This window comes from Myotis myotis, unplaced genomic scaffold (genome assembly GCF_014108235.1).
Source record: "Myotis myotis isolate mMyoMyo1 unplaced genomic scaffold, mMyoMyo1.p scaffold_m19_p_19, whole genome shotgun sequence".
NCBI lineage: Eukaryota > Metazoa > Chordata > Mammalia > Chiroptera > Vespertilionidae > Myotis > Myotis myotis.
In genome coordinates, this window is record NW_023416323.1 from 14,741,474 (window position 1) to 14,982,605 (window position 241,132).

General features: G+C 46.3%; 2 protein-coding genes across 17 annotated transcripts; one reads left to right on the plus strand and one right to left on the minus strand.

Moving 5' to 3' along the window:
* Positions 1-35,629: 35,629 nt before the first annotated feature.
* LOC118674202 (BTG3 associated nuclear protein) lies at positions 35,630-183,513 on the minus strand. 15 transcript variants are annotated; one of them, XM_036345655.1, is made up of 15 exons: positions 183,262-183,338; positions 181,425-181,509; positions 157,101-157,195; positions 153,832-153,970; positions 146,107-146,198; positions 142,823-143,022; positions 128,207-128,323; positions 126,286-126,461; positions 113,499-113,738; positions 106,571-106,738; positions 103,655-103,785; positions 101,484-101,555; positions 98,215-98,253; positions 68,209-68,352; positions 64,276-64,905 (listed from the first exon to the last, which is right to left on the minus strand). In XM_036345655.1, the coding sequence occupies exons 4-15, from the start codon at positions 153,899-153,901 to the stop codon at positions 64,834-64,836; spliced, it is 1,521 nt and encodes a 506-aa protein (XP_036201548.1). In that variant the 5' UTR covers positions 153,902-153,970; positions 157,101-157,195; positions 181,425-181,509; positions 183,262-183,338; the 3' UTR covers positions 64,276-64,833. The 15 variants fall into 15 exon arrangements, with proteins under 15 accessions (XP_036201557.1, XP_036201548.1, XP_036201556.1 ...); XM_036345664.1 differs by lacking the exons at positions 64,276-64,905; positions 181,425-181,509 and adding an exon at positions 35,630-36,744 and having other exon boundaries at positions 183,262-183,513; XM_036345663.1 differs by lacking the exon at positions 181,425-181,509 and having other exon boundaries at positions 101,484-101,546; positions 183,262-183,363.
* A 13,986-nt stretch (positions 183,514-197,499) lies between these two features.
* Positions 197,500-228,259, plus strand: CA5A (carbonic anhydrase 5A). 2 transcript variants are annotated; one of them, XM_036346813.1, is made up of 7 exons: positions 197,501-197,778; positions 202,415-202,612; positions 217,321-217,439; positions 219,529-219,624; positions 219,778-219,840; positions 225,429-225,584; positions 228,002-228,259. In XM_036346813.1, the coding sequence occupies exons 1-7, from the start codon at positions 197,625-197,627 to the stop codon at positions 228,143-228,145; spliced, it is 930 nt and encodes a 309-aa protein (XP_036202706.1). In that variant the 5' UTR covers positions 197,501-197,624; the 3' UTR covers positions 228,146-228,259. The 2 variants fall into 2 exon arrangements, with proteins under 2 accessions (XP_036202707.1, XP_036202706.1); XM_036346814.1 differs by lacking the exons at positions 219,529-219,624; positions 219,778-219,840 and having other exon boundaries at positions 197,500-197,778.
* Positions 228,260-241,132: the final 12,873 nt, after the last annotated feature.

Consider the following 241,132-nt stretch of genomic DNA (forward strand, 5'->3'; position numbering starts at 1 on the left):
TTATTGAAGTTAGACACAACCCAATCAACAAACAGACACAGCTGCAGCTGGTAACACAGTTCAGCTCCCAGGGGCGAGACCCTGTCCTGGACCACCCCAGAGAGCGCCTGGCTGTACACTCAGCTGTCCGGCCTCCCCTGCCCAAAAGGTACCTGGGCCTAGATGCACAACCGCAGCCTCAGGGCCCAAACCATCCTGGTACCTTAGGACCACTGATCATCTCTTCCTCTCTTCCTTCCAAACATCACCCCCTCCGGACCCAGGTTGTTGAAATGCTTTCAAGGAGCACAGAGCTTTCGTTCCACAATCAGAACCAAATGGAACATGAAAATCAGCCTACAGAAAGCAACATCCTGGCTTAAATTCATACTAAAGTGTAAATGGCTGACAGCAGCCTCCTCTGAGCCCAACAAACAAAGTCTGGGCTTCTTCCCAGTAAAGCCTTCAAGGGCCTGCACAGTTTGGGCCCCGCTGCCCCCTCTCACCTGCCCCCTCTGTTCTTTGCTTGACACTTTGTGCTGAACTCTCCCACCTCCTGTCCTCCCCACACTGCCTTTGCTCCCACTGACCCCCCCCCCCCCCCCCCCCGCTGCTCCTCGCTCCCACAGGCCAGACCTGGCGCCCCCCTGCTCCCATATCCTCCGTTACTGCCTGGGCACATCTCTACTATCTCGCCCCTCCTGGGTGTGACCGCTCATCTACCTCCCCAAATAGACCGGTTCTGCTTCTGAGCCTTTGCTGGTTTCTAGCACCTGGCACAGGGCCGGCTCCTGGTAAATGTTTGGGGTGGAAAGAACAAAGGCAGGGAGGATGGGCAGCCCAGGGCCAGATGCTATCGGGGGCCTTGGGGAGAGTGAGGCGGCTAACACACATACAGAAATACAGCAGGTCCTGGCTCTGGCTAGGGCAGTGATGGTGAGCCTTTTGAGCTCGGCGTGTCAGCATTTTGAAAAACCCTAACTTAACTCTGGTGCTGGGTCACATAGAGAAATTTTTTGATATTTGCAACCATAGTAAAACAAAGACTTATATTTTTGATATTTATTTTATATATTTAAATGCCATTTAACAAAGAAAAACCAACCAAAAAAATGAGTTTGCGTGTCAGAGGTTCGCCATCACTGGGCTAAGGACCCAAACGGTGCCAGTGGCCCTCCACTGTGCATAAGGAGGGCCCGGGATCGTGAGCTAGCGCAGCTCAGGGACAAGGCCTGGGCCCGGGATCGTGAGCTAGCGCAGCTCAGGGACAAGGCCTGGGACAAGGCCTGGGCCCGGGATCGTGAGCTAGCGCAGCTCAGGGACAAGGCCTGAGCCCGGGATCGTGAGCTAGCGCAGCTCAGGGATAAGGCCTGGGACAAGGCCTGGGCCCGGGATCGTGAGCTAGCGCAGCTCAGGGACAAGGCCTGGGCCGTCGGCGTGCGCAGTGCCGGTGGACCGGCTGCGGTGAGAGGCCTCGTTCCCAGGCCAGCTCAGCATCCCTTCCCCTCCCACTCCTGGCAGCTCGGCAGCAGGCATATCCGCTCGGTTTATCTGCATCCAGTTTGGAGCTAATGGATTCCTTCCATATTTGTATCATAGAATAAACAGAGATTTTCCTGATCAAAGGCCGCCCCGGGCCTGGAGACAATTACCCGAGTATTTCCCCAGCTGAGGTCGCGCTGCCCATTCACGAGACGGGCCCTGGCTGTGCCCAGCACAGGTTACAGCTCAGTGACCGTCAGAGTTTCCGAAAAGGACCCAAACTTCACACTCTTCGAGGGGCTCCCTGCTTGAAGAATTAATCAAGAGCCCAGCTGGTGGGACTGTGACCGCCACTGCCACGCAGGCTGCACATTTCCCCTGCAGGCGGGCCGACCCTCCACACAGCCCTCTGAGGCTGGGGGCGGGGTGGAGGCCTGTTCTGAGCACATGTGCCCGAGGTCACACGGCATCAAGCGGAGGAGCCCAGACTGGAGCCCACACCAGGGGCTGCAGGTCCTGCTCCGGGCACAGGGCGCCCGAGTGAGGCTGGTTTCTAGAGAAATGGTCCGGGGACGCATTTCCACCGTAAGGAGGGAGCGTGCCGAGGACGGCCGGGTAACTAGCTCTTTAATCCACATGGAATTTATTTTGTGTGTGAGGTACTGCTCTAACTTTATGTTTTTCCAAAAGGTGGCTTAATTGTACCAACAATATTTCTGAATCATCCTTCCTCTACTTGAAATGTGACCAGGTTCCTAAATGAAATTCTGGAGTCTAGGCATTTTAAAACCCGCGTACCTGTTTCTGCGCCCCGCTTCTGGACTTGCATGCCTCGGCATGGCGTGGCGGCCAGGAGAGCCAGGCACCTGCCCCCCCCCCCCCCAACGTCTCCCAGCGCTGCCCCTCTCGGGCTCTATCTCTCCTGCGCTCCGGCCGCCGTCACGGACCTCCACTCCGTCCTCCTCTTTCTAAAAGTCTGTCCTCTTTCCCGTGCGTCTGTTTCTCTCTTCTGTATTGTAATATCCGCGGATCTCACTTCCAAGGCGGCTGCTTTTCTCGTCAGCTTTGTTAATTTTAATGACCACATTTTTCACTTAAATAAATTCTGCCGGATCAATTCCAAAACCACGTCTCCTGTTCTGGTCTTTCCTTCTGACTCCTTTTATGTGTCATAATCTTAAATAAACACATCTACTTCGCACGGTGCTGTTATTTCTGTGTTGACAGGGAATCGGCCCTGTGTTGGTTAGTTATTCCTCGTGAGAGTTTATTCCTTCATGTGGGTTTCTCGTGTGCTTCTCTCTGGAAGAAGCTCTTCTCGGGGCGTGTCCCGGGGACGTAGAACGGAGGAAATGTATGTGTGTTTACCGGCTCCCCGGGTTCTGGCCTCGGTTTTATGTGAATTCCTGTCTTCATGATTCCGTGCCACGCAGACAGTATAAATGCAGTCCCCAGACCCACACACAGTACAGGTTTGAGTTTATTTTTCATGGCAAACTGCCTGCTTCTGTTCAATCCCTGGATGACCACAGGTTTCCTCATCACTTCCCCAGGCCCAGGGGCAAAGGTTTTCAGCCCACTTTTTACAGTATCCATCCCGGTCCCTACAATGCCCAGAGTTGTGGGCACTTGTAGTTATAGGCATTCAGAGTTGTAGGCACATGTAGCTATAGGCACTAGTAGTTGTAGGTGCCATAGTTGTAGGTGCCATAGTTGTAGGCGCCATAGTTGCAGGCACCTGTAGTTGCAGGCACTATAGTTGTAGGCGCCATAGCTGCAGGCACCTGAAATTGTAGGCATGTGTGGTGGTAGGCACTGGTAGTTATATACACACAAGTCTGTCCATGGATGCTGAGGTCTTAGAGCTCAAAAGGCAGATTTCATCTATACGTCCTCCTCTCCAGCAGCCAGGCTCAGGATAAAGCTTCACGCACAGTCATCACTCAAGATGCACTTATCTTAATTCAACACCAAAAGTCTGAGCACTCATCAAGTGTCACGCTCTGCACCAGGCCTTTTTATACATTAATACCATTTAATCCTCTCAAGAAGGGAAACAGATCGGATTAAGGGGGGGTTGGCTGGCGGCTGCCCAGGGGACCCACTTATCATGGGCAGGAAAAGACGGCTGGATTAACGGTGTCAGGGCGGTCACTCAGGTCTCCACCCCCCTCAGTAATTAGCAGATGTAAATTGGTCTTCAGCGGAAGTGCCCGCACTGCATCTGCCCGGCTTATTTTTATTGACTATTACAGTGGGGTGCTGCTTGCCAGGAGCACAGAATTTATCTGTATTTTCAACCCTTTAATAAGAAACTTAAGAAGCTGTGTGGCTGAGAAAATTGAAAAATAAGCCCTAGCCAGTTTGGCTCAGCGGATAGAGCGTCGGCCTGCGGACCGAAGAGTTCCGGGTTCGATTCTGGTCAAGGGCACACACCTTGGTTGTAAGCTCCTCCCCAGACCGGGCCTTGGGAGGGGTGCGTGCAGGAGGCAACCAATCAATGTGTTTCTCTCACATTGATATTTCTCTCTGTCTTTCCCTCTCTCTTCTACTCTCTCTGAAAATCAATGGGAAAAAAAAAATCCTTGGGTGAGGATTTAAAAAAAAAATTGCAAAATAAGACTGCCAAGAAATTAAGGATTAGTACTTCTGATTTTTTTCCAGAATATCGATTCAGCCAGAGGAAGTAAAAGAGAAAGTGGTCTGTTTCTGCGTGGGTAGGAAGCCGGTCTCTCCAGCGCTATTCAAGGGCCACTGGACAGACCCTCCGAAGCTGCACCAAACAGCGAGCCCTCTGCACTCAGCCGAGGCCCAGGCATCGCGGTGAAGAACGTGAGGCCAGTAGAGAACAGTCACTGGCCCAAGAGGCCACGTAGACTGGAGGTCCTCAGGGGTCTTTGAGGGACCATAATCCAGGACCTCCACCCTCCCTGAGAGCCACCTGTCTGCTGAGGCTGCCGGGACACAGGCCCACCTGAGGGGTCCAAAAGCATTCTTCTCATACTCCATCTTGGTTTGCAGGTACACGTCTGGTTTTCTGCAAACCAAGCCTCGCATCAGCCTGCCACCAACTGGCTTCCACTCGAATTCCAGGAGTGTTTTGGTATTGCACGCAGCGCCCAGACATGCGGCTCTCTTCCAAACTAGGAACAACCGAGGCCCTCCTGGAACCCCGAGAGACGGCAGGAGGGGAGAAAGTGACACAGCCCCGCAGAGATGCAGCCCCACCCCATGGGCTTCCAACCCACCTTCTGCCCAGACCAGAAGCCCAGAACAAACCCCACGTGGGCCCAGCCTCGTGGCCAAGCTGGAGCGAACTCTGCCCCCGTCCTGGAGGCCCCAGGGCAGGTGTGCACCTGGGAATGCCCTGGCTCTATTGTAGAGATTTGTGTTTGAAGTAACAGAAATTAGAGCGGTGAGAGGGAGGGTGCCCATGTCTGCAGAAAGAAGCCGGAGGAGAGGTGGAGAGGCAAGGCCAGACTGGGAAGGTGACCAGATGCGACTGCTCACGGGCCTCCCCTGAGCGACAGGGAAGCCTGTTTCATATGGGGACTTGCATCTCATCACAGACAGGCAGGCGCTGCTGCCAGGCGCACTGTCTGCGACCCTGGCACATTGTGCGGGGCCATTCGTCGCTGACCACGTGTAATAAAGCGACACACCATTGCCCCTTGACCTGTGTCCTTTTGGTCAAGGGGTCCCACACTCAGCCAGCGTTTGCTGAGCAACCAAATCATCAGGAATAAGCAGCACCGATGGTCGGGAATACGCGGTGCTCCTCACCCGCCTGGCTCCCAGGAGTGCGGGCGCCCCACGCCCTGCAGGGAAGCGCGGCAGAGCACTCCGCCCACCGTCAGGCCCCTGCCACCTCCACGCACCTGAGGGAACTCGCTCAGTGGTGTCACTGACAAAAGTCAACGAGCCTCAAATTCTTCCCAACAGATGACATCTGAGTGAGCTGAAATCCAAACTTGGCGCAAGAGAACAAAGTGGCTGACCAGCGGCTCGGGCCAGAGACAACTCCAGCAGATACGATTCAGGACAAGGAGTCTTTAGGAGAGGAAGGAGGGAGGGACGAGGGCACTTCTGAGGACCTGAGAGGTTCTTCCAGAGCCCGGTGCCAAGGAATGCTCACCAGCCTGGCCATCAGCCTTCCCTCCGGGTGCCGGGGGAGCGCCCCTCCTCCCGCGGTCACGCCAGGAAGCACAGAGGAAACGCAGCCGTCACCCCTCCTGACTAACCGTGGACAACATGATATGAGACGTGTCCCGAGGGAGACAGCAGAGTCACGCGGTGTCGATGCCCTGTGACAGGGTGGGGACACACCAGGTTGGCAAGATGGAAGCTGGTGCAGGCTTTTTAGGAGTTACTTGGATATGAGTCCAAATCCTGGTTCTGTAACCCCGCTGCTGGGAGCTTATCCTAAGGCAGCGATGGGACATTTCAACAAGACGGATAAGTAACTATGCTCATGGCAGCAGGGTGTACAGAGGGAAAAACAGGATTACCCAAACCCACCGATTGGGGTTCATTAAGTAAATGGGCACCCGTGCAGACCTGATCTCTCTTCTTCATTTCTGTATCCTCAGGCCCAGAAAGTGCCTGCCACATTTTAGGAGACCATGTTTGCTGAAAGTATGGATACCAGAGGTTACCAGGTGGCCACTGAAAAGATCGCCAAGGCATAGTTCTGTCCTGTCAGGAAGGACGGTCCCGGTGCCCAGCGACTGCGAGGTGCATGGGCAGTGGGCATAGTAACCTATTGGCACAAATAGATGTACAGAAAGGATGCATTCAAAACTCAGCCACTGGGACCAGTGTGCTGCTTCCATTTTTTATCAGTAGTATTCTATCAGAAGGCCAGGTAGACATTTCCAATATGGGGCACGCATTATTGTATCACCTTAATATCCCAGAAGCACAGAGAGTTTGCTTCCAACTTGGATCCCGAGGCCGGCCGGCATTTCCCACCAGCAAGTGACTCCTGGGCCACAGGTCCCTGGACTCTGACCCCACAAAGCTCGGGGGTGGCTGGCAGGGAGGGGTAAGAAGGAAAAGCCAAGACTGAGTGAAAGTGCTCCTAGGGCGAAGAGCTGCTGAAATGTGGGGCTACTGGCAACTTGATTTGACAGCAGGATACATTGGAAAGAATTCTTCATTCTGAGGCATCGAAATAATGACAAGGAAGAGAGCCCGTGCGTCTCCTGCGTGGCTGTGGAGAGGCCAAACGGCGTGGCCAGCCATGCCTGGGAGCGGGGGAGTGACACTTCATTGTGAAGCTGCGCTTATTAATGGAACTGCACACACCTCGAAGGTGAACTGGACAGCAGGGCCTCCCGTGTCCACCACCCCCCCCCCAGCACCCACCGCACCCGCTGCCATAGGAAACCTCCACCTGCTCCGGGTGCTCCGCCGGACCCGCTGCGTGCCAGCACCTGCTGACCTGATGGCGAGTCTGGATGCACGTAACCCCCTTCAGGGCCACCAGGTGGCGGCCAGAGAAACGGGCTTACGGGCTGCACCGTCCTTGACAAGGGCCCTCAGTGAGTTTCCACTCCAGACATTTCCATTTTGTCCTGAAATGTGAATCCACCCTTGTGGGATCAAAGTTCGTCACAGACCGTCAAACCGCAGAGGGAAGGTGGGGTGGGGGTGGGGGGGCGGGTAAGTGATCAACCAAAGGACTTGTATGCATGCATATGAGTATGAGCAATGGACACAGACACTAGCAGGGTGAGGGCATGTGCTGGGGGGTGGGGGTGGCCGGGGAGAGGTCAATGGGGGAAAAGGAGACATATGTCCATAAGGAATTAAAAAGAAAAAAGTTTGTCACCATTGAGAACATCCAAAAGAATGAAATACGGATGCTTTAAGCGATTCCAAAAATACCCTGGTAAGTGGCGGTAGAGCTGGGGCGAGCGGGCAGCATCGGAGCTGCCCTGCGAGTCCTGGCCGGTCTGACACTAGACAGGCACACTTAGGTGAACTGGGAGCAACTCGAGCACCAGGCACTGAAGCATCGCACAGCCCAACAGGCTACCAAACTTCAGTCGGCCAGAGCAAAGCTGAGGGCAGTAGGTTTTAGCTGATACCATCTGATGGGAGAACAGAGCTGTGACAGAGTCAGCATTCCACAGTCCTGCTCCTGGGCTTGTATTTACAGTCAAGGAAAGGAGAGGGAACGGAGGAGGGAGGTGGCTCAGTGTCCTGTGCCTAGTGGAACAAATGACCACAGCGTGGCTTAAAGCAACAGTGGATTCTCTCTCGGTCTGGAGGGCAGAAGTCCGACAAGGTCTCCCTGGGCTGAAGCCACGGTGTCCAAGGGCTGGTTCCTCTGGAGGCTCCAGGCAGAATTCATTTTCCAGCTTCCAGAGGTGCTGCATCCTTGGCTCTTGGCCCCTTGCTCCGTCTTCGCAGTCAGAAGTGTAGTAGCATCTTCTTGTCTCTTTAACCCTCAACTCTTCTGCTTTGATCATATCTCCTCTCCTCTCTGACCCTCCTGCCTTCCTTTTATAGGATCAGGATCACCTCCTCATCTCCAGACCCTTAACCACACTGCAAGGTCCCTTTCCATGTAAAATCACATGTCCACAGGCTCTGGGGTCAGGGTGCAGACGCCCTCGGGGCCATTATTCTGCCAGCCACAGGCAGCCCCGCTGGGCGGGGCTCTGAGAGAGGCCAGTGCACACACCAGCTCTGCCAGGCAGGCGCCGCCCATCACCCACAGGCGAGGAGCTTGAAATCAGGGCAACCCAGTGCTCAGGGCGCACACACATCCAGGAAGCCCGGGGCCAGTCTCTTCATTAGGCTGCTGTCCCAACAGAGCGCCTGGCAGTGGGGCCCAGCCCTCTGGCCAGATGCTAACAGTCATCAGCGTGGCTTTTGAGGATTTTCAGGCCCAGCCAGGAAGACAAGACAAACACATGGAGATGCTAACGTTTGCAAAGGACCCGAGCATTTGTTGCTTTGAATCCAGCTCTCACGCGAGAAACCCTGGGCCGGGAAGGGCCGAGTCATGACCCGTCGCCGGGATGGAGGGATGGAAGCGGTGAGCCAGCCTGTCCATGACATCGTGTGGAGTGCGCCTCTTGGCTGAGTCCAGTGAATGGATGACCGAGGACGTGGGAGCCGCGCACGCTCCTCAGGAGCTGGTTGTGGCCAGGGGAGCCAGAGGTCAGGGCGGTGGGAGGAGAGACTGTGGGGCCTGAGCACCCTCCCAGGTCTAAGCTAGAACGGGTGGCAGGCGGTGGATTTTGTGCCATTGCCACACGGGAGCGCGGCCAGCTGCAGTCATCACAGGGCCAGCCTGGGGAGGGTAATTTCCAAAACATGTGGCCGAGAGGGATGATGAAGCATCAGCACTCCAGGCCGCAATGCAAAGCAGATGGAGAGGCTGGGAGTGTCCTCCAACAGCTGATAGGCCTCTGAGGGGCCAAGAGTGAGCACCGCTGTCCTCAGCTCCCCCGAAGATGGGCGGACAGACGGGCAGCAGCAGGGTCCTGTCCAGACAGGTCATGTCCGGGCAGCCGGCAGCTCCAAGCCACCCACCCGGAGGGCACAGAGGCGGATCCTGACCACAGGCGTGTTGAAGGGAATGCATGTGCTCCTGTCCATCAGCAGTGGACAAGGCTGACCCCTGTCTGTGCCCCTCTCCTGGAGGAGTGCCCCCCCAAGAGGCCCCATGGACACCACTTTGCCTCTCTCATCTGCTTTCCCACACCCCACCAAACACGCCCCATCTGCAAGCACCTCGCTGAGCCTGCATCACTCATCAGGGAGAATTCCCCACGAGTCTGCAGAACACTCAGAGGAGGGGTATTTGGTGTGCTTTTCAGAACTGTGGATTCCGGGCCCAGGAATCAACAGACCTGGGGAAGGGGTGGTTAGGGAACACCCCTCCCCCCAGGAGGGGACAGCAGAGAGGCACCAACTGGCCTTCTGGCTTCATGTTGCCGGGTCACAGACTTCGGCCGCACTCCAAGTCTGTGTTTTGTTTGCCTTCTTTTGTTTTGCTTTTCACTTTTTCACCAGTCTCTGGCTGAGAAAGTGGTCATTCTTAAATCTACTCAACAGGGCGTGATGGTGTGTGTTAACTTTTCACTCTACAAAGAGACTGAACAGGACAGCAGGCCCTGGCACAGCGGCCCTGCTGCAACGCTTGTGAAAATGGGAATTTGCTCCAACACGACTGCTCCGTTAGGGAGAGTTCAAACATAGCACAGATGGCACGTTCCCTGGTGCACGATTTCACCTGCCAGAAACACCACGCACACAGACAACGCCCGCGGAACTGAGCCTTGGACGAGACCACGACACCCACTCACCTCAAAGCCCATGGTGACCCCAGGGGCCCATACCCTCCGCTTCGGGACCACGGGGCATCTGACCTCACCGTGGGACCCTCCCAGGCCCGCGTCCCAGCAAACTCTGCTGGCGCCCTGCTTATTGTTCTGGTTATGTAGTTAATCATCTAACGCATGAAGCTGGCTGCCATTTTTATTAGGTCCCCATGTTTCCGTGTCACTGATGAAGGTTTGAGTGCTGTGCCCCCAAGCCCATTTTTCCCACAAACCTGTGGCTTTTAATGTAAACCCTGAGATTTTGCACAGCTGGGGGATTTTTAGGATCGCGTTCATCACGTTATAGCAGGACCGTCCACGTTACGTGTGATGTGTGGCTTGTCCGAGAACACCCTTGTGTTCATTCTCCCTAAGGACCCAGAGAGCCTCCTGGCACCTGCTTTGGGGGGGGGGGGCAATCTGCTCCCTTTCCCCGATTCACCGCTGAGGACACAGGTTGGGGTCTGGCATTCATATTACGTATAACAGTAGGTGAAGGCCCGCTCACCTACACTGTATAGTAGTTCATTTAATCAGACATGCCAGCCTTTTTCACTAAAAACTACAAAACTTTCTTTCTGCCACATGACAGGGTTTTGATTAAAAGTAAGAAGAACTCAGCCCCAAGTTGGCAACTTCAAAGACCAAAGAAACTTAAGGATTAACTCAGAGTAGCTTCAACAGCTGGTCAAGCAATTACCTCGGTTGAACAAGCATTTATTTATCACCTATTGAATCCTAAGCACTGGCCATCAAGCCAGATCCAGAGTCTAGACAGAGAAACAGGAGCTCGCATAAATTAATATAACACAACCTAGCACTTGCAACAATAAATAATAGGTGTGCAAAGTTCAGCAGCGGAGAGCGGTGAGTCTGCCTCCACTGAATCACCAGCTCCTGCCGCTGCCAGCCACCGCCCACACCATCCCTCGAGCCACTGACGTTCTGTGTCAGCCCTGAGGTGACTCCAGCACAAGGTGAGGGATCGGGGCTCAGGGAGGCTCAGTGACTTGCACACATTTACACAGAACGAGCGGCAGAGCTCTCCACAAATCAGTGAGTCAGGCCCACTCCGTTGGGGGATTTTATACTGTATCACTGTATTACAGTTGTTTTTAGTAACTCGTTTTGCTTACTCTTAACCACTTATACTATATTTATAAGCACAGGACCTTGTTAGAAGCAAAAATATGTGCCTTGCATGTTCACCTTTGGTTGGAGTCTTCCCTAAGTGAAGGGTTCTCTCCTTGACCTCATCGCCTTGAACGTTGCACGTGCGTTCAGAGGGAAGCGAAGCTGCTGAGAGCAAAGACCGCTCAAAGAAATGCCATCCTTGCAGAGGGCCGCACCAGCCAGTGCCCCCAAATCGCCATCAGGGTCATTCATTGCACAGATGCTGACCTCTGTCCTTCCTGGGTGTGGGTGGTAACAACCTCACTCCCATGTGTGGGAGGGGGTGCCGGCCCCTCCTTCCCAGGACACACACGTCTCACACGAACTGCAGCCTTTACACAGAGGAGCCTCATGCTCGTATGTGCTGGGGAGGCGTGTGGGAACCAGCTTCGACATGCAGTGCTGGGACAGCCCCTTTAAGACCCTTTATTCTGAGATGAGGAGATAGAAAGATCCTCTGGTAATCCGGGGGAAGCATTGCTTCAAGTGACAAAGTTTTCCTCCTAAACACAGTTCTGGTTGTCACCAAACCTAAACTTCTTCATCTCAAATATAGAATCCAATCAGAAGGAGGCCCTCTCCCACCCACAGCCGGAGTTGGCTTCAACCTGGGAGGCGGGGTATCCCTAAGCCCCGCCCTCCCCCCAGGCCCAGCGCGCTCAGTGTTTGCACCCTTCATTTTCCCATCTCTATGCACAACTCGTATCACATCTGAACATCCCATACTATTGTTCACTTACCTACGTTAAACAGATTTATGTGTAAGCCCAAAACTGTTTACACGCTTTAACAGCTGATGGCTCAATTTTTAAAATGAAATGTTTTTTAATAAACATTGCCTTTATAATTATTCAAAGAGTGTGCTTACATTTTTTGGAATGCCCTATATGTACAGAAACCAACCATGACATTGCCACTGCAAATGAAACATCAGAATCAATGACTAAATAGTAAGTACCCATAAAGGTAAAAACAGGGTGATGCTATTAAATTCTATCCAGATCCTGAGATCCAGTGCATTCATCACTGAAGTCTACCAGACATTTGAGGAAAAAAATAATCAGACTTATACAAACTTATTCAGAAAATAAAGAAGGGATGTTTTCTTATTCATGTTATGTGGCCTATTACTCTGATACCAAAACCAGATGAAGATATTACAAGAAATTAATATACCAAAACCCCTTATGACCATAGGCATAGAATGCCTTAAACTCTGAGCAAATCTGTTCCAGAAACGTTTGAAAATGACAGCACATCAGATGTGCTATTACCAGATGGGGCTTGCCCCAGGAATGCAAGGTCAGTTTAATATCTGAAAATCAATCAGCCTAGTTCACTATACAAATCGGGGGAAAAGGAGAAGAACAATAAGACCCTTTTAAAAAATGCAGTAAAAACTTTTGACAAAACTCAGCATGCAGTTATGATAAAACTCCAAGCAAACTAGGGATAGACGAGGACTTTCTCAATCAGATAAAGGACTTATATATAAAATCTGATGCTTGGATCATCCTTAATGGTAAAATATTGGGCTCCCCCTCAGAAGCGGACGAGGCAGGGATGTCACCTCTCCTAACTTCTGTTTAACGTTGTGTGGAGGTCCTCGACAGCACAGAAGGACAGAGAGGAACAATGAAAGGCATGCAGGTTGGAAAGGAGGAAGTTAAACTTTATTCACAGGCAGTGTGAACACCTACCTAGGTAACCCCAAGGAATTAAAAAGAAAGATGCCACTAGAACTAGAACTAAGTAGGGTCTCAGGATAAAGGTCAGTATCAAATGTCAGCATAAGCAATTAGAAATTGGAAAACATTGAATATTGAGTCATAAAATGCTTAGGGATAAATTTAACAAAATATGTGCTAGACCTGATGATGAAAACTATAAAACATTACTGAGAGAAATGGTAGGTGACCTAAATAAAAGAAGAACCTGAATAAAAGAAGAACCTAAATAAAAGAAGAACCTAAATAAAAGAAGAACCTGAATAAAAGAAGAGGCCAATGATATTCAAGGATGATGGAACAGTCAATATAGTAAGTTGACAACTCTTTGTAAATGGGGATTCAAATCAATCCCAGTCAAGGACAAGCAGGCTGTTTTTGTAGAAAACAGGCCAATTCTGAAGTTTCTATGGAGATAAAAAGGATGTGTAATAGCCAAAGAATTTTGAAAAAAGAACAAATATAGAAGACATACTATTTAAAATGTGCTATAAACTACAATACTAAAGACTGTGATATTAGTGTAAAAACAGGTATATAGGAAGAGAATCAGAAATAGACCCACAAGTAAATGATCAATATTCTCAACCAGTTACAAAAGTAATTCTATGCGGGAAAGAATGGTCTTTTCTTTTTTTTCTTTTTTGTTAATCCTCACCCGAGGATATTTTTCCATTGATTTTTTTAGAGAGAGTGGAAAGGAGGGGGAGAAATATCGACCAGTTGCCTCCCGCACGCCCCCTGACCAGGCCAGGAAAGGATTGAGCCTACAATTCAGGTACATGCTCTTGACCAGAATCAAACCCAGGACCCTTCAGTCTGTGGGTCAACACTCTATCCACTGAGCCAAACTGGCCAGGGCAAGAATGGTCTTTTCAACAAACAGTTTTGACACAACTGCATATCAATGTGGGAGAAAACCATGAATCTCAACTCTTACTTCACCATACACAAAAATTATCTTGAAATGAATCATAGATCTAAATGGAAAAGCTAAATTTATAAAACTTCTGGAAGAAAACATAAGAAAAATTATTAATGACCTTGGGAAAGGCAAATCATTCTTGGAGAGAACACAAAAAGCATAAGTCATTTAAAAAATGGATAAATTGAACATCATAAATTTCTGTTCTTCAAAAGATATTATTAAGAAAATTAAAAAAGCAAGCCACAGATGGGGAGAAAATATTCACAAAACACATATTTCATGAAAGACCTGTGTCCAGACTACATTTAAATGCTTTTGAAATTCAGTAATAAGGACACAAATACCCCAATTAAAATGAGTAAAAGATTTAAGTAGTCATTTCATCAAAAATTGCAAATGGGCACATGAAAAGATGCTCAAAATCTTAGTCGCTGGGAAAATGAAAATTAAAACCATCACATGATACCACTACACACCTATCACAATGGCTGAAACATTTTAAAACAACTGGCAATACCCAGTGCTGGCAAGAATGTGGGGCACCTGGCAGCACCAGGACTAGGGTGGGGCAAGGAGGCATCTAGGGTGAACATTTAAAGAGGCATGCCCTCTCAGGCCGACGTGGGGGACCCTGAGCCTGCACCCTCCTTTAGTGCTGCCTCAAGGTGCCTCCTAGTTTCACCCTAGCCTGAGCCCTGATGTGGGTGCATTGCTGTTGGAACACACAATGGAGCAGCCACTTTGGAAAAGCTTGGCAGTTGCTTATAATTAAGCACACACTTATCATAAGACCCAGCAGTTCCACTCCTAGAGTGGAGAAAAGAAAACACATGTCCACAATAAGACTTGCCCATGAATGCTCACAGTAACGATTCCTAACAGCCCCAAACTGGAACTAGCCCAATGTCCATCAGCAGGTGAACACATAAGTTGTCATATAGCCAAACAATGGAATACTACTGACAACAAAAAGGAATAGACCTCTGATAAACAATACTACAAGATTAATCTCAATGTTATGCAGTAAAAGAAGCCAGACACATAAAAAGTGCCTACTGTCTGATTCCATTGATATGAAATTCTAGAAAAGATATTAATCTATGTGAGAAGATGCAGGTATGTGGCCATAGGCTGGGATGATGAAAATAATTTATCTCAATTGTGGTGTTGGCTACATGCATGTATAAATTTGTCCAAATGCATCCTATATAATAAAAGCCTAATATGCTAAGTGTCTGGCCAGCCATTCAACCAATCAAAGCATAATATGCTAATAATATGCTAAGGCTGCTCAACCGCTTTCTATGACATGCACGGACCACCAGAGGGCAGACAGTTGACCAGTAGGTGAGCTTGCTGCTGGGGTCGGGCTGATCAGGACTGAGCAAGACTGACCGGACATATCCTGGAATCTTCCCGCAGTCTCTCCCCCACTGGCTTACCACCCACGTCCCTCCCGGCCCCAATCGTGCACCGGTGGGGTCCCTCGGCCTGGCCTGTGCCCTCTTGCAATCTGGGACCCCTGGAGGGATGTCAGAATGCCCGTTTCAGCCCGATCCTGCAGGCCAGGCTGAGGGACCCCACTGGTGCACGAACTTGTGCACTGGGCCTCTAGTCAATATGTATAATTCAAATGATTAAAAGTATTTCAGATATTTCAGAAAATCAGGATTTAAAAGGACCCAGTAGCATCTTGAAGTGTTCCCCACTGGCCAGCAATGGAGCCACTTGAGTATCAAAGTTGTAATGATGGCAATAGATGAAAGCAGACACATGTATACAAACCCTCATGTCATAATCATACTAAAATGTGCTTGGCTTTTTGGAGGTTCATCAGGATAAATGCCTGGTTACCCCCTCCCAACTTTACCAATTGCTAGAACCAAGCATGATCCTGTGTGAACTGGGCAGCCTCATGGTCAGTGGAGGAAAGTCCTTCTCTATAAAGAACCATAGCTGAGAGACATGGAAGACCATTACCGTCATGCAGCCCTGCGCACAGCCATGGGCCCAGGCACACTCACCTGCTGCTGAATATCCAGAAGAGCTGCAGGGGATGTTGTAATGGACGGAGCAGGCCAACATCCCAACTGGGATTTGCTGTAAATACTCGGGTAGGAGTGGGGTGTGCATGGGAGGGAGGGGTGGAATTGGTGAAACGAAATTCCGACCTGTTGATCATTGCTGCCGCTGGTGATGGAGTTACTCATTTATATTCTTTGTTTCACTGCTGTGTAGGTTTGAAAAAAGGGAGAGAAATAGCTTTGATGGGGAGGGTAGTGGTAATGGTGGAGTAAGAAAGAAAAGACATATTTTGACAAAATAAAGCCAGAATTATAAAGGGTGAATTTGACCAGAGCAGGGACCTAGCTTGTTAATATTTACGTAGTTACATCAGAACTATGTAATTTGGTCTGGCAACTGCTTTGCCAATTAGGGATTAGGAAGGCAAGACTTAAAGGTTACTGAACAACAGGCAAAATGATTTATTATTCTTAGGTCATTGGAATAAAACATAGATATGCTTAACTATTTATGGAATTTCACCTACTCTCACTCAGGCCGAGGGCCAGACTTAAATATATGAGCCAGCATCATGCTCTTACAGCCAGACTTCAAGGGCCGTGCAGCCAAAGTTGAATTCCTTTCAAGGACGGTTTTGTTTCTCTGCTGATAATGTCATTCTGATGTGAGCCCATTAGTCCACCCCATGGCCATCACCAATAGTTTCGAAATTTACAGCCCATGACACGGCTCTAACTGCATTGCTTAGTGTCTATTTTCTGACTTTGAACAAATCTCTTAAACTCTGAGCCTGTTTTTTTTTTTTTTTTAAAAAAAAATGTATAATAGAGTTACCTCTTAGAGGTTTGGTTTTTGTTGCTGTTGGTTTTTTTAATGTGCTTCAGGCATGAAACAGCTCTGGCCACTGACACAGGCATCAAGTAAGGATGAACTAAGGACTGTGCATCCACTTTGCCCCTGATTGATACAAAAGCAACACCACCAATCAGGTGTCTCCTGGCCCTCTGCCAGGCGTTCTAAGAGGGTTTATTAATTCTCACCCGAGGACATGTTTGTTGATTTCAGAGAGAAAGGGATGGGGAGAGAGAGAGAGAGAGAGAGAGAGAGAGAGAGAGAGAGAGAGAGAGAGAGAGAGAGATGAGAGAAAACATGCACAGGCTGCCTCTGGCTCGCGCCTGGCCAGGGCTCTCGTAGGGTGCTGACAAGGCTCGGGCCAGAGGAAGGAAAACCTCGGCACTGGCTCTGCCTGGTACTCGGTGGAGAAGAGACAAACATCGCACACCTTATAATGAGGCTCTTCCAGAACCTCAAGAACAAACTCCCTGGCAGAGATCCAAGAAAGACCATCCCCATTCCCGCCAAGGCCCAGGGCAAGCGGCTGTAGGGGCAGTGACTTGGCGGCGAGGCCGGGCTTTCTGACTGCCCCACCGGCCTCCTCCAGAACCAATACCAGACCCCAGTGACAGCGACCGTCCTCCGAATCCCTTTCTTCAGCACTTTCCAGCCAGCGATCAGTGCCTTCCGCAGCCAGGAGCCAACCCGGGGAGCATGGGGACCGTGTGTCCTCACCTGGGAGGAGGTGACTCGGGCTTTCTGGGGGGTGAGGGCTGAGCACCGTGAGCCCAGCTGAGCGGCCAGGCCGAGGGCGGCACCTTCCCCGGGGTTGACACGCACCTCCACTCGGCCACCAACTTCAGGGTCAGGTCACGATTGCAGCAGCCAGCAGCCTGGGGACACCCAGCCTCCAGCCCCTGCTGCCTGCCATTAATGTGTTTTCAGGTGACCATCATAACATCCGGCCACTTCCACAGCTGCCCGTGGTCTGGGGAGAGTCACCTCGGCCTCCTTTCCAGCTCTGTAGCTAAAAGTACCTCCCAAAAGGGCCCGATGACATCACCGCGTGGAATGAAAACAAAGCTTCGAGGCACAAATTGCTTTATCGTCTGCCACTGCTGTGATGTGCGCACAGAACGAGGCTGCAGCCTCGTTCGCGAGCCCCGGGGAGAGTAAGCATTCAGAGGCACCGCCAAGGAAGGGACGCCGCCCTGGCCGGCTCTGGCTTCCTTTGAAGATTGTTCCCGTCCTCAGAAACCAATCTGGCCATCCGCATTCTCTGGAAACGCAGGGCTGGAGAAAGGGTTGGGACAAGCGCTTCCCCACCTTCCACAGGCCACGTCCACCCACCATGGAACCAGCTGACATTAGCTTCATTCTCCAGACCCCCATGTGGGGGTGTCTGGGTTCTGTTAGTGACAGACCCAGGAGAAAGCCTGGCCCGGTCTTCCCAGAAGAGGAGCTTTCCATACGGGGAGCAGCTTGGGCAGGACACCCGGCGCCCAGGCTCTCCAAGCTGACACCCACTGCGGCAAGTCCTGGTCTGAGCGAACCCTCAAGTCGCTGCACAGTGGTGCCAGAGCAGGATCCATGTGTCCATATTTTTTCACTCCATCTTCCCAATTAACAAAGACCGGGATTCAGGGAGTGGAGCCAAAACTCCTTTTGGAACTGCTCCCCGCTTCCCAGACAAGCGGAGAGGCCAGGGGAGGAGACCAGTAGGGACAGAACATCCTCGGGACCTCCAGGTGGGCTGGCGGTCGCATCTCCCGCACGGTGGACAGCCACCTCTCACGGGATAGCTTCCGGCACCTGTATCTCCAGTGCCTCAGCCTCACCCTCCGTGGAAATCACATCCCAGGTGCTGGCCCCTGAGCCAGGTAGCAGGGTTGCTCATCTCTGCACCCGGAGTGAGGGGCTGCTGGAAGTCTGATCTCGGGCACTTAGAGCAATTCGCAGTGGTTCTCAACCTTCCTAATGCCGCGACCCTTTAATACGCCGGGTACTCATATATGGGCGTATCTGCATGTGGGCAGACCCGCCTGGAGACGGATAGAGGATCGGTGTCTCGGTATTTTCCGATGGTCTTAGGTGACCCCTGTGAAAGGGTCGTTCGACCTCCCAAAGGGGTCGCGACCCACAGGTTGCGAACCGCTGCTAAAGGAAGGGTGTGAGAGGAGCGGAGGGGAGGGAGAAACACTGGAGAGGGAGTGGGGAGTCTTAGCCTAGAGCTGACCCTGGGTCCAGAGCCTGAACTGCATTCACCACCACCGCAGCCGGTAGGAAGCTGACACAAAGGCGCCCTGCAAAGCCCGTCCTCCCTGGGTGCCTTTCCTCCATCTCACAATTTCAGGATTGGAGAAACGCTAGTACTACTCAGCAGGTACAAGTGTCCGGACACCTTGCAAAAGACTTAAGAATGGGCTAACAGCGATGATTGAGTGTCCTCTCTTGTCTCTGCCTTTGATCGGCTCAGAGTTGACAAGTCTAAATGGTGGAAAAGTGGTGATAATGCAAGTGATTCTTGTCCATAGAAATGCAAATGAATTGTGTGGGTGGCATGTGAATCCTGGCCCTGGGTGGGCCAGCTTTTCACCCCAGCACTCCTCGCTGCCTCCTTTGAAAAGCTAGCAACATCTTACTGGACCCCTCAATAGCTCATGAGTTAAATAAAATCTCTCACTTGTGTGCGTTTCGTATTGGTTTGAGTCAGAATTTTATCTTCTTTTAAAAATGATCCTTCCCCACCAGGTCCCACTGCTAGTAAACGGCAGAGTGGGATCTGAGCCAGCACAGCCCACTCTGTCCCGAGGAAAGAGGAGAGGAGCCCGTCTGGCAGGCCGATGATGTGCCTGCCACCTGTGCTTTCTTCAGTCCTCGCTCTGCCGATGAGGTCATAGAAGTGAAGCAGAGAATCCACCAAAGCAGCAGATTCTGCACCTAAATCCATGATCAGCCCCCAAAGCCAGCTCCTCCGAGTGGAATGGACAGGACACTCCTGTCCTTGCTGTTGTCTGTCTCTGAGTGGCTGACCCGAGGTGGCCGCCCACGGCCTCCACTCCTCAGGGACGTGTGTGACCAAAGTCAAAGTACCGCCAGACTTCCAGAGAAGCCCCACTCGGAGGGAACCCAGCACCTTTGGGAGCTCAGGGGCAACTTTTCAATCCAGCGACAGGGAGATTGCGAAAGAGAAAGGGAGAGAGAGTAATACAACTGACAGCGTGGGTTCCTCATCAGTTACCAAGGCTCAGGGAGGGTCACGACCTTCCGGGGAAAGTCCCACCTCCCCCCATCGCTGTCTGGGAAAAGCCTGACGCCCGGCAGCCCAGCCTCCCAGAGCCCTCTGGTGATTCAGACACTAATTATTTAAAGATCTCAGCCAGTTCTCCAAGTTTAAAAAGATTAAAGGGACAAAAGAATTTGTGGTGCGTTTTCTTTGGTCCCCTCTCTCCCCCGCTTTTTTTTACTTTCAATTTTGAAATAATTCACAGGAGATTGAAATGTGCAGCAGGTCCTACACACCCTTTCCCTACTCCTGTCTCCCCGTTTTACCATCTGACACAACTGCAGCATCACTGCAGCAGCACAGCCAGGAGGTTGGTGCAGTCCCCAGAGGGGCTCAGATTCTACCAGTCCTGTGTGCATGCATGTGTGTGCGTGCATGTTGTGCGTGCACGTATGTGTGTGTGTGTGCATGTGCGTGTGCGCATGTTTCGCTCTCTACTGAGAGTTTGTTCCTCTTTATTGCCCAGTAGTATTCCATGGTGATCAAAGACTTCTGAGGTGTTTCCAGGTTTTGACTGTTAGGAATACAGCTGCTACGAAGATTCGTGTACAGGTCTTGTGTGACAACAGGTCTTCATTTCTCTGGAGTAAATGCCCAAGAGTGTAATTGCTGGGTGGCCTGTTCAGTTTTAGAAGGAACCGCCTACCTGTCTTTTAGAGTGGGGTACATTCTGCACTCCCAGAATGCATCCTGGCAGCATTTGGTGTTAACTGTTCTCACTGCAGCCATTCTGACTGGCATGTGCTGGGATCTCACTGTGGCTTTAGTTTGTGTGCCCCTGACAGCCAGGGACACGGAGCACCTTATTTGCCATCCATATCTCCTCTTTGGATGTTCGTGTCTTTTGCCCATTTTTTAAGTGGCTTGTTTTTTCACCATTTGTTTTGAGTGTTCTCTATATATTGGAGACCAGGCCCTCTGTTGGACATGTGGTTTGCAAATATTTCCTCCACTAGTTAGCTTGTCTTCTGATCCTCTTAACAGAGCTTGTCAATAAGCAAAGTTTTTCCTTTTGATCAAGTCCAGTTTATGGATTTCAGTACATGCTTTGAGAATCTAAGAACTCCTAGCCTGTCCCTAGATTCTAAAGCTTTTCTCCTGTTTCTTTTTTCCTGAAGTTTTATAATTCACCATTTTCCACTTTGCATTGGTCTTGGGAGAAGACGCAGGGTTACCTGGCAGCTCGTTCTCTGCCCCGGACGTGGCTGCTCCAGCACCAGCTGTGGAAAGTCTGTCCCCCACGGAGGAGCCTCTGACCTTTACAGAGAATCATCTGGGCACGTCTGTGTGGGTCTATTTCTGGGCCTTCTAGTCTGCCCCATCCGTCTGTGTGTCTGTCCCTCCACCACCACCACATAGCCTCGAAGGCGGTCCCGCTTAGGCGCTGGCATCTCAGGTACAGTGATCCTTCCCTCTTGAGTCTTCTTTTCCAAAATCCTGTTAGTTCTTCTAGGTCCTTCGCCTTTCCGTATAAATTTGTTTGTGTTGACAGGGTTCTTGCTGGGTTCTTACTTTCTCCTTTTAAAATAAGCATTTGAAACGATCTGCATTCTCTCGGGCATTTCTGTGAACCCCTGTCCGGTGGTGCCTCAAAGGCTCCCAGAGCTCTGGGTGGATATGAGCTGGACTTCCTTGGACACCAGTGTTTCGAATTAGTACGTGGCCTTCTGGGTGGCCCTTCCTGCTGGCTTCCTCAAGCACATTCACAAAACCATCCCAGAAAGTCTCTCCCAGCTGCTTCCTCCGCTTCTTCTACTCCTTCGGGCTGTGCCTACGGGGTGTGGCGCGGAAGGAAGCTTTCCTCAGAAGCGCGGCTTGAACTCCTGCACTGATAGGCACCCGAGGGCCCACAAAACGCAGATGCCAGCCTCACTTAGCGCTTCTGATTCAGGCGGCCCGGGGCCCAAGACTCTGCATTTTGAACAAGTTCCCCGGTGCTGCTACTGGCTAGGGGCACCCCTTGAGGACCCCTCCATTGTATGAGAGACTACTGTTGCATTTTTAGGTAAAAATTGTTTTCCCAATACTATTTAAAGGAAGGTGGAGAAGTGAGGAAAATGCTTCTTTTCAGAGTAAGTCTAATTTAAATGGTTTGCTGGTGGTTCATAGAACCTTTTACTGAAGGAAAATACAGATAACATGGCGCAGGAAACATAACGGGAAAATGGGATGCTGCGTGTCGCACTCTCTGCTCCAGACCCCGTGCAGAGGGCTTTTCAGGGTCATCTTGTTCATTCTCCCACCATTCTTGCCCGAGCTGACCGGGGGGTGCCGGGGACAGCCAGGCCCGCAGGCCTCCAGAGCACCAGACAGGCTCTTCTTAGAAAAACAACTCACAGGGCGTTAACAGCCCCAGAGATATCAGGTCCTCATCCCTGGAGCCTGTGAATGTGATCTTATAAGGAAGAAGGGACTTTGCAGGTATGACTGAGTTAAGGGGAGACTACCTGGATTATCCTGGGGAACCCTAACTGCAATCACAAGTGTCCTTACAAGAGGAGGAAGAGGGAAATTTGGCTTAGATAGAAGAGGAGGAGAACATGAAGAAGGAGGCAGAGACCTGAGCAATGTGGCCACAAGCCAAGGAATGCCTGGAGCCCTCAGGAGCTGGGAAAGCAGGAAGGACCCTCCCCGAGGACTATGGTTGAGGGGCAGCACAAGTGTGTCTTTCTTAGCTCCCCTGGGCCCCTCGTGAATAATGCATTCAGGGCAAGCTCACCAGGGCGGTCAACCACACAGCCTCCTTTCCAGGCTGCGAGGCCGCAGACGGCCCCCTCTTCAATATCCAGCTGCTCTGATTCCCATCTCGGGTGGAAAAGCTGTTTCTTCTGGAGAAGTTTCCTTAAAGTGAGTGTGCTTTATGATCCTTAGCTGAGAGCTGCAGCTCACAGGCTAGGAGAACTTTTCCACGCTGGGTCACACTGTGGCAAAGGGATGTGGCATGAAAACCACCAGGTCCCAGTGGCCTCGGGCCGGGTTCCGGGGCTGCGCGACCTCAAGCAGATCACTCTCCGGCCTGCGAAACTGTTCATTTGTGCCCTGGCCCACAGGTCTTAAATGCAGACCCTGTAAGTAAACCACAGCATAGTCAGCTGGGTACACCCAGTGACACTCCTAGCGCCGGCCCTGGCCCTGAACCGGGGGGTGAGAATCCCACAGGGGTAGCAGCTGAACCGGGAGCTAGAGGGGGGTCTTTAGTGGGGCGCCGGCCAGCAGCACCACCACCACCAGGTACGTGTTAGAAATGCAGATTCCCAGGTCCACCCGAGACCTGCCCCATGGAAACCCCTCCCGATTATAACTGTGTAACTGCCACCGTTTACCTCGGTCTCCAGGGAACTCTGAGGCTCTGGCTGAGAGGCACTGGGCAGGTGGTTTCAGAAGGGCTGGTCGGACTTGCACCTAAAGCCGATGTTAATCATTTCATCTGGTTTCTTCTTTGTAGTGTTCGCATAGATGATTAATGAGGGCAAAAGATGGATTATTAACGGTGAAATTCCAGGCATGTGGGTGGGGTTCAGGAATACTGTTTTCTCAAATCGTCCTGTGGACGGCCACCTCTGTGCCACCTGTTCACTCTACTCAGCAAACATGTGTTAGAATCCACCGTGTGTCTGGGGGTAAATTGTGATGAGCTGACGAAGCCCCTGTCCTCGGGGAGCGAGGAAAAACAAGGAACATGACACAAAAGCCCAATCTGATCACTGCGACATCAGAGTGGCCAGGAGCAGCCGCTGGGTCCGGGTCCCAGGCAGGTCCCAGGACATGAACAGGGGCAGGGATGAGGCTGGAAACATTCCACAGAGGGTGCTCGTAGGAGCCACGTGCACAGCGAGTGAAGGAGGCCGGCCTGGGCAGAGCACAGGTGGGCTGGCATGTGGTTGGGCTCGAGGCCTCAGCTGAGTCTCTCTCCAGGGCTCTGAAGCTGGGACACAGCACAGAGGCAAGAAGGCCGGGTACTTGCCCTGTCAAGCACCGGCCACTTCCCCAGGCTGCCCCGGGGAAGGTGTAATTGTGGGGAGCACAGCAGTTTCCAAAGGGGGACTCAGCTGTAGCCATCAGCCCCTGGGTGTACCGGCAGATTAGTTCTCTGTTGCTGCGTAACTGTGTGTCTGAAAACGACAATGGTCATTAACTCTCTCACAGCCTCGGTGGGTCGGGAATTTGGGTGTGTCTTGGCTGGCTGGCTCTGGCACGGGGTCGTCATCAGAAGGCTGGACTGGGGCTGCAGGCCCCACTTCGGAGGCAGCCCCCTCATGGGCCTGTTGGCTGGGCCTCAGTGCCTCTCCCTGTGGGACATCACACAGGAGTGCGGCCACTGGAGGCAAGGCTCACTGAGAGCAGTTTGGGGCCACCTCCCTGAGAGGAGGCATCTCCCAGCCCTGGGGGCGTCTGCATACCACAGGGCAGCACCACATCATCCACTCTCCAGAAAGTCTTCCGCGGATGAGACCCTTGAACGGAGGCTGTCCAGGCTGATGGAGGACGGGAGGAGCCCAGGATGTCTCCACATCAGTAACTTGGCCCTGAAGCTTCCTAGTCCTAAGCACTCCCTTCCCCGCAGTCTTGTACGACAGTCTTCACAGTACAAGAGCGCCGGCTCCCCGTCACACAGGAGGATTTGGCTTGATCAGGAAGCTCACTCCCCAGCACTGCCCTCCTCATCCCCCTTCTCTACTCCCCCCCCCCCCCCCGAGGTTCCACACCAATAGCAGAGCCAGCCAGATGGTGTGAACTCTAACCTGGAAGCGTCCTTGCCCTGTCGCTGTTCGTCTCCCATCCTGCTGTTGGCGGCCGTTTCCATAAGCACACATGGAATGATAAACAGTCGGTGCCACTGTGGACCCCAGCGCCGGGGCTGCACTGTACCTCCCAACTGCGGCAGCCCAGCCTTTCCAGGCAGAGCACCCTCCTCGGGGCCGGGCTGGGCCGGGCGAGCCAGATGTGCTGACGGTTGGACATGTTGGTGAGCTCTCCATCCCGGGGGGGTAGTATTATTTTAATGACGAAGGTGCTGAATTTGGAAACTCTATGCACTATCACTGCCCTTGTTTTACGGATGAGAAGAGTGAGTCTCGGGGCCTAGGATGCTCGTCCACAGCCTGCAGCACGAGGCTGGGCCCTGGGTCCATCCGTGTTCACAGAACCCCCCTTCCCCTTGAGCCACTTCAGGTTGGAACTCGCAACACACAAGCTCAGTACCAAGGGGAAAGCAGACCACAGGCCAGAATAAGCTGAGTACTGACTTGGTTCTAGACAGTCAGCTTTCCGGATGCCCAGAGCGGAGAAAAGAGCGTCTGGGAGCCTGGGGGACCTTCAAGAGGAGCTGTCCTCCCAAACAGGCTGTACAACAGGCCCACTTGGATGGGAGCCACGGTGACTGGTACGGTCTCTCGCTCCACTTTCTGCCTGTGAAGCAGGTAAATGGCTCTCCTACCGCTCCTCACTCCCAGCCCCGTCCTCACTCCCCTGTCCTGTCCTGTCCTGACTACTGGGGGAGGCCTCCTCACCAGGCCGTGCGCCCTGCAGTCTGTTCCCTGTGCCTCACACTTCACTCTGCTTGGGGACTGGACGGGCTGAATTAAAGCCCCGAAAGATGCACACATGTCCCAGCCCCCAGAACCTGCGACTCTGTCCTTCTTTAGGAAAAGGGTCTTTGCAGGTGTGATTAGTTAAGAATCACAAGATGAGATCATTCTGGATTTAGGATGGGCCCCAAATGCAATGACTGGTGTCCTTGTAAGAGAAGGACGGAGGGAGGACACAGACACAGGGAGAGGCCATGTGAGGACAGAGGCAGGGACTGGAGAGATGCAGCAGCAAACCAAGAACACCCGAGTCCCCAGGAGCTGGAGGCAGGAGGCAGGATCCTCCCCGGAGCCTTCGGAGGGAGCGGGACCCTGCCCACACCTTGATTTCAGACATCTGGCCTCCAGAACCGGGAGGAACTACATTTCTGTTGCCAGCCCCTGGATTGTGGTAACTTGTGGCAGCCCCAGGAACTTAGGCAGTGTCCAGCCTCCTTGGGCAGGAGGGGTCAGCTGAAATGCCTGCTGGGCATTCTGGGTGCAGCCTCTTGGAGAGCAGCAGGCAGGAGACGCCGGGGAAGGGGCATCAGACGTGGGGCCCCGTCGGCGCTTGGCAGGGTTTGGCTGAAACAGGCATATCCTGGTAATGTTGATTTCTTGGCACATTTTCATGGATAAACAATGATTTGAGCCAATAAGACTGGAGCTTGATATGGTGGGAGGTGCTCACCAGTGCCCTCCCCCTCCTCAGCTCATCATCCACACAGACCCTGCACACACACACACACACACACACACACACACACACACACACACACTGCTCTTTATTTCTAGGAACCCGTGCAGTGACATCTTGTGCAGTTCATGTTCTAAAAAGGAAGAAATGGAATCATTTTCCTATCTTAACAGCAAAACTCACTGAAGCTGTTCACACAGTAACTGGGCCCTGCTAACTTTCCAGAGCTTCTCTGTCCCTGTCCTCTCATTTTAGCCTCATCATGGCTTCCCAACCCAGATGGTGCAGGAGGCACCCTGCCCATCTCCAAGGCGGCATGAATGCTGGGGAAGGGAGGGCTGGCCTAGGGCCGCAGTTCTTCCATAACAGGGCCTGCTCTGCCCAAACTGCACCGGCACTCACCAGTGGGGCAGGCAGCCGGAGAGCCCAGTGCTGCGTCTCTCTGTCCCCTTTACACCGGCCCAGCTGACTCCGAGTGGCTGGGTCTCCCCATCCGAAATGACTTCATAAGCTGAGGGACTCAGGCCTCATTTCTTCTTATAGAAAGGGGAGCAAAAATGCCAGGAAAAGAAGTCCTCTCTCTTCCACTCTCATTCGTCTACAAATGATACCAAAAGGTGGTGCGGAGGAACCGGAACCCTGGGGTCAGCGAGCCTGCACTAGGGTCCTGGCTCTTAGCTGATGACCTCCTGAGTCACTGCATGGGTTTCCTATGGCTGCTGTAACAAGTTACCACAAATTTATTTTCTCACAGTGGGCCCTGCGAGGCTACAATCAAGGAGACAGCAGGGTTGTGCTCCCGCCAAAGTCTCCAGGGGAGTCTGCTCCTGCCCCTGTGGCTTCTGGTGGCTGCCCTGACCCGTGGCTTGTGTGTGGCTACACTGCTCTAGCCTCTGCCTCTGACGTCGTGTGGCCTCCTTCTCTCCTGTCTGTGCCAAATCTCCCTCCACCTCCCTTTTATGATGACCCTGTGATTACTTTGGGCCCACCTGGACAGTCCAGAAAGATCTCCCCATCTCAAGTCCCTTAACTGAATTGCACCTGCAAAATCCGTTTGCCATGTAAGGTCACATATCCCCAGGTTCTCAGGATTAGGATGTGGACAACTTTGGGGGCCATTTTCCAGCTTACCACAGTCACTTACCTTAAACAGGAGTGATAAACCTGCCCTCGTGGGCCTGAAAGGGCAGAGAACCTAGAGCCATGTGCCCCCTGAGGGCCTAGCAAAGGTCAACAAGGGCAGTGGGAGTGGTGACCGACCTGAGCCCAGGCACTGCCACATCAAGAGCTGGTGAACATCAAGTGTCCACTCTCAGGGCTGGTAGAGCCACCCCACCCCCTAGCCTGCGCAGGTTAAATACCCACCTCTCGGGACCAGGAGAAGCCTTGGGCCAGTTCAGCCCGCCTGCCCACAGAGCAATGAGATGGGGGATGACATTCCAACTCAGCACTCAGGAAGAGGAACTTCTGGTCAACCCAGATATGGAGAGACTGACCACACTCTCTTCTCTCTGGTCATGTTTGCTCTCTGAATTGGTTTTTAAGAAAAAAAAAAAATGGATCGTTCTCACAAGAAAAGAGTTAAATAGGAGGTTGCAAACAAAGGAGATAAGTAAGGTGACAATGAAGAAAGTTCTAGAATTTTGGCAGCAGAGTCCAGACACCCTACTCCCTTGGGAAAGTACACAGGGTTCTTCCCATTAGGCAACCAGTCTCATTGTGAGAGTTTATTGTATTCAACTCATTCTCTGTTGGAAGAAAATTCCTACGGGAGCCCCTATTAGCCAAGGATTGTTTGTTAATTATGAGCAGGGGAGGTGCAGGGGGCAGGGCAGTGCAGGGGAGGAGGATGGGCTTGCAATTCCTGTGAATGCACTGACTTCAGAGGTGTGGGCCATGTGGTGGGAGGCTGGAGCCCAGCCCGCGGTGCTGGCACCCATCCATACTGACTCCCTCTGCGAGACCCACTGGCCAAGAAGGAAATGCATTGTGCTGGCCCAAATATTGCCAGATGTGACGAGGCAGTGGATTCTGGTTTTTAAATCCTCGATTACGCAGAGGTGGCTGACCTGGGGCATGACTTCTTCCTAGACTTCCTGAAACCAGCTTGCTGAGCCTCTGCACAGACCACACCTCACTGAAATGTGGCCTGGTACTGCACGGCTGGGTCTAAGGACGTGTCCTTCAGTACACACACACACACACACACACACACACACACACACAGGAGTTGGTGTAAGTACTTGTCCTCTCAGTGTGCCTCAGTCCTCACTTCTGGGATCCAGTAACTTCTTCCTTCTTAGCAAATTTGCACTAGACACCACCACATAGCACGCTTCCTATTACTCCATTCCCCAGTCCATGGCAGACATCACTAATCAATCACCCAAATCCCAAACTCTTGTGGAGAGTGTCCAGCCAGGAGCCCCTTCATGAGAGGGTCTCAAGGGAAGCACTCCGCAGAGGAACAGCACCCACCCATGTGCGGTGACTGCCTCCTTCTAGACCAGCAGTTCTCAACCTGTGGGTCGCGACCCCTTTGGCGGTGGAACGACCCTTTCACAGGGGTCGCCTAAGACCATCCTGCATATCAGATATTTACATTACGATTCATAACAGTAGCAACATTACAGTTATGAAGTAGCAACGAAAATAATTTTATGGTTGGGTCACAACATGAGGAACTGTATTTAAAGGGCCAGAAGGTTGAGAACCACTGTTCTAGAGTCATGTAAGGGAAGGTGGGAGTGGGGAAAATGAGGCTCCCCTGGAAACTGCCAACCCCAGGCTGCCTGCGGGCACTCTGAGAACCCGAAGGCCTCTCCATGCTCAGGACTCTAGAGTTGGGGGCAAGCCACACCTTCTTCTGCAGAGCCTTTGGACACTTGCAAATTTGGAGACCATTTCAAGAGAAAACAAAACCATGAAAAGGTGCCTTTGCCCCAAGCCAGGCAGCTTCCCTCCTTCTGGAGTCACAGCCACAAGGCACAAGCCCTGGGACACAAAACCCAGGGGACAGGATCCCAGCAACAAATGTGGGAACAAATACACGGTCCCGGCAGCTCCTCGTTTCTGTCTTTTCAGCCTAAACCAAGCTCTGGGTCTGGAAGGACTGTCCTCCGTGTCCAATGGGAACGACAGATGGCATTTTCCAATCTGGAAGCCTGACCATAGCGGGGACAGATGGGACCAATGCCACAGGGCGGTCAGGGAGCCCGAGTTCTTAGCAGTCCACACTGGAGCGGGTAATCCTGCCAATGTTTTCAACAACCAAAAAGCCACTTCCGCCCTCTCTCCCATTACAGCTCAGGCCGCGGAAGGCATGAGGAATCGCCAACACATGGCAATAGCTCACCACAATTTCGCATCAAGCCAGATTTTTACACAAAGCATAATGACACTGGGGAGAACTGGAACTCCTGAAACGGCCCTGGTGAACCCCATCCATATTTCCCTTGCTGTCCTGTCTTTCAAGTCCCCTCCAAGCATCCCTGTTAACATTGCGGCCACCATCCTTCCCAGCTATGAAGCTCAAGGCCCAGGGCTGACGGCCAATCCTCCGCCCCCACCGGGTGAGAGCTTTGGGTTGAGCTTGAATGTTATGGAAGAACCTTCCCAGAGAGTTTCAGGAAGTTTATGTGCGGAAACCCCGATTGTCACTTTCGTTCATTGCCCAACTGTATAATGGGAAACAGACATGTCAATAAGCACCAGGAAGAGACCTGCTTTGAAAACTTGCTCAGATGAAGCTGCTGTGAAGCTCACACACACTGTAAAGGCGCTTATTATCGGTACGGCACGCTTAAGGCAGCTTGTGTACAACTGCAAGCTGCTGATCCCCAATTCTGCCCCTGGTCAGTTGGGGGGACCCAGCCCGGCCTCCATGCTCGGTCGGAAAAACCGTAATGAGATGCACATTTAGCAAAAAAGTATAGTTAATCGGGTTTGTTCGTGGCATATCCGAACCCGGGTGCTGAGAGACAAGCCTGTCACCAGGGACATGTCACAAAAAGGGAAGAATAAAGCAGTCATTGTAGAAAACCTTAATGAAGGAGGCAGCACGGATTGCGTCAGATCACAGATAGCAGACAGAGCGCCATCCGCACCAAATGAATCTGCGGCTGAGCTCCTGCATTTGGTCTAACACTCGGACTTTTCAACGGGAAAACAGAATGCTTTGTTTTGCTTAAAGATATTCCCAGGCTGCATTTGTCACATAATTCCATGGCAAGTCTGAATGCATTAATAATAATTTAAAAATACACATTGCCCAATAGCATCACATCCAAACCCCTAAAGAAAGCACTTAATTTCCGATGTCCCGGCGGGTGCCGGAGCCGGCTCCCAAGCTAGGGAGCCTGCTGCACTTACCCTGGAGGCAGCGGAGGGTGTCTGCCGCGTGTCCTGCTGTGTGGTGTGTGGCGGGTCTGCTATGTACGCGTCCTCCCTGACTGCATTGGCCCAGGTGCCCGCAGTAGCCGCAGGGCGCTGACTCTGCTCTCCTGGACTGGCTCGCGCTCAGCGGGGAAGTTTCAAGTTCCAGGCAGTCTGGGATTCCCTCTCCCCTCGCACACACTTAACCCTGCTTTTGCCTGGTTAAGAGGGATCTGGGTGAAATCTGCCTTGCGCGCTTGGGGACACCGACTGGCTGTGCTTGGGGGCGAAGAACCAACTCTTGGTCTCCATCTGGCTTCCCTGTTGCTTTCGCCTTAATAAACTGGAGCATGTGGGGAAGATGCTAGAAGATGCTTCTTTGCAAGACTTTTTGGTTTTCTTAACCCACTGGACTCTTGCTCCCCTGAAGGAGTCCTCCCTAGAGATGACCAGCCTGCTGGTCTCAGGATGACGGGTGCCCTTTGCGGGGCTCCTTTTCAGGGCCACCTTGGGGGAGTTTAGGGCTCAGCTCTCACCCTTGGGCTCAGGGAGGGTGGGGGCACTGGGGAGAAGCCAGCTAGTAAATTCCAACCCACTCCCAATTGTCTGCAGATGCTCAGCCTGTCTCCTTCCTTCCAGAGTCCCAGTGTCTATAACATGTAAATAGCACCCGCAGACCAATAAACTCTGAGAAGTGATTTGTGTGCCCAGTGGAGGCCCAGTGGATTGCCAAACATCTGAGCCCACCTCTCCTCTGAGCCCTCACACACCCCTTGGCCCCTGAGTTACCCATTCTGTCCGCTTACCAAGGCGTCCTCGGCTCTCATGAGCTACAGGGAAACTGAGCCATGAGAGCTTAACATGCTGTCATTCACCCCAGAAGTAGGCACTGAGCTCCTACCATGCACTAGCTGGGGGTTCCATGGTGGATGTAGGAAGAGATGACAGCAATGACACACACACCCTCACACATGCTCACTCACATGTGCACACAGTTACACACGCTCACTCACACATACACTCACACATGCTCACTCACAAAGGTGCACACACCCATGCATTCACATACACACATGCACACACATGATCTCATCCTTGCTCCTACCTAACTGCGTTGACCGCTTGAGGCCAGCATTACTATGTTTTCCGGTCACACGAGAGTCACACAACCCTCCCAAAGACTCCCTGGGGTCTCAGATATTCTCTCTTCTTAACTAAGACACCTTCAAGAAATAGGTGTCAGTAGCCATTCGCTTGGGAGGCTGAAAAGACATGTCCCCAATCTCAGTTCTGATTCATGGTTCCAGAACTGACACCCCAAAATTCCAGCCCTTGGAGGCAAATCTCTGGGTCCTCTTTCAGTGGGCTGATGGAGGAAAAGAGAGACACCCTCAGCTCCCACACCATGTGGTCCAGACTGACTGCAGCTAGCTGCCTGGATTCAGATGGGACTTCAACACTTACTTGGCTGTGCCATTAAGGCAAGTTGCTTAACCTCTCTGAACTTCAGTGTATGCCTTGCTAAAATTCAGATAACAGTACCCCTCTCACGGGGATGATGTTCAGAATTAAATACTTTAAAACATGTAGTTTTCTTGGAAGTGTTATTACTGAAACTCATATCAGAGATGCCATCATCCCCTGGTCCCATCACAGGGCTTCCTGGGAAGGTCTGGGGGCTGGAGCACCAGAGAGGCAGTCGCAGGCACTTACGCCTGTGACTGCAGTCAATTTGATGTGTATCTGTAGCCCTGAAAATGCTGTTAACCTTTGCTACGGTCATTCTCTGGAATCTCCAGAAGAAATCCAAGATGGCAAATTAGGAGACTTTGTGAAATGGGTCAGCAGCAGCCCACTCCACAGGGTTTAAATATAAATGCATATTTAGATATGAGCACTTTATTTAGAATTGATAAAATAAAATATTCAAAATGGAGGACCAATGCATTAAAATATAATCATTAGAAGTTTTAAATCATCTTAATTGATGTCTGAGAAGCAAATCCTTGTGTCTGGGGTGGGAGTGTGGAGTAAAGACTGAATTGGCTACAGCACCCCACACGTTCAACTTGCGGACGTTTGCATGGTAGGATTATGGGTGGTCTTTATCTTGTTTTTCTGCTTTTCTGTCTTTCTGACATTTTCTACAATGAGCATGGATTTCTCTTATTACCAAAACCCAGACATTTTATAAAATAAAAAAGCCAATTCTGACCTGTCCCTCCCTCATTTTCAGTCATCGATTCTTCCTTTGCAATGTCTTTCTCATTGTTTCCAATTTGTTTCCAATTGGAAACAAATTGTCTCATTGTTTCCAATGTCTCAGCTCTTCTCTGCCAGGCAGAAAATGTCCCACCAGCCACCTCTGGCTTCCCAGACAGACCCCCTTGCCCACTGCCTGGGGCCACCTGCCCACAGTGAGCCAGCCCACGATCACATTCTCCCTCCAGGCAACCTGGGGTTACCAGTGTCACTGTGCCCAACTCACAGATGGGAACAGTGAGGCTCAGAGAGGGTAAGTGACTTGCCCAAGTCTTTCAGCTAGCAGGTGGTAGGGCTGGGACTTGAACCATTTCACACCAAAGCCCTTAGCCATCCTGGGAGGTGAGGCATTCCAGCCCATGGGGCGTAGTTGGAAAGATGCCAAATTTGACCTGCTGCTTCCGTTTCAGGGTTTGTCTGGGTGCTGCCCTTCAGTGTCCTGTCCTCATGACCACATCCCAGTTGTCTCGAGTGTCATCATCACGGCATCTGGTGGGCAATGAGGGTGTGCAAAGCCCCAGAGGGAGTGAATTCATAATCCACTTACTCACTGTGAGCAATGGGGGCCTGGCCATGAATGAGAGGCAAGTTCCCTGCTCTCCGGAGCTCACACTGTACCGAGAGCAGATGAATCAAAAGGCTCACAGATGAGGAGCAGGGAAACATCAGATTGCTGAGTGCTGTGCGTCCGGGCAGAATTCCAACAGGGCCTCTATTTCAGGGGGTGACCAGAAAGGCCCCTCTGAGGAAGGGACAGGAGGGTCCCATGCCAAGTTTGGGACCTGGGATGGTCAGGTTTACGTGTTGGCTCAGCCAGGCTGTCGTCTCGGTGATTCGATCAAACGCTTACCTAGGTGTTGCTGTGAAGGTATTTGTGGACATGGTTAACCTCTGTGTCAGACTTCCGGTAACGGAGACCACCACCTTCCGTAATGCGTGGGCCACACCCACTCAGCTCAAAGACTTTGGGAGAAAAACTGAGGTTTCCACGAGGAAGGAGGAAGTCTGCCTCTGGACAGCGGTGTGGGCTCCCGGTGCTTCCAGCCCTGCCCCATGAACACAGGCTCGCCAGGCCCACAATCGTGGGAGTCAATTCCCTAAAACAAGTTCCTTAGATATGTAAAGCCTCCTATTGGCTCCGTCTCTCCATACAAGATGGAAACTTCATCTGAGTCCTGGGACTCTATTGTCCGAAGGAGCCGTAGGAGTTACTAACACGTGGACTTCTCTAGTGTGCTTCCTTCTTAATGAGGTTTTGTACAGCTAGGAAACTGCAAGGCAGGTAATAATCGGTTAACTACGGTGCTTGTGGCCATTTCTACTTAAAAGCCAGGCTGGGCATCCTGCCCTCCACAGCACCATGGCACTTTTTCCTGTGGCAAAATGTGATTAAATATAAACCATTTCAGGTTAGACCACCATTTCCAGAAACATAATTTCCTAAGTTGTGGACTGCCAGTACTTGTTGGATTCTACTTTTTAACCAAGAGCTATTTTGTAAACAAGGTCTGAAAAAACTTTATAAGCATGACGCTGGTAGATTTAAACCAGTGGTTTCAACTGTAGCTGCACATTCGCCGGGGTAGGTTGGTTTGAGAGGACCAATCCAATCCAGACAACTGAGCCCGTCACATGACAGCCTCACCAAAAAGTTGGAGATGAAGACAATGCTGACCTCCCTTCTACATCCATTTGTTGAAAGAGCAAAGGAGTGACAGAAAGCATATTCAAGTACCAAGAGTTATGCTGTTTTCATTAATTTATTATAATTAGAATAAGGCCCTTTACAAATTACAGCTTCATTGTGATGTAACTCACATACCATACATTTCACTGATATGAAGTGTGCGGTTCACAGCTTTTGGTCTTCCACCACTACTGTAGGATGAGAAGGCCCCTCTGACACCTGAGAGGGCATTGTCAGACCTCGACGGGGCAGGAATTAACTGGGGACTAGCACCGCGAACTTCCAGCTGAGAAAGGGCTGGTGGCAGCAGCTGACAGGCGGGGGCTGGGTCACCTGGGCAGGGGATTCGGGAGAATCGTTTCACTCCCTTAGGATGGAGTGAAGGCTGGCAGCCTGTCCTGAGAGGCCTCGGCACCAGTCAGAACCCGCTTCCTGACTCCCGAGCACCCTGGCCCACGTTCCTTCCCATGTTCTCTTACTCTGGCACCAGGAGGGCCCCTTTACTTTCAAGGTGAGATGTTGGGGATGGAGGGCCCTGGGGCCTAGGGCACCCATCCAGCCCTTTGGGGTGGGGAGAAAGGTCAGAGCTTGGGGACCTAATCCTGCCTCGTGGAAACCTGCCCTCAGTGCTATGGCTCCAGCCAGGCCGTTCTGCTGCCCAACGAGAAAGGAGGGTGGGATCCTACAGGCCAGAGCACAGTAGTCGGTTGAGCAAATAGTGATCTCTCAGGATGGGAGACAGGCTCAACCCTGCCCAATCGCCTCAACAAAGGAAATGGGCCAGAGTCAGGAGTGCTTTCCCTGCTGGTTGACACATCCAGGTGGAGACAGGCGCACCTGCAGCAGCAGAGGGAAGGCAGGGCCGGCGAACCCTGACTCACTGGACGTGCCGATTGGGACTTGAATCTCTCCGTCTCTCCCTTGCTCTCCAGCAGGGGTGGGGAACGTTTTTAATGCCAAGGGCCATCTGGGTATCTATAACATCATTTTGGGCCATACAAAATTATCAAAAACTAGCCTGCTATACTTGGTTAAACATTTACTTAACTCACCCCTAATGCCCTGGCAGGGCCAGAGCCAGTGGTCAGCAAACTGCGGCTCGGCAAACCGCGGCTCGTGAGCCACATGCAGCTCTTTGGCCCCTTCAGTGTGGCTCTTCCACAAAATACTGACTTCTGTGCATGGGCCACGAAGTTTCAATCGCACTGTACGTGCGCACCCGCACGTGGTATTTTGTGGAAGAGCTACAGTGAAGGCCAAAGAGCCGCATGTGGCTCACGAGCCCCGGTTTGCCAACCACGGGGCCAGACCAAATGATTTCTCGGGACTTCTACGGCCCATGGGCCATATGTTCCCCACCCCTGCTCTACAGCAAGTCCAGTGAGCAGAAGGCACTGCCAGTCCACAAGCAAGGGTGTAGGGGTGTCTTCTGGAGTGGAGCTGGGGGCTCCAACATGCCCCCAGCAAACAAGGAGTCTGGGCCCCCGGGGACACAGGGCGGAGTGTTCTCTCCTTTCTGCACTGTCCTGGAGCCAAGTCCAAGCTGTTCTGCCAAAACATCCTCTCCTCTCACCTCCACAGGCTTCACTGGAGAACTACCACCCTGCCCTCCGACCCGGCCCTCAGTCAGGAGTCAAGAATTCGGTGGCTGACGCCCAAGCCACAGGTCAAGGAACCATTCTCTCATCGATGCACAGGAAGGGTTTTCAACTTTTGCTCTTATAAAGAGTACAGCGAAGGCCAGAAATCTGTTCAGAGAGCCCCAATGGCAAATTGAGTTCTGCCGCTCATCCAGGTTTCCCGGTGAGCCAGGGCTCCCTCCATCAAATTACAGGCTTGAGGGAGATGCTTCTTCCGGGCCTGGAATCCTGCTCTGGATCCAGTGAAGAATGCTGTACATCAATGAAGTGAAAACACAGATCGCTTGACAAGGGAAGCCAGCCAGCCAGTGGCTGACTGGGGAAAACTCACTGGCAGATAAAGATGGATAAAGTGTGTGAGCGAGTGACTGCATTGTGCAGGTGTACATTTGTGTGAGTGTGGACTCACAGACACACATTTATCTGTACACACACGCACACACACTCACGCTCACACTCACACTCACACTCACGCCCTGTTCTGGTCACTGGGAGGGCTGGATCTGGACACCAGGAGCAGGAGCACCCCCAGCACCCAGATCGTGGTTTCTAAATACCATCTTCCTCTAACAGTGACCAGGATTCCTTGGAGAGACAGCCGATTCCAGTCTGAGCAGGAAAAATACCAGATGCTTCTGGAACATCTTGACACATCAGATGGCTGAGAAGCCATCAGGAGCCTGGGCACCGTCAATGCCCGGAGAGCCAGCTGGACGGGGCGTACTGAGAGCAACAGATGACACCCTGTTGAAAAAAATTGTAAATCATGAGTTCCTACTCAAAGACAAACAAGGGAAAGTTTGGGGAAGCATGAGATGTTTATGTAGTTTTCAAGGACTTTTCTACAAAATTCTTATTTATAATAAAGAGGGACAGTCACTTTGCTGGGGAGAGGCCTAGCAGACATCATGTTAATTAAACAATCAATGTTCACATGGCCAGTAATGAGACAAATTAAAAGTTTACCCCATCCCCCATGGACGCACAGAGAGGCACAGCTCCACTTCCTGCCATTCCTACCCAACTGGAATCTCATCTCCAGGAGACACCAGGCCTGGTGAGAAACCCAGTGCCAAGGCGGAGCACGGGGGAGCAGATGAGAAAGCTGCAGGGACTAAAGGAGGGGGTCGAAGCTGTGTGTGACAATCCTGTGCCACGCACAGGTGGACCCTCTGCTCCCCAGCCAGGCTGGGACGGGCTCAGATGGACTGTGTCTCTTTCTGAATCTGACTCACACTGAGGCTTGGGGAAGGCCTGTGTCTGAAGGGGACACAAGCCAACGTGCTGGGCTGTGGAGATGGTGGCTGGCCCCCACCCTACGCCGCATTTCCTGCACACGGGCAGTGCTCTCTGCGGGCACTCCCTCGCCTTTGCATGGAGCTGCCGTCTCATCCATGTGTCCCTGGGTGTGAAGGCTAGTCCTTCCACTCCTCACCTCTGCTCATTTCTCCGCTGCCTCTCCTGATCTGAGCAATCCCCCCCCCACCCCACCCCCCACACACACATACCGTATGTGGCACATTCTGCTGCCTGGAGTTTCACCCCAGAGGAGGGCCCAGGACTGGGGGAATGATGAGGATTTCCCATGGAGAGGGTCATCGAAGAGGAACCCCTAGGGCCATGGGTCTGAGCAAGGCCCCAAGAGACAGGCATGTCCCTTGTACCCTGAGCATCCACAGGAGGTCCCTGACCCAGTCCATCCACTGCCCACGCCTCCAGTAAATGCTGCATTACAGATGTCAGGGTGAGAACACCCCTTGGGCCAGGGCGTCCCTCCACACACTTCTCCCCTCTGCCCTTTTTTTTTTTTTTTTTTAATATATTTTATTGATTTTTTTACAGAGAGGAAGGGAGAGGGATAGAGAGTTAGAAACAGATGAGAGAGAAACATCGATCAGCTGCCTCCCGCACGCCCTCCACTGGGGATGTGCCCGCAACCAAGGCACATGCCCTTGACTGGAATCGAACCCAGGACCCTTGAGTCCGCAGGCCAACGCTCTATCCGCTGAGCCAAACCGGTTAGGGCCCCTCTGACCTTTTATGTTACTCTACTGTCACCCCCACATAAGGATAGGAAGCCAGCTGGGCCCTGAGGGTGCCTGGCCTTGCTGGGGAAATGGAGCCTTTATTTTATTTTATTAAATATATTTTTATTGATTTCAGAGAGGGAGGAGGAGAGATAGAAACATGAATGATGAGAGAGAATCACTGATCAGCTGCCTCCTGCATGCCCCCCTACTGGGGATCAAGCCTGCAACTCGGGCATGTGCCTTTGACCGGAATCGAACCAGGGACCCTTCAGACCGCAGGCCAATGCTCTATCCACTGAGCCAAACCAACTAGGGCGAAATGGGAGCCTTTAGTGCACCCCCTCCCTCTCTTTTCCTCACACCAACTCCTGCACCAGCAGGCCCTGCCTCCACCCAGTAGGTGCCAGTTGCACCCCCTCCCCAATGTGACAAACAAAAATGTCTTCAGACATTGACCAATGTCCTATGAGAGGAAGAGAGCCCACCCTTGTCCACAGTTACCCACAAAGCTCCAGCTCTGTGGCTTATTGGCAAAATGACTCCACCAGCTGAATGGGGAGGCGGTGGGGGCTGGGGCCTGGGAGCTCCAGGCATCCAGGCAAGTCCCCTGGGCCTGTGGAGGCCTGGTCCCAGCTGGCTGGTGAGAGAAGCATGAGAAGAAAGCAAACTTCACTGGGGACACAAGAGGTCTATCTGCAGGGTTTGTGATAAACTCCAGCAGAGCCCAAATACAGGCTTTCCTTGTCATCAGTAGCCCACAGCCTGAGTCAGCTACGCCCACAGCACTGAGATCGTTCTTGAAAACCCCAATTACAGACGAGGTGAAAGCTGGAGGAAGTGAGTGAGAGGGAGCTGGTTGGCTGTGATAAGCGAGGGGACTCGGGGTTCTGGGGCTGCCCCAGGCCTGTGGCCAGCATGAGGTCCTCCCTTAGGTATGCTGCCCTGGGCCCAGCAAAGGGAGCCTGGGAGTCCATGGAGAAGCCTTGACCCACCCCCACTCAACCTGGCTGGGAGCCAGGGGCCCCTGTGTGATCACACCCGGAGGGCCTCACAGGGAGCAGTCAGCAGCCAGGGCAGCGAGGGAGCAAGGCCTCATGGCTCACCTTCTCCTGACAGCCTGGTGGCCCGAGCAGGCTGGAAGGACATGGTCAAACAGAGCTATCTGAAGGCGATATTTAAGCCAGACCAGCCCATGGGCAGGCGAGTGCTGGGCAAGGATCTCCAGGAGGCCTTCTGGGTCGATTTCCCATGGCAGGCAGGGCCAAGAGGGGAGCACAGGCCTGTCCAGGAGAGAGGCTGCTGCTTATCCCCCCAAAAAGGGGCCCCAGCTCTGGGGTTCACATCCACTCAGGGTTCAGGCAGTGGTGACGCATGGCTTGTGAGCAGAGGGGTCAGAGGGATGGCGCACAGGAACCAAGCTGGCAATCAGACTTCTGCCCACACTCCAGTCCACATCCGTGGCCCTTCTCCTTGGGCCCTTCCACCACCCAGCTCTCCCAATCTTTCTCTCTGAGAAAACAGGGAGTTGGTGACAAGATGGAGAACAAATTCAGGTTATGTAATTTGGGAGGATCTTTTCAAGAAAAGCAATACAAAATCACAGATACCAGACTCGGCACAACGGTGAATGCTTAGCTACTGCTCTCTGGGTGCCCTGAGGACGATTTGATGATCACATGATGACTGACTTGGGAAAGTGGAATTATTCTGCCCAGAGGCTGCAACACCAGCCACAGACCTCTCCCACTGTCTTGGGCCAAATCGGTAATAGTCTACCTTTCCTTGAGAGGTTTGCTCACTCCTTTCATCATATGCTAATCCTATTTTTTAAGCCCCATAAGACATTATTTTCCTTATAGTTTCAGTTTTTAGACTACGCACACATTTACCACTTTCTCTGCTCTCCTTTCCTTCCGCATCTCAGGTCTTCCATCTGGGATCACTTTCCCTTTGACAAAAGTATAGTCTTTAAAACTTCTTTTAGTGCTTGTCTACTGGTGGCAAACTTTTCTCTTTTGTGTGTTTTATTTTTTTTAAAAAGTGTAAATTGAAGAATGACAGAGATAAGTTGCAACCATAGCACTCCTTCTTATAACGTGAGTGCCCTCAAAAACATAAGGACGCCAGGCTCTGCCTCCCAGGAGGCCCACACTACGCACATGCAATTCATCCGTGTGACTGCGGGAGCGACAATGTGTTTGTTCACTTCCATGGCTGTTCCGTATCCCGTGGAATGAGTCGACTGTGAAGAGTTGTCCTTTCTGCCCTGGTGGGTGTACTCAATGGTTAGAGCACCAGCCCACGCACTGAAGGGTCACAGGTTTGATCCCCGGTCAAGGGCACGCACCTGGAATGCAGGTTTGTCCCCAGCCCCCTTCTGGCGCGTGAGGGAGGCAACCAATCGATGTGTCTCTCTCGCATTGGTGCTTCTCTCTCTCTCTCCTCTCCTTCCACTCTAAAAAATCAATGGAAAAAAATATCAAAATATCTGGTGAGGCTTAACAACAAGAACAGAAAAGAGTTGCTCATTCTGCTAGTGATGGGCATCTGAGGATTTCCCGGTGGGGCTCACAATCCGCTGCTGGGGCCGTCCTGCGTGTCTTCAGAAGCACACGCGCCGAGTTCTTTTGGACAGAGCCCGGGAGGCTGTTGGACGATCATGTGCATGTGCTCACTTCGGCAGAAGGCGCCTCACTGTTTCCTCAGGGGTTTTATCAATTCCCACCCTCCCTTTAAGGCAGCGGTTCTCAACCTGTGGGTCGCGACCCCTTTAAATACATCCTGCATATCAGATATTTACATGACGATTCATAACAGTAGCAAAATTACAGTTATGAAGTAGCAACGAAAATAATTTTATGGTTGGGGGTCACCACAACATGAGGAACTGTATTAAAGGGTTGCGGCATTAGGAAGGTTGAGAACCACTGCAAGGCATAGGAGGCCCCCGAGTTCACCTACCTCAGTATCGTTAGTCTTTTAAATCTTAGCCATTCGGAAAGTATCTCGTGGTGGTTTTGATTTGATCAGTGAGGTTGAGCCACCTTTTCAGATATTTATTGACCATTTTGAGATCTTTTCGTGTTACATGTTTGTTCATGTGTTCATGCCTTTTGCCTTTTGGGGGGTGAAGTGGGGGACAAAAATTAATTAACCATTAAATAATTCAGCAGTAACAAATGACTGAGAGTTACAATCCTCATTTCTGAAAATGACCAGGACAGCTTTCCCTCCTCCATCTCCATTCCTTCTTTTGTGGGCTTCCTGGCAGCACGCCTGTGCTTGGTCCATCTACACATGGAGTTGTGTATCTGTATTACCTTACAGGTAATAAAAACCTGATTACCTCTCATAAATAAGTCCTTTATTGGCTAAAAGGATAGCAAATATCCATCCCACTCTGGCTTGATTTTCTGTCCTCGTTTACTAATGCTGTCTCTGATGAACCAAAGTTCTCAATCAGAATGAACGCCAATTTTCCAGTCTTTTCCTTTATAGTCAGTACTTTTTTTTTTAAATCCTCATCTGAGGAGTGAGGATATTTTTTCCATTGATTTTTTAAGAGAGAGTGGAAGGGAGGGGGGAGGGGAAAAGAGAGAGAAACACCTACGTGAGAGGATACATCAATTGGTTGCCTCCTGCTCATGCCCCGAATGGGACTAGGAATCGAACCTGCAACCCTTCAGTCTGTGGGCCGATACTCCAGCCACTGAGCAAAACTGGCCACGTCTATAGTCAGTCCTTCTGCATTCAGTTTAAAACACCTTTGCTAACTCCAAGGCCATGAAGAAATCCTAGTTTCTCCTAAAAAATTTGTTTCCTTTCACAGTTCCTCTGTAACTGATTTTGTGTAACTTATGAGATGGGGATTCATAATTGTTTCCTTACGAATATCTAGTTGACCTGGAACCACTTATTAGCAACAGTGCCTTTCCTCACTGAGCTGCAGTGTCTCCTGCATCGCCCACCAGAAAGCTGCATGAGGGGGTCTGTTTTCAGGCTCCGTATCCCGCCCATTGCCCTCTGGACAGAATGATTCTCACACTAACACTGCTTTGCTTTCTAGAAGCACGTCAGTCCTCCAAAGTCTTCAACACCATCTTCACTATTCTTGGCCTTTGGCATTTTTCAAATACATTACAGAATAAGTATGTCAATTTCTAGAAAAATCGGTGCTTGAATTTCGGTTGGAACAGCACTGAGTCCACCATTTAGGGAAGAACTGGCTTTTTTACAATATTAAGGCTTGCAACCCACAAACACGCCCTACACTTACATTTCTGAGGTTTTCTTCACTTTTCTTCAATAATATCTCACAGCCTTCTGTCTCAGCTAGCTTTTGTTAGATTATTTCTATGTGGAAGTGTCTGGAAGGTTATCATAAATAAAATTTACACGTGATTATTGTTTGTTTCTGATATTTAGAAATACAATTGATTGGCCAATGTTGAGCATGAGTCCAGCAATCTTGCAAAAGTCACTCATTGCTTTTAATATTTTGCTTTTGGATTTCTTTGGCTTTTCTTTATAAATAACCAAATCATCTGCAAAAAAAAAAAATGAGTTTCATTTCTGGCTTTTCAAGTCTTATACCTTTAAATCTTTTATGGCTAGGTTCTGTGGTGCAGTGCCCAGCAGAAGTGGCGTTGGGCAACCATCTAAGTGTCCCACCTCAGGGACAAGCTTTTGCTATTTCACAGTTATGTGGGATGTTTGTCACAGATTTCTGATTTGATCAGATTAGGGAAGTTCCTTTCCATTCCTGGTTTGCTAACAGCTCTATTAATCATGAATGGGTGTGGAGTTGTACAAATGATTTTTCTGCATTTATTGAGATGATCATGTAGTTTATTTCTTTGTTGATGAGATGAACACATTTGTTACTTTTTAAAAATATTACACAAAACTTGAATTCCTGAAGTCAACCCAACTTGTCCATGACATATTATCACTCAATATCACTGAATCCGCTTGCTCATACTTTGCTTAGAATGATTGTTTGGGATTTTCAAGAGAAACACTGTCCTATAACTTTCTTTCTCTCTCTTTTTTTTTGTAACATACTTCTCAGGTTTAGATTTCAAGGTTATATTGCTTCATAAAACAAGATGGAACATGAACCTCTTTTTGTTGTTGTTCTGTGGAAGAGTTTATAACAGATTGCTGTTCTTTCTTAAGCATTTCAAACATTTAACTTCAGTGAAGTCATCTGAGCCTGGAGTTTTTCTTGTGACAGGATTTTAAATTATAGGTTAAGATTACTTGAAGAGAGACACTGTGAAGAGTGACCTCAGCAAAATGGCAGAATAGGAGTTTCTGGTGCTCATCCGCTCCCAGAAACATTAATTTGAACAGCTATCCATGCATGGAAATGCCTTCAGAAGAGCTAAAGATTCCATGTGAGAGATTACAGCTCCTGGGTTAAGCCCAGATAAGAAAAGTCACATTGAAGAGGATAAAAAAGACAGTTTCATGTTGTCACCCCTCCCCCCAGGCCCAGGCAGCCCAGCACAGAGAGACACCCTCCACAAAGGGGAGTATCCAACTTCACCATGGACTCCAGGATGAGCTCATAGGTGCCAGGTTTGTCCCAGTGAGCCTAGATTCCAGGCCCAACCCTGTGGACCCAAGCCCCAGACCTGCTCACCTGCTTACCCAGGCACCAGGGTGGCCTACCCAAGAACTCCACTCAGGTTCCTGGATGGGCAAAGTGGTGTAGGACTTTCCCTGCCACAGTCAGTCTGTGAAGACTGGAAGAGGTGCCTACTTCTTCAAATGTGCAACATTTGAAGAATCATGAATAATCAAAGAAAACTGATACCACAAAAGGAAGCTAATAAAAACTCCAATGACTGACTCTAAGAAATACAGATCTATGAAGTATCTGAAAAGAATTCAGAATAACCTTTTAAAGGAATTCAGTGAACTAAATACACACACAGATAGCTAATTAAACAAAAGTAGGAAAATGAACAAAATGGCAAGTTCAATAAAGAAACAAAATAAACATGTTTTTATAAAAAACACAACTTGCAGAAATCCTAGAGTTAAATAAGATGTCTGAAATGAAGAATCTGAGAGAGAGCGCTTCAATAACAGACTGGATAAGCAGAAGAATTAGTGAACTAGAAGACAGGCCATTTGAATCATCCAGAAAGAGGAGCAAGAAGAAAAGGAATAAAGGAAGCCTAAATGAATTACGGGATATCATTAAAAGAAAAAATACTAGATATTATGGAAGTGCCAGAAGGAGGAGGGAGAAAGGGGTAGAGAGCTTATTTTAAAAAAATAGTGGCTGAGAACTTCTCATATCTGGGGAGAGTTTTAGATATCCAAGTTCATAAAGCTCATTGATTTTGCCCACTCTGCCAAATTTCAACCCAAAATGATTTTCAGCAGGACACATTATAATAAAACTGTTTAAAATCAAAGATAGAGTTTTAAAAGGAACAAGAAGGGAAAAATTCTCACAGACAGGGGAGCCCCAGAAGGCTATAAGTACATTTCTCAGCAGAAACTATGGAGGCCAGGAGAGAGTCGGGTGATGTATTATTCAAAGTGCTGAAAGGAAGAAGCTGCTAGAAGAATACCTGGCAAAGTTGTCCTTCAGACATGGAAGAGAGATAAAGGCTTTCCTAAACAAATAAAAACAGAGGGAGTTCATCACCACTAGACCTGTCTTATAAAAATGCTAAAGCAGTTCTTCAAGCTGAAATAAAAGGACACTAAATAGTAACATAAAAACAGACAAAAATAAAAATTTTACACTGGTAAAGGTAAGTATATAGTCAAATTCAGAATACTCTAATATAATGGTGTGTTAATCACTTAACTCTGGTGTAAAAATTAAAAGACAAAATTATTAAAAATAAGTACAGTTATAATAATTTGTTAATGGATACAGAATATAAGATGATATAAACAGCAACATTGAAAACAAAAAAATTGAGAGCAAGGAAATAAAAGTGTAGTAAGGTTTTTGTATGAGATCAAAGTGGTTATCAGCTTTGAAAAGACTGTTATATTTATAAGGTGTTTTATGTAAGTCTCACGGTAACCACAAAGCAAAAACCTACAGAAGATACACAAAAGATCAAAAGAAGGGAATCAAAACATACCACTACAGAAAATCATCAACTCACAAAAGAAGATAGTGAAAGAGGAAGAAAAATAAACAATGAAATAGCCAAAAACAATAATATGGCATTATTAAGTCATTATCTATCAATAACTACTTTAAATGTAAACAAGTAAAATCTCCAATAAAAAAAGGCATCAAGTGGCTGAATGGATTTAAAAAAACCACACCTTAATTATATGCTGTCTACAAAACGACTCATTTCAGCTTTAAGGATACATAGGCTCAAAAGGAAAGGATGGAAAATATATGGAATGAAAATGGAAAAGAAAAGGCAGCAAGGGTGGCATGGACTTTAAGTCAAAAACTGTAACAAGAGACAAAGGTCATTATATAATGACTAGAGGCCCAATGCACAAAATTCATGCAAGAATAGGCCTTCTTTCTCCTGGCTGCCGGCACCAACTTTCCTCTGGCACCCGGGACCCGGGCTTCCCTCGCAGCCCCGGCTTCATCAGGAAGGTTGTCCGGAAGGACGTCTGGTTTAATTAGCATATTACGCTTTTATTATTATAGACTAGAGGTCCGGTGCATGAAATTCTTGCACTGGGGGGGGCGGGGGGAGAGAGAGTTTCCCTCAGCCTGGCCTGCACCCTCTCACAGTCCAGGAGTCCTCGGGGATGTCTGACTGATGGTTCCCATAGGGAGCAGGTCTAAGTTGGCAGTCGGACATCCTTAGCGCTGCCACAGAGGCAGGAGAAGCTCCCACCACTGCCACTGCGCTCACCAACCATGAGCCCAACTTCTGGCTAAGCAGCACTCCCCCTGTGGGAGGGCAATGACCACCAGGGGACAGCTCCTGCACTGAGTGGGATTGGGCTGAAACTGGCTCTCTGACATCCCCCAAGGGGTCCCAGAATGCAAGAGGACGCAGGCCAGGCCAAGGGTCCCCAGTGCATGATTAGAGCCAGGGAGGGATGCAGGAGGTTGGCCAGCCAGGGAGGGACCGCGGGAGGGCTCCAGGGTGTGTCTGGCCCATATCACTCAGTCCCTACTGGCTGGACCCCAGCAGCAGGCTAACCTCCCAGTCGGAGCATCTGCCCCCTGGTGGTCAGTGCATGTCATAGCGAGCGGTTGAGCGGCCTTAGCATATCATTAGCATATTATGCTTTGATTGGGTGAAAGGCCGACTGGACAACCAGACACTTAGCATATTAGGCTTTTATTATATAGGATAAGGGGGTTAATTCAGCAAGAGGATATAACAAGTGTAAATGTACACTGAGTGGCCAGATTATTATGACCAGCCCATCAGTACTTCATTGACACTTCCAAAAATACTGAATATTGAAAACTTCCTAAGCCAATACTCTCAAGATTTTATTATTATTGTTATTTGCATAACTAATTCACTTCATTGTACTGATGGGGTGGTCATAATAATCTGGCCACTCAGTGTATATATTGCTCATAGTGCTGGTTTCTGAAGAGAAAGACACAACTGGCAAACCTTTAGCTAGACTAAGAAAAAGAGAGAGAAGACACAAATACATATAATCATAAATGAGAGAAAACATTACAACTGATTCAATAGAAATACAAAGGATCATAAGGGATGACTATGAATAATCATACACCAACAAACTAGACTAGAGGAAATGGTTGGAAAATTCCTAGAAACAAGACTGAATCAAGAAGAAATAGCCCAGCCAGTGTGGCTCAGTAGTTGAGCATCAACCCATGAACCAGGAGGTCACAGTTCAATTCCTGGTCAGGGCACATGCCCAGGTTGCAGGTTCAGTCCCCAATAGGAGGAGTGCAGAAGGCAGCCAATCAATGATTCTCTCTCACCATTGATTTTTCTGTTTCTCTCTCTCCCTCTCCCTTTCTCTCTCAGAAATCAATAAAAACCTTTTTATTTAAAAAAGAAGAACTAGAAAATTTGAAGGTACCATTAATGAGTAAGGAGGATAAACATTAATCAGAAACCTCCCAACACAGAGAAGCCCAAGACCAGAGGGCTTCACTGGTGAATTCTACCAAACATTTAAAGAACAGTTAAGGCCAATCCTTCTCAAACTCTTCCAACAAATTAAAGAGGGGGAAATACTCCCAAACTCATTTTACAAAGCCAGCATTACTCTGATACCAAAGCCAGATGAGGACACTACAAGAAAACTACAAGTCACTTATATGCACATATATATAACCTGTGGACACAGACAATGGGGTGGTGAGGGCCTGGGGGGAGAAGGGATGGGAAAGGGCTAGAAGAGGTTAATGGGGGCAAAAGGAGGACCTATGTAATGCTTTCAACAATAAGAAAAAAAGAAAATTACAAGTCGATATTCCTGATGAAAAAAGATGAAAAAATTCTCAATAAAATACAAGCAAACCAAATTCGACAGCACATTAATCCCTAGAGTGCTGGGGAGTGCGATCGTGCTCCTCCTGGCTTTCGCCAAAAGTGCCGGGAGCGCTATCAAAGCTTCGAAACGGCGTCCAGTTCTAAGTCTGCTTTTATTAGTGATGATGATATTGCTAAATATGTCAATGTAGTAAATGTTTCCTTAAGTTTTTGAATATGTAACTTCATTTACTTGCAATTCATAATTTTTTTCCCTAAACTGCTGTAAAATCAGCAAAAATGCCTTGGCAATTTTAGCATAGTTCCTAGGATATTGGTTGACACTCAAAGGGTTAATATGATGATACACCATGATCAAGTGGGATTTGTCCCTAGGATGCAAAGATGATTCAACATATGCAAATCAATAAATGTGACATATCATATTAATAGAATGAAAAATATCATATGATCATCTCAATAGATGCAGAAGCATTTGACAAAATACAATATCCTTCATGATAAAAACTCTCAACAAATACAATGTAGAACAGGGGTGGGCAAACTTTTTGACTCGAGGGCCACAATGGGTTCTTAAACTGGACCGGAGGGCCGGAACAAAAGCATGGATGGAGTATCTGTGTGAACTAATATAAATTCAAAGTAAACATCATTACATAAAAGGGTATGGTCTTTTTTTTTTTTTAGTTTTATTCATTTCAAATGGCCCGCGGGCCACAGTTTGCCCACAGCTGATGTAGAAGGAACATACTTCAATATAATAAAAGCATATATGACAAACTCAAAGCTAACATCATATTCAACAGTGAAAAGTTGAAAGCATTTCCTCTAAGATCAGGAATAAGACAAGAGTGCCTACTCTTGTCACTTCTATTCAACATGATACTTGACGCCCTTGTCAGAGCAATCAAGCAAGAAAAAGAAAAGGCATCCAAATCAGAAAGGAAGAAGTTAAACTGTCTGTTTATATATGATATGATCTATAGAGAAAATCCTAAAGATCCCCCACAAAAAAACTGTAACATAAATAAACAAATTCAGTACATTTGCAGGATACAAAACCAACATCCAAAAATCCGTTGCATTTCTATACACTAAGAACAAACTATCTGAAAAAGAACTAAATAAAACAATTTCATTTATAATTGCATAAAAATAATAAAATTCTTAGGAATAAATTTAACCAAATCTTTCAAGGAGGTGAAAGATTTCTACACTGAAAATTTTAAGACATTTATGAAAAAAATTAAAGAGAAATAAATGGAAAGATATGCCATGTCTATGAAACAAATATTGTTTAAAATGTCCGTACTAACCAAAGCCATCTACAGATTCACTGCAATCCCTATCAAAATTATAATGATGGAAATAGAAACAAAATCCTAAAATTCTCAATGGAACCACAATAGAACCAAAATAGCCAAAGCAATTTTTAAAAAGAAAACAAGGCTGGAGATATCACAATTTCTGGTAGCAAACTATACTACAAAGTTATAGTAATCAAAACAGTATGGTACTGGCATAAAAATAGACTCATAGAACAATGAAACAAAACCAAGAGCCCAGAAATAAACACAACATATATAAACTAATATTTCACAAGGGAACCAAGAATATACTATGGGGAAAAGACAGTTTCTTCAATATATGGTAATGAAAAAACTGGATATTCACATGCAAAAGAATGAAATTGGACCCCTATCATAAAACCACTCACAAAATGCTGACTCAGTCAGGTGTTGTAGGGCTCTGAGGAGCGGTGGTGAGGACACCAAGTGCACCTTGGATGGCTTGGGTCCAACACGGCCATGGTGGGCACACTGGTGAGGAAGGTGGAGGACTATGTCCGGAGCAAGGATTTCCAAGACTACTTCATGAATATAAAATATATTTAGGGAATACTGTGGCCCTGCTTTAGGAAGCTAAACCAGCTAGGCGGCACCTAGAAGAGTCTGCAAGTTGCCTCTGAGCTTCCATGGCTTAGGTGCAGCCATCAGAAAAGAAATCATAGAAGACATAAACAGATGGAAGAACATACTGTGTTCATGGATTGGTAGAATCAACATCATTAAAATGTCCATACTACCCAAAGCAATCTATAAATTCAACGCACTTCCCATTAAAATACCAACGGCATACTTCAGAGATCTAGAACGAACTCTCCAAAAATTCATCTGGAATAAAAAAAGACCTCGAATAGCTGCAGCAATCCTGAAAAAGACCAAAGTAGGTGGGATCTCAATACCAGATATCAAGATGTATTACAAAGCCACTGTTCTCAAAACTGCCTGGTACTGGCACAAGAATAGGCATATAGATCAATGGAATAGAATAGAGAGCCCAGAAATCGGCCCGAACCAATATGCTCAATTAATATTTGACAAAGGAGGCAAGAACATACAATGGAGCCAAGATAGTCTCTTCAATAAATGGTGCTGGGAAAATTGGACAGATATATGCAAGAAAATGAAACTAGACCACCAACTTACACCATACACAAAAATAAACTCAAAATGGATAAAGGACTTAAATGTACGACAGGAAACCATAAAAATTCTAGAAGAATCCAAAGGCAACAAAATCTCAGACATATGCCGAAGCAATTTCTTCACTGATACAGCTCCTAGGGCACTTGAAACGAAAGAGAAAATGAACAAATGGGACTACATCAAAATAAAAAGCTTCTGCACAGCAAAAGAAACCATGAACAAAACAACGAGAAAACCCACTGTGTGGGAAAACATATTTGCCAATGTCATATCTGATAAGGGCCTAATCTCCAAAATTTATAGGGAACTCATACAACTTAACAAAAGGAAGATAAACAATCCAATCAAACAATGGGCAAAGGACCTAAATAGACACCTTTCAAAAGAGGACATTCAGAAAGCCAAGAGACATATGAAAACATGCTCAAAGTCACTAATCATCCGAGAGATGCAAATCAAAACAACAATGAGGTACCATCTCACACCTGTCAGACTGGCTATCATCAACAAATCAACAAACGACAAGTGCTGGAGAGGATGTGGAGAAAAAGGAACACTTGTGCACTGCTGGTGGGAATGCAGACTGGTGCAGCCACTATGGAAGACAGTATGGAGTTTCCTTAAAAAACTGAAAATGGAACTCCCATTTGACCCTGTGATCCCACTTCTAGGAATATATCCCAAGAAACCAGAAACACCAATCAGAAAGGATATATGCACCCCTATGTTCATAGCAGCACAATTCACCATAGCTAAGATCTGGAAACAGCCTAAGTGCCCATCAGTAGATGAATGGATTAGAAAACTGTGGTACATCTACACGATGGAATACTATGCTGCTCTAAAAAGGAAGGAACTCTTACCATTTGCAACGTCATGGATGGAACTGGAGAGCATTATGCTAAGTGAAATAAGCCAGTCAATGAAGGAAAAATACCACATGATCTCACTCATTCATGGATAATAGAGACCATTATAAACTTTTGAACAATAATAGAAACAGAGGCAGAGCTGCCTCAAACAGATTGTCAAACTGCAGCAGGAAGGCCGGGGAGGGTTGCGGGGCAGGAGGTAGGGGGGTAAGAGATCAACTAAAGGACTTGTATGCATGCATAGAAGCATAACCAGTGGACATAAGACATTGGGGGATAGGGGAGGCTAGGGGACTGTCTAGGGTGGGGGGATAAAATGGACACATATGTAATACCCTTTGTAATACTTTAAGCAATAAAAAATAAATAAAAAAAAAATAAAAAAGAAAAGAAATCATAGAAGAGCTATTGCCTGAACAGTCCTCTTAATCATTTGTGACCTGGGATATTGAGCTCTTAGGTTGTCAGAATTCCAGTTCATGCAGCAATCTGTATCATTCTGGTTTAGCCAGATAGCAGGAAAATCTTGGGAAAGGACAACAGTGCAGGGACAAACTTCCCCCAAACACATGTCTGCAACAGCCAGAGTACCTGTAGCATAGTTTGCATGACCTGGTTGGGGTTGAGCCTCACAGTCAGCCAGCCTGAGAGGAGATCCCACCCCCAAATGGGGCAACAACAATCAAGACCCAATTATAACAGAAGAGCCCCAATAACCCACAAATGGGACACTCCTAGAACATCCAGCTCAGTAGTTTAAGGAGATTGCACCACTGGGTCCCACAGTACATTTACCATAAAAGGCCACCACATGAAGACTGGGAGTCATAGCAATTCTATCTAATACATAGAAACAAACACAAAAAGACAACTAAAATAGGGAGACAAAAAAAACACAACCACCCCCAAATGAAAGAAAAGGAGGAATCTTCAGAAAAAATAACTAAATGAAATGGAGATAAACAATATATCAAGACTGGAAGATGGTTGCCATCGGGAAGGCAGACTGCAAGATAGTGCGTGAGTGAGAGAACGAAGGGAGAGTGTGTGGTCACATGGGGAGTGTTTGTTTGTGAGTTGAGGGACAGCTATACTCCAGGGGACTGCGGGGGATTGCCAGACAGGGCTCGCCTGACCAGAAAGCTTCCACTGATGCTGGGATCCTTTCCGGAGCTACCGGCTCTGATGCAAAGACCATGCCATCTTGAAGGGGAGAATGGATGTTGTTGGAAGTCTGAAGGGCCCAGGAATCTACAACAACGGCACCCAGCAAACAGCTGCGAACCCGGGAGCATCAGACCCCAAGCGGAGCGGGCACGCGGATTTGGAGGAGCTCTGCACCCCCTCATGGAAAGGGCAAATTTTGCCTGGGATAAGGAGAGAGAACTACATAACCAGACACCCGGAGAAGAGAGATCATGGGGAGACAAAGAAACAGCCTGCATATGAAAGAAAAACAGGCATCAGCAGAAAAGGAAGTAAACGAAATGGAGGTAAGTAACCTGTCAGAGAAAGAATTCAGAGAAATGGTCATAAAGTGGATGAAAAGAATGGAAGACAAATTCAACAATGTGTGTAAGAACCAAGAGGAAATGAAGAAGAACCAAGAAGAAATGAAAAATGACATCACTGCTATAAAGAACTCAATAGAAAGCATCAACAGTAGCTAGAAGAAGCAGAGGACTGCATCAGTGAGCTAGAAGACTAGGTAGGGAAAAATACCCAAGCAGAGCAGCTTCTAGAAAAAAAAAAATTAAAAAGCGGGAGGAGAGCCTAAGAGAACTTTGGGACAACACGAAATGAAACAACATCCATATAATAGTGGTACCAGAAGGAGAGGAAATTGAGCAAGGAATGGAAAACCTGTTTAACGAAATGACAGAAAACTTCCCTGACATAGGGAAGAATAAACTCACACAAATCCAAGAAGCTCACAGAGTCCCAAAGAAAATGAACCCCAAAAGACCGACGCCAAGGCACATTATAATTAAACTGGCAAACACCAACGACAAAGTAAGAATCTTAAAAGCGGCCAGAGAGAGACAGAAAGTTACCTACAAAAGATCCCCCATCAGACTAGCGACTGATTTACCAACAGAAACACATCAGGCAAGAAGGGAATGGAATGAAATATACAAAGTCATGCAAATCAAGGGTCTGAATCCAAGAATACTGTACCCATTGTGACCTTCTCAGATTACAATGGCATAAAACTGGAAATCAACTACAATAAAAACAATCCAAAAAAAATCAAACACCTGGAGGCTAAATAGCATGCTATTAAACAATGACTGGGTTACCAGAAAGATCAAAGAAGAAATAAAAGAACATCATGGCAACAAATGACAATGAAAACACAACAATCCAAAACCTATGGGACACAACGAAAGCAGTCTTGAGAGGGAACTTCATAGCTCTACAAGCCTACTGCAAAAAAAACACACCAAGAAACAATGGTAATAAATTACCTAACCCTACAACTCAAAGAGATAGAAAGAGAGCAACAAGAAAAGCCCAGTGTAAGCACAAGGAAGGAAATAATAAAGATCAGAGTGGAGATAAACGACATAGAGACCAAAAAAAAAAAAAAAAAAATACAAAAGATCAACAAAACCAAGAGCTGGTTCTTCGAAAGGATAAACAAGATTGATGAACCTCTAGCCAGGCTCACCAAGAAGCAGAGAGAGGACCCAAATAAACAAAATCAGAAATGAAAGAGGAGAAATAACAACAGACCCCACAGAAATACAAAGGATTTTTTAAAAATACTATGAACAACTCTATTCCAACAAACTGGACAACCTGGAGAAAATGGGCATATTCCTAGAAAAATATGACCTTCCAAAACTCAATCAGGAAGAATCCAAAAATCTCAATAGGCCAATAACTATGGAAGAAATTGAAGCAGTCATCAAAAAACTTCCAGCAAATAAAAGCCCGGGGCCAGATGGCTTCACAGGGGAGTTTTACCAAACATTCAAGGAAGAACTAAAACCTATCCTCCTCAGACTACTACAAAAAATTCAAGAGGAAGGAACACTTCCAAGCTCATTCTATGAAGCCAGCATCACCCTAATACCAAAACCAGGTAAAGACAACACAATGAAAGAGAATTACAGGCCAATATCCCTCATGAACATAGATGCCAAAATCCTCAACAAAATCTTAGCAAATCGGATCCAGCAGTACATCAGAAAGATCATACACCATGACCAAGTAGGATTTATCCCAGGGATGCAAGGATGGTACAATATCCGCAAACCAATAAACGGGATACATCACATAAACAAATTGAAAGAAAAAGCCACATGGTCATATCAATTGATGCAGAAAAAGCATTTGACAAAATCCAACACCCATTTTTGATAAAAACTCTCAGCAAGGTGGGAGTAGAAGGATCATACCTCAACATAATAAAAGCCATATATGACAGGCCCACAGCCAACATCATACTCAATGGACAAAAACTAACACCATTTCCCCTAAGAACAGGAACAAGACAGGGATGCCCACTCTCACCACTCCTGTTCAACATAGTACTGGAAGTGTTAGCCATTGCAATTAGACAAGAAGAAGAAATAAAAGGCATCCAAATTGGAAAAGAGGAAGTAAAACTGTCCTTATTTGCAGACGACATGATATTATACACACAAAACCCTAGAGACTCCATCAAAAAACTACTAGACTTAATAAAAGAATTTGGCAATGTAGCAGGATACAAAATTAACCCCAAGAAATCTGAGGCATTTCTATACACCAATAGTGAACTTTCAGAAAGGAGATTATAAAAACAATCCCATTTACCATCGCACCAAAAAATTAAGCTACCTAGGAATAAACTTAACTAAAGAGGTAAAAGACCTCTACTCAGAAACTACAGGACGTTGAAAAAAGAGATAGAGAAAGACATAAACAGATGGAAGAACATACCGTGTTCATGGATTGGTAGAATCAACATCATTAAAATGTCCATACTACCCAAAGCAATCTATAAATTCAACGCACTTCCCATTAAAATACCAACGGTATACTTCACAGATCTAGAACGAACTCTCCAAAAATTCATCTGGAATAAAAAAAGACCCTGAATAGCTGTAGCAATCCTGAGAAAGAACAAAGTAGGTGGGATCTCAATACCAGATATCAAGCTGTATTACAAAGCCACTGTTCTCAAAACTGCCTGGTACTGGCACAAGAACAGACATATAGATCAATGGAATAGAATAGAGAGCCCAAAAATCAGCCCGAACCAACATGCTCAATTAATATGTGACAAAGGAGGCAAGAACATACAATGGAGCCAAGATAGTCTCTTCAATAAATGGTGTTGGGAAAACTGGACAGATATATGCAAGAAAATGAAACTAGACCACCAACTTACACCATACACAAGAATAAACTCAAAATGGATAAAGGACTTTAATGTACGACAGGAAACCATAAAAATTCTAGAAGAATCCAAAGGCAACAAAATCTCAGACATATGCCGAAGCAATTTCTTCACTGATACAGCTCCTAGGGCACTTGAAACGAAAGAGAAAATGAACAAATGGGACTACATCAAAATAAAAAGCTTCTGTACAGCAAAAGAAACCATCAACAAAACAACGAGAAAACCCACTGCGTGGGAAAACATATTTGCCAATGTCATATCTGATAAGGGCCTAATCTCCAAAATTTATAGGGAACTCATACAACTTAACAAAAGGAAGATAAACAATCCAATCAAACAATGGGCAAAGGACCTAAATAGACACCTTTCAAAAGAGGACATTCAGAAAGCCAAGAGACATATGAAAACATGCTCAAAGTCGCTAATCATCCGAGAGATGCAAATCAAAACAACAATGAGGTACCATCTCACACCTGTCAGACTGGCTATCATCAACAAATCAACAAACGACAAGTGCTGGAGAGGATGTGGAGAAAAAGGAACACTCGTGCACTGCTGGTGGGAATGCAGACTGGTGCAGCCACTATGGAAGACAGTATGGAGTTTCCTCAAAAAACTAAAACTGGAACTTCCATTTGACCCTGTGATCCCACTTCTAGGAATATATCCCAAGAAACCAGAAACACTAATCAGAAAGGATATATGCACCCATATGTTCATAGCAGCACAATTCACCATAGCTAAGATCTGGAAACAGCCTAAGTGCCCATCAGTAGATGAATGGATTAGAAAACTGTGGTACATCTACACGATGGAATACTATGCTGCTGGAAAAAAGAAGGAACTCTTACCATTTGCAACGGCATGGATGGAACTGGAGAGTATTATGATAAGTGAAATTATCCAGTCAATGAAGGAAAAATACCACATGATCTCACTCATTCATGGATAATAGAGACCATTATAAACTTTTGAACAATAATAGATACAGAGGCAGAGCTGCCTCAAACAGATTGTCAAACTGCAGCGGAAGGCCGGGGACGGTTGGGGGCAGGAGGAAGGAGGGTAAGAGATCAACCGAAGGACTTATATGCATGCATATGAGCATAACCAATGGACATAAGACACTGGAGGGTAGGGGAGGCGAGGTAATTGTCAAGGGCGGGGGGAAAAAAAAAGGACACATATGTAATACCCTTTGTAATACTTTAAGCAATAATAAAAAAAAAGAAATTAAGAAATAAATAAATAATGTAAAAAAAAAAACTAAAAAAAAAAAAAAAAACATGACCCATATATATGATGTCTATAAGAGACCTACCCCATGCACTGGCCAGTGTGCTCAGTGGATTGAGCATCAGCACATGCACTGGACGTCACAGACTCGATTTCACATGTCTCAGTTGTGGGTTTGATCCCCAGCCCCAGTAGGGACAAGTGTGGAAGGCAACCAATTGATGTGTCTCTCTCACATCAATGTTTATCTCTTTCTCTCTCTCTTTTTCTCTCTCTCTCTTCCCCCTTCCTCCCTCCATTCCACTTTGAAAATCAATGGAAAAAATATCCTCAGGCAAGGATTAAAATAAATAAATAAATAAATAAACACACACACACACAAGCACACACACACACACACACACACACACATATCCTCAGGTGAGGATTAACAAAAAACATTTTTTTTAATCAAATGATCATATCCATAGATGCAGAAAAATCATTCGACAAGATCCAGGAATAAACTTAACCAAGAAGGTAAAATCATGTACTTGGAAAAAAGTGTAGAACATTAAGAAAGAAACAAAGAAAGACAGAAACAAGTGGAAGCATATACTGTGTCCACAGATTGGAAGAATTAATATCATTAAAATGTCCATACTACCAAAGCAATCAATAGATGCAATGCAATCCTTACTAACATACATTCAGCATATTTCACAGGTCTAGAACAAATATTACAAAAGTTTATATAGAACCAAAAAAGATGCCAGATAGCCTCAGCAATCTTGAGAAAGAAGAATAAAGTTGGAGGGATCACAATACCGAATATCAAATTATACTACAAAGCCATTGTAATCAAAACAGGCTGGTACTGGCACAAGAACAGGCATATAGATCAATGGAACAGAACAGAGACCCCAGAAATCGACTTATTCCTTTATGGTCAATTAATATTTGACCAAGGAGGCAAGAGCAAACAATGGAGTAAGATAATCTCTTCAATAAATGGTGCTGGGAAAATTGGACAGGTACATGGACAAAAGAAAAGAAAAGAAAATTAAGAAAGAAACTAGATTACCAACTTACACCATACACAATAAGCTCAAAATTGACAAAAGACTTAATTGTAAATCGTGAAACCATAAAAATCCTAGAAGAAACATAGGCAGTAAAATCTCAGACACCTCACATAGCAAAATTTTCACCAATACATCTCCCAAGGCAAGAGAAACAAAGGAAAAAATAAACAAATGGGACTATATCAAACTAAAAAGCTTCTGTACAGCAAAAGAAACCATTCTCAAAACGAAAAGGTAACCTACTGTATGGGAGGACATATTTGCCAATGATACATTTGATAAGGGGTTAATTTCCAAAATACATAAAGAACTCATACAACTCAACAAAAGGAAGACAAACAAACCAACTAAAAATTGGGCAAAGCATCTGCACAAAGCAAAACACTTATCCAAAGAGGACACACAAATGGCCAAGAGACATATGAAAAAAATGCTCAATGTCGCTAATCATCAGAGAGATGCAAATTAAAACTATACTGAGGTATCACCTCACACCTGCCAGAATGGCTACCATCAGTAAATCAACAAACAAGTCCCAGCAAGGATGCAGAGAAAAGGAAACCCTAGTACACTGCTGGTGGGAATTCAGCCTGGTGCAGCCCTGTGGAACACAGTATGGGATTTCCTAAAAAAATTAAAAATGGAACTGCTGTTTGACCCAGTGATCCCACTTCTGGGAATATATCCTAACAATCCTGAAACACTAATCAGAAAGAATCTATGCACCCCTATGTTCATAGCAGTGTTATTTATAATAGCTAATATCTGGAAACAGCCCAAGTACCCATCAGTAGATGAGTGGATTAAAAAAAGCTGTGGTACATTCACACAATGGAATACTATGCAGCTGTAAAAATGAAGGAGCTCGGGAGAGAAACCAAGATGGCGGCATAAGTAAACACTGGAGATTGCTGCCTCACACAACCACTTCAAAAATACAACTAGAAGACGGAACGGACATCACCCAGAACCACAGGAAGACTGGCTGAGGGGAAATTCTACAACTAGAAGGAAAGAGAAAAGCATACCGAGACTCAGAGGAGGCGCAGTGCAGAAGTAAAATACAAAGGTGTGGAGGTGCGTGCACAGCGGGCTGGCGGCTGAGGGCGCAGTTGTCTGTTTCAATCGGGAGGGAGTCTCAGGCTCTGAGCTCCAGTTCCGGGCGAGTCTCTGGGGACCCAGACTCAAACGGGAGAAGCAGGACTGTCTGGCATCGGTCGTAACTGAAGGGCAGCTTTCTCTCCGAGGTTTGCAGTGGTTGCTGGGACAGAGAAGCAGAGCCTCTGGGGACTGGACTGAGAGCAGCCATAACTGCTCGCTCCGCCCGCCCTGTTGGTCCCCTGGGACCCGCCCTGTCCAAGCCTTGCACAGAGGCATTTGCGGGATAGCCTCATGCAAAGGCTAGATTAGCACCTCCGTAGAGGACAGAAGTTCTCCCACTGCAGACACAGCTGATTCTCACATCCAGTTGGCCTGGAGGTCAAATCCCCCCCAGTGTTACCTACAACAATCAAGGCTCAACTACAACAAGACTGCGCACAAAGACCACAAGGGGGTGCACCAAGAAAGTAAAAAAAATGAGGAAACAAAGAAACAGGACACAAATGACAGAAATGGAAGATACAGAGTTCAAAACCACACTTTTAAGGTCTCTCAAGAACTGTCTAAAAGCCGCCGATAAATTTAATAAGACCCTCGAAAAGACTGGTGAGACCGCCGATAAATATAGTGAGATCCTCAAGAAATCTAATGAGACCCTTGATGTTGTGATAAAGAACCAACTAGAAATTAAGCATACCCTGACTGAAATAAAGAATATTATACAGACTCCCAACAGCAGACCAGAGGAGCGCAAGAATCAAGTCAAAGATTTGAAATGTGAAGAAGCAAAAAACACCCAACCGGAAAAGCAAAATGAAAAAAGAATCCGAAAATGCGAGGATAGTGTAAGGAGCCTCTGGGACAGCTTCAAGCGTACCAACATCAGAATTATAGGGGTGCCAGAAGATGAGAGAGAGCAAGATATTGAAAACCTATTTGAAGAAATAATGACAGAAAACTTCCCCTACATCGTGAAAGAAATAGACTTACAAGTCCAGGAAGCACAGAGAACCCCAAACAAAAGGAATCCAAAGAAGACCACACCAAGACACATCATAATTAAAATGCCAAGAGCAAAAGACAAAGAGAGAATCTTAAAAGCAGGAAGAGAAAGAAACCCAGTTACCTACAAGGGAATACCCATACGACTGTCAGCTGATTTCTCAACAGAAACTTTGCAGGCCAGAAGGGAGTGGCAAGAAATATTCAAAGTGATGAATACCAAGAACCTACAACCAAGATTACTTTATTCAGCAAAGCTATCATTCAGAATTGAAGGTCAGATAAAGAGCTTCACAGATAAGGAAAAGCTAAAGGAGTTCATCACCACCAAACCAGGATTATATGAAATGCTGAAAGGAATCTTTTAAGAAAAGGAAGAAGAAGAAAAAGGTAAAGATACAAATTATGAACAACAAATACGCACCTATCAACAAGTGAATCTAAGAATCAAGTGAATAAATAATCTGATGAACAGAATGAACTGGTGATTATAATAGAATCAGGGACATAGAAAGGGAATGGACTGACTATTCTTGTGGGGGAAAGGGGTGTGGGAGATGCGGGAAGAGACTGGACAAAAATCGTGCACCTATGGATGAGGACAGTGGGTGGGGAGTGAGGGCGGAGGGTGGGGTGGGAACTGGGAGGAGGGGAGTTATGGGGGGGGGGGGAAGAGGAACAAATGTAATAATCTGAACAATAAAGATTTAATTTAAAAAAAAAAAAATGAAGGAGCTCTTACCCTTTCAACAGTATGGATGGATCACGATATCATTATGCTAAGTGAAATAAGCCAGCCAGAAAAAGACAAATATCACATGATCTCACTTATATGTGGAATCTAAAGAACAAAATAAACTGATGAACAAAATAGGTCCAGAGACAAAATAGGTCCAGGACGCATAGAATAGACTGACAGATCTCAGAGGGAAGGGTGTTGGGAGGGGCAGGAAGAGAATAACTCAAGAACTTATAAGCATAGCTCATAAACACGGGCAATAGTGTGTTGAAGGCCTGGAGTGGGTTGGGGGCTGGGTAGAAGGGAGATGGGGGACATCTGTATAATACTGTCAACAATAAAAAACAAATTTTAAATAAATACAAGGGAAAAGGTTAAAAAAGAAAAAACCCAACACTCACAAACCTTAAGTACATTAAAGACTTAAACGTGAGACGTGAAACATAAAACTCCTAGAAGAAAACAAAGAGAAAAAGGTCTTTGACACTGGTCTTGGCAACGATTTTTTGGATGTCACACCTAATGCACAAGCAACAAAAGCAAAAACAACCAAGTGAGAGATTACATCGAAAAAGATTGTGCAAAGCAAAAGAAATCATCAACTAAGTGAAAATGAACCTACAGAATGGGAAAAAATATTCATAAGCCAGCCATCTGACAATGGGTTAATATCCAAAATAAATAAGGAAGTCATACAACTCTATAGCCAAAAACATAAAAAATATCCAACTAAAAAGTAAACAAAAGAACTGAATAAACACTTTCCCAAAGACAAACATGGCCAACAGATATATGAAAAAATGCTCAATGTCACTATTCATCAGAGAAATCAAAAGCATAATGAGGTATCACCTTACACCTGCTAGAATTGCTATCATAAAAAATACAAGAGCTAATAAGGACTGGTGGGGATGTGGAGTTAAGAAAACCCTTGAGCAATGTTGGTGGGACTATAAATTGGTCTGGCCACAACGGAAAACAGTTTGAATGTTCAAAATAGAACTGCCATATGAACCAGTAGTCCCACTCTGGAAATACAACCAAAGGATTCCATAAGTTTGGTATGTCAACTTGTCATATTTAATTGTTAGTTGAAAATACCTTCCCATCCTGGCCGGGTGACTCAGTTGATTGGAACATCATCCCATGCACCAAAAGATTGTAGGTTTGATTCCTGATTAGGGCACATACCTAGGTTTCGGGTTTGATTCCCAGTTGGGGATATATAGGAGGCAACCAGTCAATGTTTCTCTCTCTCTGTCTCTCTCCCCACCCCTTTCCTTCTCTCTCTTAAAAAAATAAAAAAAAAATTAATAAACATATCCTCAGGTAAGAATTTAAAAAATAATTTAGAGAGTTGTGGCAACATACCACTAATTCCCATTTTGATTTATCTGACCTTCTCTCCGGTCTGGACTGTGGCCAACTTCGATCAAGTTCCGAAAAAAAACATGGAAGAATGTGTGCTCTACACGTCAAGTAGGTCAAGTTCCTTTATCCCACAGTGGAAATACCCCACTGTTTATATACTGTTTCTTAAACGTTTGTCGCAGATATTGAGTTTCATGTCTTAAGATTGTACAGTATCTTGATCCTTTTTTTCCAGGGCAATAAAAGAGAGCTTTAAAACAATTTAACTCCTTTCCAGGCCATCTCAACTTACATTGTAATGTTTTCCAATATTTTATTGTTTTGACAACTTCATTGTGAGACAGTTTGTACAGCGCACTTAGACATATCTGTGTGTTTACTGTTCTAGTTGTTCACCACCACTTCTTGCTCAGAATCTCCTCCTGGAATTCGTTCCTCTTCTTGAAGAAAATTCCTTACTACTTCCTTTCTTGAGGAATTATCTGCAAGTAACACCCTCACTTTTGTTAATTAATGGTTTTTTAAATGTCTTCCAATTCTTAGTAGCTTTGAGATATAATTTGTATACCAAAAATTCACCCTTCTTAGTGTGCAATTGAATGACTTTTAGTAAATTTATATAGTTGTGGCAACATTACCACTAATTCCCAAACATTTTCATCGCCTCAAAAATAAACCCTATATCCCCATTTCTCCCTCCCCCCAGCCTCTGGCAACCACTGACCAGCTTTCTGTCTATGCATTTGCCTATTCTGAACATTTCATATAATATGCAGACTATTATAACTGGCTTCTTTCACTCAGAATGATGTTTTTGAGGTTCATCCATGTTGTAGTGTCAGCTTTATTTCTGTTTATGGCTGAATAACATTCCATTGTGGTGATGGACCACATTTTATTTATCTATTCATCCTTTGATGGACACCTGATTCTCTCCAGGTTCTGGCCACTGTGAATAGTGCTGCTATGAATATTCACATACAAGTTTACATGTGGACATACGGTTTCAATTTTCCTGCATGTACACCTTAGAGTGGAACTGCTGGATCAAATGATGATCGTCACCGGCGTTCTTGAACAGTTTCACTACAGACCCAATTCTGTGTAGATAATATTTTTCTCTCAATGCTCATTGGTACTACCCTCTGCTTCGGACGTCCAGTGGTTGTTGAGAAGTTTGCTATGGTTCTTTCATTCCACTTTAGGTGGTCTCACCTTTCTCTCTGGCTGCTTTCAGAATTATTTTTGTCTTTAATGTTCTGTGTGTGTCCAGGCATAGATTTATTTTTATTTCTACTTGGAATCTATTCTGCTTCCTGAATCCTTTAAATGTTTTATTTCTACTGTTCTCTCCATTCCCTCCACCTGGGAGTCCAGATACGTGTTAAATTAGGCCTTCTCCTTCCAGCATTTTGACTGGTCTTTTTCTCATGTCCATCTCCTCTCTCAGGTGACTATCCATGGAAGTTGTGAGTCCTCATCTCACCATGCCCATCCCTGGAGGATGCATAGAGGCATGAAATGTAGACATGCTGTCCCCACCCCCACCTTCACCCCCCAGCATGCCCTGATGTAAACTACCCAGCCCAGGAACCCCCATGGGGTGGAGGGGGAAGAGGCATGACTATTTGGAATGGCAACTTTGAATGTTTCTCAGAAAAAGCATTGAGCATAGTCCAAATCAGTGAATACGATTTTGTTGTGAATTTCACAAACCCCACTAATGTAACTGCCAAAACCATGTGAGAGAAGCAGGCCCCACACGCTGATCACGAGTAGTGCAAACCACCTCTGTGCTTCGAACTGTTTTCTCTGCCTTTGTTTTTTATGTTGTTGTTTTTTGTTATGTGTACACTTTTAATGGGTTTAAACATTTAGTGAATCAACAATGTTAGGCATGATTATAATGAACTCCTTAGACATTTAAAATCTGCCTTTGGCCTTGATCGGTTTGGCTCAGTGGATAGAGCGTCAGCTTGCGGACTCAGGTCCCACGTTCGATTCCGGTCAAGGGCATTTACCTTGGTTGCGGGCACATCCCCACTGGGGGGTGTTCAGGAGGCAGCTGATCACTGTTTCTCTCTCATTGATGTTTCTGACTCTCTATCCCTCTCCCTTCCTCTCTGTAAAAAAATCAATAAAATATATATTTTTTAAAAATCTACCTTTGTTTTTTAACTTTAGATGATGAGGCAGGCTCCTCCGGACATGACTTGCTCTAAGAAGCCCTGGAGCTATAACTTTCTGGAACTGGCAATGGTTGTGTCATGCGACAGGCCGGGTTACCTGCAATACTGAAGCAGGCTCCCACTGTCTCAGGGACCCTGTGTCTGAGAGGGAGCACTCCGCTGGGCAGTGCTCTGTGTATGGGGGAGCTGATCTGACAGAATAAGCCACCCCCCTCCCTTTGCAAGAACCCCACAAGTACTGTCAGCACAGTGGAAAGGGCTCGTGGGTGATCCCTGAGCACCCACCAGGAGGGAGGCTGGCCTCGGCAAACCACCTCTTCAAAGGAAATAACATTAAAGCTGCTGTGGTCATAAATACATTTATTTCATTAAAAATGCTTAATTACAGTGCTGAGAGCATTTCCCCCTAGAAAAGTAGGTAAGCAATATTTCCATCAAAATGTTAGTTGTCTCTGCAAATACCTATTTTCATTTCACTGAACAGAGCACACAGCAAAAGGCTTCTGCTACTCCTTTTTTTTTTCCATTTTCTTTTTTGTTATAAACACCATAGCAAATTAAAAAAGCTGTTTAAACAGAGAAAAATATTGTAGTTCTTGATTTTCTGCGTGAACTTAACGCAATCCACACTGTGCTTCCCACTCTTTCTCTAGGTACCAACAGTGGGACTCAAACGAAGGGGTCTTTTGGAGGGTTGGCGGCTGTTGTCATCTGTTATTTACTGGGACACTTTCCCCTGTGGATGAGGCTCCAGATGCATTTTAACAGAACACGTGCAGTCACCTCCATTCAAAGCCATGGGGCCAGACGCGTGTAGAACTGGGTGGTTGGCTGGAGCCGGCGCTGAGAGCGGCAACGGCTCCACCTTGGGTCCTGTCATGGTCGGGCAGCCAGTCCTGCATCACTGGATCTGGATGGCTCCGTGCTCAAGCTGCATTTCGGGCTGCAGTGTGGGCTGCAGGGTCTCGGCCGTCTGCAAGAGGGGAGAGAGGAGGGCTTTTCTATAAAAGTACCCACCAACTCAAGTCCAGGACACTCACTGGTCACAAAATACCAATGGTTTTCATGCACAGAGCAAACACACAGCAGAGCTGGAAGGTCCGGGTCCTAAGTGCACCCCTGCTTTGAGTGATGACTCCCAAAACTTGAACTGCTTCGCAGCAGCTCTGATGAATCCAGGATGTGGCCCCTCCTTGCGGGACCGCCTGCTTGCTCAGGTCCTAAACGACCCTCCCACACAGCTGCAGAGATCCCTAAAGTCTGTGGTGCTGATTTCCTATTCCCACCCCATGCTTATCACTGGGGATACTCTTGAAGTGGTTAACACATCCTTAACCTAATATATTTGCCTAGAATTTCAGTTACCATTTTGCCTTTTCTTATAAAAACTGTTCCAATGTTCCAAAAAAGCATTTTAGGGGCAGCTAGCTTTCTCCCCTTAAAGACATAAGTTCTAAACAATGAGTTATAGATATTAAGATATTTTAATGCATATTTACAATGTTAAGATTCATTAAAGGGAAAAATATAATCTTGGAATAAGTCACCAGTCATCCACCTAAACCATGCAGAACTGGCTCCCAGATGGAGATTTGGGGATTTTTAGGGTCCTCTAAGCTGTCTGTCAAAGGCAATGTCACAAAGACTAGACCCTCAAGGGTAGTCCCAGCTTCCCTGGCAGGAAATTCAGCTGGAGAGGCCTGGCATGGCAACTGAAAAGAGACAAAGAAAGCCACAGAGACTGGAAGGCGGAAGTCCCTGGGCATGGGGGCTAGTGCTACAACCCCTACTGCAATTCAAGGCTGAGATTTTGAAATACTATACAAATGGCATTTAACAGTGTTTCCTTGAAGCAGAGGCCTTCCAGTCTCAGACAAAGGACTCAGCACAGGCATTGCCCGTGCTGCCTAAGAGCCCACAGAATGGCTGGGCAGGAGCAACAAAAAAGGGACCAGCTGACACAGATGAGGTGGGGGCTTCCCCACACATTTCTGGATGAGGGAAAGTGGATTAGACAGTGCTGGTGTCTGCAGACAGGAGAGAAGCTACAGGCTGGGGCAGTATGCATGCACCTCATTCTCTGCTCTTCTATCTGTCCTAATTGAATGGATCTTGAGACCTGCCAGGTGTGAATCGAGACAAAAAAATAATGCAGGAAGCCAAGGTGGCAAGGTGCTAAAATGGACACAGTTTTCCTCAACTCTGAAATCTGTAATGACGACAAACCTACAACATGGAAGATGACCACCACAGAGCCCCCCAGGCCTGAAGAACACACGCCGTGCCAACCTCTGTGCCGCCCAGCAGCAGGAGTGAACTGCTTTTACACACGGCCCTTTCACAACAGCGTGGGTATCAGACACCATCACCCGGCATGAGACGAGGTGGGTACACATGGACAGGTTTGTTCTTAAATCACAACAGAAAACTGGTCGGGGAGAATTCCTCTCCCCACACGCACACACCCTTCGCCGGCTCCAGGCCATGCCTCATCCCTCTCCACAATGGAAGGGCCTCTATGGTCACTGCTCTGAGGAAGCCCAATACCACTCAGGGTGGGAAGTGCCTGGGCTGTGGGAGCGGCTGGAGGGGTCTGGTGCGGGGTGAGGCGCACACCTTCTTTAGGACACACCTTCCCAAACTCTGGGCCAACTGGGGCCTCATTGTGAGTCAGGAGAATAAGAATTTAAGTCCTCAGAGGACTGCTGAGTTCACTGAGCTGGCACCTGGTCAGCAGGGTCACCATGGGCAACCTACTTGGTTCCATTCCTCAGCAATCACCTCACGAGGCTGCAAGAAAACCAAATGAGAACTTCCTTTCCTCCCAGGGCAATGGAGAGCACACGACGCCTAGCACAGTGCAGAGCAGAGTGCAGGAGGGAAGAGGGACCGCCTGGAAATGCGGGGCTTTAATTCTAAATGTCAAAGGCTGACGGCATCGACACAAGAGGCTCAGCAAAAAGGAGAGGAGCAGACCCAGAGAGGACAGCAGACCATGCAGAAGGCGGGGCAGGAGCCAATACCTAGCAGGCTGGAACAGAACATCCACAGGGTCCTGTGGGCAGGGAGCTCTGAGGCCTCCTCAGGCCAAGGCTGCCCAGACACATGCCCCCTGCCTTCCCTTGGCCAAGCACCTACATCACAATGGCATTTGTCTTATCTCAGCAGTAAAGTTAGCGATTTAACCCCACAGCCTGTGAGGTCTGAGAATGCAGGCCACCGGCTTTTCTGTGCCCTTCACAGCAGCCTTGGCCTTGTTCCCACGACTCACTGCCCTCTCAGAACCAATCCTATGATCACTCTCAAGAAATAGGAATATGCATTGACTTTAGAACTGGTTGTTCTAAACACAACCAACCAACCACACAGAACCACTCACACTGTCCCCTAAAGGGGATCAGGCTGTCAGGCTTATGCGAGCTGTCCCCACTAGATTAGGGGGTGAGAGGCAGGCCTGGGTCCCCTGCAACCAGGGTGGCTCTAGAGAAGCCACAATGCTTGCTCCACTGAGCACACTCACCGAGGGGCAGCTCCAAGAACACTTCAAATATCTAAAGAAGCGACTCACTCATCTGACATTTCAGAAAGTGTCCAAACGGAGCATGAAAGCCGGTTTCCAGTGCTCCCAGGAAGCATGGATAAGGGCAGCTTAAGCGGAGATCCAGCAAAGCCAGGTGCTGAGAGGCTTCCGTGGAAGCTCGTTGGTGCTCAAGCAGACATGCTGAACAAGCACATAGCAAACACAGGTGGGCCTTACAAATGCAGAGTTCCCGCCAAGGCCATCAGACTGCTATGCTAGAAGTATGGTGTGGGAAGCTAGAAACCTGGCCAAATGGTGCTCCCAGGACCAACTGCAGGCACCACAGCTAGCCGGGCCATCCTACATCTCCACCCTAAAGCAGCGGGCTGCTCAGAGGCAAGTGGCCCAAAAACCTGCCCCTGGGAAAAAGGTGAAGGCTGAGGGCTGCGCCAGCAGGAGTGCCAACCACTGGGCCCTGGGCCCTGGGGCGGGTGCCGCCCACACAGAGGAGCAGTGAGGTCTCAGGTCAATGGGAACCCCTCACTTTCGAAGGAGAATTGACCAGAATTTATTTTTTACTTCTGAGTTTACAGACAAACATTTGCACAAGACAAAATAGCTCAAGAATCAGTTTAAGACTGGCACCTGGGTTGAGATCTAACTTCTCACCTTCCTCCCGGAAGAATGTCAGAAGTAGAAATAACCAAGCTGTGTTCATACCTATAGAAGACCCAGGACTTGTCCACAGAGACCCACCTGAGCTGCCGTAGTGTGGTCAGTCACTGGCGCCAGCTGGACGTACTGGACCTGGATGTCACTGCCCTGGAGAGGTGACCCATCCATGCCGGTGGCAGTGGGGTCTGAGGAGGCCACGGCTATCAGCTGGGCCCCCTGAAGCACCTGGAGGGACAAAGCAGACACCGTCAGCACCATCACAGGTACAAGGGCAGAGTGAAAGCCACGCATGCAGACTCCACGTGACAGCATGGACCAAGGAAGACGACCCAGCACTGCACTCCACACTGCGGGGTCTGCCTGCCCGCAAATCATCTGGAGTAACATATGTGTGTGTAGAGAGCATGCGTGAATGTATGTGTGTGTGATCAGATTGTTCCACATCTGCAAGGGACCTCCCTCAAACATCCACATTTCAGAAAGATGGCTTTTTAAGCCTTAGAAGAAAAAAGCAACCAGCTCGGGTTTCTGAAGAGTGTGGGACGTGGCCAAAGGCATGCCTGAGAGCGCTGGGATGGAGAGAAAGTGGGACATGGAGCAGGAGATAAAGCACGTGAATACCTTGGGAAATCACTGTTGTTCTAGGTTCATGTGGGGAGACATGGAGGGCAGCCAGGAGGGACAGGAAAGGCAGCAGGTTCTCCTGGAGCATTTGCAAGTCAGGGGAGATGAAGAAGTGCCCCCCCCTCCCCCCACCCCAAGAGTTGACCATCGAGTTTAAGAAATAGCAGAAACACGGGTGTGAGTTACAACACCCAATGCTCCAGATGGAGCCAAGAAGACCTCTGTGTGAGGAGCAGCGGCTGGGAGAGAAGACACTGATGAAGGATAGTGGTAGAACTCCCAGGGGAGGGGGTGTGGGGGGAGGGGGAGAACAAGTTCCAGAGACAAATCACCAAGGCACGTGCCCCCATGACAACCAGGGACAGCACCTGGACTGTGCCTGGAGGTGGGGGCCAGGTGAGGGCCCAGAGACAGGGTCTGGGTAACCCTACCACTCATGAGCACCCCCACATCCAGGCCCACCTCCAGCCCAGCCCACCTGGTGCTCTAGCAGCCGGAAGATAAGCTGGTGCCTTGACCTCCCGAAGGCCAGGATGGGGAGGTGGTAAAGGAGGTCTCTGAGGCTTTATATTCATGACAGTGAAATGCCAGAGCTGTGAGGGTTTTTACTTGGGCGGTGCACCCCACCCCTCCTTCAAATTATATGCCTATGGCACCACCTTCCAGGGTCACTTGTGGGCCATCCATAGTGGGGCAACAATGACCACAATTCCCGGTCACCCACTACCTCCTGCAACAGCATAAGAGCTAAGGAAGAAGGTGTGGACCCGCAGAGAAAAGAGGGATTGCCCACTCTGGGAAAGGTGGGCTCGGAGTCCTTATGAAAATAGAGTCTGTGGTTTTAAAATATCATTCTAGTTTTTGATAAACAAGAGTTCTATTTCTTTAACAAGGAACTCATAAAGGAAAAAGAGGTAAACTCCATTTTTAGAATAAAAGATGACAGAAGGTTGTTAACTACTTTTCGTTTCTTCAGAAACCACAGTTTCACATTCTAACACCAGCCGGCTATGTTGGGAGGATACTGCCCCCAAGATGCACACCTCCTTCTCCCCGGACCCGCAGGTGTGTGCCCTGATACTCGCAGAGGCACTCTACAGACGGATTGAGCTGGTCATTTCAAGATGGGGAGAATGCCCTTGAGTATCAGGTGGGCCCAATGTCACACGGGTGTCTTGAAAGCAGAGACTTTCCCAGCTGCAGAGAGGCAGAGGGATGCCACATGCGAAGAGTCACTGGCCATGGTTGGCTAGGAAGATGAGGAAGGGGCCACGAGCCAAGGACTGCGGAGCCCTCTGGAAGCTGGAAAAGAAGCCTCCAGAGGAACCAGCCCCGCGACACCTGGCTTTAGCCCAAGGAGACCACGTTGGGCTTCTGCCTTCCAGTCTACACAGCAGCCACAGGATATTCACAACTGCACTCGCCATTTCCGAAACTGCCTTCTTTGAGCACAGGAACTTGCTTCTGGATCCCCAGAGGGCTGAGCTGACAACAATGGCTCTTACTTAAAATACTACTCATTTCCATTATAAGCTGTTTGCACTAATGAGTTTCTGAAAGGTTAAAAAATAAAATTGGAGAAAACTGAAGTCTCCTCTAAGAATTCACATTTTCTTTTCCCCAGCACTTACTCTCCTTCAGATCTTTCATGATCAGAAAACAGGGCACGGTTCTGTCCAGTTCCACAGCTTTCCTTCCCCATCACCAGGGAGGCTGCCACCCTTCCCCCTCCCCCGCCATGATCCACAGAGTTAAGCAGTCAAAGGCAGCAGTTGGTGTGGCCGCAGCTGGCGAGGCCACAGTTCACCTGAGGAGCCAGCTCTGCCTGGGAGCAGTCAGGAGACAGCAGAGCTTGGGGATATCCCCTCAGCACACGCCCAGCCCTCGGTTCTCAAAGCTGAGAATCCAAGTCCCCTCTGCATGGCCCAGAGGGCCTCCGCTGGGCATTAGTCTCCTTGTGGCTTAGGAAAGCATCATTGTTTTTTAAGAAAGAGCAGCAAGATCTAGGCGGGCTCCCTAGGTCCCTCCAGCAAGCATCCCTATATGCTCTTTACTCCACAAACTCCCAACACGAACAGGTCAAAGGACTCTAATCAAGAAACACTATCTGGGACTTGAAGAAAGGTAGACACAAAGCTGTGTTTAGTCATGGAAGTGTTTTAGGAGCCTCTGTTCCTCAGAGGGTTCGGCAGTGGCTAGCTTGTGTTTCATCCCTTTGCCTCTTTTTGGAGGGGGACCACCAGTTCCTTCTCTCCACACGTTGCTTTCACCCTGGTCTGTGAGTCTGAAGTTAATGACTGAACCACGCTGCTTCAGCTTTCCTCGTTCCCTATCTTCACAACATTTCTCAAATTGTCAATTCTTTGTGCTACTTAATGTATAGCTACGTTCTTAGGAATCTGGAGATTCAAAACCTCTAGCTCAGCAGAGGAGCCCTGCAGAAACACTGACTAGACAATGTGTCATTAGTTGACCCCGTGTCCCACAAGACCTTATTTCAAGTCTAAGACAACACAGCTGCGAGTGGGAGACCTGCTGGTTTGGAGCCTGGCACAGTGCTTGTGGCATCTGCACCTACATCTCTTAGTGAGCAGACTCACTCCTGACTTACAGGCATCTGTGAATTTTTTATGAAGTAGTCCCATGCAGAACTGTCCATGCTATGTTCTTGCTTACCAGCCCTCATGTCCCCCCAGTGTGGCACCTCATGTCTAATTGGCACAATCAAGTGTGGTTTATTCCCAGTGGCAAAGCTGAGGAAAAAGTAATGTGGGCAACAACATCCCACCAAGTGGAGGGTTGTGTTTCAGGTCAGAGGCTGTGCCAGGCAATAATGCTGCTCCACAACAGCTCAGAAAATCAAAATGGGGAAAAGATGAAAGGTAAGAGACCTGGTAGGAAATCCTCAAAACCACACAGCCACCTGCCCTTTTGGTGGGTGAAAGTGAGAGAGGGTACAGACTGCGACGCCATGGCTGCCCTAACTCAGCACTGATTTCTAGATCCTGGACTGAACTTTAAAAATCTAAGCAATGTTTTCAAATACTAAGCTAAAATGTTAGGTATTTTAATGTAGTTACAGTTTATAATTGATGTATATTTTAAAGATCCCTTAACAAGTGAATTTAAGGTCAAATCATATAACAATTTTTAAAGGAAACTTATGAAATCATGGAACTTATTTCTGAGAAGGTTCTGCCTGTACTCTGGTTTTGGCAATGAGCCACAACCCTCTACAAACAGAAGGCATTTTACAGTATCCTAAGATAGATTTTCCCCTGTCAGCACTGCCAATAAAGGGACTTCTCACATGATCTACACAGCTGATTAAATCTTAAGAATTATGTCAGAAATCTCAGAATCTAAGTGTGCAGAATTATAATAGTGAAGATAGGCACATTACCAGCCTGGCTGGTAAATGAAAATAAAAATAGGAAAATGTTCTCCATTGGGAATTCATTCAAAATGCTATGCCTTTTAAACAATTCCACATTGGTTTGGTTTTGCTCAGTGATCAGAAATGAGTTAAACATTTAACGTGCAAACTACTGGAGGAAAAGACCTTCAGCCACTTAGTTATCATTCTTCCCCTGCTCGTACTCCAGACCCTGCAGAGAAACTTGCCCAGGGGACTTCCACCACGTTGGGCCTCAGCGGAAGCCCTGCTGCTCAGCTCCAACACCTTGACTCCAGCATTGGGAGAGGGTGGGTGGCCCAGCACCTAAGCCTGCCTCCTGCTCCTCTCACCACAGCCCCATCAGCGGCACAAAGCTGGCCTGGATGAATTCCCACTCATTTCCCAAAAATGAGCTTTCAGCTCTTTCTTCATTCTTCCTGCTCATTTTCTGTTCGGTACCTTTTCCAAACAGGCTCTGGAATGTAGAAAGATCTAACTGGAATGCCGTGAGCTTCCAGGCCAATAGCCAGAGGCAGCACCTCCCGGCTGCCAGCCACTGTAAGCCTGCGGCTGCACTTACTATGGGGCTCCCCGAAGGGCAGCACATCGTCCATGAGGCACTCATGGGTGGGGTGCAGGCATGAGCCATACCCCAGCTTCATTTAGAGGGTTCCTCTACATTTCTGAAGCACAGCCAATTATTTTCCAAAAGAAAATAGCCCAGGGCACAGATATAAAGCAGCCTACTAAGGGGATCCTGGACCTAAGAGCACTGTTTTGTGGAGCACACACATCTGGTTTTCCTCTCTATATTGCCAATTCTGAAACTATTTAATATCCAAATGAGATAATGCAAAACTGGTGCAGAACCAAAAATAAATGCAAGAAGCCCAAGGACTTTTCAGTAATATTCAGATATAGAATTCCCAATCCAATCAAGAATCCACCCAGATTAAAAAAGAAAAGAAAGCCTAACACTCCTCCCTACCCCCAAAGAAACCAACAAAAAACCCTTAATGCAAGATCTGCTTGTAACAGTTTAATTAAGTTTATAGCCAGGAACAAGACCACTAATCCTAAGGCCCCCTAGAAACAAATCCCTTACTTGTTTTGTGTTTATGTTTAAACTAGAGACCCGGTGGACGAAATTCGTGCGGTGGGGGTGGGGGGGTTCCCTCAGCTCAGCCTGTACCCTCTCGCAACCCGGGACCCCTTGGGTGATGTCCAACCTCTTGCAATCCGGGACCGCTGGCTCCTAACCACTGGCCTACCTGCCTGCCTGATCGCCCGTAACCACTCGGTCTGCCTGCCTGATCACCCCTAAACCCTCTGCCTGCCTGCCTGATCACCCCTAACCACTCGCCTGCCTGCCTGATTGCCCCTAACCACTCGCCTGCCTGCCTGATTGCCCCTAACCACTCACCTGCCTGCCTGCCTGATGATCACCCCTAACCACCTCTGCCTCAGCCCCCGTGGCTTCATCAGGAAGGATGTCCAGAAGGTCGTTCGGCTGTCCGATCTAACTAGCATATTATGCTTTTATTATTATAGATTGAACTTGCTGCCCTGGCCAGTATGGCTCAGTTGGTTGGGCATCATCCTGTGCACCAAAAAGGTTGCTGGTTTGATTCCGGATCAGGGCACATGTCCAGGTTGCAGGCTCGATCTGCAGAAGGGGGTGTGCAGGAGGCAGCCGATCAATGTTTCCCTCTCACATCCATCTTTCCCCCCAACTTCCTTTCTCACTAAAAATCAATTTTATAAAATATCTTTAAATTGAACTTATAAAGGTAATGCAATCAACTAACCAGGCTGACTTTCTCAGATCTGGATATTAATTCAAGGAGTAGCTTCCTTGTCATAGAAAAGTGAGGAGCTAAGAGAAAGATGCCTGTCCCAGGGACGCACCCAAACCAACTGGCCAGGAGATCTACCAGCCTGAAATCCTTTTTTGTACATTTGTACAGCAAATGCCAAAAACAAATGACCATTCTTAAGCCTTTAAACTCTCTAACGGACCAGCAGCATATTTCCCTAGACTCCATTTTGAGTGCTTTCATAAACCACATCGCCATTAGTAGTTGGTCCAAAAGGAGCTCAAACGGCAAGGCTCCTCTGGGATCGGTCCTCAACAAGACCCAGCACAGAGACTTCTCACAGCCCTCAGGTTCAAGCCAACATTTCAGAAAAGCATTCTATGGCCAGCAAGGCTACAGTTGCAAAGCTAACAGGCTAATAGCCATAAGCCAGATTTACAGCCTGGAGCCGAGGGAAGATGCCCCAGGGAACCCAGGTCTAGATTATGTGCACACAAAGATGCTGTGTGGCAAGCAGTAATAAAAAGCAGGTTCTGCCATATGCTCTGTGGCTTGTGTGTTCCAGCATGGGAGCAAGAATCTCAAACACAATCTAAGAGAAAGCAAAACAAAACTTAAAAAATAGAATAAAGCAGAAACGGAAGCCTGGAGATACTTGGTATTCATCCCCGTTTCAGATAGCTTAGCCTTCCTGGGAACAAATCTTAACCATGTGTCTTAAAACTTTCCAGTTGATTGGGGTTGGGGATGGAGAGAGGTTTAATAACTCAGCCAGAGTCAAGTCCAAGGCCCTTCACTCTTTCCCAGGAGGTCTCTAGCTTCTGGAGTGGGTGAGACAGAGCAAGAACGAAATGAAAGGTTTATTTTAATTATGCATGTAAGTGATACATTAGATCACTATAGTGCCATTCAGATCTTGGAAAGGGAAAGGGTTGTCAGTCTGCCAGCCATCACACTTCCTGGCTGCAATGAGGTGGGATGCCAGCTATCGTCCCAACTGATAATGAGAACAAAGTGGCACCACCTCACAGACAGAGACAATGCAAGCACTGTGCTCAGGGATGCTTCCTTTCACTGTCCCATGACAGTGTTCTCACAGCTCTGACCTTTTTTCAATTCCGAAAACTCACTGCACAGAAGAGCAAAAATTATTGTTGTGTTCACTGTGATGCAGCAAAACAAAACAACTAAAAAGACGCGGTGCAACTTTCCTGTTGAGTTTAATTCAGTAAGAAGCATTAATAAAGTACTCCTTTATAAATGTCCATGTTTTACTGAGTGATATGGGTGTCAACTAATGTTCCCTCCTAATTGGAATGGAAAAAAAAGTCTTTCAGTCTTCATGTTCTCACCTACAACCCAAATTGCAGGAGTGATCTATGCTGCAGACCCACAGCCTCCCTGGAAAAGACCAAGAGAGGTGCCTCCTATGGCAGGTGCACCTACAGAGGAAATATTTAAGAGTTCTTGCATAAATTTAAAAGTTCATCATGTTGCAGAAACACAGCTTCGATATTCATGATGACTAGTGGGACATCTACATATTCCTCATACTGGAGCACAGCCTCCATCAGCCCAGTGTTACTATTCTATTGTGATAAACCACGGTGCCTGCCATCTCTTATAGAGAAGTTAAGATAGTTCAGAAACTGATTTGTACAGCTACTAACAGTAAGACTATTTTTTTTTAAAGAGTTTTGCTTTTTTTAAAAAATTTCTTTATTGGTTAAGGTATTATAAATGTGTCCTCATCCTCCCATTAACCCCTAACCTTCCCCCGCCCCCCACTCATGCTCTCATCCCCTGTTGTCCGTGTCCATTGGTTTGGCTTATATGCATGCATACAAGTCCTTTGGTTGATCTCTTAACAGTAAAACTATTACACACTGACTACTAATAGTAGGACTATTATCACTACTTACTAGTAACAAGACTATTGTCACTACTTACTAAACAGCAAGACTATTATACACTGAATATTAATAGTAAGTCTATTATCACTACTTTCTAATAGTAAGACTATTACACACCCAGTGGACAAAGTCTCATTAGGTGTCGCCCTATCTCTGTCTTCACCAGAGGCCCTTTGGTGAGGATGGCACTCTTCCCCTTTCAAGGCAACCGTTCTAGAGGCGACTCCACTCCCATGCCTATCCTCAGTGCAGTGGTTCTCAACCTTGGCTGCACATTAGAATCACCTGGGAATCTTCTTAAAATCCTGATTTCTGGGCCTTGTCATTAGTAACAAAGAAACAGAATTTCCAGAGGATGAGGCCCAGAAATCAGGATTTTAAAAAGATTCCCAGGTGATTCTAATGTGCAGCCAAGGTTGAGAACCACTCCCTCAGTGCATCATAACTTCCATGCATTGAGGAGGTGCAGAAAAATCTGCCCACTACCGAGTTCCTTTCATACAAGTGAAGAAAAGACTGCGCCTGTGTGCGCATCAGACAGTGACTGGGAGTCCCAGGAGGGACGTGAAGGCACAGAGAGCACACCGGCATCTCCCACAGGAAGCCCCACCGCACCCAGAACATCACCAACTCACATTGTTTCACAAATAACTTGTGTCATGGTGCAGAGCCTGGATTTGTCACACATCTCTGTGGGATGTAGGCCCAAGGGGGGGGTGATCAGCCAATGTTGGGGTCAGGGATATAGTAGGATCAATTATGTCTTCTAGGCTATCTCCTGGTCCTAACCTCTGAAACAGATAGTTGGAACTCTTTTGAAATGGGGTCTTGGAGAATGCAAAAGATGAGACCACATTAGAACAGGATAGATCCTAATTCAATGAAAAATATCCTTATAAGAAGAGGGGAATTGGACATAGATAAAGAAAGGAGAACACCATGGAAACACAGAGGCAGAGGTTGGAGTGATGCAGTTACAGCCAAGGACTGTCAGGAGGCCCAGGAACAGGGGAGACAAGGATGGATCTACCCCTAGAGCCTCTGGAGGGAGTGCTGCCCTGCTGATGATGAATTTGGATTTCTGGCCTCTACAGCTGGAAGAGGATGCATTTCTGGCTGTTTTAAGCCACCCAGAGGAGGTCACTGGTTTAAGGATGACGGCCCAGGAACAGTCTTCACACTTTCAGACCCTCAGCTAGAATACATGTCCAGGGCCATCTGGTCAACTGTGTTTAGTTGACAAAAGTTCAGGCCTTTTGCTTCCTGAGAACATCCTGACAGTTCCTCTCCTCTCCCTAATCTTTGTCAGCTCTTCACAGGTGGGTCTCTCTAGGTGAGCTCAAAGGACAGCTTGCCCCTCTGCCCTTTCAAAGGAGAAGCCAACAGTCTTCCCCCAAATTGCTGAGCTATAGGCTTCCTGGACACCCTAACAGGTGTGGGCGCAGGTCTGCGTTGGGTCCAGTACAGGCACGTTTTGAACCAAGAACAGCCAGAACAAGACTGATGCCACCCAGCAAGATACACAGACATGAACTCAGTAGTGCAGGGCTGCAGACAAGAGCAGCCAGACACCAGCTCAAATCTTAAGTTGCTCCTGTTGCTTAAAGACCATAATAAGAAAGCTGCCAAAATTCAGAAGACACAAGCCGATGGTCTATTAAAAAAATAGATCCCAGCCCGGCCAGTGTGGCTCAGTGGTTGAGCATTGATCTTTGAACCAGGAGGTCACAGTTAAATTCCTGATCAGGGCACATGCCCAGGTTTTGGGCTCAATCCCCAGTGTGGGTGTGCAGGAGGCAGCTGATCAATGATTCTCTTTCACCATTGATGTTTCTATCTCTCTCTCTTCTTCAAAAGAGACAGATTCCAGCCCTGGCCGGGTGTTCAGTCAGTTGGAGCGTCATCCCATACACCAAAAATGTTGCAGATTCAATCCCTAGTCATGGCACATATAAGAGGCAGCCGATCAATGTTTCTCTCTCACATCAATGTCAATGTCTGTCTGTCTGTCTGTCTCTCTCTCTCATTAATATTATTAACATATTCTAGGGTGAGGATTAAAAATAAATAAATAAGTAAATACCCAGATTCCGATTTCCCATTGAGAAGAACTGGCCATGGGCAGGAGCTGTTCTCCTGACACTCAGTTCCCTTAACAAGACCCACTGAGCAAATGGCTGCTGGGCTCCAGCTCCACCTGGGGCCAAGAACTCTCCAGGAGTTCTCAGAGATTACTGTCTGATCAAGATATCAAGGACCAAGTAGCCACAAATATTTTCAGGCTCAAATCCCTTTCTGCATCCACAGCAGAGCTCAGTCACAACATCCCATATCCTTTCTAGGAAGAGACAGGGTGCCCTGGACTAAATGCCTGTGGAACCCCCTAACACAGAATTTGTATGTTGAAGGCCTATTCCCCACTGTGATGGTGTATGGAGGAAGGATCTTTGGGAGACAATTAGGATTCAGTGAGGCCATGAGGATGGGTCCCTATGATGGAATTAGTGCCCTTCTGAGAGAAGTGCTCTCTCCATGCATGCACCAAGGAAAGCCATGGGAGGACATAACCAGAGACAGAGTCCTCACGAGAACCCAACTGTGCCGGCAGGCTAATCTGACTTCCACCCCCCAGAATGGTGAGGAACAAAGGTCTATTGTTTAAGCCCCTACTCTGTGGTGTTCTGTTACAACCACCTGAACTCAACAGAAGCTGTGGTACATAAACATCATCATCATCTTCCTTCTTGTGAGGTGAAACCAGTTTGGAGATGGCCAGAAGGACAGATAACTGTGAAAGAAAAACCCACTAATAAACCCACAGGCATCTCTAATAGATCAATCAGCCTTAGGTTCAAAATTCACTGTTGTTAATTTTGTGGGGCTTTTAAATGAAGGGACAGTCAGATACACACACTGTGTTATCTTCAATGATTTGTAAAGACCTAGTTTACATACCTTTCAAGTTCAATTTAAGAAGAATCCCTTCAGCAGGTCCCTGGACTCCTGACACTATGGATCATTCATCTGGGATCATTTATCATTTTGAATTTGGGGACTTCACAGTGTGTTACCTCAGTCCCTTGACACTGAGAGACTATCTTTCTAACCTCTAGGGTTCAGAAAGAGGAAAATGTAAGACAGGCAAGGACAATGGCAGTTTTAGTATGCCTGTTTCTGAAGGGTTCCTAGGCTTGAACCAGACCAGCATCCTATCCTCTCCCCTGTGCACCCTTCAGATGGCCCAGGAGTCGTTAGCACTGTTAAAGCACACAGCACGCTGCTCACAAACACATTGGGCCAACACAGAAAAGCCTGGTTTGAATGTGACAACTGCTTGCTCTCACTGCATAGTGTGCTCGAGGCACCCCGCTCCGAGGTCAGGTTAACCGACACCAGGAGTCAGAAACAACGCAAATGCTTAATTTCAGGTGTAAAAAAAATGTCTTTAAACTTTGTCCAAGTGAAAAACTCAAAAAACACTTCACACTCAGCCAATGGTGGGCCACCTCTGGGGAGGAGAGTGAGGGCTGCTCGTGAAGAGGAGTTCACACTTTACAGCATGCTTCCATATTACCCAGCATGGTCTGTGTTCGTGCTATCACTCAGACACTGAAATGAGAAACCACCACCCCGGTAACTCCAGATGAGAGGTGGAAGAAAGGAGGGAGGAAGGACAAACTTCCTCCTGAAGGTGATTCAACCTCAGAAAACCCATTTCGCAGATATGGAGTTAAAGCTACAAGCTAGACCTGTGCTGGGGTGGGGTGCAGCCAGGCCTTGGCCCGGGGCAGATCAGTGGAATGAAGGCCTGGAGCTTGGGGTTCCCTTCCTCCTATGCCCCCCACTGGCCAAACCAAAGAGGAAAGCCAGTGGGTGAGGGAGCCTAGAGAAGACTGAGCCAGGAGTGCAAGGGTTCATATAAGAGAGGCCAATAACAGGGCTATCCCCGGGTTCTGCTCCACTGCAGTGTCCTCTCTGAGGGACATCCTGGCTGCTGATGGCTGCTGCCAATGGCTGCAAATGTCAGGATCACACATCCGCTATTTTAGTCATCAGAAGAGCCCGTCGGTCATCATTCAGCCCTAAAGTGAGCAGACAAGGACCCAAAGCCCTGGATGGTGGGCAGAACCATGGTGCCAGTGAGTTTTCATGGGAGCAGCAGGACTGGCTGGGGTCCCAGGGCCCCGGCTGCACACTGGGCATTCAACACAGATGCCATCTTGTTTGTTATCATTAGTTCTACTTTGCCAAGAGGAAATGGGGCCTCAGAGGCTAACTTATGTGCCCAGGATCACAGGCCAATAAAAATACAACCAAACAGAAGAGGCTTTGAACACAGTTGTGGCAACTCCTCAGGGCTGCTCCCGTCGCACCACAGGCCAGAGCCAATCCCTTGTGGGTGACTGAGACATGTTAGAAAAAATCGAAAAGAATGATTACGCAGCAAATCATACCACTAAGAAATCTTAAGAGCTCATTTGACTTTAATAATCATTTCCCATTAAAACAAAGAGAATTATTTATGCTAAAATCCCCTCTACTTAAGCCTTAGTTAAGAAGAGAAAACAGCCACAAGGCCTTTACTCCGTTTCGTTTTGGCCAACTTGTCTCTTAGCTGAACACCTGCCAATCACAAATTATTAAGCCTTGGTGTATTCTCCAACTCTGGAGGGGCTTTTGGGAATTCAACTCAGGTGCCAACGAATATCACCCCAAATGGAAGGTAATTCTCTCAAAAAGATTTGCCAACTGTTTACATCATGAGGACCTATTTTTAAGGAGCCACACTTTTCCATCCTATTTCAGCAAGCCTTCCATTAACTGGGGCCCGGTTTACCCGACTGTCTTCAACGCAATGAGATGGACCTACCAGTGACCTGGGGTTGGTGCCCATATGTAGGTGTGTGGCCTAGGAGAGTTCATGTCTCACTGTTCGGTCACTGCCTGACCCGCTCTGGGTGTGGTACTACCTCCATCCATGGACAGAAGATCTACAGCTGGATTGTTGGCCCACACAATCACAATTCTAAAGGCTCCCACTTCAAAATCATCTGTATAAATCAAATCTCATCTTTCACCAGCTGGAATGCCATCCTCAGAGCTTAGACCAGCCTTCATCAGTAGGCACCGGGCTTATTTCTACGAACTATACCATAACAAGTACATGGTATTGGGTGCCATGTATACATCTGATGACATAGGAACATTAAGTGAAAATAGTTATTGAAAGCAAGCAAATAGCTCAAAGGGGGCAGGTGAAGAGGCAGAATTAAAAATCTGTCTGTGTCACTTTACAAGTTTTTTGTTTTTTTACTTTGGGAATCAACATGAAACAATGGACTGAATTCTAACAGTAACCGACCAACTATATTTGTGTGCACATGAAAAACCATTCCTAGATGATCTGCCTAACCTGCATGTATATTATGCACAAAGCAGCTATTAGTTCAATGTGTTCTTAATCTCCTCTCTCCCTGTCTCTACACACACACACACACACACACACACACACACACACACACACCTGATGGTCTCAGATATTACACTTTTTCTTCAATCCAAACCCAGTGGCATGTCCATTTTTGTACTGCAAATCCTTAAAGGAAATGTAAAGGAAGATGGTAATGAATTTTACAAAATATGTGCAAATTCATTACCAATGTGAGAGGACACATGGAACCTTCCAGCTACTCAGAATAAGGGGAACCATCCTGACTTTTTGATTTGTTACCTGATCAGAAGTTGACCTCGCTCTGAAATTATATAAAAGTCATAATCCTAGCATTGGCACTGGTTCTGCTACGGATTATGTAGACACAGCTCTGTATGGTCCTCTGTAAACCTGTCAGTGTGAAAACACCCACGGATCGCAGGCTCCTGGTGAGAAAGATAGGGACTTGGCTCTCATGTCCTTCAGTTTCCCACAGGTTAGTGAGTGAGATAAACAGCATAGGATTCTCTTTTAGTCATTTCAACACACTGTTAGAGCAGCAGCTTTAACAATTTAAGCAGGGACCCCTGACCAGACTGGGTCCATGGTTTCTAGATGAAGATTTCCTCATAAACACACAGTGAATATAACAGTCCCCTCAGTGGTTCACTCTCAAAGTGAGTAAAAAGTGGGAAATCACATTGTGCTTGAAATTTTTTTCCTTCTGCAATAATTCTGCCCTTCAATGGTTCAAGGGCTCATCAAGATTTCAGTCATGTTCATTGGTGTTTTCTTATCTGTCACAACTCGGACACCGCAGGCCTCGCTGCTTGTGCCTCTCACCACTGGACTGATCAGCAGGTGGTTCCCCAACTCATGTGCCCTGTGATGAAGATGATGTTCTCCCAGAATCTGCAGACCCTGGAGACCAAGAGCACCCAGACACACTCAGTGCAAATTACGGTGCCACTCCCAGACCACACGCCTCTCGAGCTGGAAGAAAGGAACCACCAGAGTCCAAACACAACCACAGTTAAGGACATGGGGGACAATCTGCTGGTTTTATAAACACGGACCAGTTAGAGCTCCTAGAGTTTGAACAAGGGAAGACCCAGGGTCTGAATAGGAATGGAATGTCCTAATAGGTGCCTTCCATTCATAATTTTTCTGTCTATAAAGTGAGACACCTGGAGCTAATAGTTCCAAGGGGTGTTCCTGCTTCTGAAATTTCACCTTGACCCACCTTCACTCTCCACAAACCAGAAGTTCAGAAATTAAGTTCCTGGTGCAGAAGTGGTAATTTTGCTTCCTTTCAACAGATAGCAGCTTCTCTGATGGCTTATAGAATAGAATTCTTGGGTCTACAGAATCCTTCATATGTTCCTTAGACGCTCTGAACAGGCACTCAAACCAACAGGTACACTGGACCGGCCCCAGACATGGGCTCGGGCTGCCCACCCAGTCAGGTAACAGTTTCTACTGTGACACAACAGGCCTGCTAGCAGGCAACACATACACAGTTAAAAGACTGTGACAGAAAAGTTTCAGAAAAGCCCAAAAGAAATCACCAAAGCTTCCTTATATTGAAAAAGTTCTGCAACTAAAAAGAAAAATGGAATTGCTCAGGAGTCACAAATTTTCAGGTTATTGAGCTGTAGGTTTTAAGTAAGAACTCTTCTAGCCTGGCATGAAAGGCTCAGTGGTTGAGCGTCAACCTATGAACCAGGAGGTCACGGTTCCATTCAAGGTGAGGGCACATGCCCAGGTTGTGGGCTCCATCTTCAGTAGGGGGTGTGTAGGAGGCAGCCAATCAATGATTCTCTCTCATCATTGATGTTTCTATCTCCCTCTCCCTTCCTCTCTGAAATCAATAAGTAATTTTTTAAAAAAAGAACTCTTCCATACATTTCCAGGCTATTATTCCTGGTTAAAATTATTGATGAATATATACTACATTTTTAATGGTTTAAAAATGGAAGTGTTTCAAAGTTCTTCAACTAACCTGTGTATCTTACAATTAAATAAGTGCCAATTTGTAATAATAACTATTGTATTCATTCATCAAACATTAAGTATTGATAATTTGGTACTACCCCAGGTACTGTGTGGGATAGAAATGAACAAAATTTAGATCTAACAGTATTAAAACTATTTAACCTTTTAAACACATATTTGACAATAATGAAATTGATAAAAAATGATTCTGTAATTTTAGGGACTGCCACCCCTCCATTAACTATCTGGTCAGAAGACTGATGTGGAACTCCACCAAAGGGGCCCAGGGTGGTCGTGAGCACAGAGACCAATGTGCGATATGTCCAAATCTCTGAAAATTATCTTTGGGGTTTTATTATAAAGATACTTCAGCCCATACTAGTAAAAGCCCCTTCAAAGACATTGTCATTTCAACTACCCAAATACTGGAAATGTACATTTAAGTAATCACTTCATCCAGCTTCTCTCTAACATTATAATACCCTGCCCAGCCCAAACTGTTGCCCAGCTTTTTCCTGGTCTTTCCTGACCTGAAACAATCTCCGTTACAACTATAGGGACAAAACAAAAGGCCTAATGGGACACGCCAGCGTTCCTAACCAATCATCACCGGAGCCTCAAACTCCTTCCTCACCGCTTAGGAGAAACCAAAGAGCTTACGAGTTCTCGGGTTTTCTGTGCTCACTGGCATCCGGTCTGTTTTGATTCATATAACAAGCCTCTGTTGGGGACCAGAAGGATTCCTGAAAAATTAGAGCCAGCAGCAGGAAATACCGTGGGCCTCTTGTCTGGTCCGAGCCAACCGCCTCAGACAGAGTGACGAACCTGCAGGGTCTCGCTTAGCCCAAGGCTGCCAGTGGGCCATGCTCTTCAACCAGTTGTTTCTGTGACTTTTCTAGGATGATTTTTACAACCAGTCAACTCCGCTCTGACCTTTAATGGCTGAAATTATATTTTCCACCATTTCTGGTACAGAGGCTTTTCCATAGGGATGAATTCCCTGAGCTACGTAGGTTCTCCAAGATTTCTGTTTGTGTTTTGGCATGCAATACAGGAACATATTTCCTTGAAGGGAACATTTGTATTAGAAGTGAAATGATCAGTGTATGCCATCTGGGAAGCTGACACTGTTCTTCCCAGTGTGACAAACCAATAAAAGTGGACTAAAGCTTCCCAGAAATAGAGATATTTTACAGCTACAGATAAAGGCACCCTATACATGCATGCATGGACACACATATCCTACACACATGCCTTATACACACATATACACACCTACACAAACACACCCCTCTACACACACGCACCCTACACAATCATGCACACATCCTACACACATACATATGCACACCCTACACACACACACACACACACACACACACACACACACACACCCTACACAAATCCCCTACACACACACACATTTTTCTCACCTACTCCAAAAAAGTCCTATATATGAAATGTTGGATACTTCTCATCTCTTCAAGTCTTTTTCCCAGCTGGATTTAGAGGCCTCACTTCATGGGGAAAATTCTGACAGCCCCTGAAATTTACCTTGAAGCAAAGTATAAGGAAGGACACAAATGCCCAAGAAGTTGAGAGGTTTAAAAGTTTAAAAAAGGCCCAAGTTTGTTAGTTGGTTGTTAGTAACGTTATCTCATCAATACACAATGAGATTAACCTGGATTTATCACTGTATTGTTTAATACACATGTGTCATATGTGTGTGTGAGTTGTATCCAGTATTACAAAGATGGGCTTACCAGAACACACAGAATCTCCCTAATTATCAAGTACTCTGACATTGTTTAGCCTACAGACATACAGTATATAAACTTTTTCACATACATCTTAGATGACATTAGATACAACTGTAAAGAGAAAACCTATTGGTACCAAAGTACGCATCTAGCTAAACCAGTTCTAAACCATTTCATGATTCATGATCTAAGCAGCATGAATAAAACTCAAGTCTTTCAAGATTTCCTAAGTGGCTGGAAACCTCCCAAATACAGAGAAATAATTGACCCAGAATTCAGTGTTTCAATACATATAATTTTACCTAGCAACAGAGTCTGATACAAAGTGAGTGTTCAAATCTTACTAAACTTCAACCTACTGGGTTCAAATTCTATACCCTGCATGCAGCCTGTATCTGGAAGCAGCCCCGTGCCTCTTCCTGGTTCTGCTCCACACCAAAGTGCCTACTGAACGCACACTGTACCAAGGCAGGAAACAGCTCCCACGATTTGTCCCATTTCTTGTACATTTTCATAGCTTCCATTACCTTACTCCCAACTAAAATTCCTATGAGCTGGGCAAAGAAAACACCATCATTTCAGTCCCAACTGAAAGAGGTAGAGAAGGTAATAAATAGACAAGACAGATTAGAACACAGTTCAAGATCATCAAAAAACTCACTCGACTCCTTGGTAGTGGTGGTGATGGTGGCGATAATGATTGTAGTGGTAGTGATAATGATGATTATGATGACGGTGGTGATGGTGATAATGGTGGTGGTGGTGATAATGGTGGTGGTATTGATGATGGTAAGAATGATGGTGGTGGTGATGCTGGTGATGGTGATAAATGGTGATGATGGTGGTGGTGGTAGTGATGATGGTCATAACAACAGTGATGATGATGTCCTAGACAACTGTAGCTACTCTGGAGCTTCAGGAGTCATGAGAGTTGGGTTCTGGATCCACCCCCGATTTCACCTCCCTCTACAATCCTGGAAAAACTACTATCTACTGTCCCCATGTGTAAAGGGGAATTACATTCACCAAGTTCCTGAATTTGTCTCATTTCCTCTAGAACAGCCGTGGGCAAACTATGAAATGAATAAAACTATTGAAAAAAAAGACCGTACCCTTTTATGTAATGATGTTTACTTTGAATTTATATTAGTTCACACAAACACTCCATCCATGCTTTTGTTCCAGCCCTCCGGTCCAGTTTAAGAACCCATTGTGGCCCTCGAGTCAAAAGTTTGCCCACCCCTGCTCTACAGACTACTACCAAAGAGGTTATGACATAGGAGAAAGCACATGCCCTGCTCCAGGAAAGAGATACCTGAGTCACTGCAGGCAGATGACTAGCTCCCTGTGATGTTTTGGGAAGAAAGGTATAATTTACCTGAAGGTAATTTTATATGACGGGAAACCTTTATATATTACATAGAAGTTAAAGGGACCCCTGACTTGTTCTTTTTGATTATGTTCTTTATTAGCAACTTAGTATTAACTAAAACAACACATCCATCAGCACCCTCTCAGGAACAGATGCCTATCCTTGGGTGTTAAAGAGCCCAATAAGCAGAGGAGCTGCAAACATGGTGCCCAAGAGGAATCTGAGGTCAGCCAGCAGCAGCTGCCAATTATCCAAAAACGGACTGCTTTTGGAACGTTATTTCAAACATGAATAACTGTTTAGGTCTTTTGTTTTCTTAAACTCTGCAAAGAAATGAAATGAACAGAATGCAAAAGAATCTCAGAAATTGTAAAAATCTATATTTTAAAAATCTTATTTGTTTAAAGCAAAAAAAATTTTAAGACTTTTAATAATTCAATAATTACTTGGGGTGGTGAACACACAATACAATATACAAACAAGGTATTATGGAATTGTACACCTGAAACCTATATAATTTTATTAAACAATGTTACCCCAATAAATTCAATTAAAAACCACAATTCAATAATTAACAATGTATAATTATGAAAATGTAACAGATTATATCATTAGTCAAGCTGTCCCAAAAAAGCACACAGTTCATCAATCAATCATGTAAAGTTTCTCGATGTAGATTTTATGCCACACAGGTGGGCTGGTGTCTGCCTGAGGTCATAACACAGGCATAACCCCCAACCCATCAGCCTGAACAGGGAAGGTCATTTCAGGGGGTTGTAGCATAGGATTCACCCAATAAATGTCTGTGTGGAAATATGTCCATTCTCTAACTGCAGTGGTGCCTCGCCTTAGAATCACCAAACTCCAGTGCAGCCCATGCTTCCTGTGTGCCTCCTGTGCACTTGGGCAGGGCATGGCCTACCTTAAAGAACTGAGTGAAGACGTGTTAAGCACAGCAAGGATGCTGAGAGACGCAGGCAATCCCACACCTCATCCTTCTCCACTCAAGATCCTGGCATGGGTATCCCACACTGCCTCTCCAAGAAAACAATCACCATGGGGGCTTGCAGGGCCCACAGTCTCAGCTCTTAAATGCTGGTTGCATCCCCTCTTGGAATCATGCCCCATACTGTGAGGGCCCAGGCCACGCAGGGAGCGTGGATGGAGGAGAACCGAGGAGCTCAGGCAGACAGCCCAGCTGAGCTCCCAGCTGTAAGCTAGCACACTCTAGCCCTGGGAGTGAGCCCCCAGACAGGGCAGCCTGCTGAGCCTCCAGATGACCCCAGGTGATCCCAGAGACACCACTTGGAGCAGAACAATCACCTGATTTGCCAAATAAACCCAGAGAATCATGAAAGATAATAAATGGTCATCGTCTTCAGCCTAAGTTTATTAATACAGTAAGAGGTAACTGAAACAAGAGTGACAGCTGGTTGTGTAGGGAAGTGTCCTCGTGCTTACAAGTTCTATGGTAAAGTTTTTGGTATCTGCAACTTACTAGCAAATAGTTTAAAACACAACAAGCCAAAACCGGTTTGGCTCAGTGGATAGAGCGTCGGCCTGCGGATGCAAGGGTCCCAGGTTCGATTCCGGTCCAGGGCACGAACCTGGGTTGCGGGCACATCCCCAGTGGGAGATGTGCAGGAGGCAGCTGATCGATGTTTCTCTCTCATCGATGTTTCTAACTCTCTATCTCTCTCCCTTCCTCTCTGTAAAAAATCAATAAAATATATTAAAAAAAACAAAAACACACAACAAACATCCATACATCCATACTTACTTATACAAATGTATGGATTTCTGGTTGTTTATACTTTTATATAATTGAATCAGGACTCATTCACAACTGGTTCTAATTCAGGCAGATTTAGAACTAGAATCCTCTGTATTTCAATGCCAATGTCAATTAATGTCTGCAATTTTTATGGACATGGTAACTTCTTGTTCAACCATAATTCCCACTTACATGACTATGTGGAGACAAACCACTTACTCAGTTTCACTGGCAACTCAAGTGCTCAAAACAATCAAGAGTAGCAATCACAAAGGCAGTGGATACACCAAACGCAAAGTGCCTTGTCCATGTTTAGCTGCACTTATCCCAGCTGACCTTGCCGGAAATATCTCAATTAACCCAGAGAGGATTCACATCCTTGTCAATGTGACTGAAATGCTCAGCTGGCCTACATGCCCATTCTCTCCTAAAAAAAAATGTTCTTAATTTGAGTATTACATGATGCTCTAATTAAAACAACACATTTCCTATGCCTTATGCAATCTAAACCCCAAGAAAACAATTATCTTTAAGAAGAGGAAAAAAGTAAAATATTTTTGTTTCAGCTCACTTAAATGAGTTACAGAAGATGTCTGGTTTTGATATGAAGTCATGTGGCTGGGAGCTTCATGTCACCAAGTGTGACCTCAGAGCACTCCTGCTTCCTCTGTGGTGCCAAAGTCAGGCCCCTGTCCTATGCTGACTCCACAAAGCCTCCCGCAGAGCAGGGCACACCTCAGAGTTTCAGAACCACCTTCTCCCTCACCTGTCACACAAATGTAAACTTTAATACCTTATACTGAGGATATTTTTAGAATAAATGTCCTTTCTTTTTGGCCACTTCTTTCTTCCACTACTCAAATTTAACCTAATCTCTCCACTTCCATGTTTAAATTTATAATTGCAATGCAATCTTCTAAACTAAACCAGATTTTTTTGTTGTTCCTCCAACTGATTAGATACTTCCGTAAAATTATTTTGAGTTGGCCAAGTGTTCAATCACATCAAATTAATCAGAACCAAACCATGAACCTTTTGCTATTTAAACTGAGTAGCTGAACATTCCCTATAAGAACTTGGGAATTTTTTAACCAAAATTCACCATTTAAATGGAAAAACTGCTATAACAAGCTCGCAGTCAACTGTTGGAGTTGCACATGATTTCTGAGAGGCTGGCCTGCACTGCTGAATAATCACATCTGAGCTTGCCCCATCATCTGTGCTCTCATGGTTTTAAAGTATCACCTGTCAGCTTCCACTCACCTTCCTGAGGATTAACCTCCTAACCCATAGTTTGCTGCTGCCAGCACCTAGGGACACTGCTAATTAGGACCAAATTTGGATAACAGCTTTGATATTATTTAATTACAGGACATAGTCCTAGCCATGTAAGTAGGAAGTATATTTACATACAACATTTGAGTGTATTACTGCAAGTGCACAACACACACGAGCAACGAGTTTGTGCAGCCGGTCACTGGTGCTTTAAAAGGCTCTGAATTAAGCAGAAATGCTCTCAGGATGTAACATAGTTGTGAGAGTGTTTTAGTGCTATCTAGGGAAAGGTGGGAGTTTGGGATAGGCTGGAATGCACTGTTCCCATTTAGAACATCAGAGTAGAAATCCCCCACGCACCGAAGCCTTGCTGTCCAGTGCATTTCCGGAAGAGCAGGGATCTGAGGAGTGAGGGTGCCTGGCCAGCCAAACTCTGACTCACAGCCACGAGTGCTCATCTCTGAGCCTAAAAAGGGCTCCCAGAACAGAACACACACTATACTTTATTTCACCAGACCCCACCACATGTAGGCTTTGCTGTAGAGGTGGCTTTACCTGTCCCACAAGTGAGGTGGGCCAAGTTCAGAGTGTGACTTGAGCGACCTCAGGCTCTGTGTGTCCTCCCACCCTACCTCTTAGGGGAATGTTGCCTATTCTCCTCTCCTCACCTGAAGAAGCTCTCTGGCAAACTGCAGGTGAGAGCACCAGGCCGACTGAGCACCTTCCTGAGCTCACCTAGCGAGTGAAGGAACCCACGCCAGGTCTGAGTGCTGATCTGCTGTACTCTGCTGGGACTGTTTGTGGCAGGCCCCACTTTTGAGGCTCAAAGCCAAATCTGAAAAGTTAAACGGAGTTTCAGAGATCCTCTTGGTTTTCCCAGGAAGAGTTCAACTTGGAAGTAACACTATCTATGTCCACCAAGCGCCTCAGGCTCCTGCCCTCCAGGAGGTAGGAGACACGCACAACCATCAGCCCACACCACAGGCCCCTGCTTCCTAAACAGTTACTCATAGGAAAGGCACTCATTTCAGAAAACAAATGTTTCCTCTCTCCTCCATGAGATTTGCATTTTGCTTGAATCCTCACTTTCCCCTGAAGAACAGCCAGTGTCGTGAAGAACAGAACCATCAGGCTGGCCCACCACGGCAGGTGATGGGACTCCTGGACAGTGCAATGCACACCGATATGTGACCTACGTCTAGAATTCCTGGCTATGACCAAAGGAGTTCCCGTGAAAGGGCAGCAGCATGACTGTTACATGAACACAAGGCACAATTAATCAGAATTTAAGGGTTGCTCCCAAAACATATTTTTAACCTCATCATTCTTCATCAGTACTCAAAACTGAGCCAGATTCTATTCATTTAAAAGTGTTTTTAAAATGTCTTGCCAAGGTTAAAATGCCCACATAACTTTACAAGTATTTTCTACGTACAAAGGAGCAAGGCCGAGAAGACCTGGTCACCAAAGTTAGCCAGAACTGAATGTTGTGCCTTGACCTTCCAAGCAACTGGACTGAGGAGTGTTCTAGTCACATTTGACCAAACTCCACTTCCTGGATCAGGGAAAGGAACTCAGGCACTGAAAAAAAGGCACAGGCTGCCATGACCAAAATGTCCATTCCACCTAATGAGAGTTGTAGGAAGTGTGACTGCAGTTTTCTCCGAGGAATTAGAACAAGCACCCTCAGCCTTTTCCGGCCCCAACAGGACCGAGTTACATGGCAGTCAGGTCCAAACCTTGGCAGTGCTATGAACCATAATCTGGGATTTTCAATAACACAAACATAATGCCTCATGCCACCTGAGATTCCACTTGCTGACTATTCCCTAAGGTTACTAAAACATTTCTTTAACAAATAATTTTAATTCATTTAAAAAAGCTAAGTTCTAATCTAAGTTGCTTCACAGTGATGAGGCTCAGATGATCTGCTTTCTTTGAAAGGTTCATTCATGGCCATAATTTTAACAAGGAAAGGAACATTTCCCAATTAATGCTTTAAATATATAGTTTTCTAAAAAATGTCTCTAAAATCACACACACACACACACACACACACACACACACACACACAAATAAAGGGATGTTCTCTGCCAGACTCAACATGCAGAATTTCAAAGGTTCACAGTCCAGTGACATCATTCAAGAACAAAACCAATCTTACCTATTTTGGGGGGCTTTTTAAAAAAAATTCTCACCTAAGTATATTTTTCCATTGATTTTTTTTAAATGTATCTTTTATTTATTTCAGAGAGAAAGGATGAGAAAGAGAGAGATAGAAGCATTAATGATGAGAGAGAATCATTGTTCGACTGCCTCCAAACTGGGGATCAAGTCCAAAATCTGAGCATGTGTCCTAACCAGGAACTGAACCATGACCTCCTGGTTCGTAGGTCAATGCTCAACCACTGAGCCATGCCGGCTGGGCTCCACTGATTTTTAGAGAGAGTGGAAGGGAGGGGTTAGGGTTAGGAGAGAGGAACATCAATTGGTTGCCTCCCGCACGCACCTTGACCTGAGTAGGGAATAGAACCTACAACCGAAGTACACGCCCTTGACTGGAAGTGAACTGGGGACCCTTCAGTCTGCAGGCTGATGCTCTATCCACTGAGCCAAACCAGCTAGGGCTAAATCTTACTTTTATAAGTATGTAAAGTAAAAACTTATCTCTTCAGAGTCTATTCATCATTCTCACACCCTGCCTGTGTGATCAGTTTCGGGGGGTTTGGATATATGCACCCACTCTCCCAGAGAGATGGCCATGTAGACAATGAGCGTCTATCAAGAGCCAACCAGATACCAGGCTGAGCACTGGTCAGCCTCTGTTTTGGGGGAAGGCGCACCTTCCTGAAGCAGGTCCCATTTCAGCGTCGAATAAACAGAAGCAGAACAAAGTAAAGTCTGCCCAAGACGACACACTGACAGAGTGGCAGCACCGAGGAGAGACTTGGGCCCCAGTTACAACTCTCCCACCAACTGGCTCTCTTCCAAACATCCCACCCCAAACAAGGGTCTCAGGAGGTAGCACCATGGGAGTGCACGGATATGCCAGTAGACAAGAACCCTGAATAGGTGCTTCACCTCTCACCCCTCACCCCCATCACAGAGCTTACCAAGGGCAACAGGGGCCTCCTACTCTAACTTTCTCTGACAGAGAGTAAGTGGAAGATGCACATGCATTAGGTCCAACATGGCTGCAGGGCCCCATGGAGAAAGGCCTCTGTTTCTGGCAGAAGCTGGCTCAACGTCCCTGGCTGCTCCCAGCAGGACCTCCCAGTACAGAGCTGCTGCAGCTGACCCTCCAGGACAGGGCTCCTTCTCTCCCCTAACCTTCCCCACAAGGATGACTAAGTAAGAAAGGAGACAGTAGCATGCAGTAGTGTAAGACGTCACCTACACTCCAATAGTATCTATGATCAGACTGGGGACAAGAGAAATTAGCACAGTTTGAATTCATTTAATAATATGACTTTTAACAACAATAGCATCTGGAACAAAGCCATAAACACATGTGAACATCTGGAGGACCAGCCTCTGGCCCATGCATCTTTCTCCAAGGAGGTGCCTTTGTCCAGAACCCATGACCAGAATTACTAGTAGAGACAGTATCTTAATTTCAACCCTAACGCATTTGGCCATCTGGTTTCCTCGCAAAACAGTAGATGTGATGAAGGACGAGGAATAATCGCTACTAGAAGATATATATGCATGGCCGAAAACTGAGGGACGAGAACAGGAAACACATGAACACACCCAGAGCCCAATGCTGCCTCGAACCTGCTCACAGACATGGCCATCCCTTGAAATGCGGCTTCCGACTACACCTCCAGTTCACCATGGTCTCCAAGTTGGTCATCTTTCCAGATCCTTCTTTCCCATGTTTGGGAAGCAATGGACACTGCTGCCCTAAGCCCCAATGTCTGTAATGTACCAGGCATTCACATGCTCTCATTGGACCCATGGTGGACCTGCCAGGTGCCACACCCCTACATGGGACAAGAGCAGGATCTCTTGATAATTAATTTGAAGAAAATATATGACTCCAAAAGGATGGTCCACTGTCAGAACCATATTACACGACTATGTAAATGTAGTATAATAAACACCATGCCACATGAAGACATCAGCTCTCTCTCCTGGAAATGAAATTCACTGCAGACTTGACCATACAAATCCCACCAGCAGCAGGAGGGATCAGCACAGCACTCCTGCCAGGTAGTGCTTTCACAGAAGCTCTGCCCTCAGCAACACAAACAAGGGCAGCGATACCCATCTTAGAATCAGAAACGAGAAAGCCTGTGATAAACATGACCATATTATAGAAACAGAAGTGGGCAGGGGCTCGACAGCCCTGGCATCAGGAAGGAAGTATCCCTGCCATCAGCTCCTGAATGATGCTTAACTGTAAGGATTTTGAGTGTTGTTACTTAACCAGCCTGAAATTAAACAGCAGTTAGACCTACTGAGTAAGAATTTAACTTGAAGCTCATAAAATAGTGGATCTATGAACTCAAAAAGACATGTAATTTTGTGTATATGATGCCATTTTACATAATTTTTAAATTACATCAATAATACATAAATTTCTTTTTGCACTTCTATAATTCAGGAGGATTTTCTGTTCCCCAGAGTTGAGATAACTACTCAACACCTTTTGCCCCCAAAAAACTGGCATGAGCTTGGTGTTGTCAGTCTTGAGTAAATGAAACGCCAACATTTACACCAGGACTGGAAACCTGGAATAGGTCCTGGAGCATTACGGAGGGAAGATTCTGAGGCTGTGTCAGGCTAAAGGGGAAAGAGCCCTTGGCACTCAGGGCCTCTCCTCTTGTCGGCATGAGAGGCCGGGGGAGGGGAGGGAAAGTGGAGAGTCAAACAGACTAAGACTGAGGGGATGGGGGGAGAAGGTGAGAGATGGGACCACAGGGCGCCTGCCTTCTGCACTGCTGTGTGTCAGCCCTATCAGTGGCGTCGAGTTGAGTGGGGTGTTTTGTGTCTTGAGAAACACCATTCTGTTTCACAAGTACTTGGTCAACTTAGAAAACAAAGTTGTTATGAGCAGGATAACTTAACAGGAACAAGAACTGGATAGATGATAAAATAACAAAGAAAGGATTAGCTAAACAGATGTTTAACAGAAATAGGCAGCTTCTTATGAACACATACTGTTTATTTAAATCAGGAAGCAGAGTTTCTTTAGAAAGAAAAAGGTGTTGGGTTTTCTTAGTCACCATCGGCATCAGTTTTGCCTTTACTTAGGTTCTATCTTTAACTGGAGGTCCCACAAAAGTGACCAACAATGAGAATCAGGTGGAGATTTTCTAGGCAAAAAAATACAGGTGACTAATTAAATTATTATTTACTAGTGGCCCGATGCATAAAATTCATGCATGGAGGAGGGGGAGGTTCCCTCCGCCCAGCCTGCGCCCTCTCGCAATCTGGGACCACTGGCTCTTAACCACTCACCTGTCTGCCTGCCTGATAGCCCCTAACTGCCTCTGCCTGCCTGCCTTATTGCCCCTAACCCCTTCTGCCTGCCTGCCTGATCACCCCTAATCTCTGCCTGCCTGCCTGATCGCCCCCTAACTGCCTCTGCCTGTGCCTGCCTGATCACCCCTAACTGCCCTCCCCTGCTGGCCTGATCTCACCCCCAACTGCCCTCCCCTACCAGCCTGATTGCCCCTAACTGCCTCTGCCTCGGCCCCCACCACCATGGCTTTGTCTGGAAGGAAGTCAGTCAACCCAGTCTAATTACATATTACTTTTTTATTAGTATTATAGATAGATTGATTATATAGGATAGGATTGCTTAAATGGGGGTGGGGGGGGGAGCCTTTTTCAGCAGGAGGAGATGCTTTTGGCAGACAAAAATACATAATCCCTATATCTGGACTGATAGCCAGCCATATGCACTATACTGCCAAACCGGTCATTAAAAAATTGAACCCCTTTCTTACACCTTACACCAAACAGCTGTTGCCCTTAAAACCCCTCCTCAGCCCCCACCTTAGGTTCTGCCTTTGCAGTTCACCCAGATTTGGTTCTGACTGGTCGTTGCTACGCCAGTCAGCATCAAAAGCTCTGCCTCCTAGGCAGCCATTGGCTCCTCACAGTTCACCCAGATTTGGTTCTGATTTGTCTGTTTCTATGCCAGTCAGCGCCTCTGGGCCTATCTCCGGGCCTGATCAGAGAGGCGGTGCTCATCAGCAGCCCCCACGGAGGCCTGGAGAGAAAGAGAGGCGTGGCTGCTGGCGAAGCCCAGAGAGAGAGAGAGAGAGAGAGAGAGAGAGAGAGAGAGAGAGAGAGAGAGAGAGAGAGAGAGAGGCAACGGCTGATCAACAGCTGCCACGGAGGCTGTGGATCAGACCCTGCCTCTCTCTCTGGGCCTGATCCGCAGCCCCCTCAGCAGTCAGTGCTGGGTCGCTACAGCAACCCAGCACTGACTGTAGGACTGACTTCCAGTGTTCAGTCAAGCCTTCGGTCAGTCGTTACAGACCCTGGGTTTTTATATATTAGAATGTGACACAGAAAGTGATCAGTGCAGTAGTTCTACTTATTTTGTAGTAAGGTTGCTAAGAGAAAGAGTCAGTGGGAACTCGGAGGCAGACAGGCTGGAACAGACATAAATCCACAGTAAATCCCTGCTCGTGTGAACAGGCCGATGAGGCATGGACAGGAACTTAGGGGAGGCAGCAGCACTTGGTGAGTGTGTAGAATGGGAAAGCGCAGAAAATGCTCTTGTTTGGGGAAGCTGCAGAAGGTGGCTCTTCGGATGTGAACTTTAGGAGCCTTCCTGAACTAACAATCGTGAAGAGAGCTCATGTGCCTGCTATACCTATCCACAAAGCTGGGTTCTCTGCCTTCAAGATGTATTTGGAATGGTGTTGCCTGATTAGACACAATGACAGGATAGTAACATAATATAAAAACCTGATTATATTTCAAAATCTCTAGTGGAATTTTGCTCAGGAATAGAGACAGAAACAACAGGGAAATCAAGATCAACAGACTTGCCGAAACTGGTTTGGCTCAGTGGATAGAGCGTCGGCCAGCGGACTGAAAGGTCCCAGGTTCGATTCCGGTCAAGGGCATGTACCTTGGTTGCGGGCACATCCCCAGTGGGGGGTGTGCAGGAGGCATCTGATCGATGTTTTTCTCTCATCAATGTTTCTGACTCTCTATCCCTCTCCCTTCCTCTCGGTAAAAAATCAATAAAATATATATTTTTTTAAAAAGATCAAAAGACTTACTTTTCTCATCAATTAAAGTTCAGGCTATATCTTAATTAGGATCAAATTTCCCTCCCAGTATGAATACAAACCATTAAATTGTCAAAAACAAAGAGAAACTACTGATAGTGACCTGTCCTTTCTTGCCCCAGCCCGACATCTCTGGCCCGACCAAGAGAAACATCACATTGAAGCTGCTGAGAACCAATTCTACTGTGCCTGGCCCACAACTTTATCACCAAGGCAACTCAGAGGAACTGTGGATTTTAATTTTTCATTTCTTTGGCTTTTTGGCTCTTTTCCATGGAAACTGTTATATTTATATATTAATACTGCTTCAGGACACTGATTAAAACCCATGTGTATATTCAAGAAGAAATTTTCAAACCAAGAAGCTCCAATTTAAATAAGTGCAATTCTCCCAAGGCCCTCTGAGGGTTCAAGAGAAAATCCAAGGGCTATAACTATCCTTTCATTTCCTAGTCTAGCAACACATGCTCTTCACGACCGGCTCATGGCAGACATCAGGCACTCATGGTGACAATGGGAAAACAGGTGTTTCAAAGGGGAGCATGCACTTGGTTTTGAGAATAACAAGTATTATTATCTTGAAGTAAATGAGTTCTGTGTTTATGGTTCATGTTTTATAAAAAAAGGAAGATCATCCAGAATTCTGTCATAATTATTCAAAGGTTGCAAACATCACTTTAATAAAAACTCTTCAAAAGGACATGAAAAATTTATATATATATATATCACTGATTTCAGAGAGGCGGGAAGAGGGAGAGAGAGACAGGAATATCAATGATGAGAGAGAATCATTGATTGGCCACCTCCTGCACACCCCCTACTAGAGATGGAGCCTGCAACCTAAGCATGTGCCCTGACCAGAAATCAAACCATGACTTCCTGGTTCATAGATCGATGCTCAACCACTGAGCCATGCCAGCTGGGCAAGGACATGAAAATTTTAATCCCCCGAATTCACCAGCAATTTCACTAGATCTTAGAAAGCAAATCACTCCCTAGAAACCCTCACAGTTGGCACACTTCTCTTTGTGAAAACAATTCATATCAAATGTATTCAATGATGGTCTCCATTACTTTTGTCCAAGATTAGAAAAATTCCAGCAGTAGCTGGAGTTTGACAGCAATATCCATGAACAAAACCTACCTTGTTTTATTCTACAGCTACTGTACAAACACAGTGATCAACAACATTTGTGTCAATTTACAGAAAACAGTTATAAACAGATGTGGAGTTTCATTTACAATTCTAAGCTACCTGAAACTCCACAAAGAGGCAGATGCAGTCCAGAGTCCTGCAGTCAATGTGTCCCCATCGGATGTCCTTAGCCACCAAGTAAAGCCAGTATTTCCCTGAGGCTAATGCAGCTCCGCCCTCTGGCTCCTCAGCTCCTCGATCCCTCCCTGTGGCAATGCAGTGTCTGGGGATCTACTACAGCAAGCAGCATGGAGTGAAGGCAGGTTAGCACTTACCTGCCCATCCTGTCCCACGTGGTGTATCTGTAGATTGCCCTGCAAAATGGATGAAAAAAAAAAGAGATCAAGAATAAAAATGACTTCAAGACACAGCGGCAAAAACTTCCCCATGCCATTCGTGAGTAACCAGCAAAACCACGAACACCAAGTCTACAAAAACTCAACCCTTGTAGAAATAAGCACTCGAAACAAAATATTTAAGCTGAGTTTACAGGTTACTATTTTTTCTTATAAAAAATAACAAACTAAAAGCAAAACATTTTTACCCCTCCCCTGACCCCGCAAATGCAATTTTTTTCTAACTTTTATTTTGAGACAAGTTTAGATTCACAAGAAGAATCAAAAGTGGTATAGCAAGAAGTCCCTATACCCATCACCCAGGTTCCCCCATGGAGACATCTTACATAAGAATAGTGCATTATCACAAGCATGAAACTGGCAGGACACAATACAATTAACCAGACCACAGGCCTACTGGGATCTCACCAGTTGGAAATTCATTTTCACTTGTTTAAAAAAAAAAAAAGTAATAATTTAAGTTTGATAGGTTCTGCTAAATGTCTCTTTGCAGACATCCTTATTTTGACAAAATAATTATTTTTAAATGAACAAGGTAAAACTTTATTGTGATAAGACAATTGTATATTGTAACCTATTACAAAGTAATCATTAATATTATCAACAATGTCTTCTAATTCACTGCATTCAATTCCTAATGGAAACAAAAAAAAATACTGGATTATTTAGACAAGAGGGATTCAGCTATGAAAACTGAAAAAGGGGACAAAATCTGTTTCAAAAATTTAAATTCAAGAATTATTCTTATGCCCAGCCCTGGTGGCTCAGTGGTTGAACATGGACCTATGAACCAGGAGGTCTCGATTTGATTCCTGGTCAGGGCATATGCCCAGGTTGCGGGCTCAATCCCCAGTGTGGGGCATGCAAGAGGCAGCAGATCCATGATTTTCTCTCATCATTGATGTTTCCATATCTCCCTCTCCCTTCCTCTCTGAAATTAATAAAAATGTATATTTTTAAAAAATATTATGATTCTTTTAGCAAAAATAATATTAAAATGTATGTTGATTATTTCCTTTTACTATTATATCAATTTTCCTTCTTTTCAAATGACTACCAGCAAATTAAGCATTCTGACTAAGTGTACGCACCTTCTAGATTGACACTTCTTAATTGTCGTTTGGCCATCCCTTGTCTGTGTCTTTAAAAATTAAGCCTCCCTGCCCTTCAACAGGACACCCCACTTAGTCTGCAAGTTTCCTGCACCACTCTGCACATTTCCCGTGGAACCCACATTAGGGTGAGCCAGCAGACTCTCCATTCACCATCCAGCTCCTTAACTCTGATAGTCAGACCTCTCAGGGCCATCTCCAAGTTCACTGCCTGCTGCTCTCCTTCCCCTGCCGCAGCTTCAGTCACACCAACGTGCTTTCTCTCACTCCCTCGTTTGGACACATGACCATTTCTGAATTAATTACTCCTATGAATGAATCAATCCCCTCCTTTGACCAGGTATTTACTGCTCTTCTCATAGGAATTCATTCAGCCAACGTATCCCTATTCTTCCCTCAGAACCCCTGCTCATCTCTTCTTCCCTTTGCAGGCTGGGCCCACGGACAAATCTTCGGGGTCCAAATGAAAGAATTTCCCTTAGAAAGCATCCCAGAGCCCCTCTCCCATGAGGCCTCTGTTCTCTGCACCAGCGAGTGCTCGTCACTTCCGGCCCTCCTAGCACACTCATCTCAGTGCACTGTGGGGAGCCACTACCTCACATTTTCACACAGCAGCAATAGCCTGCACAGCAACCTGCACAGACTGGGAGCTCAGCAAATGCCTCACACACGAGTCAGTAAGCAAATTACCACCACCTCCACCTCAGCCCCTGGGTTCTGGAAACTGAAAAGTCAAAGGGGCACGACTGCCTTATCTAGTTAAGGAAAGCAGCCTAGCATGCCGCTAGAATGTGAACAGAAGTGTCCACAAAGCAGCTCTGAAAAGCCATTAGGCACCATTAAACTAGTCAAATGCTTCCCTCGAAAGGGTCTCCTGAAAGGCTCTTTGACAAGTTAGCACTTGCACAGTCGCTGCTGGATCTGTACCTGCTTTCGCCGTTGGTGTGTGAGGAAACCCGACACCATGTAACAACACACCACAGTGCAGGTCTGCACAAAGCTGGTACTATCTTCCCAGCCTAGAAATAAGTATGTTTTTAGCTCCCAGTCCATGCTGCCAGGGGCACGCCGTTCCACACCATGCTTGGCCAGCAGAGCGAGTGTGCGCTGCTCGGCAGCCACAGGCAAAGTCAGAGGAAGACAAGTACACTGAGTCTACTGATGCTCTCTTGTGCTGTCGGAAACGATTGTCAGTGTTCCCCTAACAGGCAGCCAACAACTACCCATGCCCTGGACAAGAAGGCTAGAAAGACAAGGTCCCCCTTGAGGGGCTCAGAGAATATCAGCGCCATGACCAGCTGGCCTCACCTTCCAATAACACAGGTGGTCTACCTGACCTTCACGCACTGACCCACTATAGCAGCTGATACACATATGCAACAGCACTTGTGCAGCTGGGATGGACTCCCTACATTCTGTCTTTACCGTGGGTTAGAATTAATGAAAAGCAGAACACCACCAGTGATTAGAAGCCTGGATCTCATGAACTTAAGGCAGCTGAGGCAATCCTAGGAGTGGCAGGAATGGGAAAAGCCATGAAAAGATGCACTGAAAGCTCACAGGACGTACACATGCAGTCTCACCAGTTCCCAATCAACCCACAACGTGGCCACTGGTCTTCCAGAGACAGAGCCCAGGCTCATGAAGGTGAGGAGAACCTGTGAGGTCTTGTCGCAGGAGCAGGGCCCCACCTCCTGCTCTTCCCACTCTCCATGCTGGGGAACTCCCTGGGGCAGGAGAGCAGGGCCACAGCCATGCTGGGAATTAGATCTGCATCTCAGATGGGAAGACAGGAAAGCAGGATGGGCAGGGAGAAAAAGGGTATTCGGAGGTCAGCTCCAGCCAGAAGCAAAAACTGGATATAGCAAGTGTTGACAAAGAAAACTAGACTGCCCATATAAACCCGCAGTGCAGCAAAGGCAGGAAGACAGGCAGGGCCAGTTTGTGCCCAAGGAAATGAGAGTCGGGTGGTCAATGCTGGACGTCGTGTTGTCTGGGGATTCCCAGTTGTCTGCCCCATTTGACAAAGATCAGAATGCAGAAAGCCCACAGGCAGTGCTGGTGGCCACGACTCACCTCGCTGTCCTGCGTGATCTGCACCTGCTCCCCTTGAGGCACCTGAGCGATGTGGAGGTGACCCTGTGGGATCCGCAGCGAAAGAAGACAACAAGAAGCATCAGAAGAAAATCAAAACCAGAGGAAACAAAAAACACTTTCTGAAATTTTTGTTCTTAACTATCTGCTCACGATTCCAAAAAAGACAACTAAATCCTGAATAGTGTAATATAATATGTACATAGTATTAGCTACTTAATAGCCTCTTGAAATTAAACTGTTAGTATATAACACATACAGAATATTTTGCAGTAATTCTTAAAGGAGCAATGGAGCCTAGGAAAATTCTGTTAAGTCTTTACATTTGCTTAAACTGAACAAGCAAATTTCAGAATATGAAGAACATATAGAAAAAAATGGAAACAAATTTCTAGAAAATTAGAATTACTTTTTTAAAAAAAAAAATCATACTATTAACTCAGAGTGATCAGAAACTTTGTGTGCCCTAATCGATTTGGCTCAGTGGATAGAGCGTCGGCCTGTGGACTGAAGGGTCCCAGGTTCGATTCCAGCCAAGGGCACATGCCCAGGTTGCAGGCTCAATCCCCAGTGCGGGGACATGCAGGAGGCAGCCAATCAGTGATTCTCTCTCATCACTGATGTTTCTATCTCTCCCTCTCCCTCTCCCTCTCCCTTCCTCTCTGAAATCAATAAAAATATTTAAAAAAAGAAAGACACTTTGTGGAACTACCCAGAAGGGTCTCCCAGAGATCTGGGAGTGTGGCATGGCGACAGAGCAGTGTGGGATTGTGGGGAGGGAACCTGTACATGTGCATCTATATCAAAAACAGGTCAGTCAATATTTTTTAAATTAAAGAAACACATGACTATCTAAACAGCTGGAATAGACACTAATAAATAAATCAAAACATCCAACTATACAATGCATTTATGTTTGTAGAAACAGGCAGATAAGTAGTTCCAATAAATCTTAACTTTGCTCAGTGATACTGCTCAGTGATATGAATACCCATGATTGTATTTAAAAATTCTATCTTGCCCTGGCCAGTTTGGCTCAGTGGATAGAGAGTCGGCCTGTAGAATGAAGGGTCCCAGGTTCCATTCTGGTCAAGAGCACATGCCCAGGTTGCGGGCTCAATCCCCAGTAGGGAGCGTTGATGTTTCTATCTCTCTCTCCCTCTTCTTTCCTTTCTTAATTCAATAAAAATATTTTTTTTAAATAAAATTCTATCTTAATAAAAATGAATATTAAATTACTGTAGAAATTTCTATTGATTTCATTTTACTATGTCTATGTGAACCCTGTGTCCAAGTTATTCTGAAATTCTTTCACAAAACTTTCTAAAGAGTAACTGCCTTTGTGACTGTCAATTAAACAAAGAATTCACTTCTTTTAACTGCTTCATCTCCTCTGGAAGAAGAAAAACTTCATTAAAAGTCCTCATCAATACTTTCTGGAAGCGCACCCCTTTCCAGGCAGTGTAACATCGAACTGAGACAGGTGACATCAAACTGAGGTCACCGTTGGATGGGATAGGGGTTCCAGGAGAAAGCCCTGGTGATGCAGATGTACAAAAAGAGTCTAGGTGTGACTTAAACATCAACACAATCTCAGGGGCACACTGAAAACATCCCGTTCTCTAGCAAAGTTCCTGCCCCCCACACCTTGGCTACAGGACCCACACAGAGCAACAAGGCTAAGTGAACTCACCGCTGAGCTAACTGCCCACACAAGCTCAACGCATGTCCCACTAGCCAAAGGAAATGCTACACAATAACTAAGGTGACCAGCTTTTTCATTGACCCCAGAAGGAAATTACTTTTTCTTCCCCCAGTAAAAGGGCACTTGTGTTTCCAAAGTGAGAAAATATCTATGACACCTCCCAGGAGGACAGGCAGCAGCATGCACCCTTAGAGCTGACAGTGACCAGCGGGTGCAGCACAGCCATGAAGGGCCCTTGACAATGTCAGGGTTACCCACCAATGACCTTCCTTTTGAAATGTAAGAGTTTGCACCCTAATTACTTCTACTTTAACATGCACTTTTCCCTCATCCCAAACTATCCATGTGATCCAGAAACACAGGGAGAACTGGTCTTGGTTTTCCCAATCCCTGCCACACCCTCCCTTCCAGTTCATTCATGGAGACAGGCTAGTAGAAAGGTACATACTACTTGGACCTGTCCATCCTCTCCAATCTGGTGGATCTGGACCTGTTGGGCGTTGGCCAGGGCATAGTGCAGGGCCTGCGGCTGGGGCTGTGGTATCTCACTGGCGGGTGGTGGCGTGCTCATCAGGCTCTCTGTGGGAAAACAGACGGCTCAGCATCAACCCAGGAGACAAGTGTAGGTACACACATCCAGGCTGCCTTCTCTTCCCCAACCCCAAACCCAAACTCCCACAGAGGAGGGAAATTCTTCATTCTGAAATCCAAGTCAACATGCCCCAACAGAGAGCATGGCATTTTGTAGAGCCTATCGGTAATTAGGGTTAGATAAGAAAGATTTCTGACCTGTAGATAGAAGGAATCTAAAGAACTGACTATTCACCAACAGACTATTCACATCTACTTATTTAAATAAAGTTCCTCAGGATATATATTGACAAAATGAAAAATGTAAAAAAAGTTGATATTAAACTCTGTTTTAAAACAGCAATAAGTAGTATTTGTCCTTGGACAATTAAACTAACTAAAGAAAAAAGCTCCACTCACTTATTTAAAGACACACCTCTAATAAAATTTTACTTTCTATATTCAATCCCAAATGATGTTTGTTTTGATAATGTGTATTAATTTTAACTGTAAAATCTCAAGCAGAGAAATTTTCTTAAGTACTTTTACTAAAGAAAAGCTTTTCATGTATTTTTTAAATAATTTAATGATGAACATCAAATTGACGTGGTATATTGAGTCCCTGCGTGTATGTTTTTTAAAGTAATATAGCAGCCCGACCGGTGTGGCTCAGTGGTTGAGCATCAACCTATGAACCAGGAGGTCAACACATGACCAGGGTTGGGGACTCGATCCCCCAGTAGTGAGCGTGCAGGAGGCAGCTTATCAATGATTCTCATCACTGATGTTTCCCTCTCTGAAATCAATAAAAATAAATAAATAAGTTAGTAAGTAAGTAATACAGCAGTATGCCAGAAATTATATCCTTTTAAATTATTTCAAAGTATAATTAAAAATTTTAGGTGTCAACATTTTAAAATGTCAACTTAAAAATATGCAAACAAGAACACTTTTCCAAACTTCTTTAAGAGGGTAATGATCGAAACATTTAAAATCCACTCTCCCAGTTAATAAGAGCGATATAGCTAAATAGGTTCCTAAATAATTTCTGCTCCAATGTTAATAAAAATCAACTGATTTTGCTGGTTTTCAAAAATATAATCAAAAGGAATGACAGTCCCCAGAGTTCCAAAAAACCATAGACAGGATTTGTGTGTATAATTGTTCCCAAACCTAAGATTCAAATTATTGAATTTACCATTTAATCAATAGCTCCCTATAATTATACAACATAAAGACCACTTTAAATTCATGTTTTGTAATTTATATAGATATCAAAGTCTAGTACAAAAACTTGCATTGGTGACTCTGTGATCAAAAACAGACCAAGATCTACGGCAAGTGACAGGAGACAAGCATGGTCGGATAGGCCCGAGGCCAAGGGACAGCGCTGGTGCGGCTCTGGAGCACAGTGCCCATTGGAAGAGACTGAAACAGAAAGGACAGGCCACCCAATGGGCCTCCGCTCCTCCCCAGCCTGGCTCTTCTCTATGTCCAGTGGAAAACCAGCTGCAAGAGCAGGTTCCCTGCAACTCTAAAATATGGGGCACTAAAAAGATGCCTACCTAAGGTCTTCATCTCACCAATGAGACCTGTGGGGGGAAATGCTGAATTGTATTTTAAACAATCAAATATAGCCATCTTAAAATCAAGCACATATAAAAATTTATACAGTATTGCTAGATAAAAGAGAGCAACTCAAATGTTTTAATAAATTGATTTTTTTAAATTGCTTTGAAACTAGTGGCTTTATGGTTTGTGTTCAAACTGGCAGTACTAACCTTGGCTCAGAATTTTATTTATAGCATTTATTTGGAAGTTCCTTTGATGTCAGTTGATAATTCAAAAGTAAGCAAGACACCCCAGATGGAACTACTACCAATAATATGATCCTGGTTTAGTTACATTTTACTGAATCATTTCTGTCACCAGAATAGCCTTACATTATCAGATTTGCTTTGTTAGGCTGAGTTTGCATAAAGAACAACGACAAAAATTCCAGAAGTCCCTTCAACCACCTATTTTGCTTTACCTAGTTTTAGCCAAGTACGCAGTATATTAAAATAGAGAACAATTAAAACAACACAAATTTAAAAAGCAATGTGCTTCTCTTTAAGTTTGATTTTAAAACTTGAATGTGCTCTATGCTTCTCTCAAAACTAATTTGATTCCAGCGCTCACGGGGAGGAAGCCCCTGGTCTCTCCAAAACTGAGCAGGAAGGCGGCACTTGCCAGGGTTTATTAGTAGGAGCAGGAGACTAAATATAATGGCTCAGAAAGACATTCTTCATCCTCTCCAGACAAATAAACACCTGAAGGCAAGGGAATATAATTATGCTCATCTCTCTACTGGGTTTTTTAAAAGCCCAGCTTGAATGCCACCCTCCTCCTGACCCATCTGTGTTACTTCCTACCCCAAACACCTCGCACCGAGCAACATGGTACATAACTCGGCAGAGGGAGGAAGCAAAGGAGCTGCTCAGCACAGCGCATGGCATGTCCTGGTTGAACCGTCCTTCTGCCTCAGCCCACACCGCATCGGTGAGTGGTGGCCCTGGTCCACATGCCCTCCTCTATTGCCAGCGAGAGCCTCAGGTGGGTCCGGTTGTGGCTCCGCACCGTCACAGAAGCAGCATTCTCTAAATAACTTAAGCTGACATGTGTGCACAGAGTTAAGGTTTGAGTTGCTAGTATCCGAGGGGCAGCTATAGATTCGGCAGGTAAGGGGCCTTATTCAGGACCACCCCCCAAGTCCTGCAACGCACACTGTTCCAGGCGGCTTCCCTAAGTGTACCTGATGCACTGTAAGAGGAGGAGGATGGCGTTCTCCGAGAGAAGCTCTTGACGGCCAGGCTCTGGCCTCGCTGTTTCCGCCGCCAGGCTGTCCGGCATTTGGAGTCGATGCTCTGTTTGATTCGGTACCAGTCAGATTCTGTGATTCCAAATTTATAAAAGAGGTGACCTGGAAGAAAACGTCCCAAATAAAAACACCATGAGGTGAAGGCCTTCCTTTTGGGTCCTGGCTGTTTGGGAGCAATTTGAACACAAAAATGTGATTGGAGCTGAGAGCCCCTCCGCTCCCCCCGCAGGCATGCCGGTTATATGTTATAAATTCTTTTCATTTATTTAAGTTTTAAATAACTATGACTGGACCCACCCAAACCAGATGGAAATAAGGTAACAAGCTAGGTGGTGAGGCTCACAGGAGCTTCCCAGATGCTCCACAAACTTTTCCCTTTCCTCTAACTTCCTTAATGTCGACAATAAAATCAAAGATTCCAATAATTTTATCAAAACTGTTTTTCCAGTCATTTCCCCACCTAGTCTTTCTCATGTTGCTTCTTCTATCCTGAGCCCTTCCTTGTTTCGCTGTCCGCAGTTTTAATAAACATTCTCTAAAAATCATCTGGACACAACCGGCCTATGTGGCTCAATGATTGTCAATCCATCAACGAGGAGGTCATGGTTCGATTCCCAGTCAGGGTACATGCCTGAGTTTGGGGTTCCATCCCCTTAGGGGGCATGCAGGAGGCAGCCGGTAGATTGATTCTCTCCCATCATTGATGTTTCTCTCTCTCTCCGTCTCCCTTCCTCTCTCTGAAATCAATAAAAACATATTTTTTTAAAAATCAAAAAACAAAAACAAACAACAAAAAAAACCTGTTTTTCCAGACTCCATCTCTGTTTATTTATGTCTTCCTGGCTGCCTCCCTCCCTTCTTTCAAGTCTTGGCTTGAATAGGACCTCAATTATCCTACCCTTAACCAGTCCCTTTGACCCTAAGGTTCCTCCCACCTCCCCTCCCGTCCTCGGTCTCTAACATTTTAGAGAATTTATATATTTATTGTGTTTACTCTTTGCTTCTCTCACAGACACAGGGATCTTTGTTTTGTGCACCCATGTATGCCAAGAACCAAGACTATCTGAGCCCATAGTAAATGCTTCAACACTCGATGACTAACTGGTGACTACAACTCTTCTTAAAACATCTCCATTGCAACTTGAGTCTGCATTTGGCTTGTGGAGCTCCCCATGTGTCTCCATCTGCCTCCCCATCAGAATGGAAACTCCCTAAGGGCAGAGGTGATTTTTTACTCCCCAGAGCAGTGGTCACCTACCTTTAGGACCTCACAGACCACAGTGGTCCACAGATCACCGGTTGGCGACCACTGCCCCAGAGCCCCCACACCCAAATAGAACTGAACTTGCTAGTCACAGAGGGTGCATGTAGCCTTGCAGTCCAGTAGTTTAGCCTGCACTTAACAGAGCATATTACTGGCACCCACATTTGTTAACCTCTTACATCACAGATAGCTCTCAATCTGTGACTGAATGACGTTCAGAGACCCCCTTTCAACAAAGAGGAAGCCAGTGACATGGGAGGCCACTGAGGAGTGGGTGGCAGATCGAGACCCTTCACTGCCAGCCCTGTCCACCTCTCACTAGACCACACCACCTCTTCCTTATGCTGAATCAACAGAAAGTAAGGGCATGAACGTGGGAACTACAAGAAACGCTTCAGCAGGCTGACCTCCTCTCTAGCTGGCTCATGCAACTTCACTGATTAATGGGAAAACAAATGGATGAAATTCAAAAATTGAATAATAAAAAGATTAAGCTAAAAAACATCCTGTTTCAACTACTAAGAGCATTAAGTTAGGACCATCTACTAAGAATTAACTTGATGCACAATTCCTAAAATCTGTGCCTCTCAAGACCAAAATACTACAAATAATCAAAACAAAGGCAGTATTTGTTCTATTAAGTATCAAAAGTTTCTTTCATCTTGGAAAGACATTTCTGGAGTTTTTCTATGAGCATATGCTTAAGACATCTTTGACTCTAAATGTAATGAAAACCCAAATTTCTATAATCTAGATTAAAAAAAATGAGGGAAGGAGGGGTAGGATTTATAGGATCTGAAAGAACAAAAACCTGAGGTAGTTTTAGCAGCACTGTAATCCTCATGCATAAAAGGAAATACATAAATGAAGCAGCATGAATCTTTGCTTTCTGATATTCAGGTCCTCTCTAAAATAATCACAGAATCATTCATCAATACCTACTGAGGGACTGCTACATCCCAGGTATGGCTTTAGGTGCAGGGGATGGCCTCACAAAGTTCCAGGCTAGTGACCAACATTAGTGATAACAAAAGCCAACCACTGCCGTAGCTGCAGAAGAAACAAACATTAGCTGTAGTTGTATAGTCACTGGAGAACTCAACTCCTGGCTATAATTACAGGGGAATGCAACGATCAGAATTACAGTTATGTATCTACAGGAGAACCCAACTCCTGGCTGTAGTTACAGGGGAGTGCAACTATCAAAACTAGAATCATGTAGCTACAGGAGATCCCAACTCCTCACTATAGTTGCATAGTTGCCCAACTACAACTGTGGTCTCCAAGACAAGAAAAGAAACAGCAACCACACACAGTATCAAAATATCTTATCTATATGTATCTATATCTATATCTATATCTATCTATCTGTATCTATCTACCTATATCTATATTTAAATCTATATCTATATGTAAAAGCCTAAATAACCATTATGGCAGAACGACCAGAATGACCAGTTGACCAGTCGCTATGATGCGCACTGACGACCAGGGGGCAGATGCTCAATGCAGGACATCCCCCGAGGGGTCCCAGATTGCGAGAGGGCACAGGCAGGGCTGAGGGACGCCTCCCCTCCCTCCCCCCGCAGTGCACAAATTTCATGTACCAGGCCTCTATTTAGGTTATATGCTTCAAGAGAACATTCTAGCACTAGCCGATTTGGCTCAGTGGATAGAGCATTGGCCTGCAGACTGAAGAGTCCCAGGTTCAATTCTAGTCAAGGACACATGCTTGGGTTGTGGGCTCGATCCCCAGTAGGGGGTGTGCAGGAGGCAGCCAGTCAATGATTCTCTCTCATCATTGATGTTTCTATTTCTCTCTCCCTCTCTGAAATCAATAAAAGTATATTTAAAAAAAGAGAGAAACATTCTACAAACCATCCTCCTGTTCTCACACCTTCACATTCAAGGAAAACCAACTGAATGCCTCAAGGGATAAAAGAAATTATATACAATTTTAAAAACTTGTCAGGAACAGAAAATACATACAAGACACACACAGATATATAAATATAAGAAATGAGCAAAAGCATGAACATATAAATTCAACTTTGTAAAAACCAATTTGCCAGTGAAAACCTGGCTTACATCCTTTGACAAAAAAAATATACATCATGTAGTTATATATTATCCATTTTTTAATTCTCCTAAGACATCATATTACATAATTCCTTCCAAAAGCAACTTAAGACTCAAATGCATGGCAAATGCCACCCTGGTGACTGCCAAGAAAAACTAACTAATGAATCAGCAACACAAATGTTCCCCTGCTGAGAGCCCTAGGGGGAGCGACAGGGGATGGATCCAATGGGGCAGTGGAGTCAGCTCTGCCCTCAAGAACCCTTGGCCATCAGCAGGCAGCTCCAGGAAGGAGTCCTGATGGCAGAGGATGCAGCCCCCTGACCTCACGTACTGCTGGATGCTGCTGTTCTGACTTTTCCTAAAGCATTCTTCATTTGAACTTAACTGGTACTTCACACTTGTAAAGCATTTTATCTCATAAGAAAACCTCATGAAATAAGAATGCCATTACCCTCACTTCAGTTACAAGCTGAATTATCAGTTAGGAGTGAGACCCGGCTTTAAAGTCAGGCCTCCCAGCGCCCACCACGTGGAGAAGAAATGGTCACAGCATAAACCCCAGGAATGCTTCACTCTGTCCTTCAACAGCACCCAAGAGACCCCCTGGGGGGGACACTCAGGGGACCAGGGAGAAGATGACATCAATCTCACACCACAGCCTCTGCTCGTATGACTCCCCACCACTAGGCTATCACCTGGCTGCCCTGTGTAGGAGACACTGCTCAACTCTAAGGCCATTTCTGATTCGCTGCTGACGGGTCCTTGCACAGGGTCCCTGGGGAGCTGCAGAGCCATTTCACCCAAGGGTGAGCCAAATAGCTCTCTCAGCATCTTTGTGGGAGAGCTGCTCAGCAGGCAAGCTCCCAGGCCACCCCCAGAAAGACAGCCCCTGAGAGCTGGCCCATCTGCTTTGCTAACAAGCTATCGGGCCACCTCCTGAAGATCTGAGAGCCCGTCACTGTTAACTGCCTTCCCACTTTCCAGAATGCCCATGGTTGACAATGGTGGTTCAAATCACAAAAACAGATTCCCAGCTCTCAAATAATGAGCCCCACAGCGGGGCTGAGACACACTGTGGGAAAGAGGAACCGAGGAAATCAAATGAACAGAGACATAATCTCGCATCCCCGGTGGGTGGCAAGAGGCTTATCAGTCACAAAGGAATGAAAAACACTATCACTGCTAATGTAATCTCAAGTTCAAGGGTGGGAGGGGGGGAAGAAGCAGAAAACTGAGTGCCAGCAATTTATTTCTTAAAATTACAGTCTTGACTTCACAGTGACTGGCCTAGAAAAACAACAGAAATCTTCAGCTCTGAGTGAGAGGAAGCTGGCCAGCATGCTCCCTCATGCGGATGGGGTCACACGCCTCACTGACACACCATGCACCTCGCATACCCAGTGTGTCCTAGCTTCAAGGCCAGGTCCACCCCTTCTCCCCAAGCAGTGGTGATCCACTGACTAAAGATAAGCACGATAAGTGACACCACTCCTCAGGTCATAGCAGGGGAGCCCGATGCCGCTGTCAGGCTCTCCAAGCTCAGAATGTGACCTCCCTTGGAAATACAATCTTTGCAGATGTGATTAATTACATTAAGATGAGGTCATACTGGAGAGCAGTAGGCTCTACATCCAATATGATGGATATCCCTATAAGGAGAGGAGACAAGACACAGGGAGAAGATGAAACATGTGACGACAGAGGCACAAGACAACAGGGCTGTGTGATGATGGAGACATAGAGAGAAGACGCCAGGTGACAATGAAAATACGGAGAAGACAGCCGTGTGAAAACAGACACAAGGAAAGATGACCACCTGAGAATTACTGAAGGTGTCCATGTCACCCAGACTCTGCAGAAACAGCAGAGAATTGGTTGCGCGTGACCAAGTAGCCAATGCCTACACTCGCCACTATTTAAACTCAGTGCTCAGTATTTAATCCATTCGTTCATTTGTTCAGTTTTTTGAGTAACAATCAGCAATACAAACTAAACTGGGCCAAAAGGAAAAAAGGTCAACAAATACTTTTAACCTTTCAAAATTCCATCTGAATTTTAACACTGAGAAGGCAGCAATTTGCAATGGTTCCCAAATAAAGGAGCACTCAGAAGGTGGCCAGTTTCCCCACCTGCAGGGAAATAGGACTTGCCTGTTCTGACGATGCAGTGCCTCCCCAAGGCCACTCAGACTCCCAGTGGTGAATCCACAGCATGTCCATTCATCCCCACCCCATCCCCATCCCCATGTGCTTCTGTCTGAGTCCCACTGCCCAGCTTCCCCACCACTGCTGTGGAACATTCTCCAAGCCTCTGCTTAACAACCTGTGTGTCACAGTCTGCACACACGTTCCAAGGCACCCCTCCAAATCATCAGCACCCCTTGCTAGTAGCCCTATGACTCCCTACGGGAACAGTGGCCCACCACCCAGAGGCCATCACACTGCACAATGCTGAGCCAATCCAGGCCACTCTCGGAGCCTTGGCACAAACACCGTTCTCCCTCAGGGCCTTTGCCATCAACCACTGCAGCATGGTAAACCGCCCTGTGACTCTCGGGGCTGCAGCTATTCACATATATCAGACTGCATACTGTGCAGTTGGAGCCACTTCTTGTTCATCTTTACATCCCAACAGCACCTCACACTGTGGGTTACACTGTCACATACCATCACATGGTTTGTCACCATGCAAACCTACATGTTCTAAGGCTGCACACACGAGTGCCATGCCCACAGATCTGCGTGGTGCCCTCTGCTCTAGGCATCATGCTCTAATGCAGGGGTCCCCAAACTACGGCCCGCGGGCCACATGCAAATACAAATATTGTATTTGTTCCCATTTTGTTTTTTTACTTCAAAATAAGATATGTGCAGTATGCATAGGAATTTGTTCATAGTTTTTTTTTAAACTATAGTCCGGCCCTCCAACGGTCTGAGGGACAGTGAACTGGCCCCGTGTTTAAAAAGTTTGAGGACCCCTGCTCTAAAGCATACATTGGCAGTCGGTTGGCAGACTTCTGTCTGCTTTTGAAAGTTAAGTTTATGGAACACAACCACACCTATTTGTTTACATTTGGTCTGTGGCTGCTTCAGAGCTGAATAGTTCACAACACAGACCCTATGCCCGCAGCCTAACACATCAACTGCATGTCCCTTAGGAAAAGTCTACTGACTCCTGCAATACTGTTCATCTGAGAACTGATGAATTAATTCCCACCTGAGGGACTGATGTCAGCTGATTTCACATACAGTTTCTCAGTAAGCTACTCAAAATGATTCTCAGGGTCTGAAAGGCCCACTCTCCCTGTCTTTCCCACGGGCTGGGTACCAGGCAATACTTACTAAAGAAAATGCTCTACCCAGAAATCCCTCTCCTTGCTCTGTGACTAGTTCTGACGTCTTCCCCTACCCAATAATGGAGATCCTGACTCGTCCCAAAGCCCTACTTCACAGGGCCCACCCTCCAGCCAGGTCCTTCTTTAAGGAGGTGAGCAGAGAACAGGAAACCCATACTTACACCGGATCCCATAGATGGTGAGGGGGTCGAGCTGCTTCTTGCCATGCTTCCCCTGGCCCGAGAGGTTGGAGACGGCCTGCACCTCCCGGTGAAAGAGGTAGTCCAGCAGCGTCAGCGCCATCTTCTCTGCCGTGCGGCAGTTGGTGCTGATATGTAGCATGTCGGAGGGGATAATGGCGCAGCGCACCCGCATCTCGGGGTTGTTCTCGTCCCCCAGCCAGGTGCCGTTGGGGTAGTCCTCTGAAAGAGAGAAGGGGAGTCTCAGACAAGCTCACACACTCCAAAGGGCCCAGTGCTCAGCTCAAATATGCACAAGAAAGATCCATGGGGGCTGTCGGCATATTGCTCCCCTAGCTTCCCCAAGTGTTGGCCAGGAAGACCAGGGTAATTCCTGTGGTCACAAAAGAGTGGTATGGGATCTTACAGTTGATCAACAACAGAAATGAGGACATCATTCTCAAAGGATCGGCCTGGGATTCTGTTGATCATCTCAGGAAGATCAATGTAATATGTTTTAACATAAAAATGTTCTGCCTTGGAGACTGGCTCCCACAGGGCTAAGCCCACCTGATAACTCACAGAAGGCAGAGCGCTGTATGTTGTCGGCATCTTGCCACCGACCCGATGGCCTGCCCAGAGCTCACACAAGTCTGATAACAGGTAACTGTGGAGGCCCCGTAGCGCCGATGACAATGCTGCCAAGACCCCACACACAGGCCTGTGTGTCTGGAAGAGGTGGCATCAGACAAGCTCTAGCCTTAAACCCTGGATTCTCTTTACAACTCCAGCAGAACAACGAACCTTTTAATACTTGTGTTTGTTTTCAGCTTCACCTGAATCTGAAAGGGCAGCAAATCAGAGTGGCCTGAGAGTTCCAACATCAGGGAAGAGAGAGAGAGGCCGCTCACAGAATACATTCGCTTGGGTTCTGGCTGTGAATCTGGCCATATTAGCGCAGGACAGCTACACGGAGTGTTCCGTCTCTGGGATGAGAATCAACGCGCAATCCTGTGTTTAGAGGACTCTGTGACTCAAGTCTCCACTTGGAACTGTTCCGAGAAGAGGCCGCTTGGAAGCTGAGCACATCCTAAGTGAGACAAACTATTTGCATGATGTAAGCTGTTGTTCTGACCTGCTGAGGAGTTGGGTAGCAGCCAGCTCAGCATGAATAAAGGGCTCAGGGGATGCTAAGCTTCCCACACTCCTCTCCACACTCTGAGTCCTTCCACTGTCTTTCTGTGTGATGCCTCACCCCCTCTCCCTTGGCTTCCCAGCAGTGAACCTGGAAGTATACAGATCAGAAGCACTTCCCGGCCTCCTGCTCAGAGCACCGTGATCCCTCTCCTCTCCTCATGATGAAATTTCCTCTCCTGCCACTCATTCTTCCCTTAATCCTGTGGAATGCACATCTGTGGCTTTAAGATCTCAAAGGTTACTAATAATGGCATGAACACTACCAAGCCTTGTGTCTACATGCCCCAGCCTTTGTTTTTCTCAAGGGTCATCTAAATGCAAACACCCAGAACTCGACATTCATGTGTGGGAAGGGCCCTGTTTTCTCTACCTTCAGCAAGGCCACAGTGAAAGAGGGAGGACAGTGAGGGGCCAGCTCTCCCACCCCGAAGGAGAAGCACTTCACTAAGACCACAACTCAGAAGAACTACCGACTTTGCCTTGAAACTCAGCAGCTTTCCAAACAATCTCTTCTGACTCTAATGTGGGTCAGAAGCAAGATAAGGTACAAGATATAGTTACTGCACAAATACGCCACTGTGGGAGGGAAGGACATCAACAGGGAGAGTTAGAGCCTGCCTCTGGCTGGCCGAGCTATCAGAGGGACACCAGCTTTCTGCTGAGTGTCCACTAGGCTTGGGCTGCCAAGTACTGTTACAGCCACAGTCACCACTGCTTCAAAATTCCTCATTCACTTTACTCTGAAGTGCCCTGATATTTACATTCCAGCTTCCATACGCAGAAGAAGTCCTCAGAAAGGGTGGCCAATCTGCCCTGCTTTGCCAAAGGCCTGGGGCAGAGCAGAAGACCGAGTGGCGAGCTGTCTGTGACTCACACCCTGCCTCCTTCACAGGCGGCCTCTCCCAGCTGTGCTCTGGAACCATGAGATTTCCAGGAACATCAGGCGAGGCGTGGTAACTCTGGCAAGATGACCCTTTGCCACGGGCAGACCGGCAGTTGAAGTACTGTTTAGGGCGGTTGAGGCTAGGCTCCTGGCTCTGGCTAAGGCCAAAAACAAATCACAAATCTAATTTTTGGAACTCAGAGTAAGAGGTGAGTAAATAGTATCATTTCTCAGAAGCGCCAATGATTTGAGAGTGGAGATACGGTACCATGACCATATGCTCAGATATATGCACTTTTCTGACCGTCAGTCAGCTACTATCACATTTAGCCATTTACAGAGAAACCAAATACACACGTGACCTAAGTATGGAGGAGATGCGATTCCAGCGCAGAAGAACCACCGTTTATCAGTAGCAGTCAATCCATGAAGCAAAGCAGAGGGAGGGAGGGGGAGCAGAAGGCAGAGGGAGGGAAGTGGGAGGAGAAAAGGCATAGGGAAGGAGGAACAGGAATGGGAGATACAGGAGGGAGAGGAGGGCTGCAATATAGAGAAAAGAGCAGGTGCTGAAGCAGGACAGTCTTCTGGGACCAGGAAACAATAGTTTGGTTCAAAACATGGTTAAAGATAGTTAATGGACTCAGTGGGACTGAGTCCCCAGGACGGGATGCAAGGGTGTGTCCCAGATACGGGGGCCTAAAAGGGCAGCAGGAGGACTCGGAGGACTGGAGGACGGGGCTGGAAGGCCATCTACGCCTTCCCTGGGAGGCTCCCAGAAACAAACTCTGCCCCTTGTGCCAAACTCTCCAAAACACACCATACTGAGTTCCCATCAAATCAAGCCTGAGAGGGACATTTAGCACCTCATGACAGAGATCTTTGAGGAGTAGAGGCTCTGATTAGTGAGGAAGTTGCTAGAATGCAGGAATCCTGAGATCCTCTACGTGGCTGGCTGCCTCACCAGCTAAAATGACAACAGGCCAGCTTCCCCACATCTGGTTCAGAATCACCTCCTCACTGCTCTGGGCCAAGCTGGAAGTGAACACACTGAAATTCTCGGCTACATCTCATGGACACCTGAGTCAGCCAGCAGAGCTGCCCACACTGAGCTGATGAGTGGAGAGGAGGATGGGTACAATGAACAGAGAAGTGGCAGCTGCAAGACAGGAAGCGTCACACAGCATAGGGGCAGAGCTGACCATTTCAGATAGACCAGAGCCTGACTCAGTAAGGAGAGGATTGCAAGCAGCCACCCATGGGCAGAACCACAGAAAAGGTTCCAGAAGAAGAATTTTACACTGGCCTGGGCTGGGAAGGGCCATGTGCTCTGGGAATGAAATGGAGCTAGTGTGACCAGAGCAGGAAGAACTGGGCAAAGAGGTGAGCACAGAGGACTGGACAGGGAGTGACACAATCTGTGCTGAGAATGAATGAAGGGGAGACAGGGCAACAGAAAGAGTACAGGTGGCCACTTCTGGGTTGTTTAGCAGTTCAGGAAGGACCCATGCACACGGGCATTAAATCTCAAGATAGGACCTGTGGTGGGCGAACCTTTCCACATTCAAGCACGATGCTAAGTGACTGTGAATGCAGTCAAACCGAAGGTGGTATATCTAGTGATACTGCGCATATTTAAGCTTAAGTGTTTGAGCAGGAGAGTCCCATGTGAATCTGCAGTAAGGGCGGGCGGCAGCATCCTGAACCACTAGAGGTACTGGGCGATGCCACCCTGTCTTCCTGACAGCCATCAACACTGCGCAGTGCAGATGTGAACTGGAGCTCAGCCTAACTACCAACACTGCCACAGACTGAGTGGCCTTTCTCAGGAATAACAAGTGAACTGAACTCTGCTTAGCAAGCTCCTGGTGTTTACATAACATATTTAAAGCAATGTAAACACTGGACGAGAGCTCAGTGTTGTTTTCCAAACAGCAAGTCAACATCTTGTCAAAGTGATACTGAGACTGTGTGTGCGTGTGTGTGCGCGTGTGTGTGTGTGTGTAATGCCGGCAGGGCAGCCCTACTCTTAAGAAGGGATGACAACTTGAGGTCTCTGTAAACTCACAGTGAACCTTACTTCTTACTCCCGCCTTCAGAACCAGCTTCCTACCAGGCTGTCCTCCATACTCTATCCTCTCCTTACACCATAGCTGTGCCCTCTGCACTATGAGGTTTCCCACTGGCACCATGGAGCACAGGCCCTGCCCAGCCTCTCGAATCACAGGTTGGGGGAGGAAGCAAGAGGGCTTCTGATGCTCAAATACCTGCACTAGGACCACTTCACCTTGTCCAAACCCTGTACTTGGCCCTGGTGCTGAACAGTGATATGCAGGAGAAAAAGCCATCCTTCTTCTAAGTGTCACCCACTGAAGAGCCTCATGGTTCCAGGAACAATCAAGAATACAAGCCCATAGCCCTGGCCAGCATGGCTCAGTGCTTATAGCATCAGTCCGCACACAGGTTTGATTCCTGGTCAAGGGAATATACCTGGGATGCAGGTTCGATCCCCAGCCCCAGTTGGGGTGCGTGCAGGAGGCAACCAATCGATGTGTGTCTCTCACATCAATGATTGTCACTCTCCTCCTCTCCCTCCCCTTCCATTCTCTCTCCAAAAAAAAAAAAAAAAAAAAAAAAAATGGAGAAAATATCCACGGGTGAGGATTAACAACAAAAAAAGAAAACAATGCCGCAGGACAGTATTGTAACTTTCCATTTACACAGATGCAGGAAACACACGTGTAAAGGCAGGTATTTTCAAACTGATTCTAGAGGAAGAATGAAAAAAATGACTTCATCTGTTCAACTTAATTCTTTTGAAGGCAAAACATGATGTTAAATTAACAAAAAAAAAATTTACAAATGAAAGTTAAGCCTCTTTTTATGTAAAAATTACTCAGGGTTGCAAAAGGTTATATCAAAGGGTATGATGTGAAAGTGCAGTATACCCTCTCAGCTGATGAAGCGACTGTCCAGTGTGCAGCCTGAGAAACATGAACTGGGAGGGCTGTTTCCTCACTGGGACCACCACAAGGAAGTCAGCTTCAATGTCCCACGATGACCCTACTCCCTGCTGGCACCTGCCTATGGACGAAAGCCAGTCCGCAGTGCTATGTAGACAGACTTCTGGAAATGTACCAGAATAGTCAAGAGGATAAACAGTGACATTTTAAACTCCTACAGTAGTTGTTATTTCAGGGAATATTATTCACTCCCCCCCAAAAAAGTAAATTAGTCTAAAAACTAACTTTCCTTATTTTCCCTCTTGTATCACTACAGAAAATAATGGCTTAAATTTCTCTTGTAATGCAGGAAATTATCCAAAAACTTTATTTCAATCTAATATCTCATGATTTTAGAAGGAATTTTATAACTTACTTATAACCTACTCATTCCTAACTTCACATAAATACCCTGTGAATTGCGGTGGTCATCTCTCAAGCAAGAAATCTGAGCTAGTCAAGAAATACAGCTGCAGCAACTCTAACCAACACGGAGGTGAAAAATCATAGCCATGGGAACAGGGGACCCATCCCAGGGGGAAGAGAGGACCAGGACTCCACCATCACCCTCGTGGGACTTACCTCCGAGCTCCCTGGCAAGAAGGCAGGCTCACTGGGTGCGCATTTCTCACCCGAGTCATGCTGGTGCACCTGCTAACTCAGCTCTGCTCCTCTGGAAATACTCATCCCTAACTCACCTCCAACTCAGAGCTGGAGCACAGGCTGGAGCCTCACTTCTCCCCAGTAACAATGAATCATGTCTTTCAAATGGAAAATAAGACAGAGTACCTGCCCACATAAATATTTGAGAAATTTGCCTTTTGACAATTCAAAAAGGATATATTTATTTTACTAAAATTGCTTGGTCCGGTTTTGGCATCTGAAACAATAGAAAGATTTTAGTAGCTTTATTTGAAAACTACCAGTCAGAATGTAAGAAAAATAAACTTGCTTTCTATTCCAATCATTTAAATCTTCGATGAAATGAACTGGCACTTCTGAAAAACCTATTACAATGAAAACCCTTCAGCAGTAACCTGAATTTTCTGACCACTAAAACAGTTCAGAACACACATATTTGTTCTGAGGCCCATTTCAGTGCCAGGAAAATGAAGTGACCAGGAGAAAGCACTGAGGTGAAGAGGAGGACCACGTACATTCTCAAGGTCAGTTTAAAGCCAAGAAGCACAACCAGCTGCTGTTATGCTTCCTTCCCCACCTGTCGACATAAATATACATTCCCCTGAGATCATAATGCACATTCCTGCCCACAATGCCAGTCGGCCTTGGGTCCCAGTCACACTGCTATCCCAGGGCCTAAACTTCAATAAATCTCTCTTCCAAGGACAAGAGGATATTACATGGGACAAAAAACAAGACAATATTAACTCAGCATCTACTATGTACCAGGACTTCACGTCCACTATTGCAACTTGGAGGCTCTCTGCTAAGCTGACTCCATATGATGCATCCTCCCTCCTCCAAAGCAAATAGCGAAATCCAAGTCTGCACACATCTTGTGCGTGAAAGACCTCAGAAAGTACAAGGCTGGGCAGTCTAATTGCCTTCTAGCACCAACCAAGCTACCTCAACTCTTTCCAAAGATGACATGGCTTTGCCTGTGGTGTCCTGCCCCCCAGCCACACCAAACATCTCAAGAGGCATGGTGGTGTATGGTGTCAGCAGTTCTGATGCAGAAAGGGCGAGGGAGTAAATTCTGCTTGGACACACCTGTGGATTCCCATTATGCTGCCTCTGCTCCTGGATGCCACCTCACCCTTGCTGAGAGCTGCCTGTCACAGCTGGTCCATTAGCTATTATTAAGACTATATAGTCAGTTCTTTGTACCCATGAGAGGTAACTAATGACCTATTTTAGTCTCTACCTAAAACAAACCAAAAGAAGTCAATACTTTATGATTCACTAAAGGCTTCAGGTTGGTTCAGAGACCCAAAACAGTGTCAATTCCACAACATGACAAGCTTCATGTCAATCTAGTTCCTCAAGGTCAGTTCCCACCATCTCCAGGAAAGTCTTCAGAGAACAGATTCATGGTCATGAACTGGTGTCAGGCTGTATTTTCCATCTATACCCCAAAAGTAATTTTCATCTGGCTTGTGTCAAGGCCTGCCCAAACTGTTTGTGAATTTCAAAAGCAGCATACTGCATAAAATAAAAGAAATAGTTCCAAATATGGATGGTAATACAGAATAAACCCCATAGAATTTGCTGAGTAGGAAATCTCAGGCCAGTGTCCTGAAACCTGACAGGCTGCATTACTGTAAACATACATCAAGTGTTTCCAGAGCCAGGACATGGATTACTGTAACTGAAAATAATTAATTTCTTTCACAGAGGTGGAGAGTAAGAATCCTGCGTGTAATTCATGAAATACTTGATTGTTGTATCACTTACAACTATCTGTTCCATAAAGAATCATGTGTTGGGGTATTCCAGGATCCGAGGGGCTATTTTTATTTATGTAAAAATAAAGCTACACTTTTCTCATGTCAACTCTGGCCATCTGCTAGCTAAATTTCTATGATGTCATATATAGATGCTTCAAAAAGATCTTCATCTCAACCATAAATCAGTGGAATACTCATGATGGGGAAGGGGCCGGGATTAAAAGAGAATGGGAAGGCATGGTGTGTCCTGAATCACATGAACGGCTACATGCGGAGAGGACAACTGAGAAGACAGGTGGCCTTCCAACAGGATGTCCTTTCTATGAAATCAGGGCTTATAATTACATGAAAGAAAATTTGAGAACTTTAAAAATCTTTAAGATTGGCATTCCCCAAACTACAAATTATAGAGATTTCAATTTAGAAATGGTGCATTCTACTGTTTTCTTTTTAAAATGCTTTTCTGGCACGAGCTGATTTTGCTTTGTTTTTGGGGGATGTTGTAGATCAACAATTCTACTCTAAAGATGTTATCAGTAATGCTCAAGCATTTCTTGAAGTGAAAACACTATTCAACTACCCCTGAGGCAGTCGGCACCCTGAGTTCTCTGTGCCTGGGCGCCCTGGTGGCCTGGCGGCTAACCACCACTTGAACAGAGGAGAAAGAAGACCTAAACTACAGCCTTGGCATATCCTGACCTCATGATTCATGTCCTGCCCCAGCGTCCCTCTGCCTATCCTCTGTGCTTCTGCAGGCCATGGTGGGGTACAGTTTAAATTACTGCACAATTCTTCTGCTCTTACATTTCCTCACTATCAATGATCTCATCAGAATCATAATTATGATTGCTACCTTTTCTGAAACATATCTGTGAAAGATCTGAGTCTCCGCCATGTCTATGAGGCACAGGGGTGGGGAGAGTGGGGCCTTATTCATTCCAAGGCTTCCAGGAGAGCAGTCAATGTCACTGAGCGGGAGTCAGGGTGGGAGTTAAGGGACAGGACATCTAGTACAGCAAGATGACATGTGCTATCTGAAAAGACACAGATCACTATATTTCATTATTTCTGACATCTCCAATGTTCAGATCTCTCATGTTTCCCAAAGGAGTCAGGGATTAGAAAACGGAGAAGCCCTAACCGGTTTGGCTCAGTGAATAGAGCGTCGGCCTGCGGACTGAAGGGTCCCAGGTTCGATTCCGGTCAAGGGCATGTACCTTGGTTGTGGGCACATCCCCAGTAGGGGGTGTGCAAGAGGTAGCTGATCCATGTTTCTCTCTCACTGATTTTTCTAACTCTCTATCCCTCTCCCTTTCTCTCTGTAAAAAATAAATAAAATATATTTTTTGTAAAAAAAAAAAAAAAAGGAAGAAAAGAAAATGGAGAAGCCTGCTCTAGGAGAGTCTTGTCTACACTCGGAATCCAGTACACCAGACAACTATAGACAACATAAGGCCAAAACTAAAGCCAGCATGAGCAGGGTCTGGGTGGGCAGAATTCTGAGATGGCTCCATGACCTCTGTCTGTGATTATGTCGAGGGACACAAAGGATCCCACAGGTATCAAAAAAGCCATTGAGTAGTTAGCCCTAGGATAGAGGAGAGTCTCAGGTGGGCCTGACCTAATCAGATGAGCCCAGTAAAAGCAGATTTTTTTCTGCTCGTGGCAGAAAGGGATGACAGAGATGTTAGGGTCATGGGGACTTAACATGAAGGGCCATAAGGTAAGAGCCAGAGCACAGTTTTGGGCCAACAGCCCACAAGAAAACGGGGACACTGGTCGTATAACTATAAGAGCACAATCCTAACAACACCCTAACTGAGCTTGGAAGCAGATCTTCTCCAGCACCTCCAGATACAGGCCCAGCACGGTCAATGCCTTGACTTAGGCCTGTGAGCAAAGACTTCTGCCTCCTCAGAGCTGTGAGATAATAAAAAGTGCTGTTAGACCCACTATGTTGGTGGTAATGTGTCAAGCAGCATAGAAAACATAAGTGCTCCTGTAAATTTAAAAAGAAACAATTAGAAAAGGTTATGAAGGAGGCCTCTCGGCCTTTGCCCTGATGCACCGGGCTCTAAAGCTGTAGGACCACACTGTCCATCATGCCTCTGGAGGCTGTGGGGCTGGTCAGTCACAGAGGCTACTTTAGGAAACATGTTGGATCAAACATTAATACATGGAATGCAAGGTATTTAAGAGTTATTTCCAAAGTAATATTAAATCTACATTCAAGCCAATTGCTGTACTGCCCTTTCCCAGCTTTAAGTTCACCCACCAGTTTTTAAAACCCTAGTGTTCAATCCATGCCTAAGCTGCTCCTGAAACCCAGTGTTCATATACCTCTCCTCTGACCCGCTCTAAGATGCTCAATTCACACTTCCAATGTTTCAATGCAATATCACCTCCGCCACATCCCTCTTACACCAATCTCTGAAGCAAACATCATTAACTCTGGAATGAAAGGACAAGTCCGGGAAGAGGGCTGTGGCTTTTAAAAGTGATAGATAAGGTACCAGGGGTGAGGACCAGGAGAACCCGCAGGCTGGGGAGGAATAGGTCTGGGAATGAACCAAATGAGCCTTTTCAAAGTATGTCTTGCTGGGCCAGGCCTCCCAACACTGGATCACATGGTACTTAGAATCTGGCACCAACTTCTGAGCCCTTATAAATTAAGGTGTTTACATTCTGACTGTGAACCTCATTCAGTAACACTCTATCTCCTCCAAACAACCCATAAAAACTGATGGCCCTTTTCTGGTTTTAGACAGTTAACTTTAAACCTGTGGCCCAAACACGCACACTTACTGGGGAGTGATGTGACATCTTTAAGCTGTAAGCAGACTGATACTTTGGGGGTTTTAAACTGGCAACACAAGACGGTTGAGTTACATATAGGATAATGATATAGGAACAGAGAAAAATCAAATGGCTTCGGAACTGGAGTCCAATCTTTTCCTGTAGCTATGAGCACACTCCATAGAAACAGCATGACCACACCACTGGCTGAGGGCCAAGGCCACCTACTCAGGCCCAGAAACCCCAGTCCAGGAGGTCAAAGCCTGGACCGCAGGGTAGAACCAGGTGGGCTTCTTCTTTCCCTGTGAACTCCTGGCTGCTCAGCACAGATGTTGTCCTGAGCCCGGCCATAACTGAAACAAGTGCTGAAGAGCATCCCTTGGCATAAAGGAGTGGGAACCCCTGGGCACAGACAGAAAGTCCCTAATCAGTGTCACATGCTATGATTCTGAAATGCAACATGAGATGCTGAAATGATGTCACTTTCCCAGCACTGTTCTAGATCACACTCCGGCCCCTCTTCTCTGATCTAGGACAAGCGCGGCATTCACTGCATGGTCTTCATGCTCACACATCCACCGACATTCTCATACTAGTTTCTCTTGATTACATTATGGTCATTAACTTGTCTGTAATCCTATTCTTGGCAGCCAATTTATGATCACTAGTAAAATGTTTTAATGTTATCACACACAAAAATATGCAAAGAAGTTTTATGTAAAATAAATTATCAAGAAATGTTTTTGGCTAAATTCCTTCTTTATGTATGCATGGCTGATGTTTTGTGAACACAGCAATTCAAAATGCTTCTCCCAGACGACATTGCACCCCTCCCAATGAGCACATCACAGATATTTGTCATATAAGTCAGCTTACTGACTGGGCTTTGGAACATTCATGAGGCCAATCTCTGATATTGATTAAATTATACCTGAAGTACAACCCTCTCACTAAAATTAAGTACCTAACATTTTATACACAGGATTAGTCAAGTTTTCTAAGAACTACCAAATGCATGAACAGCAGGAATTTAAACTCTTCATTAAGAATATAACTAAATCCCTTCATTAATCAACAGATCCCATTTTTGGTCCGTGTTGCTCATTTGTTTCCCTAACTCAATTAGCTTGCTTAATCTTTAAAGGATTATACCCAACACTTTCCCTACTTAACAAAAATAGAAGTACATCAAGACCAAAACCTCCAAGAGAAGGCAGGTGCAAGAAGTAAGAAGTAAGTTTACTGTTCACTGCTCTCAACAGTTAGCACTTCTTTCTCATTCTAATGGAGTTCATGTCATGAGAGATGAAACTGCCTGAGCAAAATACTGGGATAAAATGATACAGTATCTTTGCTATAAATAAAATAACTCTAATTTGATATAAAACAGAATGTCAATTCATGCAAACCATTTGGAATTCTTCAGAAGTAACCATTTTGATACCTGTGGTTCTCTAAAACTTTAGGCACTTAAATATTTTTATAAGGAGATAAGAACAATCTGTCTTGTTGTAGCTCTGGGCTCTTATCAGGAACTAAAATGACTCAATCTACAGACAAGCCTATGGCCCTTTAGCACTTTGCATATTAATAATGTTTCTCCAATATAAACTAGCTAACTTGACATTCCAGTTGAGCAAGCTGCTCTAGTCTTAGGGGAGGACACGGCAAGAGACGGCTAATCCAATTCTCAGTGCATTCATAAATCTCAGAGAAATATTTAACAGATGACGCCCTACAGGTCAGTAGTAAATCTGATACAAGAGACATTAATGGATTAGCTCTTCCTCCAACATCACATACACAGCAGTGACTTAAAGACGACTCCACCCACCCCTCTATCTTCCCCAACCCACTGTGCCAACTAAGACTGCTCAGTCCAAGTTCTCGTTATATTGAAACTGCTGGGGGAAGCATTCCCAAGGACAGTGTCAGTGAAACATATGTATTACAAAATGTTTTCTCCTGATAGAATGATACCACAGAATGGTCCTGATTCATAACCTCTAAATCTCATTGGAAGAAACGACACAGCTTATGGCACGGACCCAACTTGAAAGTGCAACACCTCTGAGAGACTATGTTGGGCCTCATCAAAGAGACATGGATAGACTTATTGTCCAAGGCAGTGAACCAACTACTAGTTACACCACTAGTTATAAAAATTACAACTGTCCCATCACTAGAAAGCCTCCAGAATTTGTTTAAATAAGTGAAACTGACTGAAAATGATTATGTAAGTCTGTATTAATGTGGAAAGATTTCTACTATGCAAAGGAAAAAAGCAAGTTATAAAATCATAAATTAGTGTGTATGTTAATACAGAAAATGCCCAGGAAATTTATAGATCTCTCTGGACGTGGAATTTACCAGGTTATTTACACTTCCTTCATCATTTTTCTATTTTATCACTTTTAAAAACAATAAACATATATTAATTTTCTAAAAGGGGGTGGGGGGTACCTAATGCTATTCAGGCAAAGGAAAGGAAGGCTTTGTGGGCGCACCTTCTGAGTTCAGGGTGATGAGGGTGACGTTGTTTCCGATGTTCTGACTTCCCGACTGTCCACAGGTGGAAACGGAGTCACTGGCCTCGGACCCACTCTCCCCATCCTCATTGTGGCTGTCTTCTTGCCCAGGTACCTTCACCACAATGGTGTTCTGCCGACGCCCGGGAACCGCGCTGAGCGGGAAACAAAAACACCACCAGTGTTGTGAGAGCAGCACCACCGACAGGCAGAGACTAGCAATGAGTCGCTGTGTGTTCCTCTTTCCTTCCCTTGTCCGAGGCTAACTTCACACGGAGCAGTGGGCACAAGTCTTCCCATGCACCTCCTCTACTAAGATTAATAGCAATTTGATACCAGTAAATAGTTTGAGGTTGGGAGAAACTATGTAACATTTTAAAAGTTTTAAAAAGTGTTTATACCATGAAGTAAAATCACAGCTTTCTGTGACTCGAGGCCTAAATGCTGTTTTTGGGTCACAGAGGTATTCCTATGAAATGTTGACATTCACATAAAGTAACTTTTAGGCAATGTCAAAGGAAAAACTACTAGTAAGTGAGGAGGAAGTATGGCTAGAGACTTCCATTGACCTAATCCACGCCACACTGTTAGACATTCTAGAAATGGCTCAGCCTTTGAAAACGCAGTTATCACTCCCAATGATTTCCACTGACAAAAACCACTGAAGTAGATTTAAAAAGCCAGTCAAGTATCTCCGATGAAATATTCTCACCACCATCAGGGGTCCTATACGAAGCAATGAGATATAGTCAGAAAAACAGGACACAGCCCAGCTCGAAAAGTACCCAAAAAATAAAAAATATTATCTGGAGACATGCTACTTGCCTTTTTAAAGACCCTTTCAACGGCCCTTCAACGTGGACTGCTAAGCACTGAGAAGGAAAGAGAAGCACAATTTCCCTGTTTACACATTAAAACATGTTTCAAATCCTAGCTCTACCCAGAGAAGGGAGGTATACTTTCTTGACTCCACAGAGGCTTGTCCAGGCTGACTTGGCTCCTAAAGGCTCAGACTCTGAAGGCTGACCTTCTTCACCCGAGCCATCGAGAGGCACACCTGCCCCTGTCTCTTCTCCACCGACCAGACCTCCTCCACCTCTGAGCACCTAGACACCCAGACTTCACCATGTCTCCCTATATCCCAGCACGCAGGCCCTCAGACACCCAGGCTATGACAACAAAGAAAATAGGACACAGCTGATGGAGGAGGAACAATCTGCAGAGGAGACTGAGAGAACAGGCAAAACAGAACGTTGTGAAGACACGGGTAAGAAACAAAAAGCAAAGAGCCCTCTTGGAGGAATGTTATCAGGAAAAGCTGAGTCCTGACCACTAGACAAGGCCACCTGGAGCTCACTTCATCATCACATAAGGGTGGCGAGAATGCCTTTTATACACTCCCATCTCCGAAAATGAAAAAGAAAAAAGTCTCAAAAGAAAAAGGTTGAGAAAAAAGCCATTACCTCAAAATATCTCCACCACTTAGCAAATTTTCACTTAGCAAATTTACATGAGAATAACTATTGACTTGACATGCTACTGTACAGACAGACTGATGTGAGTAAGCCATGAGCAGGTAAGAGGATAAGGGCTTGACTATTGTGAAAACACAGCATCATGTCTTGATACCACACACTACACTGAACACAACAGTCCCAAACGCCCAAATGCTGTTTGTCCTTTTTAACCTCTTGCTCTTATCCAGCTCATCGGATGGGACCTTGGTCCGAAGCATGGCACAGCCCCCCCACACCACAAAGAAGTGTGGACAGTGCCTTTTGGGCTCAACCCATATGAGGACAGAAATGCCCAACTGTGCCCAGTTCAAAATGCTGATTTGTCCTCAAGGGGACTCATCACAGTGGCAGTGAAAGGTGGAGATGGTGTTGTGGCTACTGACTTGCTAATGATATTTTCCAGGGAATCCGGTGCCCTGTTGCTCAAGGGGTCGTCCATCTTGGCTACAATGGCGTTCTGCCGATCACTGTTGAGTATTACTGTAGTCTGGGGGACGACGCTAGGGAACAAAAGAATCACAAAGAAAAAGAAGACCTTAAAACAACAACATTCATTGTAAGAGTGCATAAGAGTAATTCAATACAGTCAGCTCCCAATGATGGGCACTAAGGAAGGGAGGTGGCCCCAAGCAGAAACCACGTTTAAAGTAATAAACAATTTACACTGGGCAAAGAATAAATTGAAGATGGGAATTTTTTATATAGAGAGTGCAACCTTCCTCATTGTTGGTATTTTCAGTTTGCACATGGGGTAATATAGGAAAGGGCTATTTAAACCTTTATACAGAATAGATTGAGATATCACAAATTATGCACAATTAACAAGGTTTCTAAAGTATCATGTTTCCTGAAAAACATGCTTTTACTCATTCCATCCCAATGGATTCCTACATGACAGTTATAAATGCTACACTTATTAATACCATCCCAAAATGTTAGCGCTGCTCTGGAAAGAAAGGACCAACACAATAGAGGGACTGCGGGTGGGCCACGTGGCATTGACCACCTCTAGGTTCCACTGGGAGAATGCAGGAACCAGGAACCAAGGACCTCAGGGTTTTGTTTTCAAGGAAAATTATCACAGGAAAGAACTGAGCCCTCACTGGGCATCTTCGTAGAGGCAGCACTGTGTGTTCACCAGTAGCCAAGAGCCTATCTCAAAGGGCACACTCACTGAGACTTCAGTCATTAATCTTCTAGCCCTCAGGAGTAATGGACCCAGGAAATTTTAGAGTCTTCTCCCATTATAGGGGTCAGAGTGCCACAATGAGCACTTGAAACACGTGGCAGTATTACTTGAAAAGCATGTCATTCTTAGACCTCATTCTCCAAAACACAACTCGGGAAGCAGTGCCTTTACATAAGATCCATGTAGCCAACAGCACACATGAAAACCTAGCCTACTGTCACGGCTACAAGGCCGTTCAGCCCTCTCCCCAAATCAGGGCACATAAGATTCTGCTTCAAAAAAAGAGCATGATCCATAGCACGTCACTCAAAGGTGTGTTGTTTTTTATTATTGTACTTGTTCTTTGGTGACAGCTAGTCACCACCAAACCCTGAGGATGTTGCAAGTAACCTGGGTGACCTTTGACTTGGCCATGTACAGGCTGACGAATTCACGCTTCTCCTATACCAGTGGTCGTCAAACTCATTAGTCAACAGAGCCAAATATCAGCAGTACAACGATTGAAATTTCTTTTGAGAGCCAAATTCTTTAAACTTAAACTATATAGGTAGGTACATTGTTATTAACTTAATTAGGGTACTCCTAAGGCTTAGGAAGAGCCACACTCAAGGGGCCAAAGAGCCGCATGTGGCCCTCGAGCCGCAGTTTGCCAACCACTGTACAGACAAAAAGGTTTGCATACATTTGATATTTCCCAAAGAGTATTCCACGGAACACTAGCATCCTCCAGGGCCACCCTCACACACTCATTCCTCTTCTCTCTCATTACATGAGCAACTAAGGAAGTTCTAAGTAGACAAGTTCCATAATGGGGAGAGGTTCCACATTGATTAAAATTCCCTTATGCCCATCATCGGCAAAGTTGTTTTAACTAAATATACCTTTCCCCCTAAAGACTCTTTTTTTTTTTTTTTTTTTTAAATATATTTTATTGAGTTTTTACAGAGAGGAAAGGAGAGAGAGATAGAGAGTTAGAAACATCGATGAGAGAGAAACATCGACCAGCTGCCTCCTGCACACTCCCCACTGGGGATGCGCCCGCAACCCAGGTACATGCCCTTGACCGGAATCGAACCTGGGACCTTTCAGTCCGCAGGCCGACGCTCTATCCACTGAGCCAAACCGGTTTCGGCCCCTAAAGACTCTTAAGATCAAGGAAACAATGTTCTGAGGCAACCAGCTTCAAGCTGGAATAAACGTACACCAGGAGGCACTTGAAGACTTTCAGGAGGTTCCTCGGTGTGGGCCAGTTCCCAGCATCTCAACTGCAAGATCCTTGCCTTCCAGAAAGTACTATTTCCTAAAAATTATTCTCCTTGAGAAAGCATCTCTGGTCAATTTGTTTGTTTCACTTTTTTAAAAAATTACTTCTTGTTCTAATTATATTCCCTCTAATTATACTCGGGTGCACTGTCCATCCAGGAAATGAGCGCCTGAGGTACAAACACAGGGCCAGTCTGAAACGTGGCAACACCTCCAATGACCGACTGGAAAACCCTGCGGTGAGCTATTGTTCCATAGCGCTTTGCTTCCAACAAAACTATCAAGACCCAGTTAAAATATCCAGCTCACAGATCATCAAAAATAATTTTTGATGATAGACCACAACAATTTTTGGCATGTAACTTGAAGACCTGAGGAACTCTTTCCTCTCCCACAGATTTATTTATGGGAACAACATTTCTCAGAACTTAACACTATAAAAACTAAAAAGAGAAATAAAAGTAATGCTGAATGAACCCTGTCTCATTTTAAGCAATAAGTCATGGATTCAGGAATTAACTAAAACTAAATCCTCACCATCACAAGGATACATTCACAATATTGGGTTATTAAGAATTCATTATAAACAAAAGTAACATATTTATGTTGTTTTGTTCACCTGTGTACTAATAATTTTAATAAATGTCTTTAACCCTGGGGCCTTACAGTTACAGGAAATAAATATTTAGCTTCAATTTCTGTCCATATTTCTGTTACTGAGGAGTGTGACAGCCTGTCAGATAGGACAAAACTTTGGAAAAGAAATGGGAATGAAAGTTCAAAAGGCAAAGAAACAAGGTAAAATTTGGCTGTCAAACGCCTATTCATAGGATTTTTTAAATGGATGATGGTTTTAGATTAAAGTATTTAAAGAGCAATGAATCAGTTTTGTTTTTAAATATCAGTATTACAATATGCCAGAAATTACCAACTCTTAACTAATGTAACTTATGTCAACCTCAAAATGTACCAAAGAATATTTCATTTTTCAAAAATTATGAAACATCCATATCACATTAAGAAGAATGAAATAGTTATCTAAATGTAGATACTGAAAAACTGTCACACTATTAAGTTTCTTGACTAGGCTGACTACAGTCCCAGTCAATCAATCAGACACTAATCTGGGTGCTGCTTGGAGGGAATTTTGCAGATGTGATTAAAGTCCCAATTGGTTGAAGTTAACCAAAAGAAAGATACAGTAAAAACCTCGATGTAACGGATTAATTTGGATGAGGGGATATCCCTTAAAGCCAAAATCCATTATATAATAAAGTAGGTTTTTTGAATATTTGTTAAAAAACTGACAAATTAGCTAGCTTACCTGTTTTTACTTATGTAGACATGTTCGTGTAATTAAAATTAAGTATGTATGAAAAGCTTAATTTCATAGAAATTTTCTATACATATTACAGTAACTTTAAATTTATACTGAATAGGCCTAGTAAACACATGCATTCACCAGTCACTGTGAGTAAACAAATGCACACAGCTGGGGTGTGGCTCAGCGCAGGTGGGAACATTGGCCAGCACATGTTAAAACTGCTGCAGAAAGTCATGCCAAGTTATAACAGAACCAACTACCGCCCACAATGCAGTGTGATCACATGCTAATCATTTATGGAACATTGTTTACAAGCAGTCTCTTGGACTTAAATATGTAGGCTATACTTGTAGGTATGTAATATTTATTTATGCTGGTGAAATCCAGTGGCAGTGTTTTTTCCAACATATGGCCCATTTGCTAAAATTTGTTTAAAATAACAGTGAATAACAACAACAAAAATAACCTATTAATTTAATTATAAGCAAATCATGGTTAAAAGCATTTTAAAATTAAGAGGGTGTTAATTTTCACATATGACATACAGATTGGGAATTTTTTCTGTTAAATCCAATTAAATTGAGGTCTGAATAACTGAGAGTTTACCATAATGTTGGATGGGCCCAGCCTGATCAGATGAAACTCTTCCCTGGTCTTGGAGACTCCAAACAGCTCCTGCCAGCTGACCATGATGTGCCCTTTCTGTCAACCTGCCCTACAGCCTTCAGGTGCCCCCACAATGTATAAGCCAATCCCTTGTGATAAATTCCTCATGGGAGTGCTGTATTTCTCTTTCTTTCTCTCTCTCTCTCTCCCTCCCTCCATCCCTCCCTCCCTCTCTCTCTCTGATTCTGACTCTCGCTCTCTCGTATCTCCTACTGTTTCTGCTTCTCTGGTTGAACCCTGACACGTTTTGAAATAATTATAGACCCACAGGAAGTTACAAAGAAAGTATACCAAGTTCTGTGTCCCCAGTGGTGACGTCCTATATAACCTGTAGTACAGTATCAAAACTAGGAAAGTGAATGGAACAATACTGCTAGTGAGACTACAGGCTTCATTCAGATTTCACCAGTTTCTGCATGCAGTAACATGTCACATGGAGTTCGATGCAGCTGACATCATGTACTGCTCCATCGCCACCAAGGAGAGGCCGAGTGCTGCCCCTTTAGACACACCCACCCTCCCATCCCACCCTATCCCCTGGCAACCACTAACCTGTTTGTTTGTTTTAATATATATTTTATTGATTTTTATAGAGAGGAAGGGAGAGGAATAGAGAGTTAGAAACATCGATGAGAGAGAAACATCGATCAGCTGCCTCCTACACACCCCCTACTGGGGATGTGCCCGCAACCAAGGTACATGCCCTTGACTGGAATTGAACCTGGGACCCTTCAGTCCGCAGGCTGACTCTCTATCCACTGAGCCAAACCAGTCAGGGCTAACCTGTTTTAATGTATAGTTCCGACATTTTGGGAAAGTGATGGACATGGAACCATACAGCACATGACCTTTAGAGACTGGCTTTTTGCACTCAGCACAGTGCCCCCAAGGTCATCCAGTGGCAGCGAGTATCAACAGTTCATTCAGTGTTGGTGCTGCACAGCTTTCCATGGAATGGGTGTGTGTTTACAGGTGGACCAGTTTAACCTTTCATCTGCAGAAGGGTATTGGGGGTGTCTGCAGGTTTTGGTTATTACAAATAAAGCTGCCCTGATGCAGAGGTTTTAGTGTGGTCATAAATTTTCATTTCTCTGGGACAAATGCCTAAGAATGTGATTACTGGGCCATATGGCAAGTATGTATTTAGCTTTATAAAATACAGCCAAACTTTACGCCAGAGTGGCTGCACCATCCTACATTCCCACCAGCAACGGAGGAGAGATCCAGTTTCTCCACATCCTGGTCACACTTGGTGGTGTCACTATTTTTTATTTAAGCCATTTTGATAGGTGTGGAGTGATATCTCATTGTGGTTTTAATTTGCATTTCCTTGGTGACTATTGATACTGAACATCTAAATAATCATATGCTTACCTGCCCTCCTGTATCTCCTCTTTGGTCAAATATCTGTTTTATTTTTTACCCACTTTCTTATTGGATTGTTTCTTTACTGATGAGTTTTGAGAGTTCTATATTCTAGAAACCAGCTCTCTGTCAAATAAATGGTCTGCAAATATTTTATCCTCAGCTGTAGCTTGTCTCTTCATCCTCCTGGCAGGTCTTTCACAGAGCATACGTTTCTTATTTTGATCAAGTCAAATTTATCTCTTTATGCTCTTGGTGTCAAGTCTAAGAAGTCTGCCTAAACACCCAAGGATTTTCTCCTGTGTTTTCCTCTAAAGGTTTTCCAGTTGGCATTTAAATCTGTAATCCATTTTAAAATTAATTTTTGTTCAAGCTGTGAGGTTGACATCGATGCTCATTTCTTTTATTTTGCCTGTGGATGCCCAACTGCTCCAGTACCATTTGTTAAAAGCCTGTTCTTCCTCCATTGAGCTCTTTTGCACCTTTGTCAAAAACTAGTTGCGCATATTTGTGTGGGTTTATTTCTAGGCTCTCTATTCTGTTCCACTGACCAATTTATCTATTTCTTGATTACTTTGTTTTTTAAAAAAACTTTGATTTTAATTCATTCTTTTGCGATCTTAAACCATTATCTATACTTTTACCTATAACTGTATGTTTGTTATTTAAGCTCCTTAATCAAGCCAACCAGTGTGACTCAGAGGTTAAGCATTAACCTATGAACCAGGAGGTCATAGTTCGATTCCGGTCAGGGCACATGCCCAGGTTGTGGGCTCAATCCTCAGTCAGGGACCTGCACAAGGCAGCCAATCAATGATTCTTTCTCATCATTGATGTTTCTCTCTCTCTCCCTCTCCCTTCCTCTCTGAAATAAAAAAACAAAACAAAAACATCCTATATAAAAAACCCTAATATGCAAATTGTCCCCTCGGGCTGTTGTTCGACCCAGAGACCCGGAGTTTGACTGCCTGCTATGATGTGCACTGACCACCAGGGGGCGGTGTGGAACATGGTGGGCATTGGCAACGTGGCGCTGGGGTGGCGCTGGCAGTGGCCGGCAGTGGAGGCGCTGCGAGCCCCTATGGGTCCTGATGAGAGCAGGACCATGGTGGGATGGTGGAGCAGGTGAGCAGGCGGTGCCAGGCCAAGGTGGGTGCAAGTGGGGACCCAATCACCCTGCCAATTGCCCCGCAGACAGCAGACAGCAGCAGCGGTGGTGGGGGCAGGGGGGGGAGCCCCCCCCTGCCCCAATCGATCGCCCCGTAGGCGGGATGGTGAAGCAGGTGAGGGGGCGGCACCAGGCCGCTGTGGGGCTGCAAGACTGGGGGCACAAGCTGGGGCTGCGAGGCTGGGGGCATGAGCTGGGGCCTGATCTCCGCAGGTCACCCTGAGGGACCCCACCTGTTCACGAATTCGTGCACCAGGCCTCTAGAGAGAGAGAGAGAGAGAGAGAGAGAGAGAGTGTGTGTGTGTGTGTGTGTGTGTGTATTAAACTTTATCAAAATTAAGGAAAAGGGAAATAGCTAGACCCCATAGGCTATCCTGGTTGTTTTAATTCTAATATTATGCTCATTACACAAGTTGAACACTCTTGCCTAAATACAGTATCGGAAGTAAAAAAGGCCCTAGAACTTGGCCCAGTGACCTATGATGGGTGAAACAAGGACCATTCACCCATTGTGGACAGTGACTGTGAGTGTGAGTGCAGGACCCCCATGGACCCCAGCAGGACATCCCCAAAGGCTCCATATAAAAGGAGGCATTCAATCCTGGAAGCCTGTGGGGGCAATGCACAGACAGGTCAATAATCTGCCCAAGCCCACACAGCTGGTAAGTGACACACTTAGATTTGAGTTCAAATCCTCAAGCAGCAGAGCCAACATTCTTAACCAAAATCAATGAAGCAATAGTCTATAGCCCCCAACTTCTGAAATAATAGAATTTCCTGTGGAAGCTATGGCCCACCCCCAGACAGCCTGGGACTTTGGGGAAAAAAAAATACAATTCCCAAGATGATTCTGATGAATGCCTGTGGTTTAAAACAACAAAATTACACACAACCCTATACAAGAGGCACTAATCTGTTCTGGTCACTGTTTCCCCACAACACTCAGCACCTTCTCATCTGTTATACAGTTTAGTTTGTTATGTGGTTGTCCAGGTACAGGGATCTTTTTGACTGTTTTATTCACTGGTACATCACAACTGCTAAGGTGAATGCCCACTACATGGTCAAGCCTATGAGTTAAGACATGAGTGAATGGAAGAATAAGCTTCATATCTGAGTGCAATTCTCTGGTTAATGCCTCTAGATTTCCTTGGTCTCATGCTGCTAATCTGGTGCTAAAAGAAAAAAGGTTGAGGATCACAATCCAGAACAGAAACCTACGAACACAATGCAGAGGAAGGACTATGGATGCTGTCAGTGCAATTTCTGAAGATACTAAACCAAGTGTGACCTAGACTCATGTGGTTTTACTGGTGTGAGCCCAGCATGTACCACAGAGCCTGGTCAATATTAGACACAGTGAACAACCAACATTAATATTATTAATTTTTTAAACATAAGAGGATTGAGGAAGATCAAGGAATACTAAACACCTAAATGCATGATGGGAACCCTGGGAAGATTCATTTGATGTGAATCCTGAGAAAAAATTTATCTGCTAAAAATGGATCCCTATGGTCAACTGAGGGCCCAAATTTTATAAACAACTAGAGGCCCAATGCACGAAATTCATGCAAGAGTAGGCCTTCCTTTCCCCAGGCTGCCAGTACTAGCTTCCATCTGGCACCCGGGACCCGGGCTTCCCTCACAGTGCCGGCTCCATCCAGAAGGTTTTCCGGAAGGATGTCCAGTCTGATTAGCATAGTACACTTTTATTATTATAGAGAAGAGCCTAGTGGCCACTTCCTAATAGGGGCTTCTCACATTCTCTGTATACCAGGACCCTCTCCTTAGGAGTCAGCCACTGTAGGGAAACTCTAGCTTTGACTTTCAGTACTGCACAATTGGATACCTCATTTACATAAAATGGACCTAATTGAGAGCCTGGGCAAGGAACGTTGCTATCCTGCCCTTTGTCTCAGACACAATTTAGGTTGCTACCTGAATCTGTGTCTCTAGGGTTACAGCTCCTTTTGGTTGAATAAGTGCTTTTTATTTTTTATTGTAATCTGAAATTGATTTTATTGTTTTACAGTGATCTCTTCCACAGAAACCCTAGCTTACTACTTTTATTCTCATTTTACTGATGAAAAACTGATGCTTAGAAAAGGTAAGAATTTGCCCAGGTTCTCACCATTTATAGATGATGGAGCCTGGATCTGAAACCAAGTATTTCTCATATTCTTAGCCACTTGCTGGTCAGCAGCAGGAATAATCCTATTTCAATACTGTTACAACTTACCCTTTTCAGTGTTTAAGCATTTTAGTTGCTTTGTTTTTAAATCAATTTTGTGTCCTCAGCTTTCAGAGTTGTCATGGCAAACATTTTCCAAGCTACACTTAGGAAGTGGCCAACTTCTCATCGATTTCAAGAAATAGCTTTGTGACAGTACCTGTATTATTATTTTAAAACATCAATTTTTCTGCCCCCTTTACCGATTAGTCACAGAAAATGGACTATCACTTGAATGCACACTTAGGAGCTTTATTCAAATCTGTGCAAAAAAAAAAAAAAGGACTTAAATAAAAGACTTGGAAAATGTAGGATGTAAACTATTTTCCACAACTTTGTGTTTGCCACTTTTTATTACAAAAGGAAAACTAAAAACAAGTTGGACAAAAGCAGCCCCTTGGCTTGCACCAGAGAATTTGGAGCCCATAACTTGGTCCAGTGCAGGCAAGGACACCAGGGCAGGATCAGCGAACATTTCCAAGGTCAGTATCTGCCATGCAGAGAGCCCAACAAGAAACACATGCAGACCTGGGACAAGGGGTGGACCAGAGATTGCACCCAAACGCTCTACAGAAGAACTGTGTGCTTAGAGTACTTCATAGAAATTCTAACACAGAATCTGCTAAAATCCTATACAGATTTCAATGACTTATAATTGGATTCTAAATGTAAACACTCACATATACACACACACCTCTTATTGTATACTAACAGAGGAACAGAGAAAACCCTATAGAACCAAAATAGTTTCATATTTAGAGCCAGCTCCATTTACCTGAAAACACCACACTGATTCAGGTTTGAAGCTCACAGGGATGGGTCAACATCAATTAACAAGTCTGCCATGGAAATTGCTAGAGGTATAGGAGTCATGCCTATAGTCTCTATCCCTACCCAAGAGTTTCAGTGCACTGGGGTTCAAACAAATAACACTTCTTAAGTCCCCTTGAAGAATGGAGTTCCCTGGGAGAATCTGGTTTGCATAAGCAGCATAGTCGTTCTTTATATCCAATTTCCAACGATCAAGGAAAACTTCCACGAGTACCAAAAGCATTTAATCCAAGCAAAAAGCTCATCCAGGAAATAAGGAACCAACTGGCCTGGCTGGCGTGGCTCAGTGGTTGAGCATCGACTTCTGAACCAGAAGGTCATGGTTCGATTCCAGGTCAGGGCACATGCCCGGATTTCGGGCTCAATCTCCACTGTGGGGCAGGCAGGACTGTGGGGCAGGCAGGAGGCAGCCAATCGATGATTCTCTCTCATTATTGATGTTTCTATCTCTCTCTATCTCTCCCTTCCTCTCTGAAATGAATAAAAATATTTTTTTAAAGAAAACAACTGCCACCAAGTCTGTAATATCACCAACAGTGACATGTCTGTAGTTGTTGACTGAACAACCATTGAAGGCTGAGGGGACATGAGCATGTCACATCAAATAATCAAGAATGTCCACAATTATGTTCTTTGTCTAAACCTCACCTTACACGTATGGGTACTAAGAGCACATCCTATTTTAGGAGAAACTACTCTTCCAAAGACAAGTTTAAATAACTTAAAATGCCCAAAGGCCAAATCCTCTAACCCCCTCCATCACCAACACTGTCCTGAATGGCAGTAAGTGAGAAGGCCACTCCGACACAGCAGAAATGCTTTACCCTTGGGGAGTTCACATTCTAAGTTATTTATATTAACCCAAACTAGGAGCAAACCTTAGGTAAGACTAAAACTGTACACAGCGCAGTACTATTTGCAAATAACTTCCCACTCATTCCCTATATCAGGTGATATTTCTATTCACACAGTGACCTCCAACTTTGTGTTTTGCAGCTGGGTTGGGAGGAGTTCCACCAGAACATTTGAAGATTATTTGAGAAAGTTTTTGCCTCCCTCCAACCTACAATTAAGCCTCACTAGATTATATCCTTCTGAAACTCAAAATAATTATTCACCAAGTTGAGTTTAGGAAATCTGATATACTATTAACTTTCTAATTTTTGTGAATTATCTCAAAGAAAACCTCTCAATTAACAAAAGCAAGCCAGCAATTCTCTCCAAATTAACCTACAGATTCAACTCAATTCCAATCAATGAAATATGAGTTATTCTAACACTGGAAGTACACCAAATTATTACAATATGCATAATCTATTAAAACATTTGACTATGTTTATTATCTGCTTATCAGATTGAATTTGAGTCATCAGATTATGTTAATGACTCATAAAGTGTATGTGTGTAAACTATATGTTTTCTTTGGTTAATACTCAGTCGTAACATGTACAGGAAATCACAACAAAGTCACCAAAAGTCTGCAGGTGTGTGAGGGAGTGTAGACCAGTCAGGAATAGAAATCACATGCATACAAAATTAAATGGAAACATCAAAAATTCAGTCCTAGCCAGTTTTGCTCAGTGAATAGAGCGTCAGCCTGCGGACTGAAGGGTCACAGGTTCAATTCCAGTCAAGGGCACATGCCACGGTTGTGGACTAGATCCCCAGTAGGGGAGGCATGCAGGAGGCATCAATCAATGATTCTCTCTCATCATTGATGTTTCTCTATCTCTCCCTCTTCCTTCCTCTCTGAAATCAATAAAATTTTTTTTAAATTCAAAATTTGATAAGGAAAAATTAAAACGTCTGTCATTGCTGAGATCACACCATTCCCTCACAATTCAAAAGAACTTACCCTGAGTTTGTCACATTCTAAAGCTTATGAAATGCTATACTTTTGATTGAGAAGGTCAATGCCTCAAATGGAAACACTCTGAACACTGGTGACCCAGGCCAGTGCTCCAATGCCAGAACAAGATGCACAGAGCGAGCGAGGCCTCTTTCTACCCAGAGCCATGGAGGCTCAAAGACCGGAACATTCCTTCTACAAATATCCAGCAACATTTAAAACAAAAGACCCTCTGGGAAGTAAAAGAGAAAATCAGCAACCAGCATAATTTAAATAATTTCTTGATCAAATACTTCAGTTTTCTGTGGATCAATAATCAGTTCAGAGGAAAATAAAAAATGTCCCCCTTTATACGTCTTACATGATACATCTCTCTGTAAGAAAAACTTTAAATCACTTTTGCCCGGCAGGCGTTGCTCTGTGGTTGAGCATCAACCTATGAACCAGGAGGTCATGGTTAGATTCCTGGTCAGGGCACATGCCCGGATTGGGGGCTCGATCCCCAGTATGGGACGTGCAGGAGGTAGCCAATCATGATTCTCTCATCGTTGATGTTTCTATCCCTCTCTACCTTTCCCTTCCTCTCTGAAATCAATCAAAATATGCTTTTAAAAAAAAGAAATCTGCTTTTTACTTTGAGAGGATTTTAAAGAAGCTTCTGATTTATTACAATTGTTTTATAATTATAAAAACACACTAAGCTGTAAAAAAATATCTAAGCTTTTAAAAATAAAAATTTGTTATGTCAATCTGAGCTCAATCAAAATAAACCACATGTGTGCCCTGACCGGTGTGGCTCATTTGGTTGGAACATCATCCTGTAAATCACAGGGTGGTAAGATACCAGATTCAATTCCTGGTCAGGGCACATACCCAGGTTTCAGGTTGAATTCCCAGTTGGGGCATGTATGGGAGGCAACCTATCAATCAAAAGTTCATGTCTCACGACCCACCGCCCCTCCCCCGTACTTCCTCTCTCCAAAATAAAATAAAATAATAAATAAAATAAAATAAAATAAAATAAAATAAATAAAATAATAAATAAAATAAAATAATAAAATTTAAAAAAGGAAAAAACCTACTCGTGCATATAAAAAATAAAATGAAGCCCCTGGCTGGTGTGGCTCAATTGGTTCCCATGCATCGAGAGGTTGGTTGCTGGTTCGATTCCCAGCCAGGGCACAATGCTTGGTTTATGGCTCGGTCTCCAGTAAGGGGGCATGCAGGAGGCAGCCGATCCGAGAAAGCAGTTTCTTTCTTTCTTTCTTTCTTTCTTTCTTTCTTTCTTTCTTTCTTTCTTTCTTTCCTTTCTTTCTCTCTCTCTCTCTCTCTAAAATAAATAAAAGTATATTTTAAAAAAATAACAAAATAGAAATCTACTGTCTTGAAAATAAGAAACACAAGCATTTTTCCAGTTAGTCAATATGTTAAGTTAATGAAAACAAAACCCAAACATCTGGGTTTTGAGTTGCTATCTGACGTATCAAACAGTCTGTTTCTACAAGATCCCACTGGACAGCGGTATTCTATCCCATGATCCATGCACTCACTGCATGTGTGCAGTCATACTCGCATTCCAGCTCAGTCTCCAACTAGGACAGCACCGCCATCAAGCCAACACCAGGCCCAGCTATGTCCTACTAATGCACTTTCTTCAAATGGCTCTATGTCTAATCTCAAGAAAGTGCAAAAGAGGGGTTTTCACACTGATCTATAGGATAAATGTGCCTGTCCATACACGTGATCCCTTCAGTCCACGTAATAAAATGAAGGCCCTTCCTGGAATGCTCATAGCTGGGCATTTAAAGGAAGAGCCTACTCTATATGGACTTCCCCAATCCCAAGGCGAAACAACCTCACTATTCCAGGAATTACAATAAGCAAAATACAAATACCGGCACACTTGCGAGGAAGGAAAAAAGCACCTACTTAAAAGAATTCAAGTCGATTTTTCTATTCCTCAATTAGAAGACCGCTGTGGGTGAGGCCCCATCCAAGTAACCTCACATTTTTATTACAATAATTAAGTTTCAGCATCAAAGATTTTCTTTCTTTCTTTCTTGAATTTATTTAAAGAATCTCATTCAGGTGTAGAATCTGAAAATCTGGACCCAAAATACCAGCTGAGGTTGGCAGCAGTCCACTGCACCTACGCTCCAGGGATTAAAGAGAATAACTCTCAGCGCTGATACCATGGTCGGTCTGGGCCAGTTTTAATCAGAAATAATCAACAGGTGAGTGGATTTCAATATGCAGAGAGAGATTCAAAAGTGGGCCCCGCAGCTGAGAGGCCGCACCAGGCCCTGCAGGTGGGGCTGGCTTTGGGCCCTGTGCAGCCTCCAAAGAGAAGAGAGAGTGGTATTTCAGTGAACAGCTTATCGCCCAGAGGCCTCATTACTGAAAAGACCTTTACGGTGTCTGCATTCGGGCTGTGAGGTTACACTTAGACTTCCCAACAGATCATTCACAACAAATGCAAATGGGCCTAAGGAATCAATGGAGAAAGTATCCTTGAGTGAGGATTTTTAAAAAACTACAGACGTGAATGGAAAAAGTTTGATATACTCAAATAAAATTTATAAATACTAATACGGAGAAAAAATATCTAAAGACTCGCCAGATAGAAAAACAACAACAAAGAAACAAACGCACATCTTCCAAGATGTGATGGGTTAATTTCATAGAAAAGATGCACCAGTCTGGTTCATATCAGAAAGAAAATGTGAGGATGACTCCCAGCCAGTCCAGCAGGGTATCACGTGTTTAGTTTGAGTCTAAGTCAGTGGTTGGCAAACTGCAGCTCGCGAGCCACATGCGGCTCTTTGGCCTCTTGATGTGGCTCTTCCACAAAATACTGACTTCTGCGCATGGGCCACGAAGTTTCAATCGTACTGTACGTGCGTGCCCGCACATGGTATTTTGTGGAAGAGCCACACTCAAGGGGCCAAAGAGCCGCATGTGGCTCGCGAGCCACAGTTTGCCAAACACTGGTCTAAGTGAAATAGGTGCCGTGAAGCTGGAGGCAGAGGCCCTCATGTGTACTACAATTTGGGTAATCGCACAGAGGAGCCTGGATGAGGAAGTGACCACGGCCCACACGTCTGTTCTTACCATCGCACTTTGTTGCACGTCTGTGTTGCACCGAGAGGGGAGCCCGCCACCATGGGGACTTGGATGGGACTGTGCTGCTTGTTCGTGACCAGATCCAGCTTTTCTTCTAATGATTTACAAGTAGCCTCGAGAGCTTGCAGCTTGGCTTCAATACTATCCAATCGCAAGCATATTGTCTGGTTAATGGAATACAGGAAGGACTGGAAGTGAAAAAAAGAAAAACTTCAGAAGGGATATCTTGAACTTTAAGGAACCCCAAATGGTTATTTCCTAATGTGAATCACATCTACTCTGATAGGACAATCCTGCACGTTAGCTCTTAAGTTACATGCCAGAAACATTTGAGTAAACAAGTTCAACCTCTTATATTTAAATGTGACTACTTAAATCCTTGTTTTACTTCTATGTGTAGTTGTGATTCTTAGTAACATTTAAGTCCATATGATAAAAATGTAGTCTTTAAGATGTCCTTCTATTAATCAGTAAATTTACACATAAAAACTAGTCACATCTTTCTAACTATAAAAACACATTTACCTGTAACATCAAAACAGCATGGAAATTACTAGTCCTGCACATTCACATAATCCCCACTGCTCTGTTGTTGAAATTTGGTTTAAAAAAAAAAAAAGTTACAAATAGCATGCCTGCCACCTAGTGGTTGACATGAAGAGCAGCTTCACACTTGATCACTTTTGAGCCAAGTCCCAATTACTAATTCCAATTGATCACAGGAAGCGGTGACATACATGACTCCAGACCCAAGAACCAGATCAAATACACACACCAGACAGGAAAACTCTTCACTTGCCATTCCTGCCGTGAGTTGACAAGAATACAAACAGAAGCATGTTTTCAGGTAAGACTTCCACTGTGCAGCAAACACCCTAAACTGATCTCACGAGCTAGTAGAAGGATTCAGAGTGCTGGTTAGAAGCAAGTTCATAAAGTATCCAATAGCTCAATTTAGTAGAAAGGCTAGCTTGAGAACCAACAGCTGAAAATAATGAAGACTGCCTTTCCCCTTTCTCTCTGCTTCTCTGCCCACAGTAAAAGGCCAGCCTCCATTTGACTGACAGGACATGCCATCTAACTGCTGCTGGCCTACAGTATTCCTAGGGCCTGCTGCCCTTCTAATCTGAAGCAAAAACAGCAAAATTAGAGCTATATCACATCATGTAGGTGGCATCGAGGTCTGGGAGAAGAAAAATATGGATACTCTTATTCAGTGCATTTTCAACAGACTGAGGTTATCTTGTGAAGAAGTTAAATGCATTTGTCTAACTGCCTGTAGACATGACAGTAAGGGGCAGCAATGCGGTAAACAAAACCTGCACACTGTCCAAACAACTCACTTTGTCTCAAGCAATCACACCCCCTGATGACTCATCATGAGTGCTAACGTATAAAGCAAGGGCTAACCTCCACGTCCCCCAGTGACTGCCTGCCTTCAGGAGAACAGGACGTTGGAGCAAGTGTGTGACCGGGGCCAGAGGCACACACAGTTGACATTCCATCACCCATGATCTACAAAGAGGTAACTTCCATGGTTCACCCTAATGTAAATCACCATTGGAACCACCCATTGGTCCTGAATTCTTGAGATAAAAATCACTTAAAACTCCATTCTTCTTTATCATTTGAAGACATCAAACACTTGGCTCCGGAATTCTTAAAATACAGTAAAACCTTATTATTTTAACTCTAAATTACAAATGATTCTACCTAGGGTTTGGGAAAAATTCACTGTTATGTACTAATAAAACAATTATCAAACAAATTCATGATACAAAGAGCAGAGAACATTATTTTTAATGTCTTTTTATATACAAGTGTTAGTAGCCATTCACATTCAAATCTATTCATTGGAGAGAAGAGTTCTTGGCAATTTGGTGAGCAAACTTTTCCAAACAGTACACAAATGTGGCAGTATTCAAACCATAGCCCAAAGTTTAACTTATTGACAGTGGAACTAGGACTGAGGCCAGCCCACTTTCATCTTTTACTTTATAAATTTCTGTACTGTTTATGTTTATAATGAGTATCTCCGGTGGTAAAATTATAACTGCATTTTATTTTAAAATATAATTTGGTGTTACTAATGCAGACACCTTCTAACCACTAGTCAGAAACAGAAATTTAACTGTGAATATATATTTTTTAAATATACTTTTATTGGTTTCAGAGAGAAAGGAAGAGGGAGAAAGAGAGAGAAACATCAATGATGAGAGAGAATCATCAATAGGCTGCGTCCTGCATGCCCCCGACCAAGGATCGAGCCTGAAATCCAGGTATGTGCCCTGCATGGGAATCGAATCATGACCTCCTGGTTCATAGGTTGATGCTCAACCGCTGAGCCATGCCGGCCAGGCTGAATATACTTTTAAATCACCTACATGTTTAAGCTTACACTACTTCCCCTTTTTAACAAAATTGTTAAGTTTTGGGGGATATGAATGTCTCTAAATAGAGGGATTACATGAAAAGCCACTATGGTTTACATTTGCATTGCTGAAACTTCGCACATGTGCTGATATTTATCTCCATGACTCCGTAAACACTAAACCAACAAAGCAAATCCAAAGATCCAAAATCACTGACTGACTGATTCAGTGGTTTCAAAGACCACCTCTAGTAAACTGAAATTTAGGTGACTTACATGGTAGGTACAGAAGTACTTTGGCACTAGTGGGAAATATTAGCCACACAAACTGTCCTCTTTCCTTCTGTCCACAACAGGTCTGTGGTTGTAGAGAAAGATGCCTCACATGGCAGCATCTCAATCTAAACAATGTTGATTCTTTAAGGGGATTGAATGGTGACTCCCAAAAACAATACATCTATATCCTAACCCCAAGAATGTATAAAGGTGGTCTTATTTGGAAAAGGGTCTCTGTAAATGTAATTAAGTCAAGGATCTTGAGGTGAGATCTTCCTGGATTAGGGTGACACCTAAATTCAATAATAATTTCCTTATAAGAGAAGAGAAAGTGAAACAGACAGCAACACATAGGGAAGAGGCAGTGTGAGGATGGAGGCAGAGATTGGAGTGATGCTGCCACAAGCCAAGGAACATCTGGAGCCACCAGAAGCCAGAAGAGGCAGGAAAGATCCTCCCCTAGAGTCTCTGGAGGAAGCACAGCCCTGCCCACACACTGGGTTCAGACTTCTGGTCTCCAAAGCTGTGAGAGGATAAATTCCTGTTGTTTTAGGCTCTGCAGTTTTCGACAATTTGTTATGGCAATGCTAGGAAACTAAGTAATAAAATATATTTATATTTTTACCTTTATAGAGGGGTCCTGGCAATTGATCTCTAATCGTTGGCGTTTCAAAGCTGGTTCATCTTCGTCTGTCACTACATGATTCTCCAGTACAACTGAAAACCAAAGCAGAAACAAAAGACTTAAACTTTAATATGAAAAGTTTTACAGACTGTTTTAATATTAAAATAGTAAACCATTCTGACACCTTAAAGTTAAAATGAGAAATGGTACATCCTGTTTCATATTTTACCTTTTCATAGTTCTAAGTTAAAATTCTCAGAGAGAGCCCTAACCGGTTTGGCTCAGTGGATAGAGCGTCGGCCTGCGGACTGAAGGGTCCCATGTTCGATTCCGGCCAAGGGCATGTACCTTGGTTGCGGGCACATCCCCAGTAGGGAGTGTGCAGGAGGCAGCTGATGGATGTTTCTCTCTCATTGATGTTTCTAACTCTCTATTCCTATCCCTTCCTCTCTGTAAAAAAAACAATAAAATATATTTAAAAAAAAATTCTCAGAGAGAAAATAGGATCTCTCCTTAATCTCAAGAAAAACTGAGATACTGGATAAATAATTTCCCTAACTCCAAAACTACAGGATTCTCATTCAGTGTTTTATTCAGCTACCCTGTTTGAATTTCGGCATAAAAAAACCAAATCAATAATAGTGATATTTTCCCAATTTTAAAGTCGTGTCTGTTGGCTACCTCATTTCAAATTTAAAAACTATCTGGGCTATTACATCTCCTTAGGTGTTGATCATCAAAACAGTCCCTAACTTAACATACTAAGTTACATGGAAAGCTACTCTACAGTGCCGCTGAAATCAATGCCTCCCCATCGCAATGCTCAGCTGATATTCATGGCTTCCCCACAAATAAGCAACTCAGTTCACATTCAAGGCCTGCCACAATACGGTCAGGTCCTAACCACCTTCCTTTCGTTGGAAATTAGCTACAAAAACAATATTAAAGACACCCAAAGAATCAAAGACCACAACTATCCATAAATCACATCATTTCTGCAAACCATGTTTCTCTGTTCCTGATTGTTTGCTCTAGACCTAGTCAATCACTAAACAGTTACATATTAGCAATTATAGATAGAATATCATAGTCATTTTTTTTTTTAATTAAATCTTTATTGTTCAGATTATTACATTTGTTCCTCTTTTTTTTCCCCCCATAACTCCCCTCCTCCCAGTTCCCACCCCACCCTCCGCCTTCACTCCCCATCCACTGTCCTCATCCATAGGTGCACGATTTTTGTCCAGTCTCTTCCCGCATCTCCCACACCCCTTTCCCCCCCAGGAATAGTCAGTCCATTCCCTTTCTATGTCCCTGATTCTATTATAATCACCAGTTCATTCTGTTCATCAGATTATTTATTCACTTGATTCTTAGATTCACTTGTTGATAGATGCATATTTGTTGTTCATAATTTGTATCTTTACCTTTTTCTTCCTCTTCCTCTTCTTAAAGGATACCTTTCAGCATTTCATATAATCCTGGTTTGGTGGTGATGAACTCCTTTAGCTTTTCCTTATCTGTGAAGCTCTTTATCTGACCTTCAGTTCTGAATGATAGCTTTGCTGGATAAAGTAATCTTGGTTGTAGGTTCTTGGTATTCATCACTTTGAATATTTCTTGCCACTCCCTTCTGGCCTGCAAAGTTTCTGTTGAGAAATCAGCTGACAGTCGTATGGGTATTCCCTTGTAGGTAACTGAGTTTCTTTCTCTTGCTGTCTTTAAGATTCTCTCTTTATCTTTTGCTCTTGGCATTTTAATTATGATGTGTCTTGGTGTGGTCCTCTTTGGATTCCTTTTGTTTGGGGTTCTCCGCGCTTCTTGGACCTGTAAGTCCATTTCTTTCACCAGGTGGGGGAAGTTTTCTGTCATTATTTCTTCAAATAGGTTTTCAATATCTTGCTCTCTCTCATCTTCTGGCACCCCTATAATTTGGATGTTGGTACGCTTGAAGCTGTCCCAGAGGCTCCTTACACTATCCTCGCATTTTTGGATTCTTTTTTCATTTTGCTTTTCCGGTTGGGTGTTTTTTGCTTCCTCGCATTTCAAATCATTGACTTGATTCTTGCGCTCCTCTGGTCTGCTGTCGGGAGTCTGTATAATATTCGTTATTTCAGTCCGTGTATGCTTAATTTCTAGTTGGTTCCCCAATATAAGATCGAGGGTCTTATTAGTTTTCTTGTAGATCTCATTAAGTTTATCAGCGGCTTCTAAACAGTTCTTGAGAGACCTTAAAAGTGTGGTTCTGAACTCTATATCTTCCATTGACAATTTTGTCCTGTTTCTTTGTCTCCGCATTTTGTTATGCTTCCTTGGTGCACCCCCTAGTGGTCTTTGTTCGCAGTCTTATAGTTAAATCTTGATTGTTGTAGCTAATTCCAGGGAGGGTTTGACCTCCAGGCCAAGTGGCTATGAGAATCAGCTGTGTCAGCAGTGAGAGAACTTCTGTCCTCTAGGGAGGTGCTAATCTGGCGTTTGCCTGAGGCTATCCGGCAAATGCCTGTGTGCAGGGCTTGGGCGGGGCAGGTCTCACAGGATCAACAGGGTGGGCTGGAGAGAGCAGTTATGGCGGCTCTCAGTCCTGTCCCCAGGGGCTCTGCCTCTCTGAGTCCCAGCACCCGCTGCAAAGCTCAGAGAGAAAGCTGCACTCGCTCTGACCGAAGCCAGACAGTCCCGCTTCTCCTGTTTGAGTCTGGGTCCCTAAAGACTCGTCCAGATCTGGAGCTCAGAGTCTGCGACTCCCTCCCGATTGAAAACGCCAACCGCGCCCTCTGCCGCCAGCCTGCTCCGAGCACTCCGCACCTCAGAATTTGACTTCAGCACTGCGCCTCCTCTGAGTGTCCGTATGCGTTTCTCTTTCCTCCTAGTTGTAGGACTTCCACTCAGCCAGTGTTCCTGTGGTTCTGGGTGATGTCCCTTCCGTTTTTTGGTTTCACTTTTGAAGTAGTTGTTCAAAGCAGCAAACTCCGGCGTTAACCTATGCCGCCATCTTGGTTCTCCCCATAGTCATTTTTTATTTAACATGATACCATGAGTACTTTTCCGTTTTGCTACAGTATTTTTTCCTTCTCCTCTCCTTGCCTTAATTACCAATGATAATTGCCTGATATATTTCTCCTAATCTCTTTCTACAAGTTCACAAATGGAGATAAACATATTACATATATACCAGAGGGCCGCCATCTTTTATCAGATCTGTCCGCATCTTTCATCTTCACTTAACAATGTAATGTGGACAGCCCTCACAGTTAATGGCTTTAACTCACTTTTTAACAGTAATATAAGTTTGTGAATCTATTCTCTACAGAAATGCGTACAGTATATGAGAATATACATTATATATATACATGTATATACACACACAGAGCATGTATATTATAATATTGTATATATATACATGTGTACACAGAATTGCACTTATTGTAGCACTTGTGGGAGTATCCACCCATGGAGAATAAACTATGGAGCCTGACCACTTTGGCATATCGTCAGACCTCCTTTCAAATGCACCCCATGCTACAATCAAGCAGGATAAACTCGCTGTGGACAGGAGATGCCTGCCTCACCTGGACAATGATGTCTGACAGTCCCAGCTCTTCCCCCTCCAATCTTCCCTGTGCTCAACCACCTCCACTCAAGGAAATCTACCCCTCTTCCACCAGGCCCACATGGGTGCTGGAAACAGTACCTGCTCATGCTGTGGCACAGCAACTACCACCAAAGGAAGGACCCCCCAGCCCCTCACAAAAGGCTGTCCACAGATGTGGACACAGCACATCTGGCTGGCATTAGTCTCTCATCTGCTCAGGGAGGGTCAGGGCAAGCACAAGGGAAGCCAAGTGCACAGGTCACTATGGCCCAGGCCCCATCTCAATCAAAGCACCGCCACTTCAACAGGCTGTATATCTTGATATTCCAAATAAGATCTCAATTTTTTTTTTAAAGTGTCAATGCCTTTAAACTTATACATACTCGATAATTCATCTCAAAACTCTTAAGTATAAAGATACTGCATAGACCCATAACTCAAACACAAACCTTTGATAGTTCCTAGTCAGGAGTAGTAAAGTGATCTCCCAGAGGTGATTACCCAAAGCTCCTCTGCAGGAACCAGCCAAGAACTGACAATAACAAAAGGCATCTTGCCTACCCAAGATCATTGCACAGTGGATCGATCCTGTGTGGCAGGAAATGCCTTGACCACCTCCACAAAAATAGATAAAAATGAATGTTTATTTAATTAAGTAAAAAGGGGGAAAATCCACGTCTACAAGTGTTTGTGGTTACCAAAACACAGGTTCCCAAAACTTTTGTCACCTCTATAGAAAACTGGTAATTATACCAGGACTAGGAAGACAGAGAGAAACCTTGGCAATCATTTTGATCCTTTTAATTTGCTGAATAGAAAACAAGTTCAGAGAGGTTAAGTGATTGTCCAGAGCCACACAGCTGGTTCCTGTCACCACAGAAAAGACGACTCCATGCCCCTTGGCAGCGTGAAGCATCTCAGGCTGGAAGCAAAGAGCAATGAAGCAGATGTGTAAAAGGAGACGTGTCCGTGGCAGACAGCACAGGCACCAGCACCAGAATTTACCAATAACTTCCCATTGGCTGCAGGACTACAGTTTCTTTTCTTTGTCCTTTGTTGCATTGCTTATTATAATTTTGTGTGCATTACTTTTAGATTTATATTAAAGAACTCAATACTCTCTTTTATTTGTTAATCCTCACTGAGGATATTTTTTCCACTGACTTTTAGAAAGAGTGGAAGGGAGGCGGAGAAACAGAAAGAAACATCAATGTGAGAGATGCACGTCAATTGGTTGCCTCCACATGGCCCCGACCCAGGGCCGGGGATGGAGCCTATAATCAAGGTACATATCCCTGAGCAGAATCGAGTCCAAGACCCGTCAGTCCAAAGGCCAATACTCTATGGAAATTGTAAAGATACTGAGCAAAACCAGCCAGGGCTTAATACTCATTTTAAAGCCATCACAATCACCTGGAATGATAGGTCTGAAGAAAGTTACATGCAGACAAGTGAAGTAAGTGCAGCTGTATGGTGAGTACATGCAAAACCAAAACCTAAACATTTATTTTTAAATGGAAATTAGGACATACATGCCAACATTTTAAAAGCAGTTCTATTACTAGGATTATGGGAAATTTTTGTTTCTTCTACTTGCTTAACTACTTTTAAATTTCACAAAGGTCATATTTTAGAGATGAGGAAAAAATAATCTCAATCTTAAACCCATTCTGACTACAAACATGTGTAATGTACCATGGTATTTGCTGGGTGTGTGCAAGTTCTTTTGAGTCAGAAATTGCAGGCTTTCTGCCCATAAAGGCCTCAGAGAGCCTTGCATACAGGTTCTCATTAAACAGTCAATAAACTATAATTCCCAGTTATTTAAGGAACAGAGATGAAACAAAACAAGATTAGAAATGACTTCTCTATGCCTTCCCTGGACTATAATCTACAGAGAAGGAATTTATGTAGGAAGTCAGCTATCAGAATTTGAATAGTTCTAAAACTGCTTAAATTTTATGTGACTGGAACATTTCTCTTTTATAACATTGTAGTGTGTGCTTTCTAAAGAAATTGTTGTTCACCTACCAAAATATAAACACGGATATATTTTAAATTGCTATATACAGTGATAGCGCTGCTTCTTTTTAAGTTCAAAGGTTTCTAAGGTGTGGTGCTAATGAGGTCAGGGCTACAGGTTCTAGCTCTAAACAAATTGGTTAGTTTTACAGAGAAAACTGTAGTTGAATAGCTGCACTCATATGCCCAACTTTGTTCAATGATCTGATGAAGCTCTTGATTTTGCCAGTTAATAGGTGATAGTGCTTCTTACTAAAGAAATCAGAAGCAGCTTTGGCTCTCTGAGCAGCACCATGGTAGTTGGCGATAATTAAACAGAAGGCGTCAGGGGCAAACACAGGGGAAGCCAGGTGCACAGGTCACTATGCGGCTGAAAGGGAGCCAATGTTTCTAACTCTCTATCCCTCTCCCTTTCTCTCTGTAAAAAATCAATAAAATATATTTAAAGTTGAACAAGCTGATGGATAGGAGCCCCACATCCAAGAATCTGTTTCAAATTTAGACTTTCAATGGTGACAAATAAAATAGAATCCTACCTGTGAAGAAAAAAAAAATCAGAAGCAAAATAAGGGGGAAACTGACCAAAGAATAGTATTCCTGAAAGGAAGCACTTCATTTCTTTATGACCACTCATTTAATTCCAAAATTATTTATATTACTCTTCCCTTCTGTCGTAACTAATTTCCAAATGAAATGTTTCCCAATTAACATATCAAATAGATCATACAGGACAGACATCATGATTTCTTATGAAATTTCTGAAAATTCTCTTTTATATTGGAAAAACAATTCAGTATTTCAATTCCACTATTCTAAAAGGAAAAAACAGGCAACAGACATTCAGTGACTTAATTATGTGCACTTGTAACTATATATAAAACACTTAAAACTTTAAGGCAAAAAAAAAGAAAAAAAAGAGGAAACCTACTGAGAAATCCTTTTACAAGTAAAAGTGTAGACAAAGCTTTTTCATAACTGAAGTTCTTGAAATTTAGGGTTTCCTTTATGAGGGGCCTTTTTTGTATATATATATATATTATTGATTTTTTACAGGGAGGAAGGGAGAGGGATAGAGAGTCAGAAACACCGATCAGCTGCCTCCTGCACACTCCCCACTGGGTATGTGCCCGCAACCAAGGCACATGCCCCTGACCGGAATCGAACCCGGTTATGAGGGGCCTTCTTAAAACAAATATTTAGTTAAGGTTTCAAAGTAGATGTATGCTTTTAACATCAATAAGAAAAATTACCAGCCTTAGCCAAAGTGTAGGAAAATAGTTGTTCTCACTCAGCAGATGGAAGAGTAACACAGTAAAACATTTCTGGGAAATCTGTCAGTGTCTTATCAAAATTGTAAACATACAAAGCAATTCTGCTTGGGAATTTACCATAAAAAAAGATTTTCCAAGATATACTTGCAGGGATCTTTATTGCAAGGGTTTATATGAAATAGAAACAGTGCAAAAAATATAAATGCCACCCACAAGAGGAAAGTTCAATAAATGAGGGGACACCTATAAATGGAATACCATGTAGTTGTCAAATAAATGCAGTCAATTTGGACATATCAACTCGGTAACATTTCCATGACCATTCAATAGTAAATTTTAAAAGGTGGAAATTATAAGGAACTAAGCTGTCACAGAGGTCCCTATAGGTGGGGGAAGGAAGAGGGAAGCAGAGATTTAGTGCCTGTGCACATCAGAGGAGGGAAGAGCGGACAAGATGCTAGAAGGCTACCCATTTGAGAATGGACCTTTCACACAGTGCATGCATCATTTTTTCTCTTTCTTTAAAAGACTAAAGAAAACTTCTGGAAGCACTTTTGGATTTTTATTTTTATTTTAAATATGGTCTTTTTTATTTGAGAGAGAGAGGAAGGGAGATAGATACAAACATCAATGGGAAAGAATCAACATTGATCATCTGCCTCCTGCACGCTCCCCCGACTGGGGACTGACCCCATACATGGGGCATGTGCCCTGACCAGGAATCAAACTGGTGACCTCTTGGTGCATGGGTAGATGCTCAACCACTGAGCCACACCAGCTGGGCGCACTTTTGGATTTTTAAAAAATCGAACAAAGTCTATCTGCTCTCCCATAGCTCTATACCTGGGTGATGGTGACTCAGGTCTTCTACTGCAATCTGCACCACGTCCGCCAGATCCTGTTCTGACATCATCCAGAAGGAGAGAAGAGGGGCCAGTCAACAAGCAAGAATCAAACTCACACAGGGCTAGGATTCTGTCACCTACAAAACAAACACAGAGCAGAGAGGGAGATTAATGATTGTGACCTGTGAAATGAAAACTGCTGACCATATATATTCAAGAGCACATCAGGCCCTGGCCAGGTGGGTCAGTTAGTTGGAGCGTCATCCTGTGTACCAACAGGTTGTGGGTTCAATTCCCAGTTAGGGCACATACCTAGGTTGTGGATTCTATCCCTGGAACATGTCAATGTTTCACTCTCACAGTGATGTTTCTTTCACTTTCTCTTTCTCTCTCTCTCCCACCCCCCTTCCTTTTTTTCTCTCTCTCTAAAATCAATAAACATATCCTCGGGTGAGAATAATAAAAACAAAAATAAAAAGAGAACATCAGATATCCACAAATTTTGTTTTTAATATAGGGTTCTTCTTGCCCCAAACCACCAAAAGGTTAGCATTTTTGGAGAATTGAGAAACAGCCCAAAAAATGCTCATTGCTTCTGTCTAGCCCCTACCTGAGAGCCTCTCACTTTATCAATCCATTCCTCACACTACCTCCAAAGTCACCTTCCTAAAATGGCTTAAACACATCATCCCCAAGCCAAAAGTCTCCAATGGTCCCCTACTGCCCACAGAATACAGCCTATCTTCCACCTGCTCCCCGTGGGGTCTCAGCTCACACACCCCAGAAAACCATCGCACTGTTGTCTCCACTAGTAATAAAACTCTCACCTCCCAAAGTTTACCTAATGGATCTTTCAGCCAAGGCTATCCCCATACTCCATTTCTCCTACTCAAATCCACCCTCTCTCTGAGCTCCTCTGTTTTGCTTCCCCTTGGCTTCCAGCACAGACCTGAACCACAACACAGCCCACTGCTATGCCCAAGAGCACTGCCATCCTATCCACAGGGCACCTTCTGGGGCAGGGCCACCTCTGGTGTGAGTTGTCATCCCTGAGCCTAGCATTGTGTCTGGAATAGAGTCAGTTATTTTCTTCCTGATCCTGAAACACTTTGATTAGGCCTAGAGAGACCTTATTTTCCAAAAACAAAAATGAGACCATATCATTCCAAATGTGATCTCTTGATCAGAGATCCAAATATAGTACTTGAAAAAGAGGATGTCCTGAAGAACTCAGTAATCAATGTCACTATAATATTTTTTATCTTATTATACTTTATACTAGAGGCCCGGTGCATGAAATTCGTGCACTGGGGGGGGGGGGGTGTCCCCTCAGCCCAGTCTACACCCTCTCCAATCTGGGACCCCTCGGGGGATGTCCGACTGCCAGTTTAGGAGTTGGGAGCCTGCCTGCCTGATTGCCCCTAACCATTTCTGCCTGCCAGCCTGATCACCCCCTAACCACTTCCCTGCTAGCCTGATTGACGCCTAACTGCTCCCCTGCCGGCCCGGTCGCCCCCAACTGCCTGCCTGGTCCCCCCCAACTGCCCTCCCTCCCCTGCAGGCCTGGTCCCCCGCAACTGCCCTCCCCTGCTGGCCTGCTCACCCTTAACTGCCCTCCCCTGTGTGACCACATGGGGGTGGCCATCTTGTGTGAGGGTGTGACAGTCAATTTGCATATTACCTCTTCATTATATCAGATTATGTATTTGCAAGTAATTATTTATAAAAGAAATTACTTTCCCACCTAGACTACATGCTCCCTGAGGGCAGAAACCATACACTCAACTCTACAGCACAGCTCCTTTCATTGGTAAGTACTTACCATCCCTACACGGCTCCTGTGGGGCAGCAGAGAGATAACTTACAATTTTCAGATCATCTACTTTCAAGTCGGAATCTCCTGATAGCAACTTTTAATGGTAAGTTCCAACAAGCATTAAATTAATTTGCAGGTTTCACATGTGTTCTTAAATCCTATAAGTAACATGATTCCTCTTCTCTTTTGTCCAGACTTAAATTCTACAGCTTAAATGATAGCTCCAGAATTTCACAGGGAAGACAATTTGTAGGAGGAACAAATCTCCTCTCTTAAGTCTTCCTTTGTAAACATCTAATCAAATGTATGATCACTTCATACAAGACTGAATGAGGTGAGAAAACATCAACTGTCCTTAACAAAAAATAGATTGATAACCCCCAATCTGGATGAGAAACAAAAGATCTCAGAGCAACTTTGACTGAGTCCTTTACTAAAAGATTTTTAGTCTCCTCAAATCCCCCCATAAAAACACATGGAGCAGCTAGGAAAGCAAAACCAGGCCAATGTCTATAGCAGAACTGAGTGATGAGTTCTTCCTAACAAACCCCAAAATGCAAGCAAGTAGGGACACACCACTGACAGCGACAAGATCATCACTGTAGAAGCAGGGAGCAGAGAAGTAATGTGTCAACCTGAGAACAGCAGCTGAAACCAGGAAGTGAGCACAGTCCCAGAGAAGACAAATGCAAGAGGTCTGCAATAAAGTCCAGAGGCCTAGAACATTCTGGGGTCCAGGAACTCTTAAAAATAATCATCCTTGCCCTAACCGGTTTGGCTCAGTGGATAGAGCATCGGCCTGTGGACTGAAGGGTCTCAGGTTCGATTCCGGTCAAGGGCATGTACCTGGGTTGCGGGCATATCCCCAGTAGGAGATGTGCAGGAGGCAGCTGATCGATGTTTCTCTCTCATCGATGTTTCTAACTCTCTATCTCTCTCCCTTCCTCTCTGTAAAAAATCAATAAAATATATTTAAAAAAAAAAAAAAAAAAAGACGTCCTCTCTTAAAAAAAAACACAACTAAGGCATTGCTTTTAGCAGCAAAAGAATGGATGCAACCTAAATGTACATCAACAACAACAAAACATATGGCACTGCCAAACAATGGAATTTCAAAGAAATGTAAAAGGAGGGAAATATCTCTAACAACTCCCAAGATTCAGTATTACACAAATATAAATGGGGCAGGATGCGCACAACATACTTTAAAAAAAATATGCTATAAAAATATGCACAGAATTTCTCCGGAACATAAAGGGTAAAAAGAAAACCATTTTTTACTTTTCACTCTTTTATACTATTTGCATTTTTTATCAAGTGCATTTATCACCTTTCCAAAATTAAAAAAAAACACAAAAAAAACAAAAAAACAAAACACCACACACTTTTTGAAGATGTCCAGACAACTAAATATTTAGGCATAAACTGTGGGGGACATTCTCAATTCCAACCTCAGTTATATCCAGTAATATTCTCTGAACCTGGTGCCTGTGCTGAACACTGGGAGTTTCTTCCACCTTCATCCTCAGCAACTGCTCCAGAGCACCTGTCAGGATAAGGAAATAAGGTGTCGTGCTAAATGTGTGTCCTCTGAAGATGACCTCTAAGTCACCTGGTGGTTAACTGGTGGTGAGTTTAAAGATCAAAGCTACTCATGCCATAATCTCAGTCTTCTTTTTACCAAATTAAAAACCAAAGCAAAAATTATTAAAGGGATACACTGAACTCTGTAATGAAGGTGGTAGTACTCGGTTAGATACCACCCAACTGATCTTTGACTTGATAGATTTAAAACATTTTAGAGTCACAGTCTGCTTTAGAATTTAATTAAAAACAAGCAAGCAAACAAAAAACCACGGACCCTTTCCCTGGAAATTTGCACATACAAAACTCTACCAAGTTTCACAGGCTTCACCAATACCAGTGTAAGAGCCCTAATTCATAGGGCCATGAGGGCACCAAAGGAAAGCTCCCACCTCTCCTACAGCACACTGTGGCTACCTGACCAAGTTTGAGCCTATGGAGCATGAGCTCAGACACGGTGCATGGCAGCGCCAGCACCTCATCAAAAGAAAGCTGGCAGTGACCATGGCCCTCCTGCTGCTGCTAGACTCTAGGGATGAGGATGGACAGGCGCTAGAACGTTGGAGCAAAGAACAAGAAGGAAATAGCCTGGGTCCTCACATCTATGGAGCTGCCACGCCTCCTGGACTGCCTATCTCAGACTTTCTCATAAGGAAAATAAACCACCACCTGCTTTAAAACAATGTATATTTTGCAGTCTGTCACATACAGCCAAGCTTAACCTAAGTGATACACCTGAAGCCCAATCAGAATGGCCCTGGATCCATAGCTTCCAGGTTAGATACCTATCTCTCATAAAGGTCTAGTGCAGGGGTTCTCAACCTGTGGGTCGCGACCCCTTTGGCAGTCGAACGAGCCTTTCACAGGGGTCGCCTAAGACCATCCTGCATATCAGATATTTACATTACAATTCATAACAGTAGCAACATGACAGTTATGAAGTTGCAATGAAAATAATTTTATGGTTGGGGGTCACAACATGAGGAACTGTTTTAAAGGGCCAGAAGGTTGAAAACCACTGGTCTAGTGGAAAGTTTTCAGGGGCCTTTTTCAAGCCTTTTCTTGATTTCTGAAAGCTCTGCAAGTGGCTCAAGAAAATACTCCAAACCCACCATAAAATCCTGAATCCTAACCTCTTCCAAATGAGGACACCATACGTTATCCAAGTTGTTTACTCAAACCGATTCTCTGGCCAGGATAAAGAGTCATTTAAAATTCTGCTAACAGTGAAGGCTTGAATAGAAAAGTAGGGCAACAAGCCCAAGAAAACTGGAACAGAGCAATACAAGCCGTTGCCATTTTGGCAAATTAAATTTGCCATTTCTCAGAAGTCCTGGAGACAGTCCAGTCTTAATATAATAAAACAACTGGACTGAGATTAATGTTCAATAATGTCTTTAATGGCAATGACTAGTTAGAACCCTGCTTTAAACTAACGTATTTTGGACTCTGTCACATGAGCCACCCTGAAGCCCATTCATGATCCAAGGCTTCCAGGTTAAATAAATGTCTCTCAGAGAAGGCTAGTGGAAAGTTTTCAAGGGCCCAATTCAAGCTTTCTCCTGGTTTCTAAAAGTTCTACAAGTGGCTTAAGAAAATACTCCAAACTCACCATAAAATCCTGAATCCTAACCTCTCAAGTGGCTGAAGAGAGCCTCTTCTAAGGGGCACATGAAAAAAGAGCCCACCAACCGAATCAACAACCTAAGTGCTCAATCTTAGGGGAGTGGTAAATGAAAGTACACCCTATTATACTGCAGACACTAATGTCAGTGAGAATGGTTTGATTGCATGAGCCATAATGGAAAGGTCTCCAGAATATACTACTAACAGAAAGGAACGTAAAAGGAAAATTGCAAAACAGTATATGATCCCTATTCTGTTTTCTAAAAATGAATGTATGTGTAGTCACATATCCATGTGTGTCTGAAATGATACATACTGAAGGTTACCCATGAGGGAAGGAATATAGACAATATGAGCTGACTTTCATTCTTGATCCTTCAGGATAGCTGAATTTTCTATAAGCCCATATTCATTTATCACCTGTGAAAATGTTTTCTAAAACAAAGTAACAAGTATATAACCTACAACTTGTGTGCATCCATCACACACAGCCATGACCACTAGTGCTGATGTGTCCGAGGCTGCAGACACAAAGCAGCCCTTCCCTGAACACTTCCATTCTCCTGGACCACTGTGTCATACTTTCTCCTCTCCCTTCCAAACCCCAGCTCCTCCTTCCTCAGTGCTTTCTCTTCCCCATCAGAGTTCCTTTGAACTTAGCCACCCCACCTGTGGCTGCTTATGGGCACCACCTGGTCTTGCTCAGATCCAAAGATACTGGTATGCCCTCCCCTCTTTACCGCCAGGGGCTCCCGCACTTCAGCAGTTCTCTCCGAGTCCCTTACCAACTGCCTCCCAGGTCATTCCCAATACACACTGCACTGCTACTTCCCCACCTCCCCTTCAGAGCAGAATTCCCAAGAGTTGCCTGTACATGTGTCTCCATTTCCTCCCTTCACATTCTCTCTAGAGCCAATCAAACTCTGGCTTTTCCACTGACCAAACTGCCCCTATCCAGCCTGCCCTGGCCCCCACAAGCACCTGCCCAGGGCTCACTCCCACCTGCTCCACAGCCAGCCTCCCTCCCTCGCCTTCTTGGCCTGGCTCCTCTCCTGGCCTTGTCTTGCAGAGGTTCTTTGAAGGTGTGCATGATCTCCCTGATGGGGAAGGACCAGGGCCAGGTGCTGGACCTCTTCTCAATCATTCTGAAATACCGTCTATGTGCTGATGGCTCAGATTCACCCTTCAACTCAGACCTCAGACGTGAACTACAGATAGCCTGCTGGACAGTTCCCCTGGGTATCTAGTCCCAACTGCAAGGTACCAAACTGAACCCGATACCCCACAACCAACTGCTCCTCCCAGACTTTCCATCTCAATTTATGGTAACACCAGTTGCTTAGACCAAAAACCTTCAGTCCTTGGTTTTTCTCTCTCTCTCTCATGTTCCATCTGTGGGCAAATTCTCTGAATAAGCATGGGCTCATCTGGAGTCGTGCACTGGCCTTCACAGGGGCCTTCCTGCTCTGCCTTTCCACCATAATTCTTCCCAATGCCTGGTTAAAAGGCTTTCAGGATCACATCAAACACATGTCAGACTGTCCCTCATTTGTTTAGAGCCCTCTGAAGGCATTCTGCTTACTCAGGATGGCTTTCCCAGAACCCTGAAGCCACCAGCCAGCACCTCACAATGCCCCTCAGGCTCTCCTTGCTGCTCCTCACTCACCCCTATCCAAAGAGGCCTCTCGAGTGCAGGTACACCCAGCTCAGGGCCCTTACACGGACACCCGCCTACCCCTCCACCACCTACTGCCAATTCTGTAATTGAATTACGCCCATTCAATTACACCCACCACCAGCACCCACCTCCCTGTTCCCTTCCCACTTCTTCGAAAAGCACTTACTGTCCAACTTACTACATGTGCTAAATGTTCATTTCGTTTAAATCTGTCTTCCCTACTAGAAGATCAGCTCCATCAGGGCAGGAATTTTCATTTTGCTTCCTGTCGAGCACAGGATTGGCACATGCTGGCCCTCAATGAACACACATGTGATGAATCCAGTGGAAGAGCCGATTATAGAGTTACACAGCAATGCAGAACTATGAAGGTCAGCATTTCTACTTAAAAACCATGGATTAGGTCTTCAAAGATCTTTCAATTTATGTTTTGATTTCAATAGGAATGTACCATAACTAAGTCACGAAGCTATTTAGTTTACGACTGTGAACTTCATGTGAATTATACGTTCCGCTAACAGTGAAAATACAACAAGCTGCTTGTCAGCCATCAGCAAAAGACACAGCAGCTGTTCATCAGCTGAACTACAGAACTGCAAATTTATTTTTAATTTTTAAATAAACTTTAAATTTGGACACCCATACAATAAACTCACAAGGTCATTAAAACAGGGATAAAAGAAAGGCTCCTGTGACTGAGCAATAAGCTTAGCTTCAGCAGTAAAGGTTAACAAACACTATAAACTATCAGCTTTCATTATGTAAAAATGGCAGCAAGAAAAAAATAACCAAACAAAGCCTCGCTGTATGGACACAGGGATATTCTCAGTTACTGTGAAAATGACATCACTTGGATCATCTCATTAGGGATGTCACAACATATGGGACAATTTTCCCATCAGTTTTTTAGGGCGGTCTTCATAGAGCAGTTTCTTATACCAACCCTGATGCTGAGTCTGACTTCGATCAGATGATTTCCACAGGAGGTAGAACAATGTAGCCAGGTGTATAACCTCCCAGGGCAGTGACCTGCTCTACTAGACTTATTTATCAGATACATGAAGAGTGGCTAAAGAGAAGCAGTCCACAAGTCATGGGTAAAAAGCTTGGTATACCCTTTTCATTTCTTGGAGGGGCCTTGGAAGTCATCTAGTGCTAACCTAACTTCACTTTACAGATGACAAAAATATAATCTGAATGTATTACTCTGAGGGTTAGAACTGTCCATGAACAAGTACAAGAGGGAGATGGGCCTAAATACAAGTCTTTGAGTACAATTCTGCAGAAAAGACACTTGGTACAGGAGTGATGAGGAAGGACCATCACCAAGGTCCTATAGCAGACTCCACCTCCCTGGAGCCTTAAAATTAATTAGGCCCGAAAACCTTGTGCTTGTATAGGTATATGGTTGTATTCTTGACATTACATCACCCACCACGCCCCACCCAAATGTCAAGTCCACAATGCCATAAAAATCATAACAGTAATTTCCAATCCCATGTGAGGAAGTAGCTAAGTGGTGCCTAGTTAAAAAGCTGAATCTCCAGGAACAGGGAAACCTCCAAGAAACTAAAGAGCAATCCATCTAGTCAAATCTTTTTTATATAAGTAGAGTAATAAAATAATTAATTAAAAGTCGGTATGAAGTAAGCAAAGAAACAAATTTTTATTAAACTGAGATATAGGGGAAAGACTCAATTTACTTATTTTTCTCCCAAAGTCAGTGTGGGGTGGGAGGGGAAGTATGCAAAGGATGAAATAGGGAACAAAGACCAATTTGACTAAATGACTGGTAATAAACTAGGAAATTAGGAAGCAAGAAATACTTCTTCCTACGGTTTCCAATGAGGAAAATTCAGGCCATATTGTTTCTTCTTTAAGACAGCCCCCCTCCCAAAAAATGTTTGAGTTTAAAACTAGGAAAAGATCAAACTAGCCTGAGAGAGCTAATTTAATGTTTGATTAAATTAGTCACTTTTATTCATGTTTTCCAAAATATGTAAACCTCCTCAAATATAAACCACAAATGCAGAAAAGAGAAGAAAATGGGTTTAAGTTGATCTCACAGCACTCACTGTCACAATCCACAGACTCACTGGTCTAAAGACCCCCTTTATCATCTTAAAATTAGTAAGGCCCAAAACCTGTGCTTGTATAGGTATATCTATCAATAGTTATCACATTTGAAATTAGAACAGAAAATGTTTGAATATTTCTTTATTCATTTAAAATTATAAAAACCAACATATTACATATTAGCATACAAAACATTTTTATGAAAATAAACTATAGTTTCCAAAACAACAAAAGCAGCAAAATCTAAAGAAGAGGAACACAGTTTGGCATGTTTACAAATCTCTTTAATGTCAGACTTAATGGAAAATAACTGGATTCTCATATCTGCTTCAGCTTTCAATCTGTTGTAATAGATTGTTCTGGTTGATGCATATGAAGAAAACCCAGCCTCACAAAGAGGTGCATGCTGGGAAAGGGAAGAGTATGTATTTTATTTTATTTTTTTAAGAGTATATATTTTAATAACCTTCAGCTAATTGTAGATATTCTTCTTTAATACAATACCAAAACTCAACAAGTGTTTTATTTTTCCTAAAGGCTTGCTGCAATATGAAATCTAAAACCGTATCAGTGAACTTTTTGTACGCTATTACTTTAAAATCCATTGGTCTGTACTGCCCTTTAAATGGACCTTTACACAAGTGTGATTTTGAAACACCATGCACTCGTCATCTGGAAAATACAGATTCACTGAGTTCTGAATGTTGTTTATAATATACTATCAAAAGCATTACATTCATTGATATGAGCACTGATCACATCAGAAAGTCTTTAAGTATTAGGAAGCTATCAGGCTCATAGCAGCAGATACAGGCTTTCTGAAATTCCAATTTCACTTCAAAGTTCAATCTGTATCACTGGCAATTGTGTTAGTTGCTTTCCTTGAAGTGGCAAGTTGAATTTGTTCACTTAGTAGGAAAATTGGTAGTTTGTCAATTATTCTTTTCTAGTGGTCCATGAAAAAAAGTGGCTAGTTCAGCTAGCAACTCAAATAATTGCAGGACTTGTCCTTGAGGGAATCCTCTAACTCCAAAATGCAGCACAACTGCTTTCCACATACATCCTGTCTTCAAAAGAGGTGTACTGGGTTGAGATTTACCCTGCTTCATCAAGTACATTCTTAGGTGAATAAAATTTTTTAAAAATTGCATGGCAGTAAAGAATAAAATGGCACAACTGCAGCTTGGGGCCTCAGCCTCAACTGTGCTAAAGCAGCATCAGTTTTACCACCACTGACCCTGCACCATCAGTGCAAACATCAACATGCAAAAAAGGCAATGACCACTTACGATCATTATGAAAACTGCTTTGATCTCACAGACCCTCTGGGAAGGTCTCAAGGACACCCTGGGGTTCTGTAGACCACACTTTGACAACCACTGCTATCAGGTACATTTTTAGAAAGAAAACCTAAGGACCACATATGAATTAATGTGAATTCCAGATTAATCCTACTATAAATTATAAACTATAAATGCATTTAAAAGCAACTTTTACTTGGTTTACCAACTGCCAACGGTAAATATAACTAATATTGCAGAAGCCTGCATATACCTTGCAACAAAAATTTTGGTTTTTACATATATAACACCCATATTTTAATTCTTCCCTGACAGCTACTAAATTACTTACATTGTGAAGTATCATCTGTTCTGATCAAATAAAATACTGCAACTGCCAAAGATGCATAAGTCTAATAATGTACAATTGACTGTAGGCTAAAACACCTTAATCTTATTTTGTAGTTCCAAGTCAAACTTTAATAAGTCTCTATGAACTCTTTTACACAATTAGTATTGTGATCTTGCTGCATTCATTCATAGATTATTTAAAAAATAATCATTGGGCACACACTGCACATACATACAACTAAACATCTGCTACAAGGGAGGAGAATGTAACCCTACCCTTAAGATGCATACTAAGAAGTAACACTTGGGATCTACTGCTTAGCCATAGCTAAAATAGCATTAGGGGAACACAGACTGAGGCAGCTACCCTGGCCTTGGAAGATCAAGGAAGGCTGCCCAGAACTGGGGGAGATCTGAGAGTCAGGAGGGGACAGAGCAAGAGCAAAGGGGTCAGAGGTGTAGGTCTACTGGTTGGGAGTCTTAAAAAGTCCATGACACAGAACAAATTAGCAGAGGTCTGCTCTCAATTAACTAAGGAGACGTGCCAGATGAAGTAAGGTCCTGGGGATGGGGTGGGGTTCAGCCATAAAAGAATTTCAAGGGAAATTTAAATATGGACGGAATCTTTTAGTAACACTGAATTATTGTTCATTTTTTTATGTGTAGTTTTGTAAAAGAATGTCATTGCTCTCAGACATGAGTGCTCAAGCATTTAGGGATAAAATAAGGTGAGCTCTCCAACTTACCTTCAAATGCAGGAAAAAACCCACACAAATGTTAACCCTTTGTGAATCTTGATCAGTGGTTCTCAACCTGTGGGTCGCGACCCCTTTGGGGGTCGAATGACCCTTTTACAGGGGTCGCCTAAAACCATCGGAAAACACATAAATAATTACATATTGTTTTTGTGATTAATCACTACGCTTTAATTATGTTCAATTTGTAACAATGAAATTGGGGGTCACCACAACATGAGGAACTGTATTAAAGGGTCATGGCATTAGGAAGGTTGAGGACCACTGATCTAGATGAAGGCTATACACCTGTATATTCATTGTGCTCTTTAGCAACTTTTCTCTAGATTAAAGTTAGGAGGAGGTAGCACAAAATCACTGATTTAGTAAAACATGCTCACACTCCATCAAGCAGAGCTTGGAGAGCTTCATGTTGGCAAACACTGTCCCACATCATGGTGGTGCATGTTGTTAACGGGGAGAAACTGGGTGTGGGGTACACAAGAACAAGCTGTACTATCTCTGCTATTATCTGCAAATCTCAAATTATTACAAAATAAAAGGTTTTAAAATAAGTCAGTCTTTAGAAAAAAACAAAAATAAAACTCTCCAATCCACTCTGCCTGCCACCAGCCACCATCATCACATCTCTTCTGTGCCAAACTCCTAGAACATGTTCTAGAGCCCAAGCCCATCCACAAATATTGTCTCTTCCCACTCCCTTCTGAATCCCCCCCAAAAAAATCTGTTTTCCAAACTCGCTGTTGGACTGGAACTTTTCTCCAAGAGACCAGACAAGAGCCCTGTAAACAATTTCTAACTGCCTTTTAGCATCAGCATTTCTTTTTCTTCTTCACTCAGGCCACCCATCCATGTCTTCCTCCCTTTCCTGGGGCCTTGCTCCAGGGTCCACCTGAGACCTCTGTCCTCCTCTGAAAGCTGTCCCTTGCAGAGCATGTCCACCCCCCTGGCTCCATGTCACATGGGCCACTCCAATTGCAGTGCAGTGACTAACCAACAGGCTGCAGGTGCCTGTGCGGCCCCTTCCGGGCCTTCAGGAAACAGCAGCACAATGGAAGGCACTGTCTCCCAGAGGGTGCTGGCAGGCACTCACTTTGATTACGGAACTGACAACCATCTCTCCCAAAATTTTACCACCTTAAACTCGCACCAATGACTTTCCCGAGTCCAGTATTTCAAACCACCCTATGCCCATAAGACAACAGACAATTAAATCTATTTCAATATTTTCAAAGATGAACTCTTCTCATGTCCCTATTAGCTCCTTTTCCCCAAGAATATTGATCAAGGAGATACCAACCCCTCTGAGAAAGAACCCTGCACCTTTTTTCTTTTAACTCTCTCTGCTCTGTTACCCATAAGTATCCAACCATCACCAGACCCTATCCTATAGTTTCTTCACGCTTATTGATTCCAACCTGACTTTCTCTCTTCTTCTCTCCCACTGCACCTGGTCTGCTAAGTGCCTCATTATCCATGAACTGGCCTCCTGCCCAGTCCCTGCCTCCGGTCTGATGTGTAGGCATCATCTTTCTGGGACACACTCTAAAGGTGAGTCCACTGATCTGACAGAATGAGTGTCCCTTTGTCCCTCCCAAAGTTACACATGGCTGAGGCAGGAAGCCAATCCTCTCTCATCCATCCTCTAAGTTCCAGAGTGATTTTTCTGGAGGGCTCATCCTCTCAGAGCCCAGCTCAGCACCTTCCATGGCCCTCCTCTGCTGATGGCAGCACATCTAAACTCCTCCATCCAGGTTTCAAGCCTTTCCTAGTCTGGTTACCTCCTGCCTGCCTGTATATAATCTCATTTTATTTAATCACCCAACAAATGCATTCTAAGCCAATGGTTGGCAAACCATGACCCTATGGGCCAAATCTGGCCCTCTACCTGTTTTTGTACAACCCATGAGCCAAATCAAAAGAAAAGCAGTATTTTGAAATGTCAAATTATATGAAACTCAAATTTCAGTGTCCACAAGTAAAGTTTTATTGGAATACAGCCACGCCCAGCTGTCTGCATACTGTCTACAGCTGCTTTGGGGCTGTAATGGCTCCTCTAGTGGCTGAAAGTCTCACTTTAATGTAAAAACAATTGCTCCATGCCTTGGATCATCACTAACACAAGCACCACGCTGGGCACACAGGAGTCATCCACAAATGCTTTAGTGAAGAAAATAATGATCTTCAGGTTCAAATGATCCTGCAAACACAGATAATCCTGGAACTCATGGATGCCTTGATGCCCTGACAGCTCTTTCAAACCTTCTGCTGCAAGGACAATAGGAATCTTGGTTTAATTATCTTCTAATTTAAAAAAGTCAAGAGAAGCCTAACTGGTGTGGCTCAGTGATTGAGCGTCGACCTCTGAACCAGGTTCAGGGCACATACCCAGGTTGTGGGCTCCATCCCCAGTGTGGGGCATGCAGGAGGCAGCTGATCAATGATTCTCTCATCACTGATGTCTCTGTCTCTCTGTCTCTCTCTCTCTCTCTCTCTCTCTCTCTCTCTCTCTCTCATCTCTCTCCTTCCTCTATGAAATAAATTTTTTTGTAAAAACAATTTTTAAGTGAAAACATTAAATACAGTGGTGGGCATGATGGGAATGTAGGTTTACAGTTGTGAATACATGAAACAGTTTATTCTTGTATTATTATTTATTCATTATTGTATTATATATTTGTATTACAACTGTAAGCTACTTTTGCCCACCCCTGTATTTGGAGACCACAGTTGATGCTCTCTCCTACACTTTCACTGCATTTATACCTCTATATTTTACCGTTAAAATGGAAAACATTTAGAGATGTAAAAATGAATTAGATGACATAAGTCAATGTTTGTACCTCTACTGAAAAAAGTTATGTTTCAGACAGATATTATATTGATTTTGATATTTATATACTTAAATTCAACTATAGCTCACTTTATAATCAGATACTGAATTAGAGGTAAAATTTTAAAGTCATTTTTCCACTGACATATGGAAAATGTTCTTTTTTTTTTCTTCCTTTTTTTTTAAAGCCTCACCCAAGGACATATTGAGAAAGAAAAAGAGAAACATTGATTGGTTGCCTTCCGTACATGCCCTGGACCAGGGATCAAACAGGCAACTTTTTGGTGCACAGGATAAATGCTCAACCAACTGAGCCACTCAGCTGTTCTTATAAGAAATATTGGCCCTAACACAGTACGAATTCATACTCAACATCGCAAATTGTCTAAAATCACCTAATAGAATTTAAAATTATCACTGAATATCAAATAATACACCAAAATTACAACACCATATAGTAATCACAATTTACAATAAAAAGTACAACAGAAAGGTCACTTCCCTGGAGAGAACAGGAGGGTTCTAAAGACTATTAAGGACTTCTGCTGGGCCAGGGGGCTGTGATTCACGCCCTCAGAGTGTGGGCCTACATGTGGTACTGGCAGGTTCCTCACAGAAGTGCAGTTATCGTAGGTTCTTGCACTTGTTAACAAGTGTATACTTTACAATCACAGCCAAGCTTTTAATTAGCAACTTGTACTAATTTACAATACCTCTAAGCTCCTGTCCAAATCTAAATATCTAAAATTATATGATGTAAGTTTATCACAGACAAAATTCAGACTATATGCAAAACCTCTATCAATTAAATCAGCACCATTTGAGGTTGGCAAGCATAAAAAGATATAGGACCTGACAGGTAAAGTTGATAACAATAATTATAGGAGTTACCATTTATTGAATCCTAAACACTATATTAAACATTATGTCATTTAATCTTCCCAACCTTTGATGTAGGTGTGTTCCCATTTCACAGAAATAGGCCCATCCCTAAATGCTCCCCTTATCTGAAACATACACCATGAATATTAGGGGAACATGAGACCAGAGAGCAGTGAAGTGGGATGGGGAGGAAACAGAGCACACTCCCACAGTAACACATTTTGTGTCCTTAACTAAGCCCACATGTTAGCCATCACCATGTGTTCCCGTTTCCTTTCCCTGGAGTTTGGGCCTGTGCATCCATCCATCTCTCAGCTCCCTCTAAAAACTGAAATCCTTTTATCACCCATCTGTTCCTCCTGTTTATTGCCTCATACTGCAAAGCTTGGGGAGGGAGGTGGTCAGCAGTTCAGGGCTAAATGTCCTAATCTCCTTTGTCCACCTCACAATTTTGTAGAATCCAAACCAAACAACTAGATTATGCCAAAATGTTAAGGGAATTTATAATCCTAACCAGCAACATAAAAACAAGAGAAAACTAGCTCCTGACCTGAGCAGTCATTAGAACAAATAACAAAGTTACCAATGGCAGGTGGCAGATGCAGATGCAGGGACCATTCCAGACATTTCTGACCCACACAACAGATGTCAGACAAGTGCAATCCCTCAGAGGCAGAGTGGATAACCAAGGAGAACTAGTTAACATGATCTAAAGCAGCAAATGGACAAAAGCATGGGTAGGCCTGCTAAGGTCATGTGGCAGACACTGGCTGACCACACACAGCCCTGGCAGACACATCCACCACAGTATCATGGGGGCCAAATATTCTTGGGGAAAAATATATTCATCTAAGTTCATAAAGGAGTTCCCTTTTCTTTCAGTATAAAGGACATTATTGAGATAATCAGTAAAATCTGAATTAGATCTGTTGCTTAGATAATAGAGCTGCATCAATGATAAATTCTTAATTTTAATAATTGGACTGTGGTTATATAAGAATGTCCTCCTTTTTAAGAAACAGACACTTGCCCTAGCCAGTTTGCTTCAGTTGGCCTGTGGACTGAAGGGTCCCAGGTACAATTCCAGTCAAGGGCACATGCCCAGGTTACTGGCTCGATCCCCAATATGGGGCATGCAGGAGGCAGCCAATCGATGATTCTCTCATCATTGATGTTTCTATCTCTCTCTCCCTCTCTTTTCCTCTCTGAAATCAATAAAAATATATTTAAAAATGTAAGTAGTTAAAAGAGATTATGTCAAACTTCAGGAAAAAAAACATGTATATATACACACACACATACACACAGTTATAGAAACAGTAAAGCAAATATAGAATATTAACATCTGAGAATCTAGGAAACTATACAATTCTTTGTACAATTCTTACAACTTCTAAGCCTGAAAAAAAAAAATTCCTACAGAGATGTTGAGGCTTTTTCTCCAAAAAAGGTGGTAGTGAGGATGGATAGAAGCATTTTCATTTGAAGGTGACTTTGCCAACGCTAATTATACTTCTAAGAGGCTTCCACTGACAATTTCTTTCCAAGCAGATTTTCTCAAAATAAACTAAAAGATTCTGACCTACACTCTCCGAGATGGTTCAGTGGATCCCTCCAGATTGCCCCCAAACTCTCCAAGTCAGCAGTGAAGAGCATGGATGCTAGAGGAAACTAAGAGAGTAATGCCTAAATGACACTTTGCACAGTGCTTGGCACCAGCTGAAGTATGCTTTACTATCATCATACTGTTACTGAACTTCCAACCATGATTTCTTTCTCCAACTTGCAGAACTTTTAGTCTAGAGCTTGGGAATTCACACACTACAGCCCAATGGCCAAATCTAGCCTGGTGTCAGTTTTTGTAGGTAGGTTTCATTGAAAAACAGCCATCCTCATTCAGCTTCCACCCTCCAAGGGCAAACAGAGTTGAGCAGCTGTGACAGAGATCCCAAAACCAAAAATATTTTCTGACCCTTTAACAGAAAATGTTTGTTGGCCTCTGCCCTCGTGTTTAATGATGTCCACGGCATCTACAGAATCTTGAAACTGCCTCTTTTTGAGACTGAAGGATAAAGAAATTAAAGACAATTATTGAAGAACTAGAGGCCCGGTGCACAAAAATTTGTGCACTGGGGGGGGGGGGGGGGGAGGTCCCTCAGCCCGGCCTGTGCCCTCTCGCAGTCTGGGACCCCTCGGGGGATGACCACCTGCTGGCTTAGGCCCCGGAGAATTGGGCCTAAGCTGGCAGTCAGACATCCCTCTAGCAGCCCAGGAGCCCTCGGGGGATGTCCACTTGCCAGCGGGGAGCAGGGCTAAGCTGCAGTCGGACATCCTTAGCACTGCTGAGGAGGAGGGAGAGGCTCCCACCACCACCACTGTACTGGCAGCCGTCAGCCTGGATTGTGGCTGAGTAGAGCTCCCCCTGTGGGAGCACACTGACCACCAGGGGGCAGGTCCTGAATTGAGCGTCTGCCCCTGGTAGTCAGTGTGTGTCATAGTGACCAGTCATTCCCAATCTTTCTGCTGTTAGGGTCAATTTGCATATTACCCTTTTATTATATAGGATAGTAATCTTGACCTCCTTAGGGGTGCCTCCGCTATTATAGGATTGTTCAGTTACCTAGAGGCCTGGATTGGTTCTTGCTGATCCACCTCCTGTTAGCTACAAAGAGCAATTTATGATTCAGATTATAGTGGATTCATAGATATCCCAATAAGGCAAAGCAGCCTTACTGACTCTTGAATGATCCTGGGAGAATCCATGAAGCAAGCTGAACTGAATTTTTTATTAACAGCTCTGTGTGGAGGGAACCCCTAGCAGTATGTATTTGCTTTCAGCTTATTGTACGTCCTTGAGCTTCCTTTCTACTCCCTAACATAGTATGACTGCATTTTATACAAATACAAATTATACAAATTTAAATTACACAAATTTAAAATAACAATAAATAGTAAGTCCTCATTTTGCAAAAATAAAAAGTGAAATTAGTTAAATCCTGTAAATATTAAAATGTGTAATTTCAATTAATTGAAAACTGTACTTGCCTCCTGACAGCTGCAACTTTTAAATGGTTAACAGAACACCAGCCTTTTTTTTGTCAGTCTAAACACGTGGGTTGTGAACTACTTGGCATCTTCAGAGAAGTGTTCTGAGCATAAAAGCCTAACACAGTGCTTTGCTCCCAAGGCCCATGCCCGACTCCCACTGATGAGAGTATCCATAAGGCAGGCTTGGCAACAGAAGTCCCAACCTGGCCACCCACCTACCAATGGAATTGCAGGGCTGCACTGCATGGTGACAGCAGGAACTGCAGCTGGAGTTCTTCCCTGCTCCATATAGGAAGATTAAGATGCCTGTGTCCCTGGCCATATTCAGGGGACATGTAGTTCACATCAATGAGGAAATGCCAGCAGCACACATACCATGTTTTCACTGCCAGTTTATCCAAACCCACTTCTAACTCAGAAAGGTTAACCTTTGCTTCAAGTTATTTGATGATTTTCCACCTTAAGGAAAAAGGAAAAGTCACTGGAGACTACAAGCAGCAGCTTTTGAAGCATACAATGTAAATCTATTATAAAAGGTTTGTCAGTACAATCGCAAAGTCCACAGGCTGGCTGGTTCGACGCAGGCCCAGGTTTCCCGACAGTGCTCTGGTCAGAACGAAGGGGAAAATAAGACATGGGGGTGGGGGGTGGCTAGCAATCTGAATCTGTGCCAGTAACCTGCCTCCCAACACACACTCCTACTAGCCGATAACTAACTCCACTGATGCTTGTCCTGTCTTGCAGAACCAGTTTCCCAGAACACTCCCATTTTACTGAGGCCATAAACCATGAACCATACACAACCCCCAAAGGGGGTTATCAGCACTGTGCCAGGCCAGGCCTTTGGGTGTGGTCTCACGTCCCCCATCCCAACACAGGGGGCTTTTCGCAAAGCCCACGAAAGATCCGGAAGCCTGCCATATTCAGGGGACAAAGAAACCAAAGAGTATGAAGGGGAAGCATCCTCCGTATTCACTCACTCCGAAATAAATGGGTTTTCCTGAATCTCCGAGTACTCCCTGTGTATTTTTTGGTCACCTGGTAAATTCTGTAACAAGAATAGCCAGGCCTCCACCCCAACCTGGGCCCTCTGCCCAACTTTCACTTTTGATGCCTTATTTGTGCTCAACTATTTAAAATGCTAATATAAAAATAACAGGACAAGGTAATGGTAGTCAATTTCCCCACATTCAATTCCACTTATCTTTTTTAGAGATTTAACTAAAAAAACTATTCTTATCTCTTCACTTTCTCTGGCCTTTTAGACAGATTTTATTCTTCCATGCTCATACCTTGTAAGAAATCCCACCTTGTGTGTTAGCTGTCTGGGGCACCTCATCATTCACACCACCACCATCCCACCCTACCCAACGTGAGGCTTCTTAAAGAGACAAAGTGAACTTTACTGTCACCCCATCATGGAGGTAGATAATCCAAAACATTTTAATCACATCAGACAGTTCCTAACTATGGGTAAATGTGGAAAATGCAGATATGTCAATTCAAAATAGGAACCGATTTCATGATTTTACAGCATTTGGGGCAAACTATCTGCTTGTGGTTTAAGAAGTAAATGGTTCTATCATATTTTAATTCAAAAATATCCACAGGTTTCAAGCAATGGGAGGCTCTGGGTGCTGATGCCAAGTTCCACTTCCACTTAAGAGACTTACTTTGGAGCACTATGATGGGGATGCCCAACCTCGCCACTGCAATGGGAGTGGGAAGGGGTCAAGGGCATTCCTTCTGCTTCTTGACTTTAGGACTGAGGACAGGCACCCTCTCGTCCATGGAGACAGGCTGAGCACAGCCCTGGACAGCGGACAGAGCCAAAGGCAAGGCAGAGGGCATAAATGAGATGAGTAGCTGAGGCTCTCATTTTTAAGTGGTTTCACATCCTGCACAAAAGTGGGAAACCTAGAAGTTATTTTTAAAACTATTTGCGAAGGCAGAGATGACTGCTAAGATTCTTGTTCTGTGATGTGCTAAATGAGCTCCAAAACTGTCCATGAACAAGAAGACAAGTATAGCTTTTTAAGAGCAAATTGCAACCATGTAATCCCACTCAATATTTGCTTTCAAAATCCTAAAACTCCTCATATCCCCAAAAATGAATATTTCAGAATGGTTCAGAGCACTTCTGACAAACAATTCAGTATGTGATTTTGTTTTTATGTGAAATCAGAGAACACAATAACAATCTTTATTTACTTCTGGTTTGGGGAGGGCTTTTAAAACTTTTATCGGAGACATTCTCATTGAGACCCTTAATGTGTATTTCCCTCCAGAAATCTTTTCTTCAAATGAGAAAATGTTTATTGTACATGGGCATTTTAAAGTCAGTCTTGCACCATCATGTAACATTTAATTGTATAGCTAATGTTTTCAGGATACATGTAGGACAGATGAAGATGGTAAAGAAAAACTAAAGCTAATAAGCTATAACAGATGTTATCAATAAATCATTAATGAAAAATCATCTAGAACTTGTGCCTAGCACACCTAAATAACCAACACACAAAACAAGATTTGTGGTTCATTATTTCTTATTTCCTTGACGACCATCTAACACAGAAGCATTTCTTCAACATCAAAGTGAATATGCAACCCTGGCAACTTTTTAAATGCAAAGAGAGTCTTTCCCTGTCCTTCAAGACTGGCACTTCTATTAATGGCCACATTCCATCTATAGATTAACTAGAAACAACCTAAATGACCAACAATAAAAAAACTGCTAAGCAAGTTATGATACATCCACTCAAAGAAATGGATTAGATTATCATGAGAAGTATGGAATGGGGAAAATAACTGTCATGTTTTTAAGTAAAAGTCACTGAAAATGTTATGTACATATGTAGACAAATTATGTTAAAAATATCTTTTGCAGATAAAAACTGGAAAAATATTCTCAGATATATAACATTAATGTGGTAGGATTAGAGGGGTTCTTTCAGAATTTTCTTTTACATTGATGTGTTGTTTTACAATAATAAAAGGAAAATGTTTGTGAAAAGTCTAAGTTTTAAGATAAACAACTGTATGCTTTATCCTGAAAATCAACCTTGAAAAAAGCAAATGCATTTAACTCAAAACAGTGGATCAGACAAAGATCCCCAGACTACTATGTGGTGAGGGGGAATACGGGGGGAAAAAAAAAAAGAAAAAGCTTATTAAATTTATAATTTTCGCCCAGCCAGTATTGCTCAGTGGTTGAGTGTCGACCTATGAACCAGAGATCACAGTTCAATTTCTGGTCAGGACACATGCCCAGGTTTCAAGCTCAGTCCCCAGTAAGGTGCATGCAGGAGGCAGCTGATTGACGATTCTCTCATCATTGATATTTTTTTCTTTCTCTCCCTTCTCTCTCCCTCTCTCCGAAATAAATAAAACATATTATTTTTAAAAGTTTATAGTTTTTTCCAATTATATCAAAACCTGAAGTTTATTTCCTGAAGTATTATTCATAATCAACTTTAAGCCACAACAGAAGAGTATGGATATGCTAGAAACCATACCTATTTGCCTTTTATGCATTTTCTGACAGCCTTTGTAAGATTTTACTTCAGCTGATACTAACAATTACACCAAGTAGGTGATGCCCCAAGAATTCAGGGCATAAAAATTAGTTTTCTCAAAAATCTCTGGAACTGCCTTCTCTTAATAAAATAAAACAAACAAACAAACAAAATAAAAGTAAAGACTTTTATTGGATTTGTCACAATATTGCTTCTGTTTTAGGAGAGAAATATCAGTTCACAAAACTGGGGCTACTATTAGCCCAACTGAGTTGTTTTACAATAACATCTGGGGAAAACCAGTATGTCACTTCTCCACAATACACCTTATTGGATAAGTAACTCAGAACCTCACAATATTCAGTGAGTGGTTGACTGCTAACTTAAATTGATTTAGAAAATATATTCACAGCATTTCTTTGGTTCTCTACATTTTCATTGTGGCAATAACTTTGTTTGACATTATTTTGTACATGTAATAAAGTATATACATATAAGCTGTCTGCTTCCCAAGAGATTTGAGCCTTAGTTTCCAAATCTGTAGCAATCTCATTTTTTCTTTGCCGATCACATGCCATAATATTTGTAAAGTACTTAATTCAGGTGCGTTTACCACACAGGGTTATTGCAAATGAATGAATTTTTGCATATGTAGAGAACTAGGACAGTGTCTGGCATATATGCAGGGTTCACTACCCTTTTGCTATTATTATATTTTCTCCTGAGCATCAAGACTGTAATTTGGATAAACTGCAGCAAAAGAGGCTTCATTGTCTTTAGACAACTTTAGCTATCATGAAACTGCCAGTATTGAGACACAACCTTCCCACTGGCATAGCCAAAGGTAATTAGCATGATTTCTTCCTCTGTTACTTTAAAGGGGTGAGAAAACATTTGCAAATATTAGTATAAAATTATACTTTAAAGTGGGATGATCAATGGACTTTTTTTCAACCATGGGAGATATTTTTTGGTTGCCCAAGTGATGGAGAAGAGGTGCCACTGGCAACTGTACGGGGAGGGGGGACTGTACATCCTGTAATGCTTGGGTTAATCCTTCACAATAACTGTCCGGCATCCCTTGACTTTCAAATGTCCAGAAGACATTTCATGAAAATGAAAAATCTATAATTATCACACATAGATTCTAACTGTATTTTAAATGTAAACACAAATACTTTTGTTCTAATATTGTTGCTTTTCCAAATTATAAAATAACTAGAGGCCCAGTGCATGAAATTCATGCACCGGTAGGGTCCCTAGGCCTGGCCAGCGATCAGTACCTATCAGGTTCCCCACCTCCCTGCCTCCTCCTTCCCTCACTCCCTCAGCACCCATCTGGCATTGGTCACCTGCCATGTTATGCATCGTCCCCTGGTGGTCAGCACACATCATAGCAAGTGATTCAACTCCCAGTCTCCTGGTCAAACTCCCAAGGGGACACTTTGCATATTAGCCATATATGTATATGTGTGTCTATATATATATATATATATATATATATATATATATATATATACATACACACACACACACACACACACACAAAAGAGGACCGGTGCACAAATTTGTGCACTGGTGGATTCCAGCCGGCCCGCCCCAATGGCGGCCATCAGGGGCAGGCTGGCACAGGTGGTTTGCCAGCCGGTCCCGCCCCCGACCGGAGTGGGAGCAACCACTCAGAGGATGGGCCGGCCAGGGCAAGGGGCCACAGGCGTTCCAGTTGTTCCACTGTTCGGTCAATTTGCGTATTACTCTTTTTTATATAGGACTAGAGACCTGGTGCATGAATTTGTACACCAGTGGGTCCCTCGGCCTAGCCTGCGGGATCAGGCCAAAACGGGCCCTCCAACATCCACCGAGGGGCCCGGACTGCGAGAGGACACAGGTCAGGCCAAGGGACCCCACCGGTGCACGATCGGGGCCGGGGAGGGATGCAGGAGGTTGGCCAGCAGGGGAGGGAGTGCAGGACTCCAGGGCATGTCCAGCATGTCTCACTCAGTCCCAATTGCCTGGACCCCAGCAGCAAGCTAACCTACCAGTCGGAGCGTCTGCCCCATGGTGGTCAGTGCACGTCATAGTGACTCGTCGACCGGTTGACTGCCTGCCTCCTGGTGGTCAGTGCACATCATAGCAAGCAGCTGAGCAGCCTTCGCATATCATTACCATATTACACTTTGATTGGCTGGACGGAGGACCGGACACTTAGCATATTTGGCTTTTATTATATAGGAAGAATATTAGACTCCTTGTAAAATAATGAAACATTATAGAAAATGTAGAAAATATTATTTAGGAAAAGTAAATCTGCCATATTTTCAACTGTTATGGACTGAATTGTGTCCACCCCCCAAAAAAAATTCATGTTGAAACCTTAGTCCCAGTAACTCAGAATGTAACTGTATTTGGACACAGGGCCTTTAAAGATGGGGTTAAGTTAAAATGAGCCATTAAGGTGGACCCTAATCCAACCTGACTGGTATCCTTATAAGAAAATTTTGACAAACGAAGAGACATCAGACAAATATGTACAAAGAAAGACCATGGGAGGGTACAAGGTGGCCATCTATTTGCAAACCAGAAAGGCTGGAGAAGGAACCAAACCTGCTGACATCTTGATATCAGATTTCTAGCCTCCAAAACTATGAGAAAATAAATGTTTAAGAAAAACAAAAACAAAAAAAACCCTGGACATTTCTGAAAAGCACTCGGCAGTATTTTGGCAAATGTCCCTCTGAGTTTTCTCATTAGACTTAGGGTATGCATTTCGTCTCAGTGGATCACACCTGATATTATTATGTATTATTAGTGGTGATGGTAAGGCGGTATCTGCTGGGTTTTTTCACTGTGATGCTACTAATTTTTCCTTTGCAATCTACAAATATCTTGGGAAAGATACTTTTGGGCTATGTAATACCACAGATTGGAGATTTAAGAAGACGTAACAACTGAATAAATGGTGGGATCCTGGATTAGATCCTGAAACAGAAAAAGGATATTAGTGGAAAATTGATGAAGTTCAATAAGGACTATGATTTAGTTAATATACTGTGCCGATATGTTAATTTTCTGGTTTTCCTAAGGATATTTGATTAGTAAGGTATCAGGATTAGGGGAAGTAGGTGAAGGGAGCAGGGAAGCCCTCTAAACAATTTTTGCAACTCTTTTGTAAAATTACTTCAAAATTAAGTTTACAAAACTGCAGATTCTAATTCCATATGTCTGGGCAGGGCCTGGGAACATGCATTTCCCTAAAATAACTAGTGTGGTGATGTTGCTGGCCTGTGGACCACTTCACTAGCAAGGCCTTGGCAAACACAGCTGATGCACTTCACTGTGTGCAACTTTCAAAGGACAATAGACTAAAATGCATCACAATTACACTTTGTTCAGTAATCACTGCTTATCTAGAGGCATTCCTTAAACTTTGGCATGCTGAAAGGCTCTCCTAGAACACTGATAGTGAAAGCCGACTAAAGAATCTGAAATCACAATCTTTGCTACAAGACCCATCTATGATTGCCCTTCCCCAGCTAAGCCTGGCACCCACTCGAAGGCTGCAGAGCCAGAAGAACCTCCACAGGGAACAAACACCATCCACCCACACTTGCAATATGGAAACAGCCATGGGGATCATGACTGGCCCCATGTCCCACTGACGTGGGCATCATCACCTAGACCACTGGGAGGCAGGAGAGAGGAGGAGCACAGTGATGTGGAGAACAGGTTCTGGAATTCTGGCTCATAGCAAGGAACTGGCTGTTCACATGTGATCACTGCTCATCCCATTAAAATGAATTTAACAGTATATAATAAACCCGCAAGAAAGAAAATAAGAAGGCAGACAAGAGACTGCAAATTTCTGGCAGACTAAGAGAATCTAACGATGACACAGGAAACAGCAAGTAGAGCATACAAGAGTGGGTACAACCAAAGGAGGGCTCTAAGCCCACATGCAGCATGCTGGGTCCCAAAACCCAGGACTCTCAGCAGAACTCGAAGTCTGCGCCTGCACACAGAAGACAGTCCTGGTACAGAAGAGCTGTACAACAGGCCCTCTAGATCAGTGGTCACCAACAGGTGGTCCACTGGTGGTCTGTGAGGTCTGATAGGTTGGCGACTGCTGATTTAAGGAAACCTTTGGAGCAGCGGTTGCCAACCAGTGGTCCGTGGAACAACTGGTGGTCGGTGAGGTCTGAAAGGTTGGCGATCACTGCTCTAGACCAAGTGGGACACCCCCAACCAAAGGGGTCTTCCTTTTGCTGAGAGGCCCAGATACAATCTCTCAAGCCATCTGGCATTCCAGGTCCAAGCACAAGCTCCCAATCACCCAAAGGGAAACCCACACATTTTCAAAACCAGCCCCACAGACTCAGATCTGACAGTTTCCTCTTGCTTTGACAACAATTACCAATAATTGAGGAGTACTTGCCATACGAAGCAAGAAGCCAGTATTTTTTAAAAGACAACAGCGACATTAAACGAAGCAAGAAATTAGAAAACAAAAAAAAGAAACAATCCTTATTTGTATCCTCAGTGTCAAGAAGATAATGCATTATAAAACAATAAGCTACTATAAAAAAGGAATAAAGCAAATATACTCTTGGAAATTAACATTTCAATTATGGAAATAAAAAATCTATATACATAAAAGCCTAAACGACTCTTCAACTGGTAGCTATGACATGCACTGACCACGAGGGGGCAGATGCTCAATGCACAGGCATGCAAACATGGAACAGACTGATGAATCTCCGAGGGAAGGGCGGGAAGAGATTAACCAAAGATCGTATATGCATCCGAGAGGCCCAGTGCACGGATTCGTGCACTGCTAGGATCCCTCGGCCTGGCCTGTGGGGATCGGGCCAAAACCAGAAGTCCAACATCCCCCAAGGGGTCCTGGATTGTGAGTGGGCGCAGTCCAAGCCAAGGGACCCCACCGGTGCACAAATCTGTGCACTGGACCTCTAATTTAAAATAGAATTAGAAGGTAAATTGAAGCCTTCTCTCAGATATAAGAATAAAATGACACAGGAAGAAGATAAAGATAGATTCAGGAGGTCAAGATGTCCATTATCAAACTAACAGGAACTTGTAAAAGAGAAAAGAGCAGAAGAAATTCTCAAATAAATGAAACAAGAGACTTTCCCAGAGCTGAAGGACAAGACCCCAGGATCAAAGAGCACATCCTTTGGCATGCTGGAAATGTCCTAAAATGAAAGAGGATCCTAAAAAGTTAGCCAAAAGGAATAAGGCTACTTGGCCAAAGGCTCTCATTGAAATGAAAAAAGCCAAGATTAAAATATGGAGTCCTGAACAAGTCCAGATGTATAACAAAGGAAAATATCAGGATGATGCCTGTGCTGGCATGGAGCAGTTAATCCAGGTTAGAAAAAGGACAGAGGGTTGGAGGGGACCAGGAAGGTTGAAGAGATTTGACACTATATTGAGAATTTAACCCCTAGAGTGCCAGGAAGCATGACCGCGCTCCTCCTGACTTTCGCCAAAAGTGCCGGGAGCGCTATCGCGCTCCTCCTGCAGTGTCACTGTTAGATGCTAGTAGTTCACTCTTTATTAACAGATGGCACTTAAGTGCAGAAAACAAATGTAGTAAAGGTTTCCTTAGGTTTTTGAATATGTAACTTCTTTACCTGCGACTCATAATTTTTTTCCTAAACTGCTGTAAAATCAGCAAAAATGCCTTGGCATTTTTAGCATAGTTCCTAGGATATTGGTTGGCACTCAAAGGGTTAAAACAATGTAAGGAGTCAATGGACACAGGAAACACAAAGAGAGAGGCCATTACAAACAATAGAAAAAACAAACAGCTGTATTAGAAGGAAAATGCATTAACAAACAATATTTACATAGTTACAATTTGAGTTAACTGAAACAGTGAATTCAGCAGATAGAAAAAATATATTAAGAGCTAAATCATACTAACGTAACGTCAAAAATGTGTAAAATTATTATCAGCTTATCATTTAGAGTTATTAAGAATTTCTTGAAGAAACAACAAAAAGATATAAGGAGGGGGACTAAAAGGTGGGACAGGGGACTGTTGCTTTTCATTGTAAGTTTTTCATTGTGTATAATTCTTTAAAAGATTAAATACACGTATGTTTAATTTTTTAAGACCATTCAAACCTTGGCTCTGTGTGTCGTAGGCAAGTCACTTAACCTCTGGATCTGTCACCTCATCCATAAAACAGGACAGTAGCTCACTGGGTCGCTGTGATGAGAAACACTGGAGATTAGCAGTCCCTGCCACGGCACATTAACGGCAGGTGTGTGTGTGTGTGTGTGTGTGTGTGTGTTTACAGCCCATGATAGAATACATGACAACAACATATTATTTTAACTGCAAGACAAAGGGGAAACGGAGCTGAATAGATAGAACTTTACAGGCAGTTCTCAAGTTTCCTTTTACCACTGGACGGCTATCTGTCCCCAGGGTTGTCCTAAAAGCTGGACGTTACGTTATCCAATCATCTATTTTCTAATGTACCGTTTCCCTCGCGAAGACCACTCAACTATCCCGTTATTTTTCTGTTTCCCAAACTTCCAGCTACAGCTCTGCCCTCTCACCAACTGGTTTAGTTTAGTGCTCATTCTACCAGCGCAGTCGGGTCTCAGCGCAGTCCTCGGTGGACATCTGGGGAGAACAGGTCACACCAACTAGCGAGCAACCACCTGTTCCACTTCCAGACGCTAAACTGGGCCTCCCTGGTCGGGAGAGGCAAGCTCTCCATCCTCGGAAGTCACTCTTGTTGACAGTCCTTCGGGGAATATTTATTTCTCCAATATCAAGGCAATCCCTGCCATCTCATCAGACAAATCAGCCCTCTATTAAGGCAATGTATGCAATCCGCTCACAGTGGACGCGGAAGGCACAGGCACGGGACTGGGGGGGGGGGGGGGGGTGTCTTCAAAGCAAAAAACTAAGGCCACATTTTTAAAGGATTAAACCACAGAAATAGCAAAAAAAAAAGTATAGGAAGGGGGGAAAACACACCCTGAAATCCTCATTCATCCAGCTGGGGAGCCCTGGGCCGGATCCGCCCCGAGGCTAATGCTGCCTGCTCCCCAGAAGGCCCCGTACGCCCCCCTCTGCCGCCGGGAAGCCGCGGGCGGATCCAGCGAACGCCGCTCGCGGCCTGGCTCTCGGGGCTCCATGCCCCGCCGGTTAACACCGAGCGGGAAGGGGGCTGACAGGGGCGGCCCCCGAAGGGTCTTGGGCGTCTGCAGTTTCCCATTTCCCACAAGTGAGGCCAGCCTGCCCCTCCCGCAGCCGCGAGCCGGCCGTCTGCGGGGAGCCCCTCTCGCAGGGCTGCTCCCCAAGTCTCAATGCAGCTGGCGCGGCCCCCGGTCCCGGCCAGTCACCCGGACCGTCCTACCCAGACGCCGCGGGGCAGGGGGCGGGGGCGGGGGCGGGAGCGGGGCGGGAGGAGGGCAAGTGCGAAAGAAAACTGATGGAAAGAACGGAACCGTCTTCGCCGGGAAGAAAACCAGCCTGCGCTCGGCCCTCTGACCCGGCTCCCCGGTGTCGGAATGCTGCGGGGAGAGCGCCAGGCGCCCGAGGACGCGTGGGTCGGGGGGCCTCAGCAACCGGGGGTCTGACAGGGTGGAGGGGCGCCCGGAGGGAGGGAGCGGCGGGGTTACGGGGGTGCCCCCTGCAGAGGTGCCCGGGGGGCTAAGGCCGTGGGGCGTCCGGAGGGCTGACTAGGCCGAGGGGAACGCAGGGGTAGGAGGGGTGCCCGCAGGGCTCACGGGGGAGGCGGGGCCCGAGGGCGCTGAAGGGGCTACCGGACGGAGGCAGCGGGCCGTTGGCGGGCCGAGCAGGGCGTCCGGGTGGGGGCGGAGGGCGCGGGCGCCGCGGCCGGAGGAGGGCGAAGGGAGGAGGGAGGAGGGGAGATCTCGCTCTCGTCTCGCCCCGCGGGAAGGGGGAGGTGGAGACGCGACCGGCTGCGGGAGCTGCAATTACCGTGTGGGCTGCGGAATTCTCGTGGTGTTTGTCGGGGAGATGCGATAATGGCGCCCGTCCTCGCGAGAGAAGCCGCTGATCTGCGCAGGCGCTGGGAGTCGCTCCCCGCGGCCCTCCACCCTGCATCATCTGCGCAGACTCCCCGGACGGGCGCGCTGGGAGCGAGGGCGGGGTCTGTCGCTCTAGGCCTGCAGGGCGCGCCATCTCCCGCGCCCATAGCGCCGAGCATGCGCACGCGTCCTGCTCCCGCGCCACAGTTGGGACCCCGAAGAGTTTTTACTTCCCTGTGGTGCGCCCGGGCTTCTCGCTTGCCGGTTAGAAGTCGCGTTGGTGGGCCGTTGGAGGAATTTGCATTTTCTTTGATATTGAAGGAATAGAAAGTAGCTCCACCCAACGACTACATATCCCGGAGGGCCCTGCGCGGTCCGGGAGCAGTGCATTCTAGGACTTGTAGTCCCGGCGTCTGCTCCATGCTTGCCGGTACTAGTAGTTTCTACATACTCTGGTCGCCCGGCCCGCCCCTTGGGCTGCTGGGACTTGTAGTTCATATGCTCGAGCTGACTGCTCCCGATTGTGCTGGCTTCCGCTCTGGCGGGGTTCCTTCCCCACCCCCAATTAGGTGTAATCAGGGGTTCCCAGTGTCATTAATACAGTGTTGAGTGCACGCGAGTGGAAAAACTATAATGTGATATATTTTTACATGTAATTAATGTTATGTTGTATATCATTATCTGTGCCAATGTCAATATAAGCTGTATGAATGCAAATATAGCATGAATGTGGATATAATATATGTATGTAGTATAACTGCGCGTTTGTGGGTACTCGTAGGAAAAAAATCCCAAATTATGGAGAATTCCCCAGGAATGTTATTCCTGTGTATTGGTATCACCATTGCTTTTCATGTGTGCTGGAATTACCATTACTTTTCGTTTTTCTTCTTTATACTCTCCCCTATTTTCTGAGTTGTTTACACTGAGCAAGAATTCCTTTGGTCATTCAAATACAAGACTGTGGAACTATTTTCATTTGGAAAAGAAAATGCTTTGCCATGATCATTTCCTTTTTGCCAACAATAAAACCCTGATTCGGGGTGGCAAGCAGTTGTGCAATGTTGGGCAACCTTGTTGAGATGAATTTGCATTTTCTTTGATATAATTCTTCCAGAATTAACACTCAGGGGTTCTGCTAAGGCTGGTCACTGGATTCCTTTCCAGGAAATGTGCCTTAAAGAAATTCCGAAGAACCACAGAAGGTCCTCTGGAAAAGGTATTGTTATGGAAATTAGATATGTCCTATGTAGAGATGAAAAGTCCAAAGAGATTGGAACATTTTTCTCAACAAGGCCTCATGACTGGAAAGAGACCAAAGCAGGATTTGCAATCCCAAACACCTCAGTCTGCTCACTGGGAGATTCTAAAAACTAACCACAAAAAAATCCTGAGGCGAGGGGCGGGGGGTGTTCTCTTGAGAACTCTGCCTTCTATCCTTCTGCCTCAATCACAGCCAAATCTATACCCTTAACTATGTAAGAATTCTTAACATTTTGCATCTGACAGGAAAGCAGGTAAATGTAGGGTAATATTTTTCATATTATTTCAAAGTATCACAAAGTCCTTGCTTGTAGCTCTCTTCCAGGTATAGGTTTGCCTGCTCCTTCCTGCCCAGCCTTGCACACTGTTTGGCTTCAAGCCACTGATGACAAAGTCATGATCAGAAATTAAACCAATCAGGGAGGAACCAAGATGGTGGTGTAAGTAAACGCCTGTACTCGCTACCTCCCACAACCACATCAAAATTACAACTAAAATACAGAACAACCATCATTCAGAACCGCCTGAAAGCTGGCTGAATGGAAGTTCTACAACTAGAAAAGTAAAGAAAGCACATTGAGACTGGTAGGAGGGATGGAGGCGCAGAACGAGCTGGTCTGACACCCATGTGTGCCACTTTTATGTATATAAAGTTATTGATTTCAGAGAGGGAGAGAGATAGGAACATCAATAATGAAAGAGAGTGCCGAAACCGGTTTGGCTCAGTGGATAGAGCGTCGGCCTGCGGACTGAGGGGTCCCGGGTTCGATTCCGGTCAAGGGCATGTACCTGGGTTGTGGGCATATCCCCAGTGGGAGATGTGCAGGGGCAGCTGATCGATGCTTCTCTCTCATCGATGTTTCTAGCTCTCTATCTCTCTCCCTTCTTCTCTGTAAAAAATCAATAAAATATATTTTAAAAAAAATAATGAAAGAGAATAATCGATTGGCTGCCTCATGCACGCCCCACACTGGAGATCAAGCCTGCAACCCAGGCATGTGTCCTGACCGGGAATCGAACCATGACCTCCTGGTTCATAGGTTGATGTTCAACCATTGAGCCACGCCTGCCGGTCACGTGTGCCACTTTTTTAATCAGAAGGGAGATCATCTCTGCGGAGGCCGCCTGTGAAGAACAAGGGGTCCCAACCCCACACCAGACCCTCAGCCCCGGGTTCCAGAGCTGGGAAGAGAAGCCCCTGTTACTGTGGGCTATAAAAACCAATGGGGATTGTGGCTAAGAGACACAGAGGCTGCTGGAGACCCAGCTGTTCCTTTTAAAGAGCTAAGGCACAAATGCACTCTGACTTGATACCTGTGAGCTCCAGCAATGGGTGGCTCTGGGGGACTCAGACACATGTGGGAAGGAACTGGCTTGTCTGGCATCAGGACAGGAACTCAGGGGCAGCTTTCTTCCAGACAGGGGTGCTCTCAAGGGTAATTATTCCTGTGCTGGGATCTCCCCTTACAGGGCTGCCTGGAAGCTGTAGTGGGGTCTCAATCAGCCTGGAGCACACTGTTAGCTCCACCCTGAAGATTCCCTGAGACCTCACCCCATCCCGTTTGCAGCCCCAACCAAGCTATTTGCAGCTGCTTTTCCATATGAATGGCCTGTCCTGGCTGAGGCTTCAGACTTTGCTAAATTCTCTCAAACAAGCTGAATAGTAAGGACCTACAACTAAGATTACTCGACCCAGCAAAGCTCTCATTTAGAATCGAAGGTCGGATTAAAAGCTTCACAAACAAGAAGAAGCTAAAGGAGTTCATTACCACCAAACAGTATTACATGAAATGTTGAATGTTATTATTTAAGAAAAAGGAGAAGATGAAAAATATGAACAATAAAATGGCAACAAATATATATCTGTCAACAATCGAATCTAGAAATCAAAATAAGCAAACAAGAAATCTAATGAACAAAATAAATTGGTGAATAAAACAGAATCAAAAGCATGGAAGCATGGAACAGACAGACGAATCTCAGAGGGAAGGAAAGAGATGGGTGGGAAGAGATTAACCAAAGATCTTACCTATGGACACAGACAGTAGGGTGGTGAAGGCATGGGGTGGGGGTGGAACCAAGTGGAGGGGGGCAATAGGGGTGGGGGAAGGGAACATCTGTAATGCTCTCAACGATAATGTGTTTTTATTAAAAAAAGAAGTTAAATCAATCAAAAATATAACTGTGCTTATGATTTATTTTTCATTTTGCGGCCCAGGAAGCTCAAATAGAGGAAGGTGTTAATATGCACATCTAGCTGGTTTGGGGGCAAACTGGAGTCCTGGAGATAGAGCCCAAATGATAATTCAAGGGAAATGGGAAAAGGCAGCACCCAACACTGACTGTGGCCCATCTCCCCCTAGCATGGATCCCACCCAGACCTGGAACAGGCCACAGCCACACGTTCTGGGCCTTCAAGAGATTTAAGGACCGGAAAGTGATGTCAATAACATGGCAGAATAGGATCATCCCCATCATATCCTCCCTCAGCAACAATGATTTGGCAGCCATCCATGGACAGAAGTGCTTTTGTGGGACCTTTGGGATTTAGGTAAGAGACGGTTGAAACCCTAGTGGAGCCCAAAGCCGAGGAGGGCCATTTTGAGTCAGCTGCCCCCAGATGACAGACTCACTGACCTTGGTCTCAGCTACAGATTCCAAAACGGACCATCCTCCTGTGGACTTGGCTAAACTCCAATGGACCTTGGTCCTGCCACCAGCATCTTCTGCCAAGGGACCCAGCAAGAATCAGGCCTTCCCAGGCCCCAAGTAAGAGGCCCACTGAATTTGGTTCTGGCTGTGGACCCCGAAGCAGCCTGAGACCTGAGCTTAGCCCCTCTTAGCCGTGGTTCAGGAGCACTCCCACCCATCCAGAGACCCAGAGGGAGACACACTTATCCATAATGTGATAGACACATTAACAAAATGAAGAATAAAAATTGCATGATCATCTCAGTAAGTGCAAAAAAAAAAAGCATTTGACAAATTCAATATCCTTGATGATTAAAACCTTTAACAAATATGGTATAGAAGGAAAAAACTCAATATAATAAAGGCCATACACGACAGGTCTATAACCCACATCATGCTCAGTGGTGAAATGGTTGAAAACTTTTACTTTAAGATCAAGAACAAGCCTGTCTGGAGTGGCTCAGTGGTTGAGCACCTACCTGTGAACCAGGAGCTCATGGTTTGATTCCTGGTCAGGGCACATGCCAGGGTTGTGAGCTCGATCCCCGGTAGGGGACATGCAGGAGGCAGCCAATCAATGATTCTCTCTCATCACTGATGTTTCTATTTCTCCCTTTCTATCCCTCCCTTCCTCTCTGAAATTAATAAGAATATATTTAAAACAAGACAAAAATGCCTGTTCCTATTTAAAATAGTACTGGAGCCCTAGCCATTTTGGCTCAGTTGATAGAGTGTTGGCTGCAGACTAAAGGGTCCCGGGTTTGATTCCGGTCAAGGGCACATACCTCAGTTTCAGGTGGCAACCAATTGATGTATCTCTCTCACATCGATGTTTCTTTCTCTCTGTCACTCCCCTTCCCTTCCATTCACTTTAAAAACCAATGGAGCCCTGGCTGGTTTGGTTTAGTGGATGGAGCTTCGGCCTGCGGACTGAGGGGTCCCAGGTTCCATTCCGGTAAAGGGCATGTACCTTGGTTGTGGGCACATCCCCAATGGGGGGTGTGCAAGAGGCAGCTGATCGATGTCTCTCTCTCATCGATGTTTCTAACTTTCTATCCCTCTCCCTTCCTCTCTGTAAAAAAATCAATAAAAATATTTTAAAAAACATGGAAAAAATATTCTTGGGTGAGGATTAACAAAATAATAATAATAATCTACACTAATAAAAGACAGACATGCAAATTGACCATACCTTCGCTATGCCTTAAGCCACGCCCACCAGCCAATCAAAGCAACTATATGCAAATTAACCCAATCAAGATGGTGGCCGGCAGCCACGGAGCTGGAGCAAGCAGGAGGCTTGGTTGCCCCAATGATGGAGGAAGCCAAGCTTCCCTCCTACCCACCCTGGCCGGCTCTGAGCTCCTCTCAAGGCTACAAAGTTTCAATTATAGAAGGTAAATAAATCCCAGAATAAAAAAAGAAAAAGAAAAGAAAGGAGTGGCTGGGAGCTTCTGTCGCGGGGGGGGAGGGGGGGGCTTTGCCAGCCTGAAAACGGCCCTCAGCCCCTCACCCAGACTGGCCAGGCACCCCAGTGGGGACCCCCCACCCTAAAGGGGGTGTGGCCAGCCTGCAAACAGCCATCAGCCCCTCACCCAGGCTGGCCAAACCTCCATGGGGTGAGGGTCCCCACTGGGGGGGTGGGGGGTTGACCAGCCTGCAAACAGCCATCAGCCCCTCACCCAGGCTGGCCAGGTACCCCAGCAGAACCCCAACCCTGATCTGGGACACCCTTCAAGGCAAACCAGCCGGCCCCCACCCATGCACCAGGCCTCTATCTTATATAAAAGGGTAATATGCAAACTGACCCTAACAGCAGAACGACTGGGAATGACTGGTCACTATGACACACACTGACCACCAGGGGCAGATGCTCAATGCAGGAGCTGCCCCCTGGTGGTCAGTGCACTCCCACAGTGGGAGCTCTGCTCAGCCACAAGCCAGGCTGATGGCTGCCAGTACAGCGGTGGTGGTGGGAGCCTCTCCCGCCTCCTACTGCAGCTTAGGCCTGCTCCCTGCTGGCAAGTCGACATCCCCTGAGGGCTGCCAGGCTGCCAGAGGGATGTCTGACTGCCAGCTTAGGCCCAATCCCCTTAACTGGCTGCCTCCTGCATGTCCCCTACTGGGGATTAAGCCTGCAACCTAGGCATGTGTCCTGACTAGAAATTGAACTGGTGACCTTAGGTGCACAGGACAACACTCAAACAACTGAGCCACACCAGCCAGGACAGAAATAATAGTCTTTTCCATAAATGCTACTAGGAAAACAATATCAACATGCAAAAGCATGAAATGTGCCCCCTATCTCACACCATACATAAAATTAGCACTAGAAGTCTATTAAAGACCTGAAACCATAAAACTCCTCAAAGAAAACATAGGGGAAACTCCTTCATACAGGCTTTGGCAGTGATTATTTTGGCTATGACACCAAAAGCACAAGCAGCAAAAGCAAAAACTAAAGTTTCTGTGCAGCAAAATGAAAAGACAACATACAAAATGGGAGGAAATATTTGTTAACCATATATCTGAAAATCAGTTAATATCAAAATACATAAGGAAGTTATACAACTAAACAGCAAAGAAAAAAAAAAAACACCCAACAACCTGATTTTGAAATTGGCAGAGGAACTGAATGGACATTTTTCCACAGAAGTTATTATAGCTACATGAAAAAGTGCTCACTATCACGAATCATCAGGGAAATGCAAATCAAAACCACAATGAGTTATCTTCTCACACCTGTTAGAATGGCTATAATCAGGAAGACCAGAGATAACAAGTTTTAGTGAGAATGTAGAGAAAAAGGACCCTGAGCACTGCTGGTGGAAAAGCCATTACGGAAAACTGTATGAAGTTTCCTCAAAAAATTAAAAATAGAATTACTGTATGACTCAGAAATCCCACTTCTGCATACTTATCCAAAGGAAAGAACTCAGTATATTGAAGAGATATCTGCTCCCCCGTATTTATTGCAGCATTGTTCACATTCACCAGGACAGGGAAACAACCTAAGTGTCTACCAATGAATGAATGCACAAGAAGATGTGAGATATCACACACACACACACCACCACCACCACCACCACCAATAACAACAACATGGATGGGCCTAGCCCTAGAGGACAAATACTGAATGACCTCATATGTGGAATCTAAAAATAATCAAACTTACAGAAACAGAGAGTACTTGCCAGGGACTTTGAGGTGGGGGAAATAAGAGAGATTGGTCCATGGATACAAACTTTTAGTTATATGATGAATAAGTTTTGCAGATCTAATGTACAGCATAGTGACTATCTATAATAATTAAAGGGTAATATGCTAATTAGACTAGACGTCTTCTGGACATCCTTCCTGACGAAGCTGGGCTGGAGGAAAGCCAGCCTGGGTCCTGGGTACCTGAGGGAAGCCGGTGCCAGCAGCCGAAAGAAGGAAGGCCTACTCTTGCATGAATTTTCATGCATCGGGCCTCTAGTAATTAATAATACTGTACAGCAGCGTTTTCAACTGGTGTGCAACAAGAAATTTTAAAACATGCTACTTAGGGGCACTGACCTCTTTTCCCTTAGATTGTCAAATAAAAAGATGGCAACAGCCAACATAATAGTCATCTGGTGTGAATGCCTTGTCTTGAACCATAAATATATAGGTCAGATAATAGAGTTGCATATTATTGGTCAATTCACATAATACCTATTTTTGTCAGTGTTGGGGTCCAACCCCAGCAGGTCCAGGGGGTCCCAAAGGTGTGGACGGAGTCGGCAAAGAGGAAATGACACGGAGACAGCAGCGTTCAGTTGATCAGCAGCCTAGTCAGGTTCTCTAGTAAGGTTCTCCAGCCAGGTTCTGTCTTTATTTTCCTGTTATATCTGTATTTATACCAGTTGATTTTAATCCTATCCATTCTATTCCAAAGGTTAGGGTGTTTGTTATCTCCATTCCAAGGTCACTACTCTATTGTTCTGTTAAGCTACAAGGAAGTTAACTGATGGAGATTATCCTAAGTAAAGATTATGTAGTTTAAGCGTGATTGTTCGTAGTTAAAGTGATTAACTACCCGCCAGGCACTTAGTTAAGGGGTTTTACTGATTTATTCCCTTCCTTAGTCCTGTTAATCCCTAATTTCATGGAAAAATCCCCACCTGGGGAAACAACCTTTCTCAGAGAGGTGACCTTGGTTAAAACACATAGCGCTAAGTAGGGGATCAAACGTATTAAGAACAGTATGCCATATACACCAGGTCCCTTGAAACATATGCTGGGCAGATGTTTCTTCCCTGCAGCGACTGTGTCAAGCAGCAAGGATGGACCGGCTTCCGGCATGTCAGGTGGACAAGAAATATATTTTCTGGTGTGTTGCAGAATTTTAGTAATTACTTTATGTGTGCCATGAGAAGAAATAGGCTGAAAATCGCTGTTGTATGGCATACCAGAAATTGACTAAGATCTCAAGCATTCTCATCACAGGTGATGGAGGTGTTAGTTAATCTGATTGTGGTTATCCTTTCAGAATGTACACATTTATTAAATCATCATTTTGTCAATTATACCTCTAGAAAGCTAGAAAATAAACACTTTCAGAAAATGTAAAAGCAATAAGGACCTGACCCAAACACTATTGCAGGAATACGAAGTCCTGCGGAACTGGGAAAGCTACCTAAACTCCCTGTGCCTTTGTTTCCTGGAAATAGGGTAGGAAGACCTCATGAAAGTTAGCTGTGAGTAGCGTGCCTTTGAGTACAGACTCAGTGGGTTCCACTGGGCCAGTAACATAGTATCCCTGGCCTCAATGTCCTCATCTGTAAAATGAGACAATACAGTCTACCTCACAGAGTTGTTCCTAAGTTTTGAAATTGACTATGGAGAGTGCTTGCTCACAGCATTTGACACAAAGGAGACACCCTAGTACTTTTTGTAAAAAAAACAAACGTATCTATACAAATGACTTAGACAATAAAGCCACTACCAATCTACTACCAATGAAAAACAATATCACTAGCCACCATGATGGATTGCTCTCTAGATCCCAATTTCTGTGCTTTTGCCTAAATCATGTGATAGCCCGCTGGTCCATCTATACTTTTCCAAACCTGCTTGACTGCTTTTTTTTTCTCTGTTTTTCTCTTATTGTATTTATAAAATTTTAAATTTTACCATTTTAAAGTGCACAGGCATTAAGTACATTCACATGTTGTGCAAGAATCTCCACTAACTCGTTCCAGAACTTTTTATGACTCCAAAAGGAAACCTCATACCCTTTATCAGTCACCCCCCCCTTCCTTCCGTGCCCCCTTCCCCTAGCCCCTGGAAACCACTGATCTCCTCTCTATCTCTACATACTATTTCATAGCATTTGCCTATGCTGAGTATTTCATGTAAGTGGCATCATACCATATGCGACCTTTGTGACTGGCTTCTTTCACTCAACAGAATGTTTTCAAGGTTCATTCATGTTGTACCATGTGTCAGCATTTCACTTTTTTACACGAATAGACTTTATTTATTTTTTAGAACAGTGTTCAGTCCACAGTAAAGTTGGGCAGAAAGGTACAGAGATTTCCCATATGCCCCTGGCCTCCCCCGTTATCAGCATCCCTCACCAGAGTGATGCATGTGTTGCAGGTAAACTTACATTGACACATCATCACTCAGGGCCCGTCAGTTCACTCTTCCTGTTGCACACTCTTTGAATCCTTTCCTACTATTTTCTCCCAGTCTATGACTTGTCTTGACAGCATCTTTCACAGAGCAGTTTTTAATTTTTGAAGTCGAGCATATCTATGTGTTTTTTTCATGCATCATGCCTTTGGTGTTACATCTGAAAAGTCATTGCCAAATCCGAGATCATGTAGGTCTTCTCCTATGTTATCTTCTAGGAGTTTCATAGTTTTGTATTTTACATTGAGCTCTGTGATCCATTTTAAGGGGTGAGTGTGTGTGTGTGTGTGTGTGTGTGTGTGTGTGTGTGTGAGTGTGTGTGAGTGTGTGTGTGAGTGTGTGTGCGTGTGTGTGTGAGTGTGTGTGAGTGTGAGTGTGTGTGAGTGTGTGAGTGTGTGTGTGTGTGAGTGTGTGAGTGTGTGTGTGTGTGAGTGTGTGAGTGTGTGTGTGTATGTGAGTGTGTGTGAGTGTGTGTGTGAGTGTGTGTGCGTGTGTGTGTGAGTGTGTGTGAGTGTGAGTGTGTGTGAGTGTGAGTGTGTGAGTGTGTGTGTGAGTGTGAGTGTGTGTGTGAGTGTGTGTGAGTGTGTGTGAGTGTGTGTGTGTGAGTGTGAGTGTGTGAGTGTGTGTGTGAGTGTGTGTGTGAGAGTGTGTGCGCGTGTGTGCGCGTGTGTGTGAGTGTGAGTGTGTGTGAGTGTGAGTGTGAGTGTGTGTGAGTGTGTGTGAGTGTGTGAGTGTGTGTGAGTGTGTGTGTGTGTGTGTGTGTGTGTGTGTAGGGCGTAAGGTCTATATCTGCTAGCGTTTATTTTGCATGTGCATGTCCAGATGTTCCGTTAGTTGACTCTTTCCTCCATCACACCACCTTTATTTCTCTGTCGCAGATCAGTTGACTATATTTATGTGGGTCTATTCTGTCCTATTGATCTGTTTGTCTGTTCTCTCACCAATACCACACGGTCTTGATGACTGTAGCTTCATTCTTTTTTTTTTTTTTATGGCTGAATAATTGTGTTTAGGTGATATACCACTTTAATTTGTCCATGGATAGACATGTGGGTTATTCCTGCCTTTTGGTCCTTGTGAATGAAGCTGCTATGAACATTTGTGTACACGTGTTTGTGTGGATGTATGTTCTCATTTCTCTTGCGTATACGCCTACGAATAAAATTGCTGGGTCACATGGTAACTCTGAGTTTAACTTATTGAAGAAACTGCTTGACTTCCTAAATGTTTTGGTGAGTAAAAGCTGACTTCCTGGCTCAGAGGCCCACATGGCGAGGAGCCGCCCGCCAGCCGGCACCGCCTCGCCAGCCGTGTGAGCGCGCCATCCTGGCGGTGGGTCCTCCAGCCCCAGATGAGCCACCTCAGCCGGTGCCTCCTGGACCAGCGACGGGCTGTTTCCAGTGAGCCCTGCCCACATTACACGTGTTGTTTTTAGCCACTAAGTTTGGGGGTGGTGTGTTAAGCAGCAATTGATAATTGGGGCAAAGGCTTCAACACACACTTTATAGTCCAACTGAAACTCTAGCACCAGGTGATAGGTTAGAATAGATGATTGGCCACTGCCTACAGAACAACGTGCACTGATTGTACACCTTACGTGTGTGCCCGTGGAAGCAACCACAGCCATGTGGTCGGGCTCAAAGAGACAATGAGCTCGAGGCCACGAACTTGAGTCCTGCCTGGGCCACTTTCTAGCCAGGGAGGACTTAGCCCAGTGATGGCGAACCTTTTGAGCTCGGCGTGCCAGCATTTTGAAAAACCCTAACTTAACTCTGGTGCCGTGTCACATATAGAAATTTTTTGATATTTGCAGCCATAGTAAAACAAAGATGTGTATTTTTGATATTTATTTTATATATTTAAATGCCATTTAACAAAGAAAAGTCAACCAAAAAAATGAGTTCGCGTGTTACCTCTGACACGCGTGTCATAGGTTCGCCACCACTGCCTTAGACCGTGCACGTCAGCTTGGGTCCCTTCATCTGTAAGATAAAACGTGAACTATCTACTAGGTTAGGGCCCTTTGGAATGTAGAGAAAAAAATAACAAGCTTAATAAAAGGAACTTCAGGATTCACATAAATGAAAAGTTTGGAAGTGGAGTTCAGGATACAGGAATAGGAATTGCTTGGCTGAGCAATGTCATTGTCTCTCTGTGTCACTTTCTCTCGGACAGCTCCTCTTTCTAAACTAATGTGTCGACTGGCTGACCCTGGTGGTTCTTATTATGATAGCAAGATGCCCTTCAGTGATAACCATTAGGCTTCTTGGAGGGAAAAGTTTATTACTCACACCAGGGGGCACCCAGCAAGGCCCCTGGTGCAGAGAGAGCAGGGCCCTGGAGTTCTCCTTTGTTGGGGTTGAGCGTGGAGGCCTGGGGTTTCATGGGCTCACATTTTATTGGTGAATTTAAAATAAAAGATTAAGAAGGTGAAGTGTGGGAAGAGAAAAAAACAAGTGGCCCAAAGGGCCAATTATTAAATCAACCAAGATCTCTAAACAAGGTGCCTCAGTGCGGGTGCCAGGCTCGTCAGCCAGCGTGTGGCTGGTGTCCTAGTTACTGGAAGTAGCCGTCTTTGAAGTGGATGCCTCTTTGAAATGAATGCCAGGGCCGTCAAAGCTTCACTCCGACACTTGCATCACAAAAAAGAAAAGCCATTGTCAGGGCGCACACTACAATTCCTCAGTGTTTGTGGTGCTGCTGGCGCAAACAGACGCCCTGTGGTGTAGACGCACAGCACATACAGCCACGGCAGGCCTGCCACCTGGGCGTGGGTCAGTGCCCTCTGCGATGCTTGCACAACGATGAAAGCACCCAACGACCCATTTCTCAGAAGACATCTCTGTTGTTAAGCAGCACATGACCGTGTAAGCTTAAATATGATGGAAATTTCCAGAAAGAGCCACAAGACCCTGCAATCAGCAGTTCAGTCTGGGAAAGAGAGATTTTTACTTTTGACCTTTGAACTGCTTGTAGGATAGATGGCATTTATGTATTTTTAGTGGCAGAGGTTTCGGTTTCTAGCGCTAACAGTTGAAGTGACGTAGGAGTCAGCTGTGAGGGATGTGCAGGTTGAGATGGGCTGATGATATTTTCTAAGCAAAGCAGAGCCCTGCCATGGGGCTCCGAGGAAAATAGGTAGACACAGACCCGCAGGGCTGGCCAGGGATGTAATCTACCTAAAATGGGCGGCTGAAGGTGGCAGGGCAGCCTGGATGGCCGAGGACATGCCCTTGAGAGCAGAGAGGCCCTGTGAGTGTCCGCTGACCGCTTGCTCATGCCGGGAAGCCTGCACTCATCCGGGCCTGCATGGCGCTCAGCATGTGGTACTGGCAGCAGGACCATTCTAAGCACTTTACGCATATAATCCATTAAACCCTCACACAACCCAACAGAGTTTTATTTCCTCACTTTACAGATGAGGAAACAGAGGCAGAAGTGAGTGAATGAATGAATGAATGCATGAAGCTACCTGGGGTAGCTACACTTCTAAAGTGACTCTAGGAATCTAAGCAAAGACCGGGTGTCCCCCCAAAATGTATACACACTTCAGCTGATAGCTCAATTTTGAAAATGAAATGTATTTTAATGAACCTTGCCTTTATAATTATTTAAAATACATGTAGACATTTTTGAGGGACACCCTATATTCCAGAGTTGTTTTTTGTTGATTGCAACAAAGGCAATGAACCACGGGTCCGTCAGAGAATTGGGCGAAAGCTGTAGACCAACCATGCGTGTCACGGGATCCTTGGGTCCCTGGAGCCCAAAGTGGACGCAAGGTTCAGAACTCGTTCCGCGGGGTCTTTCAGACCTGAGACCCTGGGATAAGTTGTGATATTCCTTGTCCCCTTGAAGTTTCTAAGTTTAACACCCACACACACCAAAAAGGTACAAACTTCTCCAGCCCTGTAGTCATCATTTCACGGGTAAAAGTGGGAAGTAAATGCCATGTAGTCCAAAGTAAGTTTGTTTGTATCTGGCGCGTGCAAATATTACAAGTTGAATAATGAGGGGGACCATCTAGTACTTTGTCCAAATGTGGACAGTTTGTGCATGAAAGGGGCACCGCAGCCCGGGAGTCCTGGGCTAACCAGGGCAGCTGACTTGGGCAGAACACATTTGTATTAAATCAAGTCTGTTTTATGCAGAAGGGGACTGGCTGCTTTCCCAGGAGTCCCAGGCAGAGAGTCACGTGCTTACCTGCCCCACCCACCCGCAGCTTTGCGTCCCATCCCTGCACTTTTGAACCTATTGTTCCCTGTACATACACACAGCATGGCTTTGTGCCTGGTCTGGAGCGGCCCGAGGCCGGAGAGCTGCTCACTCTAGGTTAGAGGTCGACGCCAAGAGCAGGGACTTCGCCCTCCCCATGTGCCCTCACCTGCTCCCCGGGCTCACAGCAGGCCTGCCTCCCTGTCCCGCTCACCTCACTGTTTACCAGATCAAAGCACAGTGACCCCAGGGGCCTGGCCGCAGTGAAGGCCACTTGTCCCAGTGCACCCACCCCTAAGCCAAACCAAGTGTCATCCCAGAAGCCAGGGCGGGCCTGGGTTGAAATTTAACTACCAGGGCTCATGGTTTGGGTGAGTTTTTACAATAAGAAGTGGGTCCAATCCACTCCACCGGTTTCCCAGCCAAAGCGAGGATAGCAGGAAAGACCCTCTCTTTATTGGGCCCCGCGGGGACAGACCCAAGATGCTCAGGACACCGATGCTGGGCAGGAACCATGCGAAGACCTCAGGCTTCTCCATCTTGGCCAAGCAGGTGTGGGGGGCTCTACGAAGCCATCGGCTGAGGCCTGAGCGACTGTGCTCCCAGGTGCCCTGTGCGCAGAGGAGGAATAACGCTTGTAAGTAGAATTTCTTAGAATCCTCCAGTTTCCCCAAATGCAATTAGACGTTTAGCTAACTTTAGGGTGTCTTTCAAAATGAAGGCAGCCTGGAGTCAGAAGGCTTGGGTTCAGATTTCTGCTCTCTTTTCATGTGGGGACCTTAGACGAGTTCTTTAACCTGATTCACCTGGGGTGGGGGTGGGGGTGGGGGTTGGGAGGGCCAGAGGCTTGGAACAAGACAGGCACCCCTTCCCCAAGACAAGCTGTTATTACAAAACATCCAGCCCCGAAGGACCAAATGAGCCAGTTATCAGAGTTCCAAATCTCCCCAGCAGAGAACGTTCTCGGCAAACAGGCAGTAAGTACACCCAGCCACCCTGTCCATGGACTGCCCGTTCTGTCCGCCTCACTCGGGCATTTGCGTGCTTAATGCTCTGTGAACTTGGACGCATCCTTTCCCCTTTCTGGGTCTCAGACTCTCCCTCTGTCAGACAAAGGGCGTGCGCTGGAGGCTGATAAGATGGCTTCTGACGTAGATAGTCCACACTTCCCAGGACTGGGTAGTTCCCAGAGCCTGGGCCTCAGGGCCAGTCGCTCCTGGGGCCAGGCATGGGAGACACCTGTCTGCAGGGGGACCTGGGCGGTGGCTTCACGCCCCCCCCCCCCGCCTCCGTGTCCTCATCTATACAATGGGATGACTCGGTGTCGCACGGGGCTGCACCGAGATGAAATGGTGCGTGGAAAGCCCGGCACACCCAGGCTCTCAGTGAGCACTGCTAGCTCTTTCCCATGAGTCTGTGGGTCCACCCCTGAGGACGATGCTGAACTCTGTCTCGAAACCACAGGGCATTTTAGAGGAGCACTCCAGGCTCCACTGGGGTTCTGCCAGGCCAGGACTCGGGCCGTGAAGCGGGGCAGGAGCCTGGGCCGTGCTGGACCACACGCCTGGGGTAAGCCAGGGCTCACGCTTTAAGAGGACTATGGTGCTCAGGAGCTGCTATAGGCCTCTGAGCGCAGGGACCCACGGAGTCCTCCAGGACGAGGGTGGCACAGAGATGCAAACCAAAGTCACCAGGATGCACTTCAAGCCCGCACCAGCAGGGGCTGGGATGGAAGCCTGGTCCCCCGCCAGCCCCAGTTCAGTGACCCCCACTCAGAGTGGGGTGCCCAGACCAGCCGCCGCAGCACCACTGGGGAGCTTGCGAGAAATGAGGAACCTCAGGCCCCACCCCAGACTTACCTGAGATTTCAAACCACAAGCAGCATATTCACTCACAGAGAAGACCCTCCCGCAGGTCCCCCTCCGCCCCAATTCCCAGAGTGCTTTGCAGTGCAGCTGCCTGACGCTTTCCCCATGCACAGAGACCTATCCACGCATCACAAAACTTTCCATAAAGCAAAAAGTACTGCACTGTGCATGCTTATCTGCATTTAGGTTTTCTTTCTTAGCTGTACACATCTCCACACTGTCTCTCAGTAACTGTCCTCTCTGAGTGCTTAGTTTAACCATTAAGAGCACAGCCCACGTGGATGGAATCTTGGCCTCACCACTTTGTCGATGCCTGCCCCTCGGCAAGTTTCTTACCCTTTCAGAGCCTCAGTTTTCTCACCTGTAAAAGGTGAGTAATAAGCCCGGTGGGTGTGGCTCAGTGGTTGAGCATCAACCCAGGTCCCAGGAGGTCACGGTTTGATTCCGGTCAGGGCACATGCCCGTGTTGCAGGCTCAATCCCCAGTAGGGGGCATGCCGGAGGCAGCTGATGGATGATTCTCTCTCATCATTGATGTTTCTATCTCTCTCTTCCGCTCCCTTCCTCTCTGAAATCAATAAAAATATATTAAAAGAAAGAAAAGAAAAGAAAAGAAAAGAAAAGAAAAGAAAAGAAAAGAAAAGAAAAGAAAGAAGAAAAGAAAGGCTTGGACCAGTGCTTGCCATCTTATGAGAACTCTCTGAGCACTGTTATTATCGTCATGGGCCATCATACGCATGTCCCTGTATTTAGCCATTACCCTGTTGGGAGACATTGATGGTGTTCAATTTTTAATTCTTACAAACCATACTCTCCCACATCTTTCACACGTGTGCAGGACAGAATAACAAAGTAACTGTATCTAGTGCCTAAATCGGTTTATGCTGTATTTATGCTGTAGTTCTCAAACTGCTGGTGGGGGAATCCCAGGGGTTCTCTTCACTGTTTTGTTTATTGGGATTTGGCAAAACATCTCATTTGTGGGGAAAAGAACACTTGCTACTAAAAATGATTGAGAATCACTGGTGATGTGGTCCCAAGAGAGTCAGAGTTATGAAATGTTCAGAAATAATTTTAGGGACCATTTCAATGAAGTGTGCTCAGACCATGTTTCAGTGTGTGTGTAAGCTACCTTTTGCCAGCAGCGGGCATCTCTTCTGAAGTCTGTGATCAGTGCCTTTCATGTTGGTAGCTTAAAGTCGGCCCTGGAGGGAGTATCCCCGTGGTAACCAACAAACCTTCCACCTCAGAGCTTCTCCCCGCTGAGCTGGTCCCTAAGCTGCAGCAGCACACCAGTGCGTGCTCTCAAACATTTAACAAGCCGTTCTTGCTCATTTGTCTGCAGGGCTTGGGTTCGGCTCACCCTGGCTGGGCTGGGCTACAGGCTGGGTCGTCCGGATTTGTTCAATGTGCCTCTCATCCTTCCTGCACTTGGGCCAACCTGGGACCCACGGGAGGAGCTCTGTGAACACTTACTGAACGGTTTAAGCGGCGTCACTCCTTTGCAGGCTGTGATGGGCAACACCTTTCCCTCGGTGGCAGGGACGGTGTGCAATGCTGAGGCTTCATCATTGGCGGCCCCTTCAGCCTTCATGAAATGTCACAAATGCACCCTAAAGACCCCCACTCTTCTGCACCTTGCATCTCTGTGCGGGGGGCAGCTGAGTCCCCGGTCAGGGGAGGCTGCCTCTGTGGCACTTAGCTGTTCCCGTGTCTGTCCATGCTAAGGGTTGTGCAGCCGTGTAAATCCCCGTTTTCCCTTAGGGAGGATGGGTGTGAACATGACAGTGCATGGCAGTGTGTGTTAAATGTCGCTTCCCATCAGACACAATCATGGTTTATGCAGCTCAGAGGGGTTTGGGAGAGAACAGACAATGGAAGACCAGGCACTCCGGGTACAGATCTGGGTTAGAGCAGAAGGAGGCTGAACAAAGGACACCAGACAAAGGCGAGGCCGATTATCGGGCTCTGAATCTGTGTCATCCTTTCATCATCAGGAACTGGAGAGGCAGAGCGCTGGACAGCTGCAGGGCGCCCAGGCCGCGCTCTCTCTCAGCCCAGCCAGTTATTGCTTTAGGGCACTGGGCAGAGTGGGAGCTAACATGGATTCCACAACCTGCTGTTATTATATACTACTAGAGGCCTGGTGCACGGAATTTGTGCACTCCGTGGGGGGCGTGGTCCCTCAGCCTGGATTGCAAGAGGGTGCAGGCCAGGCTGAGGGACCCCACCGGTGCACGATTGGGGCTAGGGAGGGACGCGGGAGGTTGGCCAGCCGGGAGGGACCGCTGGAGGGCTCCATCTCACTCAGTCCTGATCTGCCAGACCCCAGCAGCAAGCTAACCTAACAGTCAAAGCATCTGCCCCCTGGTGGTCAGTGCACGTCATAGCGAGCAGTTGAGCATCCTTAGCATATCATTAGCATACTAGAGGCCCGGTGCACCAAAATTTGTGCACTTGGGTGGGCCCCTCAGCCTGGCCTGTGCCCTCTCGCAGTCTGGGGCCCCTCGGGGGCCCCTTCCCCTGGCTGCTGGCATGGCGGAGGCTGGCACGGCAGGAGAGGGGCTTACCTCCTCACTCACTGCGCGCGGGCCCCAGGGGCATGGCAGAGTGTCCGCATCAGGGGGACTCTCCAACCCCACCAGCCACCCTGGTCTCTGACCAGCATTTGGTCTGAGAGGGTCCCTGCCACCGGCACCACTCGTGTGCTCCACCAGGGGGCAGTGTGCTCCCCATGACCCTGAACTCTCAGAGCAGGGATTCCCGTTTTGCCCACCCCTGGCCCCAGGAGAGCCAGGACACCAAGCCACAGAATTAACTTCTCACCCAGATTCACTCGCTGTGCAGGCCCCGGGGGCGTGGTGGAGGCGGGTGCGGCGGGCTTCCCTCTTTGCTCTTCGCTCGCCATGCTGGCCTTCGCTCTCTGCTCCTGCCCGGGGCCAGCTGGCTTCGCTCCGTCGCTTGGCGCCTGCGTATGCAAAATAACTGCCATCTTTGTTGGCGGTTAACTGCCATCTTTCTTGGCAGCTAATTTGCATATCGCCTTGATTAGCCAAATGGGAAGCATAGCGAAGGCACGGTCAATTACCCTTTTTGTCTTTTATTAGATAGGATTACACTTTGGTTGAATGGCCAACCGGTTGACCGGACACAGCATATTAGGCTTTTACTATATAGGATTATTCTTGTTCTTACAGATGAGGCTGTGTGTGGGGGGTGGGGGGGGGTGTCAACAGGGAGAAGGTAAATAACATACCCAATAACTCAAGTGGCTCATTTGGTCACAAATGTGTCTTTCCCCCTTCATAATGGTAAAAACTTTAACACAAAGTTAATTATCAGCACAAACAGGCTCAGTGAGGCCAGTGCAGCATCAGGATCTCCTTCTCTCCCTCTCTGTCCCCAGTGCACCCCCTTTGGAAGGGCCCAGCCTCCAAGCCTGGGGGCTCCCGGCAGTCCCCCATCAACATCCGCTGGAGGGACAGTGTTTATGACCCCGGGCTGCCCCCTCTCCGGGTCTCCTATGACGCCGCGGCCTGCCGCTACGCCTGGAACACCGGCTACCTCTTCCAGGTGGAATTTGACGACGCCATCGAGGGCGCAGGTGAGCCTGGAGTGGGATTTGAGGCTTTTCTCTTCTCCTGTCACATCCTAAGAGCAGGGTCAGGGACTTAGCAGAGAAGGGCCTGAGAGCCTTAAGTATGAAGTCTGGGGACAAGGAACAGCACGGTGGCGGCAGAAACAGGATGAATTCTCGATGGCTCTCTGCGGGGACAGGGATGCTTATGTTACAGATTATAATGCCAATCACACGGTTCTGCTGGGGACAAAACTATGAACGAAGTTAAGTCTCTTCCTTCTGGGTTACATTCCAGGGATTGGGGAGGAAGAAACACAAATATATGGCCCATCAGAGAGGAAACCAGAGAAGGGCCGAGGAGGGGGCTTGGAAGGAGAGGAGGAGGGAATGGCGTCTGGAGCCTGGTCACCTCGCTGGTTCTTACTCAGGGGAGACGGGTGGCCAGCAGACACTGAGCTGGCTGAGGTTTTAAATGAACACCCAGCTGCCAGGAGGAAGGGAGCGGGGCGGGGGCGCGACGGGGTGGAGGTTGTGGGATGATGCAGGGCTGAGGGGCAGGTGGGCAGGGTGGCGGGATAGAAGCCCCCAAAGCCACCGTCCCTTTCTGGGGCCCTGCGCTCCATGAACCAGCTCATTAAATCCTGGCCAGGGGGGAGTTAGGGATGGCTACTCCGTCAGGCTGGGGCTGCTCCTCCTACCTCCGAACTCGTTAGGATTGTAAGCTCGTTTATGCCGCACAACCGTGTTCTTTCTGGGAGCGGAGAGTATTTGCCAGGTAGAGGGTGCCCCTGTGACCAGCCCCCAGTGCAAACCTTGGGCACCAAGTCTCCCGTGGGCATCCCTGGTAGACAACACTCCGCCTGTGTTGTCACAGCTCATTGCTGGGGGGTCAGCGCGTCCCTGTGGCTCCACCAGAGAGGACACTGGAAGCTGGCGCCTGGTCTCCAGTCATCGCCGGGGGCACCTTTTCCCTTTGTAGATTTTGCTTGGATCCTCTCTCTGTTATAAATCCAACCCTCGGGGGCACTTCTCAGGTGCGACTCCCCAAAGGCCAGGAATGAGAACCCTAACTCTGGCCAACATAAGCAAAGAGGAACTGCTCGGAAGGCTAGGCCTGGCTGGAAGAAGAGGAGGGAGGTGGATACACAGATCTTGGAAAGCACAGGAACCAGGCCAGCTCAGGGCGCCGGGAGCAGGGGTTCTGCATGTATTTACTTAGCACACCAACTGTTTTTCTGCCCTTGCTGGTCTGTTCCAAGTTCAAATTCCCAAGGAGCAACTAAAATGGGCTTTTCAGGAATATGGTTTGTATTAATTTTAAACATTTTATGCAGCCACTTGAAAAGATTAAATAAAGAATAATAGTTCCTGAACTTTTGCTTGGTTAATAGTTGTGTGATACATATTCTAATAAGACTGAGAAAAACAGATATGGATGTAGATGAGCACATAATCCTCCTATATAATTTTTATGTATAGCTATGAGTCTGGCTGATATCTATAAACAGATTTATTTTCCTTTAAGTTTTAAAATATAAAAAAACTTTGAAGGTTACTTTGGACTTTTGTATGGACAGAGTTAAGATACATTTGAAAAAATAATTCATATTCCCAGAGGGAAAGGTCTGGTGGCTGAGCTTGGCACTTACCCAGCTCTTGGTCAGTGGGGAACCCAGCACCCTGACCCATGTCCTCACCAAGACCACATGCTCAGGTGCTATTTCTAGAAGGGGAAGCTATGCTGTACAGACAAGCAAACACCCTCTTTAAAAAGCACCGCTATGACAGCACACACAACAGGCTCCACTGTGGGAGTGCTGGGGTCCTCGTTCTATGCAAGAAGAAATGGAGGCTCAGAGGGAAGTGACTCATCAAGATCTAGTGGCAGGGAAGTAGGAGGGTCCTGGTTCAAGGCCAAGTCCTGCTGGTTCTAATGCCCCCGCCAGTCGTTGACTGGCTCCTTCTCCTTGTCAGGGGCTTCACAAACTTCAATATTCCTTGTAACAGCCGAGTGAGACGAATATTATTCCCCGTTTGACAGATGAGAAACACGCGGCTCAGATCCACGGCAGGAGGTCACAGAACCTGCACAGTGAGAGTCTCTGCTCTCTGCAGAAGGGAATTTTAGGAGCACGAATCCTCTGGGGAAGGAACCTGCAGCCGATGTCCACAGGGTTCAGGCATGAGGCCAGATGTGCTAACCACACGCAGGGGAGGAAAGTGCTAGCACACGGGAGGAATGTGGTCCTGTCAGTCCCCAGGAGAGCCAGCAGCCAGCTCAGGGTCCAGGTGGGCTCCTGGCTCAAGCCCAGCCAAGCTGTGCCCAGCGTGCTCACCCCAGCAGGAGGGCCGGGGGCAGTGAGGTCATACTGGGCTCCTGTCTCTCATCTACCAGCAAGAAGACGCCCACACCCAGACCCTCCTGACAGGTGGAACAGGGAATCTCCTCGGTGCTCCAAGGACCCGATGGCTTATATTGTATTTTTATTTGGGTGTCTCACAGCATGGGTGCCTTGGAACCTAGTTGCTCCTGTGTCCCATTGGAGTTCAGGGTCAGAGTTTAGGCTGGGAAACTAGACTATTACAGGTGACAGTCAAGGCCTCTTTTTGGTCAAGAATTTCAGTGTCTTGAATTTTACCCAAAGCTTGAATCATAGGAGTGGGCGTGGCCAGTCCCAGCTACCCTTTCTCTGACTTCAGTGATTGGTTCAGGGGTGGGCATGTGACTCAAGCCAAGCCAATGAGAGCCAAAGGGTTTTTCTTGGAAATGTTAAAAAAAGAACCTCTCTTTCTGCTAAGGTTGTGCTGAGGCCAGCTGTAAGGCTGCATCTGTGATTCTTCATGGCAGAGCAAAGCCAAGAGATGGGTAAAAATTGAGGCTGGAGGCCATTGTCAGAGCCTCTAACTGCAGATCTGCCTAGAGCCAAACCAGCTGCTGGACTGTTCAATCTCTTTTTTGCCTCAGTCAGTTTGATTTATCTTTCAGTCACTTATTTTCAAGAGTCCTAATACAAGTAAACAAACAAAAAGTGACTAGATTAAGAGAGAAGAAATAGAAGGGAGGCAGCTGGAGAACCACCAGTCTCAGTCCTTTTAACCTTTGCTCAAATGTAATTCAGCTGTAGGCTGGGTCTGTGCCACCCAGGGTGGAGGGGAACGTTGGCAATGATCTGTTTAACTTGACCCAGAGAGATTACTGGTAAGAGCATCATGCTTTAAGACTCTCAGACCTGTCTGGGAAGCCAGGCCCACGTAAACCTGGCCCTTCTGAGTAGATGGAGTCCTGGTAAATGTTTAGCAACTGGCCTGCTGGGGTGTGGGTTGTGGGATGGAGGTGGGGGGACAAGAAGCCATAATTTGTAGTGTCTGCCACTTCCCGTGGTGTAAATACTCCTGCACTGCCTGCCTATTTCAAGCTCTAGTGCAAAGTCATTGACATGACTTAGAAAGAGGCGCACACAGTTCCCAGGAGCCCGTATGAGCTTGTCCCACATGTCACTCTCTTGTTCTTTCTTCTCTTCAGTCCCTGCTGCCTCAGATCTTATTTTTGCTCTCATTTTTGCACGGCATTCATTGTACTGGTTAAGACGTCCTTTGTGTTGCATGTGGCAGAAACTCAACTCAAACTGGCTTAAGCAAAGAAGAGGAAAACTTATTGGCTTAAATTCCCCTCTCAGCTCTGCGTTCCCCTGTCACTAGGGCCTAGTGGGTTCCATTTCCCCTGGAATGGGGCAAGGATGGTGGCCCTGTAGATCCTCCCAAAAAAGCAGCACAAAGGGACAGCCCATGTCTCTGTCCCAGCAATAGCAGCATCGGCCCCAGGGCTGGTTGCCATGGGTCACTCGTTTTGGGTAAACCAATCACAGTGACTCTGTGATTCTCTGTGATTGGCTGCCTTGGAGCAAGGTGAGGTCAGAGTGGAGGACCACAGGGGTGCTTTCCCAGAAGTGAGGTGAGGCTGGAGAGGCACAGTGCTGTCTCCACTGGGCCTGACATCCTTGCTCTTGACCCTGAGCTGACCTTGGCTCACCCCTTTTTCTCATTGCTCTCAAAGCCCAAGGCTTTTGCACCCATTATTGAAGCCAGGCCTCTACATTGACCTGGCCGTGACCCCCACATTTTGGCTCCTCCACCACCTTCTCAATCTGGTTCAAAGGGACCCCACCCTGCCACAGGCTGAAAGAATTATCTGGGTGTCTCTCCCCGGCCACATAAATTAGCTGGATAATTCCCCCTGTGGCTCATGTCCACACAGGCCAATCTGGTTTTACTTTACTTGTTATTTTCTCCAAAACGCAGTTTCCCTCTTCTTTCTTTCCTACTCAATTTCCCAGGCTCCCACACCCATCTCTATAGCTCCCTTTCCAGCCTCTAGCCCCCACCTTTTCAGATGATCTGTCTTCTCCGTTCACCTCTATTGGATATCGGGAGCCGTGGGAGGAAAGGAAATGGAAAACACAGCTGAAAGACGGAAAGTACTAAAAAAAAAAAAAAAAAAAAAAAAAAAAAAAAAAAAAAAAGTTTTGTAGCAAGAAATGGAGATTAATGAGATTCTCCCACAATTAAAAGAGAACAAACCCTGGATGCACTAAAAGGAAATGCTCCACGAGCAAGGGAGGAAGTGAGCGGAGAAGGCGCGCGGGGTAGAGTAATTCTGCATAAAATGTGATCCCTTAGGTTGGGTAACACCAACAGGCGGGAGCCAAAAACTCAAAGCGAAACACAACTGGGAGGCCAAGGACATTTTCCGTCAGCGTGGAAGGTTCCGGCAGTGCTTCCAGCGGGTGAGGGACACAAGTGCTTGGAGAGGAAGGCCAGCCAGAGAGGATGAATAACAGAGGTGGAGGCAGGGGCTCCTTCCAAGGAATGTGAGTGGTGCTGAGGCCCAGGACGAAGGGGCTGGTGGAGCCTTGAAGGACTTTACAGGAAGGGGGAGAGGCCCCTGCGTCAAACCCATTAAGCGCCTCGCACATGAAAGAAGACCCCTTGAGCCAGCGCAGCGATCCTTCGGATCTTCGCGTGATGAATGACAGCACTGGTTCCACCTGATGGGCAGGGTTAGTGCAGAAAATGTATCCAAGGTCCAGGTTCCAAGGCTGGCGGTAGACCCCCTGCTGAGCAGACACTGTTCTGTGAACCAGATCCTAGCTCACTGCTGCTTGGCCGTGACCACTCCACGTGCTAACTGGGGAACAGTTGTCAAGGCATTTAATTCTCACAAATCCCAAGAGAGGTAAATATTTCCACTTATTGGAAGAGGATACCCACATCCAATAGTCAAACCCAGGGCTGTTTCCAAAACCTCCTCCCTCCCTCCCACCACATGGAAAAGCCGGTGCATCTGTTCTTGCTGACAGTGCGGGGCCTGACTCCAGGGCGCTGGAGGCCCTGCTGTCCCCTATCCCACCCTTAGCTGAGGGGAGCGAGTAGAGCAGCAGATGGCTTCCATGCCTCTGTCTTCCTTGCCAGGTCCATCTTCTTTGGGGGGACAGGGTCCTGGGCTGCCCCTCTAGCACCCAAGTGGTACCTCATCCTACTCCTCAAGGGGTGAGGTGACAGCATGGGGTTGACGGGCTCACTCTCAAGTTGAAAAATGACAGGGTGTGAGGCCAAGTTCCTCCGCTTACCATCTGGGTGGCGTGAACATGTCACCTACCCTCTCTGACCCTCGGTCTCCTCCTCTGTGAACTGAAGCTCTGACTCCGGTTGGCTGTGGGAAGAGTAGAAGAGGACCCATGTGACGCGCTTAGCTCCACGGCCGAGCACCAAGCACTAGGTCAGGGATAGCTTTGCCTACTGTGGTGCCTTCCAAATCAGATGGTCAAGCAAAGCCTGGCTGTGTGCTTGTTTACTGTCTGCCACTAGAGCAGGGGTGGGCAAACTTTTTGACTCGAGGGCCACAATGGGTTCTTAAACTGGACCGGAGGGCCGGAACAAAAGCATGGATGGAGTGTTTGTGTGAACTAATATAAATTCAAAGTAAGCATCATTACATAAAAGGGTACGGTCTTTTTTTTTTTTTTAGTTTTATTCATTTCAAACGGGCCGATCCGGCCCGCGGGCCGTAGTTTGCCCACGGCTGCACTAGAGGGAGCACGGAGAAGGCAGAGCCTGGCTCTCTGGCCACCGAGGCCTCTGTGTTTGCTTTACCAGTGGGCAGATGGAGGGCAAATGGAAACCTCGAGCCTGGAGGCTCCACCGGGACTTGCGAGAGGCCTTCCTGAAAGGTCACTCACTCGCAAGGACAGTAACCGGCAGCGAAGGCACCAGGCACTGAAGCCACAGCCCAACATCCTTTGACATGGAAGTGAATTTTAAGTCATTTCAAAAGTGGGGCCAATCACAGCCTTTGTCCTCTAGACGACAATAGATACCTGTCCCCACTGCCAAGTGATCCCGGCTGGCAGGGCCCTCGTTCACCATTGCAGAATCAGCCGCTGGCGCACACGCAGGGGGTGAGCGTGTGCTTGCTCCTGGAGTGAACGTGTGACCTGCACACCCGTGTGATTTCCACGCTTGCAGACTTCACTTCCATCGGGTGGGAATCTCCAGGTGTAGCCAAAAGGGGGCTGCCGGGGAGCATCTGGGGCTCCCCCCGACAGGCAGGTGGGGCCTGGAGAGGGGTCTGGCACTGAGCAGCAAGAACTGCTTTGCCATCTCTCCATGCAGGACCCAAGTCCCAGGGACCCAAGTCCCAGGGGACCCCTCCGCTGGCTGGGCGCCTGCAGTGAGGCATGAGCTAGTGGTCCCAAGATGATGCAGAGGGGAGGGGAGGGGTCCCGGGAGGGAGGGAAGGCCGGGCTGTCAGGAAGGGGACGGTGGCTGCAGGTCAGAAGGCGGCGCCGCCTTGCCTGGGATGAAAGACTGTGATGATCACACTCATCCCGGGCAGTTATTTTTCCCTGCAAATGTGTAACTTGGCAGTCTGGTTCCTAAAACCACTTACTTCCCATCTTCATTTAAAAATGAAGATGTATTTTATCTGCTACCTTACTTATCTACTGGTCCTGGACATGGGTCCTTTTGGAGGTTGGGGGGAGTGTGATTCTCCCTCCACGGGAATAATAATTCCCACCTAGGAAAACGCTCTGCCCTCTGGGCCCCATGAGTCCACAGCACTCCTAGCCCCCTGCAGCCAGTCCCCGTGATGGTCTCTTCCTCCTCCCACTCTCCCACCCTCTCGCCTCCCCTCCCCCACTGCTCCCTGCACTCGTCATTTCCTCTTCCCTGGCATTCTTCCACACTCTGATCACACCGTCCTCCCAGCTCCCCCACATCTGGAGCGCAGCGAGGCTGAAGAGGGCTCCCAGACGGACATGACGGATGTGGCGAGTCTGAGCCACAGGTTGCAGGCTTGGTCCCCAGTAGGGGGCGTCTGTGCCAACAGTGCTTGCTCCCCTGAGCAGGAAGCGACTGGGAAATGGGCGATCCTCTGAGGACCCTCTGAAACCCTGTCATGTTGTTAACGCCCACGTGGTCCACTGGTTCCAAGCCTGCTCTCCGTCTCCATCACTAGGCATGCAGCTGTTCCCCGGTGCTGCCACAGAAGCACCCAGGAACCAAACGTACTTGTTCTGTATCAGAGGCTACAACTGTAAACCTGCATTACGGCAGCGCAGGCCACTTTCTCTTGGCAAGTTCTTACTAAGCACTCACTGTGGGTGGAAATGCGCTAAGTCACAGAGCCCTCCCGGAGGCCGTCCTTGCTCACAAGCTCTCAAGTGAGGAAATATGTGGAAAGGTGAAGTGAAAGATAAACGGAGTCCTGGATGGAGAGGGGACACTGTGAGTGTGCCATTCCCCACCCCCCACTCCCCTCGAGGAAGACATGACCTGTGGGTCCCGAATCCTCCCAAGTCCCTGCTCAGGCCGCAGGCATGGCACCTGCTGCCCTCAGGGAGAGCCGCAGCCCGCGGGTCTAGCAACCACGCCTGCAAGGCTGGTGCAGAGCTGAGCGGGCCGCTGCGCTTCCCAGGCTCTGAAAGGCAGAGAACCCGTGATTGTGTGTGGCATGTTGAAAGGAGGAGGGAGAGGAGGAAGAAGAGGAGGAGGGGGAGGAGGGGAGGGAGGGCTATGTGTGGCTGGGGAGAGGAGGGGAAGGAGATGGTGGGCGAGAATGGAAAGGGGGCAAGAAAGAGCTTTGAAAGGAGCCCCGGTGGAGGCCTTGGAAGGTGAATGCAAGGCCTTTCTGAAGGAGATGCTGAGTAGATTCCTGTGACACTCAGGAGAGCCAACCGCAGAAACTGTTCTTCAGGGCTCGTAATGTGATCGAAAACAAGGTCAATGGCAAGGGCACGCAGCCTCCGGCACCCAGCTGTGCTCGAGTGCCTCTGCTCCAGCACGGTGGACGCCCAGCCCACACGCCTACCTACGTGCTGAGGTTAGAGTCAGGCTGGGAGCTGAGGAATCAAACAGTTGATGGCTTGGGCAAACCTCGCATGATGTGTCCATTTTTAAAGATCAGAACATTCAAAGTCTGTTGATGAATGCTCCCCTACTTAGCCACTGCCAGCGCCTACCCTTTTGCCTCCCACCCCATTTGCCCTGCTCCCTCCTCCCCGGACACTTGAACCATCCGTCTGTGCCATCCTGGTGGCCTACTCCCTCTCCCTCCAGTTTAGGTCCCCCCAAAGCACTGAATCCGTGCCTGTCACAACATGCAGACCTGCTCAGCCTCGCTAGCTGTCTGCCTGCCTTTCTGGGTTCCCAGCTCCCAGGGGTCAGGATGACATCTGTACAATTCTCTGGAGATTCCCCAGTACTCAGCATAGACTGTGGCACACTGTAGGAGCTCAGTGAATATTTGTTGAATGAATGAATGAATGATTTTTCCTCTTTTATGCATCTGTGGCTGGCTGAGCCCCTTCTATTTTTAAAAAATATATTTTATTGATTTTTTACAGAGGGAAAGGGAGAGGGATAGAGAGTTAGAAACATCAATGAGAGAGAAACATTGATCAGCTGCCTCCTGCACACTCCCTACTGGGGATGTGCCCGCAACCAAGGTACATGCCCTTGACCAGAATCGAACCTGGGGCCCTTGAGTCTGCAGGCTGACGCTCTATCCACTGAGCCAAACCGGTTAGGGCTGAGCCCCTTCTAAAAGACAATCTCTTAAGATAATGTTTATCCTTCAGTGTCTTTATGGGAAGGTCCTATCTTGGGAGAAATAGTGGCTGTTTCAGGTGACTGAAAATCTCTGCTTTGATGATGATGGTGATGAGCATTTTAATAAGAACAATAATACCAGTAATAATAACAGGAAGTGCTGCTGCCAGTTGAGACCTGCTGGTGTTGGGGGCTGTACTGGGGAGTGTTTTGTCAGCATCACTGTATTAGTTCCTCTGATGTTCTGATGAACTAGTGTCATTATCTTTTTTCTTTTTTTAAAAAAAAATATATTTTTATTGATTTCAGAGAGGGAGAGGAAGAGAGAGATAGAAACATCAATGATGAGAGGGAATCATTGATCAGCTGCCTCCTGCACGCCCCCTACTGGGGACCAAGCCCGCAACCTGGGCATGTGCCTCTGACCGGAATCGAACCTGGGACCCTTGAGTCCACAGGCCGACGCTCTATCCACTGAGCCAAACCGGCTAGGGCTAGTGTCATTATCTTTTAAAAGTGCCAGATCTGAGACGCAGAAAGAGAAAAGAACCCACGCAGAGCTGCACTGTGTGAGACCGGCCTGTGAGCTCAAGTCCGTATGACTTTAAACCGGAGCCGATAGGTGATCATCTCCGAGTTCAACTCCAGGGAGTAATCTGGATTCCCTCATTCCGGGGTTCTGGGGTCGGGCTGTGACCCCCACACTGACAGCGTGCTGGTACCTGCTGTGGCTCCCACTTGCCTGGGGAGTGGGGGGGAGGGCGTTACAGAGAGCTTCCTGGTCTGGAGAACACACGGAAAACCTTTGACCTTGAACTTTACAGCTTCAGAATGTTGGTTAAACCCCAGAGTGGCACCAAGGACCGGCTGCTCCTCGGTGATGTCGTGTTAGTTGCCGTTCTGACCAATTTGAATATCTCAAACGTCTCTTACGTTTATTTTAAGCCTTAAAACAGCCGTGCCCAGCAAAAGCCTGCTTATCCTAGGAACACCACCGAACTACGAACAGGTGGCTACTAGCTGCCACTGTTGTAAGCACAGAGACGGTCGTGTCTGGGACCAGCCAAGGGCAGCAGGGGTCATCCTCCAATGTCATCTGTCCTCGGGGGTCTGAAGGGTCTGGCAGTCGCTGGTACAGCACCTGCTCGTGGAGAAGTCTGCGGTGATGCACAGCCTCCTCTCTGTGGACAGACCCTGTCGATGGCAGAGCCTGGGGGCTAGGGGCTGGCAAGCTAAAGGCCCCTTTCTGTACTGGGCTTGCCTTTTTAAAATGTTTTATTGAAGCGATATTTTTTGACACAGTGTTGTCTCTATGAAAAGTCAGGCTGAGATTTTTAAAACCCGGGGCTGCAATCTGAAACCGGGCTCCTAACTTTCCTGGCCAGAAAAACCGCAGTTTGGCTTGAACCCTGCTACGCGAGCTGATGGTCTGAACCTTCAAGCAGGCCTGGGGTGAGGTCACGGGGTGACCTGGGGCAGGTGACTGACTCCTGAGTCAGTTTCCTCATCTCAAAAATGAGCTAATGGCACCTGCTGCGAGGCGGCCCCACGTTCCCTGGGGGAACCTGAAGCGCTTTTGGCAATGCCCAGCACTAGCAGGTGCTCGATAAATGCCGGCTCGTTAGGTGGTAGCTTCCAGCATGCACTCACTGCCTTCAGGTGCTGACGGTACACAAGCTGGCGGGCGCTGCCCGCACAGCACCCAGGACACAGGAGACGCTGAGCAGTGAGAGCCCTTCCTCTTTAATCGGCTATTTCATCCCAGGCAGAGACATGTCGATGGCTGCTGGGTTTTGTCTTGGAGCGCTTCCAAATTGCCAGGCATCGTGCTAAGAACTTTGTATTTACCGCATCACTTAATTCTTGCAGTGTCCCTCCTAGTAAGCACTAAGGTCATCCCCATATTACAGATGGGGAAACTGAGGCTGGACCAAGGTCACTCCGCTTGGAAGAGATGGTGCGGGGCATCTGACTCCAGACCCTGCTCCCACAGAGAGGGAGACAAAATAGGATTTCCCAGTTTTTAAATAAATACACAGGCACTTTGCTTGTGGGCTGTCTTTGCGGGTCGGGTTTAAGTTAAGAGACATTATTACGGTGAGATTCTTCTCTGTGGTCCATGTCTGCTGAGGTTCCTGATAACGCGCTTCCTGACGCCCTCTTTTTCTCTTCTGAAATGCATTTGAAAGAGTGAGGCTGCAACCCTCAAAATGGCAGATCCCGGTGTGTCTCCACCCATCGGCCACATGGGGGCGCTCCAGCTCAGCCCATGTTACAGCCTAGCCCGCCTGCCCGCCCCAGACCTCTTCCTCCTTGCTACCCTCCTGGAAAAGCTTATCTCCTTATTTACATTTGCACATGACAGGCTAGGGAGGGGCAGCAGGCTTTTGGGGTGTCGGTTCTGGGTTTGCTTGGTCCCAGCCCAGGTTTCCAGCTAGTCCCTGGTTCATGTACAAATGACCAGAATCAGCTTGAACGGGAGGAGACCTATACTCTGGAGGCCCCACTGAAAAGGGACATTCTTCCCTGCAGTGGGAGAGCCCCGGGATTTCAAAGACAGACTTCCATTTATGTTCAGGCTGCCCGCAGCAATAAAGCAAAGACGAGCAGGGGCAGACAGGCGGGAGTCTGACTGGTGGGAGGCTGCTTTGGCCAAGGGTCCTGGGGGCGGTTTGATGTGGGAGTGGAGTGTGGTCATGGGCTCCAGTCCTGCTCAGAGTGTGAACTTGGGAGTCTCCTGACCCCTGCACCTCCTCACCTTACAGAGGAAGGAGCCAGGCTCTGTGCTCACAGTCCCCGCCCCTCCCAGCGGCCTCTGGTTCTGGCTCTCTGTGGCCGGCAACAGTGGGGAGTGACTTTGCTAAAGGTTATTTTTGGCGGGTCTGGCAGGCTTCCAGCTAGCGGTGAATGTATGCCTCATGCAGTTGGTATCTTTCTTTTTGGAGACCTGACCTATGGGCCTACGTAGAAGTCTAAGATGCTTGAGCTGGAAGGGACCACAGGAACCATGTAGGTCGTGCTTCCTTTTTAATAGAGGAAGGAGCTGCGTCCCTGAAAGGCTACATGACATTTAGTCACTGGCATCATCATCATCGTGGTCTGACAACACTTTACAAAGTGACCTCCCTGCCATTATCTCCACTTATCCTGCCAACACTCCTCATTTCATAGGCGGGGAGGCTGGGCTCAGAAAGGCTGAGCAACTTGCTCAAGGTCACACAGCAAGTTAGAGCTAAGCTGCAAATCCAGCTCTTGAAATAATTACAGTGTTTGGTGGAATTCCCTAGGAACCTCAGGCAGTTCCCAAGCTACCATGGGAAAGGCTGCATTCTGCTGTAACACACAGATCTGCTTACTGAGTGACTTAACCCATCAATGAGCTGAGTAATCCCACTCATTCACCCACCAGGTGCCTCCAATGGATGTATCCTGGACTAAGTGCTGAGAATACAGTGATGAGCAAGACAGAAATGGCCCCAGCCCTGGGAACTCGAGTGGATGGTACTTAGCTCGCAGCCTTCTAACTGTTCACCAGCTTGTGTCCCATTCAATTTGTCCCTTAGCTGAAACACCCATCACTCCTGCCTTCTGCACTTACGTTCTGGAAAAGATGATACAGATGTGCACTGTATCCCCGCGGTTACCTTCTGCGTGCGCGAGCACATGGCCAGTCTCGGTCTCTCAGTCCCAGGGTACCTCCTGGAGGACGTTTGGTCAGGTGACAGGCTCACCTCTCCGTCACTAAGCAATGTACTTTGGTTGCATGTGGTCTCCGGCTGCCCAATGCTACAAACTCCCTTTCCACCACAGATACAAGGCGCCAGGCAGAAGTGCACAAAGATGACCTCTGCATGCCTTCATGGTTCTGTAACTCCTTAGATTACATTTTGTGCTTTGAAGGTTAAAGGGCAAAGGCGCACATTTTGGCATCAGGCCTGGGTTCAAATCCTAGCTCCAATTGCTGCACCTCAGGGATTTCTCACAACCTATTTAACTACTCACCATAAATTAAAATACAACATAAAACTACACAGGCCAGTCTGCGGGAGCATCCTCACCCCCTCGAAGGAAAACAATCACCCCTCCTGTACTTCTAACCGCGAACATCTCCGTTAAAGCCTTGCAGTTTGAACCACCCGAGAAGCTCTCCTCCTTCATGTCACAGTACTCCTGGCCACAGACGGATTCAGACTTTATGATTTGAAATGTGGGGTCTTGTTTTTCTTTATCTCACCCAAGGATATGTTTTATTGATTTGAGGGAGAAAAGAGGGGAGGGGAGAGAGAGAGAAAGAGATCAGTTGCCTCCTGGAAACACCCTGGCTGGAGATCTAATTCACAACCTAGGTATGCACCCTGACTGGGAATTGAACCCACAACCTTTTGATGAACAGGAAGATACTCCAGGCAACTGAGCCACCTGCCCAGGAGAAAATGTTCTTATATACTTGGTAGAGAAAGAGATATTTCTGCCTGTTTTTGAAAGTAGGGATGTAATTCGTGTGTGTGTGTGTGTGTGTGTGTGTGTGTGTGTGTGTGTGTTAAGGAGAATAGAAGATTACCTCATGAACCATAGAACTTTATGGTTGGACGAGACCTAATGACCTTGACCAACACCCTCATTTGGAGTCAAGAAAGATGGCGGGAAGCTTTACAACTCGATTGGGAGCAGAATCATGAGCTGAACCTGTTTCTTGTTTATAGTTCAGTGTTTCCTGCTACAAATACTTTTTATGGTAAAGACCAAACAGAAAACGCCACTAGCCAGTAGTATTTGACATGTAGAGGGGTTGATGCAAGCAAGGCCCCTGGAATTCACCCCACCGCTCTGCCATGACTTCCAGACTTGTCCCAGCCACCCCAGTAGCACAAGCTCACGTCAACCAAAAGTGAGATGCCCAACAGTTACCATAGCATTTGTTCATGGAAATCTATTAGCAAAGTGCAGCGAGGGGCAGGCCAAGCCATGTACATCGGAGCCACCCAGGAGACAGTTAAAATGCACTGTTCCTGCCCGGGCCCTGAGCCCCTGGATGGCTCTCCTGCAGTTGGGAGCCAGACTCCTCCTTGGCGGATGCTCAGGTCTGAGCCCGAGTACACCAGGCTAACAGCTCTTGGGGAGGCTCCGCCAGGTATTTAGAGTGACTTATGAAGGAGTGTTCCTATAAAACCTGGTCGTACAGCGGGACTAGGCTGAGCTAGAGCTGCATCAAGACCAGAGTTAGTGGAAAAGGTAGCATGTTGTAGCTCAGAATTTGTTTAAAATCTTGCTCTTAACATATTAGTTTATAAAATTATTTGTTGACAGGATTTAAGCCTTTTTTTCATTCAAGAGGCATATATTTTTTTCTTAGTTAAGGAAGCCTGGACATCTTATAGGACAGGCATACATCTCAAATGGTTATTCTTTGCTTCATTGCTGCGGGGAGGGATTGGGGCCCTACCGCCACCTGGTGGCAGCACTGGAATCTGCATCACTACTGTGAGCATGATGTGGGCCCGGAAACTGGGACATGGGGCCCACCTTCCAGTTTGTCATTTCAGCAAGACAGCGGTCGACAGTGAAATCATGCGGCTTCGATCCAAAGAACAGACAAACTAACACACACGGGTTTCATTTTTCAGGAATTAGCGGTGGCCCCTTGGAAAACCACTACCGCCTGAAGCAGTTCCACTTCCACTGGGGAGCAGTGAACGAGTGGGGCTCCGAGCACACGGTGGAGGACCGCGTGTACCCGGCAGAGGTGTGTAGATGTCCGAGCGGCCCACATGCGGACGCCGTCTACGTGCCGGGCCCCTTGTAGGGTGGCCATCCATCCCAGTGGCCCAGAAACGGAGGGTGTCCTGGGGTGTGGGACTCTCCGTGCCCCAACCAGAACAGTCGGCCACCCCACCCGTTCAATCACACAACCATCCTGAAGGGGGGGTGTTTTTAGCACCTTCATTTAACAGAAGAAGACGCGGAAGTTCTAAGAGGTTGGGTAGCTTGCCAGAACCAGGCAGCTGGGATTCAGGAACAATCTGTGCTCTAAGCCACTCCCTCAGCCCCGCGCTTGCTGGTGGTCCACTTCCCACTCGCACCTTCCTGTCCTTCAGGGTGTGAGGCCACCTATGGAGAATCTGAAAATCTTTACAATACAGATCATCCTAAAAAAAGTGACCTCTGAAACATTAAAATAAAACGGGAGTCAGGGAAAAAATGAGCAGAGATTAATGCTAGGAACTGGGTTTTGTAGTTACGGTGGGGTGATAAGTGGTAATGTATAGATTTCCCCCAATATTTTATTATGAAATTTTTCCAACAAACCAAAAAATTGAAAGAACTGTACACCGAGAACCCGTGAGTCTGCCACTAAGATTCTAAGATTAATGTTTTGCCGTGTTCACTTTATCAGACGTCTGTCCACCCACCCATCCCTTTACCCACCCACCAACCACCTGCCTTTCGGATGCATTTCAAGTTACGAGCTGTTTTTGTTTCAACTTTCTGTTGCCATTGTTGTGGGAGTAATACTATAGTTAAAATCGAACTAGAGTCCAGCCAGCCCCAAAAATAAAAATGACCAGCAACCACACACCCAGGCGTGATCTCTGGGGACAGTTTATAAAGAGGCAATTATATCTATTGATATAATTACACACATGTTTACAAACGTGACAAAAATGAAAGAGCAGCGGCTTGCAACATGCTCCCTTTGTATCCGCACCACGGTTTTAATGTTTACAGATATTTTAACAGAGGAGCTTGTTGTAATTTATTAGCATAGAGGCGAGATCAGCGATGGGACCCATGCATGCTGTAAAGTGCCGTTTCCGGTGGGATGTGGAGGGCAAAGCCAGCTCCAAAGGCGGCGTCTGTGAAGGCAGGAGGCTGCAGTCAGGGCTGTGGGACAGCTGTCTCTGTTTCTGGCAGATTGCAATAGGACAGCAGGTGGGGGGTTCCAGGTAAGCTACAGAGAAGCAGGGGAGGCCTCGCCACCCCCATTGTCCCCGGTGCACATGGCTGGGAACACTGGGACTTGGGAGTGAGGTGCCACCGGGAGCACACGTGGGCCCCGGCAGAGGATCAGGGCCCTGGAATCCAGCAGCGCCTGGGGAGGGCTTGCTGCCTCGGGGTTCGGGTCTCCATTCAGAAAGACCTCACCACAGCTCATTCCTGTAGAAGGAAATCTGTAAGGACACCCAGGCCCCATCCACGTTCTGAGCCAGACCGGCGTGGGCAGCACCATGCGCTCTCATCACAGAGAACCCCGAGCCAGTCCAGGGGTGCTGGCTCTGCCTCCTGCTGGCCAGTGACCCAGGACAGCCTGCTTCCCAAGCCGGGCCCCTGCCCCTGATTTAAACCCTTGTCATCTGGCCAGTCCTGATTCCAGAAGGAAGGGTATGAAATAAGGACACAGGAAGTTCAAGCGAGGGCGACACATGGAGAGAAAAATGCAATATTGGGGGCATTAAAATTATTTGTTGTTTATGTGAAATTCAAAGTTTGGGGGTCCTGCATTTGATCTGGCAAACACTTTCAAGGATATCTGAAAAAAATATGAAAAATAGCAAATAACCCACTCTCTCCAACCCCCATTCCTATTTTATAAAGTTAAAACGGGCCTCTTTCTCTCCCACCAAAAACGCGAAGGCCCTTACGGTCTGTGATTCTATCAGCCACATGGGGCTCCGAGCATGCTGGTGGCGCCCACGTTCCTTACCCCGGCTGCTCAGGCTGAATTCATTAAAACCATTGAATGGACACGTAGGTCTGCCACACAGCAGGGGGGCAACGGTTTCATTTCTTGCTGCAGCGTGATGGGTACAAGGTCTCTTCCTCCTGTGTTTCAGCTGCATTTAGTTCACTGGAATGCTGTGAAATACCCAAACTACAAAGAAGCTGTAATGGGGGAGAACGGCTTGGCTGTGATAGGCGTGTTTTTAAAGGTAACCTCTCGCTGGGCTGGGGCGCCGCCCTCCTGGTGAAGAAGTGGTGTGCAGCCACGGGGCTGCTTTTTGAACAGTCCCGGTAGGATGAGGCGCGCTTGCCGCCCTGCCCGCTGCCTTTTCGAATGAACATGTTGTGTCTGTGCCGCGCAGCTGGGGTCCCACCACGAGGCGCTGCAGACGCTGGTGGACGTGTTGCCGGAAATAAAGCATAAGGTAAGCTGCACATATTAGAGTCAGCGTCCCCGGAGAAGCACGGCCGGGCAGAGCACGGGCTCGTTGGCAAGGGGAAGACGGCCAGCTGGTGCGCGCGCCGAGGGGGCCTGAGTCCCATCCTGAAACGGAGCTCGCTGGGGCTGACTCCAGGTGTGTCGCGCGCTGGCCCACGCTCTGCTGTCACTGTGTCACTGCTGTTCCGGGGCCCCTGTCTTCTCAGTATAAATGGGGTGTGGGACTCGATTTGAGTTTCCCCCAAAATCCAGTCATTCAGGCAGCATCTTGAAGATTTTCGCCATGTCGCCCTGCACTGGCCCTGTCCTGAGCAGTGACATCCATTAACGCTAACGTCTGTTTTAAAGCTGATGGAAATAAATACCTAACGATTAACCTTTAAGAGTGCCTACCCAAGTGCCACCTGGCACTCTCCTGGGGGGACACAGGACCACCCATCCCTGAGAGCACGGAGACCATGGGAAGAGGGAAACCCACAACCCACCACGCGTGGGAGGCAGAGCGCATCTTGGCTCAGCTCCCCTTGGACACCTTGTCGCATTAAGCACAACAATGTCGCTTTTCTCCAACATCGGCTAAGAGAGGACTTTGATGGAGAAGTGGACATTCCAAAGAAATGCAGTTTATTTGTTCGGGAGCAAACAAAAGCATTCTGAGAGGGAAGGAGTCGCTGTGGTCCTTGAACGTGGTCCTTGGACGGATGGGGCTCCCACCTGTCTTAACAATGGTGAGCACGGCCCACAGGAAGGCTGGGGTCAGCCCTTCCTTGGCTGGCTCACGGGGGCCCTTTGATCTGTGTGGTGCCTTCCCCTTGATGTGGGCCTCTGCGTGGGCCTCGTGGGGCCGAGCCCAGATCGCCCTCCCCACCCCCCGCCACCATGGCTGCCAGCTCAGGAACTCCACAAGGACAAGGTGCTCGGAGCGTCCTCTTCCTCGCTGGTCTCCGGCCAGAGTAAACCTGGGATGTTTTCCCCACCAGCATCCACCGCCTACATGGGGCGGCCTCCGCCTCCCGGTGGGAAAGAAAGGAGCTGGCTGTGAGGTCCTGTTTGCTCAGGGGGTGTTTCCCTCTGGAGAGTTCCCCCCCACCCCACCCCCACACACACACACTCACATGAGCTAACTCAGGGTCTCCTGGGCCAGCCCCCAGGGAGGAATGGTGTCTGACGTGAGGTGACAGGAGGCGCTGCTGGGCTCAGTCTGGTCCTGAGGATCACCTCTGGGCCTCAGTTTCCTCACCTGAAGCATAAGAGAATCTTAGAGGTGAAAGGCCCAGCCCTGGTGAGCGGGAGCCGTGCTCCACGGGACGGGAGGTGTCGTCCGTCGGTCATTTGCCACAGTCTGCACTCTGTCCTGGTTCTGGCCGATTTTTTAAAATTTTGCAGTGTTACGAGTCATCTCTCTGGTGTACATTCTATCGGTCTTGACACATTAGTGGAGTCACCCATCCGGGCCCACACAAAACCGTGCCCCGCCTGGTATGTCCCATCCTGTGGCCCTCGCACAGTCGTGCCCCTGCCCCCAAGCCTGGGCGACCACTGATCTGTTCCAAACCCTATGGTTTTGCCTTTTCTCCCATTTTATTCTCCCACGTTGTCCCGAATGGAGCTTCCTTTGTCCACTACCTTCCCTCCTTCCCAAGTGGGATGTGCATGTTAGAAAAGAGAACGGGAAGACTTTCGAGTGGGCGCCCACCACCAGGAGCCGGTTTGTCCGTATTCATGCTGCACGCTGGTGCAAACCCGCATGTTGTCCCCGGGTAATCCTCTAGCCAGCGGGGCTTGACAGACACAGAGAGAAGGGGCCTTAGCTCGTTTTAAGGGCTCCGAGGGGGAACAGCTTTCTGAACCCTGATGTGCTTGAGGGACAGGACACAGAGCTCCGAGGACATCACTAGAAATACAAAATTGTAATTGGCAAGTACCTGGCAGTGGGTGGTAGCAGCCCACCAGCTGCTCCTCCGTGTGACCCGCTGCCTCACACCCACCCTGCAGCCCCGAGGGGGTTAGGACAGACCTCCCAGCATCTGGGTCCGGCCACTGTCTAAGTGTGTGGTTCTGGGAGAGTCATTTATATCGGTTTACTTTCCTCATCAATAACATAAACATACCCCGTAAAGGGTGATTCTGAAAATTCACGGTAATGGTCTCAGAAGGTGCCTGGCAGCGTTTGGGGCTGGACAAGGGGAGCAGGAGGGGATGTATCTGTCACCACAAACCCACTGGTACGTTTTGCTTTTTGTCCCACGACCTCTGTGACCTGTTTTCTTCACGAGTGACGCAGACTGAACAATGGAATGCCATTCGGCATGAAAAGGAGAGAAGCACCAACCAGCACATAGCAGCCGGGAGGGGCCTTGACGGTATTGAGCTGAGAGAAGCCGGACACACAAGTCCGCATGTTGTGTGATTCCATCTGTAGGAAATGTCCATGTAGGCAAGTGCACGTGGACTGAAAGCAGATGGGGCCTGTGGCAGGGGCGGCAGGGTGGAGCGGTGAGGGAGGGGACAGCCACAGGGTTTACTGGGGTTCTTTCTTTTGAGGTGAAAATGTTCTAACTTGACTGTGATGGTGGTTGCACATCTCTGTCTGTGAATACGCTAAAAGCCGTGGATCTGGGCACTTTACAGCAGTGAGTTCTACGCTATGTGAATTACAGTTCGGTCATGCTGTCCTGAAGACATTCCTAGATAATTAATCACACAGTGGAACAACACCTGCTCACGCAAGGCGCCTCATAATTGCCCATTGGTGTGAACCAATTTTCTTTTTTTTTTAATCCTCACCCACGGATATTTTTCCATTGATATTTAGAGAGGGTGGAAGGGAGAGGGAGAGACAGATGGAGAAACATCAATGTGAGAGAGACACATCAATTGGTTGCCTCCCGCACACGCACTGACCAGGGATGCTGGTGGTGGAGCCTGCAACCGAGGTATGTGCCCTTGACTGGAATCGACTCTGGGATTATTCAGTCCGCAAGCCAATGCTCTATCCGCTGAGCCAAACCTGCTAGGGCTCCATTGATTTTTGAGAGGGAAAGACAGAGAGAAATATCGATATGAGAGAAACACATCAATTGGTTGCCTCCTGCACAGCTCTAACCAAGACCCAGGCTGGGGAGGAGCCTGAAACTGAGGTACATGCCCTTGACTGGAATCGACCCTTTGGTCTGCAGGCCGATGCTCTATCCACTGAGTCAAACTGGCCAGGGCCCAATTTCCTTCTTGTGGGCCAGCATCTCTCCACTTCTGATGAATGAATGAATGCCAGCAATCAGGCTACGAGCCAGGTCGTCCGGGCCCTGCGCCTGTGCCTTTGAAGGCTGGGTGGAAGGATTCGATGTGCAGAATCCTTCTTCTTTGGGAATGAGAGGGTGTCTGCTTCGTGCTTAAATCCTCCCTAGTGCCCAGCCCGGGGTTGAGGCCGGATGTGTTACGTTGCGTGTGGGCCTGTCCCTACCTCTCAGTTTCACTCGATTTATAGAGGGTGGAGCCCACCATCCTGGGCCGTCAACCTGAGGGACCCGAGGGATCATTTCCTCTCCGAGCAAAAGCCTGTCGGATGCCTCTGCCTTACAAGGAGGCAGACACTGGCAGAGGCCCTCCTTCCTCTTTCCACCCCAGGCGCCGTGCCGAGCAGCGTCCAGGTAGCGCCCCTTCTCCTGCCTCTGCTGGTAGATTTTCTCAGTGGCCTCAGCCGGACAGAAGCAGGGGTGTCCCCCTCTGTAGGACCCCCACCCTGTCTCTTTTTACTGCCTTTGTGTGTCATTTACTCATTCCAGCCACATGGCCACTTTGCTGTTCCTCTAGCCCAGTGGTTCTCAGCCTTGGCTGCACATTAGAATCACCTGGGAATCTTTTTAAAATCCTGATTTCTGGGCCTCATCCTCCGGAAATTCTGTTTCTTTGTTACTAATGTTGTGGCCCCACCCCATAACAAAGAAACAGAATTTCCGGAGGATGAGGCTCAGAAATCAGGATTTTAAAAAGATTCCCAGGTGATTCTAATGTGCAGCCAAGGTTGAGAACCACTGCTCTAGCCCATCAGGCTGCACCCTACCTCAGGGCCTTGGCACTGCCTGTGTCCACCCCCGGAACCTGCATGTCTTTGCTCAAATGTCACCTTCCCAGTGACCATCCTTCTTACCCACCCCCCTCCCACCCCCCACTCCCTACTTTATTTTCCTCCATCACTGTGCAAATACTAGAAATCTACTTATTATTTGGGATACTGCCTGCTTTCCTCTGGTAAAGGGAGAGCTCCATGAAGGTGGGTGGTTTTGTACCCCAGAGCCTAAGATAGCATTGGGTTTACCGTGAGTGCTGAATGCAAAGCTGTGAGTGAGTGAGTGAATGAATGGATCAACCATGACATCCCATCGGTGTCCGCTGGAACACAGGTTTCTCCTTACCCTTTTATAAAGCACAGAAAACGAGCAAACTGTGAGTTCTGAACACTGGGCTCCCAAGCAGGACATGCTGATGGGAGGCCCTTGTGGGAGCAACGCAGAAATCCGGGGACACAGTGGTCGAGAACAGCTGTCCACGTCCACCAATCCCGCCTGTTCCCCGTGAGAAGGACAATTCTGGCATATGCTCCACGCAGGGCACCCTCCTGAGTGTATGTCCTCACCGCGGCCCTGACACCCAGGGGCAGCTGCTTTAGAGAGAAGTTCAGCTGTCTTGAGGGGCAGCCACTGTGGAAACTGTGACAGTGCCTCAAAAAACTAAACTTAGAATTCCCATCGGGTCTGGCATTTCCATTTCTGGGTAATATGCAACATAATTGAAAGCCCGGTCTTAAAGGGATAGTGGTATGTTCATGTTCACGGCAACCTTACTCACAATAGCCAAGGAGTGGAAGCTCTCCAAGTGTCCACTGTCGAATGAATGGATAAACGCGGTGTGGTGTACTAGTCGGTCTTAAAAAGGGGGGAAATCCTGGCACATGCTACAACATGCATGTACCTTGAGGACGTTTTGCTGAGTGAGATAAGCCAGTAACAAAAGGACAAATAGTGCGTGATTATTCCTCTCATACAAGGTCCCTAGAGGAGTCAGATTCCTAGGGACAGAACGTGGGATGGTGGGTGCCAGGGACTGGGGGAGGGGAACGGGAGTTAGTGTTTAATGGGGAAGGAGCTCCAGTTTGGGAAGATGAGAAAGTCCAGGAGATGGATGGGGGTGATGGTTGCACAACAGTGTGGATGTACTTACTGCCACAGGACTTAAAAATGGTGAAAATGGTAAATTTTATGTTATGCATGTTATTTTACCACATTTTTTAAAGTATAATATTTTCATAGCCTGGACATGGGAAAATAGATAACTTTAAAAGAAAATATATAAGCATTTGGTGAGGATTCATGCTCTGCAACAAGGGTCATATTTTCTTGTTACTGCTTCCAAATGTGACAACCCTGGCCTCACAGCCTTTATCTCGGGGAACACACTTCCCTCCTAGCCTTGCGAAGCCACATCTCTGAGAGAAAGATAGAGCCGCTGCCTTCCTCCCTGAGCCTCTGCCCCTCCCATCTCCGCCTGATGCAGCCTGTGGCCTCTGTCTCTCAGGATGCACGGGTGGCCCTGGGCCCCTTTGAGCCCTCCTGCCTGCTGCCCACCTGCCGGGATTACTGGACCTACCCGGGCTCCCTCACCACTCCCCCACTGACCGAGTCTGTCACCTGGATCATCCAGAAGAAGCCCATTGAAGTGGCCGCGAACCAGGTGAGCTGCGCCTGCAGCTGCTGTAGTGGGACTGTGTTGAAGAAATTGTGTGGCAGTGTCACTAAGATACTGTAAGTGAGCACCGTGGAGTTTTACCTTTTGGTGCGTTTTGGATGTTCCTGCACCAGAAGGAAGTTCCAATTGAAGCACAAGCTTGTTGAGACTGAACAGAGGTTCCTGAAATCACAATTCTTTGACCTTGAGATATTAGTGTGTGAGGGAGACAGAGACAGAGATGGAGTGGGGGGAGGAAAGGGTAGAGGAAGAGAACATTTTAGTTTGTTCCACTGTTTGGATGATAGAACAGTAAGCTACAGAACTATATATGCTGAGATAAAATTCCAGAAGGATTGTATTAGTCAGCTATTGCTACAATAATGCTGTGTAACAAACCTCCCCAAAACTCAGTGGCTTATAACAAACATTTGTTTTGTTTTCTGCTTGTGGGTTTATTGATTGTCTTGGGAGGCTCTATTTTCTTTTCTTTTTAAATATATTTTTATTGATTTCAGAGAAGAAGGGAGAGGGAGAGAGAGAGAGAAACATCAATGATGAGAGAGAATCACTGGTCAGCTAGGGAGGCTCTATTTTAGGTTGTAGATGTCTGGGCTTCACCGAAGGTGGTCAGTGTTTGGGTTGGACCCAGTGTCTCTCATGCTCCTTGGACCAGTGACTACCAAGGGCTGGTTCTCATGGTAAATGACAAAAATGCAAAAGGCAAGCCAAACGACACATGCACACTTAAGGCTTCTGCTGGCATCACACCCATTCCCATCCTGTTGGCCAAAGCAAGCCACAATGGCAAGGCCAAAGTCAGTGGGGCAGAGAGGAAGGGAGTGAATATTTACTGAACAATAACCCTAGTTTATCACATAGATACACACCAAAAAGTTACTATTCATTATCCCAGGGTCATAGATCTGCAGTGGTTTTTATTTTCTTCCTTTTCCTTATCTAAATATTCTATGGTTCTAAAATAAGTAGATATTACATATATATTTTTTAAGTTGCAGTATCTTTTTCTTTGGAAATCTAGAATCAGGAGAAAGTCCATCTGTTGAGGGCAGTTTAGATTTAGGGATGATAACTACACAGCAAGCACGCTGTCACTGTCCCACCCCTGCCTCAGGCAGAGGCCTCTGATCAATCTCAGGAGTATTTATCAGCTCTGGTTCAACTGTCCTTTTCTGAGGGCTCTAGATGCGCTCTCAGAGGTACTTCCAGCCTCACGGGTCTGAAAATATTCTCTTATTTAAAAGTCTCGGAACGGTGCCCTTTGCCTTGCGAGTCTGAACTTTGAGATGCAGGCTGCAGATCACCCATCCTACCCCCAAACCAGAACTATTGCAGACATCAGGACGGCCTTGGTGGAAGTATGACCCCTGTCACTAAGACCCCTCTGTCACTCAACAAACATGTAATAAGCACCCATTCTGGGTCAGGTTTGTAGCAGGAGAGAATGTGAGAGGGGTAGGAAAGGAGAGGGTGGTGCAAAAACAATGATATCAGTCTCTGCAAACTGCTGTCTGCAGGGAAATGAAAACAGGGTTGGGTGTTATTCAAAAATACAGATCAGAAGCCCCTTACCCTGACCAGTGGAAGTGGGAGGTGTGTGTGCACCCCCGGGGCACTGGGAAGGAGATGGCCAAGTGGAGGAGATGAGAGAGGCTGCATTTCTGAGAAAGTAAAAAAAAAACCCTGCAGTGAGCTTGAATGTCTGGGAGACTGTGTGCACCACGCCCCACAGAACTCCGCAGGGCGCTTCATCAACCACACAGATCTGTCTTGCTCAGTAAGCGGTCACTGTATAGATAAAATGTCACTTCTGTATTAAGTAAACATGTGAGTTCTTTTCACAGAGCTCATAAGTATATTATGAGAACAAATGAGATGATACATAAAAAATAATCCTTTAGTTCCTTGAGTGAAAAGTAAATCAAAGGAGTGTATGCAGTAGATCTCTATTGCTGTGTAACAAATAGCTCCAAAACTTAGTGATTTTTTTTAAAAAAATCGTTTATTATCTCTCAGAGTTACTGTGGGCCAGAATTTGGGGTGGTTCTGCCCGGGATCTCTGATGGAGCTGCAGTCAGGTGTCAGCTGGGGCTGCAGTTTTCCGAAAGCTTGCCTGGGGCTGGAGGCTTCATGCCCAAAGTGGCCCACACGAGTAGCCTGCGAGAATGCACGCCACGTGGACCTCGCCATGGGCCGTGTCAGTGTCCTCACAACATGGCAGCTGGCGTCCCAGAGACCCCGGTGGAAGCTGCAATGCCTATGCTGACATCGCTCAGGAGTCCCCTCTGCCATGTAGTATTGGCCACACAGGCCATCCCTGATTCACGGCGGGAGGGACTACACAGACCCTGGCAGCTGTTCACTGTCCCTGCACCCAGGTGACTGGTGGCTCTCTGTTCCAGCTGGCCGCGTTTCGCACGCTCCTGTTCACGGCACTTGGTGAAGAAGAGAAGACGATGGTGAACAACTACCGCCCACTTCAACCCCTGATGAACCGGAAGCTCCGTGCATCCTTCCAGGCTACTGAAGGGGGCACCGGATCCTAAATTCATTACATCCAAGTCAGTGGGCTGAACTGACTTTAGAAAGAGGAAATATTGTTTCCCAAGTCTCATGGTCTGATCATATGCAACCCCTGACATTAAAAAGAAAGACAGAGATCATTGTTTTAGTCAATGTACTTTTCAGCTGCAATGAAAATCACTTCAAAGAAAGGGAATGGATACCCGGGACCCGGAGGATCTCATGGGACTCGCAGCAGGTCCCGGCAGCCTCACGGGGCCGAGCAAGCCCCCGACTGACGTCATCCGCCCAGCCCTCTCTCGGCTCCATGCTGCCCTCTCCCCAGGTGGTGTCCTCTGTTTCTCCACACTCATGGCCACCCCGTAGTTCCCAGGCAACAGAGTCTCGATGTATCAGTGTCCCGGGGCTCCTATAACGACCCCAAACGGAGGGGTGAAACCTCAGAAATACATTTTCCCACAGTTCTGAGACTGCAAGTCCGAGGTCAAGGTGCCGACACTGCCAGGGTCTGGTGAGACCTCTCTCCGTGGCTTGCAGGAGGCACCATCTCACAGGGCCTTTCCTCTCTATCTTCCTCTTATAAAGCCACCAATCCTATCGAATTATGACCCCACCTTTATGACCTCGTTCAACCTTAATTATCTTCTAAAAGTCCCATCTCCAATACAGACATATTGGAAGTTAAGGCTTCAACATATGAATCGGGGCGAGTGACACAATTCAGCCCATAGCAACCATAAACTGTGGGCCTAACCCGACAGAAGTGTACTGTCTCACAGTTCCGCAGACTGGAAGTCCAAATTTAAGGTGCGGGCGGGGCGGTTCCTCTGGAAGCTCCAGGGGAGAACCCATTTCCTTGCCTTTTCCAGCTTCTCGAGGCGCCTGCATTCCTTGGCTTGAGGCCCCTTCCTCCATCTTCAAAGCCAAAGGTTTCTCCAAAGTGTTTGGTTGTTCAGGACATGCCACCATTCTGGGTGTAATGGTTTCTCTATGTTTTTAATTATGGTGAAATACACATGAAATTGTCATCTTAACCATTTTTAGGTGGACAGTTCAGTGGCATTAAATGCGTTCATAATGTTGTGCAGCTATCACCGCCAACCATCACCATAGCTCTGCTCGCTGTGTAAAGCTGAAACCCTGTCCCCACGATGCTGAATGCTCTAGGAAGCCATGTGACAGGAATGACGCAGTGTTTGTCCTTTCGTGACTGCTTGTTTTCTCAGCATAATGTCTACAAGTTCATCCACGTCGTAGTGTGTGTCAGGATGTCCTTACTTTTTCTTTTTAAGTCTGAATAACATCCTAATTGGTAAAAAAGTATTTTTATTTTTGGAACATTTACATCCTCTGGTAGGGATGCAGCTCTGCAAACACCTAATCAGGTTCTCTTCGAACATTACCTTACAGTCGGATAAACAGTGAGAAACAGCACAGGAAAATAAGCAAAGGCTGTTTGTCTACCACGGGGCAGGGGTACACTCCGTCTCAGTCGGGGGAGGTAAAGAATAAATGTACTCACTACAGTCCACAGATAACACCTAAAATCAGAGAGAACCTATGTTATGAGTGTGGTTTATTGTGGCAGAGATTTACATTCCCCCCCGCCCGCCCCCTCCCGCCCCCCACCAAATCACAGAACTTCTTATGGGACCAACAATTTACAGCCTGGCTTTGAGCTACTCAGTGTTCCGGCACCTACTACAGAGATGGCAGTCCTCAACTTCCTTGCGTTCGTGCTTCGCTGGAGGAGTGCAGTGCTCGCGAGCACCCGTCCTATTCCAGTGCTTTGTGCAGATGCAGCACCACGGACATTCATGTCGGTTTACAAAGGCCCTGAGTCATTTTTGCTTCACCACAAAACAAGACAGTTTGGGAGCATTGGTGGTGGGTCGAGGCACGGGTGTCAGGCTCTGGATGGGTGGATTGCTTCAATGCCAGAAACGTATGGTGTCTGGGAGGGAAGGAGATATTTTTAAGTTTGGTTTGGACCCCAAAATAGTTCTTGACTTTTGAGAAGATGTAGCCATTCTTGAGTCTCTAGTGAAGTGGGCTTTAGCCTATAAGGAGAGTTTCCTCTGGCTGTTGTAACAGGTGACCACACGGATGACCTCCCTCCCTCTTACCAGGACCCTGTGATGACATTGGACCGACCAGATACCCAGGATACTCTGTCATCTCAAAGTCACTCACGGAATCACACCTGCAAAGCCCCTCTGCCAGGTCGGGTCGCACAGGGCCCAGGGCCCAGGGTGTGAACATCTTGGGCCGTGACTCGGTGGACTGTACATGCAAGACCAGCCTGCGGCCACGTCAGCCAAGCAGCAGGCAGCAGCCCCGAGGCCAGTGTCTTCCACAGCAGGGGGAGGGGACGGGTTGGGAAAGGTGCAAGAGGCCGGGCAGAGTGGGTAGGCATTGAGTGTTCCGGAGCTGCGCTGCCCCACAGCACTTTCTGTGAGGGTGGCGTGATCCAGAGCTGCACAGTCCGGGGCACACAGGAGGCCACTGAGCACCTGAAGTGTGGTCAGTGTGATTGAGGAGCTGACGTTTAATTGTACATAATTTTAATTAGTTCAAATTTATTTATTTTTTATACATTCTTTAATTGATTTCAGAGAAGAAGGGAGAGGGAGAAAGAGATAGAAACATCAATGATGAGACAGAATCATTCATCAGCTGCTCCACACTGGGGATTGAGCCTGAAACTCAGGCGTGTGCCCTGGCCGGGGATCGAACCGTGATCTCCCAGTTCATAGGTCGACGCTCAACCACTGAGCCACGCCGGCCGGGCATAATTAGTTCAGATTTAAATACACAGCTCTCTTTCTAAGCCTGGGCATTTGTTACATGGGTTTGTATGTATGTAAAGCACCACAGGGGTGAACACTCAATATTCATGCACTTTTCACACTTCACAGGGTGTATATTACACCTCAATTGAAAGAAGTATTTTGCTTACCCACTTGAGAGCTCGGGTTTCTGACTTCTGCGGACAGGATACCAGGCCATCTGGGATGTTGGCTCAAGCGCTTCTGGGAGTAAAGCAGGCAGGACACTGTAAGCACCGGGGCACACTGACAGGGGTGCCGGGGCTGAGAATCAGGGATGTCACCAGAACTGCCTGCCTTGTTCCTGAGCTACCTACGAAGCACACGATGAAACACACTGCCACCAGGGAACTGGCGTCACCAAGAGAAGTCAACTCTCTACTGAGGCAGACATAGGCAATTCACTCTCAACAAAAATGGTTTAAAATAAAACATGTTTGGCTTTAAAAGAATTGAGTTTGGCCCTGACTGGTTTGGCTCAGTGGATAGAGCATCAGCCTGCGGACTGAAGCGTCCCGGGTTCGATTCTGGTCAAGGGCATGTACCTTGGTTGCGGGCACCTCCCAGTGGGGAGTGTGCAGGAGGCAGCTGATCGATGTTTCTCTCTCATCGATGTTTCTAACTCTCTATCCCTCTCCCCTCCTCCCTGTAAAAAATCAATAAAATATATTTTTTAAAAAAAAAGGATTGAGTTAGGTGGTTATGCTGGGTGAAAGAGGATTGGCTTGAAGGAGTCAAAATTGATGTTGAAAAAAGAATGCAATCAAAACAGACACATTTTTGTTCAACTCTAAGCTGATGTCCCTGCTCACTTGCAATCGATAATTAAGTTTACCAAGCAGCAGGGTGTGCCACCACTAATAACAGTTCACAGAGCTCCGTCTGTGTTCTGCCAGACAAGGCCTGAGTGTCCCCAGGCATATCCGGCAACCCTCAATCCCACTGTGTGTCTGAACCACGCGGGCCCAGCCCTGGTCCCCAAAGCTTGTGCTGCCCTGGGTCTGAGGAATGGTTCTTACAAAGCTCCCCAAGTGACTGGATCGTGTGGCTAAGGATGAGACCACAGCATTCCCACTCAGTCGTTATAACAAGTTCGATGAAAATTCTATAAAATTGTCCTCAGGGGAAACTGAGGCTCATGTGAGGGGTTGAGACTCTTGAGTTCTCTGGATTATGGGGCCTGTGCAGCATTTTGCTTTTGCCCTCTCTGATGTGTGCAATTCAATGAAAGAAGAAATACAGCCTTAAAGCAAAAACACAAAACCTGAACTTTACAATACGAGAAATCGTATTCTACCATAACCTGGACACGGATTTCCAAACTCCATCCCAAAGCGGCACCTGCTCACCCTCCTGCGGCGTGTGAGAGCGTCCTTCTCGAGTCTGGAAGGAATTGCAGTCATTGGGGTGGGGTCTGTGAGTTGGAGGGTGCAGAGCAGCCACATGTCAGTTTTCTGGGGGGCTGTTTCCCAGGGACATTGGGAAGAGCAAAGCCCAGCTGAGCAGAGGAGCTGGGGGAGGGAGAAAGGACCACGGCCTCTTGAACTCGGTTCCACTTGCCAAACGGTCATAACATGTGCCAACAAGAATGCCAAGAACGGGCGGGGTACTTTCCCCCCATTTTTCGTGTGGCTATAGGTCTGTCCTCCGAATGCACAAACACCTTTGTCTCCTGGTGGATGTTCTCTGTTGTCAGTTGTTTTTTAAAAACTGGCCTGAACCCTGAGGCACAGATTTTCCTGGGGAGCACACCGAGCCGGACGCATTGCGATGAAACCACAAACACGCCGGGAGGAAAGACGTTGATCTCAGCCCTCAAAGCAGCAGCGATGAAACAAACAGGTGCTTCCACTGTCCCGGCAGCCGCGCGGAAGTCAGGTCCGCGCTGGACAGGATGGCTCTCGCTGGGACACCATTGTGGTTTAGAACTGTGTTGTACAATTTCTGGCCCAGCTTTTAAAGTTCAAGGCTTCCTCCCTTTGCTTTTATGTTATTTTCTCATTTTGTGAAAATACAAATGTGTGAGAGTTCCCCCCCCCCCACACACACACACACACTTGTTCTTGGGTGATTGAGTGGGAGTGGGCTGCAGGCCTGACTAAATCCCCATTGCCCCCTTGGGACAAAACCCGCTCCCCACAGCTGGTCCTGGTCAGCCTGGACATCCCCTCTCCCACCTGCTCCACAGCTGCTCCCCCTTCTGCCCTCAGCTGAAACACCCACTCCTCACAGGCCTCCCTGGAGCCCACAGACTGCACCTGGTGCACAGCTGTACCCCAGCAATGAAGGGGTATCTTGTTCTTCCTGCTGAAAGGCACCCACTGACCCCCATCTCAGTAAACGGCACCTCCATCCACCCAGCACTCAGGACAGACTAGGGCAGTGGTTCTCAACCTTGGCTGCACATGAGAATCACCTGGGAATCTTTTTAAAATCCTGATTTCTGAGCCTCATCCTCCGGAAATTCTGTTTCTTTGTTGGGGGGTGGGGGGGGGGCACAACATTAGTAACAAAGAAACAGAATTTCTGGAGGATGAGGCTCAGAAATCAGGATTTTAAAAAGATTCCCAGGTGATTCTAATGTGCAGCCAAGGTTGAGAACCACTGGCTTAGGGGAACCCCTCATGGCTCCCTGCGCCCTATTTGAGCATCCCAGGCAGCAGTGGGTCCTGTGGGCGGATGCCCTGCCCTATGGCATGCTCCAGGTTTGCTCGCTGTTCTCCATTTTCTCTGCTACTGCCACGAGACAGCCCCACCTCTAGCTGGAATTATATCGCTAGCCTTCTGCTCTTGCCACTTCTTCCCAGCATCTCCCCATCCCCACCCAATCCATTCTTCTCTTAACAGTGCAGAGATTTTGGAGGGGGGATGTCAACTTGGCTATCTGCTTCCCTGTTAAAAACTGAGGCCTTCTGTTACACTTGGAATTGAGCACAAGCTCCTCCCTTCCATGTCGACCTCTGAGCATGGGGCTTGCCTTGCTGTCCCCACAGCTATTGGCATGAGTCACCGGCTTCCTCAATCTCCTCCTCATCCTCTGTGCTGACCACAGGCCGCCCTGCCATTCTCTACCCTCACTGCTTGGATCCAGACTCATCTCTGTCCACAGTTAGCTTGTTTTCATGCTTGTTAGCTGTTCACTGCTTGTTTCTCATGCTGGGAGGTAAGCCCTCTGAGGGTGGTGCCCTCACTTCTCACATGCTCACAGCACCAAGTAAATATTCATTGGACGAAAGTGAAGGGGGCGCTCCAGCCTGTAGAGCTCGGTGCTCCTTGCCATGCCCAACCGGCAGTGTGCACTCCGCCTCAGGACCTGAGGCCATGCTGTTCTCTCTGCTGGGAATGCCCTTCCCCTTCAGGCTCTGCTTGTAAACTTTTTTCTATCATTCAGGCTCAACTCAAGTGCCTTCTCTTTTGTGATATTTTCTTTGGTGCCACCCTAGGAGAAGTCACCCTCTCCTCTGTGCTGCTGCCCATTCTACTGATGTGTGTGAAAGTGAGAGAGGGGGAGCAAGTATGGATCAGTGTGGGTCAGCATGGGTCAGCATGGAGCAGCATGGAGCAGGCATCGAGTAGCATAGAACAGCATGGAGCAGCGCGGAGTAGGCATGGAACAGGTATGGAGCAGCATGGAGAAGCATGGAGCAGCATGGAGCAGGCATGGAGCAGTGTGGAGTAGGCATGAAGCAGCATGGAGCAGCATGGAACAGGCATGGAGCAGGCATGGAGCAGGCATGGAGCAGCATGGAGCAGGCATAGAGCAGCATGGAGCAGGCATGGAGCAGGCATGTAGCAGCATGGAGCAGGCATAGAGCAGCATGGAGCAGGCATGGAGCAGGCATGGAGCAGCATGGAGCAGGCATAGAGCAGCATGGAGCAGGCATAGAGCAGTATGGAACAGGCATGGAGCAGGCATGGAGCAGGCATGGAACAGGCATGGAGAAGGCATAGAGTAGCATGGAGCAGGTATGAAGCAACATGGAACAGGCATGGAACAGGCATGGACCAGGCATGGAGAAGCATGGAACAGGCATGGAGAAGCATGGAACAGGCATGGAGAAGCATGGAGCAGCTCGGGTTTACGGGCCTCAGTAGGGGGCATTGTGTAGGGCAGTGGTCGGCAAACTCATTAGTCAACAGAGCCAAATATCAACAGTACAACGATTGAAATTTCTTTTGAGAGCCAAATTTTTAAAACTTAAACTATATAGGTAGGTACATTGTTATTAACTTAATTAGGGTACTCCTAAGGCTTAGGAAGAGCCACACTCAAGGGGCCAAAGAGTCACATGTGGCTCGCAAGCCACAGTTTGCCGACCACGGGTGTAGGGTGGTGAACATTACTGAAATACAGAATTGAACTCTTAGCTCCAAATCTCCCTTCGAAAATCTGACTTCCTGACCCTGACCTGGTGTGTGTAGCATGTGGCCTTGTGTCCAAAACTGAGAGGAAGGCCAAGTAGCCTGAGTGAGCGACTCTGAAAACCATGTCTGCAGAGCGCAGGTCTCTCCGATCTCTACAGCGTGACAAGAGCGGCTTCCCAGTGCACACACGTCATCCTTGCTCTGCTCAGTGCCGGGATGTGGCACGCAGTTCAGGGCACAGTGAGAGCAAGTTCAATGGGAAAGTCACCTTGTCCTCACATCTACTAATACACAGACGCAGTTGCCCTTGAGGCTGAGCAGTGGGCATGCCTGGCTCAGATGTCTATGGAAATCTTCAAATGTATGTCAACAGGAAAAAAAAATTCTTCTGTTTCCGCCATACTTAAAATATATTCAGCAACTGTTGCATTGAAGATTAAGGCTGTGTATTTTTTCAATGTCAAGAGTATTCTCTGTATCAGAATTTCCTGTGTCAGTTTGGGATATTTTATTTTTTTTAGTAACAATGAAATAGGGGAATTGTTTTTAAGCAAAGTGAAATCGTCTGATCCTTTTTATGTATTCTTGAAATTCAGAGGGGCCCACCCTATAGGGGCTCTAGGTCCCTGAACACATAAACATAAATCAAAGGTGGAGATGTCAAACAATAGGCTTTCCATATATATCCACCTTACAGGTTCCTTGACTTTTTTCAGTATTTCCTAATGAAGCACACAGCGTCTCTCCAATTCAATGTCCCACCAGTGTGACCCGTTAGTGTGCAAGGCACGTGGGAAACGTCAGTGGACAAAACTACAAAGCACGCAGGCCCTGGTGAAGCTCGCACCCACAGGTGGACAGTACCGAGAAGATGGGTGGGATAAGCAAGTGTGCAATATGCTAGAGGTGACCAGGGCTCCCAAAAAGGCAGATTGGAGGCAGGGAGCCAGGTACCAGGTCAGGGCGGCCTCCCCGAGAGGTTGAGCAAAGACTTACAGAAAGTGAGGGGGGAGCCGTGCAGAAACCAGGCATGGTTTCTGGAAAGTCTGGAGCAGCAGAGAGACCAGAGTAGCCGCGATGAAGTGAGGAAGGTGCAGTGTCAAGAGAGGAGGAATCTCAGGGGACAGGTCCAGAGGGGCCTTGGGGACCAGTCAAAGGTGGGGCTCCACTCGAGGGCAGTGTGGACACTTCAGAGCAGGCGCGGCTCACTCGTGCTCTTACAGAAGGGAGACAGGAGACCCAGATGAGCTGCCAACTGCCCAGCCACACCGTGCAGCAGTGGTGGGGAGAGGGTCGGATGCTGGAGACATCTGCACTGAGGTCCAGCCCTGCTGGCTGTAGGATACGTGAGGAAGTGAGGTGTTGAGGATAAAGCCACGTGTCTAGTGGAAGGAGATCAGAGGGAAGAGTTGCCCTCAGGGGACCTGGAAGGCTGGGGGTAGGGTTTTGGGGGGAAAGGTGGGGAAATCCGATCAAGGCTAGAGACCGTCCATCCCTGTAACTCTGACTTCATCTTGTCATTTTAAGTTGTGAGAGCTACACTTTTGATTAAGCGTAGCTTGGTTTTCCATCTCCGTCCGTCTCACTTCCAGAACCTAAAAAGGGCAAAAGGCCGTTACATTTTTAAAAATATATATTTTATTGATTTTTTTACAGAGAGGAAGGGAGAGGGATAGAGAGTTAGAAACATCGATGAGAGAGAAACATCGATCAGCTGCCTCCTGCACACTCCCTACTGGGGTTGTGCCTGCAACCAAGGTACATGCCCTTGACCGGAATCGAACCCGGGACCCTTCAGTCTGTAGGCTGACGCTCTATCCACTGAGCCAAACTGGTTAGGGCTGCATTTTTTTTAAAGGGCAAATGCATTGCTGAGTAAAGGAAGAAGGAAATGGTTGGGTCGGACCCTCGGCAGGTAGGCATAGCCCAGTGGGTCTCGGGGAGCCAGAGTGCCAGGGGTGACCTGTGCAACACCCCCCAGAATGGGGTGCTCAGAGCTATCAGGCACAGTGAGCAGGAGCTCCTCTGGAGTCCCTCTGGTCTCTCCTATGGAAGTCTCCAGTCCCACGGGGTTGAGAACAGAGGCAGCCAAGAACTTTCCACCAATGGCATGTCCACGTGGGATGGAATTGTCAATGGGTACAAGACAGGTGATGCTGGGGGCCCTCACCAGCCCTTGCCACTTCCTTTCTTCTGGCCTGTGCTGGCCTCCTGGAGCTGACTGGCTGCTTGGAGCTCCCTCATCACCCTTGCCCTCCCCCCCCACCCCCACCCCGCCTTCACTCCACGATTGAGGAAAAGAGAAGGTACCAAATGCCCTGGAGATGGCCAGTGTGAGGGGGGAGGAAACCCTGGGTCCTGACGATGTGCACGCTTAGATCAGCGTCTGCAGGACCCCTTCTGGAGGCTCCCTGGTGGGGCCTCTGCAGAACAACATCACATCTGTTCTGACCTTCCAGCCACAAGCTGACTCTGCACGGACTCGCTCTGCCCAGCCTCTGTTGGCTTTGCGTCCCACTCACTTCAGAGGCATCTGCACATTCACAATATCGTGCATCCATCACTACTATCTATTCTAGTTCATCACCTAAAATAAGTCATCACCCTAAAGAGAAACCCAGTCACTCCCCATCTTCCTCCCACAGTCCCTGCAACCACTAATGTACTTTCTGTCTCTCTAGACTTACCATTTCTGGACATTTAATATAAACAGAACCACCCAATGTCGTGTGTGTGGCTTCTTCCACTGAATGCAATGCTTTCATAGCCCATCCATGCTGTAGCACGTGTCGGTGCTTCCTTCGTTCTCATGGTTGAATGGCCCATTGTATGGTTAGAATGCATTTTATTTGTCCATCTATCTGCTGATGGGTAGGCCTGAATGCTTAATCCGTTTCCTACTATTGCTTCCCCGTGATCTTCAGGAAGCAGAACACCCTTTTGGAGCACATTGACTGGGCCAAGCCTGAGGACAGAGCTGAGAAGCAGGGCATAACCCTCACAGGGGCCAGTCATAAGCCCAGTGACAAACACAGGCAAACTCCCCTTAATTTTTTATAATGTAGCAGGACCCTAAGTGAAAAATCTAGCTCTATAACCTCCAACTTTGCTTCCCACTGTTACTCAGAAATGCCCAGGTCTCTGGGTTCTGCCTGGATTACAGACACTATGACTGCCCTCTGAAGTGCAGAAAGTTGGGAGACTTGGCTGAGCATCTGAATGCAGCTGAGAAGATTCTATGAAGGAAGGTCATGGAGTCCTTTTCTCACAAGATGGGGGCTTAGTCCAATGAAGGGTAACCTGCAAGAAGCCACCAGGAGCAGCTGAAATAAAGCTCTCATTTAACCAAAAGAACCCAGGTACTCATAGGTCTGCTCCCGGAGGGCAGTGGCCTGGTTGCCTGTGTAAGAGGCATAGTCATGGGGCCATGAAACCGGACAACCACTGGGTCCAGGCTGCCTGTCACTACTTGAGCCAATTAAGCAGAGACGGGATTTACTCATATATGAGCATTTATTCCAATAATGCCAGCAGCCTGGGAGAGCAGCAGGTCATCCACTGCACTACCCCTCCCCATAAGCCAGCTGCTTATATGGGGCACAAAGACAAAGATCACATGAGGAAGTAGGCAAAAGGCATAAAAATAGGTATAATGGTTACAGATTATAGGCCACGTGGGCTGGGGGTTTGCAAAGGGCAGGGTACTCCATTGCTTCCTTTCCCCAATAAGGTTGCTAGTCTTTCTGTGACAATAGGCTGCTCCTGGATGGGGAGAGTAGACAGCATGTCTAGGTGAGCTCCCAGGTCCCACCGTGCAACTCCCAGCCAGGTTAGAATGTGCTTTCTTTAATCAGAACAAAACAACCTCGGTTGATAGCATGATTAATATTTCTTATAATTATTTATTACAACTAATAGCTTGTCCTCAATATTCTATTTCTGTCCCTAATAGCCACAGCATTGCAACTATGATTTCAGGCCCACCTAGAGTCTGAAGCTGGGCTAGGCCACTTACTAAACTTACTAACTGCCTTAGTTCTCCAGCACAAATAGGCACTAGTAATAAGATCTAAATATGGTTGATGGGAGAATAAAGACATAAAATATATGTAAGTCCTTGCCCAGTTAAACACTCAGTATGTGGTTGCCTTGTTGGCGCTGGGGAGCCTTCCCTCCTGCCCCTTTAGTTCTTCTGGCTGGTCAAACAATTCAAACAACATACAGCAGACTAACAGGTGAAAAACAAATATGTTTAAAAATATATTTTTATTGATTTTAAAGAGGAAGGGGAGAGAGAGAGAGAGAGAGAGAGAGAGAGAGAGAGAGAAACATCAATGATGAGAGAACATCATTGATTGGCTGCCTCCTACACACCCCCTACTGGTGATCAAGCCCGCACCTGCACCTGGGCATGTGCCCTTGACTGGTATCGAACCTGGGACCCTTCAGTCCGCAGGCTGATGCTCTACCCACTGAGCAAAACCAGCCAGGGAAAGAAAAACAAAATTTTAATACCTGCACACAGGGAATTCACATAAGCATGAACATTCCAAAAACAGTGAGGTGGCATTGGGTATGCATGACATTTTTTTTTTTTTTTTGCATTTTTCCCAGTTTTCTTTCTTTCTTTTTTTAAAAATATTTTTTGTTGTTGTTGATTTCAAAGAGGAAAGGAGAGGGAGAGAGAGATAGAAGCATCAAGGATGGAGAGAGTCATTGATCGGCTGCCTCCTGCATGCTCCACACGGGGGATGAAGCCCCCAACCCAGGCATGTACCCTGAACGGGAATCGAACAATGACCTCCTGGTTCATAGGTCAACACTCATTCAACCACTGACCGGGCCATGACATTTTGGACAACAAAGAAAAGGGGAACTGGGGTCTTAAATTTCAGAAGGAAGAATGGGCGACTTATGTCTATTTGAGGAAGAGCTGAGCACACCTGGCAGGTAAATTTTTGCTGGGCAAGTCAGGAACAATGGGACGGAGCGGGGGAGTAATCTAGTCAACATTCCTGGAGTCTTCCCCATGCTAAGGTGAAAATGTTAAAGGTGATGATGCCAACGTTCCTATTCAAAGTTCTGAATCTCTTTAAGAAAAAGGGAAGTAGAGAGTTGAGGAGGCCTAATATATGGCCACGGAAGATGGTTTGACTATGGGTGGTGGGCACAGTACAATATTCAAATCTTGTATCATAGAAATGTACACTTGAAACCTCTATGATCCTATTAATCAATGTCACCTGAATACATTTGTTTTTAAAATAAATAAAAAAATAAAAATGAAAAAGAAAAAGTGGAAGTAAAGAACTCTTGCTGAGTTTGTTGGGCTTTAATTGATTTCAGTGAGAAATCATCTGCCGGCCAGGGGGGCACATTCTGGGGACACGCCCTCCGGACACCCACAGTTCCCTCCTCTGAAACTCCCTAGCCGTGTCGCATGTCCAAACCAGCTGGTGGCTGTGCAGACAAGTGAGTCAGTAGTTGAGTGGTGAGGGAGCTGCAGAGGGAGAAAAGAACACAGGGGCACATGAGGAGAAACAAACAGAAAAGAAGCAATTGGAGCACGTTTTCCACACCCCATTAAACCAGCCCCCCATTCCTGGGGATGTCAGTCCAACAAAGTGTCTGTGGTTCATTTATCTGATGGGAAGTATCAATCCTTTCTTTTCACAGATTTCAGTTGCACACCACCAGTCTCATTTGGTTTACATGAAAGCAACAGTCTTCACGGATGACTGGACAAGCCCCCCCTTGTTGGGCAGTCAGCATATCTAGCGCGTGGCGATTTTGGAGAACCACAGAGGTTAAGCTGTT

Coding starts and splice junctions, on each gene's coding strand:
- LOC118674202 (XM_036345657.1), bottom strand. CDS start 153,901: ATGATGTCAGAACAGGATCTGGCGGACGTGGTGCAGATTGCAGTAGAA. Junction 106,739..113,498: donor CACCATCTATGGGATCCGGT/GTAAGTATGGGT, acceptor GTTTTCTTCCAG/GTCACCTCTTTTATAAATTT. Junction 68,353..98,214: donor ACGTGGGACAGGATGGGCAG/GTAAGTGCTAAC, acceptor TTGTCCCTCCAG/GTGCTTCAGGGGGCCCAGCT.
- CA5A (XM_036346813.1), top strand. CDS start 197,625: ATGCTCAGGACACCGATGCTGGGCAGGAACCATGCGAAGACCTCAGGC. Junction 197,779..202,414: donor GCAGAGGAGGAATAACGCTT/GTAAGTAGAATT, acceptor CTCTGTCCCCAG/TGCACCCCCTTTGGAAGGGC. Junction 219,841..225,428: donor TGCCGGAAATAAAGCATAAG/GTAAGCTGCACA, acceptor TCTGTCTCTCAG/GATGCACGGGTGGCCCTGGG.